Source organism: Toxorhynchites rutilus, chromosome 3 (assembly GCF_029784135.1).
Source record: "Toxorhynchites rutilus septentrionalis strain SRP chromosome 3, ASM2978413v1, whole genome shotgun sequence".
Taxonomy (NCBI): Eukaryota; Metazoa; Arthropoda; class Insecta; order Diptera; family Culicidae; genus Toxorhynchites; species Toxorhynchites rutilus.
This window is the reverse complement of record NC_073746.1, coordinates 93,165,340-93,453,697: the sequence shown is the minus strand read 5'-3', so window position 1 is coordinate 93,453,697 and position 288,358 is coordinate 93,165,340. Positions and strand designations below refer to the sequence as shown.

Sequence of the window (288,358 nt, the reverse complement as noted above, 5' to 3'; positions counted from 1 at the left end):
ATTTAAAAAAGTAAAAAGCAAAATTTCTAAATTCTATAGGCAACATATTGGAAGGTGATTCTTTGGAGGTACGAGGTAATCGTTCAGTACCATGTGACGAAACGTCTGTCGTACGAAGAAATTACTGTTAGTGAATTTGATATTATTTCGTTGTTTTTTGCTATGAAACCGTTTTAAAAAATTTACAGCGTTCAACTGTCAAAATTTGACATAAAATTATTCGCCTCCATGAAAGTTATCTATAACTGATTCAAAATAAATAAATCTTTGAGTAAGTTTAAGTTTCCACTATCCACAACCATTAGTGAAATTTACTGATGTGGTGACCTCATGACGGCAGACGCATAGGTAGAATTTTGCGGATGAAGCGTATTTTTATAATTAATCTAATAAGAATTTTTGTATCCATCTATATATATATAAATGGATTTCTGTCTGTCTGTCTGTCTGATTCTTATGGACTCGGAAACTACTGAACCGATCGACATGAAAATTGGTATGTAGGGGCTTTTGGGGTCGGGGAAGGTTCTTATGATAGTTCGAGACCCCTCCCCTCTCTCTAAGGCGAGGCTGCCATACATATGAAACACAAATTCCTGCATAACTCGAAAACGAATCAAGCAAATGGAGCCAAATTTGGAAAGTTGTCCAAAGTCAAAAAGCCAAAAAGGTGGGGGGGGGGGGGCTTTGTCTTTATTCTATCATATTTTCTGTATCACACATTTATTCCATGTAACGGAGAAACATGTTATTTGCAAGGGGTTGAAAAATTTTGAACGAGAATTGTGTCTGAAAATAATTTGATATTATTATGATGAGTTTTGGTAGGGAAACTTCGATATAACGTACCCTCGTTATAACGTACCCTCGATATAACGTCACTCGATATAACGTACATTTTACTTCGATATAACGTACACATTTCCAAAGTGTAAAGGAAAAAAAAATCAACATTTTTTTCCTGATAGAACAATGAATTATATGTATTGTGATGCTAAAACAAGTTGTATACCTTCAATCAATCCCGAAATACAGCTGATTTTGTGATTCCGGATTCTAAATGAATCAAGATTTAATCAACACTACGAAGGGAAACATCATGAGAAAGGCTGGCTTCGTCTTCTGATTGAAGTTATTCGTTAACTTTACTAAAACAGCAACACAATAATGTATTATAGACTACGTTTGTGGGTACTTTATTATGCTTCGATATAACGTACAATTCGATACAACGTACAATTTTGAAAGTGAAATGTACGTTATATCGAAGTTTACCAGTACTAGGAATTTTATAGTTAAAAGGTAAATTCAACGGGGTCGATTAGAAGATCAATCAATGAACAGTTTTGCGATTGGACCCATGAATTTGCGCTTAGTAAGAAAACGTGAATGTTTGAAAGGCATTGATAACAAAAATCAAATTTTGGGCGGGACGAAGGTTGCCGGGTCAGCTAGTTAACAATAAACATCAAGCGCGAATTGAATTAACTGAGATAAACCTAAAAATTACATTCAAAAATACTCACTGCTGTTATTTTGAACATCAGTATTAGTATTAAAATACTAATTAATAGAATTAACGATCTTCTTCTAAGTTCGACAAGTGTTAGCAATATCACTCTCGTTCTCTCATCGCCGTTCGTGAACACTCCCCATCAAGCACTACAAATGCATGTTCGGTGGTAGCAATTTGCCTGAGTTTCATTGTGGTAAAGAAAATTAAACTGTACGAATACACCCATAAATCAGAACCGGCAAACGTAGGAATTCATACTTGGCCGAGCATCAACGCAGGCTAGTCAGTGAGGTAATCCACTGCTGCGAAAATGCTACAACGAAACAGGACTCTCCTCGCACATTTTGATGCAACCCAGAGAATGAGGGAAATTTTGAAAGTAAACATCACTTCCAACTGAGACTAAGCGACAATCGAGCAAGGAAGCTGGCGAAACGGGAAGTCCAAAAAAATAACAATAAAATACATTACAATAGTCTTATCCCCCTGGGTGTTCGGCAGTGAGATGCTCTACATTTCCTCACAATTGCAGGAACAATCCTATCCCCCTGGCCGCGGAACTCGAAAAACCACTAGGCAAGGTCCACCACTGAAGTTTCTTTTTCGCGCTGGTCCATAATTTATACTGTCAGCTTTTCACTGCTACAAAAATTTAGAAAAAGACCATTAGTTTGTGAGTCGCTGGAACAGTATTCCTTGATTTACCACGAACATAAAAATGATTTATTTCTGACATTAAAATAATGCACACAGACGTACACTCATACACATACACGCTTACCGCACACACAGCGGAAACCCCTGTTTCGATCTGAAAGGAACACTTTGCTAGGAAGCACCCAGCTAACTTGTGAGACCCTCCCTTCGTCCATCCCTGCATTATGCTGCGAAAACACCACGTGCACACATCAAACCTGAAGAACGTTTTTCGCTGAACTGACACCAGGGTTGAATTGTTTGTTTTAGTGCTGCTTTTCTTTTGTTCTTCATGTTGATTTTTGATGAGTTGATCCACATATTTTTTTCTTTGATTTTAGTTGTTTTGTATTTATTAAAAAAAAATTGGATTCACCACTTATCTCGTAAGAATTATAGCCAGATGGTGACTCACGGTAAGTGCTGTAGTTTTGGTACATCGCTCTGAAGCGCAGCATCTAGAAGCAACATTTCGCAAAGAAAAATTACACATCCACACACACACACACGCACCAGCTTCAAACCGCCGCCGAAAGCGGAAAGGGACGAGAAAATATTATTTCATAAAAATCATAAAACACATAAAAACGTTTTACAATAAATTTCCGTCTCACCCCTCTCGCTCTCTCTCTAGCTGACATTAAAACCTCGACAACGAGACAACCGCCACAGGATCACCGGTCGACGGAGAAATTAGTTCCCCACTGATGTACGGGAGAGGCAAATAAATAAAGCATATTATGACGCGCGATGTCGGCAAGGAGCTGCTGCTGCTCCTGTTCTATCGTGCTGTGGCGAAAAGGGGTGATACAGCCGGTCCTATTGGCGGAAGCATTTGGTTCCAATGGCGTCGCGAAGACCCTTTTTTGTCAATCATTCAAATTTATCTCAAACGGTGCGTGCCACAACCTGCCAAGATAATGCATTATTAATCCAGAGTTATGTTTATTGCCGGCAGAGGTGCTGCCGCCGATGATGAGTAGGGTTCATGGGCTGCCGCTGATTAGAAGCTTGCAGATGGACTTGAAAACGTGCGTCTGCTTAGGGAACAAGTTCAAAGTACGGTATTGTATTTTTTTAATAAACATAAAAATAGGCCCTCTTTCACTCTGTTTTACAGAGGACGAATTTCAGATCTGAACAGACCCCACAACGGCTGCAATGCGTTAGAGACACAGCATTGAAGTTTCACAGTCTCCAAAATTTTACGAAATTAGTATTAGAAGAAATCAAAAAAGTAAAATAAGTAGAATTATTTTTTCGAAAACTGTTCTACCTTCCCAGCAGAAAGCGACTGATTTATTTACTTCGCTTGATCGTCGATGTGAATGAATCACCGAAGAATTTTGTTTGAATGAATCCATGACTTCCCTTTGATCAAAAATGAAACATTTCATTCGTCAATTGAATGAAGACGAAGACGAAGATGTAGCTTGTGAGCAATAGAATGGCAAATTAAATAGAGAAGCAAATTTCAACTTATCTGTACATTGTATTTACGAAAATATTTTTCATCCATTTGTTTTGACATAGGACTAAAGGGTGTGTCACATCAAATTGCATCACGGAAAAAACGCTGTAGAAATTCGCCCAGTAGACCGATCCTTTTGAAAATTTTAGACAGTAAAATAAAAACTATTAAACAACTTTTGGCATTTTCTTTTTATTCATACTTCGAGCCCAAGCCCGTATGCTCGCACCTTCCTCTTTACCCCGTCCATAAGGTTCTGTACAACGTTAGGTTGTAGTTTTTTTTTGAACAGAAATCCATATTCTCTTGAAGTCCGTCTCCGATTTGACAACTTTTGGGTTCTTCCGGAGGGCCTGCTTCATAATCGCCCAATATTTCTCTATTGGGCGAAGCTCCGGCGCGTTGGGCGGGTTCATTTCCTTTGGCACGAAGTTGACCCCGTTGGCTTCGTACCACTCCAACACGTCCTTTGAATAGTGGCACGAAGCGAGATCCGGCCAGAAGATGGTCGGGCCCTCGTGCTGCTTCAATAGTGGTAGTAAGCGCTTCTGTAGGCACTCCTTAAGGTAAACCTGCCCGTTTACCGTGCCGGTCATCACGAAGGGGGCGCTCCGCTTTCCGCAAGAGCAGATCGCTTGCCACACCATGTACTTTTTGGCAAATTTGGATAGTTTCTGCTTGCGAATCTTCCCCGGAACGCTGAATTTGTCCTCTGCGGAGAAGAACAACAGGCCCGGCAGCTGACGAAAGTCCGCTTTGACGTAGGTTTCGTCGTCCATTACCAGGCAATGCGGCTTCGTCAGCATTTCGGTGTACAGCTTCCAGGCTCGCGTCTTCCCCACCATGTTTTGCCTTTCGTCGTGGTTAGGAGCCTTCTGAACCTTGTATGTACGCAGGCCCTTCCGCTGCTTGGTCCGGTGGACGAATGAACTTGACAAATTCAGCTTATTGGCGACATCCCGGACCGAACTTCTCGGATCACGTCTAAACTGCTTAACTACGCGCTTGTGATCTTTTTCACTGACGGAGCATCCATTTTTGCCGTTCTTCACCTTCCGGTCGATGGTTAGGTTCTCGAAGTATCGTTTTAGTACTCTGCTGACCGTGGATTGGACGATTCCCAGCATCTTACCGATGTCCCGATGTGACAACTCCGGATTCTCGAAATGAGTGCACAGAATTAATTCACGACGCTCTTTTTCGTTCGACGACATTTTTCCAAAAAAAAATTGACAGTGAAGCATGGCCAACGTGATCTATACACTCTTATCTGATTATATATAATTCATTTATATATAATTGATATAATTCCTAAAAATTAAATTTCTACAGCGTTTTTTCCGTGATTCAATTTGATGTGACACACCCTTTATGTCTTTGATTTCTACAGGGTTTTCCAACTTTAAATTCCGAAAGTAAATTGAAATAAAACACACTTAGAATTCGAATTTCGATGAAACTTTTATTTCAAATTAAAGTTTGGTTTATGTCATTATGTGTGAAATACAACATCATTCAAATGTCCACCTAGGGCTTCCTCGCACACCTCGATCCGGAACAGGTAATTTTCGATGACTTTTCGGCACATATGAGGCAGTATCTCGGTCATAACTTCACGAATGTTGTCTTTCAAATGTTCAAGAGTTTGCGGAGAGTTGGCATAGACACGGTCTTTCGCATAACCCCACAAAAAAAAAGTCTAGCGGGTTCAAATCGCATGAACTGGACATCACCAAAACGTGAAATTATGCGTCCCTCAAATTTCGTTCGCAATATGGCCATGTTCGGTCGTGTTGTCTGGCACGTGGCGCCGTCCTGCTGAAACCACATGTCATCCGTATCCATATCTTCAATTTGTGGCAAAAAAAATCGGTTAACATGCGGCGCTCACCATTCACAGTTACCGTCTCGCCGTCCTCATTTTCAAAGAAATACGGCCCGATGACTCCACCAGACCATAATGCGCACCAAACAGTGACTTTTGGCAGATGCAATGGCCTCTCAACAATCACGTGTGGTGTTTCTGAGCCCCATATATGGAAAGCAACAGCAGCAATATTTTCGGCCGAACGCACATTACGATGATGCACAGGTTTCACAATATCCGCTACGGATCCAGTTTGTTCGAATTTACGCACTACATTAGCGATTGTGTGCTCTGTAGGCCGTCCATGACGACCAAAATCCGTCCGTAATGCTCGAAAAACATTTGCCGGTTATTGCATTTTTATAGTATAATTTAACAAAATTAACAAGTTGTGCGATGCTTAAACGATCCATATTGTAAAATGGCAGACATTCAACTAACGATATGACACTTTGGTTGACAGCTATGTCAAACGGTTCTCACCGCAGGGCTGTATATTTTCGGAAGCCCGAAATGGAAAACCCTGTATATAGGGAGGTCAATCTACGAAAAATGTAACGTTTTATTAAAAGTTTTCAAACGCATATTACTCAAAATGGTTATTGCGACATATGTTGTGTTATATATCATTAGACAGGAAATTTATCCAGATTTTTTTTGCTTGATACATGAACCGTCAATATAGTAAAAAAAGTTAACAATTTGACGATTTAATTGGGTATGTTTTCTTTTGATTGCACTATCCACTCGCTTCCTCCCCGACGCAACGAGCAACTCTTTGCCTGAATTCGGGCGTTAGCTCATAATGTGAGTTGATGCGTAAAATGAGGTATTCTCCATTAACCGATAATAGGCATTAATTTTATGTTATACTAGCTGTACCCTGCCACGCTTTGCTGTGGCACATTGTGGTTGAATGGTTGAGTTGAATTTTTCATTTTTTTATGTAGTAACAACCATCCTAGATGTGTTTGGTTGTTTTGGATATTGTATCATAATTTGAGCTCAATCGGTTCCGTACTTTTCGTGTTTTCGAGTTTTTAACACGCACACAAACGAACAGAAATTTTTTTATATACACCCATACCTCGCTTTACGGCCTAAATACGCTCCACGAAACTCGGCCGCAAAGCGAAAAACCGTAACGGGTGTTAAATAAAAAATGAGAGATTTTTCAATACCTTTCAGTAACTCAAATAAAGAGCGTAAAATTTTCTTTCTCCAAGAAAATTGCTCTTTGAGCTCCCTAGAAACAGTAAGCGTGTTTGGTTTTGCTAGTTTGAATTTAGTCAAAGCCAAGATGGCGTCGAAACAGCACGTGCTCCGCGAACGCATTGTACGGTTCTACGAAACGCATTTCCAGCAAGGAAAAAAGTTCACGGTGGCACATTTTAAGGAAGAAAATGTACCTGTCAGTACGGTATATCGTATCCTGGGTTCCCTGAACGTAGAGTGGAAGTTCGGAAGTGGTCGGCCGGTGACGATAATGACGAAGCAGAGGAAGACATCGTTAAAGAAGCTGTTTGACAACAAGGACGCAACCAGCCTGCGTGACGCCGGTCGGAAATACGGCTGCTCCCACGTATTGATCCATCGGACAGTCAAGATGGAAGGAATCGTCTGCAGGAAGAAGACGAGGTCGCCGGAGTACACGGAGGAGCAGATTGAGACAGTTAAATCACAGTGTCGATGGATGACCAAAAAATACCGCGGGACGTCTTTCGTTCTGGACGACGAAAGCTATTTTCCGCTGTCCAAAACGCATATTCCAGGAAATGATAATTACTACTCCAGCGACAAGTCATCCACACCGCCTGAAGTAAAATACAAGTTCAAGCACAAGATCGAAAAAAAAGGTTATGTTGTACATCGCCATTTCTGACCGGGACATTTCAAAGCCTTGGTTTAAGCCAAGCGGTCTGGCAATCAACCAACAAATCTATCGAAAAGAGTGCCTCAATAAAATTCTGCTGCCGTTCCTGAACGAGCATCAGACGGATGGGAAGAACGTCTTCTGGCCGGACAAGGCGTCTTCCCATTACGCCAAGAAGACGCTGGCGTATCTTGAGGAGAAAAAGATACCGTTCGTGCCGAAAGATCGTAACCCAACAAACTTGCCCCAGTGCCGCCCAATAGAGGATTTCTTTGGCTCACTCAGTGCCCTAGTGTAAAAAAACAATTGGAGGGCCAAGGACACGAAGCAACTGACTACAAGAATCCGGAATTGTATCCGGAAAATGGACGTAAGTGCCGTACAACGTTCTTGTGAGAGCATCGCGACAAAGTTGCTTCGAACAGAAGACCACGGCCCTTACTCAAACATTCACTGACATTTTTTTTGAAGAAAATACATTATGTTATTAATAAAAAATACTGAAATCGATGAAAAAAACATTTTTTTTTATATGTGATTGAAAAAATTCTCATTTTTTATTTAACACCCGTTATAACGAATGAATAAGTTTTCAAAAAACTTTTTTTTCGATTTACAAAAAAACTCAAACTTTGACGGCTGTGCGATACAAGTAAATGAAGTCCGATTGAGCTGATATTTTGCATAGGGTAGTTTTTCGTGGGAACTAAAATTTTTAAGAAAGTTCTGTTTGAAAATTCGAGATGGCATTTTTCATTGGCACTCGAATATAAATCTGCCTACATATATCGACATCGAATAACATTTTGTTTTGCCGTTATAGCGAAACATTTTAAGCCGTAAATCGAAAACGTGTCTTAATTGAAAAGGGCCGTTGTAGGGAAATGCCGTATAAAGAGCGGCTGTATAGCGAGGTATGGGTGTATATAGAGATAGATGAGGGAAATCGATAAATTTTAAATCACTTCGAAACACAATTTCAGTTCATGATTTTGTAAAGCACGTGTAAAAAAGATGTTTCCTTCACATAGAACACATATTCATTACTGAATAGTCGATTTTCATTAGAAGCTCAATTTCAGAAACGCACTCTTGTCATATATAAAATCATTTTTCTCCAAAATTTTCAATTTTTCATGCCGTAACAACACTCCTTGAAGTGGATTGTATATCGTGTACAACTTTGAGCTCAATCGGTTCCTTACTTTTCGAGTTTTTGACGCGTACACAAACGAACAGAACATTTTTATATATAATATATAGAGATAGAGATAGATGAGAGAAATTGATAAATTTCAAATCACTTCGAAACACAATTTCAGTTCATGATTTTGTCAAACACGAGGAAAAAAGATATTTCCTTCACACAAAACACATATTCATTACTGAATAGTCGATTTTCATTAGAAGCTCAATTTCTGAAACGCACCCTTGTCATATATAAAATCATTTTTCTTCCAATTTTCCAATTTTTCCAACTCCAACTTTGAGCTTTTGATTTTCGAGTTTTTGACGCTTACACAAACGAACAGAACATTTATATATATATATATATATATATATATATATATATATATATATATACAACATGCGGACAACATACAATCTCTCTCTCTCTCTCTCTCTCTCTCTCTCTCTATATATATATATATATATATATATATATATATATATATATATATATATATATTGAGAGAGAGAGAGAGAGAGAGAGAGAGAGAGAGATTGTATGTTGTCCTATCAATTTGTGCTCAATTCATGTTTTTATCGTGTAGCTCACACTACTAACAATTTATGTAATTGTGGTTCAGGATGTCATAATATCGAGTATGTTGTTTGGCTATGTGAAAATGCAATAAATGAATTTAAATGACTGCTGATTTAGAAAATCGAAAGGGTATACCCACGTAAATCAGATTACGATAGCTTGAGTAGTCGCGATCTTACATGGCTATAAAGTTATCACAAACAATGTTTCGGACAACGTGGTAACGAAGGAGATAATGCTATTTTTATCTATAATATATTTTTGTAGTCATAGATTGATTTGACTCAGGTCTTAATTATTTAGACTTGTGTTTAAAAATGATACATGATGACTCTTTGTCTTCTTTTGCATGATTGAATAAACTGATGAAAAGCGTAATAATGACTTTAATGGTATTTTTGTGTGCTTTTTTGAACAGAATGCGGTACCGAATTCTATCACGTTATGTCATCCAACCCGTTTGAAGGATGCAAGTACATACAGGAATCGGTTTTTTTCAGGGCATCCATTTGATGTATCAAAAAAGAAAAAAGTACAGATTTTGAGCAATGAAAAACTCAATTTAAATGCAATTACTACACACAATCACAGTCCTATGTCAAGATCCCGTTTGTGCCCCAAGGCTCAGACCCATCAACTTTTTCGTTTTTATTTAGGCTCATTAGCGTTTTCAGCTGCAATAGAGCCGAATTTAATGTTGCACATGTTTAACGTATCGATAAATATGGTTAATTGTATATTATAACATTATAACACACATACATACACATTATTGCCTTTTTAATCCATAGTACTGTTGCGGCAGCCCATTAGAAACTAAATTATTCGATATATTGTTATATTCCCAATTTCAAATCACGTTGTGGTACTAGATTACACTGCGAGGGAAATATTTCAAAAGTGAAATATTACTACAGAAGCTACTCTCACTACACATATACTCTCCCGAGATAAATCGCCGAATAATCAAGAAAATTTATAAACCTCAAGGGAGATAATTTATTGTATCCGGTACCAATTCAGCATCCAGTTTAATAAAGATCAACACGACGACGTATGAGTAGAGTCACGTTGGCGTTCATCCAGAAGGATCCACTTTGGATTAAATCCATCGAGTTTAATTACAACCAACCAACCAGTTTTCTGTCCACTCCAAGGATAGTTTCCGCGGCTAAGATCCGGAACAGTACAACATAGTACGATGGACTTGTTGCTAACAGCACAGAGCCTGTGTGAACGGAGAGATGCTGAATCACTTGATGATTGTTGCGTGTACATAGGTATAACAACACACAAAAATGGGCAATTGAGGGTCTAAATATTTTGAACTCATGATCGTTCTTAGTGAGCGGACACGCAACCATTGTGGCTACGAAGACCCCGTAAGAAATTCTTAATAACATAAGAGTTGGCGGAGAAAATGAGACGGAGAAATTCAACCAGCAAATATCATATTTGGTTTAATGCTCAGGAAAGCAATTTGCAAAAATAGATATTCAAAAAAAAAAAAGAAATATAAAGCATATTATTATACTCCGCATTAACTAAGTTTGGATATTGAAATCGCATACGAAGCAGAACAACGAGGTGTAATCTGAAATACACCCATACCTTGCTATACGGCCGCTCTTTATATGGCATTTCGCTATAACGGCCCTCTTCAATTAAGGCACGTTTTCGATTTACGGCCTAAAATGTTTCGCTATAACGGCGTGAAATCGGGGATAACAAAAAAAAATAATGATGTCAAATGTCTTCAAATTGCACGAAAAATTTTTTTTATCTTGTATGGACTCTGAGAAAAACTTGAATTGTGTGATTCTTCGGTTTTCAAAAAAACTCAAACTATGACGGCTATGCGACATTAGTGAATGAAGTCCGATTGAGCTGATATTTTACATAGTGTAGTTTTTCGTGAGAATCAACATTTTTGAGAAAGTCCCGTTTGAAAGTTCGAAGGCCATTTTTTCCCATACATCCATTGACACTCTAATGTATTCATCCTTTGAGCTTTGACACATATTTGATGTAACATGAAGTTGTTCCATGTTATTATTTTATGTACAAATGTACGTTCTTTTTATGTATGTAATTTTGATTTAAATTGACAAAAATGCATTTTGAATTATAAATCATGTTACATATTTAACAAACCTGGAACCGATCCGATTGAATTTGTATGAATTTGTATTAAAAAAATTGATTCCTTATACGGATTTTAGCTTTGCGGCCAAATTTCGTGGAACGTATCTAAGCGAGGTATGGGTGTAAGACTAAATGTCGATATAGTCAATGCTTTACTGGAATCAATGTGAAGAGATTGTGCAAAAACTATAATAATTAAGTAAAGTCTATGCTTCAAGCAATAACTTTTCATCGCATATGCATCTCGATGAAAATGTGACGAATTCGAACTAAATTTTCGATCTCTTTGCAAATTTTCTCCAGAATGTTAATACCACATTTTCAAAATAGAAAAAATCGTTATTCTTGACTACTTTTGATTTATCGGAATATCTCAATGGTATACTAGTGAACTGCCTTTCACAATAGAAAATTTATGATGTATTAGAAAATCAGACGCATCTAAGAAATCAGAATAGATCAATACTTTTTTGGTCCCTATTTTCGCATCATGCATTGAATCTGACGCACGTAATTGCTGTGGAATTGCCACTGGGTATCTCTTGCAGCTCAAAACTATTGCAGCAATATTTATACAGAAATCAATCAGTTTCTGTAAGACTTTGAACACCATTGCTCAGATAATGCAAAAACCATGACCAAAACAAGAGAGAATACGCTGGCGGATAATCGAGATTCTACTTACAAATACAGTTAAATCTGGATTCTTCGCGAGGGGATAAGTCTCATCCTTGAATTGCTAATGTTTGTTTTTCCGCGGTTCATAATTCCTACGTTAAGAAAGTGTTTGTGTCTTGCACACCAGCCTTATTTTGTTGCGGCCCGCGACGTAATGGCTAGCACGTGTCTGTAGCCTCTCTGGAAAAAAACGCTGAGTACCACAATATGTATCATAAAAAAGAAATACAATCAATAATTACGAAAACAAAATCCAATTTTTTGCAAGTGTAATTTTTTTTCGATGAAGACTAGCTAACTGGCTTTAAGGGGGTATTCTAGTGTAGAGAAACGAATTTCGGACGTTTTTTCGAGCCCCGCAAAAATAAAACGAAGAATATTTTTACTATCTAAAATTGTAATAAAATTGAACGGAGAAAAACTTTATAAATCTTGCAATTTCATGTTAGTCATGTTTTGTCCGAAACAATAAAAGAAAGTGCAAACAAATAACCCGAGTGTTTCTTCTCCGACATCTCAACACCTGGTCGGTCACTGATCCTCCCTCTATCCCCCACCGCATCACCACCGGCTTCGTCCGTTGCATGCCTGCCGTGCCGCACGAGACAAAGCATGAATCGGGACGGCATAAATCAAGACCATAAAACCATCTGTTTGTCAATTGAATGGGACACCTTTAATGGCAATTTATATGCTATTATATTCACGATTTACTGGTGTGCCTAATGCGACAATCAAATCTGATGCGTTTGTGACAAAATCATGATTAATGATCGCCGTCAAATCACGGTGCCCTGCGCCCCGTTCGCGGAACCGTTGCGACTTACGTTCCGAAAGCGTGTGTGTGTGTATATATGGATATGCAGAAAACCCATTTACATCGATATTGATGGCAAATAAACACGGGAACATATCGGTGCCATTTCCTGCCAGGAGTTCAAGTCTTTCGCTTCGCCCATTTGCCGTCTCGTGGCAAATCGCCGGGAGTCGGAGTCGGAGAGTGAGGATTACACGGATCTCGACATTTTTCCGCTTTTCTTACCAGCGCGAAATTTTTCGTCGCTCGCTGATTTACACGATATGCCATCCGTTCAATAAAGCCGATTTGCTTTCCACAACAACAGACTTCGAATCGTCGTCGGCAGCAGCAGCAGTAGCAGCCAGTGTGACATTATTTATGATCGAAAACTTTTACCAAGGAGTGCCACTGGCTTCTGACGTGCGACGGTAATTGAAGAAAAATGACGACGAAATCAATCGTCTCTTTGTTCCTGGTGACGGTGAAAAATTGCACTTTGCTCGCATGGATTGTGCCCATCTCATAGTATACCCGCTACCCGCTACCCGCTACCGATTGACACACTAAATCGCATCGAAAATGTCTCAAAAATTGGTGAATAATAAAATTTCATGGTTCCGAATTTCCTCTCCCTTCTCCCTTTCGGATATTTCGGGTGTTTGCGAGCCGCGTGCCATAAAAGCACAGGCAAAAATCATGTCATTTATCAATCACGCATAGATTCGTCAACTTCATCAATTCGAAAGCTGCGACAGTGGAGGCCCTAGGGTGTATCTTGCACATTTCATAATACATAGTGTATCAATTAATCTTCGGACTGAAATGAAGAAGCTTGAATAATCCTTATTTGAATGGCACTAAAGTTTCCAAAGCATCTTCTGCCGTCGCAACCAGTGTTGCCACATTTTCTTCTGTACCAGAAGGGTAAAACATCTTTCTCATCTGTACTTTTTCTTCAAAAAATCTGTACCATCGAAAATATTCATTGTAGAGAAAAATCATTAAGCCTGAAAATATACTCATTCATTTACTACAAAAGATTATATTTACTTACTAACTTTATATCTACATTTACTTCAAATACTCACGTATGAAAGCCACCTTGGCGCAATTTTTATTATGAATTTATTTTTCCGTAATGAAATTTATTCTCATTTACCTGAGAATAAATTTCATTACGGAAAAATAAATTCATAATAAAAATTGATTGAGTGTGATGAGTGATTTCAAAAAATAATACTGACCGAAAAAAAGAAAAAAAAATCACACGCGGAAAAATCTGTATCAATCTGTACTTTTTGACGAAAATCTGTAATCTGTACCGTGCAGAATCTGTAGCAAAAATAACCAAAAAAACTGTACCTTTCCAGATAAATCTGTACGTGTGGCAAAACTGGTCGCAACGTAGATTTTCTCTGCGTCATATTAATTAGTACTTTGTTGAGATTTCTCATGTCAAATAATACGTCTTAAATGTATGCTATTTGGCAAGCTCTAGAATGCGCGTTCCCACAGTGCAAGTTGGAAGAGATTCCTTCGATCTCTTCCAACTTGGATGATCTAGTTGGAAGAGATTTCTTTGATATACGGGTCGAATCCAGTGAACTCTGGCCATTCTTCCTCAATGGCACTTACGTTCCTAAACGAACTTCGCCGTATTAATATTTAGTTGAGATTCCTATGCCAAATAACACGCCTTGAATGCATTCTGAGTGGCAAGCTCTAGAATACGCGTCACCACAGGGCAAGTCGGAAGTATGGATTCTGTCCATTACATGCTTCAAAACTCTGAGATCATATTCTCCAGTAGCCAGTTGGCCAGGTGAAAAAACTCCTTAGTTGACGTCTCCGGTTATTAAGATATAAAATTGATTCAATGCAGTCACCTAAATGAAGGAAAGTCATGGCGACTATCGGTCGTGTGTCTAAGTCATCGGATCGGCCAAATATTAGCGCAGTGAAAGTATTAGAAATGGTTGTAAAAGACCGGTAATGGCATGAATGATAGAGTTAGCATATATGCCAGAATTAGAATGAAAAAAGAAAGTTCATATACAAATGCACACGCATACGTCAAAGGTCAACGGTCAAAGTCAACGTCAGCGTCATTGGCAACACGCAAACAAGAATATCCTTGCACAAGTACGCGTACATACATACCTAGAGTTAATCGAAAGTTTCTGACAGCCAAATCAAATGCGTTCCCCGATAGTGAGCGCTTGGCTTGTACGAGCCATTGATTTTTGCAAGGTTCTTTTGAGTTTTTTTTTAAATATTAATATACAGGTATCCACGTTCATCTTTTGTTGACAAATCATAGAACAAAGGTAATTTGTATGTATTGAAACGGAACTGAATATCCAACATTAATGTTCAACAGTCGGAAACCACAAATAGTCAAGTGTTGTCATGTCGCAAAAGTATTGAACTAGCAACAAACGAGTTCAACTATGAAATATTCTAAGATAATTAGATAATTCATTTAATAAGATCTAAAAGTTCGTCGAATACGCTATCTTGACTTTAAACAAAATTAGGATTAGTAATATTTTTTTCAAAGAAAACATGAAGGAGTTGTTGTGAGAAAAAATCGTTCCATGTAAAAGTGCCCATTTTCCAATGTATGGGTGACTTGTTATAAAATTGTAAGGCCTATTCAGATTTTTTTTAGAATACAAAAAAATACGTATTTGAGAAAAAATAATTTCAATTTTTTAAATAATTTTTTCTCTAGTTTTTTCTTAAAAAATAGTTGGTATTTTAAATAAAATTGAAACGAATTTCTACATTTTATCTTTTGACCAGATTTTTGTAGATAATATAGTTCTTGAGTTATAATTTTTTGTAAAAAATAAAGGAAAATATGACCCGTTTCGAAAAGTAGTCTAATTCTTTTTCGAATATATCAAGTATGCAAATTTGCTTAAATGACCAGTGTCTTTACACCCACAACGTTTCATCGCTATCTGAGATGGTGCTGCCAACTCCTAAGACGAGTTGGTATGAAATCCGTTCATTGCTAATTTTATTCAGAAAATGGGATTAGTGATGTCACATTAGATATATTTTAATGACTGAGTTATTATATTCCCATTTTTTTAGACCCATCAGAAATTAACTTCGATCATTCGAATGGAGAAGAGTACATTTCGTAGTGAAACTCACGATCGGTAGCATTTTAGGAAGCTATTGAGAACAATTAGAGAAAAACACAGGATTTTCGATAATATTATCGTTCTTTTCGATCCTGCAAACAATCATTCTGGACGTTGAAGTAAAATTTTGTTATTAAAACATCGGTTCGTAAAATTGTATGACAAGGTTCTAACGAGGTACCATACATGCTTACCCATGAGCGGCAAAACGTACGTAAAATTTAATTTTGGGCAACTCACCGAGCTAAAGTTTTAACTACACTGCGTTTCACATTTTTTCTGAGTTTCCAGAGTCGGTTGAATTGAAGTATATAGTGTAGGATATAATAACTATCTTCATTTAAAAAACTGGCCATTTGAACAATCAACTGTTGTGTTTAGGTGCGAAATGAGAATTTTTTCAATACCTTTCAGTAACTCAAATAAAGGGCGTAAAATTTTCTTTCTCCAAGAAAATTGCTCTTTGGGCTCCCTAGAAACAGTAGGCGTGTGTGGTTTTGCTAGTTTGAATTTAGTCAAAGCAAAGATGGCGTCGAAAGAGCACGTGCTCCGCGAACGCATTGTACGGTTCTACGAAACGCATTTCCAGCAAGGAAAAAAGTTCACGGTGGCACATTTTAAGGAAGAAAATGTACCTGTCAGTACGGTATATCGTATCCTGGGTTCCCTGAACGTAGAGTGGAAGGTCGGAAGTGGTCGGCCGGTGACGATAATGACGAAGCAGAGGAAGACATCGTTAAAGAAGCTGTTTGACAACAAGGACGCAACCAACCTGCGTGACGCCGGTCGGAAATATGGCTGCTCCCACGTATTGATCCATCGGACCCTCAAGATGGAAGGAATCGTCTGCAGGAAGAAGACGAGGTCGCCGGAGTACACGGAGGAGCAGATTGAGACGGTTAAATCACAGTGTCGGTGGATGACCAAAAAATACCGCGGGACGTCTTTCGTTCTGGACGACGAAAGCTATTTTCCGCTGTCCAAAACGCATATTCCAGGAAATGATAATTACTACTCCAGCGACAAGTCATCCACACCGCCTGAAGTGAAATACAAGTTCAAGCACTAGTTTGAAAAAAAGGTTATGTTGTACATCGCCATTTCCGACCGGGACATTTCAAAGCCTTGGTTTAAGCCAAGCGGTCTGGAAATCAATCAACAAATTTATCGAGAAGAGTGCCTCGATAAAATCCTGCTGCCGTTCCTGAACGAGCATCACGCGGATGGGAAGTACGTCTTCTGGCCGGACAAGGCGTCTTCCCATTACGCCAAGAAGATGCTGGCGTATCTTGAGGAGAAAAAAAACCGTTCGTGCCGAAAGATCGTAACCCAACAAACTTGCCTCAGTGCCGCCCAATAGAGGGTTTCTTTGGTTCAATCAGTGCCCTAGTGTATAAAAACAATTGGAGGGCCAAGGACACAAAGCAACTGACTACGAGAATCCGGAATTGTATCCGGAAAATGGACGTAAGTGCCGTACAACGTTCTTGTGAGAGCATCGCGACAAAGGTCTGCGTCGAACAGCAGACCACGGCCCTTACTCAAACATTCACTGAAATTTTTTTGAAGAAAATACATTATGTTATTAATAAAAAATACTGAAATCGATGAAAAAAAATTTTTTTTTATATCCGATTGAAAAAATTCTCATTTTTCATTTAACACCCGTTAAGCTGCATTCTTCCAACTTGAGGAGATTTTTCAACTCGTAACTTTGCAGGCGGCAGTTTGATAGTTTGAAGAAAATATTCTCAAAACGGCTTGGTTCAGTTAGTTTTTCATCAACACCAATGAACTTCTGTTTTTGCATCAAAAACACCGTGAAAATTGGGAAAATTTGGCCCGAACCACCCCAAAATATTTGTCAAATGGTTGCAATTAGAAGGAGATTGATAACCAGCTGTTTTTGTTTCAAATCACATCAGAATTCATAATTTATGGCTAAAAACGATTGTTAACATACAAAAATTCCAAGTGTCGAAAACTAAAAATTCGATGTTCCTCAAAGTTTGTAAAAAAAAAAGTTTTACTATCTTGGACTCATTTTTTAAAATTTCTACATCACTTCAATTTTATATGAAACAATTAAAAAATATGTTTTTTAGATATTGCAAATAGAATTTTTTTTTGTAAATTAAACAGGAAGTGGGTTATATCTATGGTATAACCGCAAGAGTGACGTAGGACTATCGTTGATTTAGAGATCATTTGTTTGAAGTTGAATCTGAATTCATTCTGAATGAATGAATATTTGGGAGACTTCGAAAACGAGAGCGTTACGATGGAGGCACAAGGTTTTATGCATCCAATATTGGATACGGAAATATCATACTGATGGGGTAGAATAATCTTCAGAAGCTATCCTGTTAATTGCGATTGATTGAAAAATCACAAAACCAAATGTATTTGGTCACAGTGTTACATGGATAGAAAACATTAAAATAAACTTTTTCACATGAATGTAATTTTAAATTCCCAGAGGAACTGGCAGATTATTTTCAGTAACGATTAGATATTTCCACATTTTCCTCGATACTGGAATCCCACCAGTGGTTAATGCTAACTCGATAACCATCTGTTAATAGCACTTGATTGAAACATATTTGGTTACAGTGTTACATGGATAGAAAACATTCAAATAAACTCTTTCACATGAATGTATTTTTAAATTCCCAGAGGAACTGGCAGATTATTTTCCGGATCTTCCTCGATGCTGAATGGCATCCAAACGGAAAGAATTCCGCGCGTGTATGTGTGTGTGTAGCGGCTGCTTCGAGATCTTCCCGGGGAACCGTTTGTGGCATCACTCTCCTCCTGATGGATTCCCTTCTGGCCTAAGATGCACAAACAGGCTCTTGGTGACACCGTTCATCCGCGCTTTCATGATAAACGAAGAGCTTCACCACAACAGCGACAACATGCTCCAATCGCTGTTCAATTTGAACTGAGGGGATTTCCGAGCGGCGCTCGCTTCTATACCGATTGGTGATTTCAATAGCCTGTTTTGAAAGCAATTTTAAGACTATTGAAACAAGTTTTTGAATCAGAAAGTAACAAGTATAGAACGCGTAGACATTTTATCTTCTTCTTTCTCAGTGTATATTTTTTATGTATTAACATCAATACTCTATAACTCTTTCTAAGACACTATTTCGGTAGGAATCATAGTTTTTGAGAGATAAATTATCAAACATTTCTCTTACTAAAATCGATACGCCCTTTTCAAAAGTTGCACTTGAGTTGCATTTCATCCAACCCAAACGGAATACGGAACTTTCGTTCGAATCAAAAATACAAGTTTTTAAAATCGACATTCTTAGTTCGATTTCATTTGAATTTGCACTGTTTCTAGAGCAGACATACTTCAATGGGGTCGGAAAAGTCTTCTACTTTCGAAAATATCTTAAATTTCGCCCCATAGAAAAATATGTTGGACAATATTTAAACGGGAACTGAAATTGAGAGATGAGGAGATAAATCATACTTTAGAGAAGAAGAGGTGATGGAATGAACTGGCATGTCAGATTAATCATTTAATAACATTTTCATTCTATCGAACACTCAATCCTGAAATAGAGTCGATTCATCGCGTATAGATAAAATATGAGAAATAATTATCTTATTGATGAAGAAGATAAGTTTTAGACGAGGAATCCAAATGCTGGAGGTTACAAAAAAGAAGAGTCTAGCGAAGGATAAATATTAGAGGCGAATGGACTGAAAAGTTTAAACCCTATTAAAGCCCAAAAAAGAAGAAGAAGAGAAGGATAAATATGGGTGCCTGTTTAAAATTCCATCTCAGTCGTTATATGTCAGCGGTTGACGCATGTCGCAGAAATAAGCATGCTAGCAGAATAAGCACTACAAATATTTTGCTCGCCCTGTCTAACATTAGTTTCTCTATAACGGGCGTGGCAAGTTTTTTGCATCAAAATATGTACGGAGCCTTTCCAGGGCCACCAAAAGTAATGAGTAGTAAAAAGATAATTTATTCTCATTATTTTTTACCCAAAAAGGGATTATGTGAATTGAGTAGTGTGTTCGGACTTCTTCGTGATGATGATGATGTTTTTAATTATAGAGGCCATTGAAATTCCAATTTAAAAAAAAACTAAATTACGTACTGGGTCTCGAAAAAGGACGCTTTCAAAGCCTCGCTTCCGCTGGTCGTTAGCTGGATGACTGATGAATTTTGAATAAGTTATTGGTGACGTTTTTCGATCGATATTCCAATTTTTAATGAATCCGTCCATTATTCTCCGGCTAAAATTGGCTTCAAAGTGCTGTGTATTTCAAGACGGATGTGAAGAAACTATTTTACAGCGATGAGAACTGTGTCCTCGGTGAACAACGAAAGGTGAGCGCTTTCATTATCACAGAAGATACTTAGAAAAGCGTACATGTATACAAATAAACCCGGGTTTCAAATAAGTTCTCAAATCAATCATGGTTCTCAAACAAACCACGGTTATCAAATGCATGTTTAAGATATCGATGGTCGCTGCAAGAAACACTAACACGGAGCGAACTACTTATCGTGGCTTTAGAGAACTTACTTTGACTCTTTGGCTCTACGGATCACACAAGCAAGAGCAAGTTTTCTATGTTAAATTTCCTATCAAAATATTCATCCCCATGTTCGGGATGGATGCCTTTTGAATGCATTTTTGGGTAATTAATTTACAAAGCATCAACATACAGAAATTAATTATGGATAACGAATAACATCACATCTATTTTGAATATTCATTGTCGCGCATAATTATACTAATACTCTGAACGTGACGGAAATGAAGCCAATTTGACTAAATTTTGTAAGGAAAAATAATGTAAAAAAAATACTGTCCAAGAGCCACCCTATGTCACAACTAAATTTGCGACGTCAACAGAAGAGCGACCACATGTTTCAGTGTGAATCGCCTTTCTTTCTCTCTCTCAATGCGTTGATTGATTTAGAAAACGACACCTCAATCGCAGCAGTGAGTGGTTTGTTTCTGCAGCCTCCTCCCGAAGGGAATCGACGAATTCTCGCGTCGAGTGCAATGCGAAGGCCTTACTTCCGCCGATACTTGCTCACATTTGCCATAAAGCACCCGGAGCTGCACTGACAGGCCCTAATTGCAATAAATAATAATGCCGACAATAAATGGCACATTGTGTGTTAGTTTTGCTATTACTGTTGTTGTATGTTGCCGTTCTGATCCTCCCGGCCCCCGTGCGATGTGCTAAACGCGCAGCATAGTTGTGTGCAGCAGCAGCACCACACAGACGGCACATGTGCTCACTCTCGGCTCGAATACCGGTGATGAATTGTATGCATTTTATTGACAGTCATCTATCAAAGCATTTTTCGGGACATTAATATCTTCATATAAATCACTGTCCTGCGGCGGGCGAACCAAAACCAGGAATGCTTTGTTCAGCTGTTTCGATTCATTGTGTGTTTGTGTGCTTAGCATTTGGGCTAGAGAGAGCATTGAGCCCGGCTTGCGTGTTTAGTTATAATAAATGGCTGATAAAAGCCGCGTGTGGATAGAAAGTATATCAATCAGATGAATTATGCGCTGATACTATAAATCGATGGGTGTCATCGTTCGACTAATTGGATGGCGGGTAGAGCTTGTTGCTTTGAAACAATATTCTTATTTGTTAATTTAGTGTATTGATTGCGGTATAAGCTCACTAATTTGATTATCACTTAAACACGTTGAACATCAAGCGATCAAAAACACTTAATGGGGAGCGCTTCCACAATATCAGTGTCATTCCTAGCTCTCAAATATATGTATGTCATAAACGAAGACAGTCAGAAAATCGATTAAAAAGTAATCAAAATTTGTAACCGATTCGAAAACAAACCATAGTTTATTTAGTTTTCTACTTTGTCACTGTCGGTCCCAGTGATCAACGTTCTCCTAACCAAAAAACTATTGTAGCTCTACATGGACCGACGCGGGGCACGTGGAAAATTTAGCGTCGGTCACAAGGTACCGACGCGTGGCTCAACGTTTTTTCCGCCATTCCACCCAATAGCTCTCAATTTGACGTAGGACTACGTTTTACATTGTTGTACATTGGTGGCGGTTTAAAGTATCTAAAACGAGAGCGTTACACTTGGAGTGCAAGGTTAGGATCGTTAATACCTCTTGCCAGGCGAACGGAGTGGTATTATAGTCACTTCATACGAAAGACAAAATGCCTAAGAGTTATCTGCTTGTTAGTTATTGACCCGGAAACTTGTTCCAATAGCCTAACAATTGCTATCATAACAGGCTATTGAAATCACACTATACTGTGCAAGCTTGGGAACCCATTTTGTTGTAATTGTAAAGAGACAAGGAAATGGTCTAGCTCACTCGTTTGCCGAACACTATGCTACTCAATCCCAACTCTTTTGTTCCACCGGACTGAACGGTGGCTCATAAGTTAGTTCTAATTGCAAAGTGAGATGGGAATGGTCTAGCTCACACTATGGTCTTCTCACTCATTCGATCGCTTAAACACTATGGTCTCCTCACCCATTCCCATCTCTTTTCTGCACGCGGACTGAAATCCATTTAGTGAGAGCAAAGTGAGATGAAAATGGTCTAACTCACTCGCTCGTCTAAACACTATGGTATTCTCACCCAATCCCATCTCTTTTCTGCCACCGGACTGAACGGTGGCTTATAAGTTAGTTCTAAATGCAAAGTGAGATGGAAATGGTCTAGCTCACACTATGCTCTTCTCACCCAATCCCATCACTTTCCTGTCACCGAACTGAAATCTATTTAGTGAGAGCAAAAAGAGATGAAAATAATCTAGCCCACTCGCTTGCCTAAACACTATGCGCTTCTCACCCAATCTCATGTTTTTTTTTCTGGAACCAGACTGAGCGGTGGCTTATAAGTTAGTTGTAATTGCAAAGTGATATAGAAATGGTCTAGCTCACTCGCTTGCCTTTACACTATGCTCTTCTCATCCAATCCCATCTCTTTTCTGCACGCGGACTGAATGATCGGTTGAGTCGGTGCCCGCTCGAAATCTAGTCCCGTGGCAAAAAAGAAATGGGATTGTCACTGTTCAGTCCGATGGCAGAGAAGAAATGGGATTACCACTGTTCATTCCCGTGGCAGAAAAGAAATGGGAGCGAGCAAGAGAAACTATTTTCCAATTGCCACTGTTCAGTCCGGTAGCAGAAAAGAAATGGGATTACTACTGTTCAGTCCCGTGGCAGAAAAGAAATGAGAATGGGAGAGGAAGGCTAATGTTTTGGTGAAGGAGCAAGAGAAACTATTTTACATTTGCAACTGAATGGATTTCCGAGCTGGTACCGGCTTTTTAGCCACTGTTCAGTCCGGTGCCAGAAAAGAACTGGGATTGGGAAAGAAGAGCATAGTGTTTTAGCGAGCGAGCAAGAGAAACTATTTTCCTACTGCCACTATTCAGTCCCGTGGCAGAAAAGAGATGGGATTGCCACTGTTCAGTCTGGTTGCAGAAAAGAAATAGGATTACCACTGTTCAGTCCCGTGGTAGAAAAGAAATGGGATTGCCACTGTTCAGTCCCGTGGCAGATAAGAACTGGGAATGGGAGAGAAGAGCATAGCGTTTAGGTGATTTTTAATTGTAATTGATCTAGCTCACTCGCTCGCCTGAGCACTATGATCTTCTCACCCAGTCCCAACTTTTTTCTGCCGCCGGACTAAACGGTGGTTTATAAGTCGCTGTCCGCTAGAAAATCCATTTAGTTGCAAAGTGAGATGGAAATGGTCTAGTTCACTCGCTCGCCTAAACACTATGGTCTCCTCATTCAATCTCATCTCTTTTCTGCACGCGGACTGAATGATGGGTTATGAGTCGGTGCCGGCTCGGAAATCCATTTAGTGAGAGCAAAGTGAGATAAAAATGGTCTAGCTCACTCGCTCGCCTAAACGCTATGGCCTAAACACTAGGATCTTCTCACTCAATCCCATCTCATTTCTGTCACCGGACTGAAACCCATTTAGTGGGAGCAAAGTGAGATGAGAATGGTCTAGCTCACTCACTCGCCTAAACACTATGGTCTTATCACCTATCCCATCTTCTTTCTGCACGCGGACTGAATGATGGGTTATGAGTCGGTGCTCGCTCGGAAATCCATTTAATTGTAATTGCAAAGTGATATGGAAATAGTCTAGCTCACTCGCTCGTTTAAACACTATGGTCTTCTTATCCAATCCCATCTCTTTCCTGCACGCGGACTGAAATCCATTTAGTGAGAGCAAAGTGAGATGAAAATGGTCTAGCTAACTCGCTCACCTAAACACTAAGGTCTTTTTACTCAATCCCATCTCTTTTCTGCACGCGGATTGAAATCCATTTAGTGAGAGCAAAGTGAGATGAAAATGGTCTAGCTCACTCGCTTGCCTTAACATTATGGTCTCCTCATTCAATCCCACCTCTTTTCTGCACGCGGACTGAATGATAGGTTATGAGTCGGCGCCCGCTCTGAAATCTATTTAGATGTAATTGTAATGTGATATGGAAATAGTTCAGCTCACTCGCTCGCTTAAACACTATGGTCTTCTCACCCAATCCCATCTCTTTTCTGCACGCGGACTGAAATCCATTTAGTGAGAGCAAAGTGAGATGAAAATGATCTAGCTCACTCGCTCGCCTAATCACTATGGTCTTCTCACCCAATCCGATCTCATTTCTGTCACCGGACTGAAATCCATTTAGTGAGAGCAAAGTGAGAAGAAAATGGTCAAGCTCACTCACTCGCCTAAACACTATGGTCTTATCACCTATCCCATCTTTCTGCACGCGGACTGAATGATGGGTTATGAGTCGGTGCTCGCTCGGAAATCCATTTAATTGTACTTCCAAAGTGATATGGAAATAGTCTAGCTTACTCGCTCGCCTAAACACTATGGTCTTATCTCCCAATCCCATCTCTTCCCAGCACGCGGACTGAAATCCATTTAGTTAGAGCAAAGTGAGATGAAAATGATCTAGCTCACTCGCTCGCCTAAGCACTATGGTCTTCTCACCCAATCCCATCTCTTTTCTATCACCGGACTGAAATCCATTTAGTGGGAGTAAAGTAAGATTAAAATGGTCTACCTCACTCGCTCGCCTAAGCACTATGGTCTTCTCACCCAATCCCATCTCATTTCTGTCACCGGACTGAAACCCATTTAGTGGGAGTAAAGTGAGATTAAAATGGTCTACCTCACTCGCTCGCCTAAGCACTATGGTCTTCCCACCCAATCCCATCTCATTTCTGTCACCGGACTGAAACCCATTTAGTGGGAGTAAAGTGAGATTAAAATGGTCTACTCGCTCGCCTAAGCACTATGGTCTTCTCACCCAATCCCATCTCATTTCTGTCACCGGACTGAAACCCATTTAGTGGGAGTAAAGTGAGATTAAAATGGTCTACCTCACTCGCTCGCCTAAACACTATGGTTTTCTCACCCAATCCCATCTCATTTCTGTCACCGGACTGAAACCCATTTAGTGGGAGTAAAGTGAGATTAAAATGGTCTACCTCACTCGCTCGCCTAAGCACTATGGTCTTCTCACCCAATCCCATCTCATTTCTGTCACCGGACTGAAACCCATTTAGTGGGAGTAAAGTGAGATTAAAATGGTCTACTCGCTCGCCTAAGCACTATGGTCTTCTCACCCAATCGCATCTCATTTCTGTCACCGAACTGAAACCCATTTAGTGGGAGTAAAGTAAGATTAAAATGGTCTACCTCACTCGCTCGCCTAAACACTATGATCTTCTCACCCAATCCCATCTCATTCTTGCCACCGGACTGAAATCCATTTAGTGAGAGCAAAGTGAGATGAGAATGGTCTAGCTCACTCACTCGCCTAAACACTATGGTCTTATCACCTATCCCATCTTCTTTCTGCACGCGGACTGAATGATGGGTTATGAGTCGGTGCTCGCTCGGAAATCCATTTAATTGTAATTGCAAAGTGATATGGAAATAGTCTAGCTCACTCGCTCGTTTAAACACTATGGTCTTCTTATCCAATCCCATCTCTTTCCTGCACGCGGACTGAAATCCATTTAGTGAGAGCAAAGTGAGATGAAAATGGTCTAGCTAACTCGCTCACCTAAACACTAAGGTCTTCTTACTCAATCCCATCTCTTTTCTGCACGCGAATGGAAATCCATTTAGTGAGAGCAAAGTGAGATGAAAATGGTCTAGCTCACTCACTCACCTAAACACTATGGTCTTATCACCTATCCCATCTTTCTGCACGCGGACTGAATGATGGGTTATGAGTCGGTGCTCGCTCGGAAATCCATTTAATTGTAATTGCAAAGTGATATGGAAATAGTCTAGCTTACTCGCTCGCCTAAACACTATGGTCTTATCTCCCATTCCCATCTCTTTCCTGCACGCGGACTGAAATCCATTTAGTTAGAGCAAAGTGAGATGAAAATGATCTAGGTCACTCGCTCGCCTAAGCACTATGGTCTCCTCATTCAGTCCCATATCTTTTCTAGACGCGGACTGAATGATGGGTTATGAGTCGGTGCCCGCTCGGAAATCAGCTCACTCGCTCGCCTAGACACGCCTCACTCAATCCCATCTCATTTCTGCACGTGGACTGAATGATGGGTTATGAGTCGGTGCCCGCTCGGAAATCCATTTAGTTGTAATTGCAAAGTGATATGGAAATAGTCTAGCTCACTCGCTCGTATAAACACTATGGTCTTCTCACCCAATCCCATCTTTTTTCTGCACGCGGACTGAAATCCATTTAGTGAGAGCAAAGTGATATGAAAATTGTCTAGCTCACTCGCTCGCTTAAACACTGTGGTCGTATCACCTAATCCCATTTCTTTCCGGCACGCGGACTGAAATCCATTTAGTTAGAGCAAAGTGAGATGAAAATGGTCAAGCTCACTCGCTTGGCTAAACACTATGCTCTTCTTACTCAATTCCCTCTCTTTTCTGTCACCGAACTGAAATCTGAAATGGAGATGGAAATGGTCTAGCTCACTCGCTCGCCTAAACTCTACGGTCTTCTCACCCAATCTCATCTCTTTTCTGTCACCGGACCATTTAGTGAGAGTAAAGTGAGATGAAAATGGTCTAGCTCACTCGCTCGCCTAAAACACTATAGTTTCCTCACCCAATCCCATCTCTTATCTGCACGCGGACTGAATGATGGGTCGCTGCCCGCTCGGAAATCCATTTAGTTGTAATTGCAAAGTGATATGGAAATGGCTCACTCGCTCGCCTAAATAATATGGTCTTCTCACCCAATCCCATTTCTTTTCTGTCACTGGACTGAAATCCATTTAGCGAGAGCAAAGTGAGATGAAAATGGTCTAGCTCCATTCATAACTTTTGAACTATTGGACCGATGTAGATGATCGACATATCGATTTGAAGCCAATTAGCTAGTCTTTTTCGGACATGTTTTGCAATTTGGATTTTGTTTTCGTCATTATTGATTGTAATTGATGCTCTTGCTTACATAACATTTGGACTAGAGGACACTATCTCTATATATATAAAAATGTTCTGTTCGTTTGTGTTTGACGCGCACACACACACTCGAAAAGTACGGAAACGATTGAGCTCAAAGTTGTACATAATATACAATTCACTTCGAGGAGTGTTGTTATGGCATAAATAATTGTAAAATTGGGCGAAAAATGATTTTATATATGACCAGAGTGCGTTTCTGAAATTGAGCCTCTAATGAAAATCGATTATTCAGTGATAAATATGTGTTCTATGTGAACGAAACATCTTTTTTCCACGTGTTTGACAAAGTCATGAACTGAAATTGTGTTTCGAAGTGTTTAAAAATTCATCGATTTCCCTCATTTATCTCTATCTCTATATATCTACAAATGTTCTGTTCGTTTGTGTGCGCGTCAAAAACTCGACAAGTACGGAACCGATTGAGCTCAAACTATGATACAATATACAAAACAAACAAACACAACTAGGATTGTTGTTACAACATAAAAAAATGAAAAATTCAACTCACCCATACAACCACAATGTGCTACAGCAAAGCGTGGCAGGTACAGCTAGTATTTTTTATATTTCTTCTTGAAAGCTGAAGTTTCTTACATAACACATTCAAAAATCAGAGACGTGATTTTTTCGTTTTTAAGTTATGGTTTCGCAACTGATGGTTAAAAATAAATTTTCCGCCCTTTTTCTGCGAAATTAATTTTTTTCGACAAGTCATAACTTTTGAACTACTGAACCGAATTAGATTGTAGATATAGTTCAATTTATAGCCAATTAGCTAATATTTTTTGGAAAAATAACACACTTGCGAAGGAATTGGATATTGTTTGTGTTTGTTTGTTTTTCATAGTTTACATGGTAAAAAATAGAGAGCGCTATTATTTTAAACTATTTTTCTTGAAAACTGGAATCTTTTTTTACATAACATATCCTGAAATCATCAATGTATTTTTCGTAGTTTGAGTTATGATTTTTCAAAATTAAATTGTTTTCAGTTTTCGTTCAATATTGCGTTCAATATATGCGACTGAAATCCATTTTTTTTTTGCAATTGTAATATTTTTTCAAAGAAGACTTGCTCATTGGCTTCAATTTGACTTTTGTAGATTATCTGAATCAGCTGTCGGGGTCGAAAAGTCAAGAAGAAGGGCTTGGCACGAATGTCTTTGAAGAAGGAATAATTAGCTGACTTTATTGGATCTTGATATTCATCATATTTTCAGCTTAAATATATAGTTGGAGAAAAAGTAATCCATTATTTTATCGAAAGCTGGCTTCAGTGATCAATATCATGCGTAATATCGATCATAAAACTTCATGTTTAGGCTCGTTGTAAAGGTGACATTTCACACTAAAAAAAATCTTTTGCTGTTTTTTTTTGGTTTGTTCCATTTAGTTGTGAGTTAAAGGGTGTTATTAATGGAAGTCAACAAAGTGAAAATTCGGTACATTTTACACTTTCTATAAAGGCGAAAATGAAAGCTAGGCCGCAGAAATTAAAAATGGTGTTAATGGTGACGATACTGAAACAGTAAAATACGTAAAATTATTTTTTTTTTAATTTTTTTTTTATTTATAATTATTTTTTTTTTTTTGATAAACTAAACACTGAATACACTAAATTTAGATCTCTACTGTCAACAAATGGACCGTTTGAAGCTAGAATTGCCCAACAGAGGAGGTGTTGTGTTCCACCAGGACAACGCGAAGCCACACAACTCTGGGAGCTTGATTGGGATGTTTTAATGCATCCAACATATTGTCCGGACCTGACACCAAACGATTACCACCTTTTTCTCGTATTGTAAAATTTCCTGAGTGATAAGAAATTGGGATCAAGAGAAGATTGTAAAAATCTATTGCTAGAGTTTTTATCCAATAAGGACCATGACTTCTATGAGAGAAAACGGAGAGAAAAAAAGGAGCTAATATGCCTAATATTGTCCACCCTTATTCTACAAAGGAAATGATGAAGTCTTCCTGATAATTGACATTTTAATTCGTACGTTTATTAATCTTACTTACAAGTAGGAGATTTCATAAAAATCATAATCTGACCTTTGAAATTTTTCATTCTGTTTCATTCTTTACGATCTGGTTTTTGTTACATTCTGATAAATGTGTTCCGGGTAAACGTGTTTTGGGTGATTGGTGCTCGGATAAACGTTATATAACCACACGTTGAAGGTGTTATATGTTATAGAAAACTTATTCTACTCAAGAGTTCAGAAAATCTAAGAAACTGTTTTCGTAATGGAAATTATAGTTTGATAGTAAAAGCACACTCTATTAAGAAGAAAAAAAAAACAAAGGGCCTTTGTGTACTAATCGCAATAAATTTGTTATCTGTATGAATTAAAGTTCAAATTATACATGTTGAATTCCATCATCATCATTATTCATGTAATCGATAATTTTCAAACAAGCAAATGGTTCTTCGCTCCCGTCACCGAACGCTACGTTAGTTTAATGGTTAATACGTGAATTACAAATCCATCATCGCCACCCAGAAGGTTCTTCTCTCGCAACAAACGTACGAACTGTCATACCCTCTTCCATTGTTGTTTTATATTGTTTTGACGGAATACGAATTGTTTACTAGCATTCGGTGGCGTGGCGTTCACAAACTCTTTCGATCGGCTTTCGTGCTGTCGTGGCGCGGAATTAGAATCGGTGATCGGCTGGGAAAATCCTAACGACGCGCCAACAGTCAGAGAATGAATAGTGTAAACAATTGCTCAGTGACGGCCAACAATTGCTACACGCGATGGCTATCGGGATGATTTATAGGATTAATCGACGGGTGAATGATTCCGAACAGCTGGGTTTGTTTTCGCTTCGGTGAAGTATTGTTGAACATTTAATCGAGAGTCGATGAGATGCCCATGCTCCCATGGTTGAGAAATAACAAGTGGAAGAACTGTGTGATTGAGTTGGATTAATGTAAACATTCGAAGCGTTGTTCGGTCTGCCGTTGGCCGGGTTCAACTGGTGGTCAATTGTGCACCACGTATTTCAAATCTTATGGACTCATCAATATGTTATTAAATTCTTTGAAATCCGGCTGGCATTTTTCATCCCTGTAATAACCTTCCAAGTTCCTTTGGAAATTCGTTTGAAGTTCACTCAACACTGAGTGTGTGTTGATTTTTGCTGCCTTCGGCAGATATTAATAATTACCCAAAGCCGCACACCGAATGTCGGTGTCGATTGTTTAATTGTTGGCTGCAAGCAAAATTATTTTATTACTGACAAGGTTCCCCCTCCCACCCAAACGAGCGAGAGACGCCTTATCTCATGCGATTTAATGAAAAATAATAAAAGAGTGGAAGCAGCGGCATCGTTCCAATTTACACCTAGTTTAATCAAATTTCGAAAACCCTGCCGCCGCCGCCTCGTTTATTGGCACATAGGGTGGAACGAAAAGCAAAGAATGAAGTCTCGCAGAGTTGGCGCGAAAAACAAAACAGTGTTTTCTGGCCCCAAAATCAACAAGGAGCTGCTATTTGAACGTTTCATTCGGAGCTTCTATATCATTTCAAATATTTATTCGAGACGCACTCTTCGCTCTGTATCGCGGCATAGCTCCAATTAAAACTTTGCTGTGCCACTTCAAGTGGAACAACATATCAAAGAGAAGCGTTTTGCTTTGATCAAACACGAGTAGTTTTTTTTTCAACCGGTTAGATGTTTACCCGGGATAAAACTCTTAAGCTATATGTAATGATATCGAAATCTGTGAAGGGGAAATATGGCGATTCGAATTCCTGTGGTGCTGATTATTTATTGTTTACGTTGCATCTGTCGACGAAAGTAATTTTCCCCTTTTGAGCTATGGAGTGATTGTTATGCAATTAGAAACGCAACGAAAACGCCGGGGATAGTGTGAATAGGACCAAGCGATCGGAAAGTTGTCCAGACGTCGGTGGCAATGGCACGCTGCCAGGGTTCAAGTGTAGATTAGCGCTGTTCCAAGACTTCACACGTTAGCACTTGATGGATTTCTATTTACTGGAATGAAGCTAAAGATAATTTCAACAGAGTTCTGATACTTTATCCAGATTACACCACTGACGCAGTAGACAGAGAATATATCTCATATAATTAATAATGTAAATAAATAATAAAACACGTGTTTCTGATGATGTTCAGATCATTCGTTAACGCTCGCCCCCCACCCACAACTGTGCGGAAGCTAGGTGCAGCGGCTGTTGGGTGGCGGAGTTACACTGGCGCCAAGGATGCACTTATTTTTCCGACTATTTACTCATATCCCATTTTCCCACACGCACAGCGCCGGTCTGGGAAGGGTTTGGCAACCATTAGAGACACACCGAACAAGATCAATCTGTTTGTTGTAATACTAGCCCCAAAGGTATCGAGGTTCTATTTTGTTCAACGTCATAATTTTCCAGCCTAATTTATGTTTCACTCCCCGAGCAGCAACAGCTTCTAGCGGTCATCAACTTCCAGTGAATTGCGATGATGATGATGATGCGTCCGGATGCATGGTGTTACTGATTAGGTGCTATTGACGTGTAGTTATAACCGTGTACGAGTGCGTTTGCCTGTGAAGATCAAATCGGGTCAATCTAACGAAAATGAAATCAAGGAAAATTTATTATTCCGACACGCAGCCACATAAACAAATCAAAACACGCGCTCACCGTGGCGATACATGTTCTTAGTCTCAGTCAGTAGACGCAAATATTGATACTTTTTGATTCGAGTGGTTGTTTGAAGAAATATATTTCATGGTGACTCCAAACTAACTCTGTTCTTTCTGATTGGCTGAAAGAGGTCACTTTGATTGGATTTTGTGCTAAGAAATACACAGTGTGATTGGGGTTGATTAAATGAAATAATTCTAATTACGATTCTTATGAGGGTGTACCTACAATTATTGACATTTTCTTCAAAGTCCTTTTCAAAGACCTTTTCCAAGTAAAGTAAACTTTCCTAGTATTTACTTGAATCATCTTTGTCAAACATCTGTCAAGTGATTGTTTAGGTTTGGTTTTAAAACTTTTTTTTGGATAATGCGTGTATTCGAGATGACAAAGAAATAGTGTCGACGTCTGGTGGCGACTTTCAATTAGGGACCACAGTTTGTGTTCCAATCTCGTTAGTGTAATACAGTAATTTACATTTGATGTGACATGCCGAGACACCACTCAGTGTCGCATTGGAGGCGATTTTGACCTGTAATTGGACATTATCGATGAGAGTGGTTCAGTGCCGACGTCTGGTGGCGACTTTCAATATGGGGACATAATTTGGGCCCCAAACTCGATGTTCAAAAAAAATGTCCAATTAGAGGTAAAAGTGTCCAATTAAATGTGTCGCATAACAGGTCTGTCCAATTAGCAAAATGAGCTTGAGCTTGGGTAGACTGTACAATTCGTAGTTGCTCTCCGTGATTGACCTGAACCAACCAAATTGCACAAAGAACACACAGAATAACGCTTGGGACTAGCAAATCATTCTCGTTGTGCAATTTTCGGTGATTCGAGCTTTAAATGGTCAATAACGACGCCGGCCACGTCCTTACAGTCACCAGGGGAAGGGAAGGAATGTTAGTATGATAATCGCCGCCCGAAGGCCCGAAGGGTCGCCTCTATAGCGTGGTTCCCTAGCGATTACCATGGAAGGGATAGTTGTTAGTAGGGAAAGGTAATAATCAGGATTCACTGAGGTAAGTGATGTGATTATGTGAACGCGAACTATTGACTACACTACAAAACGAAAATCCTAAAATCTCGTGTTACGACTCAAGGCAGAAATTATTGTTAGGTATCCTATGACCTATGAAACCTGTAAAATTAATTGGACTGACTGTATATTCCATTATTTAAAGCATATACTTTTATTTCAATCTCGACGGCGGAGTGTTATCTTTGGCAAATCCAAGGAATTTCTATATTATATTATTTATCGCACATACTTTTCATCGAAATACCTCTCCGCGTTATCTTTAGGAAACCCGAGAAGGTAACCGAGAGAAATCTCCATATTCTATTATTTATCGTGCTCCCGTGGCCAAGTGGTTAGCGTCACACCTAACATGCTGGGGATTCGAGTTCGATTCCCGTTCTGGTCGGGGGAATTTTTCGTCAGAGAAATTTCCTCCGACTTGCACTGTGGTCTCGCGTATTCTATAGCTTGCCACTCAGAATGCATTCAAGGCATGTTATTCGGCATAGAAATCTCAACTAAGTACTAATAAAAATGACGGAAGTAACACTACGTTGAGACGGCAAAGTTCCTCTAGGAACGATATTCAAGAAAAAGATTTATTTATCGCACGCGCTTTCTACCTAAATCCAATCGCTATGACGGTGTGTTATATTTGGGAAACCTTGCCGGGATAAATCTAGATATTCTATTATTTATAATGAAAAGGATCATCGAAATAATTCTCCTGGTTATTTTTGAGAAACCTGAGAAGGTAATAGAGAGAAATTCATATATTCTATCAATTATCGCTCCTACTTTCTATCGCGAATGGCTAGAGTTATCTTTGGGATCCCTAAAATCAATCGAGGCCATATATTATGTTATTCATTGCACGTACGCTGCAATCAAGTTATTTTTGAGAAATTTGAGAAAAACCGAGAAAACCCTGTAAAATTGCACGTACATTTTCTCAAACTCCATAAAAAAAAATACATCGAATAAGCGCCACCCGCTGAAGAAAATTTAGTTGAATCGGCCGCACAGATCCCAAAACAAATATGTCGTCAGGTGAAAAAAAACAAAGTTCCAAGGAAAACATGTCTCACCCCACTTATACTGATATGCGTTGTAATTAATGGATCAAATTATTCACAAATAAATTACTTTATGTGTTTATAGTCGTTAAAATTTTTATGTTATAAGCTACACAATACCTTTCAACATGAGCATCTCTAGATGTCTTTGTTTGAGCCATGAGATTCATTATAGAGAGAGCAGCGCGTAAATAACTAAGCTGAGAAAACAATCACCTCCCTCTGCTCAACCACAAATACATGTGAAAAAAAGAGAGAGGGATAGAAAAAAGTCTCTGGTGAACGAATGCGATGATGACGTATCGTAGGAGACTATATTTCCTTCTACCGCTTCCACTCACTCTCCCTTAAATGGCTAACGAAAAACTCTCCACACCGATACCCCACTCTTACTACCACAATTTCTCTCGCTGTCGTACCAAAATAAAAACGCTCTACCTCTACTATCACATTATTAGAATCTTTTTCAATTTTGAGCCGCGGACTGCTCCTCTTCTTGGTGATAATATCACTGCTGTTTATTATATGCGTTCGTGTTGACCAAGTGTTGTCTACACTTCAGAGAGCACTTTTATGACACACGCACAGGACGACGAACAAGACGAACGAATATGACGCTAAACTTTTCTGCCGTTAGCACAACATGCATTCAAAGGAATTCGTCATAAAAATTAAAATTATAAATTGACTTCTGTCGAAACATTCTTCCTCTCATCACCATCATATTCTCCTACAAAATCTAAGCCGCATCACAAAAACACAGACGGAAATTAGAATGAACCGACAAGTAGACGCGCACATTTTTCTTTTTATGAAAATGAAACATTATTTCAGAGAAAAACAACATATTTTCAGCCTTTCCGATTTCCACGATTTGTTACCGATTTTCAAATTTCTGAATAACCTACAATTTACGATCACAAATTAACACTATAACAAGTTCAGCCGAAACACGAGTCACCATGACGAACGACGAAAAAAAAATAAACGCGGAGCAAAAAAATCACGTCTATACTCGACGACGGTACGATCGCCTCTCCAGGTCTGTCCAATTAGCAAAATGTTGCATTAAATGTAAATTACTGTACCTATCAGATTCGAAGACACTAAGCCAGTTTTCAATTGTTAAAATTTGAATGGAAATTTTTACATCATGTTATTTAGTTTATTCCCGACTTTTTTTTAACCCTTTCTCTATACATTTCAAACATTGTTACTGAAACTTTTTATTATAATATGATGTTGTCTTCAAAAACAATTTTGGTACAATATTTTTTTCACCACCTGCAAAAAAAAGTGCTCTTTATTTAAACAGAATGCTAATTTGGTATTGAAAAGTTATTTTTCATTCATAATTTAAATTTAAAAACGTGTTCATTCCGCCTGAAAATCAATCAATTTTTTGACGCTTCCCTAAACTAGTAAACGAAGCTCAATGCCATCAATGCAGATTGTTAACGTATTTAACTTTAAGCGCAATATAGCAGCATTAAACATAAATCGGATATCGGATATCAAAACGAATGAATGTGTTTTCAGATCCAAAGTATGCTCATGAGCACACTTGATAATTACGAATCACATACTTGATAAATGCTGTTTTATTCATACAAAATCAGCTAAACATCCAGTTTCGAAAAGTAAATACTTAGTTGTTACTTTTATTCATACCAAACGTAGTAAAAACTTAATCTCACTGCTCGATTGCTCGATTGAAGTAAAGTAAAGCTGAATTTTGTTTTTATTCATATGACCTAATGTTCGATGAAGTTGTTTTATAATCAATGAACTTTTTGAGCAATGAACAATGAAGTTAAATAAACTGTTGAAAAACTTGCTCAAAAAGTGAATTTAATATCAGAAATTGTTATAAGGTACCCCGGGGCAAGTTGAAATTCGGGGTAAGTCAAAACGGAAATCATAACTTTTACTAGGAATAATAATATATACATATAGTAAACATATAGTAAACATTATCTTTCAACACATCTTATGACAGCCATTGCCAGAGTATTGAAACGCTTTAGCGCAATCCGCGCCTTTGTTTACTTTTTCTTATTCCGTGAAATCAAAACAAACATTTTTGTGCACTGACAAAAACACTTATTTTTTCAAAAATATCGCCAGAATCGCACGTTAGGTAATCAAATAAGAAAAATCAAGTGTACACCCAAACTAGTGTTGGCTGAAAACATTTCAGCTTTGGCAGAAATAACGGGTGTTAAATAAAAAATGAGATTTTTTTCAATACCTTTCAGTAACTCAAATAAAGAGCGTAAAATTTTCTTTCTCCAAGAAAATTGCTCTTTGGGCTCCCTAGAAACAGTAGGCGCGTTTGGTTTTGCTAGTTTGAATTTAGTCAAAGCAAAGATGGCGTCGAAACAGCACGTGCTTCGCGAACGCATTGTACGGTTCTACGAAACGCATTTCCAGCAAGGACAAAAGTTCACGGTGGCACATTTTAAGGAAGAAAATGTACCTGTCAGTACGGTATATCGTATCCTGGGTTCCCTGAACGTAGAGTGGAAGGTCGGAAGTGGTCGACCGGTGACTATAATGACGAAGCAGAGGAAGACATCGTTAAAGAAGCTGTTTGACAACAAGGACGCAACCAGCCTACGTGACGCCGGTCGGAAATATGGCTGCTCCCACGTATTGATCCATCGGACCCTCAAGATGGAAGAAATCGTCTGCAGGAAGAAGACGAGGTCGCCGGAGTACACGGAGGAGCAGATTGAGACGGTTAAATCACAGTGTCGGTGGATGACCAAAAAATACCGCGGGACGTCTTTCGTTCTGGACGACGAAAGCTATTTTCCGCTGTCCAAAACGCATATTCCAGGAAATGATAATTACTACTCCAGCGACAAGTCATCCACACCGCCTGAAGTGAAATACAAGTTCAAGCACAAGTTTGAAAAAAAGGTTATGTTGTACATCGCCATTTCCGACCGGAGCATTTCAAAGCCTTGGTTTAAGCCGAGAGGTCTGGCAATCAACCAACAAATCTATCGAGAAGAGTGCCTCGATAAAATCCTGCTGCCGTTCCTGAACGAGCATTACGCGGATGGGAAGTACGTCTTCTGGCCGGACAAGGCGTTTTCCCAATTACGCCAAGAAGACGCTGGCGTATCTTGAGGAGAAAAAGATACGGTTCGTGCCGAAAGATCGTAACCCAACAAACTTGCCCCAGTGCCGTCCAATAGAGGATTTTTTTGGCTCACTCAGTGCCCTAGTGTTCAATGTGTCTCCTGTTTCGCTCGCTCAAAAACAATTGGAGGGCCAAGGACACGAAGCAACTGACTCCGGAAAATGGACGTAAGTGCCGTACAACGTTCTTGTGAGAGCATCGCGACAAAGTTGCGTTGAACAGCAGACCACGGCCCTTACTTACTTATGTTATTAATAAAAAAAACTGAAATTGATAAAAAAAAATTTGTTTTATGTGTGATTGAAAAAATTCTCATTTTCTATTAAACATGCTTTTTCGTGTGCTGGAGGGTCAAATGCGCGAATAATGAGTTGTTTTAAAAGTTTAAAAAAAGTTTGTGTGTCTAGGAGCAAACTTCTCTTTTTGTTTTTCCTTTTTTTCATTTCATTTGGGATAGTGCCGAAAAAAATCCGTGCGAAGCCAATGAGAATCGGACCAAGGCCGGCTGGAATGCAAAGCTGTTTCACACTATCACGCTATCTATATAGCTATTAGTGCTGTTGTATAGAAGCGTGATAATATTACACCTCATCATAAAATTAAGTTGGAAAATGTTTTTTTTAATAGGAAAAAGAAAATGAACATAAACGAGAATTGATATCGTTCTCTGTCTGGGCCTTGTATTTGTAAACTTTCATATGTTTTCATTTCAATGTGTCTCCTGTTTCGCTCGCTCATATCGGATCATATTGGCTTTAGCATATATTATATAAGGGAAAAAGTTATCCATTATTTTCTCGTTGGCTGGTTTGAGTGATCAGTATCTCGCGTAATATTGATCATACAATTTCAAGTTCAGGCTCGTTGTAAAGGTGGCATTTCAAACTAAAAAAAATCTATTGTTGTATTTTGTTTGTTCCATTCAGTTGTGAGTGACAGGGTGTTAACAATGGAGGTCAACAAATAGAAAATTCGGTACATTTTACACTTTTTATTTTATAAATGCGAAAATGAAAGCCAGGCCGTTGAAATTGTGATTGATGTTTATGGTGCCAATACTGCAACAATAGAATACGTGCAATTTAATTTATTTTCAAAGTTTTTTTTTCTTTTTTATATTTTTTTTAAATTTTGTTTTTAAATTATTTTTTGAAAGATTTTTTCAGTGCAATGCACTATATTATGATATCTACTGTCAACAAATGGACCGTTTGAGGCTAGCGATTGACTAGAAACGTTCAGAACAGAAGAGGTGTTTTTTTGTGGTTTTCCGCTAATAATAACCAAGACCTCTATGATAGAGACATTATGAACCTACCTTTAAAATGGCAACACATTTTCTAACAAAACGGTGTGTATTTGACCAAAATCGGACAATCCGAAGCATATTAAATATAGTTTTGAATTTCACCCAAAAATAATGGATTACTTTTTCCTCAATCTAAGATATTAGGGGAGCGTACCCAAATATGGAACTCGATCTTTATTTTGACTATTACTCAGCTCGTAATTAAGTTAGCAACCGGGAGCCGATCTGGCGTAGTGGTAACATCCATACCTCTCACGCAGAGATCACGAGTTAAATTCTCACTCCCGACATTCTTCCAAAAATGGAAGTAAAAGTGACGAACCAGCCGAAATGTGTTGAAAGTCACTATAATAGAGAAAAAAAATAAGTTAGCAACCCGTACAAACCCCTGATCTGTAGATAAAAGTCCACAGTTCTACCCCCTAAAACGACGACCGCCTATCTTTAATAGTTTCCCCAAAATTTTTATTTTTGTAAAAACCTCACTTTCAAAATTTCACACATGTAATCTATACAGAGTGGTTTTAGGCACGTTGAAAGTTCTTGCAGCTATTGTAAAACCACCATTATTATTCTCACACATTTTTAGTGCATTTTCCATGTCATATAAGCATAAGTCAGCATAAGTTTTCCGTTTCTTTGCGTAAGAATTGCCAGCCATTTTTTCTTTTTTTTTTTAAATGAGTTTAACATCATTTTCAAATAAGTTAACATCAAATCCAAGTCTATGTTCCGAAAGTACTCACTTTGATATTTCCAACGATACCGAACAACATGAACTTTCGAAACTTTTTCGACCCGAAATTTTTATAATGAAAAATCATAGAAAAAAACAAATCATCACAAATCACGTTTTCGTTGATAACAACCAAAAAAAGTATCGGAACATCACCAGACATCGTCAGGCGTGGTTATTTCACCAGAGGAACTTCCAACCATCGCCGGTAGAATGCGCTGCTTACTTTTCGAGATATTGACGCGTTCCATATTTGGAACCCGTTTAATTTTTTCTGTAATGTAATAAATCAGGATGTCATAACATGTGCTAAAAATTAACTTTAGATGTAGTGGTTTTTTAAATTAATCTGAAAAATCTTTTTCCGTATAGCTCTGAGAATTCAAACACACTCCATTTTTTTTTTTGCAACCCTGGGATGCAAATTTGCTGCAGATTAGGGTTACCATATCTACAGAATAATCTGTATTTTTACAACCCTTTCAGACTTTTTGAAACTAAGAATCTGCAGATACAGATTATAGATTTTTCGGGTTTTCATACAGATTTACAGATTTTTGAAAACAACGATCCAATATTGATTATGGCTTAACCCTAATAATATTTTTTCCCAACTCACCAATTTTATTCATATAGCATTCGAATCAGTCTGAATCAAAGTCATTCTGGCATTCATATGTAGCGTATAGTACTGCTTTCTCATGTTCAATCTAAGACGAAAATATGCAAAAGTCTGCGTCATTAAGTAGTTTTACAAGAAAGAAATAACACTGTTTATTTTTTTCCTACTGAAGCATAGTAAATGCGAATTTTTACGTGAATACCATCAACAGAGTCAAATTCATAATAACTATGCCAATCAATCATGCACAACCTAAGATTATGTTTCAAAATTGAACTTATAAATTTTGCCGTTTGTGGTCGTATTAAATTTCGACATTTGTGTCGTACTGGTTGCACTTCAGATTATGAAGTGTACAAGATTCCCTTTTTTGTAGACTTCTGATAAGTGTTTATTTAGTATGTTTTTATGTTTTTGTTTAAAAATATTTGCTATGATTCTTCTTCGAGTGATATTTTTTGCATGTATCACAAAAATAATTAGTTTGGCGTTTTTCGCCCTTTATCTTTCTGTTTGAACATACAGAGCAATGCTCTTTACATCTACCCAGTGCCGCAATACATGGAGCTTTCCATTAGTCCTTTTCTCAAGCATGTATGACAATCTTGTTTATGCTGAGTACCTTCACAAATTATTCATAGTAGCAACGTTTTGGTTCGTGAATAAATTCATCTTCTCTTGAATGGCGTTAACGTTCCCTGTGGAACTTTTGCCGTCTCAACTAGCGTCATTTATTAACATATATAGTTGAGATTTCTTAAGCCAAATAACACGCCTTGAATGTATTCCGAGGGACAAGCTCTAGAATACGCGTGACCACAGTGCAAGTCGAAAGAAATTTCTTTGACGAAAAATCCCCCGACCAGAACGGGAATCGAACCTGAACACCCGGCATGATAATGTGAGACGCTAACCACTCGGCCGCGGGTGCATGTATGAGTTCATAAAGACATTAAAATTCGTTTAGAAAAAGTGTGAACTGATACATTATTGCATAAATGTAAATATTAGTATACTGCTTTGCTGTGGTGACTGAGCGCAAAGAAACCGTCCGCAAAGGTTTGATACAGATTTCGCTACAGATTTTCTGAGAAAAACAGATTTTATTATGGCAACCCTGCTGCAGATGCCGGACGTTATTTGTCGGTGATTGCTGTATGAATGAATCATGATAAATTCGAACAATATGAATCATTCATATTTCGTTCCTCAGTATGTTCTACATAATTTATGAATACACAGATATGATACAAGTAAAATTTGTTAATTTTCCAACTAGGGACCATTCAAATATTACGTTAACTATTTCAGGCTCCCCGTCGCTACATAACATGTAACAAATAGTTATTTGCATGAAAATGTTTAGATTTAATTGGATTTATTTCTAAGCAAGTTTCCATACGCCTCCTCCCTTTTTGAGTGCGTTGCGTAATATTTGAATATTTTAATGCTTCCATAAACCTCTTTAGTGGCCGTTTCGAGAGGCTCTACTATGGCATGTAAGCATCTAGAATAGTATTTTCGATGGTATTGTTTCGTACATTAAATCCTAGTATGTGGTGTCCATTTTTTGTGTATTAGACTAACCACATCTCACGTGCACCAAGATCCTTTTTTTCCAAACGTTTATGTGTAATACTTTCAATTTAGTGTTTCATAAATCAGTTGTAGATAGTTCGGGAAGCAAAATCACACATTAACCTCATGATAGTTCCGCGTTTCAACTTACCTCGCTCTATGGGACAATTTGAAACAATGCATACGAAAAGTGAACATTTTCTAAATTGATGTTTTTCGAGACATCCGGTGTGAATCCCAATTTTTTTAGCGAAACTCACCTGTTCTACCTTGTATATGCTGCAAACAGACTTCAATTTAGTGATTTAGTGATTTTTTAAAATAACTTTCAAGTTAAACTTCGAAAAAACCGTTCAGCTTCCCCGGTGTACCTTATCACATTTCTGCATGAAAAACTATTTAGTGTTCTATCCTAAGACTACTCGTACTCAATTTTAGATTATTTTAATCATGTTTGTTAATCTTATATATGTTTTTGAAACCTCAGTTAATTGCTAAATATAGCAGACTTTCCTTGGCGCTGTGACAGCACTTCTGTGTAAACTGTAGATGAAAACTTGCTTTTGTGTACCTTGGGATATTTTATTTCTAAGCAACCTCCACGATTTGCAGTGTGCGCGTTGCTTTAGAATTTCTACCTTTAAAAACGATAGTTCTTTTGATCATTTTAATTCTCACAATAAGATATGTATTTAACAAATTTGATAGCTCCGAACGGTCATCTTGGATTCTATAAATCTGACAACAACTCAAAGCCAAAATCGTGAAGAAAATCTCAAATACTTTCATGGTAATTTTTTGTAAGTTTTTTGTTGGCAAGAATCTTTAGTTCCATCTTATCATTAGGAAATTGCAGTTTAAACATTTTGAAAGGCGGAACGATCAAAACTTGGTCAGCCTCAATTTGACATATCTCTTTTGAGTGGACATTCAAGAAACATTATTTTGTAGGTGCGTACATGCAGAATAATTCCCCTATTTTGATTTTGTTTTTTTCTCGTCAGTTTTCAAAATGACACTCATGCAAGAGGAGCAATTTTAGAGAGCTTGAAAAAAATGCTCTTTTACAAGCTACTCATCTGCAAAGTCGGCAATATAGGACTTCAAGCCGCTTTCGGGACAGGAGATTCATACGGCGACAAGAAGGGGAAAGGCGGCAGTCATCTCCAAGACAATGAAGCTATCCAAGTTTCTCAATAAATACCTGGTTTGGCAGGCCATCTGATCTGCGGTTGTAAAAGCGATATTTTCATCGCCAACTGTACTGGCGCGACCAGTACATTACGTCAAGGTATGATTGGAGATACGTCTGCTGTATTTCCTCAATATAACGTGACAAATCCGTTTTGTTTAAGTCAGATTTGGCGTCGCACCATTATGAAATGACGACGACTGAATATCAAATATCAAAACAGAGAAATTATTCCATACGCACGCATCTACAAAATAAAGGGTGTTTATTGGTTTTTTGAATGCACACTTGAATTAAATATATCGAATTAAATCGACCAAGTTTTGATTGTTATTCCCTTCATAATTTTGGTGAGCCGCTTACCCAGTCTGAACTGTTATATTAGGCTGTCAAAAAAGTCCTGCGGTATTTCCGCGAGGTGTCGTTGTAAGCGCGTAGTTCTAGTTGTATTCATTGTATCGAGTCATACTAGTATATATATATAGTATATATATATATACTATATATATACTTGTTGGAAAGGTATTTTTGCGCGCTATAATATAGTCCTTGACAGTGTTTTGTTTGGTTAAGTCGTTCGTGAGTTATAGTGTCGCAAATATGGAGCAAAATAAAGAGAAAATCGGACATATTTTACAGTACTACTATGACAAAGGCAAAAATGCATCTCAAGCTGCCAATAAAATTTGTGCAGTTTATGGACCCGATACAGTTTCCATTTCAACCGCACAACGATGGTTTCAACGTTTTCGTTCTGGTGTAGAGGTTGTCGAAGATGCGCCACGCTCCGGAAGGCCTGTCGTCGAAAATTGCGACAAAATCGCTGAATAAGCCGAGAAAGACCGGCATAGTAGCAGCCGTAGCATCGGCCAAGAGCTGGGGATAAGTCATCAAACCGTTATTAACCATTTGAAGAAGCTTGGATTCACAAAGAAGCTCGATGTATGGGTGCCACACACGTTGACGCAAAAAAACATCTTTGACTGTATCGACGCATGTGAATCGCTGCTGAATCGCAACAAAATCGACCCGTTTCTGAAGCGGATGGTGACTGGCGATGAAAAGTGGGTCACTTACGACAACGTGAAGCGCAAACGGTCGTGGTCGAAGCCCGCTGAAGCGGCTCAGACGGTGGCCAAGCCCTCATTAACGGCCAGGAAGGTTCTGCTGTGTGTTTGGTGGGATTGTCAAGGACTAATCTATTATGAGCTGCTTCCCTATGGCCAAACGCTCAATTCGGACCTGTACTGCCAACAACTGGAGCGCTTGAAGGTAGCACTCATGAAGAAGAGGCCATCTTTGATAAACAGAGGCCGCATTGTCTTCCATCAGGACAACGCCAGGCCACACACTTCTTTGGTGACGCGCCAGAAGCTCCGATAGCTCGGATGGGAGGTTCTTTTGCATCCGCCGTATAGTCCGGACCTTGCACCAAGTGACTACCCCCTGTTTTTGTCCATGGCGAACGAGCTAGGTAGTCTGAAGTTAGCCACAAAAGAGGCCTGTGAAAATTGGCTATCCGAGTTTTTTTTGCCAATAAGGAAGCGAGCTTCTATAACAGGGGTATTATGAAGTTGGCATCTCGTTGTTGAGAACAAGTTATCGAACAAAACGGCGCATATTTGACTTAAAACAGATGATTGTAACTAATTTTATGAACAAATGAAAATTCATAAAAAATACCGCAGGACTTTTTTGACAGCCTAATATATATATATATATATATATATATATATATATATATATATATATATATATATATATATATATATATATATAAGGTGATAATATGATAATATCACTGAGTATAATACAGGGTCTTTCAGTTTAAACGCTCACGCAAAAATATCAAATAGCTCCTTATACATTTTTTTTTCGCTTCGTCGATGGTAACTTTCGGGACGATGATATTCGGCAACTTGTTCAGTCTGATCGGATGGTTTTCAGTGTCAAGATGTACAATTTACAAGAACGTGTATTTTTAGTGAGATCGTATTACTCGAGCAATCGAAGCCTTAATGACAATTTGTCCTCTTATGGTAAGAATTTCAACATTTCTCGTCGTCGATTGCTTCCTCTGGGGGTACGTGAAGGACCTTTGCTATGTTGAGAAGCCACAACATTTGGAGGAACTCGGATTTCCAACAGCATTGAAGTCGTAATGTTAGAGTTGCGCGTTTCAGAAGGTGAATTTTGTTCACCGCGTAATCGAAAAAAGGGGTCATCACATCGAAAATTCCTAAAATTAGCTTTATTTTGTTTTTTTTTTATAAAAATCGGTTCACTTTTGGAAGTTATCAAAATTTGTTGTGTGAGCGTTTAATCTGAAAGACCCTGTACATGTATTAACATCGATACAAGCGAACCAGCGAATCTATCTGATTTATTGTATTGAATTTTGATTTTGTTTGGATTTTTTTTTATTTGAAAATTTGATTGAATTAATCTTCAACTGTTTAGTATTGAAAAAAGAAAGTATTCATAATTCATTATTTCTGATTCTTCTGACCACTACAATCTTACAACCCCTTTTGAAGCTAATATCAGTTTATATTACAAATCATTTTTATAGGGCCAACATTAAGAGTATTCAATGAGCTAAATTTACGGATTACTGAATATTTACAAAAACTCAATTCGGAAGCAATTTTCCTCAAGGTGCCTATGGTATGCAAGTGACCTTGTTCCTTTTAAATACTCTAGAATCTTACTTTGCTATGATACTGTTCTTTTATCTCCTACCAACGCATTAACTGTCTTTTTTTCTTGTTTCTCTCTGGCGTAGAACTATGTCTAACCGGAAGATATAGGGGGTAGAATGAAAATTTGGCACTGAACATGAGTAAAAAAATGAAAAATTTCGAACGCTTATAACTCGAGCATTTCTTAATAGATCGCAACGATACGAAAATACTTCTACGTTCCGACCAGTGTTGCCACACGTACAGATTGATCTGGAAAGGTACAGATTTTTTTTCGTTATTTTTGGTACAGATTATGTACGGTACAGAGTTCAATCGAAGCTTTAAGCCACAATCGACAATGGAAGCCGTAGGGTACGGAAACCCCTTTCAATAATTTTTCGCAAAGGAAAAAAACGGGTTTAATGTTTTGCGAAAAAAACCAAATTTCCACTGTTGACGAAAATCTGAGAACCACTATATCGGTTTGGGATGGAATGGCTTAATAAGCAAAATTGTCACATTTTACGGATTAGTACGGAAACCCCTTTCAATAATTTTTCGCAAAGGAAAAAAACGGGTTTAATGTTTTGCGAAAAAAAACCAAATTTCCACTTTTGACGAAAATCTGAGAACCACTATATCGGTTTGGCATGGAATGGCTGAATAAGCAAAACTGTCACATTTTTAATGAGGAGAAATATCATGTCATTATCGAAGTACCGGTGCATCCAGAAGAAGTTTGGTGCGCTTTATGGGCTGGAGGAATCATTCATTCGGGTTTCCTCATAAATAAGCTAAAAAGATCGTAGTAGTTAATGGTCACCGTTAACAGTAAACCTACCGATGTTTCATGTATACCTATTCCTACCACAGCGGGTCAAGTGACCCTTTATAAATAGTTAGTGAACAATGACTCGATTTATTTAGTTTTGTTGAGGAACGTGGCATACTACATTTTTCCTGTAAATTTCGACATTTTGGGATAACAATTATTAGCAAAATATATACATCATAAAATACATACATCATGGAAATACAACATGGAAAAATATCGAGAAATTCGCTCAGCAACATTTGGTAAATAGTATTCCAACTTGAATTTTACAGGTTATTAGCCAAAATAGCAAGGTTGCCAATTATTGACATGTAAATCAGCCGATCGTTTTGAATTTTTCATTGATAATACTAATGAATTTCGAAATGGTCTTATAGAAACTGGACAGCTGAAATTATCATATTTAAGCACAATAATTAAACAAACAACTCATTTGAACGAAATTGACGTTAAATATCCTTCATTCTAAGCATTCAACAATGTATGAATGTAACTTGTTGAAATTCTAACTGTTTGTGTTGCAACGAAATAGAATCAGAGTGGTCTTATAAAAGTTGGACAGAGTGTACACGTAAACATCTACAAAATGAAGCGTGTTCTGTGAAATGAGTGTTGTTGGGTTTCTCAATACACACTCAGAAGAAATACGTAAAATTTTAAGAATTTCACCTTTTTATTTATTATTTTCAATATTGCAATAGTTTGTTAGAGAGTGTCCACCAATAAATGACTAAGCTATAAGCGTTTTACTAATATTTAACAATAATAAAAATAAAAAGAACATTTTTTGACGCAACCGATTTAAACATTATTTTGATTCGAAACCCCAATACATTACCAAAGGATGATCCTACGCCAAAATATTTTTTATATATTTTTTTCAAAAAGGCGAACTAGGAGTATTTTTTTTCCAAAAATCTCGATTGTAGTTCATGATCATACCTTTTTGTTTGTTCAGTAGATAAGTTTAACGTTAACCACTCTCTGTTCCATAGTATTTGGTAACAATTCACTGAACCTAATTACGAATGTAATCAGCTGAAGAACGAAATCGGCAAATCTACGCATTTCAAATTCACCCCCAATCGCAGATTCAATATTGTCCGTGTCGTCTCCAGAGCTCACGTATTGCCACAGGGCCATACGAGAGTATGCAAACGGCGGTGCTTTTGAAGCTTGCTTAATTCGCGTCATCTCGGTTTAATTTTTTTCTGTTTCAATTATACCGACAAATTATTATCCCCGGCTGATAACAACTCAGATTGAGATAATTTATTCAGTGTTTAATCTCGTGTTTGATTTGGCTTACTGCGCAGTGGCATGAAGAAACAGTGCTTACAAGTCATCTCCCGGTGGTACATATTTCGAATCCGTGTGCGGTTCTTTTTTTTTCTGTGCTTTCATCTCGCTGCGCGCTTTTATCATATTCATACGAAATTATCTTCTGATATATCTTTTTAATCATAATATTTACTAATCAAACACACACTCGCGGCTGTGAAAGAAATTACGTTTGTTCTTCCACTCGTGCCATCTCCTCCTCCGTACATAATCTTTGAGTTTACCGCCAGCCTCACATTTCAACTTTTTCTGTGAACACCTTTACACAACCTGCGGATGATTCGTTTCGTGATTTCCTTTGAAATCGAATTGAAGCGGAAATTTCTGATACTGCTGCCTTCATTTCCAGCTCGTTTGAATATTGAAACACATAGCTATTAGCTGCTTATTAGCAGGAATCATTTTCCGTAATTGTTTGGATTGGAATGTTTTTTTTTCTTCTACTTCTGGAAGACCGTCGTTAATCATGAGCTCATCCAAGGATACACACAGAAAAAGTGCCCATTGCACAAGACAAGCCCAAGATCCGTCGCATCCGATAAAAGTTTATCACGGTCCTCAGTGGGCCGATCCGAAGCGTAGAGAATACACGAAACAGCAGGGAAATGTCATCTTCAGCAATAATTCCCTCGCTGAATAACCCCGAGATAAGCTCCGGTCTCATTGCTTTTCCTGCGGTTGGTCTGCAAAAGGGGTTATAAATGTGCTTGTTTACATGTCCCAGCGCATTTTTCCAAACCAGCTCTTTCTGCCGGGCTGCCCTCGTCAAAGTCCCTGCGCCGAGTTGACTGAGTTTTCTTACGTTTGTCCTCCTCAGCGTGGGTGGGGGTGGGGGTGTTAAACTTATAAAGGAGCGGCAGCTCCTTGCTCAGATGGACAATTCGACCGGCCGTTATTCTCTCCACTGAACACGAAATTATCATAAATTTTTGATTCCCGAGTTAGTGTTGTGTGGTTCTTCTTCGGGGGGTTGGAGAGCACGGAAAAAGCGGAAATCAGATGACCCTGGGGTAAATTGGGAATGATGCTGGAAAGTAGGGTGGGGGAGAGTCACGGTTATCACTTTTGTTGGCTTGATGGAAGAAGAACTATGGCGTTTGTCTTGAGGGAAACGAAGGTGTTGTTTGAAGATTCTTGGTGATATAAGTGTCCACGAAGGTTATTTGCCTTTTGTTTCATCTTGTGGGTTGTTTGGAAAAATATTTTCAAAGAAAACAAACCCTGATTGAAAAAAAAAGATATTACACTTCCATGAAATTACTGAGAGATTACAGGAAAGTGTAGAAAATGACATTCACAGAGGTAAAGCTTGATTGCTTGGTGTTATATGGCGATAGACCACGTTGTAAGGACATACTTTAAACATATTCACACTAAAAAAATACAAGTTTCTCTTGAAAATAGTACAACAAATTCAATACGTTATCAATAATAGTAGCACTCAAAACGATTTTTTCCCAATACAGTATTCTCGTCAGAGGCACCATATCTGCAGGAAACATATTCTTTCGGTGAAATCGATTGGCGAACGCTAACTTTATGGTGGGTGCAACTCTGAAGTGATATACGATTGCAACGATCATAGTCCCCCTTCCGCACGCATTCCTTGCACCAATCAAGAGGAATCGAATTGAGCGAAAATATGTTGCGCACCCACCACCTACCCAGGCTCCAGGAGAGGTGAAAAACGCCCCCTGGACATCCGGGATGTTTGATGGCAAATGCAGCTTTCCTACCCAATCTCTTTCAAATAATCGTAAATTTATAAATTTTCTATATAAAAATGAAATCTTGAGGAGGAAACTTGAGAATTTATTACTAGAAACGGAGAGGAAGAAAGATTTTCTCCACACTCGAATTGTGTGCGCTCTCGAAATCACATTTTTTGATTGCTGCTGGCTTCTTTCTTCGAGGAAACGATTGTGCTCTCTCTAGCGGCATTGGGAGGGGACAGGGAGGGGGCCGATCCATATCCGTTATGGTGCTGGCTGTTCCTTTTGATTGTCCCAGTCTGTGAACGAATGCTTTCGGAATGGTTTTACTGGTGGTGTTTGATTGCAGCCAGAGACCTCACGGATACGCGGGTGCCTATTTCCCAATCTCCCCTCTGATATGATTTTTCCTAGGGATTTGAGGTATGAAAGGGTAACGCTTGAGGAGCGTGCTTCATTCTTCAGATTCCATTCCATGTTCATGGTGTTTGGATAGAAACCTGCGCCTGCGACGGTTCGAAAACTTTGAAATGTTTTTAAATAATTATTTCTATATTAAATATGAGCTCTGCTGAACTACTTTCTTTCCAACATTTTGAAGATTGCATAGTTTTTTAAAGTTTACAGAGATATTTTAAAACCCGGTTGAAATAAAATAATAATATAATAAAATGAAATAAAATATAAATATGAAACCGTAATTCTCAAATCAAAAAAAAGTCCTATCGTTCGTAATTTTTTTATGTTTTTGGCATTCGTTAACGTTTCTTTCATTCTCTTCTAACCTTCAACAGCTCAGATATCCAACCATAAGTTAACTATTGATCCTTTTTCATTATGTCATAAATCATCGAACACATATTTCGCAACAACAGGCTTCATAAATTATACGACAAAACATTACTTCGAACACACCGCAGGTTACACAATGCTAAAAGAATCGGATCCACATAGGAAAGGAGGGAAAAAGGAAAACAAAACATGCCCCGGGTACTCACCAGGATCCTCCGGTTTCCTTTCCATCGGAAGAATACCTAACCGTCGGATAACGCTACCTACCCTAGGCACCTAGCAGCGAGCTAGTTGCGCGAAGGCATTGCACTTCCGAGAACAGAAACGGAACCGTACCGAGCCGCAATTGCATCGAGAACTGTGCCGAAGTTTTGATGCTATAAAAATATTTTAACAAGATTTATTCCATTATTATTGCAGTGCAAATTGCATCGACCATGAGAGATTTATTCTTTCGGGAGTGTGTTTCTGTGTGCGGGTGTGTATGTATTTGGGCAGGTTCAACCTTTGTTAATTCATTTTTATGGCGGGTGCTGATTTCTTCAAGACATGCTCTGGCTGCGGAAAACTGTTATAGGTTTGTGACAGAAATGTGACGATGCTTGTACAAGCTGTTTGACTGCTTGCGTATCTTTCGTGGCTTGAACTTGATATCGTGTGGTGTTATGTGGAGTTATCACTTCCGTTCTCAACAGTAAAGCCAAATATCTCTCTCAGTAAAGCCACTCTTTTTGACAGATAAAATTTTATGTGTTTTACGTGTACTGATCAAATATTTTCTACACAAAATACGACAGGCAAATATTCAGTTATTGGATGCCTAAAGTATTTTTTCGGTCTGTTCCTCGAACCTGTCGGTACGTGGTTAGGTTACCTTAGATATTTTAGGCATTCTACACATTAGGCAACCGCAATCCGATCTATGTTGGCGATGTCCATCGGATCTCCAACTCTGCTCTGCACATTGAGGCAACTCGAACGCGATGAAATCGTTAAGTCTTCATCTGTCATCATAAACTGCATAATCGCTGGCAGAGATGCCGTTTCTTTAACTGCCGAAGAAAATCATATGAAGAGAGAATTATGAAAAATATTGTTGAACAAAAACTACTCTACATGAGATTTTTTCAACTCGAGCGAAAAGAAAAAAACACAAAAGTAGCTAATTTTTCAAATAGCATCAAAATGTAGGTATGCGGGATTTTTTAAAGCTCTAGAATGGAATCAAAATGGGGAGCTTCAAAATACAATTTGCACCTTCTCAGAAAAATGTGCATATCTGAAATTCCTGGTTGTTTATTTTTCGAAAGTGCTACAGCTTCTATCCGTTTTGACAATACTGTACATTCTCGATGTATGGCTGCAACACTCGAGTTTGAAAGGCACATTACTCTATTAGATGCCTAGATTAGCATACCCGGAACAGTTGAAGGGATTTTTTTTTATTAATTATCATATGATTTCCTAAAACACTGCTTACTTAACCTTTTTTATATACATTGTATGATGTTTCTACTAAAACTGATCATTATAATATAAAATATTTATTTTCAGTCATATATTTATTACATAGAATATATAATTGAAACAGAAAAGTAGATATTCATTTATAATTTTCATTGTTGATGTGTGTTTATTTCACCCGTAAATCCGTTATTGTTTTCGCCTCCCATTGACAGCACACGAAGCTCAATGCCGTCAATGCGAATAGCATTGAGCTCATCTAACATTTCAGAATTGTATTTTTGCTGAATTCTGTTTTATTTTTTAAAACGACAAAGAAACGTATCGAAAAAATATAAAAATCTATATTACTCTCATATACACGACAATCCTAAAAATCCATCGAAGATATCATCTGCTGCTATTCGAACAATCCTTTCACCACGTGAACATACTCGGAAGCGCCACCGTAACCTTATTACAGATCTTTTCCTCTGTCTATTATCTCATAAGTAGAGAGCATATTGTTTAATGCTAAAGCGAAGTTCTAAATTCTATGAGATGCGTCCTTGCGAGGTCATGCGGCATAGCCACGTATAAATAGGGTACAAATTCATGGACGTGTGCGCAAGCCGAGTTTTCCTCCTCTTCCTGAACATGCGCACCATCGGAACCGGCCTAATCTGTGAAATAAAACATTCAAACATTAATTTTCCGCCCTCATATTCCAATGTCGAACCTGCGCACCAGAGGCTGTCCATTATAATTATCAACCTCAATCTGCTGGAGTATAAGTAATGTCTCATCCGTCTGATACTTTTTTGGCAGGGGTTTGCTCCACTTGGCACAGGTGTTCCAAGGACAATCCGGTCCTTTGCCTATATGCACTTCAACACCAGTCTCAGCTTCCAGTAGCTCTCGTCATCGGTGACTCTAACGAGAAAGTATTTTCGGTATTTTCACAGTTCAACGAACGCAGAAATCAATTTGTCAAAAGAAATTGAACGAAAAAGTTGCCAACATATATCGCGCGTGACTCGACATGCTAGGTTGAATCAAAAGAGTTGGTCCGACCTAAGTTGTCAGTTGCCTAATGTGTATGCCCTCATTTGATTACACATGCTCTCAACCTTTTCTGCGATATTCGTTAAGTTGGTTTCCGACCTAGGTTGCCTAGTGTGTAGATGGCCTTGGTCAAATTTTCACCATATTCGATAATTGAGTGGCAAACAAAATAGTGTTTGAACAAATTTCAAACCAAACTTTATCGGTCAAAAAGTGTCAAATATTAGACCTCCAGACAAACAGTGTACGGCCACCTTAAGTTGTGAATCTGTTAAACGATGTAGGTTGGATGGATTCATTTCAAATAATAAGGATATACTTCCATCATAAAAATGTTCACGGGAATAACTTAATTTTTTTTACCGAAAACTACGTTGTTTTTTTACTACAGAGCATTATTCACTCGCTTGATGTCTTGATGGTGTGTCGTACTCCTAAACTCACGCATCACTGTCACTAACGATGGATTTAATGAATTTTGTTTTGAATTCTACCTCAGAAATAATTTCCTCGGTAACGGGTACACTGTCGCAGAAAACCAAACCAATATTTACAATGTCATGAATGGTTCCATATGTTCGAAAAATTCGGTGTCCTCACCAGTTTTGCGTACTTGAACGTGTCTGACACGTATTGGAACAAACACGATATGATGTGACAGAATTTCGAGTCAAACACGAAAAGTCGGATCAAACATAAACACTACGAGTCAGGATTGTCTTTCTCGAGCTAAATGACACGGGATTGGATTGAGAGAAAACATGATTCTGGCATGCTAGCAAAGAAGTGTGGAAAGCGATACAGTTCAAGGTTTGTGTTCATTCAGCTCGCGCAGTCCGAAGACATCGGTCGCAAATTTGTTCGCGTCTATTATAGAGTGGAGATTATACCGTTATCAGTTCGTGGCTGGTGAAGTTATTTCGCCCTAACGGGGTTCTCTTTATTGCGCGAGTGAGGAGAGCAGCAATCACTTCCAGCGTGAGGAAGAAGTCCTCCACGGCGGACGCGGTGCGTGTGCCGTATCATCGCTGTGTGTGCTTTAGCATCGTCATCGATTCCATCATCGTGTTGTGGTGCGATATACCGTTGCATCTGTGCCGAGCGATTGCCACGCGGTTCGATTGGGACACCGCTTCATTTCATTCGCATTGGTGTGCGATTTAGGTATAATATATATTAGGTTTAGAAATACAAAAAAAATAAAAATTATATTATTTTATATCTGCCGTAATGGCAGAAGGTCATGTTGACATGGAGATTAAAACTACTGTTTCCTCCTCACTAGCTACAACGGGGGATGGGAAGTCGCTTAAACGCGTTCCCCCTCAGAAGGTGTCTCTTCAGAGAAAGAGGTAATCTACCTTAACAAGCCCCCCTCAAGAAAATTGGCAAATTTTTCCTCTTTGCCCCCTCAATCTCCCGCTCCCGCTTCCGCTCTACTACCGAACTTGCCTCCCAGCCCTACTGATCCCGCTCCCGTTCAACAATCGACCTCGTCCTCCCCCTCAGTTGTTTCCTCTCCTCGTGTCAAGGTCTATCCAGACGATGCACTTGGAGCTGGTCCATGGGTTGTTTTTTTCCGGCCTAAACCAAAAGGAAAGTCAATTAATGTCATTCAGGTTTCGAAAGATCTGGCAAGATTATATTCCTCCGTGGTCGAAATCTCTAAGGTTAGACCGAACAAACTGCGTGTTGTCGTGAGTGATCGGAAACACGCGAATGCAATTGTGATCGACGAGAGTTTCTCCCTAGAGTATCGCGTCTACGTGCCCTCCCATGACGTAGAAATCTCGGGGGTAGTAACTGAAACTGGTCTGACGTGCGAAATGATAAAAGAAGGAGTTGGTAAATTTAAAAGACTCCCGTTGGTGGGTGTTAAAATTTTGGACAGCCGCCAACTAGGAAAAGTATCCCAAGAAAAGGGAAAAACTAAATTCACGCCGTCAGACTCGTTTCGAGTAACTTTTGCTGGTTCCGCTCTACCTGACTACGTCATGGTGGGAAAATTGAGGCTACCACTGCGACTCTTCGTGCCAAAGCCCATGACTTGCAACAAATGCAAGTCAGTTGGTCACACAGCAGATTATTGTGCCAACAAGGAGCGCTGTGCCACTTGCGGAGAGCAACATGAGGGGAAATCCTGCAGTGCGACTGAGCATAAATGTCCATATTACGGGGGATCCCCACACGAGCTCTCAGTTTGTGAAACTTACAAGAGTCGCTGGGAGAAACAGAAGCGCTCTTTGAAGGAACGCTTGAAACGCACTTTTGCGGATATTTTAAAGGGCGCTTCTCCACTGGCCCAACAACAACAACCAATCAACACACAAAATGTCTTCGCCACGTTGCCCGTTGACGAAATAGAAGCGGACACAGCTAACGGGGGCATACCGTTCATTTTCCAAGGGAATCCCCGGCGCAAAAATGTGACCACTCCCAAAGTTCAAGGACAAGCCCGTCCGGTGATACCCCCTGTTAGCATGCCTAAAAAATCGAGTGCAGCGGACAAGCAAAATCAGGTTCCTCCTGGTTTCCGTGGGAATAATTCACCTTCGAATGGCCCAGCACTCGAGGGGACATCAAAAACCCCAACTGTCCCTGTTTTTCCGTCCAGTTCAACTTCCCAATCGGGATTTATAAAGTTGTCTGACCTTTTGGACCAAATCTTCAAGTGTTTTAATGTTTCCGACTCCATCAGAACCATTGTCATTTCAATGCTTCCAGTATTAAAGCCAATTTTGCAACAATTGATGCAAACATGGCCCCTCCTTGCAATGATTATCTCTCTTGATGTCTAATTTAAATTGAGAGGTCGGACATATCACTGTTTTACAGTGGAATTGTCGTAGTCTTATCCCTAAATTGGATACATTCAAATTTTTAATTCATAACTTCAATTGTGATGTTTTTGCTCTGTCCGAAACTTGGTTCTCTTCTCAAAATGATCTCTCTTTCCACGATTTTAATATTATACGCTTGGACCGCGATGACAGATACGGAGGGGTACTATTGGGAATCAATAAGTGCCACTCATTTTTTCGAATCGACCTTCCACCTATTGGAGGGATCGAAGCTGTTGCTTGTCATGCAAACATCAGAGGCAAAGACCTCTGTATTGTCAGCTTGTATTGGCCTCCGAGAGCTGCGGTTAGCCGCAATCAACTTGTTGACATGTGCTCACTCCTTCCTGAGCCACGATTGATATTGGGAGACTTCAACTCTCACGGAACTGCCTGGGGGGAACAGTACGACGACAATCGTTCATCGTTGATCCATGACCTTTGTAACAGCTTCAATATGACCGTTTTGAATACTGGGGAAACAACACGTGTACCTAAACCTCCTGCTAACCCAAGTGCTCTTGACCTCTCGCTTTGCTCGAATTCACTATCGTTAGATTGTAAGTGGAATGTAATCCAGGACCCCAACGGAAGTGATCATTTGCCAATCAAAATTTCCATCACCACTGGGTCGAGTTCTTCTGAATCTATAAACATGGCATATGACCTCACAAGACACATTGACTGGAAAAAATATGCGGACGCGATTACTCTAGCCATCAATTCCAGAGATGGTTTACCTCCATTGGAGGAGTATAACTTCCTTTCTCGTTTGATATATGACAGCGCGGTTCACGCTCAAACGAAACCCATCCCAGGTTCCACTATTCGTCGAAGGCCTCCCAATCCATGGTGGGATAGCCAATGTTCCAAGCTTTATCAGGATAAATCGAACGCATTTAAAGCTTTTCGGAAACGTGGAACCATTGAGAATTTTCAAACGTATTTGGACCTTGAAAATCAATTTAAAAACTTGATCAAAGGGAAAAAACGTGCTTATTGGCGAAATTTCGTGGGAGGTTTGTCACGAGAAACGTCAATGAAAAAATCGGTTTCTGGAGCATAATATTGTTCCAGATGATTGGAGACAAGTACGAGTTATAGCTATTCAAAAACCCGGAAAACCCGCGTCCGACTTCAATTCGTACCGCCCAATAGCAATGCTGTCTTGTATACGGAAATTGTTGGAGAAAATGATCTTGTTTCGCCTTGATCGATGGGTTGAAACGAATGGCTTACTCTCAGATACACAATATGGGTTCCGCAGGGGCAAGGGGACGAATGATTGTCTTGCGTTGCTTTCTTCAGAAATTCAAATGGCTTACGCCGAAAAAAAACAAATGGCTTCAGTATTCTTGGACATAAAGGGGGCCTTTGATTCTGTTTCAATAGAGGTTTTGTCAGACAAATTACACTCTCGGGGTCTACCGCCTCTGTTGAATAATATGTTATATAACTTGCTTTGTGAGAAACAGTTGAATTTTTCTCACGGGGATTCGACAGTAAATCGGGTCTCCTACATGGGCCTCCCCCAGGGCTCATGTTTAAGCCCCCTTTTGTACAACTTCTATGTAAGCGACATCGACAATTGTCTTACACAAAATTGCAGCCTAAGACAACTTGCAGATGACGGAGTGGTGTCTGTCGTAGCATCAAACGAATCCGACCTGCAAGAACCCTTACAAGATACTTTGAACAATTTTTCAACCTGGGCCATTGGGCTAGGGATCGAATTCTCCACGGAGAAAACAGAGATGGTGGTTTTTTCTAGGAAGCATAGACCAGCAAAACCAAAGCTTCAACTTTTGGGTAAACCGATCACTCATGCTATGTCATTCAAGTATCTTGGGGTCTGGTTCGACTCCAAATGTACTTGGGGGGCCCATATTAGGTATCTGAGTAAAAAATGTCAACAAAGAATAAACTTTCTCCGTACAATTACCGGCACATGGTGGGGAGCCCATCTCGAAGATCTTATAATGTTGTATCGAACAACTATTCTCTCAGTGATGGAGTATGGCAGTTTCTGTTTTCAATCAGCTGCCAAAACACATCTCATTAAACTCGAGCGAATTCAATATCTTTGTCTCCGTATTGCGTTGGGATGTATGCCCTCAACGCATACCATGAGTCTCGAGGTTTTGGCAGGCGTACTCCCACTAAAAGATCGCTTCAATTTATTATCTCTTCGGTTCCTCATCCGGTGTAAGGTTATGAACCCATTGGTGATCGGAAATTTTATCGAGCTAAATTTTCATTCAGGATTCTTGAGCTCATATCATGAATTCATCTCCATGCAGGTTGATCCTTCTTCGTATACTCCCAACCGTATTTGTTTTCCTGACTACATCAATTCCTCTGTACATTTTGATTTGTTCATGAAGGAGAAAATCCATGGAATTCCAGATTATCATCGCTCGGGGATCGTTCCTACGATCTTCAAAGCAAAGTATGGGCGTGTCAATTGTGATAATATATACTTTACTGATGGGTCCTCTATGAATGAGTCCACAGGATTTGGAGTGTTCAACGAAATTTTTAGCACCTCCCACAGTCTTCAGAATCCTTGCTCTGTGTATATTGCTGAATTGGCAGCAATACATTGGGCGCTGGACAGCGTCGCCTCACGACCTGTTGAACACTATTACATTGTAACGGATAGTCTTAGCTCTGTCGAAGCTATCCGTTCAGTGAGGCCGGAAAAGCACTCGCCGTACTTCCTTGAGAGAATACGAGAAAATTTGAGTGCTTTAACCAGACGCTGTTATGTTATTACCTTTGTCTGGGTCCCTTCACATTGCTCAATTCCGGGTAACGAGAGGGCTGACTCATTGGCAAAGGTAGGTGCAATTGAAGGCGATATTTATCAGCGTCAAATCGCCTTCAATGAATTTTATTCTTTAGTCCGCAAAAATACCATCGCTAACTGGCAACGTAAGTGGAACGAAGATGAATTGGGTCGGTGGCTTCACTCGATTATCCCTAAGGTTAGCCTCAAACCATGGTTCAAAAGTCTGGACTTAAGTCGGAACTTTAGATATAAGATAGGCTTAAGAATTGAGTATGATGAATGTGAGTGCGAATGTGAGTGTGAACATTGTCAACATATCCTTATATCCCATCCTTTTCCTGAAACAAAATGTCACCCTTCTAAACTCGAGCAAGCCGCGAGTAATCGGTTCTCTACTTCATTAACATTAGAATTAATAAAAAATGTGTGTATATACTTGTAACTATACAGATAGGAGTTTGGCTCCATTAAACTTATGTAACTGAGCCTGTAAAAATAAACGATTTAATAAAAAAAATAAAAAAAAAAAAGGTTTGTGTTCTGTGGCAAACAAAGTAGATAAAGCCGCTTTACGGAACTTAAGGGGGGACCCCTGTCTGGAAGGTCGAAAAATAATAAATTTTCGGGATTTTTTCCTGATGTTAAGAATAAATTGAAGTGTTCGAGTACTTTGGTCATTGTTGAGGATATATTTGAAGATGTATTTTCCATTTTTTGAGTGCATGAATAATATATATTATTGCGCTGTACACAGCTGGACGAGTAGATGCTGTCTGAAAATCGGAACATTGCTGGTGGTATCGGTTTCCAATGAATATTTTGATGTTTTAGGACAATACCTAAAGCGTTACACAGGGGTTTTTGAAAATTCGAAAGGTTGCCAAAATGTTGATTTAAAAATGAATGAGAAGCTTATAAAATTAAATATCTAAAAACGGCTATGTAACGCTTTAGATAATTCATTTTTAACATGCTGATAAACAAATTCATTCAAATCGGTCGAGTAGATCCTGAGATATCCATATTACCAACAGAAAAAACATGGTTTCGAAAAAAATGCGTTTAAAGATTCGTACAGCAATGCTACATCCCTTTAGGTGACCTCATACTTTTGGCTGTAACATTCCAACGAAATCAAATATCGAAAAATCCTTTTAGGACAACATTTCTGAGAGTATTAGATTCCCAAAACGCAAAAAAATTCATTCGATTTTTTCGACTTTCCAGACCGGGGTCCCCCCTTAAGCGGCGTTATACGAAATACACGGCTGTTTGGATTTCGTATTTTCTTTGTTTCATATTTATTGAGCTACTAAAAGAAAAATTTAACCAAACTATCATGCATATTTCTTCGATCAAATATTTGTAGTTTCATCCTTTTAGATTAAATTTTTTGGTAACATATTGTGGTTTCAAATTAGAAAACTAAATATCAGCCGTGTCACAAAAAAATGTATAATTTCCTCCATTTTTGATGGATATACGAAATTTCTGCACCATTTCATTTGGACATAATCTTTTAATCCTAGCAATCAATTTTAGAGTGTACTATTATTGAATGAAATGAACAAATTATAACACTATTTGTAAGCAACCATGGTAAATAAATTACACAAACAATAATTTTCACATACTCTAAAACGTCTTAAGTATGTCTCGCATCAAAGAAATATCAAAGGGTGAATATATTTTTAAATCTGGCAACTCATGTTTTTGTTCACTCACCTTGTTTCTAAATGTTTGTTTGTGTCCTTTTTTTCAAATAACTGGAGCCCAACTCTAGGATCCTCAAATAAAAGTATCTTCGAGATGGGGGTGAGTGGAGGGCATATTAAAAAAAAACAGAAAATGTCAGGACTCTCAAATACTGGTAAGCATTTGTATAATAGATATGGTACTGCAATATAAGATTAACATGAGCGAGCGAACCAAAGGGAAAAAAAAGCTTTCTGCATACTTTGCCATATACACGGCTCAGACCGAGATATTGGTCTCCTTCATAAATTATTGATGGGAAGTGGGAGGGTTTGCGGACTTCGGTATAACATCTATCTTCAGCCGCTCTATCTGGGTGATTGCCTGCTGCTCAGACATGACTGGCCTAGACAGACGCTTGCGCATAAAAATGTCTATTTTATCCATGTACATGCCCACAAGTTGGCCGGTTTTTCCATCTGGTTCTATTGTTATGAAACTATGGAATTTTAGTCTTTTGAATGGTTCGCGCCTGAACAAAACAATAAAGTTCAAATGACCAGTCTTTTAATTGAAGATCGTTATTATATCCTACACTCTATACTTCAATTCAACCGACTTCTAACATATCTCTGAAAACTCAGAAAAAATGAGTGGTTCTAAAGCTCACGCAGTGTGAAACGCAGTGTAGCTAATCAAATCTGGTCAAAACATCACAAAATCCTTGTGTGCTCTTACACAGTTAATCAAATTCATAGTGTATGGACTCCACTACGTCGGATTTTTTATGTGTAGGGGAAAGTCGGGAAAAACGGACACCTGTGTATTATTGACAAATTACGTTTTCATTTTGAATTTTAATGATGTACAAACTTGCAGTGTATCAATACTTATGACACTAACAGTGTACACCTTGCTGGCCTTCTTTTGAAATTGTAAATAGCATCAAAAAAGTAATCTACAAAGAGCAGCTCGATGTAAATTTTCGTTTGCAGAAAATAAGGCTCGCATCGTTATCGTGAGTGTGTTCTGCCTCAAAGACACATTTTATTATGAAAATAGACGTAGACTATCAATTTGTGGTTAGATAGCTATATATTTTTTGTGAAATTCACGAAAAAAATCAACGTTTACTATCCGTCTTTTCCACCCTTCCCCTATGTCTAAATTAATCCGAAAAAGTTAGAACAAATCGTAACAAAACAGATCAATCGAGGTTCTACTGTATTAGGTAATGACCTCGTTTTCTCTTGATCGATGACAATGTAATGTCACACCAGGCCTTATTTCCGAATAGACTCAAGAGTGGAATGTCTGACTGTCTTCAGGCCACTATCTGTTACATTGGAGTAACTAAATATAATGTTTAGCTTCTTGGTAAAGTAAAGCTGGGAGCTAAATTCCCGAATTCGAAATGAAAAGAGTTATTTTTGTGGGAAATTATTAGAATACACGCAAAAGAAACAAAGGGGCGAAGAAACTTGGCTTGATATCAAAGTAATCAAATCTAGAGTATTCGAAATTGAACACGATCGTCTGAAACGTTTGACTAACAATATGAATGAAACGACGTTCTTACAAGGTGAAACGAAAAACGTATTTCAAATTACAGCACAAATTAAATTTAATGACTTTAACTTTAATGAGTAAATTTTTGAAATTGAAATTCAACAATAATGTGACAGCTGATCCATCAACACTTAAAAATATTGCTTATGAATACTTCAACAAACGGTTCAATGATACTGATTTAAGGACTACTGACGACGAGGCTAATGATCCAATATAGTTTATTACTAAGAAAATCTCACCAGTAGATGACACACGCCTATTAGAACCAATATCGGAAGAAGAATTAAAAAAGGTTCTCGAAGAGTGTGCTAAGAAAAAGACATCCGGACCGGAAGGTCTTTCATATGAGTTCTATTCAAATAATTTTAACAATGTGAAAGATGACATGACAAGACTTTTCAATTCGTACCTATCGGGATCCTTTAAATCTCATAAAAGATTCTCAGATAGTGTTATCGTTTTATTCCCAAAAAAAGGAACTAGTTCTAATGCGCTATGGGATGAAGGCGGTCCTAGTGTTCGTAATGGTTCAATCATGTTCTACACTGATGGGTCAAAAATGGGAATCAGAACAGGTGCTGGAGTGTATGGTCCCAGAACAAAAATCTCTGTAGCTATGGGAAACTGGCCAATAGTTTTTCAAGCAGAAATAGCTACGATAATAGAATGCTCAAATGTCTGCCTTAAAAGAAAATATAGACATGCTAACATCTGCATATTCTCAGACAGTCAAGCGGCACTTAAAGCTCTAAATGCTTTTAAATGCTCCTCAAAAATTGACTGGGAATGCATTCTCCTCTTACGGCAACTAAGTCGGATAAGTTCGGTACAACTGTACTGGATTCCTGGCCATTGTGGAATAGAGGGAAACGAGCGAGCAGATGAACTTGCCAGGAACGGCTCAAGCTCACCTTTCACTGGTCCAGAACCATTCTGTGGAATATCTGACTGTGTGTTGAAAGGTGAGCTGAAGAACTGGGAAGACCGGGAAGTGTTAGCCAACTGGTTGGCGGTACAACTTAACCAGTCAAAAAAAATTATCACGCCGAGTATTAAAATTACTCAACAATTGCTGAGTCTTAATAAGAAAGACTTAGGCACAATCACAGGCCTTATAACAGGACACTGTCCGAGCAAATACCATCTCAAAAACATAGGTTTAGTGCAAGATGATATTTCTCGTTTTTGTAATACCGAAAGCGAAATCTCGGAACATTTGCTCTGTAATTGTGGAGCTCTAACTAAACGCAGACTTAAATACCTTGATAAGGCTATTCTGGAGCCCAAGGAAATTTGGTCTGTGTCGCCAATCAGGATTATAAAATTTATCAAACAGAGTATTCCTGATTGGCACCTATCTCGCTATAGCTTTCAGTCTACTTCTTCATCAATAAGCAGTAGGTAAGCTTGAAGCGGAGTACAAAAAAAATGGGATATACCACAATAGTTCAGAATAATGGACGCAGTGGTCAATTTCTTTGCTTAATTGTGATTATAAGGTATTAATGAAGATTATTGCTGCCCAAACTATGGAAGTACACCCAGGTTTTTTTACGCAGTTTTTTTGCGCGGTTTTTTACGAGTTTTTTTTACGCGGATTTTCCAATTAACGCGGGTTTTTTTACGCCGATTTTCAAATTACGGCGGTTTTTTTACGCGGTGTCACGCGGATTTTCCAATTTAAGCGATTTTCTTTTCGCGGATTTTCGAGTTAACGCGGATTTTCCAATTAACGCGGTTTTTTTACGAGATACGTATCCCCCGTGTAAAAAAAATCTGGATGTACTCTAGGATTGGGCGATCTTTATAAAAAGATTGATCTCATCGAATCGATTTTCCAAGCGGCTTAGGGATCGATCCACTGATTAAATCGGTACTAAAGAATCGATCTTCACCGAATCGATTTTTGAAAAATTTAAAGCTTTTTTTTCGAATATGCTTGTTCTGTATGAATGTCGTCTTTTCTCTGAACAAGGAATACAAATTTAATATCTTTATTTGAATATCAAAAGCATTTTGTTTTGTTTCTCAGCATGAAGGCCATAGCCACAGGGCATTCACCTTTGGCTGTCAGGTAGTTGTTTTATTAAATAAATCAATTGAAAAAGCATAATTAGAAATTCAGCAACCGCCCAAAACTCAGCTGACAGTAAGAGCCAATCGTGCCATACATCTGTCATGTAGTCGAAGCCGATTCTTGATTTTTGTGCCAGATCCAGAAAACAATCTTTCACCTGTAATTGATTTTTTTTTTTTTTTTTATTAAATCGTTTATTTTTACAGGCTCAGTTACATAAGTTTAAAGGAGCCAAACTCCTATTTGTATAGTTACAAGTATATATAAACATTTTTTATTAATTCTAATGTTAATGAAGTAGAGAACCGATTACTCGCGGCTTGCTCGAGTTTAGAAGGGTGACATTTTGTTTCAGGAAAAGGATGGGATATAAGGATATGTTGACAATGTTCACACTCACATTCGCACTCACATTCATCATACTCAATTCTTAAGCCTATCTTATATCTAACATGTATTTACATTTCACCTTATTCTATTGTTAGTAAGAAGGAATTTGATTTCTCGCGAAGGGAAAGGAAAAGGAGAATATAAGGATATAAGGACAATCACACACGAAGATTGATAGCTTTTAGGAAGACATATATTTGGGACATGTAATCAAGGTCTAAACCAGCTAACACATCTCTCACCGGCACATTGGGCTGCCTTCCTCTAGCCCGAAGAGAGTTTTCTAAATTCGATCTGGCAACAAGATACTCCTCGCACGACCAAACAACGTGTTCGATGTCGTGGTAACCTTGGCCACAAGCACAGATATTGCCATCGGCAAGATTAAAACGAAAGAGTAGCGCGTCTAACGAACAGTGATTGGACATGAGTCGAGAGAAGGTGCGAATAAAGTCCCGACTTAAGTCCAGACTTTTGAACCATGGTTTGAGGCTAACCTTAGGGATAATCGAGTGAAACCACCGGCCCAATTCATCTTCGTTCCATTTACGTTGCCAGTTAGCGATGGTATTTTTACGGACTAAAGAATAAAATTCATTGAAAGCGATTTGACGCTGATAAATATCGCCTTCAATTGCACCTACCTTTGCCAATGAGTCAGCCCTCTCGTTACCCGGAATTGAGCAATGTGAAGGGACCCAGACAAAGGTAATGACATAACAGCGTCTGGATAAAGCACTCAAAATTTCTCGTATTCTCTCAAGGAAGTACGGCGAGTGCTTTTCCGGCCTCACTGAACGGATAGCTTCGACAGAGCTAAGACTATCCGTTACAATGTAATAGTGTTCAACAGGTCGTGAGGCGACGCTGTCCAGCGCCCAATGTATTGCTGCCAATTCAGCAATATACACAGAGCAAGGATTCTGAAGACTGTGGGAGGTGCTAAAAATTTCGTTGAACACTCCAAATCCTGTGGACTCATTCATAGAGGAACCATCAGTAAAGTACATATTATCACAATTGACACGCCCATACTTTGCATTGAAGATCGTAGGAATGATCCCCGATCGATGATAATCTGGAATTCCATGGATTTTCTCCTTCATGAACAGATCGAAATGTACAGAGGAATTGATGTAGTCAGGAAAACAAACACGGTTGGGAGTATACGAAGAAGGATCAACCTGCATGGAGATGAATTCATGATATGAGCTCATGAATCCTGAATGAAAATTTAGCTCGATAAGCTGCTCAAAATTTCCGATCACCAATGGGTTCATAACCTTACACCGGATGAGGAACCGAAGAGATAATAAATTGAAGCGATCTTTTAGTGGGAGTACGCCTGCCAAAACCTCGAGACTCATGGTATGCGTTGAGGGCATACATCCCAACGCAATACGGAGACAAAGATACTGAATTCGCTCGAGTTTAATTAAGTGTGTTTTGGCAGCTGATTGAAAACAGAAACTGCCATACTCCATCACTGAGAGAATAGTTGTTCTATACAACATTATAAGATCTTCGGGATGGGCTCCCCACCAGGTGCCGGTAATTGTACGGAGAAAATTTATTCTTTGTTGGCATTTTTTACTCAGATACCTAATATGGGCCCCCCAAGTACATTTGGAGTCGAACCAGACCCCAAGATACTTGAATGACATAGCATGAGTGATCGGTTTACCCAAAAGTTGAAGCTTTGGTTTTGCTGGTCTATGCTTCCTAGAAAAAACCACCATCTCTGTTTTCTCCGTGGAGAATTCGATCCCTAGCCCAATGGCCCAGGTTGAAAAATTGTTCAAAGTATCTTGTAAGGGTTCTTGTAGGTCGGATTCTGTTGATCCTACGACAGAGACCACTCCATCATCTGCAAGTTGTCTTAGGCTGCAATTTTGTGTAAGGCAATTGTCGATGTCGCTTACATAGAAGTTGTACAAAAGGGGGCTTAAACATGAGCCCTGGGGGAGGCCCATGTAGGAGACCCGATTTACTGTCGAATCCCCGTGAGAAAAATTCAACTGTTTCTCACAAAGCAAGTTATATAACATATTATTCAACAGAGGCGGCAGACCCCGAGAGTGTAATTTGTCTGACAAAACCTCTATTGAAACAGAATCAAAGGCCCCCTTTATGTCCAAGAATACTGAAGCCATTTGTTTTTTTTCGGCGTAAGCCATTTGAATTTCTGAAGAAAGCAACGCAAGACAATCATTCGTCCCCTTGCCCCTGCGGAACCCATATTGTGTATCTGAGAGTAAGCCATTCGTTTCAACCCAATGATCAAGGCGAAACGAGATCATTTTCTCCAACAATTTCCGTATACAAGACAGCATTGCTATTGGGCGGTACGAATTGAAGTCGGACGCGGGTTTTCCGGGTTTTTGAATAGCTATAATTCGCACTTGTCTCCAATCATCTGGAACAATATTATGCTCCAGAAACCGATTGAATAAATTCAACAAGCGATGTTTCGCCACATCAGGGAGGTTTTTTAACAAGTTGAACTTAATTCTATCCGTTCCTGGAGCAGAATTGTTACATGAAAGGAGAGCAAGAGAGAATTCTACCATCGAAAACTCAGAATCAAGATCGCACCTATCTTGTGGTATATCTCGAACAATTTTCTGCACGGGAGCGGAATCGGGACAAACCTTCCGTGCAAAATTAAAAATCCATCGATGTGAATATTCTTCGCTTTCATTCGTTGAAGAGCGATTTCTCATGTTTCGAGCCACTTTCCATAATTTTTTCATTGACGTTTCTCGTGACAAACCTCCCACGAAATTTCGCCAATAAGCACGTTTTTTCCCTTTGATCAAGTTTTTGAATTGATTTTCAAGGTCCAAATACATTTGAAAATTCTCAATGGTTCCACGTTTCCGAAAAGCTTTAAATGCGTTCGATTTATCCTGATAAAGCTTGGAACATTGGCTATCCCACCATGGATTGGGAGGCCTTTGACGAAAAGTGGAGCCTGGGATGGGTTTCGTTTGAGCGCGAACCGCGCTGTCATAGATCAAACGAGAAATGAAGTTATACTCCTCCAATGGAGGCAAACCATCTCTGGAATTGATGGCTAGAGCAATTGCGTCCGAATATTTTTTCCAGTCAATGTGTCTTGTGAGGTCATATGCCATGTTTATAGATTCAGAAGAATTCGAACCAATGGTGATGGAAATTTTGATTGGCAAGTGGTCACTGCCGTTGGGGTCCTGGATTACATTCCACTTGCAATCTAACGATAGTGAATTCGAGCAAAGCGAGAGGTCAAGAGCACTTGGGTTAGCAGGAGGTTTAGGTACACGTGTTGTTTCCCCAGTGTTCAAAACGGTCATATTGAAGCTGTTACAAAGGTCATATATCAACAATGAACGATTGTCGTCGTACTGTTCCCCCCAGGCAGTTCCGTGAGAGTTGAAGTCTCCCAAGATCAATCGTGGCTCAGGAAGGAGTGAGCACATGTCAACAAGTTGATTGCGGCTAACCGCAGCTCTCGGAGGCCAATACAAGCTGACAATACAGAGGTCTTTGCCTCTGATGTTTGCATGACAAGCAACAGCTTCGATCCCTCCAATAGGTGGAAGGTCGATTCGAAAAAATGAGTGGCACTTATTGATTCCCAATAGTACCCCTCCGTATCTGTCATCGCGGTCCAAGCGTATAATATTAAAATCGTGGAAAGAGAGATCATTTTGAGAAGAGAACCAAGTTTCGGACAGAGCAAAAACATCACAATTGAAGTTATGAATTAAAAATTTGAATGTATCCAATTTAGGGATAAGACTACGACAATTCCACTGTAAAACAGTGATATCTCCGACCTCTCTATTTAAATTAGACATCAAGAGAGATAATCATTGCAAGGAGGGGCCATGTTTGCATCAATTGTTGCAAAATTGTCTTTAATACTGGAAGCATTGAAATGACAATGGTTCTGATGGAGTCGGAAACATTAAAACACTTGAAGATTTGGTCCAAAAGGTCAGACAACTTTATAAATCCCGATTGGGAAGTTGAACTGGACGGAAAAACAGGGACAGTTGGGGTTTTTGATGTCCCCTCGAGTGCTGGGCCATTCGAAGGTGAATTATTCCCACGGAAACCAGGAGGAACCTGATTTTGCTTGTCCGCTGCACTCGATTTTTTAGGCATGCTAACAGGGGGTATCACCGGAGGGGCTTGTCCTTGAACTTTGGGAGTGGTCACATTTTTGCGCCGGGGATTCCCTTGGAAAATGAACGGTGTGCCCCCGTTAGCTGTGTCCGCTTCTATTTCGTCAACGGGCAACGTGGCGAAGACATTTTGTGTGTTGATTGGTTGTTGTTGTTGGGCCAGTGGAGAAGCGCCCTTTAAAATATCCGCAAAAGTGCGTTTCGAGCGTTCCTTCAAAGAGCGCTTCTGTTTCTCCCAGCGACTCTTGTAAGTTTCACAAACTGAGAGCTCGTGTGGGGATCCCCCGCAATATGGACATTTATGCTCAGTCGCACTGCAGGATTTCCCCTCATGTTGCTCTCCGCAAGTGGCACAGCGCTCCTTGTTGGCACAATAATCTGAAGTGTGACCAACTGACTTGCATTTTTGGCAAGTCATGGGCTTTGGCACGAAGAGTCGCACAGGCAATCTCAATTTGCCCACCATGACGTAGTCAGGTAGAGCGGAACCAGCAAAAGTTACTCGAAACGAGTCTGACGGCGTGAATTTAGTTTTTCCCTCTTCTTGGGATACTTTTCCTAGTTGGCGGCTGTCCAAAATTTTAACACCCACCAACGGGAGTCTTTTAAATTTACCAACTCCTTCTTTTATCATTTCGCACGTCAGACCAGTTTCAGTTACCACCCCCGAGATTTCTACGTCATGGGAGGGCACGTAGACGCGATACTCTAGGGAGAATCTCTCGTCGATCACAATTGCATTCGCGTGTTTCCGATCACTCACGACAACACGCAGTTTGTTCGGTCTAACCTTAGAGATTTCGACCACGGAGGAATATAATCTTGCCAGATCTTTCGAAACCTGAATGACATTAATTGCCTTTCCTTTTGGTTTAGGCCGGAAAAAAACAACCCATGGACCAGCTCCAAGTGCATCGTCTGGATAGACCTTGACACGAGGAGAGGAAACAACTGAGGGGGAGGACGAGGTCGATTGTTGAACGGGAGCGGTATCAGTAGGGCTGGGAGGCAAGTTCGGAAGTAGAGCGGAAGCGGGAGCGGGAGATTGAGGGGGCGAAGAGGAAAAGTTTGCCAATTTTCTTGAGGGGGGCTTGTTAAGGTAGATTACCTCTTTCTCTGAAGAGACATCTTCTGAGGGGGGAACGCGTTTAAGCGACTTCCCAGCCCCCGTTGTAGCTAGTGAGGAGGAAACAGTAGTTTCAATCTCCATGTCAACTTGACCTTCTGCCATTACGGCAGATATAAAATAATATAATTCTTATTTTTTTTGTATTTCTAAACCTAATATATATTATACCTAAATCGCACACCAATGCGAATGAAATGAAGCGGTGTCTCAATCGAACCGCGTGGCAATCGCTCGGCACAGATGCAACGGTATATCGCACCACAATACGATGATGGAATCGATGACGATGCTAAAGCACACACAGCGATGATACGGCACACGCACCGCGTCCGCCGTGGAGGACTTCTTCCTCACGCTGGTAGTGATTGCTGCTCTCCTCACTCGCGCAATAAAGAGAACCCCGTTAGGGCGAAATAACTTCACCAGCCACGAACTGATAACGGTATAATCTCCACTTTATAATAGACGCGAACAAATTTGCGACCGATGTCTTCGGACTGCGCGAGCTGAATGACCTGTAATTGATGTCAACATCAGTTCAGTGATCCTATGCGCAATTGTTTGCAGTTCATCCTCTCAGTAGCTGCCACTAGTTCCGTCTCTGTCAGTATTTAAACAGAAGTAAATTGTAGAAGAAGCACTCCAAATGTTGACATTATGTTCAAAAAAATGTTAGGTGACATTTGGTGAGATAAAAAATCGATGTATACTGAAAAACAAATTTACAAAAAGATCGAAAAGATCGAAAGCAAAAAAATCGATTTTCTCGATTTTATCGAATACAAAAGATCGATCCAAAAAATCCGAAATCGGAATGGAAAAGATCGATCTTCTAAGAATCGATCCGAGATCGCCCAATCCTAGTGTACTCCATAAACTGATAGGACCAGGACAATCCGCTTGCTTAACTAACACGTCCTGTATGAATAATTTGAAAGACCTGAGAAGAATCTTAACACGATCTTGCGAAACCAAAAGGTCCAAAGGAAGTATTTTAAGCATCGATCTTGATAAAGCCTTTGATCGAGTAGATCGCAAATACCTATGGAAAGTATGAGAAAGGTTTAATTTTCCTCTACAGTTCATAAAATGTAATAAAACCGTCGTTCAGAACTATGACACGGTGATTAACAATATAAAAGTAACGTTACAAAGGCACTCTGCCAGAAACTTAAACTTGTATGAGAGGTCTTGGATACTGAATACCTTCATTTTGTCAAAAAATTAAAATTTCTTCGCTAATTTTCCCTCCGTTAAATCATTAATCTTGAGTTAAATCGTGAGGAACGGACACCAAATCATTTTTATTTATATAGATATGCAAAATTTGCCGAAAAAATGACTTTCCAATTTTCCATCTTTCCGAATGGTTTTCATAGTTTTTTTAGTATATAAATCTGACGCAGACTGAGGCACTTCAATCCTGATACTGACTGTTCAAATCCGTTGCTCCGTTCTTGAGTTAAATCGTGAGGAACGGACACCGAATCAGTTTTATTTATATAGATCTTCTATGTAATATTGATAATGAAGGGAATATTCAAGAAGAATCGTATCTCGTGAATTCCGCTCTGCCGCAAAGACTCACGAAAAATGCCAGTGAATGGCTAGAAGAAGTAGTTGATCGGAAAGCAAGAATTGTGCTACCGTGTAGTACTAAATATTTGTACAACCATTATGTTGGACGTTGAAATTATAAACCTAGAATTGAAAATCTATTCGATGCTGATTGACCGACAATTTGGCAAAATAAAAACTTTAACTTCATCGTCATCCAGGATCGTGCAAGAGTGTTCTGCATCGGTAATGATTTGATTTCGAATAGTTACAAATGGTGTGCTTACGGCATTCGCAATGTTATAGCTTGCAAAAAATGTGGTAACCCTGATAGCAATAAACATAGGCTTAAAGAATGTGCAGCCTCGAAAAAAATTTGGGAATGGTGCAGCCAGATAATTCGTGTCAGATTAGGTATAAGGTGCACAGATACAGTGATAGACATTCGTTTAGCCGCACTTGAAAAAAAAACTTGAAACACTTACAAAACAACTAGGGATGTTCTTTTTATCGGGATACTTATTAGTGGTAGTGGTAGTATATTTAAGTCAATTTTATTGAAAGGACGTGCGTCACAATCACACAAACACAAGGCGGCATCGGTGGATATAAACATTCAAACGTAGTTTCTTCCCGAGACATACGTTTAGACGCAGGGCATAAAAATCGAGTTTTCGCATAATAACCACTATGTTTATCTGTGTTTTTTGAAAAAATACTTGGGAATGTTCAATTTACAAGATAAATATTAGATATGCAACGTAAGAAGACGGTCAGATTAGTGATTTAAGTAGAATTTAAAGGATTGGCGAAAGGTATTCTATTGACGGAAGAGGGGCGGAAAATAATAAAGATATTCAGTGAACAAAAGTTTTCTAATCGCTCGATCGTAACAAAAATTGGTCGATCTGAAAAAGTGGTACGGTATTTCTTCAAATAAAGGGTGTGTCACATCAAATTGCATCACGGAAAAAACGCTGTAGAAATTGATTTTTAGGAATTATATCTTCAGCTTTCGCTTATAATCAGATAAGAGTGTATAGATCACGTTGGCCATGCTTCACTGTCCATTTTTCGTAAATTTGGAAAAATGTCGTCGAACGAAAAAGAGCGTCGTGAATTAATCCTGTGCACTCATTTCGAGAATCCGGAGTTGTCACATCGGGACATCGGTAAGATGCTGGGAATCGTCCAATCCACGGTCAGCAGAGTACTAAAACGATACTTCGAAAACCTAACCATCGACCGGAAGGTGAAGAACGGCAAAAATGGATGCTCCGTCAGTGAAAAAGATCACAAGCGCGTAGTTAAGCAGTTTAGACGTGATCCGAGAAGTTCGGTCCGGGATGTCGCCAATAAGCTGAATTTGTCAAGTTCATTCGTCCAGCGGACCAAGCAGCGGGAGGGCCTGCGTACATACAAGGCTCAGAAGGCTCCTAACCGCGACGAAAGGCAAAACATGGTGGGGAAGACGCGAGCCCGGAAGCTGTACGTCAAAGCGGACTTTCGTCAGCTGCCGGGCCTGTTGTTCTTCTCCGCAGAGGACAAATTCAGCGTTCCGGAGGAGATTCGCAAGCAGAAACTGTCCAATTTTGCCAAAAAGTACATGGTGTGGCAAGCGATCTGCTCTTGCGGAAAGCGGAGCACCCCCTTCGTGATGACCGGCACGGTAAACGGGCAGGTTTACCTTAAGTAGTGCCTACAGAAGCGCTTACTACCACTATTGAAGCAGTACGAAGCCAACGGGGTCACCTTCGTGCCAGAGGAAATGAACCCGCCCAACGCGCCGGAGCTTCGCCCAATAGAGAAATATTGGGCGATTATGAAGCAGACCCTCCGGAAGAACCCAAAAGTTGTCAAATCGGAGGCGGACTTCAAGAGAAAATGGATTTCTGTTCAAAAAAAAACTACAACCTGACGTTGTACAGAACCTTATGGACGGGGTAAAGAGGAAGGTGCGAGCATACGGGCTTGGGCTCGAAGTATGAATAAAAAGAAAATGCCAAAAGTTGTTTAATAGTTTTTATTTTACTGTCTAAAATTTTCAAAAGGATCGGTCTACTGGGCGAATTTCTACAGCGTTTTTTCCGTGATGCAATTTGATGTGACACACCCTTTAGTGTCAGAAATATGGGATATAACGACCAACAAATGGGAACACCGAAGTTACTCTGCGTCTTAAAGGTCGAATAAGACACGAAGCAACCAGGAAACGATGTCCTGCTCATACATTAAGGCAGAATCGGTTGTTCCAGTAATGAAGAGGCATATTGCGCGCATCTTGAATGAGTCACCAAACATCATGTGGAAGAAACTTCAAGGGAAGCCGGAACTGACCGCCACCCATAAGCAGAACCATCTCATTTTCGCCCGGCAATACATGGAATGGAAACTAGAATGGAGAAACGTTGTATTTTCCGGCGAAAAAAGTTCAATTTGGATGGTCCGGACTGTTACAGTTGCTATTGGTACAATTTAAGTCAACGGCATGTCGTGAGATCGAAGCGAAACTTTGGGGGCGGAAGTTTGACAGTGTGGGGAGCTGTTTCCTATCACAACAAGCTTCCCATTTGTTTCATTTTTACCCGAATGAACTCCGAAAAGTATCTTCAATTACTGCAGGACGTTATAATTGGCCATATTGAGAATAACGCTACCGAGGATGTCCTTTTTTTCAGCAGGATAATGCATAGATCCACGTTTCCAAGCAATCGAAGGCATGGTTTGCCGAGAAGGACATTCCGCTTCTTGAATGACCTGCTTGCAGTCGATTGCAATCCCATAGAGAACCTATGGAGAATCTTGGCCGAGATGGTCTATGCAAACGAATGACAATTTGACAACATTTCCTGTCTCAAGGCAGTAATTCAGGAGTGTTGGGCTATAATCAATATGGCAACACTTTAAAAGCTGTCTGACTCGATGCCAAATCGAGTTTTCAAAGTGATCCGAAATGGAGGTAGAAATACTAAATATTAGCTACCGATTGGACTCGGAATTTGCCGCACAAATGTAGAATAAATTTATTGTACTGTAAAATTAGAGATAAGAGATTTGGATATGAATATGTAATGTAATTCGCGATCTAACGTACAAATATACACCTAGGCGGCACTGCGGTGAAAGTGATGATGGTTTTTAATGTTGCCATGTGAGCTTATGGAAGGTTTGTAGTTCTTTCCATAAATTACAATGTTATAATCATAAATTTTATATACAACATGTTATTTTCTTACCTCTTTCAGTAGTGAAAATTGTAGAGATATCAACAATGGTTGAATCAAAGAAGGAAATTCGAGAGCACAATCAAAAACAAGTAGAAAAATGCATGGTTCCTACATGTGAGAACTACCTTGGAAAGTCCGGAAGTAAAATATACGTGATTTGTTTTTGAGTTTTAGGTTACCTTATCATCATTTTCTTAGTTCAAAAACAAAATTCAGATGTCTCATCGATCGTTTACGTTTTGCGTTGGATCACCAATAGATAAAGCTAGGTTTAGAGTTCCCGTGAACGTGAACGTGAGAACAGTGGTGAATGTAGACGTCAACATATTTCCCCGTTCATGTTCACGTTCGAATGTCCCAAGGCATTCTGAAAATTATTTCACCGTGAACTGTGAACTGTAAAAGGATATGTTTAGCAGTTTTCAAGTTTTCAATGATTCAATGATTTTGATATGCAATTCCATTCAATCGGATCTCTGCGCGGGTTGAAAAACTTCGTTGCTTTGGGTTGATTCGTAAAAAACTGTATAATTTATCCGAATTACTCGATGAATTACTCGATGAAAAAATCGATGTTTATTTACTTCACGTTTACTGCCGAACTTTTAATATGAACGTGAACGTGAATGTGAACAAAATCATTCTATTTACCACGATTTTTTGAGTTGTTTGTTCGCAATGTAGTTCACCGTGAAATGATCGTACTATTCCACCACCTGTTCAAGTTCACGTTAACGGGAACTCTAAACCAGGCTTAAAATGTAATGTTAGTTATTAGTAATGCAATAAATGACAACTGGCCTATTCATTACTTGCTATAAAACTCCTGATTTTTTACCCAAACAACCGATTATCCTTTAATTCACAACAGAGGTTTGACGGGCAGAGATTTGACGCGCTGCCTATCTCTATGTGTGCATCAGTCGTAAATCACCACACGTCACAAACCTACCACTATGTACACACATCTCGCCAAAGCACGTGGTATCGAAGAGAGAGAGGTACCCCCAAATGGTATATTCACGCGCGCATTCAAACGCTTTTGGCCAAACCCCTCTCGAATATGTCCGCACACGAACGACGGCCCCCATAGCTTAGGCAGCAGCAGCAGCAGTGATTCTCCCGACAACCGAATGACGATGGTCGATGATGACGATGACGAAGGATGCCACGGATTGGATGAAACGCTAGTTGATCGGGGGTGGAAGGGATGTGCACCCATCAATCATGGGCTACATAAACAACGAGAAACGCGCGCTCGCTGCCAGGCGATTGGGGATTTACGACCGGGGCGAGAGGTTTTATATATATTTCGCTCATTGCCCATAGTCTCAGTGAAACGCTCATTTTATGAAACGCTGCTGCTCTTGTTTCTACTCGACTCTACTGCTCTTGGTGGTCGTGTTTTGCGATCCGTCCTCTGCGCTGGTGTGCGTTTTTTACATAAAACTGCCATAAAGTGAAGGAAAACGACGTGGCTGAGACACAGTTGGAATGAAATAGCGCGAGAGAGCAAAAGATGTAGACTATTTCTGTGTATCGAATCGGCAAATCTACTGGTTCGGTGATGGATAAGGGGTGAGAAGGAATTTCGCCAGGCGGAACTTGGTGCTGCGAGAAAGCGCATTTAGTACACATTTATGGCCTGCAGTACATAAATTCGTCTCCTGTGCGCTCTTAGTTAGTCCCTGCTGTGCCGTCATCCACCTCCCTCCGACGACCTGCTCCTGGAAGGAGCACCACCACCACCCGCGACGACCTTCTTGAGGCGAATGCGTAATCGCTGCTAGGCTTCCGCACTTTCTTTAAGGCGAATTGGCGATTCGGGATGGCCGGGTTTTTTCCCCCGGTTCTCGAGATGGCGTTGGGTTTCACTGTAAATTGTTATCACGCCGGTCGCGAAACGAGGCGGGAGATTTACGACCGTGCGTTTATTGGAGCGCTTATGCGTGTGCTTTTTTATGTTTTGTTTATATCCTGCTTGTATTCCTTCGGCAAAACATTTTTGCCACGATTTATGTTAGGTTATGGTTTTGTTGCCAAGGATGGATATATGGTGGCTATCGGGCGGATGGCGGCTGGCTTTTGTAGGTCAACGACTTGTTGAGAGCACCTAACAGCTGTCTTTTGGAGGGCGTGCGTTGGGAGTTTAACAAGTGTTTTTGGAATTTATGGAGCGAATTCAGTTTTACTACCCTGCACAGCTGTTCCGCGTACGTTGCTCGTGAAGGATCCCACACTTCGGATGTTTTATTATGATGCGTGTTTTTTTTTTTGCATTCATCTTACACAAGTTGGTGTTTATCCTTGAGCTGTTTAACCTCTTGAACAGCAATTTACAACTATGCGATTGGGCAGAAATGGTAACAAGCCTTATCCATAATCCATACAATTCGAAATTAAATCGTAGATGAAAAAGTATATATGATTAATCCTTTGTGATCACGAGGTGGGTCAGGAGGCAACCGTAATGCATGATTTCATTATGAAGAGACTGAAAGCGATATATAGTTTTCATCTTCTAGATTCGACAAAAAAATAAAGGAACAAAGTGCAAAATCGAAAATTTGGAGTGATTTTTAACATGTTATAACTTCGTGAAAAATCAATGAATACAGACGGGATGTACATCATTTTAAAGCTTCAACTCTCGGATATTAGAACATATTTAACGTAAATGTTTTTATTTTGGTGTGTGTAGGTGTTGTGGGCAACAATATTGGAAAGAAATAAAAAATCGATTTTTTTTTTGTTTTGTTAAATATTTTTGAACCCATTTTGTTGATAACCAACTCAATAGCAAATCCAAATAACCTTATCTGCCAGCTTTCATTTGGTTCCTTGAACGTTCCTGTAATTTTTAGGCAGTCAATGTTCTGATGGAAATTTCCACCATTATGCAACGAAGGGTTAACAGGAACAAAAAAACACCAGTCTGTGACTGGTTTTGAAAGATATCATCATTAGGTAAATGATACGACCGTAGGCATATGAAACATCGCTTTGTGGGTGAGCGAAAATTGTTAAGAATCGCGATCAGCGATTTGCCATCAAGACGTCTCGTAACAAAAACAAGAATCAACGACAATTCTATGAATTTTTGTTTTTGAAGAAACTGACGAATTTCATGCAAACTCGTCTTAGGAGTTGGCAGCACCATCTAAGATTGCAGTGAAACGTTGCGGGTGTCACATAATAAAGAGAAAAAATGAGAAATAATATAACGTGCGTGTCAATTCTAATAATGATTGCCGTCTATATTCAATGCTTTCCCGTTCCCGAACCATTACGATAAGATTTAATTCAAAGCGCAAATTGTTCGCAACTAACAGTGCGAAAAGAGCATATTTGCGTCTAAATTATCCACTTCTCACATCATTTCCATCCTTTAATGAAATGCAATGTGTGGCACATTACATGATCTAATAGCAACAAGTTTCGACATGCAACTAAAAGCACTACACAGCCATACACGCTAAAAATTATATGGATAGTACTTTGAAACCCCAACAAGTCGTCCACATATCCTGGATTTCGATTTCAAATGATGCGACGTGCAGCTTCTAAAGGAATCAGGATTCAGTTAACTGGGAATGGGATCTACAGCTAATCAGTTGACGAAAGGTTAGCCCTGTTTTATGAGACACTGAATACCATCTTCGAAGCAATAGTTCCCCGTCGACGTGATCCAGTCAACATCCATTCCAGGAAACCTTAGTGGACCAATGAGTTGCGTCAATCACGAAATAGACTTCGAAAAGTCCGCAACATATTTCTCAACGACAGGACTGACGAAAACAGGCGCATTCTGTATCGTAACGAAAGCGGCTACAATGAGCGTCTAGCTTCAACTTACAAAGGATACGTTTATAGACTACAGACCAAATTGAAGCAAGATCCGAAGTCATTTTGGAGTTTCATCAGAGCACAATAAAACAAAAATCGAATACCATCCAACGTCGAGTATTGCGAATCTATAGCCAGCACATCAGGCAAAGCAGCAAACTTATTTGCCAAATTCTTTAAAAGTGTGTTTCGAACGTCTACACAAATACCACTCTTAGAGAATTTTCAACACGTGCCTTCGTTCGATGTTCATCTCCGTGCCAGACAATTTTCGACTACAGAGGTCCTCCAAGCCCTCAATAAACTTGATGCTTCCAAAGGTGCTGGAGTAGACGGGTTACCTCCATCTATCATTAGGGCTGGAGGCGAGAGTTGGTGGTGCCAATAACACGGATTTTTATTCGTTCTATTTCTGATGGTGTCTTCCGAACCATGTGGAGAACTGCCAGAATGGTACCCATCCACAAAGCGGGCAGCCTGGATCGTGTAGTGAACTACCGAGGTATTTCCATACTCTGCTGCTTAGGCAAAGTGCTTGAAACACTTGTTCACCACTACCTATACAAGGTGGTGAAAACCAGGCGTACCCAGAAAGGAGAGATGCTCTTCGAGCTCAAGAGGGATCCGGCGGTCAAATGTTCAGCCTTCAAGGAACTGGTTGCGAAGTCGCTCGGTGAGGAGGTGAAGGTGAGGGCTCTTTCCCAGGAATCAGTGGTCGAATGCAGAAATCTGGACGAAATCACGACAGACGAGGAGCTAAGGCGCGAGTTGATAGAACAGTGTAAGCTGGACAATACACCAATGACGATCCGTATGAGGAAGGCGTATGGTGGTACGCAGACGGCGTCGATACGGCTCTCAACAGTCGCAGCCAATAAGATGGTAGAAACGACCAAAATAAAAGTTGGCTGGTCGGTTTGCTCACTGAAGATGGTGCCCCGGGTGACCAAGCGGATGGAGCGATGCTTCCAGTGCATGGGCTTTGGACATCAGGCAAGAAGCTGCACAGGTCCCGACAGGTCTGAACTATGCAGGAGATGCGGTGAGAAAGGGCATGTGGCGGACACGACCATTATATCGTGCTGGTGATCTACCACTTGCGCATTATGTATATACGCGTGTATACACACCAATTCACCACCCGATGATGACGGTCATCGGCTTACTCGGCCAGCCGGACACATGTTGAGTTGTAATAAGTTGTAAATAAAATTTAGTAGATGGTTAACCATCAATCACGGTATTATTATTTCCTTGACCAATCCGATACTAGGGGGATTCTCCGAAATTCAACCCCGAATCTCCCAAACTTGGTGACCCCGACCGAACAATTTTCGAATAGTTCAATCCGCGGCTTAGCTAATACTACTAAAAACTCTCGCAAGTGATTCTATAAGATGGCAGGCGAAGACGATGTGAAGCCCAGCACAAGCCAAACGGTCATCGTTAAAATCGATTATCCGCCATTTGATGCGGAGGATATTGAGACATGGTTTCTTTGTATCGAAGCCGCTTTCACTGTGAATCAAGTGAAGCACGATAAAACCAAATACAACGCCGTTATAGTTGCACTAGGTCCGCGCGCGAAATTTGTACACTCGACCCTAATGAAGTGTAATGCATCCACCGAAAATGACCGTTATGAAACGCTGAAAGTAGCCGTTCTCGCTCATTTCCAGCCGTCGGAAATGCAACGCCTAACCAGCCTGTTGTCCGGCATGGTTCTTGGCGACCAGAAACCAAGTGTTCTGCTAAGTGAAATGCGTCGTTTAGGTGGCCAAGGCTGTACCGATAGTGTTTTATCCAACCTGTGGCTCCGCGCGTCACCGAACACAGTGCGTTCAATAATAGCCGCCATGCCGAAGTCGAACCTCGATGAACAAGCTATTGTAGCGGACAAAATAATGGAAGCCCCTCGTAGTGAAGTGTCCGTAGTGAATTGCTCTGAAACTTCGCTCACGTCATCTCTCGAGCAGAGGATCGATGCCCTGACTCGTCGTCTGGACGAAACGCTATCCGGGAATTTTAGAGGTCGTGATCCAAAACGCGATCGTTCCCGTACTCGTTTTCCTCATCCACGACAAAGAACCCCGTCGCAACCGAGATCTAGCAATAGGTGGATCTGCTGGTTCCACTACCGGCATGGCATCAAAGCACAAAAGTGCGAAAAGCAAAAGGGCGATAATGAGAATATTCCGTGCATTTTTTCGACGGAAAAATACCCGTGTACACCCATCCACGGAACAATTAGTGAAGTGTATTCCACAACCCAAATCATTCCCCAGTTCCAATATCAAACAGTCCGCGAACATACAGCGAATCCACGTTCATGATCAGAAAACCTCAAGGCAATTTCTGATAGACACCGGTGCTGACATTTCAGTGCTACCTCCCTCGCCACGAGAACAGCTCCAGCCAACTAACACCAATCAGTTATTTGCCGCCAACGGCAGCCCCATAAAAACCTACGGTACGAAGCGTTTAACCCTCGACATCGGCCTTCGCCGATCATTCGTTTGGGTGTTCACAATCGCCGAAGTAAAATCTCCGATCATTGGTGCTGACTTTCTGAAGCACTACGACCTACTCGTGGACCTTCGGCGAAACAAATTAATCGATAACACCACTCGCTTGGAAGTCGATAATGTCAATGCCGTTATTGAACCAATGATTTCAACATACGACATTAATATGCCATTCGCCGATCTATTAAAAGAGTTCCACGATATCACCGTACTCAATATGAACCATCGCCCAAGCCAATGTAGAACAGTGCATCAAATCATCACAACTGGACCACCCGTTTTCTTCAAACCCCGGCGACTCCACATCGACAAGCTCAACGAAGCAAAAGGCGAGTTCAGATTTCTCGTAGAACAAGGAATTTGCCAGCCGTCGAAAAGTTGTTGGGCCAGTCCCCTCCACATGGTGAAAAAATCGAACGGCAAGTGGAGACCGTGTGGTGACTATCGCAATTTGAACGCAATTACCGTTCCCGATCGCTACCCAGTCCCACACATACAAGATTTTTCTAATATCTTGTATGGCAAGAACATCTTTTCGTGTATCGACCTCCAGCGCGCATACCATCAAATACCAATCGCGCCAGAAGACATTCCCAAAACGGCGATTACAACCCCGTTCGGTCTGTACGAATTTAAGTACATGACGTTTGGACTTCGCAACGCCGGCCAGACTCTACAAAGACATCTACACGAGATTCTGGGCGACTTGGATTTCGTTTACCCGTATGTAGACGATCTTTGTATTGCGTCAAAAGATATTGCCGAGCACAAACAGCATTTGAGGATGGTGTTCGAGCGACTTCGTGAAAACGGACTCATCATCAACCCAGGGAAATGTCAGATCGGCCTTCCCGAGGTCGAGTTTCTCGGTCACCAGATCACACCCCAAGGGATCAAACCGAAGCCGAGCAAAGTAGCAACAATTTTGGAATTCCCGAAGCCGACAACCGCGATGCAATTAAAAAGGTTCCTGGGCGCAATCAACTTTTATCGTCGCTTTATACCTCGTGCCGCCGAAGTTCAGCAAACTTTACAAGCGATGATACATGGCAACGTTAAAAACGACCGAACCACCCTTGTCTGGGATTCAACTACAACCAGTGCATTTGAGAAGTGTAAGCAAAACCTTTCAGATGCCGCACTACTAGCACACCCATCGACTGATGCCACACTCGCTCTCGAAGTCGATGCCTCTGGTACGGCAATCGGTGCTGTTCTGCACCAAGTAAACGAAGACCGCCGTCTGATTTAGGTAGACAATTCGAGTCGGACCTATTTCGAACACTGGCAAAAACCTTCGGCATCAACCACTTGCGAACGACGCCCTATCACCCACAAGCAAACGGGCAGATAGAGCGCACACACCGTCAGCTCAAAGCAGCGATAAAATGTCATGACAATATTAAGTGGTCAGATTCCCTTCCACTCGTTCTCCTTGGTATGCGTTCTTCAATCAAGGAAGACATACAATCATCAACAGCAGAGTTAGTGTATGGAACGACTCTTCGGCTGCCAGGAGAATTCTTCGTGGAGGCCAAAAATACGAAGCCTTCACACGAATTCATCACCGATCTGCGAAAGGTGATGGCACACATCCGTCCCGTACCAACGAGCGACCATTCCAAACCATCTACGTTCGTGCAGAAAGAGCTAGCTACCTGCAGCCACGTCTTTGTACGAATCGACACAGTTAGACCACCACTCTCACACCCGTTCGATGGCCCGTATCGTGTACTGCGCCGTCGGAAAAAAGTCTTTGTAGTTGACATTAACGGCAAATCGTCACCCATATCCATCGATCGTCTCAAGGCTGCCTTCATACATCGTGACAATGTCGACGGTACAGCGCCAGCTACCAATACCAGAGGAACAACATCAACTATCGCCGATCGTCCAGTATATCAAACACGATCAGGTCGTCGTGTTCATATTCCCCGCCAATACTAGAAAGTTTAAGGGGGAAGTACTGTGGCGGACACGACCATTATATCGTGCTGGTGATCTACCACTTGCGCATTATGTATATACGCGTGTATACACACCAATTCACCACCCGATGATGACGGTCATCGGCTTACTCGGCCAGCCGGACACATGTTGAGTTGTAATAAGTTGTAAATAAAATTTAGTAGATGGTTAACCATCAATCACGACGGTATTATTATTTCCTTGACTAATCCGATACTTGGGGGATTCTCCGAAATTCAACCCCGAATCTCCCAAAGGCACGTTGCGAGAGACTGCACGAAGCAACCGAAATGCCTGCTCTGCAAACCAGAGAACGGCAACGACCATGCGACAGGAAGCTTCAAGTGTCCCTCGTATAAGAATGCGTTAGCAGAATCGCAGTAACGGAGATAATTCAGATCAATCTGAACCATTGCAACACAGCTCAGCAACTGTTGTGGCAGTCGACAACAGAGACAAAATGCGATGCAATCATAGCGAAGCCGTACCGAGTACCCCGTGATAACGGCAGCTGGGCGACGGATAGTTTAGGGATTGCTGCAATACAGGTGATGGGCAGATATCCTATCCAGGAAGTGGTTGGAGGTTCACATGAAGGTTTCGTAATCGCCAAAATTAATGGAATCTTCATGTGTAGTTGCTACGTACCCCCGAGATGGACAACTGATCAATTCCACCAGATGCTAGACGCAATGACCGAGGAACTAATTGGTAGAACACCGATCGTCATTGGAGGCGACTTCAACGCCTGGGCGGTGGAGTGGGGAAGTAGATGCACCAACATCAGAGGGTACAGTCTACTGGAAGCTCTAGAAAAGCTGGAAGTAACGTTACTGAACGAAGGTACCACCAGCACTTTCCGGAAAGATGGGCGCGAATCCATCATCGACGTTACTTTTTGCAGTCCGTCGCTGTTGGCGAGTACGGAGTGGAAAGTTTGCGAGTCGTATACGCACAGTGATCACCAGGCGATCCGGTACAGAATCGGTCAACGAAACCACGTGCTAGTTCGGAGGACAATAAGCTGTGAGCGGAAGTGGAAGACGAATGCTTTCGACAAGGAGCTTTTCGTCGAAGCACTTCGTCTAGATAGCGTAGTTTCAGATTGGAACGCAGAAAAGTTGACAGATCTACTGGTGAGAGCATGCGACACTACCATGCCGAGGAAAGTTGCACCAAAAAATGGAAGACGCCCAGCTTACTGGTGGAACGACTCTCTCCGCAACCTTCGCGCTAGCTGTCTTCGAGCCAGAAGACGCGTTCAGAGAGCACGAAACAGTGCTGATAGAGACGTTCCTCTCTACGATGTACCGAGCAGCTAGAGCCGCCTTGAAACGGGAAATTACAATGAGCAAAGCGAACTGTTTTAAGGAGCTGTGCCGAGAGGCAGATGCCAACCCATGGGGTAACGCGTATCGAGTCGTGATGGCGAAGATCAGAGGACCTGTGACGCCCGTCGAATCGTGTCCCGAGAAGCTGAAGGTCATTGTGGAGGGTTTATTTCCGATGCATGATCCTACGATATGGCCACCGACACCGTACGCCGAAATCGCTACCGAACGTTCTCAAGTTTCCAGTGAAGAACTGGTAGCAGTGGCGAAGAGACTGCAGGTAAAGAAAGCGCCCGGCCCCGACGGAATCCCCAACGCGGCCTCGAAAACGGCGATTCAGGCGTTCCCGGACATCTTCAGGATAGTGCTACAGAAATGCCTGGATGATGGTCACTTTCCTAAGAAATGGAAGATCCAAAAGTTAGTGTTGCTGCCAAAACCAGGAAAGCCCCCGGGGGTACCAACATCCTATAGGCCTATATGCCTGCTGGATACGCTCGGGAAACTCTTGGAAAGGATTATCCTCAACAGACTGACGAAATGTACGGAGAGTGACCATGGTCTGTTAAAGATGCAGTTTGGATTCCGGAAAGGCAGGTCCACCGTTGATGCTATCCGGACAGTGGTTGAAAAAGCAGAGAAGGCATCACAGCAAAAGCGGAGGGGCGACCGACATTGTGCTATGGTAACGATCGACGTGAGGAATGCTTTCAACAGCGCTAGCTGGGAAGCCATCGCCGAGTCCCTACACCGTATGAAGGTTCCTGGGTACCTGTGCAGAATTCTAGGAAGCTACTTTCAGAACCGCGTCCTAGTCTACGAGACGAGCATGGGGCGGACAACGTTGAATATAACGGCCGGCGTACCACAAGGCTCTATCCTGGGCCCAACGCTCTGGAACGTAATGTATAACGGTGTACTGAATCTGAAGCTTCCCAAAGGCGTGGAGATCGTGGGCTTCGCGGATGATATCGCTCTCACAGTGGCAGGCGAGACACTCGAAGAGGTGAAGATACTTGCAATCGAGTCCATCGTCTCAGTAGAGAACTGGATGCAAGCAGTGAAACTGCAGATTGCTCATAATAAAACGGAAGTATTGTTGGTGAGTAACTGCAAAGCCGTGCAGCGAGCGGAAATTACAGTCGGGAAACACGTGATACCTTCTAAGCGTAGATTGAAATACTTGGGGGTTATGATCGACGACCGGCTGAATTTCAACAACCACGTCGACTACGTCTGCGAGAAAGCAGAGAAGTCCATTAGCGCGATAGCGAGAATAATGCCGAATAACGCAGGACCTTGCAGTAGCAAAAGACGTCTTCTGGCTGCTGTATCCTCGTCCATACTGCGGTATGGAGCATCAGCCTGGTCTGCGGCTCTCGAAACCCATCGGAATCGTAGAAAACTGGACCGTACGTTTCGGCTCATGGCGATGCGAGTGGCGAGCGCGTATAGGACGATCTCGTTGGAGGCAGTCTGCGTTATCGCCGGCATGATCCTGATTGGCATCACTCTGGCGGAAGACGGAGAGTGCTACAGACTGAAGGAAATCAGAGGTATCCGGAAAACAGCGAGAGTAGAATCACTCTTGAAGTGGCAGCAGGAATGGGACTCGGCGGAGAAAGGTAGGTGGACGTATGGGCTCATACCGGTACTATCGACCTGGCTGAACAGGAAGCACGGGGAGGTGAATTTTCATCTGACACAGTTCCTGTCTGGACATGGCTGCTTCAGGCAATATTTGCACCGGTTCGTGCACGCAACGTCGCCACTCTGTCCGAAGTGTGAAGACGTGGAGGAAACACCAGAACACGTGGTATTCGAGTGTCCCAGGTTCACCGCAAGACGCGAGGGGCTGCCTGCCCTTCATGCCGGGAACATAGTGGAGGAAATGTGTCGCGAGGAGGGCACCTGGAACGCTGTGAACAGTGTAATCGTGCACATCATGTCCGAGCTACAGCGGAGATGGAGGGTCGACCAGCGTGGTAATAACCCCTGACCGTAGAAGAGAAACAACTGCGAGGGCTGCTGCAACGGACTGTACCCCACGAGAGTCGCTGTGACGGAGTGCGCGTTATGTTGGAGGGCACTGCCTAATCGGCGCTCCGTTGGGAAGAGAAATCCTGCGAGGGTGGCTGTGACGGGTTGCGCGTCAAGCTGGAGGGCAATTCCTAATCGGTACAAGTCTCGACGGGTAAGCGGAATCTGGAGAGCAGGACAACAAAAGGCTGGAAATGCCTGTTGGTGGATTGGATGGAGGAACACTGCGAGGGTCGTCTAGACGAAGCGAGCGCCTAGGAGGGCGTCATCAGATCGGTGTATACCCCACGAGAGCTGCTGTGACGGAGTGCGTGTTATGTTGGAGGGCACTGCCTAATCGGCGCTCCGTTGGGAAGAGAAATCCTGCGAGGGTGGCTGTGACGGGGCGCGCGTCAAGTTGGAGGGCGCTTCCTAATCGGTTCACGTCTCGACAGGTGAGAAACCACGCGAGGGTGACTTTTTTTCCAAGCAGTGACAAAGGTTTTTACAATAAAAGAGGGTGAATCATTATTAAGTTACCATAAAATGGCACCAAGTATACGAACAATGCATATTTGATTCAATCATATCAATCAGTTTCAGTTTGATCAGATCAGATAGTAAACATTATGGTTATGGTTAATTAAGCGCGAAATTTGGTCAATGAGTATCAAAAACAAACGGTTACTAGAGAACATCATCTCAGAGTTTGGAAGCATTTGATGGCCCGAACCCGCCTAATTCATCCGGAATGTCACAATCCAAAAAGTTGGACTCTTCTACTCGATAGTGCGATAGTCGCAAATCACAGTTCGTGTGCCAATTCTTGATTCGCGTCTGTGTTCACCTGATTTAGGTATGAATCGCTATTAAACCGATGTGTATTTGAGGCTACGAAAACTACTTTGAATATTAGAATTAACATGTATTAGAGTAACTTGTTGCAAAATAAATTTTCTCTACCAGTCTCGAACCTTCATTGACAAACCGTGTATACTTACCACACGCGACAGTATAAAGAAGGATCTTATCACAACCGCTAACATCAATCAGTTCAAAGCGAAGACAATGTGGAAAGAAACAGAACGAATTTTCTTTCGTAGCGAAGCGGGTGCGAAATGAGAACAAGCATGGATTTGAAATTTTTAACATATACATATTTTATTTTGAGCTTTTTCTTTTTTAAAATTTTTAAAAATTGCATTTAAATAATAATTGATTTTTATATCTCGTATAATATATATTCATATCTATATTTTATAGATTTTTTTTTGCTTCACTGTGTGTAGTTTGTAATTACGGTTTTGTTCGAATGAGAACCAATGCATGAGTGCGTCCGTGAGTTTGGGCCGCACTGCACTGTAAACGAAACATGCGTTTTCAAATAATAACAAATTGGCACCTAAGTCTGTTTCTATTTTTTTTTCGTTAGGTGCTAGATTGGATTGTTGCTGTGTTTTGCTATTGGCTCAGAATGACGGATGGTAGTAGAAGAGAGGGGATAAAATTTTGCAGCTGGAGAGTGAATAAACGTAATATTACTTTTTACAGTTCGCGTTTTGCCGCTCCAATTCAGAGGCGTATTCTCTCTACACTCAAATCTACAATTGAACTGGGTCAACTAATTGTTTTTTTCATGAAATGACTGTTTTCTTCAATGTATTCGTTTTAAACAGTGCTTGAGTTGATGTTATCCAATATTTCTATAAATACAGTTGGGGATTATCGGTTCGTCTGGATGTTGGTTTCTTTTCTTCCAACTTCCACCCGACGTTACACTAATTACACCCTCTATGCTTATTGCTAACCTTAGAGTTTTATATCATCAGATTTGTTTGCTTCAATTCGGCCCCTCATATTGGTTCGAATTATACATATTTTTTTTCTTTTATATATTTTACGTATACTTTTTTTAGTACTTGCTGTTTCAAATATTGTGATGATTTTCACTTCTTCTTTAATTTCGTATCATTGATTTGATTTTCCAATTTCGTTCCGAGTATACCATTGTAATGTGTATTTACTCAGCTTCGAATTAGTTTTTCATAGTTTCCCGCTGACGTATACGTTTTCGTTCTGTCTCCTTCATCCTTCGTCCAGTTTGACGGCACCTGGATTTCAAACTTCATGTTGTTTTTTTTGTTTTTCAATAATGCTATAGTGTTTAGATTTGTGATTAACTTTTGCGTTTTATTTGCAATTAGAAGTTTATTAGTTCAATAAATACAAGTTTTACGTGTGTTTCATTTCATGTAATATTGTTTATCCTACGTGTATCTCTATTAATGTCTAAAACTCCTCAGCTTTTAAATCGAATGTATACCTTAGTTCGTACGTTTTTATTTTCTCTACTAGTTAGGTAGTTAGAAAGTGTGCTCAACTTTTACGCCCCGTGGTGCGGATTTTAGTTTCTTTTCCCTTACTCACTTTAGCGCAATATATACAATGTTTTTTTTTGCAGCTCGTTGGCGACGATAAAATTCCCATAAACAAAACCAAAACAAAAAACAAAAAATAAAAACCGTTGTTTACCGTGTTAATACTCGGCACACAAACTAATTTGACTATGTACAGAAATCACAATACTCTTTTCACTCCCACCCATCCGAAGATGTAAGCGTTGTTGGAACAGAAACGCGCGAGAAAATACTTTCATTTTGCTTAATAAATGCAGATCATCTGGCAACACTGGAAGTGTTCCGCTTGTGAAGCTGTTTTGCACCGACTTTCTGGAAGAAAGGAAAAGTCGCGTTCGAGCCGTTTGGAAAGCAGCGTAATATTTTGATTTGATTTTTTATTTTGTTCTTTTCGTAGTGTTTGTTTATGTCTCGCGATTCACGATTTCTTTTTTTTTCTAGGTTAGTATACTGAATTTGGCACGCAATTTTTTTCCTTTTGTGTGTTTATTTAGTACTATTGTTTGAATCAGAACAGAAACAAAATCGATGTTTGTGTGTTTTTCAGTGACCGTATACCAAAAGTTACAATTTCGTATATTTTTTCTTGTTTCAACGTTTCAGACATCTGTTTACTAATAATTTCTCCACTTCATCGATTCGGAAGTATCATAATACCTATGTAATGCTTTCTTGAGTGTAAATTACGTATACCATTTTCAGATTAAAATAGAACATTGTATTCACCTTTTTCTGTGGGCAGAATTAATTTTATTGACTTTTTGCCTCTGTTTCATTCAACACGCGTATAATTTTTTCTTCTTTTGCTTCTTTCAATTTACCGTATAGCTTTCGTTTTTAGTTTTCATCGATTTCGATTATCAACTGGATATTCAGGGTGATGGTATACTTTTGTATGTTTTTTTTCTCAGTTAGTATTATATAATTTAGACCTAAATAAACTCATTCGGTATGACACTTCTGTACAAAATATTTATATCTTCAAATTTTCCAGCGTTTTCTTTCTTTCCGAAATAAAATTTACATTTGATGCTTTTGTTTTGTATACATAATTTACGGTAGCTTTCATACTGGATGAAGCGCCAAAAACGTTTCTTTTTTGTTCACAATTTCAATTTCAACTCAAATCATATCTCCCCACAACCAAGGGTAACTGGAACAGTTGGGTGAGTGTTGACTTACCGAAAACGAATGTCATTATTTTCAATCATCAAGATATGTGCTATCACATGTGTCCGACAAGAAAATCAAATTTTTAGATCTTGTTTGCTATCGCTTGTATTCTGGTTGTGTGGAGAGGTTGGACAGGACAGAAAATCGTTTCGTGTGTGCGCAGGGATGCCAGATCTATGGAAATATTCGCAGGTCTTCGGATTTGTTTGATTTTCCGAGAATGATAGGTCTGTAGGCACAATATACGGAGTTTCTCTGGAGTCTTAAACGGTGCGTCGGTCCCTTTTCAAACAATGTAATCTGACTTGAAGGGGGTGAAAGAGATTGAAACAAGGTGTTATACAACCCTACCAACTTGTCAGTTACTTATCAAGGTTCGTTTTTTTTTCGAATTGCATCTCATTTCCCACGTGTCAATAATTGATTTAAAAAGACATTTAATATCTGTAATATAAGCTTCCGAACGATTTGAATAATTCAGAACACCTCATATGAATCTGTTGAGGCGTGTTTAAATGCTGAGGAAATCATTCGTTGTTGATTAAAAAAGTCATTTGAACTGAACTTCGAACGATTCGGAAGACTTCAAAACATCTAAAATGCGTAACAAAGTCCTCATTTCAATGCTATTTTAGCAAATCATCGAAATATCAAATTTTCTATATCCCAATAGATTGTTAGAATTGTTAGTTTTTCAATGTGTATCCTCAAAATGTTCTCAAAATACGTAATCCTACGTCAAAAACTTATATTCAAAAATTTTAGACGGTCCTTCTTTGGACATTTTCTAAAAAAATTATCATCGAAAATGTGAACTAAAACAGTTTGAAATATATACCAGGAAATAGCGGAATTAGAGAATTGTAAGTTTACAATTGTATGACATTTGGAACCTTAAGAGCAAGAAGTCTATGCATCAACTTAAAATTAATTTCATTAGAATTTTGTTTAAATTTCAGACCAATTTCGACAAAATTTGGAAAATGCTCTTATTAAAATCGAGGGAGTGTCACCTAAATTAGAATAAAGTTCATGTGTATTAAACAGTTAAATTAAAATTCAGACTATGAAATGATTTCAACAAAAATCGAAATGAACAAAAATTGGCGAGCATAATAAGCCCGATTTTTTTGGGTCAGTTATGGAAAATTTACCCAATTTAGGCACAAAAGCAAAGAAACTTTAATTAGAGGTTTATTGTTGGAAATTTTAAAGGTAATCAAATCTACAATGAACCATTAAGCTATAAACTATTTTTTGACGTAGGACAACATCTTCCTAGAAGCGTTCCAGCTTAGAAAAAATGTCATGTTCTGATGAAATATTTTAAACGCAATGATTTTAATGATTCTTGAGGCGGAATTATACCTACAAGTCAATGGACTTGAGCGGTCCGTCAGAATCCCACATGCTATGAAGATAGTTACCCAGGAAATAGGAATTAGAATCCTATTCCACCTGGATCTAAATTACCAGACAACTCGGAATATCTCAGTCATCAAAAGAACGTCGTGAAAAGGACGCATTCTTCTCAAGCGACACGCGGATTGCGAGAATCTCTTTTTGGATGAGGAAATGTTGTTACTACATAATAAACATAACCATCAGAATGATCGAGTGTTCAGAGATTTCTTGGGATAATCTGACCACTCAATGAATTCGAAACCTCCACCCTGTAGATGAAAAAAAAATGTTTTGGCCAGATAAAGCATTATCACAGTATGCAAAAAAAGACACAAACGTTCCTGAATAACACCTCGATTCCATTTGTACTCAAGTTCTGCGGTAATGTCGTTCAATCGAAGATTTCTTTGGGATTTTGATAAAAAACAAAAATAACTGGAGAGCAACGAACAGCAAACAGTTGATTGGTAGAATCGAGAGATGTATCTGTCAAGTTAACATGAATGTTGTACGTCGTTCCAGTTCCGGCAGCTCGACATGGCCTCCGATCAAGGACCGTTTTTAATTGTTCATTAATTTTTTTGGCGTAGAACTGCGTGCTTCAGTAAGAGTGCCAAATCAGAAAACATGTCCTAGATATGTGTATACCTTTGTAGTTGGAAATTCTTTTAAATTTTTGTGGCATGTTGTACACTACGATTCCCTAGTTGGATTGACGAAAATGGGAAGCATTTTTAATTTAATACTGCGAGTCAGGAGCGTGTGGATCGATCGCTCGAAATACAAATGCAGTACACGTTCTATGAGCACTGACGAGTGAGAGAGAAAATATTGCTATTTAAGTTCCGTCTGTGCGTGATTTTTTTGTGTGAAATAGAAACCAGTCGTGATTTCTGTTGCATAGCCTCGCCACAACAGTCAACAGTCGAGCAGGCAACAGCCAGTCTTAATGTCACACAGCGGTTCCGCTGGATATGAAGCGCGAGAGAAAAATCACACCAGAGGATCAAGAGAATGTTGTGAGTAGAAAATGTCACATACAGCGAAGCTATTTTGTTCGCAACTTCAAATCCAAGGTTCGATTCAATGATGCATCGTATCTATTTTCATGCTCGCTAAAAGAGAGTGTTTGTGAATTTTTGCATTAAACGGATACATTGTTGCTTTCATGCGTTGTCAAAGGTAGACTGAAGTAAAATAGAGATTGAAGGTAGATTGAATGTGGAATAATGGTGATACAAATGCCAGGAAGTGTGTTAATGAGCAGTGCCATGAAGCGGACTTGCCAACAGGATATCTGCTACCTATTTTCAGAAAAATTCGCCAGTGTTTTCACCGATGAACGCGACGACCATATCGAGCATGTCGCTAGTTACATCCGTCTTTCTAGCCAAACCCTGAGCAGAGTTGACACCAAATACGGAAATAACTTCTAAGTCATTCTCAAAGTTCAAAAAGTCGTTTAATCCGGGACCGGGACCGGACCGAATCACCTTTGGTTTCCTCAAAACGACCATGGAGACTTGTTGAACCTGCCGCTCCATATATTCCAACTTTCCGTGGACTATCGCCAAGCTGTCGCATATGTTCCCAGTCTATAAAGAGGAAATAGGTGGGATGTTAATAATTATCGCGGCATCACTTCCCTTGTGCTTTGGCAAAATTGTTTGAGCTTGTTATCAGGGCTCTGCATAGTCATAGTCAACTGAGGATAGTCAGCTGACTGTCTGACTGACTATATCCGTATTCAGTTAGTAATGACTTTTGGCTTCACGCAGTTTCTTCGCCAAAACGACTGAACAGTCAGTCGGGCGTTTAGTCGTTATCTCCCTCTACCGACTCGACTATATCATTTCATTCTGCCCAGTTAAATCGTTCTCATTGCATTTTGAAGTGAATTTCCCCAAAACGAATTCGTTCCTCTCTTTCTCTTTCCCATGTACGTGTGCATGCATCGATGTTTGAGTTCAACGTGGTTTGACATACACTACAGGTGAGCTAGATTCTTTTGTATCGTACACGAAAATTACTCAAACGTATAAAATAGCGAGTGCGCTATTTTGCACGCTATTTGCTAATACTAACGCGGGGTAACTTTTTTTTTGCATCAGAAATCATGTTTTCGTTCCTCTTTATATGGACGTAAAAGTAAAATTGCGTATGCGGGTAAAAAATTAGTGCTAGGGGGAAATGGAAGTGTGGATTGAAGTCAGTTGAATGAAGATGCAGATTTGTATTTATTAGTCGAATCAGTTAAAATAACCACTGACTGAACTAGTTCAGCAGTCATCTTCACTAGTCAACGCTAGTCAATTTATTTTCTAGGCAAGTCACTTTTTGTTGGGGCGACTGTCGAAGCAGTTCTAGTAGAAGCGGAGCTACTGAGAATAGAGACGGTCTTCATTTTTCACCTTTGAAGATTTCGGGCCCTGCTTGTTATCATGGAATCGCTAGATGGTCTCAGCGAGCATCTTGAGCAATTGAGCAAACCTTCGGGTTTGCTCAATTGAAGATTGTCGTATGCGCACACGAGGTAGACCATACTGTACAAATATGTCTTGATCGACAAGGCAAATATGTCTTGATCGATACGACAGCACGAAAACCGAAAAATCATGTGTGAAATGCTGCTCGCAAGGTATAAAAGGAAGTAATTTCTCCATCGGATTGTAACCAGCGATAAAAAGACTAAAAATTTTAACCGTCAATAATATTGGGTATGTTTAGGGGAACCAAAATCGGTTTCACGGCTTTGTGTTTGGTGGGATCAGAAGATTTGATCTACTGTGAAATAGAAAACATGATACTGAATGAAATAGAAAACAAATGATCAATCTGAATCAATATTTGGATGCAAAAAGATCAACCTACCAAAAACAGACAACAGAAAGTGAATTTATTGAACGATAATCACACACTGCAAAACCGGTAGAGTGAACGATTGAGTTACTTGGTTGGGGAGTTTTTTCACATGCGGTTTACTCAACAGATTTGGCTCCTCCCGGCTACCATTTATTTCCATCAATGGGACACGCACTTGCTATGCAGCGTTTGAATTCCTACGGAAATGTGGAATACTGATTTGCTTCTGAAGAGGAATAGTTCTTTTGACGTGGTATCCACAAATTGCAAGACAAATGGGACAATGTATAGCTATCCATGAAAAATACTTGAAATAAAGTAACTGAACGCTCATTTTATTTGGTAGTCTTACGTCATTATGCGGTTTTGTTGTGGAACAACGCCCATTAATTTTCAACTTCAAATAAATTTTAGTCGAGTTATATAGACATTTATAATTGAGGGGCTTAGAATGAAAAGAGTGTAAGTGACTTGATCGAACTCAACTGCAAAAACGTTCCAATTTAAGTTTGCTATAGATTCCGATAGATGAGGTTCTGAACTACCTTCCACATTGTGAAAAACAGTTGGGAATGTATTTGCTGCGAAGTAATGACCAAAATATAGAGTCGATGTAGAGAAATCGATCAAATCACTTACACCCCTTTCATTCTAAGCCCCTCAATTAATATACATCTCAGCTTAATTAAAATCAAATTTCAATTCCGTTTGATTTTGCTAGCCAAATTAGAACATATTTTCAATCAAAGCTCTGTGAGAATTCATCTAAGATTTGAGCTAAATTGATTACAGTGAATTACAGTTAAGCATTTTGCCTGAATTCGTTTAACCCTTTAAGGCAGTAGAAATTTGAAAAAAATCAAAGAAAAATTCCTTCATATTTCTGTAGTTTAGGCATTCAAGAATATACTCTAGAAAGGACTCATCAAAAATCTTATTATTTACCGAATTAGAGCCATTTTAGTGATGCGGTATCTAACCCAATGAACTTCAAACGCGTTTTTCTCGAAACCAGGTTTTTCGAACTGGCGTACACGATATTTTAGGTTCTACTGAACCGATTCATGTCGAATTTATATGAATACAATTTGCATGCATATCTTTATCGCATGAACGTCTAAAAATGATACTTTTTAAATTTCACTATTTAAAAAAAAATCGGGCAACGTAAGAACAAACGTTTTAAACCACATTTTGTTTTTCAAACGACCGCCATTTTGTCATTTGACTTGTCCGATATTTTTTATGTTGATTACTTTTGTACTCGCTTGTCGTTGTGCAGACCGGAATGTTTTCCCAAAAAGGTACTTTTAAGCTGAGAAGCCTGGGAAAATCGTCATTTCAGATACTAGAGGTGAATGAACTTTCACGGTTCGAGAACTGCGTAAACATGAGATGTGCAATAATTTCAAAGGGAAATGTAATATACAATGATCGTTTGACAATTCTTCCGTTCATATATTTTGGTAGTACTAGGCATCATATTAAACGTAAAAGGACGTTCATCAAATTTATTTGTAACGAAGAACATAATCTATTACAAAAATTTCGATGCATTCTAAAATAATATTCGAAGTGGTAAACAAGTGGGTTGCATATGTAATTGCGTAGTTCTACGTCGAAAATATGCGGTCGTGTTCTAGATACAACCCTTTACATTTTTTGTTTCAGATAACCAGAAGAGCTGGAATCGTGTACGCCATGACACAATTTTTTTTGGAACCCCCTCACGTCAGCAGCTCATAACTATTCTAGTTATGATTATTTTTTCTCCGTTCAATTTGTGTTTTATTGTTAAAAGATAGATGAACAAATAATGAATTAATGGATAGCAAAAATATTCTTTGTTTTATTTTTACGGAGCTCGAAAAAACGTCCGAAATTCGTGACATGTTTACATTCTGAAATACACAAAAAAAAATTTTTTCAGTACGCAAAATAATCAAAAACATTTAAAAAATTTGTGGCAATATAGCTGCCACCTGACCGTCTAGCGGAAAACACTTGATGGTAAAAAATATATTTTTTTTGTATTTTAATTTTAACATCGAAAATTCAAATACAAAAAAAATTAAAATTTAAAACAAACTCAAACAAAACTCATGATCAGACTCAGCAGGTCCTAAACAGTTCATATGTTTTGAAAGCTTCAACGAAATGACTGTTTTTCAATGACTTTACGGGAAATTTACTCTTGCTGCTCTAAATTGGGAGTTGTTAACACAAAAATGGCTCCAAAATGAACAGTTTTTTTATTTTTTCAGGAATGTTGCTAGACATCAGAACAAGTTACCACATAAGGTTATAAGTGATAGTTTGTTGTTAAAGGAGAGAAACAAAATAAAATCGTTGGTGGCAATATAGTTGCCAGTACCCGTTAAAGGGTTAGAGGATTTGAAAAAGGGCATATTTCTGTAGACCAGATATTTTTTTATTTTAAGAAACTAATATATGTGCCATTCTACATAAACGTGTCAAACATGTGTGGTTATTTGTGCGAAATATGACTTTATTCAATATGCCATATTGCAATTTATTTAAAACTAATCAATTTGTAGCTTAGAAAAAGTCTACGAATTTACACCAGAAAAAAAAACAAAAACTGGCATCTCTGTGTCACAATCAAATCCCTTTTTTGCAAGGAATTTGTTGCTCAATATGCCCATGGTGCGTGAGCCATCTTTCAGAGCCACCACGCAGAACTCCATTTTGTTTCCGTCCCGATTTGGAGAACCGCCGTCTTCCGACTGTGTGGCTCTCTGTGTCTGTTGTATTTTACCCTTTCCACACGCGGTCTGCTCTTTATTTTTCGCTGACGCTGGCTTTATTTTCTTGATTGATTTCTTCTCCGTTCTCCGTAGCTTTTTTTCATTTTATTTGCGCCTGAAGACTGCACTTCAACTTAACCCACACCGCTGCAGCAGGCCTACCACACATATATTTGCTCTACTTGGTATTCCAAACCACCGCAGAGACCTGTTCCGAGACGTTAGAATGTGTATGTGTGTTTGTTTTTACTCTGCGCCTCCCGGCTCTTGCAAACTGTGTATATAAAACCCATTAAAGCGAGTGATTTAAAAGAAGCGGAAAAGGAGATCCACTAACACTTGTTAAGAGACCGCCACTTGAAAACACGGAAAAGAAAAAAAAAAGAACTGAGCTACATAGATATATACACACAGGGAAAAACCTGCCGCTTCTGTTGTTTATCGGGTTTCTTCCCGTACCGACTTCTCTTTATCTTAGTCTCTTTCCTCCCATCTCCACACACACACACACACACACACACACACACACACACACTCACACTCTTCGAAGCATGGTTATTGAACGACGCACCCAAAGCAGCAATGGAAACACACATAAATACATAATTTACTGCCTCGCTATGGGCTCGCTGTCCCTCCTATCCCTTGCTAACTCCCCCTCCACATAAACGATTTTCTGCCCTGTTTTGATTCCTCTCCCGGTGTTGTTCTAGAGCGCGCGCTTACACACAAACTTACGTTCTGGACGTGTCCATCACTCTGCGTTCCGGCCGAGTTTCGCCGATTATTTACAATAAACAGCACAAATTAACGAACCTACCCCCGGAGGAGGTTGGATGCGTGAGCTGGAGACTTAGGAATGTCAGACGTATTTGGATGACAGTTGCTTGGCCAGTTCGGTGTACTTGAGAAACTTGGAGTGCGGACTCTCGTCGAATGCCGCCGCTGCCGCCGGTGATTGCGCTGGGGGCGGACTTTTGGCCTGCCCATTTCCACCATTGCCACCACCGCCGCCGCTGCTACTGCATCCTGCTTGGTGCACAGGTGTTCCACCGCCCTCGTTTGTCGCCGCGCTATCGCGGCCACTAGTGGACTTGGGTGAATGCGGTGATCCCGGCTTCAACGAATGATTTTTCGGATCATGAAACACGTCGTCATTTACGAAGTGAGCCTTCGACAGATGGTGCCGGTAGGCACCCTTCGTGGTGAAAGTGGTATCGCAATACGCACACTTGATAACCGATTCATCCGACACAACCGCATCGTTACAGGCCCAGCTAAAGGCCAAAATCGAACCCGGCGTTGGTCTGCTAGCCTGGCTGTTGGTCGTGGCCGACAGCAGAGCACTGCTGGAACCACCCCGGCCGCTCGGTGTTGTCTCCGTCTTATCGCAGAGCTTCTGCAGCGCCGCCAATGGATGGGCACTTGGTTTCTTGCCCGAACTACCCCCGCCTGCGTCCGCGTTTGCTGCACTGTTCGCCCCCGTCAAACTATCGAACATCGACGAAAGTGCACCCAAACTGCTGCTCACACTACCTCCTCCCGACGGCTGCTTCGACTTACCACCACCGTCCGCCACACCCGGTGTCGATCGCGAAGCGATGGAATGATGATCACTCACCGGACTAGCCGCTGGACTCAACGGAACGCTCGCCGTAGACATTCGTGGACTCGGTGCTGGACTAGATGCGACACTGTTGCGTCGCCTGAACTCCTTCTCCACGTCCGTCACCAGTTCCTCGTTCGATTTGCTCGGTGGACGCAGCATTGTGCCGACTTCCTCCTCGTCTTCGTCCAGCTCTTTCTTGATTTTCAGCTTCGGTGGTTGTTCCTGCTTCTCCTCGTCGTCCTCGTCATCGCTTTGCACTTCCCTCTTGATGTTGACCTGTTGCTGCTGCTCGTCACTGTTATTGTGCTCTTCCAAGAACTGCCGATCGGGAGTTCCTCGCGGCGTCGAATGACTTGGTGTGTCATACTTTTTCTCCGGTGTCAACGAGTCAACCCGGCTGGATCCCCGCTCGGAAATGGAGCTCGACTCGCTGCCACTTCGCTCCCGTCTTCCAAACTGAGAAATGTACTGCTGCTGGTGGTAGCTTCTCAGCAGATTCATCGTCTGTGGGTCCACCAGTGGTTTGGTGTAATCTACGCTCTCATCGATCCCCAACCGCTTGAGAATGCTCGACCCAAGCGGGGTCGAACTTTGGTTGGTGTTACCGAAGTTGGTGCTAGGATGGCGCGAGCGGGTATCGAAGCTCTTCTCGATCAGTTGCTCGATCGCGTTCAGCACCGACGGAGAGGAACTCTTGTTCCCGTCTTTCTTGGCGGAAGACGGGGAGGACAAATCCGCCGGCATGGGGGATTTCTGGAGCGACAGTGGCGACGATAAGTCATCCCCTACCGATTTCCGACCGTCCCTGCTCGAGGGCGTTACCGGGCTAATGGAATCCGGTGGGATGATGGTGTTGGAGAGGAGTGCATTCTTGAATTTCTCACGCTGCTGTTGGGCCTGCAAGATCGCCGTTCCCCCGATACACTGTCTGATATGATCAACGAACATTGTGGTTTCGATTTTCTCGTTGCACTTTTCGCATGTAATTTTCCCGGCGCCAAGATCACGGATGGGCTTGTTGGCGACACTACTAGCGGAAGGGTTATCACCGTTCTTGAAGTCCTGCTGGGCGCGTTCCATTTCGAGTAGTTTTCTCACGGGAAGCGATTTCTTCCGTTTCTCTCGCGTCTGTCGCCTCCGGCCGCCACTCTCGGTGATCGACCGCATGATGTGCTCTTTGTAGTGAGCATTTTTCACCATGTGATTGCTGAGTTCCTTCAACGAGGAGAACGCTTGATCACAAACTTTACACGTCAGCACAGCGCTGACATGGCTGTTGGCTTGGGCAGCGGGTGCACTAGGAGCTCCCGAAGCACTGGTCGAGGTGTTTCCGCTTGGCCCCGGAGCACTACCGGGTTTCTCACCGTCCGACGACTTCCACGATATGATCTGTTCCTGTGAGATGATGTTGGTGTAGTGCTGAGTTTGCTGCATATGGGACGTCATTTCGGCGAGCGATCGGAAGCTTTGGCCACACCACATGCACTTCAAGATTTGGCGCGTTTGCTCAGCCCCTTTACCCAACCAAACGTCCTGACCGCGGACCAGTTTACGCGGGAGAGGCATCGTTTCTTTGATCAACAGATTCAACTCGCTGGGTGATGGTTTATTGGAAGCATTGCGGTCCATGTTGGGACCGCCGGATGAGTTGTGTTGCTGCGACTGCATCTGTTGGGGGTGCTGGGGCTGCTGTTGCATGCCCGTGCCCGGAGGAACGCTTACTCCGCAGTGCTTGGTCTCTTTCATGTGAGTGGTCATAGCTGCCAGCGACGGGAAGCTCTGTTTGCACCAGACACACTTCAGCACATCCTTGGCCGAGTCAGCTCCTTTGTTGAGCCAGTGTGATTGCCAAGCGCTATGGCGTCCACCGCCTGCGGTGGCACCTCCCGGACCTCCTGCCGAGTTGTTGTTGTTGTTTGAAGGACGATAGATTTCCTCACCTCCAAGACGGCTCAGTTCGGTCATCTTTTCCAAGGCTTTTGCGGCTTCATTTGTGACACCTTTGTGCTTTCCATTCCAATCCCCGTGGTTGTTTTTCGGGGAGAGCCCAGCTGCAGCCACGGCGGCAGCAAAGTACGGATGTTGCGCCGTAACCGGAGAACTCCAGGGCGTAACGATCGCCGGTTTGTAGTCGAGCGGTCTGGAGGCTTTCCGGGGCGGGGGCGAATCGGAGTCATCACCCATTCGCTTCCTAGTGCTAACCGACAGATCTAGCGGACTGTTGTCACCGGATTTCGCGCTCAGATTCACCGCGTCCCCCTCGTCACAATCGCTTCCACCATCGTCATCCCCGGTGCCACCGCTGTCGGTGCGTTTTTTGCTGAAATCCAACACCGCGTCGTCACTCTCGTCCGTCGGCGAAGCCAGCGGAGGCAGCATCGGTGGGGACCCGTTTCGGGCCGCTGCAAGGCCGGCCAACGGCGACCCGAGCAGCAGTCGGTTCTGCTGGGCCGCAACGGCTGCCACGTTCAGGTAGGCGGCCATAGCGGCTGAATGCTGAGGCAGGAGGGCGGCGGCGGCTGCTGGCGGAAGGCTCGGTGGGAGCGTTATCGAAACCGGGCTCAGATTGGCGCCCGAATTCTGCCCGTCCCGGTCGCCCTCGGAGCGGATCGATTCGTCCGAAGGGCAACGGCCACCGCCGGATGACTCCCTCGATTGGCATCTAGGACTGGCCATTTCACTGCAAGAAAAAGAAAAAAAAGACGCACAGAGATTAGAGTTAGTTCGGTGTTAACGAGTGGTGAGGCTTGCGAATGTATGTATTTTGACGTAGGACTACGACTTTCGGGAACATATTGAGGGTACAAAATGAAAATCGATCGCATCGTGAAAATTGTTCGATTTCAAACGCTTATTGCTCAATCGTTTCATGATGGATTTATGAGATCGTGATGGATCAATCGATTCCGGCGCTCCATAACAATTTTTTACAATGAATAAAATAATATATGTCATGAAACTAACTATCGATCAATTGAAAAATCTCAACCGTTATCCAAACGGAAATACCGCGTTCTGATAGGTCGACATCGAACATGCAATCTTCCTCTTGCATCCACAGTTATTGCTCAGTCATTTTCTGATAGATTTACGAGTGTTTTGCATCAATCGATTTGGGTACTCAATAACAATTCATTACAGTCAAAATGAATAAAATGGTATATTTTATGAAACTAACTATCAAACAATATCAAAATGGCATTATCTCAATGGAAAAACATATAGAGGCATCGGGTGTTTTTTTAATATTTGTAGAGGCGAATGAACTCTCAGAGTTTGAAGCCTCTTTAATTCAACACCAATTAACTAACCTCAATATTTGATTAGTTAATTCAATGTTTTCGAACTCAAAATATCTGCTAAGATAGCAAAATGATCTGCCTACGATAGCGAAAATAATAAACTATGCTGCGTTTTATTCATAAATCAATGATAATTTTAGAATAACGAAATATAATAGGAAAAAATTATGGAAATTATTAAAAAAGCAGCTTTTTCTAATACACATATATTTCACATAGGGTTTGAATTTGAAACATCTGTATTTTGTATTGCTCCCTCTTTTCTATCAAGACTTCAATCAATCGATTTTGCATTGAATAAACAAGATTTCTTGGAACTCCTTCCTCGATTTTTGTCTATTCTTCCTTTATGGTTTGTTTCAGTTGTGAGACATTCTGAAATTAACGTCCCTTACGATAAACGTTGCGAGACAGAATTCCCATGAGGTTCTCAATCGGGTTGAGATCCGGTGAGACAGTAGACCAATCCAAAACAACCAAAACAACGATATTGTGGTCAGATGACCATTGCTTAATATCCTTAGATGCATTGTCTTGCTGTAAAATTTAATCTTCACCAACAAGCTCTTCTGCAACATAAATTTGAACTTTTCCAGTATTTATGTGTAATATCTTTAGTTCATCTTGTTCGAAACAAAAACAATCGGTGCAGAACCCAAAAACCTTCAAATATTCCCGTTCCTCACTCTGATGCGGGACTTTGGATAAAGCAACAGATCCGCCTAAGTTGGGACATAGCCTGGAGAAACAGTAGATCAGCTTTTCTTCAAAAAATTGAAAACACCACTCTTCGATGGCATATCAGAAACAACAGTAAGGAAAGACTGCTTAGAAACGGCCTCAACAAGGTCACTCATACTTATCCTCTTTTAAGGAAAGGAAACCTGAATGTCTCGCAATGAGGCAACAATTTCTGCATGTCACTTTTCACTGGATTGCCAACATACAAAGGACGTTACACCCAAAATTGATTTTTAGCTCAGGTTTTGTCATCCCGATTTATTACATTAAATGAGCGTAAAAATGACAGAAAATTCCATGACTCACAAATACTGGTAAGCACTCGTATAATACAGGTCGGACTCGATTATATATAGTCGACCATTTTTTTTCAACAATTATTCTCTAATCCTATACATAATCGAATCTCAAGAAAACAATTTTTTCATTCATGTATGAATGTCAAACATTAATTGAAAAATTGCATTTTTGTGATTTGATTATGTATTGGATTCGAAAATTATCGTTGAAAGAGAAATTGCGATTATATATAATCGTCCGACCTGTATATGGTATTGCAATATAAGAATAATACGAGCGAGCGAAACAAGAAATACGTTTCAAATAAGCACGCATTACATGGCCACGGCCCAGACCGAGATGGACATAGATCTCCTTCATGCTGGAAAGTGTATGCTAGGAGTAAAACTAGAAAACACTTTCCAACTTCAATTTTTAATGAGATGTAATATTATCACGCTCCTCCTCAACAGCATCATTAGCTATGTGGATAGCGTGATCGTGTAAAACAGTCTTGCATTCCAGCCGACCTTGGTTCGATTCCCGTTGTCGTCGTTTGAACTTTTTTTTGTGTGCAATCCCAAAAAAAGATGAAAAAACAAAAAAGAAAGAGATGTCTGCTTCCATATATACAAACATTTTAAAGCGTTGGGGGACATATGACATTTTTTTTTTTATCCCATCCGTTTATTAGGCTCATTTAGCAATTCAGCTGTCACAGAGCCGAATTTATTCGTATACATTTTTATGTTAAGAAAACTATTGTTGTATATTATTTAAGCTTAAGATTCCTATCCATCGATAAACATTTGTTTTTTTTTATGTATAACACAGTAGCTGTTTAGGCCTAAGAATATTCCAATTCTATCGATACACAACACATGCCGAGTATTCCATTTCTATCGATACACAACACATGCCGCCTTTTTCAGCGTTAGAATATTCCTATTGTTCGAATGTTCACAGTTGGACTGTTCCCAACGGGACTGCTGATATGAGGCTTCCATTGCTGTGTTAGAATTAGCACCAATTACCGATGCAGCAGATCGTAATGTGAGCGGTAAGGGACTGGGATTACCGACACATGATGATTGTTGCGTGGACGTAGTAGCTAGAATAACACACAAAGATGGTCAGTTGAGGGGCCCTGAGTTATTAGCTCATGATCGTTCGCTTAGTAGCGGACACGCAACCAATTAGGCTACGAAGACCCGAAGATATGACATTATTTGCCTATTTGACGCTTCAAGGCATGAAATGACATGTTTTCTGTCGAAAATGAAATGTTGTCTGACAACGCTAGTCTGGGTGTAGACTTCGAAACAACATAGGACAGAACCTAAGAGGCAGGCACCCAGGAAAATAATGGATAGGTTTTGTAAAATAAACTGAACTTTGCAATAAAATAAAATAGAGAAAGTAAAAAAAAGAATATCGGAGACGAACGAACCGTATGATCTAAAGCCTCGCTCATTGTGTTCGACAATGATAATTATCTTTTATTACATTGGTGAGTTTTTTTTTCATTCACTGAGAGCATTAAATCGCATAACTTGGCATATTCTTAGTCGTATATAAAGTGGAATCAAATCACAATCGTACATAATCTTTGATTAACGTCATATGTATCTGAAATCGCAAAAAAATCACGACAGATTAAGTCGTAAAGGCAGATGCAATTCAATGGTCACATAAATGCGACGAATGAATACAACCATTTAACCTGACTTAAATCCACCACTACTACTCCACCCTGGCATGAATTTCGTTGCCCACTCACATAATCTCATTTTAACGTCCACACAAAGTGAAACGAAAACATGATTCTGATGCAAAAAAGTAGCCTGCTGAGGACATATTACATCAAATTATGAATTTAACACATAAAGATTGTTGATGTTTATTTTAAAACTGATCTATGGTACAAGGTGCGGTCTTTTGATTAATAAACTGGATAGGGTAGTGGTATATGAAAACAGTACAAAAGAAAGATTTCACTTGAAGCATGAAAAAAAAAGTGGTTAGACGCATACAATTCTACATTTTCCCAATAAGTTCAGAGGTATTCAGTCGCCACTAGCACTAGCACTTTAGTTTAAAAACAAAAACATAAATTAAAATTCTAGATGACTGTAGAGTCCAAAACGCCTTGGTTTATTTGGCTTTGTAAAATTGCCAAGTTGGTTTACAAATAGTATCCAATTTTGTAAAACAACGTTCTGAATTAATTCAGTGAAGAAATTGTCTTCATACAATTTTTCTATACAATTAAGATCGTTACTATGAATTTCCTGGGTTATCATTACAAATAAACGAAACAATGTATTTGCTTTGTTTCATTCGGATAATATAACACAGTTAAATAAGCAAAATCGCCAACCAGGGGTGACATTGCGCATTTCGAAACGAGTGATTTTTGTTCGTTTCGACCATTTTGACATGCCTTTGATTAGCTTTGTTCTTGGGTTCGTGAACAAAGCTGATCAAAGGCATGTCAAAATGGTTACATTTCTCTACGAGACAAATTTTGCTCTAAATTTAGTACACCGAAAATATGAACTTGAAAATACATAATACTAAAACCAATTCGATTTGAGTTTGAATTTTCTCGAAACGAGTTAGTCGTTTCAAAATGGGCAATGCCACCCCAGGATTGACGTATCCGATTTCATCCCTTTCGTCTAGGGCCACAGAGGGTGGTTTTCATCATATCTCATTCCACTTCGGCATATTCTATTGCTATACTGATAATGGGTATCGATTCAGAACCCGAGATTAAATTCCCTGATGTTCCCTGATTTTCCAGAAAAATTCCAGACAACTCGAGAATATGTGTAAATGCTTCAGAAACTCAATAAGCTAGAACAAAAAAAATTATAAAAGTTTTTATATCTTCTAATCAATGAAATTTTGTGATTTTAGCTTGAGTTAAATGATAACTAAAAAGGCGTAAAAGATATGCAAAAATGTATTAATTAAAGATGAAACGGATATCCAGTAACTATCCGGTATCCGACCGGAATTTTGGTGTTCTTTATCTTGATTTCCTCCTTGTCCGAAAACTTTTTTTATGCAGCAATATGCGAAATTACCTCGGATATAAAAGAGAGGCTAGAATCAAAGAATGTTTATTCCAAACTAAAACTAAATCATTTTTGTGAAAAAATGTGTTTATTTGTCTCTAAAATGTAATCCTTTTTTGCTTAATCCAGATTCTCCCAGTTTCGTATTCGCAAACAATGAGCCGAATATCTGGCTGCCGGATATACTACTTGACCACCTTTGTGTGATATTCTAGCTACTAGGTCCACACAACAATAATCATGTGACGGTGATCCAAGCCTTTCACTTCATTTACGGTCCGCTACATCGGTAATTGGTGCTATTAATAACACAACAATGGAAGCCTCATATCAACAGCCCCGCTGTGTATGATCCAACTGTGAACACTCGATAAAATAGGAATACTATTACGCCTAAATGGCTACTGTGTAATATACAACAAAATAATCGTGAGGTTAAAATGTACACGAATAAATTCGGCTCTGTAACAGCTGAATTGCTAAATGAGCCTAATAAAATAAACAGATGAGATAAAAAAAAATTGTCGCTTAGCTACAATAAATTCCTCACGCATGTTTTTATAATGACGTTAATGGAATAGCATCTCTTGATTGGAATCAATGATGATAAAGTCATCAAAGATTGCGGTGATCAGAAGCCTCTCACTTTCGCTCTGTTAGTCCTTCTGAAGTAAATGTACAAAAAAAAACAGACTAGTTAAATACATCTTTTGTATCATTAACATTATACTGACCGCAATAATTGATATTCAAATCATATTATATACAGCAGTAAAAAATCAAAAACTGATGAGTTAATAATTATTTGAATTCCCTGATATTCCCTGATTTTCAAGGGTTTTCCAGGTAATCGACACCCTGTACCAACCAAGTAAAACGGCCTTTTCCAGGACCACCAAATCATTATCAAAGAGTTTAAAGATGTAATTTTTCAAACATATCCAAAATTAGCATGCAACAGAATTGCCTAACGTAATCTTACGTCAACTATGTGGTCGTGCCTCGGACACATCCCTCCTGTGACTTTTTTTCTCTCTCCCACACATTGTTGACCGATCGAACCACCGAACGAACATTCCATTCCCGATCAATCCCTTATCAACCGGGGACTATTGAATTCAATTATGGGAGGACCGCGTCGTTCGATCGAAACGCATGATCCTCTCTCTTCGTTTCGCGCTATGTGATCGATCGCGATCGCGCGCATACGCGCTGCTCGACCCGCTCGGATATAAGCAATTAAGTCTGAAAGCCGATCGCGCATGATCCGTCGGCATATGTTACCCCGGCCGATAAATCAATCGCTCTTATCTCGCCCAACATGTTTTATGTTTTAAGACCAATTGATGCCCCTTTTGGGTTCTGGTGTCTTTTACGCTTTTGTTTCGCTTTGCTTCTCTCCTCCCGCTGCCGTCTACATCAATATGCAGGCTAAAATTAAGCTTTGACGCTCAGTGTGAGACCTTTCTCATTGCTGTACACCCTCGGAACCCGCGCCAACCGCCGGGTCCCCTACCAATACCTAGCCAGGGCCAGTCGGGCTAGCAGTGCGCTGGAAATTAATCTCTTTTTAACTGACAAAATTTAATTTATTGCCTTTTCTCCTTTCTCCACACACATCTTGCCTATGCCCATAGTAGTTCAAACAGCTTTTTTTGTTCGAAAAATATCTTTTCTATCGCTACGAAAAAAAAAAGAAAGAAAATTGAATTCCAGAATATCACCATCCCAAATGGGCTAAGAAAAAGATCAAAACAGGAAACCATCAGCAGATGACAGGGTGCGGGTCCACAAAACTGAACCGAGAATCTTCAAATTTCTCATAAATTGTAATTTATGACTTTTCCATTTGCGGCATATGAGAGTGCGATCGTGTGAGTATTGGTCCCATTTTTTGCCTTTCGCCTTTCGGATGCTGCGCTGCACTTGACGACGATTGACGAGGTCGATGCCGGACCGAATGAATGGTGAATGGATAAAAGGCAAGCACAAGAGACGATAGCCGATTAGCCAGAGCGGACGAAAGGCGTGGCCAGCGGAGGACGGACCGAGCCACAAAGTAACTGCTGTCCTCAGTTTGATTTACATGTCGAGAGTGTGGCTCAACCATTCTCGCTCACCGAAAATTAAGAGGAACACCATATGTGTGTGTGTGTGCAAACGAAGGCAAGAGGCGATTGAAAGGAACAGAAACGAAGGAAGAGGCAAAAAAAACTAAATCTATGATTAATGACGGACCACTCAGATGTCATCTGTGCGCGCGCGTGTGTATGTACGAGAAACCTGTCCGTCCTGCCGGCGTTCGTTGGTGAAGCAAGAATCGAAATCGGAGGAGGGAAGGGACTTCTGTCTTTACCCCTCCCATGGTGGGTCAGCAGCTTTTCGATGATGTAGGCAGAACATTTGCTGGAACGATGGCCGCGGATGGTGGCAGAATGGGACAATGTGGGTTCGAGAACATCACTCCGAATGGGTCCCCCCCCCGCCACAACTCAGTTCACTCACATCATTATATTGTGAAAATTGTAGATAAATTTTAAAATTTATTTCTGAAGCATCATAAATATGATTTATTCGATAATAATTCTCGGATGGCATGCAGAGCTGGATTTGGAGTCGTCGAATGTTATCCCAAACCGGGATGTGCGTGGGGGGATTCTCGCTTAACGGAACGTCAATGTCCCGGGGAAAGAGTGGGGTAATGTCACCGCAATCGCCAAGGACTAATTTCGATACCTTCATATTTGTTTGAGTGAGAATGTCCCTTCGACAAAACACAGTGAATGAAGGGAAGTGAAGAAAAATGGCGAACGTCTATCGGGCTGGATGTTCCGAAATCAGCTCTGACACGCATCAGAGAGACATCGTAGTCGTCATCGTCATTACCCGCCATTAAACGAGACACCGGCAGAAACGAGGGCATAATTCTTTGGCAGGCAATGATGATCTATGCTTTATGGACTACCTCTACCCTCGCTCGCCCCCGCCATCACTTTTGTTGAGCGCTTCGACGCACACACACACACACACACGCAGCATATCATCATCATCATCAGCATAGAGTATCAGAGTTCGTCTCCGCCGCGCCGCGTTATACCGCGCTGTGATAATAATAATAAACTCGTAATAAAACAATAACTGTAAATCAAGTCGAATTGACAATGACAGAATTATCCAATAATATCTAACTGTATACACAGCCATAAATCAATTCTCTTTCAGTCATTTTAACATTTTACACACACAGACACACTCACACACGACAATGACAGTGGTGGTGGTTGTTGATTATCGCCAGTGAGTGGGCGGTTGGGTGGAGATGGTCCTCCCCCGTCTGCTGATTGACCAGAGAGGGCTGGTAAATGGTGTTGTTGCCCATCAACATGAGTTCATTATGAATAAAGCAACAAGATGACTTGCGGAGCTATTTGCTGTTTATCACATGCTTCGACATGAGCGAATGAGAATTCGAAAAATATTTCTGACCAGTTTCCACCAGTGATATTTTCCAGATTTCACACATGTCGGGAAAAAAAATTGAACAGAAATTATGATGTTTACACATGATACCATTATCCTCTAATAAGTAAGACGAGCTCATTATAAAGATGGCTTATATGACTAACGCGAGTGATGATCAATACCATACATTGTCTAGCATGATAATATTTTGAGATAGACAGAAAATAGTCACAGTTTATTAGTGTTAACACAAATTTCAAACTCAAGAAGATCTTTTTTTTTATCTCATTTATTTATTTATTAGGCTCATTAGCATTTTAGCTGTAACAGAGCCGGGTTTTAATCGTGTACATGTGCATATGCTTATGTTTCTATAAATTGTAAATTACACAGTAGTTAGTAGTAGTCATTTTAGGCGTTAAGTTTTCTGTTCCATTACATTATGGTAAATTACACCGTAGTAGCCATTTAGGGGTAAGGGTATTCTTTCTGTTCATCCATTGTTCAGCAGACCAGACAGCGGAGACAGTTGATATTGATCATTGTTGAGTTATTTATAGAACAGCAGCCCGAGAGAAGATCGTTGACCGATCGGATTTTGACCCTACACTCAAATTCTTGTAGGAAACCAATGCTCCCAAGGATTTTTGTGCTTGAAGGAACCAAGAACCATCAATAGTGCAATATGCATGAATATGAAAATGAAATTTTGTATCGTAGTAGTATTTTGTACTGGAAAACACCATTTGCGGAAAGTGTTACTGAATTATTTTTTCGACAAAAAAAGTGCGACTGATAGTCATCGTTTGCTTTTTACTAGAATATGCTGAATTTATATGCTTGTGTAGTAAGTGACTTAAACACAATTCAGAAGCATTGATTTGGATTATGATGATGAAGAATATGAACAACCACCGAAAAAAAAAATTAAGATACAATAGGAATAAGCCAGAAAACATCACCAGTAAACGGTACCGACCACGAATAACACGATTGTATAGAGCTCTGAAGGAAGTACGACTGGAATGGGAGAATAAACACGACAAGATAATTTTACAGCATGGCAACGCCAGACTACATGTCACATAATCTACCTATATAAATAAAAATGTAAGGCAACATCTGTTGGTAAGCGGAAACCCCAAAGAAGGGATGGTCCGATTTTAGCCTCCTGTTTTTTGTTGTATTCGTTTCTTCCCGTAGATCAATATAGTGGAGAGAAAAATCGGAAAATCCTGAAGGAAGGTCGGAAAATTCGGAAAATTTAATTCCCACATGTTCGCAAATTACATCATAATAAGCGTTGTTAGTTCATTCGATATTTGCACTATCGAAATTGATCTTTGTTCGTAAGTGGAAATGGATTTTCAGGCGAAATAACGCATTTCCATATCTTATATCTATAAATAAAAATGGAAGGCCAAATGTGTTGGTAAGCGCAAAACCCGAGGAAAGAATGGTTCAATTTGAGTCATCTATATTTCGTTGTAATCGTCTCATCCCGTAGATCAATATAGCGGAGAGAAAAATCGGAAAATTCGGAAAATTGAATTCCCATATGTTCTACAATTAGCTAAGCGCTGTTAGTCCATTTGATGTTGGCGCTAACGAAATTGATTTTTGTTCGAAAGTGGAAAACGATTTTCAGTAGGAATAACGCATTCCCATATCTTCTATCTATATAAACAAAAATGGAAGGCCAAATGTGTTGGTGTGCCCTAAACCCGAGGAAGGAATGGTCCGATTTGAGCTGTCTTTATTTTGTAATATTCTCTGTATCAAACATGTATTCCATGCAACGGAGAAACATGTTATTTCCAAATTCTTGAAGAATCTTGAACGAGAATTGTGTCTGAAAATAATTTTATATTATAAGGACGATTTTTTGTAGAAGTACTAGACAATTTATAGTAAAAGGAAATTGTAAAGGGTCAAAGGGTAATCAATCAATGAAGAGTTCAGTGATTGGACTCACTAACGTTCACTTAGTAAGAAAACGTGGATGTTTGAAAGTATTCAAATCAAAACTATGGATGGGTTATACCGCAAAGTTGACGTAGGAGTGCCGTTGGCTTAGTAATCAATCGTATCTCTTAAATTAGCAATAATCCCACCTCGGATGTTCCTCATTGGGTACGATATCGCCACTGCGTAGAGCAGTCTTCTGTGTGTATTGATTAAATTATTGATTAATCTAGTGAATGAATGAAACTGTTTACGAATTCAAATGCAAACAAATCCCAATTCAAGTCAATTTATGCATTATGGTAGTAGTTATCGCCGGAAATAGTTATCAACATTTTGCCTAATCATCAAACGGTATGCGTAGAAGTTCAGTGAGCTGGCGACATGAAGATATATCTTCCAATGCAGTCTTCAATTATCGAGCCAAACCGTTGCATTTGTACCCGCATTTGTAGACTGTGATAGCAAAACGAATTCCGGAGTGTAAAAATGCTTGTGGGTATAAAGTATATATAAAGTATTGCCGACTTGAATGTTTCTGCAATGCCGATATTCCCAACTTCTTTGTTTCGCAATCTGTATTTATTCTGTATTCCAATTTGCAAACGAATACAAAAGTTCCCACTGTTTGCATCTAATTTGCTATGTCCTCAGGCTCCATGGTTTTGAAATCCGTGTTAGGGAAACATTCTGATTTGCAGAAACGCAAGCGAGTACAAAAGTACCCGCAGCTCGCATCTATTTTCCAATGCCGATTTCCCCAGGCTTCATGATTTTGAAGTCTGTGTTTGGGAAATATTACAATTTGCAAAAAAGCAAACGAGTGTAAAAGTACTCGCTGCTTGCATCTAATTTGCAATACCAGTTTCCTTAGGTTCCATGATTTTGAATTCTGTGTTAGGGAAACATTCCGATTTGCAGAAACGCAAGCGAATACAAAAATACCCGCTGCTTATATATTTTTTTGCAATGCCGATTCCCCCAGGCTCCATGGTTTTGAAGCCTGTGTTAGGGAAACATTTCGATTTGCAAAAACACAGACGAGTACAAAAATAACCGTTACTTGCGTCTAATTTGCAATACCAGTTTCCTCAGACTCCACGGTTTTGAAGTCTGTGTTAGCGAAGCATTCCGATTTGTAAAAGCGCAAACCAGTACAAAAGTGCTTGTATCTATTTTGCAATGCCGATTTCCCCTGGCTCCATGGTTTTGAAGTCTGTGTTAGGGAAACATCCATTCATTCCAGCGATGGTACCTCAATCGTTACCCAATCATAACTGAGTAGATTTCCGAGCGACACTCGCTTTTATACCGATTGGTATGATTTCAATAGCCTGTTTTGAATGCAATTGAAACAAGTTTTTGGATCAAAAAGTAACAAGCATATAACGCGTAGACATTCTATCTTTCGAATGAAGTGTTTATCATACTATTTCGTTCACTTGTTTAGAAGGTATTAACGCTCAAAATCTCGTTGCTACGGCGTAACGCTTTCGTTTTCGAAACTTTGAACTTACACCCCAGTGTAGAAATGAAAGACGTAGTCCTACGGCAAAAACAGCGTAAACTCCATATTCTGCGTTAAAAAACCGCGTCAACTCAAAAATCCACGTAAAAAACCGCATAAATTCCTGAATCCATGTAAAACTAAACCGCGTTAATTTCAAAATCCGTGTAAAAATCTAACAAACATTGAATTATTTGTACAAAATGCATCCCATATTCAAACAAATTGCATATTGCACAAGCACAATTATACTTTATGCCCAGGGAAGCCGAGAAATAACTTCCAAACCCGATCGGACTTGGAATCGTACCCGTCGCCTCCGGATTGTTCTTATTGCGTCTTTTGGGGTCCTATCAATTTAGGTTTCTGCAGTTGTACTCTTTCTAGCATGGGTGCGAAAGAAGTACGAAATAAGGTAACGGGGGGAATTTATTGACAAAAAAACATGTTTTTTGTTACAATAAATGACTGTTCTATTATACCAGTGTATTAGGTGGAATGAAAAAAACCATTTTTCATTTTTGAAATACATCGTTCAGCAACAAAATTTATTTGAAAATATCCAAGAAATTTTAAAATGTTTATGGTGCGTTTAAAACAGATTTTGGACCACCAAGAGAGTATTTTGGCACACCAACAATACCTATTCTGGCCCACCTGTAAACCACTTGTGGAAATTTTTACATTATGATCATATTTTCGAAGTAACGTCGATTCTTTAGAGCAGAAACAGTGGACTTTGAAGGGGGTCATCCACAATGTACATGGACACTAAAGGGGAGGGAGAGTTGTTTCAATGGGATATAAAATTAAATGATTAATGGTTGAAAACCGTGTAAAAAAGCCGCGTAAAAACTGCATAAAAAGCGACTTCAGTACAATTATTCGTTTGTAACGTCGCTGTTTATCTCAGCTGGTTCACTATTTCAGGTAAACTTCTCTGATTGAAAGGAACTTATCATCAACCTCAGGGGAACGAGTCACGTCATTTTCAGGCTAGAAATTTTGAAGGAAGAAGTTCGATGCTTCGGGAAGAACTTTTGCATAGGGGACTTATTCGAATGGCTTCTCCGCCAACACAACGAAGTACTTCAGAATATTTCACTACCATGTTGGTGTTGGGTAACGGGGAGCTCACCGGGCGCTACAACAGGACGGGGTTTTAACGGGCAGCGATTCGTGGATGCCTTTCCCTATCTACTCAGCTCTGGACGATCGAACAGTGATACTGCACGTGCATTGACAGTAGAGTTTACAAATCACCAGTAACCAACGAAATTGCAGGATAAAACTACGGGTTTTCGAAAGCGAGCAACAGTCAACTTTTTACTTTCGTTCTACGTAAGGATAGTCCCATTTGGTATCTATCATTAGGTGACATGGTTTTTTTACGCGGATTTTCCAATTAACATTTTTTGGCATAGAGCACAAACAGTGGCGATAGTTCAATACTCAAATAGCTAAAAAAATGTAAGGAATGCTTTTCAAGCTATTCTGAAAAATGGAGGGCAACGAATCTGCATTACGCATGATTAAGAACAATTTCCCTACACTTTATTCCATTTTAATGCAATACAATTTCGTTATATCAAATTACCTTTATCTGTTGACCTAAGTTTTTTTTATACTGGGGTAACTTTATGAAATTGAAAATGAGACATGTTTCGAAAAATGGTATTGTTGTATATATTACTCAACATTACATTGTACGGACAATTTATCCAGCAGTTTTTTAGCGTAAATACAAATAGTGACAATTGAATAATTGAGCAATTTAGTGAATAAAGTAGGAACGATTTGCGAATTACTGTATTTTTTCTATGTTTTAGGGCACGGACATCTCATTCGAGTACGTGGGAATATTTGCTTCCATTCGGCAAGTTGGGGGAACTCAGGGCTGACTCTGACAGACTTACGGGAAGCTGATTTGGTTTGAGGTCATCATTAAAAAAAACTAAATTCAAAAAGAAATGTTTCAAATAATCAGAGTCCTTCGTAAAGATTCCGTCTGCGCGCCTAGGTACAGATCCTTCCGTTTATTTGATAGGGAAGATATACAGCTCAAGGAAAGCAATGGCTTGGTTCTGAACGTTCAAATTCAGTGCTTAGAACTCAAAATTGGTTGGGTGGTTGAAGTTGTGCGAGCTAGTTGACGCATTAAAGGCATCAGAAAATAGTGTGAAGTCATCATTCTGGGGAAGCTCTGTTACACGCATCCACTCTCAGTCGATCAAAACGATCGACTCTTCAACGATTACGACCACTGTTCCAGGTTATTTCAATGCAAAAAGAAGGACTGTTCCAAGGGGTATGTGATTTGAGCCCCAAACGGACTTTTTTTTCTCCAGAACTGACTCTCAATGAGGAAGCGATTTTGAAACTGGAGCGTATATCAGGGCCAATGATTAATCGCTCTTCACCGATCGAAAATGTAGTGTAATATTATGTGTAGTTGACTGATACATTTGAGGCAAAAAATCGAAAAATCGACCCAAAATGAAGAACAAATCGGCTCTTCACTTGCAAAGGATTTATTTTCAGGCCAAAATGGACTCTGGTCTCCGTTTGGATCGGTTCTCAGCAACATTTTTTTTTGTCGCAAGTCGTCAGAATTATTATTCTGAACTGACTGCCAAGGACTGTTATCTGTTGGCAGATGTCATCAAAGTAAAGATGTTTGGTTTATTCAATAATTCTTGTGAACTGAAACGTATTTTGAAATCAAAAATAACGTACTATATGGAAGTTATCAAATTTTTCGGGATGCTTTAACACTTTTGGAGTAGAATATTTTGATCAATCAAGGCATTTTGTGCTCAAAAATTGTTGTTTATTGAGTCATCCGTCGAACTTATTCATCAGTTGTAACTGTCTGAAAATACTGTTCTATACTCAGATTGATATAATCTATAGCTTCATCGAATTATTAGCTTGTGTTTTCATATGTTTAATTAGTGGAAGTAGATAAGTATGTGTCATTTAATGTCACAAAGTTCCTCAGTCTTTGTAAAAAAAATGGATTTCACGAACCTTTCAATTATTCGAATGCTAAAATACAGATCGATTGCTTTTATGAATTCATTCGAATTTATCGATGCAAATTCTCAGCAAATCAGTGCACCGTGGTGGAGTAGAATTCTAAATCCCAATCGAGGAGATTCGATACAATTTCAGAGTGGAATAACATAACTTTGAAACATTATGAAAGGATATATACTTTTTCGTATCAAATATGTATTCCAAGTAATGGAGAAACATGTTTTGCAACTGATTAAAGAATCTGAAACAAGAACTGTAATTGACAATATTTTTTTATTATAATGATGAGTTTTGCTAATTTTGCTATTCAATTTATTAAAAAAGGAAATTGGAGAAGACCAATAAGATCAATAAATGAATACTTCTGGGATTGTACCCATGATAGTGTTTAGAAACGTGAAAGTATTCATATCAAAACATTATTTTCGGGCAGGACGAAGTTCACCGGGTCAGCTAGTTTTCAATTTATTTATCTTATTACCATTAATGTCAGAAAAAATGACACATAACTAAGCGATCCTCATGCAGAGAAATTCAACTCCTGTCTTTTCCTTTTGAGACACAGATTTTCAATTCGCTTCCCTTTTTCTGCTAGATTTTCGTCGAGTAAATAAAAATAGAATCTCCAGATCTACTATGGATGAACGCGTAAATCAATCCAATTAAGAGGCGAAGGAAATGTATGTAGATGAACTCAAATCATGTGACACACATGCTGATTTTGATAATGGTGAAAACCAATTTCACCCCATTGTGGGAGCAAATTGGTCTTGTTATGCAAAACCTGTCTCCCGATATGAACATGCGTAGGCGCATTTTATTTGATTATATGTTAAATTTTTTGTTTGCGTATCAAGGAGGTTACCCAAATGATATTTTTTTTATACTGCTCCAGCCTGGCAGTTTCACCGAAGGTTCATAGTTTATTGTTGTCGTAAACATTTGGGTATCAACTTTACGACAGCCTCTCGCTAGTGGCAAATCCGAGAAACGAGGAAGTCATAACTCAATCAACCGTTGTCACCAACAATCAATTATATCGATTTTGAGTTATGGACCTTCGAGGACGGAAAAAAGAGACCTCACCAAAAATCGAACCGCCGCATGTGACGTAAAATACCACTTCTAACCTTCACTCCTCTGTACCTGAAAGAACAACATGTGCGGAACTATTCGAACCACTCAACCCAGCAGTAGGAGGAAAAAAATTAAAACTTTGCCTCCCGTACCGACACATACACTCATGACTCAATACCCAACTACTGGGCTGCAGAAGAGAGCTGAGGGGCTGAAAAAGAAAAGTATAATTTATTTGCCTCCAACCGTTATTTATTAGTCGAACATTCTCTGACTTAGTTTCATGCTGACGGAACTCCAGACCTTCTTCGTTCATTTCGTCATATTTTGCCGCTCACTCGCACATAATTTGTGTGCGTGATCCCGATATGCGCGCCGCTTCTGGACTTCGTCTCGGCTGTTTCCCAATTAGTAGTTTTGAACCGCTTCGAAGTGCGACTCCCAAAAGCCTTTTGCTTTTGCTCGGGCGCGTACCATATCTGTCAGTGTGTGTGTGTGTGATAAATGTCGATTCCGTCCCGCAACTCATAATTTATGTCGAATGACATCCGCCACTCAAATCGTGCGCGACAGGAAATGGACTGGACGCGAACGGGATTGGAGCGCGCGATAGCCTGGAGTCATAACTTCCCGGTCCACAAACGCGCACACACGGACCATTTTTAAGGTCATCATCAGAAAAAAAAACCAAATTTGCAGTTGTTTGTTGGATTGTGATTGATCGAATGAACATCTGCACCCGCACTGTCGCGCAATGTGACTGACAGAGGAGATCATGTCCGCGTTTGTGACGCACTCATATGAGCGAAATCCTTCTTCCCCGGTTGCCATTAGCCAGCGCCCCATGTTTTAATTGGACCCTAGTGTTTCGGCAAGTGTACAAGCCACAATTCGTAATTGCAATCCCACGCAGCAGCAGCAGAACGAGATTGAGCACACATATGATGCTTTTTTGTTTGTTGGTTGGTTTTCACAAATAATCAGAGCAAGAGATTTATTGTCATTTTGAGAGGAAAAAAAACAGTTCATTGCGTAGTGGATTGGAACAGGGTAAGCAAAAAGGATGAACACATCGAGGTTGTATTTTCAAATCGTTGCCCATTTAAGGAATTTGATGAATATTGTTGGCCAACAGTGAGTTGACAGCGTGATTTGCGCACAAGTTGAGTGGTGATATGTTAAGATGAACCCGACATCTGAGACAAATTTTGACAATTTGATCTTTATCGCTTCAAACTTCAAATGAACCAATCTCACTCGGAATAGTCAAATGTGGAATTAGGTATGAACCGATGATGAAAAATTGTATTCAGCTGTATTCAAATTCCATTTTTGACACATTTCATATCAATTATATGTATTTATTTTGGGTCTTCGTTCACAATTGAATATAATTGAAATACTACAATTATAAACACAAATATAGTTTAAATGCTCCGGGAAGAAAATTTTAAGTCCAACCTCAACGTTTGAATCGTTGGTTGGGTGTTGAAGTTAACCGACATGCATCCTGATTAGAGAGGAAAGTAAACTGAATTATTCATTCGTCAAACAAAAAAAAAATAATAATATTTCCAACAGTCCTTTTTGTATAAATAACATGTATTTGAATTGATTGGTAACACGAGCATTTGTGATGTGTACTTAAACTAAAAAAAATTTTTTTTTTCATGCATCAATATCATAGTAAAAATGTGTTCAGGATTCTTAGAATATATATCATCTTGAGGTGTGTTTTCAACATCTGTTCTTTTATTTTAATGTCTTCGAATAGATGACGTCCTTTCAGGGAGTCCTACCCAATCCGCAATATTTACCTAAGTTTAGGTTTAACTGAGTTCCATGTATTGCAGCACTTTGCTCATTTCGAAGAAATTTAGAAATAAATCGATCCATGGTGTTTATCGGTCATACTTAATAGTGAATAGTTTGAGTTGATATGGTCGGGGTTCTGCCAAAACGAACCAAACGCCATTTTTTTAATTCAAAATTGAGTTACTTACACCACTGGATGCAGAAAATAATAATCCATCGACTGTAAAATGACCATGTGATTCGGGCAATTGACAACAGCTCAAAAAATTAAAATTCTGTGTAGCAGACTGTAAGAAAACGAAATTGCATTCAACCAAAGCGAACCATGAACCCATAATATGGCATCCGACGATAGTGATCCTTTTCTCCAGAAAGGCAGATCCGAATCTTCAACAGATTTTTGTGCTTCGGACAGCTCCTGGAATCAAATGTAGTCGGGATCTGTTAGGTAAGACAGCCTACGGGATGCAATGAAGTGTAGAAGCGCTGATCTGCATTTTTCAAAATTCCGTTCAACCACAGCGAACCAAGTGTAATGCATTCTTAAATCAATTTATTATCATTTATCAAGATAGTATTTTGTCATAAACAGAAAAAGTGAGACAATATAAATACCATTCATGAAATTAGTCAAGAGCTGTTACAAGACACTAATGTGTTATGTAATGATATTATTTTAATAGCTAGCATGTACTTGGTTCGCTCTGGCTGCAAAGGAAACGAAGTTTTGCGTGTCTATCAGAAACATAATTTTGTTTTTTTTTTCATATTTCAAAAGGTCCTAAATCAGAAACTGACGAAGATGTGTGCTTACAGCATGAAAGGGAGTATCATGTTTGACATCCTGTTTGTAACACGTGAGCGATAAAATGATAGATTTGATCCGACACAGAAAATTAGTGGAAGCCTGAACTTCAAACTGAAATATCTCAGAATTATGTTTTTGGCGCTTGATTCTTTTTGGCAGAACCCCGATCATATAGTTTATGTTTGCTGTATTTTTTTTCAAAAAGATGGATACATGGATTTGCGTTGAATGGTACATACTAAAACCCATCTTACATAGACAGTTATTCCAGTATGATATAGAGGTTGTTTCATTGGTATCGTTAGACAAGCAACAACGCTGTCTGGGCATGTAAATATTATTTTTATAATAGTGGAACGCGTCCTAATACAGTTACGTATTCGGTTTAAAAAACCGTCTTTTATATGGAAACACTGAGAATCTGCTCTTAGTATTCATGCAACATATGTGATTTTATATTATATTTTTTTGTTGATAGATCGTGCTTACAAATGGCTTCATCAGAGTAGAAAGATCTCATTAACACAATTCAATGAGCAACATTTCGGGCTTTCTGAATTCAAATTCCTTATTATTTCAGTTGAACAAAAATAAACAAAAGGAAACGGGTTTTACTTAACAAAATTGTTACAAATTCTGAATAAAATATATCGATTTAGTCAATTATTTTATCTGTATGAGTCATTTTGTGTATGATTCAAAACATCGGGAATACCAAACCATTTTGACATGAATCAGTTTTAATGTTGTCCGATGGGAAAAAAATCGCACAAGAGAAACGATGTCGATCATTAACGCGACTATTTCGCTCTTTCAGTTAAAAAAAAATTCTGTGATTCGCTGGTTGAAACATTAATCTATCGCTATACTCTGAGGTGAAGCCGGCCGTCATTTGAGTGACCGACAAAAGATAAAAAAACGTAAAAAGCTGTGGACATCGTGTAGAGGTACACTAGGGATTTTACTAATAGTATTACATTGAAAAATTAGGAGGAGCCATTGGTAGTGAATATTATATGGTGCTATTTCAGGGGACAAATCTATGAAATGATGACTCCAAAATGTTCAAGAAACAAGTGCTCAGGGTATGGCTCCTTGCGAAGACTGTATTTTTGCTGATCTAAAAAGAATGCTTCACGAGAATAAATTGGCTCCTCTAAAAATAAAATGTTCGGAGGATAGTGATTCATGAATACGGAATCTTTGGTTGTCATTAGTTTCAGGTTATACAAAATAGAACATTAGCAACTTCCGCTGCGACCGTCCCGTAAGAATGATCCAGAAAGCGGCAATTTCGAAATTAATAAATAATTGTTTATTACTCAAAAATACAAATAAATCAAATGTCAAGTTCGAAAAATCTTGAACGAGTTATTCTCAGAAAAATTCACGCCCCTTGACGCTGACCACATGGAATAACAAAAATGTAGTTCAATATAAATTCAGATAGAGAATTTTTAATATAAATTTGCGCAACTAAGATTGCTTTTACACTTTTCAAAGTATTTGTATTTCATAATTTTTTCTTCATTTCTATCGAATTTGATATAAATATTCAATATTCATACACTAAATTCTTTTTTACGCAACTGATGCCTCCGCGGAAGGATTTTTTATTCGTAATTTCAAGAGAATCGCGTAAAAAAAGATTGCACCATCACCGGCGAGCGCTCATCACAACCAGACACGCACACGCTCTCGCAGAATTTTTTTTTATTCTTTTTTTCTTCCCAACGAAGCGACGATAGGCAGTGCCAAATCGCGTAATTTCAAGAAAATCGAATCAAAATCGAGAAAATCGCATAATTTCAAAAGAATTGCGTGAAATAAAATCACGTAAAAAATTGCGTAAAAAAAGAATCCAGTGCACACAACTTTGTGCTCGTAATTTCTCAAACATTGACCGATTGTTAAAACCAAGATATGAGGGAGCGAAGATTTTACAAAAGCATACACAGAATTTTTTTTACGCGACTGATGCGTGCGCGCAAAAAAAAATCGCGTAACCTCGAGCAAATCACGTAATTTCGAGAGAATCATGTAAAAAAAGGCTGCCCCATCACCGGTACGCGCTCCTCGAAATTCTGTGTATTCACTACAGTACCCAAGAGACACGATGTGTTTCATACTTTTTCACTGCTAAATCGGATGAAATAAAAGAGTGTGAAAACGCTTTTGTATATGTCACTGTCAAACTAAGTCGTAGTTCGGTATAACACGCATCGATTCTATACTATCGCAAAATCGATCTGAACGACATGATTTACGTGTATCACGCAGATGCGGATCGTGTACCGTATAAATGTATAATTCAAATCGAGTTAATACTGCAATGAATGATCTTGCATGCTGTAGAAAATCATTTACAGTAAATCATGATAAATCCTAACTGAGTATACTTAATGTCGGATGAGACACCAAAACAATTTGATTTGGTTTCGTTTTGAATGTATGAAAAGGGCAAAAGGATGACACATACCTAAATCATGATGGAAATGTATACATGATTTCAAATTATGGTAAAGAAGCGCTTGTAATATGGATATATTACATTACGTTATATCTTTTGTATCATTTATACGAGTTATTCCAACTCCTGCATTGTAGTTCAGATGTTCGTGCGAAATATCTGCACGAACAACCGGAATCTAGGACCTGGATTTAAGAATGGAATAATCTAAATGAACTGAAACGATGGAAATATGTGATACAGACATTCATATCTCAGATATTACAACAAGAAACAAATTACAATTCTTTTGACAATTTCCCCACTTGTTTGTGTTCGTTTGAGTTGAATAAATTATATACCCGTATGACTTATGTCGTATGGAACTCTACAGAAAATCTCCAAACCAATTCGATAAACATCGTTTTCCACTCAAATACGAGGTATATAATGCTGTATAATACAGATGCAGTATACTTACATGTATGAAACTGAGTAATCTAGACTAATATATAACAATTTACATTGTCTGTTTGTCACTTGGTCGGTCTTCAGTCATACCGGACCACGTGACATTTCTATGAATTCGACAAAAACGAATTTCAAAACAATTTCGATAGATTATTTCTTCTGAACGTGTGATTGAACTGATAATTGTAGCTTAACAAAATGCTTAAACTAATGCTATGAATAACACCATTTTTTTGGTTTTACTACTTGGTCCTCTCTAACTTAACAACGATCACTGGTTCCCCTCAAATATGTACAAATAAGCAGAATTCCATCGAATTTTGAAAGACGAATATTTTTCGGAAAACATTTATTTCAGATTTTTCAAAATTCTAATTCCTAGAAAAATTTCGAAAAATAAATTCCCTCCCAAAATCTTGAGTCTCAATTTTTGAGAACATCAATCTGAATGTGAGTTCCAAGCTTGGTGAGGAACACAACTGTTTGTGTCCAATCGATATGATGAACTGTTTCTCTTGTACAGTTTGTATCCCAGTGCATATATCTGTTTGCGACGTATTTAGTGAAGCTATACTTTTTGTTAAACCCTCTAGCCTCCAGTATTATTCTCAAATCAAATACTAACCCTCCGATAGGTCTATCGATCGAGTAAAGCATCACGAGTGGGGCTCGGTGCTTCACTTCACACGGAGTGAGATTCGATGTTGTAGGTGAAAGGGTTAAAAAAAACTGCGTTTGGCTTCTTTGCCAAATTCCAGAACAAGTGATCAAACTTTTAGGAGATATTCGTCATACATCTCTGGCACATGAAAAGTGTATCACAAGACTTCCTAAAGCGACGAAGAGAGATGAAATGAAATAGAATCATGTTGTACACCTTGAACCAAAATATAATTGTCGCATTTCATTGAGTCGAAGCTGATTTTTTGTCTCCCAGTGTCAATCAATCATAACACTGAAACCGTCGAATGTCTGTCCACTGTCAGACCTTGAAGACTCATCCGTTCGAACGAAAATTCAAAGCAGAAATAGCTTCTTACGGAACGTGTGTTAACATACCGATTTTGATTTTGAATAACACGGATGTTCTGACAGGCACCTGTTTAGATGTTCTTCGAACATTGCAACAACACATGCAATATTCTGGGAAATGATCCAACAGAAAACAGAAAAAAGCTTCTAAACACTAACAAAAAACGACCTTGAGCAAAAATCCCTTTTTGCATCACCAGCAACTGCTCTCAGTCCCAAAAAAAAAAAAAACACCTAACATCACTTTCTTGCTCCCTGGAACATTCCCTTCACGTCACACAACCCATTGCAGCAGCTCGACCGGGTAGATGGAAAAGGACCTTCTGCCTGTCTGCTTCTTCACAAAAGTCACATCTCGAAGAGCCCGCCCCGAAGGATGGAGCTCCGCTGGAGAACAGGGTGAGGGCGCGCGCACGCCTTCGAGGTCATAAAACTTTACGACGTTTCACGTTTAAAGGAGGCCATAAAACGGTAGCGCACTAATAATACGGAAAACGCATACGCGCCACGAGAGACGCAAGACGCAACACGCACCGTTGACCGCCAAACAAAAAAAAAAAAAAACGAAGCAAAACAATAATCGGGTGTGTGCGATGGTGAAAACAAAAAATTAGAGAGTAATCTAAACATTGTTATTGTTGTTATTAACGTGGGATAATGAACGAGTTGGGGCGTATGTGGGGGGCCCCATAAATAACGCCGCACGTCTCAATTCATCATCGCTGAACACACATTTCGCGCAACGGTGGTCAACGGGATTTGGTCCAAGGCTGATTCCGAAATACGGCACAACTCGCTCCCCCACCAACCCCCCAGATAATAGAATTTTAATTAAAGACGGTTTTAAGGTTATTACCTAGCGTGAAGTGCCTGGCGGTAGATTTCCAACATTACTGCCTCGTGGAGCATCATTGATGATAGATTATGGTTCTCAATTTTTGAAACGTTTCTTCTGACCAGCTCTATTCCAGGAAAAAAAAACTTAACTGACCGCGATTTTTTTTTCGTTTCGTTCGTGTTGTGGTCGACAACTATTTTTTAGCACATTTTTTCTTGGTTGGTTGATTTTGCGCGTATCTTCTTCTATGCGTTCACACTTTGATCAACAATAAAAACAAACACATTTGGATTAGAACCGATTCAATCACTGGGCAAATTTCATGTTTCCGGCTGCTGGAGACGCGGTGCTGCTGTTTGCATAAACGCAGACCAAGTGTGAAGCTGGATGCTGGTTACAACTTGCGACCCGGTCGCAAATACTCGCGTACTCTTCGTCGGAACATAAGCACATGTACACACATTTTTTTTTTGTTTCGATTTCGTTTCAAATCTGGCGGAGGCGCTCGAACGGACGGCGTCTCTCTGGTGGCGAATGAACTAAGGTTCTAGCTGCCAATTCCTGGCAAAAGATGTCACTCGTGGTTCAATTCAGGTTCTGTGTTTTACTGGTGATGTGTAGTGGTTCTTCTTCTTCCATCTACCACAACACACTTCCACACTAGCCACTGTATGGCACCGTACTGCTGGCGGATACTATTGTCCTTCGTCCTTTCACCGCGGTTTTGACTGATGCTGCGAAGCGCTTCGGCGGACTTTGACGAGCTCTTGCTTGCTGCCTTCCACACGGACATCACATCATTGACATGACGAGAGCGACACAACACGTTCGCTGCTCCCGGTTTGATGATGACGACCCGCGCGCTCTCGCCAACAGTTTGCTGCCATCAGGAGCACGTCACACACAAGCAAGCATACGTCGGGCCTCGTCGGGCACTGACATACAACACATCCACTTCCACACACACACTCACCACTGATCAAAAAGAAAAACAATAACATCTACCACCACACGCACACACACGCGCGCACAAGTGGGTTGATCGGTCGGTCGGAGAGAAATCCCGTCGCCTCTACGACGTTCCCGTCCTTACGAATCGCTCTCACGCTCACCCAACAACACGGTGACACAAGGTTCTTCACGAAGTCGTCACTTCGTCGTCGACAGTCCAAAAGGACTCCACACGCGCGTAGGTATGTGCAAAAGTGGGCGACACATACACACAGTCAAACTGTTGTTTTTGGGTAGCACCTTTCAAAACACCACCGGGAACTAGATCCCCAACGTAACTCGTCTTGGCAGGAATCTCCGACGACACCGACTCACCGAAGGTAACTCTCAATAACCTCGTTTCACACGTTCTTGCTGAACTGCCAGTCCACGAAACACTGAGTGATGGCTGGCAGTAGGAAAGAAACCGAACCGAGATCGCACTCTCATCTCGCGTTCGCTCGCTCTCGGTGGTGGGGATGCATGATCTCCGTCCAGCATCAGGGGAAGACGACCACCACAAACTGTACAACTCCGCACAAGACCTAGCAACCCCTGAGGCAGGAGTGGTAAATAACGTAAAACTTCGTGAGAGACTACCCAAAAGCAGGGGACGAATTTCCCCTACCCATTCACAGACACAACGCACTCTCTCTCTCACCAATTTTCGCTCTCTCGCACTCTCGCTCATCGTCCCCTCGGTAATCTCCGTCGTCGCCGTCGTGCACGATAATATGAGTGTGTTCACTTTCGCCGAGGATTGACAGCTCCAGAATGTGCCTGTTGTTTTCATAATTTATTGTTATTGTTTTTTCCCTACCGCTCTAGCGAGCGAGCAGTTGGCAGAGCGATTGCGTGCGCAAGGTGTACAGCGCACACACACACACTTAGGCAAGCGCACCGAATTCGCATCGTGTCCCGTCGGGAAAATTCTCTATCCCGTCGTCTTCGTCGACTGGGTTGGAAAAACGGCTAGGCGGAAGTGAGTTGGTGTTGGTGGTGGTGGAGGTGGCGCGTGGATGTATGTGCGCTGCCACGCAAGGGAGGCAAAAAAGTACTCCGGTTGTAAATTATGACCATTTCGAGATGAGTGTGTGATGTGACGTGATGTAAGTCGTCAGCCGCTGGAGTCGGGATGAGAAAAAAAATACAGGATTGCTGCTGCTGCTGCTGGAAGAACCCTTTATCCGAAACAATTCCTGATTGCAGAAAATTGTGGTGTTGGTTGGTGGGGGTGGTGGTGGTTGTGGAAAAGTGTGGTAGCGATAATCATATAATTGAGCATTACTTTTAATGTGTCGAAAAACAGCGGTACGTGATAGGTATGAAAATTTGATGCGTCCTGGGTGTGTGATGGGATTCGAGCCACAGTGGAGAACTGTCATTAGGTCTGGCCGCCCTCCCCCTTCGTATCACATATCACATTGCTCCCGAGGACGTGCCAGAACAACCGAAAACCGAGCAAGATTTCATCAAAATCGAAAATCGAAAGATACGGTTGGAAAAAAAATGCCGACGGGTCGTGTTTTTTTTCTTCTTTCGGTGGTGTTGGTGGTGTAATGTGCCGTAAAAATTTACGTACAAAAAAGCAATCACTCGCTGGAAGCCCCCTTTGACGGATGCCTGATCCAGCGGTAATCCTTGAACCCGAAAGAGGCACCGTTTTCGCACGTTTCGGAAGAGCGGGGGTGACACGGGTGGCGAGAATTTATTTGTTTTTGTAATCGGATTGCGAGTGAGATTTAGACAGGGGGTTGGAATATGGTGCTGAATGCGTACTATCATGCGTGAAAATACGAGGACTGTTTGATTGAAGTTGAAATGTGTGTCTCCAGAAAGATGACACGGCCTTCATGGTGGCAATATCGCGTACAATTCAACGTGAACATCTTTTCAGTGACTGTTATGATAAGTGTTCTGTTTGTGGATTTTGTTCGTTGGTGTGTGATTGTTTTGCAACTAAACTGAACGCTCTTCATTTTAGTTATTTTTGTAATTCAATTATTCAAGAGAGTATCAAGCGTGCTCTCCACGAAAACCCCACCTACACAAAAATAAAAATTCAACGATAATTCTTGTGGTCAAACTAATTCAACACATTCACGATTCATTGAGTCGGTGGATGAAATATTTTTTGGAAACAAAATATATTGATCTCAACTTGATCATAATGCGTTTGAGAGTTGAGAAAAAATGGAGACAATGCAGACTATCAGTGCTAAGTTCGCAATAATCACTGCGAGATTTTTTTTATCTATTTAAATTCAATACTGACTTAATTTTCTGAGGCGATACCATACGATGAAAACTCCCAAACAAAAACAAGTGTGCATTCTCAACTCACCCCATGATGCTGTCCTGGGTTTTCAGCTCAACCTTCGAGATATCTAGCAACGCATTTGAATTTCAACAAATAGATTTGCAAAAAGTGATTTTATTATTTTCCAATTTCATTTGATAGTGGAAAGTTTAAGGAAGCTAAAAATCGGCATGCAATGTCAGTCATTGAAGACTTACACGACACCATTAGAACGGTTAGATGTCTGTGTGTCAGCTAAGGTGTTATGATTTTATTTCAAAAACCACATACTGTGCGAATTTCACGGTACGTGCTGATGTATTCTCGATGCTGAGGATGTGCAGACAGTACTGTGTTACACAGGCTACATATTTGGTACAGCAAAGTAAATTTTGAATAATAATTTTTATTTAAAAAAATGTGTTTTATCGAACTGAAAAGCCATTAACATTTCCGCTTCACTCCAACGGAACGATAAGCATAATGCCGGTAACATTAATGGGCTCGTGTTTTGAATGATGCGTTTATTTTTCAAAAGGATATTTTGAGTCCTAAAAAAATTGAGTGAAGTCACGAGCAATGCTATTCACAGACGAGTCACCAAATTATGAATTGTGATGCATTATGTCAGAAAATGACTTTGCAAATTTAATTGCAAGTGAATAGGAGTCAATTCATTCCAAATCATCTTGACCATCTGTTGTGTTTTTCTTTGTGTATTATTGGGAGTGCAACTAGTGATTTTGATTTTTCAAATTAATCGTTTCTAAACAAATCATTTTTTAAATTATTTGAAGAGTATTGTTTTTTAACGATTTTTCACTTCATTAAAAACAAATTTAAATCAAGTATATGTTGAGGATTATTATATATATAGCATTCGCCATTTTTTGAGCGGTTCTCATAATTCTATATAGAACTTCTGTGGTTTACCGGTGGAACACTTTTTTCTAAATAATTTATACAGTTCTTATGGCAGCCAATGTTTTTTTTTCATCAAAAGAGTTCTGCAGAGATCGAAGCAAATAACACTCAGACTGCGTAAGGTTCAGAGGTTGTATAACATTTACCCGAATATCATTCACCCGAAACACGTTCCCGAAGCATATTTACCCGGATGTAACAAATACCCAAATGCAACACTCACCCGATTATAAAGTTTACCCTAATGAATAAGGAAAAAACTCCGACAAATCAGATCATGACTTTTGTCGAAGCTGCCGATAATAAACGAGATTTAATCAATACAATATGAGAGAGCAACAAAAATATGCAATAGAATTAAAAATATCAATTCTTTTCCGTATTAAGGTTAAGAGAATTAAGAGAATTTAGGAATGAGCGTGGTTTTGGGATATTTTTTCTCGAAAACGAAGCAGGTAATTTTAACATAAAAAATAAGAAGCATAAATTTATAAAAAATGTGAAAAAAAAATGATAAGAAAAAGCAATGGTACTTTCGTTTTAAGGCCACCGCGGCGCAACTTTTACTATGAATTTATTTTTTTCTAATTAAATATATTCTGAGGCCAATGTGATGGGAGCGAAGTCCCCATCTAACGAGAATAAGGAACAGAGGCGGCCCCAAGCTGTCGAGGTGACGCAATCCGAGTCGGCCGCCGACTCGCCGTCGGAAGCGGCCGCCTGTTCCACCGATTTTAATGAACTTGTTCAGTGACTGGCAGACCAGAGCAAGGTCAAGCAACATCAATATTTTCTATAATCAAATTGAGTAAATCACTTCTGCGCTCCCGTCTCGAAGCATATCGTGTCATTGCAAAGAATCTGTCAATTATGAACATAGATGTATTCCATCACGTATTGACATCAAACACGATTCTGTTGGTATTCCTTTCTAATCATCCTCCAACTGTAGTTCTCTCAGCTCTTCAGTGATTGTTTTGCTGGCTCTTGCCACAGAGTATACAATTATAGAAATTTTAACTAAGTACTGAATAAATACTGAATAAAAGTACAGCAAATACTACCTTGAGAAAAGATGCTAACAAAAATTAAAACACCGACAAACGGATTTTATATTCACACCGAAGCTGGGCACCCGTTTGAGAGAAATCAGTTGACTGAATTTAGACTAAAGCTATGCTCTCAGTGGAAATATCACGTATCCACTTCTAGGGAAACAATCGAGAGCACTTTTTGAAGATAGGCAACACTGAGGTAGAATTGGCTTCCACTACCTTAATTGCGAATGTTTGTTGGGGATTGTAGGATATGGTAAACAGTGAAAAAAAAAAATTAAAAAGATGAGATTCAAAAATTTAGTTGCCATCTATTACGCTACGCAATGAATGATGTTCTTAATAATATTTATAAAAATTTTTATTCATTCTTTTTTTCAATTTTAAAGAAAATAGTTGTTTCTAAAAAAAATTGAGTTCGGAATTTTGGATATGAAACAAAGGAAGAGGGTAGAGTCAGGGCAGCGGACGATTAATTTATAATCGATAATCGTTTTTTTTTTACTATCCGATATAGTGGTTCTCATATTTTAGTGAAAAGTGGTAGTTTCGTTCCTTATTGCAACATATTAGACCCATATTTCTTTATTTTTACATTAGGGTGTCCATTTCTATTTGAGGGTGGTTCGAAAAATCAGTTCCCCCCTTTTCTTTTTTCAAAATATGACTTTTGAAAAATTCATAACATTTATGAACGAATTTAGATGATCTTAACATAAATTTAAAGCCAATTTGCTATTCTTCGTTGGAGAGATATTACACCTGATAAAATGGATTCTAGTCGCATAGGAATATTGAACGAACACTGAAAATAAGTGAACTTTGAAAAATCATAATTTAATAACGAAAAAGTATACCTCTCCGATGTTTGGATATGTTATGTGAAAAACCTCAGCTTTGAAGAAAAACATATAAGAAATATTGCTCCCGTGGCCGAGGAACGCTCTAGGAACGTTAGTGCCATTGAAGAAGAAGAAGATATAAGAAATATAGCGCCCGTTTTCCCGAAAACAATACTTGCGAAAACAAAATCCGAATGATTGATAAGCGTAATATTTTCTCAAAGAAGACTACCTCATTAGATTCAATTTGATTTGTTGATCGTTTGAATTGGTCTAGCAGTTCAAAAGTTATGAATTTAAAAAAAGTTATTTCTGGAAAAGGGGAAAAATTGATTTTTTGAACCATCGGTTAACTTAATAAAATCATGGTCAAAAAACCAAAAGAAAACATCTCTCTTATTTATGTATATATTATGTGAAAAAACGACAAAATCGCTGAATTAGTCGAGAAAGACCGGCATAGTAGCAGCCGTAGCGTCGGCCAAGAGCTGGGGATAAGTCATCAAACCGTTATTAACCATTTGAAGAAGCTTGGATTCACAAAGAAGCTCGGTGTATGGGTGCCACACACGTTGACGCAAAAAACATCTTTGACCGTATCGACGTATGTGAATCGCTGCTGAATCGCAACAAAATCGACCCGTTTCTGAAGCGGATGGTGACTGGCGATGAAAAGTGGGTCACTTACGACAACGTGAAGCGCAAACGGTCGTGGTCGAAGCCCGCTGAAGCGGCTCAGACGGTGGCCAAGCCCTCATTAACGACCAGGAAGGTTCTGCTGTGTGTTTGGTGGGATTGTCAAGGAATAATCTATTATGAGCTGCTTCCCTATGGCCAAACGCTCAATTCGGACCTGTACTGCCAACAACTGGACCGCTTGAAGGTAGCACTCATGAAGAAGAGGCCATCTTTAATAAACAGAGGCCGCATTGTCTTCCATCAGGACAACGCCAGGCCACACACTTCTTTGGTGACGCGCCAGAAGCTCCGGGAGCTCGGATGGGAGGTTCTTTTGCATCCGCCGTATAGTCCGGACCTTGCACCAAGTGACTACCACCTGTTTTTGTCCATGGCGAACGAGCTAGATGGTCAGAAGTTAGCCACAAAAGAGGCCTGTGAAAATTGGCTATCCGAGTTTTTTGCCAATAAGGAAGCGAGCTTCTATAACAGGGGTATTATGAAGTTGGCATCTCGTTGGGAACAAGTCATCGAACAAAACGGCGCATATTTGACATAAAACAGATGATTGTAACTAATTTTATAAACAAATGAAAATTCAAAAAAAATACCGCAGGACTTTTTTGACAGCTTAATACTTCTTATTGGTTAAAGTTATTTTCCTTTCGTTATAATGATTCAAAATTTCAACAAATTATCTCAGAAATAAAAGAAAAGAATAAATTTAGTAACCACTAAATTAAATAATTTAGCTATACGTAATTGCTACAGAAGAATAGCATATCTAACACAAAACAAATTATGTAATTTCTCTTTATTTTTAAATGAAATACAAACATTACACAAAGATGAACGAACAATACGTTTACGAAAGAGGATTTTGATTTCCAGCCAAAACAAATTTCTATCAGAAGAAGAACAAACTAGGGAAAAGTCTTTCACGTGTACAGGCAAACCTTTTTTGTGCGGGGCAGGGACCGCATAAAAAAAGTCCCATAAAATATCGTACAAAACTTCACCAGTAGCTTTAAAAAACCGTGTTCGGTACACATTTTAAGAAAAACTTTTTTTGTGCGGTAGATAGGGACCGCATAAAAAAAATTTCCCCAAAGAAAATAACTCAAATCCACGCCGTTCACCGTTCAAATTCTTTTTGTTTCCCTACTTTGCGATGGGACAGTTTGCCTCTTCGGTTGCGCGTGGCTGTTTTGCGCTTTTAGTTGCATGCCGAAACGAAATGCTGTTAGATATCATGTCATGTAAAAACTTAGAGCATTTGATCGGAGGAGGGGAAGGATTTCAGAAGTGGATAATTGAGACGCAAATATGCTTTTTTCGCACTGAAATGTATATAAACCATCGAAAAAAACTAAATGGATGATAACTTCGTCAAATATGCTTTTTTTCATATACCACACAAAAACGGCACAAGAACAGAAAACCGCACAAAAAAAAATCTCACAAAAAAAACTTCGCACAAAAAACCGCACAAAAACAGGTTTTACTGTACTGCGTTGCCGACAAAAAAACGAGCTCTGTTGACATAATCGGATTCTGCTATCTATAATTATATTACAAAATCAGTGCGTGATTTCGGTTTCAGAATATAAATCTCGTTTTTAAGAAAACAGATTCATACCCTAAAACATGAAGACCAGTCAGAGATCTCCAAACTTTGAACGCTGCGTTCCAGATTCATAATTCCAAATTCAAATTTTCAGTCAAAATAGTGATTATGTCAAATTCCAGATCCAACAATCTGACATAGTGATTAAAATTAGGTTTAGATAATGGGTTTGAAATTCAAAACGTGGGTTATTGAGCTTGGGTTCCCAGTTAAGACCCTAGATCTAGACATAGATTGAAGATTCCAAATTCTAGATATATTTCTTGAAAAAACTTGAAGCATCGCAGGACTACTTCTGAGATCAAAAAACAATCTCAACAATCTAAACCAAGGAAGAATCTGCGCCAAAAAGGCGAAGACAGTTTCTCTAGCTGGAATATTATTGCGTCTGTCTTTTAGGACTCGCAAAGAATAATCTTCATCGACTCACTACAGAAAGGTAGAACAGATGCATATTATTTATGGTTACTGGACCGCATGAAAACCGAGCTGTTCTGTGATATTAAATACAAATTCTGCGTTCTTGGCTCTAATCAAATTTCATATCTAGATTATGTGTTTCAAATTACTGATATCAAATTGATTATAGATTCCATATCTTTATTTATTCGAATGGGAAATGGAATCGAAATTCCAGATTGTAGAATCAGAATTAGTCACCATTTACATTTAGATTATGGATTACGGTTTCAAAATTCCAGACTGAAGCTTTTGGATTCCAGGATCTCCAACTCATTTCAGTTTAGATTTCAGTTCAAGATACAATTTCAATATCGAAATTCAGATTCGGATTTTCGGACATTCAGACTAAGTATTTTAAATCATAATTTCTACATATAAATCGCAGATCCAGGATTATGTTTCAACTTGAATTTCCTGGATATTGTTTGTTAGTTCCCAAATTTTAGATTCTAGATTGTGGATTCATTATTAACTTGACTTTGATATATCCATAGATAACAGTATACAATTGACAAATACCAGATTTGAGTACCGATTACAAAAGTAGATTTATTTTTGAAGCTGAAAAATGAGAATATTCTTTATACTCATTCCTTTCACCTCAACCAGAGTTATTTTCGATATATTGATTTTGGTCTATAGGGTAGGAACATAACGGTATAACACGACAAACATATTAAAAGGGCCTATTTACTTTAAAAAGACAATAAATTAGAAATATTTTTTTGAATATTTCTAGAAAGGTTTCATTCAGAAGGTGAGATCGGTATACTCTATAACAGGGATTCTCAAAGTGGTCAATATCGACTCCTTGGGGTCTGTTCGTCAACCGGAGTGAATTTTTGCTGTGATATTCTCGCTATCGCGCGTATGTGTCCTTCAACGTTTGATTGCTCGTGAATGCTTCAGGAGCAGGATCAGGATATATTCTGCTTCTGATCTTGGTACCACAACTAGTGTATTTATAACAGAAACAAAAACTGCTTACTTGAACTACTTAATTTAATAAATTATAAATGGAATTGAGAAATGAGAATGCTAATATATTTCACGGCGCTCCTTGATACTAGTTGATCGTGCACTGACTGGCCATCTCCAAGATAATCTACTCGCAGCCTCCTAAGCGCACCACTATCGCTGGTGGTCAACCGTTTAACGGCGAGTATGAGCTTGATTCTTGAAAGGGTGAAGTGGTAAAGTTGTGGTTCGTGGATGCCATGCAGATGTCGTAGTTTTGAGTTTGCGAACAGGGTCCAGCTCTTTAAGTATAGAGCAATTCCCAATGAAATCGGCAAATGACAAAACATGAGTATTTTTGATTGAATGAAAGTTTGTATTCCGTTTGAGTTGAAGGAAATATGAGTTTTCCACAGCAATTGGGAATTTTTAAAATCAAGTGTTACTTTTGAAAAGGGCGTATCGATTTTAGTAAGAGAAATCTTTGATAACTTATATCTCAAAAACTATGAGTCGTACCGAAATAGTGTCTTAGAAAGAGTTATAGAGTATTGATGTTTAAACGTGAAAAAAATAAACACTGAGAAAAAAAATATTTCTCGTTTATTTATTTACGAGAAAAATTAATTTACAATACCCTGTATACTTCGATATAACGTACATTCTACTTTCAAAAATGTATGTTGTATCGAATTGTACGTTATATCGAAGCATAATAAAGAACTCAGAAACGTAGCTTATATTACTTTCTTGCGTTGCTGTTTGAGTAAGGATAATGAATAAATTCAATAAGAAGACGAATCCAACCTTTTTCATGATGTTGTTGTTTTCATGATTGATTTAGAATCCGGAATCACAAAACAGTTGTACATCGGAATTTGTTAGAAGAACAAATCAAGCTTTAGTATCAAAATACAGATAATTTATTGTTCTTTCAGAAAAACAATATCCAAAAAAAAATATTTCAATGGGCTTTGAAAATGTGTACGTTATATCGAGGTAAAACGTACGTTATATCGAGTGACGTTATATCGAAGGTACGTTATATCGAAGTTTCCCTGTACCTAAAATATGTATATTTGAATTTTCTTTAATTTTTTTTCATAAAATAGTAGTCGTGTAGAAAACTAAAAAATGGGCTCAAGATGGTAAAACTATTTTTGACGTACTTTGTGGAACATCGATTTTTTATAAATTTTCGAAACCTCGATTTTTTTGTATGTTAACAATCATTTTTAGCCATAAATTATGAATCCTGATGTGATGTTGAACAAGAAAAAAATCATTTCCAATCACTTCCTGAATGCAACCTTTCTAGAGATGTTAAAAAAATATTTCTAATTTATTGTCTTTTTAAAGTAAATAGGCCCTTTTAATATGTTTGTCGTGTTATACCGTCATGTTCATGAAATTGTTTGAATTGGCTTATAATTTCCAACAAGTTTTCCAAATACACTATAATTGCATAAATTTATGTTTATGAGTTACGTTGAAAGATATTTAAAGACATGTAGATTAATACAAAACGTAGCGATATTAAAAAATCTTTTTTTATCTTAATACAAACGTTCAAACTATCATTCGTACGACATAATTAAAACTTGAACAGTTTTCAAAGTAGAATTTAAATCCCAACAACACAAATACATCTCGTTGATTCAACCGGACGTTATGGGTCAAAAATAATTAACTTGTTTACGTAATGCCTAGATTGTACCTGAAGTCAGGTATCTTGAGGGTACCTCTGTATATGTATATAAAGTTACTCAGATTCAAACATCGTTTATCAGTCGAACAATCTTGCTTATAGAGGGAATAACAGGATACCACAAGGACTGCAACAAAATTTTGTCGTGTTGTAGACCGTTTCCGAAAAAGATAAGAAACGTTCTACTGAAAAACCGTTTCTTAACCGTGTCAGTGATGGAGAAACTTAAATTAATGCGATGTAATGTCGCTTTAGATACATCTTTAAAAATTTACGGATCATGCCGTTTTTTGTATATAGAGAAAAAAATGTCGTTATCTATCTATCTATATATATATAAATGGAGTGATGTCTGTCTGTCTGTCTGATTCTTATAGACTCGGAAACTACTGAACCGATCGACATGAAAATTGGTATGTAGGGGTTTTTGGGGCCGGGGAAGGTTTTCGTGATATTTTGAGACCCCTCCCCCCTCTCTAAGGGGGGGCTGCCATACAAATGAAACACAAATTTCTGCATTACTCGGAAATTAACCAAGCAAACGAAACCAAAGTTGGCATGTGAAAGTTTTAGGGTGCAATAAATGTTTCTATGATGGTTAGACAGTCCTTCCCCCACTCAAAGGGGGGGTTGCCATACAAATGAAACACAAATTTCTGCATTACTCGAGAATTAATCAAGCAAATGAAACCAAAATTGGCATGTGGAGGTTTTAGGATGCAATAAATGTTTCTATGGTGATAAGATACTCCTTCCCCCTCTCTTAGAGGGGGCTGCCATACAAATGAAACACAATTTTTTGCATTACTCGGAAATTAATCAATCAAACGAAACCAAAGTTGGCATGTGAAAGTTTTAGGGTGCAATAAATGTTTCTATGATGGTTAGACAGTCCTTCCCCCACTCAAAGGGGGGGTTGCCATACAAATGAAACACAAATTTCTGCATTACTCGAGAATTAATCAAGCAAATGAAACCAAATTTGGCATGTGGAGGTTTTAGGATGCAATAAATGTTTCTATGGTGATAAGATACTCCTTCCCTCTCTCTTAGAGGGGGCTGCCATACAAATGAAACACAATTTTTTGCATTACTCGGAAATTAATCAATCAAACGAAACCAAAGTTGGCATGTGAAAGTTTTAGGGTGCAATAAATGTTTCTATGATGGTTAGACAGTCCTTCCCCCACTCAAAGGGGGGGTTGCCATACAAATGAAACACAAATTTCTGCATTACTCGAGAATTAATCAAGCAAATGAAACCAAATTTGGCATGTGGAGGTTTTAGGATGCAATAAATGTTTCTATGGTGATAAGATACTCCTTCCCCTTCTCTTAGAGGGGGCTGCCATACAAATGAAACACAATTTTTTGCATTACTCGGAAATTAATCAATCAAACGAAACCAAAGTTGGCATGTGAAAGTTTTAGGGTGCAATAAATGTTTCTATGATGGTTAGACAGTCCTTCCCCCACTCAAAGGGGGGGTTGCCATACAAATGAAACACAAATTTCTGCATTACTCGAGAATTAATCAAGCAAATGAAACCAAAATTGGCATGTGGAGGTTTTAGGATGCAGTAAATGTTTCTATGGTGATAAGATACTCCTTCCCCCTCTTTTAGAGGGGGCTGCCATACAAATGAAACACAATTTTTTGCATTACTCGGAAATTAATCAATCAAACGAAACCAAAGTTGGCATGTGAAAGTTTTAGGGTGCAATAAATGTTTCTATGATGGTTAGACAGTCCTTCCCCCACTCAAAGGGGGGGTTGCCATACAAATGAAACACAAATTTCTGCATTACTCGAGAATTAATCAAGCAAATGAAACCAAATTTGGCATGTGGAGGTTTTAGGATGCAGTAAATGTTTCTATGGTGATAAGATACTCCTTCCCTCTCTCTTAGAGGGGGCTGCCATACAAATGAAACACAATTTTTTGCATTACTCGGAAATTAATCAATCAAACGAAACCAAAGTTGGCATGTGAAAGTTTTAGGGTGCAATAAATGTTTCTATGATGGTTAGACAGTCCTTCCCCCACTCAAAGGGGGGGTTGCCATACAAATGAAACACAAATTTCTGCATTACTCGAGAATTAATCAAGCAAATGAAACCAAATTTGGCATGTGGAGGCTTTAGGATGCAAAAAATTTTTCTATGGTGTTAGGATTCTCCTTCCCCCTCTCTTAGAGGGGGCTGCCGTACAAATGAAACACAAATTTTTGCATTACCCGAGAATTAATCAAGCAAATTAAACCAAATTAGGTATATGGAAACTTTAGGGTGCAATGAATGTTTCTATGGTGGTTAGATACCCCTCTCCATACTCCTCATACATATTTGTATGGCTGCCATACAAATAAAACACAAATTTCTGCATTACTCGAGAATTAATCAAGTAAATGGGCAGGACGAAGTTTGCCGGGTTAGCTAGTAATTTATATTTTTATTATATACATTTATTATATATATATATATATATATATATATATATATATATATATATATATATATATATATATATATATATATATATATATATATATATATATATATATATATATATATATATAAATGGATTTCTGTCTGTCTATCTGATTCTTATGGACTCGGAAACTACTGAACCGATCAACATGAAAATTGGTATGTAGGGGTTTTTGGGGCCGGGGAAGGTTTTCGTGATAGTTTGAGACCCCTCCCCCCTCTCTAAGGGGGGCTACCATACAAATGAAACACAAATTCCTGCATTACTCGAGAATTAATCAAGCAAATGAAACTAAATTTGGCATGTGAAGGTTCTAGGGTGCAATAAATGTTTCTATGGTGGTGTTGACGTTTCTATAGTGCTTGATAAGAGATGTAAGCAGCTTTAGCAGATCCAACTGAAATCTACTATAGTTGCGATAATGTTGGTAAAAGCTCAACTCTAAGTTTGACGCAATTTGTATAGTGATTGCGTACAATAGAATAAAGCAGGCATTGTGCTTTGCAAGAGCTTTAGGGCACTTTTGAATTGATTCGCTTTTTGTCTCCGTTAGAGTGCAGTTCGGCCCCCGTAACTTAAATGTTAAAATTATATGTATTTCTGTATTAAGTTGAATTAAATGTAGTAATAATCTGTTAGTCTATAGTTTCAAGAATAAACATAATGTGTAGTCATTGGTGCTGACAGTGTTATTAATTCACAAATTGGACCTCTAAAATACCCCCATTTTATGGGGGAACAAAATCGCGAAGTGAACAAAAGCTACTAGCAAAAGGGGACCGTCACGGAATCCGGCACAAATTGAAACACGACCACTTACGCGTCGCAACAGGTGGTTAGACTCTCCACCCCCCTCTCTGACACGAAATGTTTCCATGGTGAATAGATACTCCTCCCCTCTTCCTGAGGGTGGACTGCCATACAAATGAAACTCAAATTTCTGCATTACTCGAGCATTAATCAAGCAAATGAGACCAAATTTTGCATGTGGAGGTTTTAGGAGTCAATAAATGATTCTATGTTGGTTAGATACTCCTCCCCCCTCTCTCTAAGGGGGAGCTGCCATGCAAAATTCAACGGAGTCGACTAGAAGAGCAATCAATGAACAGTTCTACGATTGGATCCATGAACTTGCTCATAGTAAAAAATCGTGAATGTTTGAAGGTATTGATAACAAAAAATCAAATTTTGGCGGGACGAAGTTTGCCGGGTCAGCTAGTTTACTATAAAAAAGACAATAAATTAGAAATATTTTTCTAAACATCTCGAGAATGGCTGCATTTAGGAGTAGATTGATAATGAGCTTATTTGTTTTAAAGCACATCAGAATTCATAACTTGTTGCTAACAATGATTGTTAACATATAAAAATTCGAAGTTTCGAAAATTCATTAAAATTCGATGTTCCACAAAGTTTGTCAAAAATAGTTTTACCATCTTGGGCTTATTTTTTAAATTTTCCGCTTGATTTCTTTTTCATATGAAAAAAATTGAAAATAAAATATAAAATATATATATTATTTTTCTCAGTGTACAGTTTAAACATCAATACTCTATAACTCTTATCAAAGATTTCTCTTACTAAAATAGATACGTCTTTTTCAAAAGTTACACTTGAGTAAAAACAATTCCCAATTGATGTGGAGAACTCATGTTCCTTCAACCCAAACGGAAAACACACTTTCATTCGAATCAAAAATACATGTTTTTGAAATCGGCATTTTTAGGACGATTTCATTTTGAATTGCACTATACTAAAACATCTATTCTTCTGTTTTGGTCTACAGAAGTCGTTTCCTTTCAATTTGAAAAGCAAAAGGTTTCAATTGACGATTGAAACTACTCGATTGAGCTATATTCGTCAGCATCGACTTATTGTTTCATTTCGCATGCAAAATAACGATCGTTGCTGTTCAAGGTAATAAATACTAATTTACTGTTTTATATTCCAGGATTATTTCTCGACATATGGATTCCAAACTTCGAATATTTTCAAAAACTAGAATGAATCATCGTTTATGTTTTAATTGAAACTCGAACAAATTCTACCCAATGAGTCAAAATGTGCGGAATCCAACATATACTGCAATGGAGAATGTAGATAATGTAGATAATTTCCTTCTATGACAAGGAACGTTTATAATTATCACTTCTATACATGTATGGCGTTTCTAATTTGCCACCAACACCACTCAGTGCTGTAACATGCTTTTTTCTTGTTTTTAGCTAAATAATCATGACTGGAATCAATTTATATTGATTAATCTGTCTCTATTCAACAAATATTAACAGTCAAAAGTGACCCGGAGGGGTTATATGATTTTTGTTATTTTAATTCAATAGGAAAACACAGTTGGCGCTTACGTTAACCATGCATATTTGGGCAGTTCATTTGTCATAAATTTATCTGCAGCCACACGGTTATTCGCTCAGATTCATACAAAAATATGTTGATGTATTCAGTAAAAATGTGTTTATATCAACAAAAACGACACATGTTCCGCATTCTCGACTTGTCGTGTTCGATTCGCTGAGTTCTCGAGCGAACGTGTGAGACATCCGATCACGAATAAATCATTCGTCAATCACGTACCCATCGGTAAAGTCACCCAAAGCAAATTGGAACATTACTCCATCGTTTCTCCCTTACGTGGAGGCAGCACAAGCGAAATCACCTCTTCACTCGCGCTCTCTCTTTCTTTCACCATGCAGCATCCGACCATTGTACGCATCACCGATTCCGTCGGTGCCACCACTTTCGCGCGTCTGTACAATAATTTACAAATACGTCACGTAAATAATGATCCCTCAGTGCAATATTCACTTCGACCAGGACTGCCGTATTGACGCTATCCGAATATTATTCACCCACCGTTTACCGTCCGTAGCCCGCAATTGATCACGTACTCTTCGAAACGCGAGACTTTTCTTTATAGCCGCAGTGTTTTTTTCTTCGTCCTCTTCCTCATCCGGCAAAGGAAAATCTTCCAATCCCGATTCATACTCTAGCGAACGGCTTGGACCATCGCATCGGTGCCGGTGGCGAAGACCGGAGAAAGCACGAGAAGAAGCACATAAAACATAAATATTGGGCAACGACTTTTGTGCTACACACTTCGTTCAGCATTTCCACTACATATTTGTACCGCCAGACGAAATGAGGGAAATTCGCTACTTTTGGGTGGAAAATCCCTCAAGTATGCACGACTTGTTCCGCTTTCCGTGTTCTGTTTTGGTTCTCGTGTTCCGAACGTCTCCTCATGTTCCCCCAACGATGCGGGAGTCTGCCGATCCGCCTCTCCTTTACTCATCCATCTGGCACTAAGTGTGTGAGTCGTGGCGAATTTTCAGGATGTGCGTGTGCGCCACGTTGTAAACGGTGGTAAAGAGAACGAAAACGAGCGGAGTAAAGCGGAGGAGTGGGAAACAGGAAGCGGTACATTGAAATAAATTTCCACGAAACTTAACCAGACACGACCGTGGCTGCTGGCTGCCGTTACTAGTGCTGCCGCCCTCCACATGTACACCCCCCAACACGGCGTCAATGTCCACGGAGATACGCAATTTATGTTTTATTATCCTATTCCAGCGCTAGAATTTGAAACGATCCTGTCCTGTTCGAGGGAGGGAGCAGACAGAAAGGATGGGGGGCGACGAAGGATTGGAGGCTTGTTTTCGCTGGCGTTGTTTTCCGGTATTTTACGTTGCGGTCGACGAAAAAGTGCGTAAACATTGTATTGAAGAGAGCGTTACGAGGGTGGCTCTCAATGTTTATTGCTTATTCGAAATAACGATGTCGCCGTTTTTCGATCGAGGTACGAATTTTGTTCGATTGATTTCCGCATTTATCACCTTCCCAGGCCGGTTTCTTGCAACCACCCTTTCCAGCAGGAAGTCTTGACGAGTGGTGGCAACTGGATGGCCCATTTATCCCATTATTTCAACTTTTTAACTGGATTAGGCAAGAACAAAGCGGTTCTTCGTGTCTCCGCACGGAAGGGATTGTATGTGTTTCGTGCCCGGCGTTTTGCGTAGGGTTGTGTTTAGGACAGTAAGCCCCCTCCCGGACATACACGTGATTGAGCAAGTGTTAAACCACACATCTAGCCCTATTTTTTTTTTCGTTCGTTCGTTCCGTGCCACCGATCGGTCGTTTGCTGCAAAATTGACTGCCATGGCACGGAAAATTTGTGTTATGAAATTTCTGTTTCGTGCTGAAGCGTCACCGACAGCGCACATGCTGGCGCCCCTCGGGGGGACGAATCTGGGCGCGGGAAAAGGGACAAATAGTCAAATTCATTAGCACGTGATTTTTTTTTCGAGTCACTTTTTTTTTTGTTCGCTCTGTCGTCCAGAGTCCCCGGAACCGTCGTATATTGGTATGAAAATTTAATAATTTATTCATTCGTTCTTGTGTATTCGAGTGGTGTCAGTCGACCTCTGTCGCCTCCCACACTCTCCCGGTTCGTCACACCCTCGACACACGATTTTTCGACGCCAACTTTGTCGACAAGCATCAAATTGCTCATTCGGTGATACTTAAATTATCAAAAACCTAGTGTGAACGCTGTATAGATAGCCTGGGCCACGTTTCAAATCAAACACTTCCGGAAGGACGATGCGAAGCCGTTTCTGGGGGAGAGGGGGGGGGGCGGGGGGAGGGAACAATTTGGTTTTGTGGAATCGAACGAACAAAAAAAAAAGAATAAACGATTTCGCAAATGAAACGTGCCAAAGCAGGAGCTTGATTGACATTTTATTCATTATGAAATCAATAATTTATGTGAACTACGAAATTCGCCACATAGTCGTTGGCCGCAATTGGTTTGCTCGATGTCGATGTTCAATGTTTGAAGTTGACGGAATTTTTGTCTGGATCCCCATCTAATACCGCAACAGTAGTTTTCATAAGAAATTCAAATGTTATTGTTTTTCCAAAGACTCCAAAGAAACGAAGGCAATCATGTTGATGAATAATTTTTTGAATTTTGCAGAAAAAAAAACAATAGTTTTACTGTGTTACTTTATAAACTTTTCAGCCGAACTGTTATATAGCCGATAAAGATTTATGAAAAATTCTCTCTGGAAACCATTATTTAAAAACGGAATACTATAGACTATAGACCTAGTTAGGTTAACGTTTATAGCAAACATATCTGAATGAAATAAGATGGATATCCTTTTATTTTTGTGGGACTACGTCTAACTGTTCAGTATAAATGTCCTTTTAACTGATACGTGTGAAAAAAGTGCGTAAATTTTAAACGTTAATATTTCTTCCTTTATTCTTTTTTCCATATATTTCAGGGGAAACCCAGGTCCGAAAAATAATGAATTTTCGTAATTTATTTTTTCGAATGTTTTTTTTAATCTCACCTATTTATTTCTATTAGGCTCATTTAGCAATTCAGCTGTAACAGAGCCGAATTTATCGTATACATTTTTTCTCGTGTTGTACATTACACACTAGCCATTTTTAGGCGTAAGATTTTTCCTATCTTATCGATACACATTTTATCTGTTACACAGTAGCCGTTTAGGCGTTAGAGTATTCCTATTCTATCGATGCACAACACATGTCGCCTTGTTCGGCTTAAGATTATTCCTATTATTGGAATGTTCACAGTTGGGCTATATACACACCGTGACTGTTGATATGAGGCTTACATTGTTATGTTACAAATAGCACTAACTACCGATGCAGCAGACCGTAATGTGAGCGGTAAGGGACTGGGATTATCGACACATGATGATTGTTGCGTGGACATAGTAGCTAGAATAACACACAAAGATGGTCAATTGAGGGTCCTGAGTTATGAGCTCATGATTGTTCGCTTAGTGGCGGACACGCAACCAATTAGGCAATGAAGACCCACACTTTTTCGGATGTTAATTGTTAGGAATGTTGGTGCTAGAACGAGGTGTCGTGGAACGAATTCTAATGAATTTTTTGTAACTTCAGGACAAAAGTTACATAGGGGTTTTTAAAAATTCGAAAAATTGCCAAAATGTCGTCCATTTTTGTTAAAATTTAGTTATTTACCATAAAAAATCGCTGTTTAGTAACTCATAACAACATCGAGAAAATGTAATATTAAAAAAACGGTTATGTGACGCTTTAGATAATTCATTATAACATGCTGATAAAAAAAAATCAGCCAAATCGGTCGAGCAGATTCTGAGATATCGATACAAGGGTGCCAAAGAAAATGGTCATCTCGAATTTCAGAAAGTTGTTCAACACCCCATGCCGGATTTCAGCTCAATCGGAATTAAGCGAGAGTGGTGCAAAGCGGTCAAAGTTTGAGTTTTTAGAAAATAAAAAAACCACCCTCCCCCCTTAGGAGATCACGGTTTTCGAAAAAAAATTTGGTGCCGAATGTCTTAAATTTGCATGGCACGTCTAGATTTACAGGTATCTCGAAAAAAAAATTTTGTCAAAAATTTATTTTTCAGGCGGAAAAACGACCGAGCGTCAAAAAAAAAAACTTTATTTTGACAAAAAAAAATCGAGATAACTGTAAATCTCGACCAGTAATGCAATTTTAAGACATTTGTCACCAATTTTTTTTTGAAAGCCTCGATTTTACGCGATTTTTCGTTTTCCTAAAAAAAAATTAAATTTTAACGGAAGAAGCGTACTGCCACAGGTCAAATTTTACCCAACAACAACTTTTTCATGTTTTCTTTGAAAAATTACTATTAATGTTCAACTCGTAACATTTTAGTGTTTAAATTATCGGGATTGACATGTTCTGCAAACTTTTACCGATGTGAATAATTCTAAATTTCATCTTGAAAATGACAATCAACTTTCTGTAGACTGGAGTGACTAATTCTTCTGCATCTCTAAATCTGACTTATTGAATGATTAATTTATATTTTAACTTATAATTAGTGTAGCTTGTTGGAAAAATACACTCCATGAGCCAGAAAGAGTGATATTACACTAATAATGATGCTATTGAGGTGTGATGCAATAATAGATAAAAGACAATTATTAAAGTTTATCAGATTCGTTGAATATGAGATTATTTCGAATTAGATTAAATCGAAAATAACACTTACTGGAATGAGAAAAAAATGGGAAAAACTAAAAACAGATTTAGTCGAATATTTTCATAATATTTTCCAAATACCCTGCATAATTATTTAGAACGAAACAAATGTCCGCCAAGGAAAAGCACATAAGGGGCTATCCACATACCACGTGGACAACTTTAGGGGAGGTAGGGGATAAGAAAATGTCCACGGAGAGGGGGGATGGGGTATAGAATGAGTCCACGTGGACAGAGGGATTTTTTCAAATACAATCACCTATACATTAAAAATTAAATTGAATAACACATATTCAAGAATTTCAACACTCTTCGTATTTATCAATACACCGCCTGAGAGTGCTGCCCAGTCAAACGTTTATATACTTTTTATCATATCATTGATCTTCTTCAGTGAAATCTGTAATATAAAAATATCTCACGTAAATTGTGAATGACCAAGCTATTTCTTATGATCGAACTTTTATAGTTACGGGGTATGCGTAGACCCTCATACCCCAAAACTATTAAAATTCAACGATTTCATTATGATTGGGATTTCTTGATACGCGTGAATGATTTTCATCAGATATAATTATCTATACATTTCGTTATATCTCGAGAACAGTTAGTCTTAGGATAATAATGTCTGTACAGTTTTTCATACAGAAATGCGTGTAAGATCATTTTTCCAAAGTATTTCATTTTCATTAATTTCTAGGAATCAATATTTACATTTTCATGAGTCGTCAAACTTGAAATAATTGAGCCAGTATTCTGATAAAAATATATGTGGAATTAGGTAGCTGATTCGGAATATTTCTGGTGGTGATAGAGGATCATAATTGAATAAAAATATATGGTTGATTCTCAGCTATGTATGTCTTGAACTGACTCTAAATTAGAAAGTACGCTACTTTGAATGATTATGCTGCTCATTTGAAAGATATTTTTTTTGCGTAGCATGCAGTTGAAAAACATTGAAATTAATGGAACCAAGTAACTGTTAGAGGTAAAGAAGAAACTCAACATTTTGTATTTCTTATGGGTTTCTATTAATTTTCCAAAAATGCATGATAAACTGGATTGTTTCTATCAACCAAATTGAAGCTCTTCAACCACTCTACAATTCCTTCCTTAACACCACACTGTTATCCTTCCACTAATCTAAATGTTTCACAACAGAATTTTATGCTAAATTTCCTCAAATGAGCAATTGAATCGTGCTAAGCAGCGTTCTTTTCGAATTAACCCTTTGCGGTCAGAATTAATTTTCCTCGATAGCAACTCTCTTATATTTCCACTCTTATAATATTTTGTTTATAGTGAGTACCGTTATTTATTATCCATAGAATCTCCGTATACATCCGTGAAAAAGTTCGCTAGGCATTAAAATTCGTTTAGAAAAAATGTAAACTATTACATCGTTCAATAAAGTATTTAGTATCATTCCTTGCTGTCGTGGCTGAGAGCAGACAAACGACCGCGAAAGGTTGAAGTCGGTTTAAGGGAAAAAGGCGGGCAGCAGGTTTCAAAGCTACGATTTTATGGAAAAAATGAGCAAATTTTTAAAGAATGGATGGTCAGCGGCTGATTAATTCGGCGTTGAATTGCTCTCTAGTAAACTGTTCGAATTTTATAGGTGATGTTTCGATAAGGATTTAAGCGGAGGAAAACTAGCTATATAAAACTATTGCGAACGACTTGATAACATTCCATTCTGTATTCCGTTTGAGTTGTGTTTGCATTTCGTTCGATTTGTTTCTCTTCGAACATCAAATAGGCAAAACGTTCGAAATAGGGAACACGAAATTATAACTCGTTCGAAATGATGGTTTCAAGCGAAATGCAAATCTGCGGAATGCAGAAAAGGGGTGTAAAAAGCAATACAAATAACTTTTCGAGCAAGGTAAGTAGAATATCAATGAGTCTTTAGTTTTCTGAAGTAATTTTTCCCCGCAAGCATTTTGGAAGCTATCTAGGCACTCAATACAGAATGATAAGCGCAGTTGAAAAATAAAAAAAAGAAAATATTTTTAATACACTATTAGTACCCTCTATACAATTCCCGAACTATTGCGGAAAAGGTTTCGTATTACGCTGACGACTAAAAATAAAACGAGTGTGTAAATGAACCGACATTTTCTGTAACCGATCGTATTCCGGAGTGGGCAAAGGACAACACTCGACTAAAAAAATAGAAGAGCAAAATGTGACATCGAAAATTTTGAGTGATTTTTGAAACACTTTAACTCTGTTAAAAATAATGCATTCGTCAAAGCGACAAAAGGGCCTTGTATAGAATATTCTCAAATTTTGACCATCGATTTGCTGTGCGTTCATTACTTCATAAAATATTCCTAATTCAAAATTAAAGGATTATTGTTCATTTGATAGAGAATACCTCTGTATTAAATAGTTCTATTGAAACTTTCTATGAATCAAATGTAAGCGAAATAATCAGATTGATTGGATTCTTATTGGGAATATATTTTGAAAATCTATAGAAACTTTGAAAGCAAACCAAAAACGCTTTACCTTTTCTAGCAATGTCCTTTGTCTACAGCGCATATACACATCAAACTAAAAATGTGTACGTACGATATCCCTAAGCTAAAAACTTGTAGCTTTAAAATACTGATTTTTTTTATCTTCATGTCATCATTTATATCAAAGCTACAGGCGTTCCGAAATCGCTTAAAAATTTTGATCCTTTACTCCTTTAAGATTTCCAGATGGAATAAGCACACTTCTGAAATAAAGCTGTGAACGTAAATTATCTTTTAAGTATTGAATTTGTATTCTATGTGATATGTGATATTCTATGTGATATGTGAAAACATTTATTTTCAAGTGTTTAAAAAATCGTGCACTAAAATTATATCTGATTATGATTTCAAATCAATCTATTTTTATTCGATTAGTATTGCTCAAGATCAATTTTTGGAATTGTGTGGTTTATATTCGGATGCAGATTGTTCAACTGTATATTTCGCGTTTCCGTGTTGGCAAGCCGGATAGCCTTAATATTAAAAGTATTTCACAATTAAACTCATATGAAACATATGCTTTGTTTTGCTACTCATTACTCTGTCATAAAACCGCAATGTGCACAGCAAAGCGCGGCAGGCAGTAAAGTTTGCTAGTAAAGTTTGAAACACAATAAACTTGAATGAAAATTAAAATTAATTAGGCGCAATTCAGTTATTTTCTTAATTATTCTAATAAAATAAAAAAAATGTCCACGTGGACAACAGGGGGAGGGGTATGCAAATATCCACCCTTGTCCACGGAGGGGGAGGGGGGAGTCTAAAATCGTGCTTTTTCTGTACACGTGGTATGTGGACAGCCCCTAAGGAAAGGTGGTCCTAAATCGTTTGAATGTGCTTTTGTATGTACATTGTATAACGCTATGTTGTAATGTGTAAAAGCTGGGATATTATTGATCAAGTTTTTAACATGTTGTTTTTTTTTTTCAAATAAATGAATATAAACTAAATTCAATGTTGTATTTATAAATAAACTTATACTCTGTACAGGAGTCCACATTCAGCCATTCCATGCCAAACCGATATAGTAGTTCTCAGATTTTCGTCAAAAGTGGAAGTTTCGTCCTTTATCGCAAACTATCAGACCCGTATTTTTTATTATTTTTTTGTTAGGGTGCACTATATTTTTTTATATTTTTCATGGAAAGCTGAGGATTTTTTACATAACATATCTCGAAACCAGGGAAGCGTTTTTTTTCGTTTTTGAGTTATGATTTTCCAAAGTTACCCGATGGTTCAAAAAATCATTTTTCCTTTTTTCCCAAAAATGACTTTTTTTATTTTTATTATTTTTGAACTACTGGACCGATTCAGATGATCGACATATCATATTAAAGCCTACTAGCTAGCCTTTCTTGAAAAAATAACACACTTGCCAAATAATTGGATTATATTCACATACATCCAGTCTAGTCGCATAGAAATATTGAACGAAAACTGAAAACATGTTAACTTTGAAAAATCATAACTCAAAAACGAAAAAATAACACTTCTCTGGTATTCGGATATATTATGTGAAAAAACCTCAACTTTCAGGAAAAAATATAAAAAAATATGGCGCTCTTGGTCTCGAAACGATGTAAGCTATAGAAAACAAATATAATTAATAATTACGAAAAAAAAAATCCATTTCTATTCAGAGTGTAATATTTTCTGAATCTGAATCGGTCCAGTAGATCAAAAGCTATGATTTTTTGTAGAGGAAAAAATGGGAAAAAGAATGATTTTTCAAACCATCAGACAATCGGTTATCTTTGAAAAATAATAACTCAAAAACGAAAACAACGCCTCCCTGGTTCCGAGATATGTTATGTGAAAAATTCCAGAAAAAATATAAAAAAATATAGCGCCTTTGGTCCCGAGACCATGAAAACTATAAAAACAAATACAATCAATAATAACGAAAACATAATTCAAATTTTGTGCAACCGTAGTATTCTTCAAAAAAAAAAAACAGCTAATTGGCTTTAATTCAATATATCGTACATCTGAATTGCTACAGTTATGAATTTTTTTAAAAAGTCATTTTTGGCAAAAATGCGAAAAAATAGATTTTTCGGACCACCCTAAAATGGAAATGGTCTCCCTAACAAAAAAAAAAATACGACTCTAATAATTTGCTATAAAGAACAAAACTACGTGCAATGGGCCAAGTTCGGTTTCATGTTGTTACTATGGGTTCAAATGAATGTGTGGGAGGGAATGTTCATTAATTTTACATGTTGATTACTTGAATCGGTCCAGTAGTTCAAAAGTTATGAATTTTTGAAAAAGTCATTTTTGGAGAAAAGGTAAAAAAATATTTTTCTGACCATCGGTTGACTTTGAAAAATCAAATCAACTTTAAAACGACAAAAATCACATCTCTGATTTTTAGATATGTTATGTAAAAACCTCAGCTTTCCAGAAAAAAATATAACAAATATAGCGCCCTCTAGTCCAAAGCCATGAAAACATCGAAAATCAAATACAATCAATAATTATGGAAACAAAATCCAACTTTTTTGCAAGTGTAATATTTTTTTGAAAACTAACAACTTATTGTTTTTAATTTGATATGTCGATCATACGAATCGAAGAATTTTCGAAAAAAAGGATTTTTCGGACCACCCTAGAATGGAAATTAGCACCCCAATGAAAAAAATAAAAAAAAATACGGGTCTAATAATTTGCGATGAAGGACAAGTATACCACTTTCCACGAAAACCTGAGGACCACTATATCGGTTTGACATGGAATGGCTGGTTTATGATTTTAAATAGACTATTTGTGATAAATTCTATAAAGACGAACCTATTCTTTAGGGTAAGTAAGGTAATTCACTTTTCCAGTTAATCGACGATGCATTCTGAAATCGCTACGTAAAGCTAAGTAATCATATGTTTAATATGAATGGAAATGTCAAAATTACATATGTACAGGGAAACTTCGATATAACGTACCCTCGTTATAACGTACCCTCGATATAACGTCACTCGATATAACGTACATTTTACCTCGATATAAGGTACACATTTGCAAAGTGTAAAGGAAAATTTTTTTCAATATTTTTTTTCTGATAGAACAATGAATTACCTGTATTGTGATGCTAAAACAAGTTTTGTACCTTCAATTAATCCCGAAATACAGCTGGTTTTGAGATTCCGGATTCTAAATGAATCGAGCTTTAATCAACAGTACGAAGGAAAACATCATGAGAAAGGCTGGCTACGTCTTCTGATTGAAGTTATTCATTAACTTTACTAAAACAGCAACACAATAATGTATTATAGACTACGTTTGTGAGTACTTTATTATGCTTCGATATAACGTACAATTCGATACAACGTACAACTTTGAAAGTGAAATGTACGTTATATCGAAGTTTACCTGTACTGTTTTTGTGCAGAAACATCTACCTGATTTGATTTGATTTACAGCTTTGAAATGAATAAAAAAAAACTATGTAGGTCATACAGTGTAGCTCATCATTCACCGTTGTGCCGTTAATCGCCTCTGATAAAGGCTTTAATTTTTAATATTCAGTTAATCGGTGTTGAATAATTGATAGAAGCTCAACATAATTATGATGGCTGTCCACATGACACCTACAATTGGGTGAGGTTGAATTGATTGATTGCCTTATATTTACAATTGTGGACAATTGAACAAAGTGCTTCGGTAAGATCTTCTGGACCATCGACTGACTGGACGCAATTCTTGTTTTGTCTCCTACTTTACTCTCAGTAATCATTTTTAGGCTTTCATCAAACTAGTTCAGAAGAGAATTCCTCTAACATTTAAGGTCAATGATTTGTATAACTTTTCAATATGGCCTATCTGCTTCCCATTATTCTTCTTCTAGAATCCGTCGAGCGCCTTATACCGGGCTTCTGATGAACGCAATTTGAACGGGTGGATTGCGGATATTTGTGCAAAAAATGCAAATTCATTCACGATATGGTATCAATGTTCATGTGAATTTTTAGCTAATCAGTCGTGGCTCACATGAGCCAAACTTTCGAATATTTTCATTTCATCACCACTCAACGGCGAGTGAAACAAATTGAAATATTCCAGCAGTTCTTCCCCACCATATCGACAGCCCGAACAACATACCTGTCGTCAATCGATCACTTCGGGCAGACGGTTCTCTGCCTGAAGGTTCCCTGTCAGCCCGGACACGTTAACCCTACGAACGGCGAACAACAGAATAAACAAAATGATTATTGATTGATGACAGCTTTTGCCAAAAAAAGGAAGCGATACCACAGCACTTTCATGCCGAGCCTTTTCCCTTTTCATTCAACCCGCTGCAAGCCGTTCTTAACGAGATGGAAAGGTATGACTTTCGACGATGACGATGACGACGACGAGGACTACGACGATCGCGACGGCAGCAACGATGCGCTGTTTTTCTCTCTTTGGTTTGGAGGGCCCAGCTGTAAAACAAGAATGCCAAACCTCTTCTGAAATTGCAACATGATGGACAGGGCTGCAATTTCGCAAAAAGACTTGAAGCCGCGAAAAAACCAGACCACCGGGGCGCGAGCCGCGAAAAAAAAAAGAATTACGGAAAAGAACGCCTTTCTACGCGAGGCGGACAATGAAAAAAATACAACCAATGATTATTGATATGTGTCAGCTTTTGCACTTCCGATCGACCGCCCTTCCGGTCCCAGAGCCACGTTTGTGTAGTTGGAAGAGCTTTCCTTCATACTGGTTTCCCTCTTCTCAAATGTAGCTGCAAATCATCTACATTTCGCAGGTTCTGATTTGTTGTGGAAATTCGCAAAAAAAGGAATCAAGTGATTTTCTAACAAGTGCATTTGTTTATTTGATGTGATAGAAAGAGGATTGGCAGAGAGAGAAAAAAGTTCGGTTTTTATTTTTAAATAGCACTGCTGGCTGACACTTGAGTTTCGGTTTGCTCTGGCAGGAATTTGGAGAAAATAGAAAAAAAAATGCATCGAAGGCTTGTCTTGTCTCCCACGATGATAGAGAGACATTCGGCAGACGAGTGCTGCGAGGAGGTGTCGAAAGGTGCCTACGTGCCAGCGAATGTGATTGCTTCTGGAACCAGTCCTTCCATCAACGAACGCTTCCCTAGAAAATAAAAACGAACGAAATCAACTGACACCGTTCCTCGGATATCAACCCCGGGGAAGGTCACGACCTTTCCCGATCTGAACTGTGGAACGTCATCATGCCAAAAAAATTGAATTCCATGTGATAGTAGTGATGGGTCAGAACCGGAGCAGCCCTAGAACGCGTCGGAAAGATTACCACACTGAGGAAGGGGAGAGGTGAAATGGAAATGGCAGCGCAAACCAACCGGAGCTGCTCCTTGATGGCTGTTAGGCTCATGGCCCCGGAAAAAGGGACACTAATAGGAAGTGTCTATGAACAACTCCTTCGGGGTTCCTGGACGCACAAATTTTCCATTTTTGGCAGCCGGTTTGCATGATAAGGCAAGTCAACTATCGGAGAAAATGTATGACCTCAGAGGGACAGAAGGGGGATTTGTGTGCGTCTGTATATGTGTTTGTGTGCCGCATGGGCAGAGGCTCGCACGCTGAAGGAGCTGAGTTGATAGCGTTCACTGAAGTATCTCATAACTTTCCTTTTAAAATTCTTCGGGGGATAAGATTTTAACCGTGATTCGGTAGATATGCACTGGGGACTTTTTTCAGTCATGATGGTATCCAGCATGAATTGTATTCGTATCGAGGATAGTTTGGGAAATGTCTCTTCGTAGTTTGCGTTAATTTATAATCTACCGTTGATGATTACAAAAAGATATAGGAGCAGCTTGAGGCCGTCTCGGTTCTTTTTCTTCGTTAGATTGGGGGATTTTGCCCCCATTACATTGACCTTAAAGTGAAAAAATCACATTACATTGACACTACGAAAAATAAGTCTCACAATTTACTTACCGTTCTGAATCATATTTCGGACAACATCATATTTCGGACACTTTGTTCTAATATCTTGAAATGCTTAATTCACTGATGATATAACCATAAAATTAATATCACAATTGTTTCTTTAGAGTAATCCCTTGGTTTCACTATCATTTCACATGAGAACTACATTTGAATTATAACATAATCGGTAGAAATCTTACAACACTACTCATTATCGTTTGTGTTTGACGTTTCCTTAGCGTGAGCACGTAGAATTTACCCGTTCATAAATATTTAATTTTCTCCCGTGTTTCATCAGTTCTCATCATCGTTAACAGTTTACTGTGATTGCTTGGTAAGTGTTCCGCAGTTGACTATAAAATATAATCAAGTGTAATGTAATTTTCGTCCAAAAAATTACAGAATAAAGTGTCCGAAATTTGAATTCAATCTGTCCGAAATTTGATTCAGTGTCCGAAGTTTGATTCTTATTCGCTTCATTTTAACAGCACTTTATTCGATGATTTTCTTATGTTTTCAATCAAATAGGTACCAAAGTAGGAAGCTTAAAAGCATATTGAACTGATGTATTAAAAATATCAACCGAATGATACCTGTACATAAAGCTAAGATCTGTTTTCTGCATCATATGCCTTAAGCGTCCGAAATATGATTCAGAACGGTATAATAATATTAAAAAAATGCGCTTTATAGTTTTGTTTCTAATATTAAGATTACGTGCTTTTTTCCATAAAGAAAATATCCTTCATGTCCGAACGAAAATTGCATTGCAAATTTATATATATATATATATAAAAATGGAATGTTGTATGTCTATCTTTCTGTCTGTCTGATTTTTATGGATACACGTTTCTATGGTGGTTTGACACTCCTCCCCCTCCCTTAGGGGGGGGGGGGGGCTATCTATATAAATAAAAGTGTATCGCCGAATGTGTTGATAAGAGCAAAACTCGAGGAAGGAATTGACCGATTGAGGGCTGTCTTTATTGTATCATATTTTCTGTATCAAACATTTATTCCATGTAACGGTGAAACATTTGCAAGTGGTTGGAAAATCTTGAACGAGAATTGTGTCTGAAAATAATCCCCTAATAACAATATTATAATTCTACCTAAAAAGTACTAGGAATTTTATAGTAAAAGGTAATCTTAAAGAAGGGTAGATTAGAAGATCAATCAATGAACAGTTCTGCGATTGGACCCATGAACGTGCGCTTAGTAAGAAAACGTGAATGTGATAACGAAAAATAAGTTTTGAGCGGGACGAAGTTTGCCCGGTCAGCTAGTAATTAAAAAAAAGCTCTTTTCTGTGTGCGCATTTATACCCACGCAGCTTTTTCCGCGTGTGTATATTTCCAGTAGGCTTCAGTGACATTGCACTTTTTCTCTGCGGTTATTTCCGTTGCGCTTATGTTCTTGGCGATTTTTCCCGGACAGTTTTTTTCGTACGTTGAATGTGGTTAAAGAAAGTCCAAAGTGGCAGAATATTTTATACAATAATATTTTAATATTTCATAAAAAATATATATATTTTTATATTTTATAAAAAAATCTAGCAATCTTCTTGTTTGTTTTCCAACTCGATGATAATATTATGGCTGAATGCAATAGATTAGGCTAAATGATCTTGGTTTTTCCGATTTGTGGTGTTTTTATGCAACTAGTAAATGAAAATCGATTTTTCTTCATGAAAATCATATATAATCGATACGACTTCGGGTTTGCTGAAAAGCCCCAAGTCTCTAGTTGCTAATACTACCATAAGGCGTTGAAATTTTTCAAATTTTTATGTTTTTTAACGTTTATTTTTCAAAGAGAAATTATGATCATGGTTTGACCAAAAAATGATAATGGTTTGTCTGGTTTTAGAAATTACCATTTTTGAACAGAGATCGAAATGCTCGCCGATTTGAGACGAAAAACATCCATTTTCACCCACAGGGAAAAATAGCTGAGAATATAGAAGGCGAGAGAATGTTATACGCTCACTTCGGTTCTCGCGAGGAACGCAATGCCGATTTTTATTTTTCGGTGAGTTATGATTGCCGAAAAATGGTTTCGTTTTCAGTGACTCCTTGATGCCGATAATGGTTTTTCACTTCTTCAGTACAGCTGAAAACATGCGTCAATATTGGGTTTCGTCGTGAAATGAACATGAGATGGATTAATATTTGTACAATTCAGACGCTCTCCAAATGCAGATCGTTTGGACGCTGCTCTAACAGACTAATGTTGGTAAAGTTAGCTTTGATTTTTCGCTCCATATTTTCAGTACCAAATGCGAGACGAAAAAGCATTCTCGTTGAACTTCCAAGATAGAGATTTTCCACATCTCTTTCTCTCTGAAAAAAATTTTCAGTGAAAAGGAAGAGACGAAAATATCAACAATACACGGTTCATCGAAAACTAGATTGATTGACTGAATATTTATCGCGCAGCCGAGCGAGATTTTCGATCTCTGTTTTTGAATGAAAACATTCAAATTCTCAAGTAGATGTTGCATTTATCATTGCTTGAGTTTACTGTCATCATATTGATCCATTCATAATTTAGGCTTTCTTCAGAATATTGCCTTTTCTTGGGCATTTTAAAAGTGTTACCCTCAACACACTTAACACATAAATACTTTATATCTGCTATGCGCCAAGGACACAATAAACAAACTGCAGCACGCCAAGCGGTTGCCATACAAAACAACATTAGTGAATTGGGCAACTCATGATCAGAATTGAGTTCATCAAAATGCGTTAATTTAATGGTTTAGCTATGTGAATCTGATCCAAATGGTGTGCAAGCATGATGTTACAGATGTTTACAAATAAGTGTTCTAACCCAGAAAAGGTCTAAATACGTGCCAAATAATCATCGGGTGTTAAAAGTTAGCTCGAATAAGGGGCACAATGACACCAATAGAAGGTGTATTTTATAATCCTTTAAAACATGTGATTTCGTGAAAATATATTATTAAACTACTGTAAATTATGAAAAAGACAATTTTATTTATATGTTTTGAAACATTCGAATACCTGATTTGACAAAGGTAAGCTGAATTAGAGCATTCGAAAAAAGTGGACAAACCACGATCATATTTTCGACTGGACAACGGTTAGAAATTGACTTCCGATCGCCAACATATTTTTATTTCAATGTGTGTAGATGTAGTGTACAAAAATATCAGGATGAAATAAAACATCGATTTTGTTAATATTTTTTCAATAATTTTGAGGACTAATACAATTTGTTTCTAACCAACTCAATAGCAAATCTAATCAACCATCTTTCATTTGGTTCCTATAACTTTCATGTTTTTGTTTGAATGAAAAATTACTTCTTCATCTTTGATGATGAATAATTCAATAAACAATTACCGCACCGCAAAATGAAAAGTAGTGTCAAATAAATTTTAGTAGTTTCAAATGTTTCAAAAGTAGTTTTAAAGTAGATTCAAATAAATTCTGTACAGGTTTAATTAGTGGATTTGACGAAAACAAATTTATTGGATTTTTTGCATAAATTTTAAAAAGTGCCAAAAACAGGATTTTTAGAAAATTATCTAAAATTTTGCAAATATTGCAGTAAGTTCTGATGTTAGCAGGAAAATTTTCAGCCTAGTGTATCCCCAATACATCTGTGGACGTTTCATATTGATACGATCAGTCGTTCATTTTTCGCCGATTGATCAAAGTTTGGAATAAATTAAAGAAGTACAGGGTTTTCCATTTCGGGCTTCCGAAAGTATACAGCCCTGCGCTGACAACCGTTTGACATAGCTGTCAACCAAAGCGTCATATCGTTAGTTGAATGTCTGCCCTTTTACAATATGGATCGTTTTAGCATCGCACAACGTGTTAATTTTGTTAAATTCTACTATAAAAATGATGAAAAACCGACAAATGTTTTTCGAGAATTAAGGACGGATTTTGGTCGTCATGGACGGCCTACAGAGCACACAATCGCTAATGTAGTGCATAAATTCGAACAAACTGGATCCGTAGCGGATATTGTGAAACCTGTGCTTCATCGTAATGTGCGTTCGGGCGAAAATATTGCTGCTGTTGCTGCCAGTGTGGAGGATGACCCGAATGTTTCGTTTCCACGGCGTGTTCAGCAGTTGGGCTTGTCAAACACATCATTGCGGCGAATTTTGCATTTGGACTTGCACCTACAGCCATATAAAGTCCAACTGGTACAAAAATTAGAGCGTGGTGACCATGGAATGCGTCGGGCATACGTCGATTGGGTGAACGAATAACAGCAGCAAATGTTGAATTTTCGCATAAAATTTTCTTCAGCGATGAGGCACATTTCGAGCTCGGTGGCTATGTTAACACCCAAAATTTCCGTATATGGGGCTCAGAAAATCCACACGTGATTGTTGAGAGGCCATTGCATCCGCCAAAAGTCACTGTTTGGTGCGCATTATGGTCTGGTGGAGTCATCGGGCCGTATTTCTTTGAAAATGAGGACGGCGAGACGGTAACTGTGAATGGTGAGCGCTATGGCCGCATGTTAACCGATTTTTTTTGCCACAAATTGAAGATAAGGATACGGATGACATGTGGTTTCAGCAGGACGGCGCCACGTGCCACACAACACGACCGAACATGGCCATATTGCGAACGAAATTTGAGGGACGCATAATTTCGCGTTTTGGTGATGCCAATTGGCCGTCCAGATCATGCGATTTGAACCCGCTAGACTTTTTTTTGTGGGGTTATGCGAAAGACCGTATCTATGCCAACTCTCCGCAAACTCTTGAACATTTGAAAGACAACATTCGTGAAGTTATGACCGAGATACCGCCCCATTTGTGCCGAAAAGTCATCGAAAATTACCTGTTCCGGATCAAGGTGTGCAAGGAAGCCCTAGGTGGACATTTGAATGATGTTGTATTTCACACATAATGGCATAAACCAAACTTTAATTTGAAATAAAAGTTTCATCGAAATTCGAATTCTAAGTGTGTTTTATTTCAATTTACTTTCGGAATTTAAAGTTGGAAAACCCTGTACTTCAACGCATACTGTATCAAAAATTAAAAATGCTAGGGATAGTGGAGGAAAAGTGGTCACCTGTTTGTTTGGTAGGATAAGTATTGACTATAGATGCCGTATTGATATTTATCTTATGCTTGAAGATTTTCATGACTGAGCCACCCTGTACTTCAGTAGAGCTGTCGCATGTCAAAATATAAATAAAAACTGAAGTCGCTCTCTCGGGACCCATCGGGCCGTAGTTTTGTGCGCATCGTATTTAAGAAATTTCTCGTGAAATTCATATCCATATCCATATCCAGCATCAGCGGGGATAACGACTTACAATGTTCTGTTTACTAAAGCGGATATACCTTATCACATTCTGCTCTCGAAGAAATCCCTTTTGTGGCTTTGACTCTGGAAAAAATTGTCACACCAACTAAACCAAGGCCAAATCATGCGAAACGTATTTTACTACGTTGTGTGTTTCTTGCATGCATGAGGAAATTTCAATTACGACTCTAGGTGAATGAGCCAAGCTTATTTCATACATGTACCTTCTTGGATGGCACTAACGTTCCCAGTGGAACATTTGCCTTCTCAACGTAGTATTACTTGGGTCATTTTTATTAATAGTACTTAGTTAAGATTTCTATGCCGGATAACACGCTTTGAATGTATTCTGGAGTGGCAAGCTCTAGAATACGCGTAAACCACAGTGCAAGTCGGAAAGAATTCCACCTTTTCACCTTTTTTCTCCTTTTTTCTAATGATGGAAAATATATTATTTCATGTTTTTATGATGAAAGCCTTTTGCTATCTTGAACAACAATAAGTTGAACTACAATATTCTTCGAAAAATGATTATTGAAGCGGTATGCGGACGCAGGAAAAGGGCACATTCCCTGGGGTGACCACTATGCCCCCACTTCACCTATGCGTACTCTCAGAATGAACGATTCGTAGCTTTAGTTTTCATGTGTTTGTGGGTACGTGGATTGTCAGGAGTGATGATACTCACATGTATACACACGCATTTCCACATTTACAAGCACTCATCACCCAAGAACCATCTGTTACCTGATTTAGCACTACATGTCCTGATTTTGAGAACTATTTGGGACGCTCTGGTTTATGGCTATAAAAAGCAATCAAAATGGCGCATTTGGGCTTGATCAACGAAATTTGGCCCAGTAATAGCATATGTGCTTATTTTTTTGAGTTTATGAAATAAATGTTGAACACAATTGCATTTATTTTTTATTTTTGACTCGAGCATCAAATGTTTGCTCTTTCCATTTATGTATGCAGTGCGGTCGTCTCGATTTGCACTTTCCTTAGAAAAAGAAAATTTACATTCATCTTTTTTCACAAAACAATGTGGTCGTCCGGGTCCACGTACACATCATTATCTTCCTGTCCTCCATACGGCCGTTCCGAGTCGTACTTGTTCTGTGCGGTCGTTCCGATCCGCAAATTATTTTACTTCCACTTTTACACAGCACGGTCGTCCCGATCCGCACTCTTATTATCATTTCTTCATATGATCGTCTCGGGTCGTACTTGTTTGTGCGGTTGTCCTTACCCGATCCGTGCTTCTATAACCAAATCATCATTATCATGTTTTTGTGTGGTCGTCCCGATCCACGTTTTTATCATCATTTTCTTTTTCTTATGTACCCATACGGTCGTCCCGAGCCGTACCCGTTTGTGCGGTCGTCCCGATCCGCGCATATTCACTTTTATTCTACCCTTTCATTGCATGGTCGGCCCGATTCGTACTTATTATAGAATACTTTTTAATTTCAACCTTGTTTCATTAAAACTGCGAAATAATATGTATTAATGCAATGAATTTACAGGACTGGTATACATCACTTTTTTCACTTTTTTTATATCGCCTACTAAAAATAGACACATAATTAAAAAAAACTTTGTGTTGTTACCCTATGGCAACCAAAGTACTGAACTGCATCAAATAAATTAATTGAAAATTATCATCAGATATTCAACAACTGATAATCATCCAGAATTCCGCTGATAATAATCCCATGAGTCTGGGATTCAGTCGAAATCTTGGTAGTAGTCCCAGTTCTAGAAAAGAATGCTTCCGCTGGAGGTTATGTTTTCGAGAAAAATGAATTTTAATCTTCAAAATTTTTTTTTTAATGAAATTTTTTTCCAAAAAATTCTTTGATAATTTTTAAAGAAAATCTAAGTAATGTCCTACATTTCATTCTCTGACCAACTTTTTGTAGATCTTATAGTTTTGAATGAAGATTTTTTGAAAAAAAGTTGATAAAACTAAAAATTAAAAAAAAAACTACAAACCCGACTACTAAAACTTTATTTGTCTAATGTCTCTGCACCTCAGTGATGGGGAAAATGTGTTGCAGTCTAGAACGCTGCAGATAAAGAGGGGGATATTCCAAGGCGACTCTTTCAGCCCGCTTTGGTTTTGTCTGGCACTGAACCCCCTCAGTAGGACGCTCAATAGAAACGGTCATGGCTATAAAATAAGGTATGGCGACGGCGCCCACGAAGAAGTGACCCATACCTTTTACATGGACGATCTCAAGGTCTACGCTGATTCACGTCAGCGTCTAGGTGTAGCTATCCGGGTTGTCGAAGACATAAGCAGGGACATCTGTATGGAGTTCGGCCTCGACAAGTGTCGCTGTGTCCACCTGCTGAAAGGACAACTTACCGAATCCGGAGGCTACGAGGTCTATGACGGCGAGTTTATAAGAGACATGGTTCGTGGCGAATCCTATAAATATCTTGGATTCCGACAGCTCACCGGGATTCGCCACTCCGACATCAAGACGGAGCTGCGAGACAAGTTCTTGAGTCGAGTGAACTGTGTCCTGAGGACTTTCCTCAACGCGGGGAACAAGGTACGCGCGATCAACACATTCGCGGTTCCCCTGCTGACCTTCAGTTTTGGTGTAGTCAAATGGAGCAAAACTAACCTAGAGGACCTTGAGAGGAGGATGAGGAAAGCATTCAAAGAGGCCGGAATGCACCATCCTCAATCGGCACTGGAGAGAGTTTCACTACCACGCAAAGAAGGGGGACTTGGAATCGTCGACATTTCTGCACTGTGTGTTGCCCAGGTACGACAACTGCGCGAGTACTTCGCAGAACGCGCCAACCAAAACGCGCTATACCGGGCTGTCTGCGCCGCCGACAGAGGATACAGCGCTCTGCACTTGGTGCAAGCGGAGTACCAACTCAACTGCAATCTGCAGACAGTGGAGGAGAAGATTGCAGCTTGGAAGCAGAAGGCAGTGCATGGTGCCCACCCCCATCAACTGGACCGGCCACACGTCGACAAGGCCGCATCTAATCTGTGGTTAACGCGTGGTGAACTCTCTTCAGTAGTAGAAGCCGACATGATAGCCATCCAGGACAGGATAATGCCGACGAGAAACTGCAGGCGGTACGTCTGGCATCAAGACGTTGATGACATTTGCCGGATGTGCCATCAACCAGGTGAAAACATAGAGCACATTATGGGAGGCTGTCCCGTTTTGGCCAACGCAGCCTACACCGAGCGCCACAACAACGTGGCCCGTATTGTTCATCGACAACTGGCGCTCCAATGTGCTCTACTGGAAGACAACGTACCGAACTACCGGTACCTGCCTGCACCTGTCCTGGAAAATGACCGTTTCAAGCTGTACTGGGATCGCACTGTTCTGACCGACCTCTCGATCCACCACAACCGCCCAGATATAATGGTTTACGACAAGAGCGACCGCAAAGTCACCATCATCGATGTCGCTATTCCACTGAACCAGAATCTGGAGGAGACCCACGGTCGCAAAATCTGCAAGTACCGACCATTGGCCGTGGAGCTCAAGGAACTGTGGGGGCTAAGGGAGGTCCCAAGAATTGTTCCAGTCGTTCTCTCTGGAACTGGAATTATCCCGAAGACACTTCTGGAAGCGCTAAAGGTGTTGAACATCGAGAAGGAATTGGCCGGCATCCAAAAGTCGGTCATCCTTAGCACCTGCGCGATTGTCCGACAATTCCTCGGTCAGGACTAAAACAGCACGAGCATGCAGATACGTGCATTCCGCAGAGCCTAGTCCCCCTTTGGCATTCAGAAGCCCGGGGGCAGGTGAAAATTCTGGCTAGGTTCGCCTAGTTAAGAAGTGAGATAAGTCTGAAAACAAAAAAAAATTATCAGACCTACAAAATTTTAGTTCAAGAATGGAATGTTGCAAATTATTTTGGTTTTCATTTGAAATTATCGAAGAATTTTTTGGAAAAAAATCATTGAAAAAAAAATTTTTGAAAATTAAAATTCTTTTTTTTCGAAAACATATGCTTTAAAAAATTCTGAGAAAAATAGATATAAATAGCCCTTAAAATTTCCAACACGTTTTCCCTACATCGGACGATGGGCACATTTACATGGAAAAAGTTTTTCGAACAACTTTTTCATGTTTTTCTTTGAAAGAATGCTATTAATGTTCAATTCGTTACATTTTTATTTATCAATTATAGCATTTTAAATGCTCTGCCAACCTTTCTCTATTTAGAAACATGTCAACATGTCAAACGTGAGAATTTACACACAAAAATGTTACGAGCAAAACCTTATTTTTTTCAGGAGTCATACAAAAATGACTTATATTCCAAAAACTATAACAGATCGAAAGTTTATGTCTTCGACAAAAGTTTATATTTCAACAAGATCTAAAACATTGTCGAATAAACTATATATCTATCTAGACTTTAAACAAAATTAGAATAAGTTGTATTTTTTTCAAAGAAAATATGAAAAAGTTGTTGTTCGCAAAAACTTTTTCCCTGTAAAAGTGCATCCATTCCATACATCATCCGATGTACGGAAGACTTTTTGGAAATAGTAAGGGCTATTCATATATATATATATATATATATATATATATATATATATATATATATATATATATATATATATTTTTTTTTTTTTTTGGGTTTTTGAGAAAAATGAATTTTAATTTTTAAAATAACTTTTTTGTCGGGTAAATTTTTTTCCAAAATTTCCTACATTTCATCATTTGACAAGAATTTTGTTGGTATCGAAGTTTTGAGGTTATAAATTTTTGTAAAAAATTATGAAAAAAATAGCTTTTTCAAAAAAGTAGTCTAATTATTTTTCGAATATTTCAAGTATGCAAAGTTGCTTGAATGACCCATGTCTTTACACCCACAATGTTTCACTATTATCTGAGATGGTGCTGCCAACTCCTAAGACAAGTTGCCATGAAATATTCAAAGGTATGTTGACCTCTACTGTGATAAAAGAGACGAACGATTGAATGAAAAAGAAAATATGAGGTTGGGGAAAGAGAAATCCATTTTTTTCAGTAGCTCATATAATTTCAAGATTTCATTTAGTGTGACATTTCACACTAAAAAAAAAAATTTTCACTGTTTTTTGTTTGTTCCATTCTGCTGTGAGTTACAGAGTTTTAACAACATAAAGAAAATTTGGTACATTTTGTACTTTTCTTTACAAAAAAGCCAGCTAGGCCGATGAAATTGTGAATGGTGTGCCGATACTGTAACAGTTAAGTACATGCAATTTATTTTTTTATTTTAATATTTTTTTTTAATTTCGTCGTTCATCTTGCAATAGTTACTAGATCACTTGACGACCCGACGTATGATAGGGAACCCGATAATGTTGAAACGTAATTTTTTGTGTCGTGAAAACAATAATAAAATATAGATTTGGTCCTCGTGCTGACCAGCGAAAAATCTGAAACTATCTTATTCAATTGAAACAATCAGAAAAGGCAAAACAGGTGTCCAATCACTGTTAAAAAATAAATCTGAATTAAGGTAACGCTAGTGAATTTCATAAACCTATACAAAAAATTGAAAAACCAACATTCAAAAGTTTTGAGAACGGTTCTACTAAGAAAACATTTTAAAAGGAAGAACGTAAAAATTCGCAAGGGAGTAATGTGAAATTTTTTTAGCTTATTGATAGTGAATATCTACGATTAAAATTTACCTGGATATACATATGTCTCCCCTGAAAGCATAATACATTCAGTTAAATTGATGGATGAAATAAAAAACTAACCCTCTTAAAGCTCGCATTGAACGGGCGCCTCATTTTTATATCTACTTATCCGAAAGCCACCAAATCGTCTCGATGCTTACGCGGACATAAGTATGACAACCGTAAGAGTACTTTTCAGCTGACGACAGCTTTGACATCCTATCACAGGGTAGAGCAAAGTGGTAAGCAAAATGGAATCGAACTGCCGAAGGACACTTTTGGGATGGACCGATTCGACGACCTTTGCACACACCTTGTTTTTCAGGCCGTCAGTAATACACTCACACATACGCTTCAGTGTGGGGCGATGTCCTGGAACGCCGTGGACGAGGGGATAATCAGCCCGATAGTAAAGGTATAAATTTTATCAGATTATTTGACGCTGGAGAGAATTTGTGGCGCTGAGGCTTTCTGGTCGCGCGATAAGAGGGAACGAAATGTGTTTCCGATTCAATCATAGAGACGAAAGACGCGGCGGCAAAATGAGTGTACCCAAGTTCGAGGATAATCTCTGGGCTGTCGCGTTTTGTTCTTGCAGTGCGTGGCTCAATAAAGTGGTCGTAATTTTCCCCCAACCGCCGGGTCCCGAAAGCCCGCCAGGAAACCATTTGTTAGGTGTTTTGAGTTTTTTTTTGCAAACCAGCTCAGAAACGGATGGAACGCGGGAAAGGGGAAGTAGGTATCTCTCTGCAGGACTCCACTGCGGAAGGGAAGAAATGTCTGCTGCGGAACGCACATGTCAGATGAGCGTGTAAGGGAGAGGAGCAAAAAAAAGTAGAGCGAAACCTGCGGCAGTAGCACAATAAAGAAAGCAGATTCAGATTAAGGCAACGCTATTCGTCTGGATTCTTTATGTGTAGCATAAAATATGAAACATTTGTATTTAAGTTTACGAGTGGCGGGATCCTTTTTTAGGTTTCACAGATTTTCCATTTCGATGGCAGGATAAGGTGAAGAGGAGAGGTGAGATGCGGAGAGAGATCGAGCCTGGCGAGGGTGAATGAAGAAGCATAAACACACACACAGTGTTGGGTAAATTTATGACGTCTTAAGTCACACCAACCGGACCGGGGGTGGCTTCAAGCTGATATTGTTTCTCATTCTATATTTAACGCTGTGCAACCGCAGGTGATTGGTTTCAGAGCGAGAAAGTGAAAGTAATCATGTGGATAAAATTGAACCAACTGTATGTTAATGAACTGTTTAATTATGTGTTGCAGTGAAAACCAGGTTTATCATCTGATTATCAGTCTTGAAGTGGAACTTAACTTCGACTTAAGGGCCACTCTCATCCAAGTCAACTTAAACGACCAAAAAAAAAAAAACCTCGACGTTGAAGTGACGGAGTTCTGCTGGGTTTTTCTTGGCCCTAGTGTAGGTTGTCAAATGGATTGCAGTAGAATATATTAGATTCCATTTTCAATCTATTGATGTTATACATTTGACAAAAAAAAAAAATATAGGAACAGTGCAGCATCGAGATTTCTTTTAGTATTTTCTGCGACTTTGGAAACTAAAAAAAAACAATATATAGAACCAATTTGCACCAAATATAGTGATATATTCTGTCTAGAAAAGGATAATTTGGCTAGTACTGACATTTACTGTTCCCAAGAAGTGCAACTTTTTTAAAACTGAGTTGCTATATTTGGGACATCTGAAATCGGCCGAAGGAGTTAAACCAGATCCTGCGTAGATCGAAGCAGTTAAATCATAGTCTACACCGAAAAATTCTGATGAAGTGAAAAGGATCGTAGCTTTTGCGAATTACTATAGGAAACACATCCAAAACTTTGCACGGTTGTGCGCACCTTTGAATCATTTAACAAGAAAAAGTGTACCTTTCGAATGGAATAACAACAGTAGTGAATCTTTTGAGTTGCTAAAGAAACAATTCATAGATCCACCTATCCTGGACTACCCGAATTTTGACACGAAAAATACGTTTCACCTACATACCGACGCGTCTGGATACGCAATCGGAGCCGTGTTATCAAATGATAATGGCAAACCAGTTGCATATGCTAGCAAAACACTAAACAAAGCCGACATTAATCACCCAACAATCGAGAAAGAATTATTGGCTTTAGTATAGACAATTCAATATTTTAGACCATATCTTTATGGAAGAAAATTTATAGTTCATACTGGTCACAGGGCATTAGTTTATTTATTTTTATTGACCGATTCTTCAAGCAGACTAACTAAATTCAGACTAGCGCTTGAGGAGTACGATTTTGAAATATATTACATTCCAGGAAGAGATAACGTCATAGCGGACGCGCTATCATGGATTTCACATTCGGAATTGAAAAATATTACTCGGAATGTAACCACGAGATCAAGAACAAGGATCGAAATACAACCAACTCAGAATGTCAACGAAGGAATTGATCAACCTCAGTTGTCAGAGAACGAGTATATATAAATTGAGGCATGCCAAGGCCTGAAGAAGGGGGTCTCCGTAGCCACATTGGTTGCGCGTTCGCTTAGTAAGCGATCGATCGTGAGTTCAAAACTCAGGGCCCTCATTGACCATCTTTGTGTTGTTATAGAATAGCTACGTCCACGCAACAATCATCAGCGATGGAGATCGATCCACGGTCGAAATAAGATCGATTCATCCATACAACTGCTCTGCCCTGCAGACACATCGGGCTACTGTTCCATAAATAACTCAACAATGATCAATCAACTGTCTCCGCTGTCCGGTGGTCCAACTGGATAATGGAAGAACAGAAAGAATACCCTTACGCCTAAATGGCTACTGTGTGAATGTACCATATGTAATGGTATAGAAGGAATACTGGCGAATGGCAACTGTGTAATGTGCTAATTATAGATATGATAACCATGTGACATGTACACGATTAAAATTCGGCTCTGTTACAGCTAAAATGCTAATGAGCCTTAAATAAATAAATGGGATAAAAAAAAAGGCCTGAAGAAGTAACCTCCAAGAACATACTCATACCACATACCCAAACGTTGATTCACCTACTGTATGCATACTTATAAAAAATGAAAAAAGCGCTTAAAATATTATTGAAAATATGAATGAAATCAAAATAAAAGGCATGCCTAAGATACTTATGATTGGGGAAAATTTAAAAGAAATAAAAGATGAAAAAGAGAAACTGTTAATATTGCATGACTATCATATCTTACCTACCGCAGGTCATGCCGGTATGAAAAAGACGATGAAAAATATAAGGAAAAAATATTTTTGGAGAAGCATGGCTGAAGACATTGAACAATTTATTGAAAAATGTAAAATGTGTCAAAGAACAATCACATTAAGCCTAGCGAAACTCCAATGATAATACCAACAACAGCTACAAGTGCATTTAACAAAATTTATTCAGACATAGTTAAACCTTCAATCCAGAGCGATGAAGGCCATCAATATATACTGACGACTCAGTGTGAACTGACAAAGTTCATAACTGCAACACCAATAAAGGACAAATCTACAGAAGTTGTTCCGCAAGCTACTGTTGAAAACGTTATACTAAAATATGGAATACCTGACGAAATAGCTACAGACAGAGGAACGGAATTCATGTCCGAGCTATCTAAGGATATATGTAAACTGCTGAAAATAAATAAATTAAATTCCACAGCTTATCACCACGAAACAGTGGGAGCTTTGAAAAATTCACACAAAACTTTAGGAACTTTTCTCAGAATTTATGCATAAAACAATTCTAGAAGCTGGTCAAGGTGGATTAAATTCTATCAATTTGCATATAACACGACAACCCATTTGGAGACGAATAAAATTCCGTTTGAATTAGTTTTTGGCAAACCATGTAAAATTCCTTCAAACCTAAGTAATCCAGGATCAGCAGACCTAATTTATAATATGGACGATTACTCGAATTTCTTAAAATTTAAACTACACTACAAACTACAGACTGCTCAGAAAGAGGTAAAAGAACGATTAATAAAACTAAAAGTAACAAGAGTAGAAAAAACACAATAAAACCACTAAACAAATCAAATATAGACCAGGGCAATTGATACTAGTGAAAAATGAAACCAGATCAAAATAAGATAATGTATATTTAGGACCCTACGCAGTAACCAGAGACATAGAACCAAATATCGAAATAAGAATTGGAGACAAAATTGATATAATTCACAAAAATAGAGTAAAACCGTTTACTACACAAAATTAATTTAAAATTAACTTTTGAACACACGCTAAAACTAAATGGAAACCATACTAGAACGTGTGGTGGATAATCCATCTACAGTATCACCATGTAAGCGTAAATCAATAAAATGAGCGCAAAATATAAATCAACAATTATTATTTAATAACTCATGACTACTAAAATACATATATAAAATATTACGAAAGCACATATTATATTGCGAAACACATATTGTAAATAGATGATACACGTACAATGTATTGTAAAATGTATGCACAATCTTCCAATAAGATAATTGCCAAATTACTAAAATCATTCTAATTAGTTTAGAACAATGTATGAGATACATGATATCATACAAGTATAAATATATTATTAGAGTTTAAATTTTTATCTAGTGGTATTAATTTAAAACTTTATAAATAGGGCGTGTGGTGGATACGGTCATCAACATACCAGCGCGAAGCGCGATAAATAAACACAAAATATCAGATCAGCATAAAAGTGATCAGGCCACCCGGTCGTTGAACGGGCTATCGCGCGGAACCCCGCAAAAAGGTCACGTAGCCACCACTGTCAGCGTTCAGAATAGCATAGTGAAATTTTAAATAAAGTCTTCTTAATCGAACCGTCAACGAGTAAAGTGTTTTCTCCGAAGAATATCACTTCCCAGAAATTAACAGCTTAGTATGGATAGTTATTACATTGTTATACCGTGGACTGGCATAAATGGACGAAATGATCGTCGAACGATCAATGATTTTTTACATTTCCCTCCGAACTTATTTCATCTTTGAAGTGTACGTACTCCTCGGATTATCTTTGTTGAATCTGAGGAATTTTAGGAACTCAGTCTCGATTTCGATATACAGTAAAACCTGTACGGTTTTTATTATGCGAATTTTTCATTGTGTGATTTTTTTTGTGCGACTTTTTTGTGGGGTACTCGAAAAAAATTAAATCATCAGTCATATATTTTTATTCCTATCTTTGATATGTATTTCATAACTCTACATAGGGATTGTGTCAGCTAATTCCCATTCTCAAATTTTGTTTGATTGTTTTAAGGTGAAAATTCGTAATTTATTCTGAACCATTGATCCGCTCTAGAGTTAAATTCCGACATACGAACAACAAATCATTTTTATTTATATAAATGAGCAAAATGTTTTACCAACTTCCCGATATTTTTGAATAACTTTTAGTTAAAACCAGACGCAAACCTAAACGCATATTAGTTTGCAGAACATATATGTAGTCGATTTTTTTCGAATTTTTCAAGCAGTACAAGCAGCGCAGATGCACCTTGTTCTGGAAGGCCAAAAGAGTCTACGAATCCAGAAATCGACTAGTTTTGAACGATCGTTATGTGAAGTTATGAGAGTTAGCTGAGGTCGTAGGCATTTAAAAAAAAACGAGTGGAATACATTTTGCACGCCATTTTGGACATGAAAAAGCTATCCGCGTGATAGGTGCCGAGTGGCAACCAGACCTTATATACCAGAACATATGCTTGGCTATAATGGCTGGAATATTCGCACACACAAAATTGCGATGCCCAAGAAAATACTCTCTTTGTGGAACTTGCGGCGAAGAGCGCAAAATAAACAAAGACATCCAATGCGACTAACTAGCTGTGGCCTAAGATGCAAAAACAATCACCATGGATCTTTCAACAGAAAGTGTTGGACTTCGATTTCATTTCATCAAAGGAATTTCTTAAACAAAATGGGCTTGAGAAGATTATTTGAGTTGGTGTCCCTTAGGGTTTGCACTGGTACTTGGGATGTGTTGTAAAAGAAGAATTTTCTGCAGATCAACCCTGGCTAAGAGGCGGTTTCCAGTATCCAACTGATAACTAGTCCTATCTGCATATCCAAATTCCCACCTTGGCCTAGTGGGAACTTCCGGGGAAGACTGACCAAGGGAAATAATAATGGGGAAGTGATCACCTTTACAGTCTTCATAGACATTACATAATAGCTTCGGAAGATCACCTTGAAGAATAAGAGGCTACTGTACATTACGTTATTGAGAGAGATCACCATGCAGATGTGGTATCACTTGATCTAAGCAAGGCAGTTGATCGAACATGGAGGTACCCTGCATTGAAGAGTCTCTTCGACTGGGGGATTTGCGGTCCTATGTGAAAAGTTTTCTTGAAAATGGAACTTTTAGAATCATAGTCAACAACACCAAATCTTCATCAACCCTCTTCATGATTATTATGCAATCCCGTTTAGCAAAAAAAAAAAAAAATTCCTACTATGTAAAAATTCTTGTTTATGTAGATGAAATTGTGCTAGTTTCAGCTAGCATCGCTGCATCAGCAACAAGGAAAATACTTCAGAAAGCAATTGATTCGGTTATAAACTGGGCCTAAAATATTGGGTTCGGAATATCCCCAGAAAAATTAAAAAATCTTCATATATACATTCCTAAAACCAGTGCACAATGGTCCAGGAGATGTATTTAAATGAAAATTAGCATTTAGAGCTCGACAGTTATTCTCTAGACAAAAACTGTCTTCGACAAAGTTGGTACATACAACAGAGCGCTTATTTTTATGTTATAAAAAATAGGGTGACCAAAATTGTTGATGAAATGAAAAATCTTACTTTCTTATCTTTATAGATAGAGGTAAACATAGTTCGACAATGTTGTAGTCCTAGTTATTTGCGACATCTTTGTTGTAAAATGTTTTTTTCTATCTCTTGAAATAACCGATATAGCGCCTTTTTTAAGTTACGTTAGGGGCACCATGAAAAAAAAACTATTTTTTTGCTCTTACTTTTATAAACTGTCTTCAGAAGACTTTTAGAACATACTAATACAAACATTTTGCGATGCAGAACTTGTCATTACCTCAACTTTGCTCAAAGTTATTGATATTTCTTCCCAAAAACACGCTCTTTTCATTTGTTTGTCATTCTTTCTGGGGCAAACATAAAAATGTTTGTTGACGGAATTTGAAAGATCAAACTTCACTGTATATAAGACGTGATTTTCAAAACTATGTTATTTTTTGTGTTTGAGTAAATTAAAAATGAAATCATGAGTTTTTGGGTGAAAAACCATCAATAACTTTGAGTAGAATTAAGATATTGACAAGTTCTGCATCGCAAAATGTTGGTATAGATAAGCTTTAAAAGTCGTACGATGACAGTTTTGATGTAAAATTTGAAATATAAAAGTTAAAGCAAAAAAAAACCGTTTTTTCATGGTTACCCTAATGTAACTTATATAGAAAGCGCAAAAACAACTTTGTGTGTTGATATTCATTCTCTTGACAAAAACTGTCTTCAACAAAGTTGTTACATATGATAGAGCGCTCATTTTTATGTTATCAAAAATAGGGTGACCAAAATTGTCGATGAAATAAAAAATCTAACTTTCTTATCTATATAGATAGAGATGAACATAGTTCAACAATGTTGTAGCCCCAGTTATTTCAAACAACTTTGTACAACAAAGCTTTTTCCTATCTTCTAAAATAATTGATTTCCGTTATTTCAAGAGATAGAAAAAAACTTTGTTCTACAAAGATGTCTCAAACAATTGGAGCTACAACATTGTCGAGCTATGATTACCTCTATCTATAAAGATAAGAAAGTTAGATTTTTTATTTCATCGATAATTTTGGTCACCCTATTTTTGACAACATAAAAACGAGCGCTCTATCATGAGTAACAACTTTGTCTAAGACAGTTTTTGTCTACAGAATAACTGCCGAGCTCTAAATGCTAAATGCTAAATACTAAATGCATCTCCTGGACCATTGTGCAGTGTTTTAGAATATCAACAAATATTCACGAGTAACGAATATGATTTTATTCCAGTGTAAATGACTTTTTTTTCAGTTTGAAATACACTGCCCTCATTGTATTGATGACAATAACAAACGAGTTCATTTTGTTCATATCGCTGATGCATGAACAAATTTGCTACAATGAATGAATGCGCCATTGAGTGGGGTTCATAACTTCGCTGTTATTTATACATTGAATATCAAAAGCAACAAATTGATATTCATCACATTCGAAACGATATTGGTTTTGGCATTAATTTTGAGTTAAAATTCAAAAATAAAAAAAATAGTCAGGCAGAACCATTTAGAGAACAAAAACGCCAGAGTTCGATGGAACGAACTTTGCAAGAAATCGCGCAGGATTTTGTTTGGCGAGATGGTAACAACGGCATAAATAAAAACCAACCGCACACAGCTGCCTCAGATTAAAAGTAAACAACAGCTGATATTAATTTGGCTAAAATGAAATTCAATTCTAGCATCTTGAATAATCAAGATGAAAATGACGCTGGGTGGAAAAATAAACTTCAAAACATATTGAAGAACAAAAGTTCATTTGCTCATATTCTTTGGTTGTCTGGATCTGTCATTTTGACTCTCGTTTTGGAATATATAGGTTTTCGATGCAACCTAGCCCGAAAATCTATACATTTGAGCTTTCAACACTGTCTAAAACTCACTTAACTTATCCAAATTAATATTTATTAGCTATTACTTTCTTCATAGTATAGAAAGACTTTCACGAAATATTTATGAATCAAAAAAGTTAGAATTTATGGGTACACGTCAATTTTGGCATGAATGTTAAGTTAAACAGTAATTCTGACCGAAGTTGAATAGAAATGTATCACTCTCAAATCTCTCTCACGGAAAGAAAGTCCATCTCAAGAGTACACCCAAATAAGGGAAAATTCTTGAACCAAAGTGAAGATAGTGCAAGCGGCATCAACGGTCAAACTGAAGCACGGACACATCCCAACGGGCTGCCGATGCCATAAATCAGAAAAAAAGGAAAAGTTTAAGTTAATTTTTCTGCCCGTATGTCGCCGCAAAGAATCATGTTTGCGTCCGTTCTCTTCCTCGCGCACACCATGGGTGCAGAAACATTGAATGACAAACATGGACAGAGAACAAAGCATAGAAAACAAAACCGAAAAAGGTTACGTGAAGAAAGTGAGACAATTTTTGCATAATATGAATTATTGGCATTTTAACAGGCTCAAGCTGCAGGAAGAGATTAATTGCTGGAAATAATCGTACGAGCTGAACTACCCCTGGCAGTAAATGAACCGTTTTGTCTCCGAGCGCTCTGGTATCCGAGGTGGACAGACAGGGTCTCTTTTCTTCGGAATTTGTTTGTCGTTTCGCTTTGCGCTGAGACAAGAGCGTGTTCAAAACAAAACTTTCTCTTTTTTTTGAGTGATTTACAGCTGAAGATCCTTGGAAAATGTACCGGACAATCAGAGATAGCGGAACAGATCGATGAATTGGTCGGTTGGTCGGTCTTTCGAGCGTGATGCTTCTCCGGGATATGAACTGTGTCGCTCTTGCTGTGAGGACATTAATCACTTAATATACCAGCTGTATGAATCCGGACCCTGGTATGTGCTGTGGTATTTTGCTGTGTTATCATCGCTGACGTCCTTCGCGTCTACAATATGCTCCTATCAGAGGGCTCCTTTCTACTACGATCCAGATTTTATATTAGCCTGTATTCAAACCGTTTTCTGAAGCATCATCGTCCGACAGCCAACATCATACAAAAATGCAATCAATCATCATCCATACGCTCCCATCAAAAGCGGAACCAGTCTGCTCTATCCCAACGCTCACACTTGATCACGATCACCTTTTTCTTTTCACATCGGCACCCCTGAAGCAACAACTGTACAAATCGTAGAACCATGACTAAGTGAAAATAAAACCAAAATCAATATTCATTGCTCTTAAAAATAATAATACAAACACATCATAAATAAAACTTTCATTATTTTCGCCCGCTTCCATCCCACTAGTCCCTACCGCCACTCATCGTCCTTCGATCGATTGCTGCGAAACCGAACTATGGTGCACTAGTGCCGATGTTCTATCAGCTGTGAACGTGTCTTCCGCCGCCACCTCCGCATCTGCGGAGAACGCATCGACAGAAGCAGCAGCAGCAGCAGCTAACCAGTCCGGCAAATGTTTAGCACTTAATAACGCTGTCAGTCAGTCCATCGAAATCCATCAATCAATCAACCTATCAATCAACTCAAATTGAAAAGAATCGCACCTTTTTTTCTGAACGCTTCGGCTTTCACCCTTCTCTCTCTCGGACACACTTTCCGGTGGAAGCGCTTCGGAGGGAATCGATGAAGTGTTGCTCGTTGTGGCCTGGCTGAAGCTGGTGTAAGTGTGTGGGTGTGTGCGTTTTTGCCGTGCGATGCTCCGTTATGTTGCTTCAAGGATGTGGTTAACGCGGCTGTTGGTTGCGATATATTTCTCAAGTTCCAATACTATCCCCACAGCACAGAGGAGTTTTTGGTTAAAAAAAATGATGGTCCAAATGAATCTATAAAGTTTACCCTAGGACATTTTCCCGAATTTCGTTACCCCAATGTTAACGTTCTGTTAACCCGAATGTTCATGAAAATGAATTGGCCTGCACTGGAAAACGAAACATTCTTATAACGTATGAGTGATGAACCTTCAACTCTGGCTATGAATGTTCTCTATTCATCACGCGGCTCATTTACGTCATTTACTTCATGAAATATTGTGAACTACGACGAACATTTTGAAAAAACTAATGTTTTTTTTTCTGATTGAGGATTAGTCCATGAACTTAATGTTCCAAAATTCACATTTTAGTGCCATCGTATGGAAGTCTTGGGAAGGGATAGAATCAAAGATCTAGTCCAGATGCTGTAATACCCTACTCCATTTAACTTACCTTGGAGACTCTTTCCTCGTTCAAATTGAACAGAATTTCAAAAAGGAATTTAATAGAAAAGGCACTTAAATACAGCCTAGGGGGCCAATGAAAATGGTCATCTCGAATTTCAAAAAGTTACCCCATAAAAAATGTTCACCACCTCGAAAAATGATCCTATGCCGAATTTCAGCACAATCGAACTTAAGGGAGAGTGGCGCAAAGCGGTCAAAGTTTGAGTTTTTTGAAAATCGAAAAATCACCCAGGGGGAGTAAAGGAAATCGGGCTTTTCGAAAAAAAAATTTGATGCCAAATGTATGAAACGTCGAGATCTAGTGTCATCTCGAAAATTTTGTTTTGTCAAAAATCGGTTCTCTGGGACTTTTTTCGGAGTACGAAACGAAAAGTATGGTTTTGGGTGCCAATAAAAATAGTTAACTCGATTTTTCATTCGGTACTTGCTACGAAATGTTGATTTGCACGAAAATATACCCCATGCAAAATATTAGCTCATTCTGACTTCATTTACTGGTGTCACAAACGTTGAAATTTCAGTTTTTTGTAAACCTAAAAAAAAACACCGGAAATCAGAAATCAGGAAATCAGAATCGAAGAATCTGTATCAAATTTTGTGTGAAAAACTGAAATCGGATATAAGAAATCCGAGGGTATACAAAAATCGTGATACTATTAGAATATCCCATTCCCGTGATACTATTCTCTATCCCATTTCATTAAGCATTTCCATAGCCATAGCCGATTTTGCTTTAGCATTACGAAGGGATTTCTATATAGGCAATAGTAAAAAATCGAAGATGAACCAAAATACGTGTAAGAAAAGCAGTTGTCAAAAATTAACTGAACATTCAAAATAGCCGTACTTGTCAGCATAAGTGAGAGGCATGAGTACCAACATAATGCCACAACAAAATCTAGAATCGAATATACGTAACCCGCGTAAGGTCACGATACTTTTTGAACAGCTTTTTTGAAAGTTTTAGTTGGCACCCCGTTCACTATACTGATCATTATACAGTCAATTGCAGAGAAATCAATATTAAGATTTCCCCTGAACTCATCATCCACGCTTGGGAATAAATCTTTATTCACCAAATGGACGAATTGTTGAGTATTTTTCTAATTTTTTTTTTATCCCATTTATTTATTTAAGGCTCATTAGCATTTTTAGCTGTAACAGAGCCGAATTTTAATCGTGTACATGTCACATGGTTATCATATCTATAATTAGCACATTACACAGTTGCCATTCGCCAGTATTCCTTCTATACCATTACATATGGTACATTCACACAGTAGCCATTTAGGCGTAAGAGTTATTCTTTCTGTTCTTCCATTATCCAGTTGGACCACCGGACAGCGGAGACAGTTGATTGATCATTGTTGAGTTATTTATAGAACAGTAGCCCGATGTGTCTGCAGGGCAGAGCAGTTGTATGGATGAATCGATCTTATTTCGACCGTGGATCGATCTCCATCGCTGATGATTGTTGCGTGGACGTAGCTATTCTGTAACAACACAAAGATGGTCAATGAGGGCCCTGAGTTTTGAACTCACGATCGATCGCTTACTAAGCGAACGCGTAACCAATGTGGCTACGCAGACCCCCATTTTTTCTAATTTTGATGTTATTTGATTCGATTATAGATAGCTTTACTATAGTCTGTAGTAACTCTATAGTAATCTGACGAGCAAATGTTATATACAATCTAATTATATCGACTTTGAATTCAAAAAGTTTCTTTTGGGTAATCTACGCTCAGAAACGTATTGCTTCATCCATAACTCTGCAGCTACTTCTAAATACATATCATACATTTATAACGGATAATTTTTATTTTGATAAACTAAAAAGTACAAAAATCAGGAAAAATCAGGATCATTCCTGGATAATCAGGCAAAACTAAATGTTTGTTAGATAATCTGGGAACGTGACAAAAAGTCTGTATTTATCAGTCTGTAAAATATCAGCTCAATCGGACTTAAGGAAGAGTAGTGCAAAGTGGACAAAGTTTGAGTTTTTTGAAAATCGCAAAATCACCCAAGGAAGGAGTAAATGAAATCGAGGTTTAAAAAATAATACTGTCATCTCGAAAAAAAAAGTTTGTCAAAACTCGACACTCTGGGATCGAAAAATCAACGGAATCGGGATTTTGAAACCCCATCAAGTCGATGGAGAGGAGTTCGAAAATTGCATTTCAAATGAAACAACCTTATAAGCTGCCGGTGAGAGATGTGTTGGCTCGGTTAGACCTTGATTACATGTCCCATATATATGTTTTCCTTAAAGCTATAGATCTTCGTGTGTGATTGTCCCTACATCCTTATACCCTCCTTTCCTTCCTTTGCGGGTAATTCGTCCCCTTGCTATAAATAGTAGAATAAGTTGAAATGTAAATAAACTATAGATATACGAATAGATTTAAGAATTGAGTGCTCATCAACATTGTTACAATTTCCTTATATCCCATCCTTCTCCTAAAAATATGTCACCCTTCTAAACTCGAGTACACCGCGAGTAATCGGTTTTCCACCTTACTAACCATAGATGTAAGAAAATTGTTTATATATATATAGTTTTAAAAATATATTTAAGAATTCGGCTCCTTTAAACTTGAGTAACTGAGCCTGTAAAAATAAACGAATTAATAAAAAAAAACCTTATAAGCTAAGGAGGAATTTCATGCCAACTCGTCTTAGGAGTTGGGAGCATTATCTCAGATAGTAGTGAAACGTTGTGAGTGTAAAGACATGGGTCATTTAAGCAACTTTGCATACTTGAAATATTCGATAAAGAATTAGATTACTTTTTTTTAAAAGACAAATTTAGTTTCTTATTTTTTTGGAAAAATTTATAATTTAAAAACTATGATACCTACACAATTCTTGTCAAAGGACGAAATGTACGAAATTGTTCAAATTTTTACAAAAAATACCAACATTTTTTTTGAAAAAAAATTTTGTTGACAAAAAAGTTATTTTAAAAATTAAAATTAATTTTTCTCAAAAATGTATTTTTTCTAAATTCCCAAAAATATATATTTGAGAAGCCCTTAAAATTTTCAACAAATCGTTCATACATCGGAAGATGGGCACTTTTACAGAGAAAAAGTTTTTCGAACAACAACTTTTTCATGTTTTATTTGAAAAAAATGCAATTTATTCTAATTTTGTTTAAAGTCAAGATAGCGATATAGCGTATTCGACAAAGTTTTAGACCTTGTTAAAATATATACTTTTGTCGAAAACATCAACTTTCTATCTTTTATAGTTTTTGGAATATAAGTATATTTTGGAATAAATATACAAAACTCCTGAACTCCTGAACAAAATAATGTTTTGATCGTAACATATTTGTGTGTAAATTCTCACGTTTGACATGTTCTTGATATGTTTCTAAATAGAATTCATTTTTATGTATAAATTATCGCAATTTATATGCTCTGCTAACTTTTATCTATTTAGAAACATGTCAAGAACATGTCAAACGTGAGAATTTACACACAAAAGCAGTGTTTGCCAAATGATCCACTCATTGAAAAAATCGCTTTCGTTCGTTCAAATATGATCTTTCAGGAAACATTTCCCCCAGCGGTATTCTATTGTTGTTATGTGCTGCAAATCACGACACAAAAGAGAACGAGACAACTCTGCATCGGCTCGCACTTCATTGCACACCAGCATGCAAGCAAAGCTATCATATCGGCGCATCGAACAGATTGGTGTCGTGGTTGTCGTCGTACCTTACTGATAGGAAGCTTCGTGTCAAGCATGGCTCTAGCGTATCATCATCGTTTGTGAGCGTATCTGGTGTCCCACAAGGAAGCAATTTGGGACCTTTATTGTTCGTGTTATATTTCAATGACGCTGCATCTTCGTTAGGCTTCAAGAACAAACTTATGTATGCAGATGATTTGAAGATCTATGTCGTGGTACGTTGCATCGGGGATTGTCTACGTCTTCAAAGGCTACTCGATGAGTTTGTTCACTGGTGCCGCAAGAACAAACTTGTTATTAGCATCGGTAAATGCCATGTAATGACCTTTCATCGATCCAAGGACCCAATCATTTTTGACTATCACATCGTTGAAAATGTTCTTGAGAGAGTAGATGAAGTGGTAGATCTTGGCGTAGTGCTGGATCCTAAACTTTCCTTCCATTCTCATTATACCTGGACCATATCTAGGGCAAACCGACAACTTGGTTTTCTATTCAAGATTGCCAAAGATTTCAAGGACCCGCATTGCCTAAAAGCATTGTATTGCTCTCTTGTTCGCCCGATCCTGGAGAATTCATCTGCTGTTTGGGCTCCTAATGATGTCACGTGGAACCTAAGGATTGAACAAGTGCAAAAGAGGTTTGTACGGCTTGCGCTCAGAAATTTACCGTGGCGTGACCCATTGAACCTACCAGCATATGCTGACAGGTGTCGCTTGCTTGGACTTGAAACACTCGATCGGAGACGAAAGATTCAACAAGCGACGTTTGTAGTTAAACTACTCAATGGCGATGTCGACTGCTCGTATCTCCTATCGCTTTTGGACTTTCGAGCCTCGGGTAGGATGCTGAGATACCGATCCCTAATGCAGCCGGGATTTCATCGTACTTTGTATGGATACAACCAACCTGTTTGTGCAATGATCCGCATGTTTTCGTCCGTTGAATCAGTGTTTGAATTTGGAATATCCACGTCACAATTTGTTAATAGTATTAGAAGACTGCATGTATTTTAAAACGTGATAGATTATTCATTAAGACTATTTCTGTCAGATGAATCAATAATAATAAAGAATAAAGAATAAAGAATAAAGAATATACGCTTTCGGTGTAGAAAGCTTATTTTCTTCTTTGCCTCTAACATATGCATACCGACCTCTCAATGCATCATGAAACAGCAGGATCGTACGGACAACGCAAAGCGAAAGATTCATATTCAGCTAATGTAGCAGATCCTGATTTTTAAGTCTCAGAGAGTGCAAACTATATGATTATTTAGCTCGATAGAGGCTAAGAGAAGGGTAGTCAGATTAAATTTTCCATTTTTAACGCCTCTATCCCTTGAAATGTGTATATTCATATAGACCGCATAGTTTTACAAGCAACACTGCTCTCTTTCCCCATTTATTGCTCTCCGCAAATGGTGACCGAATGATGACGTAATTTTTCTTGTATCATTTATTGCTTTGCACTTGCCTGTACAGTGGGTTTCGCTATAGTAGAGCGGGACGATATATGCGGTTCAAACTTGTATGCAGGCTTCGAAAATGGTATGCGATGTTTGATACAGATCGGATATGCAATCAACAGTCTTCGTTCCTCTCTCAGTTTAATCACTAAATATTACACAAGTGATTACTGACATTCATACAAGTATGTGAATGATCCTCTCATATTTGGTTATATGTACGTGAGAGTTTACTTGCATGACACATTGTGTATCATTCGATTTTGATCGAAATCCAAACACTGCACAAAAGTGTTACGAGCAAAACATTATTTTGATGTCTTCGACAAAAGTTTATGTTTTAACAAAATTAGGATAAGTTGTATTTTTTTCAAAGAAAACATGAAAAAGTTGTTGTTCGAAAAACTTTTTCCCTGTAAAAGTGCCCATCTTCCGAAGTATGGACGACTTGTTGAAAATTGTAAGGGCTATATATATATATATATATATATATATATATATATATATATATATATATATATATATATATATATATATATATATATATATATATATATATATATATATATATACATATATATATATATATATATATATATATATATATATATATATATATATAGGGTTTGCTAATTGGGAATTTTAAAAAATACGTTTTTGAGAAAAATGAGTTTTAATGTTTAAAATAACTTTCTTGTCAACGAATTTTTTTTTTTCCAAAAGATTTTTGGTATTTATTTGGGAAAATTTGAATTATTTCCCACATTTCATCCTTTGACAAGAATTTTGTAGGTATCATATTTTTTAAATTTGACAAAAAAAATGGCTTTTTCCAAAAAGTAGTCTAATTATTTTTCGAATGTTTAAAGTATGCAAAGTGGCCGAAATGACCCATGTCTTTACACCCACAACGTTTCACTATTATCTGAGATGATGCTGCCAACGGCCAGTCGAGTTGGCATGAAATTCGTCTAAGATAAAGTCGATAAAGTTATTACTTAGGATGAGAAAAACGGAATGTCATTTGAAAAAAATCCTTCTGCGAGAAGTACGTAGAAATATTTTAGAAAAAATCATTATTTCACAGAATATTAGCTTTTAATGTTTGCATTGTTCCGTATTATGCACATTAGAGTGCCAATGAATTTATGGAAAAAGAGTGGTTTTAAAATTTTCGAAAGGGACTTCCTGCATAATGTTGATTCCCGCGAAAAAATACACTATGTAAAATTTCAGCTTTTGTTTTTACTAGTGTCGCAAATATGTCAAAGTTTGAGTTTTTTAAAGCCGTAAAATTACCCAAGGGATATTATCAAAAATTGACTCTCTGGGACTTAGATAAAAAACGAATTTGAGATGGCAGATCTCGACGTTTCATGCAATTTGAAGACATTTGTTATCAAACATTTTTTTAGAAAACTCCGATTTCATGTACCCCCTCTTTGGGCGAATTCACCGTTTTCGAAAAACTCAAGCTCTGACGTCTTTGCGACACTAGTAAATAAAGTCCAACTGAGTTAAAATTTTGTATAGCATATTTTTACGCGAGAATCAACATTTTTAAGGAAGTCCCATTCGTAAATTACAGATGACCATTGGCACTCTAACGCACATCGTCATTCATGAATTTGTTTTTAAACTGATTTAAATAATAATTTGCCAAACAAGTTTTATGAAATTTATTCTGCGATAATATCGTGTCATATGGTAATGCTGATTAGACATCTTTTGAGAATTTTTCAAAATCTTTTGGACTATCCAAGCAGACTTAAATGTTTATCACTTATTTTCTATTTTTTGGAACAATCTCAACAGTCCTACCCCAACATTTCCCAGCATGGAAATAACGGACAAAAAAGTGAGAAATGTCATTTTGTTGGTTTTTTTTAAGAGGGCAAAATACATGAAAACCGCTGGTAACCGTATTTGCTATCTTTTTCCACTACTTTTACATTTGAGCGCATTAAACAGCCAAGCGTAAAAGGGATGTTGCGGAACAATGAATCAAGATTCCGCATTAGTCAGTAGCGATTGAACCTTCCTCGGAAACGAATGTGTCAAAAAATTCGACAAAAAATTGGAGTCACCGGGAATGTGATGCAGTCATCTTCCTTGTTTGTAAAGTTCGACGATCGACGGGTTAGGAGATTCAATGGATGTCTGTGTCTATCACTTCCAAATCTCAAAGTAAGGAAATGTATGTTCCTCAACAAATATATTGATTGCATGATGAGAAGCAATACTACGATTCAAAAGCTAGAACTAGTGTCGAGGCTTCAAGTGAGCCCAACTTGCCAAATGAATTATTCCATCTCAAGCATCACTTGTATGCACGACAGAAGGACGCAATTTGCATGGGAATTCTTCCTCGCGTGGTACCGTATTTATGCTTGCTCCCAGAGGGTCTCTCGGAAGGGGCGGGTGATTTCATCCGAAGGTCGTCTTGAAAATAGCCAAGGCGCTTGCAGTGGACGTATCGGAAGTAGCGAGAGGGGAAGAAAAGTACCATGTAAAAATCCCCAGAGCCGGATGGAAGCGAAAAGTTTTGCGACTCACTTCAGCACCAAACTCTATCCTCAGATGCCGCACTCTTCCAGGGCACAAAAGCTAGCAAAAAGGAAGCCAAATTTTGCACTCAACTGATTTTGAAAATTTGATTTTTGTCCATCAGTGCCCAAACTTGGGCAGCGCTCTGAGCTGGGCGTTGATGTGTTTCAAGTGTTTTTCCTCAACTTTTCATGGCTGAAATGACTTCTTTGTTTTGACATCGTCCGAAATTTGGCTTCCTTCCACCCCACCAACACCTCCACCGTCGATCGCCCCCTCGCTGTTGTCATAATCAAGGGCTAGCAAATTGAAACTGGTCATTTGCTGTAAGTTCAAGAAGCGAGTGACATCCGTCAATCAGACTGCCAGCGACAGAAGATGGAAGGAAAAGTTTTGGTCCCATTCCATGTCGTCCTGCAGTGACCCTTCTTTCCCGTACGGAATTTCTTACCTTTTTGATGATGATGATGATGATGGCGCAGGGTGGTGAAAAGTGGAAGCAGCGAATCAAGAGAAAGAAAAAAAAACAGCACCAAGAAGGAAGGAAACTTTTTTTGTCGTCCTTCTAATTATCACAAGATGTCATGAAATGTTTGACAAGAAGAACTGAAGTATTGACGAAGCGAGGTGGGGGCGGCGGCGGAGGCGGCGACGGCTGTTGACCGCCCGGCCCGAGAGATTGACACCGTCGTTACGAGAGTTTTAATTTGACTGCTAATTACGATAGATATTTGATTTTGATTCTCTGGTTCTGACATCCCTTCTAATGTGACGGATTGTTGTCATCAAGTTTTAAAGACAGCGAATTTTCAGGTTCATATTTTAATTTTTTTTTTCTGAAAATACTGTCCTGTAAAAGAGTGTTATTCATATAGATTTTTTTATAGGGCGCCGTAAACTCTGCTCAACATCAAGCCTAATTAAAACACCCCAGCGACTGTATCAAACATATCATATAGCACTCCACAGTCCAAAGGCGAATGTATATTAAATTCAGAATTTACGAGCCCAAAACAGAGTGAAATTGTAGTGATTAGTTTGCGTACACATCCGGGCCGCACAAGCCAGAGGAGTGAGGACGAGCGGGGCGAGGGAATCCAATTCCTCTAAATTTATATCCTCCCCCGTTATGGCCCAAATCAAATTGGTGCCACTGCTCACTGCTGGCCGTATGTATGCATGTATAGTTCGGATGATGGCTGTGATCGTACCCCCGGTCATTTGACTCGACGTGTTTGATGTGTGCTGCCCCTCAAACGAGGACACAGTGTGCGAAGAAAAGGACACAATTCTCTATGCCCCGATAGTGGGAAAGGGGGAAAACAAAGTGCGGAAAATCACCCGGCTTTTTTAATCGTAAATTATGGTTATCATAAATTATAATTAAAAGACATTAAAATAAGAATTTATGATAATAAAATGCAATAATATCTGTATCAGAAGAGAGTTGACGGAGGACTCATCCGTTTCGGTCCTACTTGGACTTCGTTTGTGTAACCGTCGTAGTCGTCGTCATCGTTTCTTCGTTCGGATATTTGGCGGCACGAGGATGGAATGGCGACAGATTCGATCCATTTGTGGCAGTTTAATTTTATTTCATGGTGATGAGTTTGATGGCATTAGACAGAGGATATCGCTGATCATATTCATAATTTCCTAAGTGATTTTGAACATTTCAAACATACACAATGATATACGGCATTTAGAGAAAGGCTATCAACCCCTGTCACAAATTTTAAGTTTTCTTATTTTACTATTCAAAACACAAATCTTTTCGATCTAACTCTTGTAACGGTTATTTGTTGTTTTGACCTCAAAACTTCTCCACCAAATAACCTTCTGACCACCACTCGCGGATATGTTGGATATGTTGGATATGTTGGATTAGTAGTTTTCCAAAACATATATGTAATAATTATCGTCTTAACCGCACCGACGTGACGCGTTCACTTACCCGGTTTAGTGTAGACTAAACCCCTTATCTCCTTTCAGCTGATTACCATCTCACTCGATAGTAGATTAGGGTGGTCCGTTACATCACCCCCGTCTAGCGCATACTAAGAATGGTACATTATTGGTTTCGGGTCTTTATTCGGTTGTTGCCACTCTGTGTTGTTGTTCATTGTTTTTTACGGGATTTGTCCCGAAGGACTGTGGAAGGGTTTCAATAGACTAATGTGGAACCTCCCACGCTCTTTATCGTTATCAGTGTGGGCTAAGGTATAAACATCTTCGTGATGTGTTTGCACCACTTTATAAGGGCCCCTCAAATACCATGAAAAATTTCTTCATCGTGCCCTCGATTTCAGATGAGCTGGGATTTGTTTTCACCAGCACCAAGCCTCCCACACTGAAGAGCACTTTTTGAACTGGCACGTTTCGATTTCGCTGCACGGATTTGTGTTTCATAATGGTCCACACCAGTCTTCCGAAAAACACTTACATATGTCCACGCGATGTGAAAATTCCATGTTTTTGTTTGAACTCGAACATGATTTTCACTAGTATTGAATGTCTACCCCAAACACGAACAATGACACACAAACATAAACATGTGTAAACAAACACGATGTTTATAATTCAAGAACATCATGTAAAAATAATCACCCGATGTCGCAGTATTCATTGCTTTCTTCGTAGAATACTTTTTCACAGAAACGAACTTTAGTTCGTATAACAAAAATTGCATGAGCTAAGAGGCTATGAGTTCATGCTCATTTTGCAAGTCTGATTAAATAATCCTTGGTTTCGTGCAAAGAAAACATTCTCTGAATAGAAAGAAGCTTTCTATGAGATTTTTTTGCGTGCTTGTTGCCAATTGAAGTCTGCGGAACCGACTGCACAGCGGGCGACGTCGTAAAAATGTTGGCCAAACAAATAAAAAAATACCACAAAAATAGTCTTAGGTGCATGTTTAAAATCAGTTGAGTTGATACATGCAAAATTATTATGGGAAAATATGTACCATATTCATGATTAGCTTTTGTGATGACGATTTGTGAAAGAATTACAATCAACCATCCTTTTATCTATGTTCTGTATCTTGATACTCTCCCTAACATATTTATGCCATTATAAATGGGTGTTGGAGGAAAGATTAGCTTCAATGACAGGAATACTGCGCATAGAGACATATCAGTCGCCGTAGTAAGCCATTAATTTTTCGATGTTATCACAAACTACAGATGGGCAAACCGTTTTGCTATAGCAGTTATTGAAAAACATCGTAAGAAAATCAGCGCAACACTAGTTTGTGCTGAAAAGAAACTCAAACTAAATCAAAATTTCGAAATCATAGTTTGATTTTCTATTCTGCTAAGATATTTTTAACAAAACTCGGACATATAATTATTTGCTAACAAAATGAATTTAATGAATGAACAGAACAGTCCTTCATAACATCTCACACTTTTTTATACCTGCTTAGCATATCGCTCTAAAGTATGAAAGAGTGAGTGAACTGTTCAAAAGAACTAGTTTACTTAAGTGAACGGTTGGTCACTGAACGGTTCATTAAAGTGAACCGTTTTGCCCATCTCTATCACAAACTGAATGAAGGAAAAAAACTAAAAACTACACTTACACTACACTACATCTGCCATGTGTGTATGCGATTGCATAATCTTTTCTTCTCCTCTTCTTCGCCCATTTTGTAGCTCGGGTCGCGTTCGTCGCGAACAAGCAGTATTAGCCATTTGTAAGATCCAGCCAAAATTGTTGCTCCCGTGGTCGAGTGGTTAGCGTCACGCCTAACATGTTATTGCTGAATAATTTATTTACTTTATATTCGATTAAAATTATAGGAATATTGTAATCAAAATTTGGTGTGGGTAACTAAATATCTCCGCCATACTCTATTCAATTTTAGTACTTGTTCAAATAGCTATTAATAGCGAATGTTACATGAATTCAATATATAAATTGATGCGTGCACCAAGTAATGATATAAATTGTGAAGAACTCTGATATCAATCGACGTTTATTTTGTTCACAACAGATAAAGAGGTTTATTTGATTTGTACAAGATTTTAGACGAAACACCCATTGTCATGATAGGAAAGCATTTTTTCCATGTCAACATACGAGCACACCACGTGTTGAGTGGTGGTGGTGTGATGTCCAATTCGCTTCTTCTACTCTACGCACTGCCGATGCTTGGGGTGAAAATACAAGAGAAACTGAACACCATGTTCGAACATCATGTGAAACATTAGGATTAAACATCGTATGTCCAAACATACTACGAATACAAACATGTCACATTTTCAAACATAGGTACGAAAAAATCATGTTTGCATTTAAAAACAAAAATACGAACAGCAGCATGGACATGTTTATTCCGGACGCAGTGTTTTTTGTGAAACATGGAAGACTGGTCCACACTGCTTCTAAATTGAAAGCTTGATTATCTTCCCCTTCAGGATAGTTGAATATTTTTTGGAGGAGATCCATAGGTTTCTTCCTGAATTGTAGCTCATATGGGGAGCAATGTGTGGATTCATGACAAGCAGCATTAATGAGTTCCGCGAACTTTCCAATTTTCTGTGACCAAGTTCGATGATTGTCATGGCAATATGTTCGGAAAAGTCTGGACAGCTCTCTCATGACCCGTTTAACAGGATTGGCTTGCGGGTGTCTAACACAGGTGTGTACAAGTTTAATGTCGTTTGTTTTGCAATTCGTCGTCAATATCTATGAGGTGAATTGAGTTTCCTGATCGCACAAGATTACATCGGGTTTCCATGAGTTCCCATTTACGCCTCTATACGGTGCCACAGAACGGGCGCAGCCTAAAAGATCGCTTTAATTTATTATCTCTTCGGTTTCTCATCCGGTGTAAGGTTATGAATCCATTGGTGATTGGAAATTTTGAACAGCTTATCGAGCTAAATTTTCGCTCCGGATTCATGAGTACATATCATGAATTCATCTCCATGCAGGTTGTTCCTTCTTCGTATATTCCCAACCGTGTTTGTTTTCCTGACTACATCAATTCCTCTGTACATTTTGATCTGTTCATGAAAGAGAAAATCCATGAAATTCCAGATTATCTTCGATCGGGGATCGTTCCAACGATCTTCGGTGCAAAGTGTGGACGTGTCAATTGTGATAATATGTATTTTACTGAAGGGTTCTCTATGAAAGAGTCCACAGGATTTGGAGTGTTTAACAAATTTTTTAACACCTTGCACAGCCTTCAGAATACTTGCTCAGTGTATATTGCTGAATTGGTAGCGATTCACTGGGCGCTGGACAGCGTTGCCTCACGACATGTTAAACACTATTACATTGTAACGGATAGTCTTAGCTCTGTCGAAGATTTAAGATTTGAGTGTGAAGTGTCAGTGTGAATGAGAATGTGAATGTGAATGTGAGTGTGAGTGTGAGTGCTAAGACACATTTCCTTATATCCCATCCTTTTCCTAATGAAAATGTGTCACCCTTCTAAACTCGAGTCGACCGCGAGTAATCGGTTTCCTATTTTATTAACCACTAGTTGACCCGGCAAACTTCGTCCCGCCCAACACTTTTTTTTGTTATCAATACCTTTAAACATTCACATTTTCTTACTATGAGCAAGTTCATGACTCCAATCGCAGAACTGTTGATTGATTGATCTTCTTATCAACCCCGTTGAATTTACCTTTTACACTAAACTTCCTAGTATTTCTAGCAAAACTCATCATTATAATATCAGATTATTTTCAGGCACAATTCTCGTTCAAGATTTTTCAACCAATTGCAAATAACATGTTTCTCCGTTACATTTATGGTACTCTAAAAGCTTCATATGCTTAATTTGGTTCCATTTGCTTGATTTGTTCCCGAGTCATGAAGAAATTCCTTTTTCATTTCTATGGTAGCGGTTTGTTTTCGGATATTTTACAAAATTTGACCACTTTCTAGTCGAATTGCTGACTATTTTTTATTTATAAAATATATGTCTTTGGGAATTGGAACCGATGCTGATATTGTACAAACGCTCTTGATGCGCGCTGGATGGAAAGCGCAGCAAGAAAAAATCGGGGCTTAACGAGCTAAAAAAATAAAAAAAGGTTTCTTTTCCACAATCTTGCATGTTTCACTGCTTTTTCAAGGAAAAATAATTCCGACCAGTACGACACCCATGCCCAAATTTAATACGACCGCAAAAGGTTAAACTTATGTAACAGAGCCTGTACAAATAAACGGATTAATAAAAAAAAACATCTAGAATTACTAGAATGTGTTTGACTCCCGACGTCCGTGCGGGCAAAGGCCCGTATAGATCCAATTAAATGATTTGGTTTTTCCTTTGTGGTAGTATACTGCGACAGGTGCCGGCTAATTTGAAATTAGCATTCTTCGACAGTTGACAAATGAAGCATTGTTTCACAAATGCTTTAACGTACTTACGCATTCCCTTCCAATAGGACGACGGCTTCGTTGCTTGGTGTGTCTTGAAGACTCCGAATTGACCCTTTCCATCGTGGAAATACCTTAGGGTATTGGCAACCATGGACTGCGGAATCCCCATCCCCACTCATTCGCACAAAGATTATCCCATTTTGCATTTGATAAGAACTTGTTCCTCGTTGAACTATGCCGTCTTGACACAATTCTACGGGATGCAGGTCATCTTGAACGCCTGAAAAAATTGGTTTCGGAAATAAATTGCTTCTTGTTGATTGTCCTTCCGGCCCTAGATTATTTCCACATGCGGCATTTGGGATGTCGGAGCTATTGTTGGGAATTCCTTGCGGTAGGTGATTGCAATTGCGATGTAGTCCTTCACTGTTCATATTCCATCCACTGTTCATCAGCCAACCCAAACCTCCCGCGTTCGCAGTATTCGATGTGATAGATGGCACAAACCAACCGCTATGTTGAATCGGAATATAACTCATGCTAGGGACGGATGGAGTATATGTGAATTTATCGAAAATGTAGAGATTTGAGTAAGCTTTCTAAGAAACTAGACGTCCAGGCAAACTTCGTCCACTCGAGATTGATTTTTTAATTCAAATGCCTTCGAGCATTCACACTGGTTCTCGAAATTGTTCCTTGATCGAACCTCAGCGATCGTTGACAGGTGACGGCAATTGAATTGCAATTTGTGATTGAAAGAAACACTTTTCGTGTTCAATTGAATTCAACTGTTTTTTGTAAGTAAATAGTTTTAGCGCATCCCATGGTAGTTAGATTCAATGTGTTCCGGTTCTTTGATGAAGTAACTATCCTAAAGCGGACGAGAAAGTTCACGTGTCTTCGATTGTTAAATTTGACAAAATCTTGATGATTTGACTCGAAATTGCAGCTTCCTGGATGTACATTAAAATGGAACGAAAGAAGGGTGACTCCACAAACCACGTATTGTTTCGAAGAAGTACAGTAGAACTCCGATTATCCGCGGAATAGTCTGGCAAGGTTACTGCGAACAACGAAAATCGCAATAAACGACTAAAAATTAAGTAATTTTCAAACATAATTCCTTAATTACGTGTTTGGCTAATTACAGGGTCTTTCAGATTGAACGCTTACGCACGAAATTTTAATAACTTCTACAAAAGTGAGCCGATTTTTATTTTAAAAAACGAAAATAAAGCTTTTTTACGACGTTTTCGATGCGACGACCTCGTTTTCGATAAATCGATTTAAACGATGAACAAAATTATTTATGCACAACTCTAACATTACGACTTCGATGCTGTTGAAAACCCGAATTATTGACGTGGTACTACGTCTAACCGGAGTATATGGGGGGTAAAATGAAAACCTAAATACTGTAACCCGACACGCCTTCTAGGCGTGTGAGTCCTTCCTAACCGGGGCTCTGCGCAGTCAAGCAGTTGGCTTAAGCGCCACTCCCGTAAGGGAGGCCAACCGCCGTGTTTTTGGTTGCCCGGCCAATGAGAATCGAACTCCCAGGGCGGGTTTTTCTTTCTTCCCCCAAAACCCGGTTTGTTTCTCAATTTGAGCTGCGCTGTAAAGTGAACCCGAGGACAAGAGAGGACAAGATTAAAGCCCGAGAGTGCGTGGGCCGATCCCCAGACCACAAATTTCGGCAAATTTTCCTCACTGGACCAATTAGCGAAAATATTGTCCACAACGAAGCTCGCTTCGGAGCGTAGGAGTGGATGTTCAACTAACTGCAACAAAAAGGAGTCTCTTTGCAGACTCAAAACCTTTACAACAACAAAAAATCAGTTGCCGGTACTTAGGCCACACCGCTAGCCAGTAAATAACTCAGACTATAAAAAAACAACTCAACATTTATTACAGGAAAACAGCGTGACGACAAAAAAACTAATTCAACTCATTTATAATATAACAGAAAAATTTAATCTACTCCAGACTCGAACATCAAATCATTGGATTTGCAGACATAGCAATTAGCTCACTACACTAAAGGCACATTCAAAAAGATTTGGTAATGGCGGTTGACTTTCTAGTCATACTGCTATGGCTTCTCCATTCACTCACATTCAATGGCTATTGTGTGTGTACTTTTGTGTGGTGTTGCTTCTGTTCTTGCGCTCTATAGCGCACCTCTCATTATTAGCGTGTTGAGTATTATTTCCCTACATGCGCATGTTAAAAGGAAAATAAAAATGGGTACTCACTACCATGGATTTACGTGGTACGGCGGCGAAGAGCGATGAACTTCCGCTGATGACGAGCCGCCGGGAGCGCGAGAATTTTGCTGGGGCCCTCGTGTTGACGCAGAGGGCCAATTCCAACGTAGCCGTGGGGTCAGAAGTGGTGCCACCTAGAAACAACACAAAAAAGCGCACACACAAGCCATTTACCATAAAGCCACATTTTGCAAAAAAAAGCCAATGCTTACCTCCAATTGAATTTGAACTTTTACGCACTGGAGGAGTAAATTTTAAATTTAAAATTGAGCTAACTGCGCTCACTAAAAAACAAAAGAAAAAGAACAAACAAAGAAAAAAAAACACAAATGAGCTACAGTAACTATGGCGTGAAAAGTACCAACTACCTTTGAACTACTCGCGATTTCACAAACGGAACTACACACTGCTGCCTCTTCCACGGGCCAAGTTGAAATGGAAGAATATTTCTTCGAAGTCCTCAGATCAGCGCAATGATCAAAAGGACCGGAACTACGCAATTATTAACGATATTAATAATACGTAGTCTTACCCTCAACCCCCTTGCCTACATCTGTCCACTTTTCAAACATTTTCGGGCGATTATCTTTAATCTCCCGAGCGCAGCTTAAATCGAGTCGCTCGCCGGATTCCGAATTCAAATACCAAGAAAACCCGCCAAAAACTCTCCCGGTTAAGGAAACGTGAATTTCTTAGAAAAAACTCACACGAGTGTCGAAGACATTTTCTGAGACGTGTCTTGGCTAAATTGAGCCGTCGAGTTACATCTGGCACTCAATTATAGCTAGCAGTGAAATCGGAAAGGGGAAAAGCATTCGCTTTGCAGTTCATCCGAAACATACACATATGAAAAGACACTCAGATTCTACACACGGGAGTTGTGTTGAAACTGACGTTCATACTCATAGAAACGAGGGGCTCAACAATACTAAAATCAGTGCAGCGCTACAATACAGAACATGCAGGAAAAAATGAAAGATTCCGAATGCTTATAACTCGAACATTTATCGGAAAGATGTGCGCATCAATTGATAGGGAATATTTCTACGCTTCTATCGCAATTAATAAAATGTTATTTTTCATTAGATTAACAATGAAAAACCTGTAAAATGTTAAGCGTTATCTAAACGCTCTAACTGCCTCGTTTTGATTGGCCCGATTCACGGTTTCCCTAATACAGCCATCAAAACCAAGCAGCCTTGGGGAAATCGGCATTGCAAATACATGAAAGTAGGGGGTATTTTTGTTCCGACTGAAATGTGTTTCCCTAACACAGATTTCAAATCCATGGAGCGTAGGGAAATTGACATTGCAAATACATGCAGGTCGGAGGTATTTTTGTTCCGACTAAAGTATCTTTCCCCAACACAGACTTCAGAACCAAAGTGTCTGGGGAAATCGGCTTTGCGAATAAATGCAAACTGCGAGTACTTTGTATTCGCTTGCCTTGGTGCAAACTAGAATATTTTTCCTTAACAAGGTCTCCTAAACATAGGACCCTGGGAAAATCGTGCAGACTAAACTAGAGGCGAATGAATTTTCAGGTTTAAATCCTCTATAGTATAAAAAGTAGAAGTTGAAGTTGTTGGTTCATGCAAGCTGGGGGTACTTCTGCACCCGCATGTTTTTTTTGTACTCCGAAAAGTGTTTTCGTAACACGGATTACAAAAGCGGGTACGAACACAACGCTTTGGATCGGTTATTCATGATTGCATTGAAGGATATGCCTTCATATCTTCTGCTCACTGAATTTCTACGCATACCATTTGATGATTAGGCAAAATGCTGATAACCATTTGCTGCGATAACGCCTATTGATTAAACAATATGCGTTCGACGTGCATGTCAAAATCGAGACCGAGTGCCTGAAGTTCATCAAATCAAGCAAATTCGCGGTTCGAGAAGTCTTACACTTGAGAGATGCAAACTTCAGAAGGAAACCTAAAATAAAATAATCGTTTGATAATTCTTCCGTTCTCATATTTTGTCCTGGGCATCATACTAAACGTAAAAGGACTGTCAATAAATTTACTTGTAACGAAGAACATAATCTATCACAATGCATGAATTGACCTTACATTGCATTACATAATCTTTTTACTCACAAAGCAAATATATTGAATTCAATTGAATTCGGAAATTGTTCATTCAGTCAAAAATTTAATCAATACAAACAAATGATTGCTAAGCCAAGTTAGTCCCACGTCAACCTTGCTGTTATATCATAGAAATAACCCACCCATTTTTACTTCTTGAACTTCCTCTAAATTTTGTGCTCAACTTAGCTAACCTACGAGCACGTGCCCTCAGTGTTCCGATTGATCCATAACAGCGTCCGAATCCATTCAGAACTCCAAGAAATTTGATTGAGCATCTGGAATGTCATTGTGAGGGGCCAAAGTGCGCTTACAAACGCTCAAGCGTGTTTCAGCAGCTGATGGAGACATTACGTTTGACAATGACACAACATTAGGAGACATATCTTCCTATGCCGTCTTGAATACCCAAAACGGAGGTTTTATGGTTATGAGGTAGTTTTTGCAATATTCCAACGATCTGGAGTTTCATAGCACGGTTGATCGCACAATACTGATCAATTACGTCGGCAAAAACTTTCGACAGTTATAATGCTACTTCATGCACTTTATAACATCTAGAAACCAAGGCGCGTTCTGAGTTTTTTTTTAACCCATATACTCCTCTGTGCACTGTCGGAGAAAATAGTCATCCCTGAGTTAAAGCTACAATATGAGCTTCATTGCGACTCATGTCGACTCATGTCAATTTACCGAAAATTCTCCTACCTGAGAGGCATATGCTCTCAGTATTTGTCTAGCGAAAGTGATGACAGGCGAATTTCGCCCCTCGTCGCAAATCGCATCGCTGAAAGGATTCGCCTTTCCCCGGAAAAAAGTATTTATCAGGGCAATAATTGATCATCTTTCGTTCCCAATCTCTGCACTGTAACACTCAGTACAGGGAACGAAGGAAACCTTTCGAAGTCACAATGGAACAGAGAGCCCACCACTGAGGAGTAATCTGTAAGCCACAAGTGTCGCTGTTTTGAAGCATCACAGATTCTGCACAATCATCACTGCTCCTACCGAGGGACACACATCGATCCATCAGCTGTGTTATTCGAGCGATGTAAGTGGAATCAATTCAGAGGATACACGTACACGAAGCATTACCATTATTGGAAGGCATTTTCCGTTTAATTTGCGCCCCAACTCGGGAAATGTTCGACAAAAGTTGACAAAAATCATTTCCACTAATGGCGAGTGCACACAATACATGTCATTAAATATTTCGGCCGGCTGCACACACGGGGGCGCTCGTTCCTCCGGTAAAGTCCGGTCCCACCACACCAACCCAGAATCCACTTGATGCATACTGTGACAGCCGAGAAAGGGTGCGTTGATGGCGGATTGGAGCGGCAAATCTAATGTGGGCACATACAATTGTGTGACAAATATTTCTAACGGAGAGGCGCATTATTTTCTAAAATTACATTTCATACCCATACTCTACCCCTTCTAAACTGGTCCCCGTAGGTTTCGGAAAATGATGCGGTTGTAAATTATTTTCAATTCCGGTTCGGACTTGCTGTTTCCGCTCGTTCGCTCGTAACGCAACAATGACGGTGATGATGATGATGATGATGATGATGGTCGAAAAACTTTGCGAAACCTGCCCGGTGACAGTGATTGATAGAACCTACGTGCATTTGTCATGTGTCATATAATTAAACTCTGTTAGGTTATGCAAAGTAACGATTTGGATGTGAATGGGATGGACATTTCCGGAATTTATCGCGGCAATTCAAATGATGTGGTGGGAACATAATGGCAGGGTTTGTTTCCAATGGGGCGTAAGAACTTTCTCGTGAGCAACATTTGTTTATCAAAGCAGAATGAATTTCAAATCACGAGAAAACATTTTTTTCCTTTCTACCACATTTCAATCGTTTGTTCTTTGTTTTTAAGAGGCTTTAAACTTTGCAGTTCATTCGCCTCTATAAGACAATTTCAATTTTCTTTTTTTTTCGAATTTATCGTGTGTATTTTTTCTCATGTTGTATATTACACAGTAGCCATATAGGCGTAAAAGTATTCCTATCTCATCGATACACATTTTTATCTATCTATATATATAAATCTCGTGTCACGACGTTCGTGGTCGAACTCCTCCGAAACGGCTCGACCAATTTTAATGAAATTATACTCAAAAAACCTTGTGGGCATGAGAATAGGTCGTAAACTCTATATGATACCGCTAGGATACCGATTACTGTATATTTAATACTGATTTGGAAAGTCCTCTGCAATTTTTTATTCTGAATAATTTTGTTTTTGAATTTTTTTGCATAAATTTGGCTTGAAAATATACATATAACGATATATAACCACCTCTCAACCCTATCTCCTATATTTAATCGTAATATTTGTATTTTTATAAAGGGTGTGTCACGTCAAATTGCATCACGGAAAAAACGCTGTAGAAATTCGCCCAGTAGACCGATCCTTTTGAAAATTTTAGACAGTAAAATAAAAACTATTAAACAACTTTTGGCATTTTCTTTTTATTCATACTTCGAGCCCAAGACCGTATGCTCGCACCTTCCTCTTTACCCCGTCCATAAGGTTCTGTACAACGTCAGGTTGTAGTTTTTTTGAACAGAAATCCAATTTCTCTTGAAGTCCGCCTCCGATTTGACAACTTTTGGGTTCTTCCGGAGGACCTGCTTCATAATCGCCCAATATTTCTCTATTGGGCGAAGCTCCGGCGCGTTGGGCGGGTTCATTTCCTTTGGCACGAAGGTGACCCCGTTGGCTTCGTACCACTCCAACATGTCCTTTGAATAGTGGCACGAAGCGAGATCCGGCCAGAAGATGGTCGGGCCCTCGTGCTGCTTCAATAGTGGTAGTAAGCGCTTCTGTAGGCACTCCTTAAGGTAAACCTGCCCGTTTACCGTGCCGGTCATCACGAAGGGGGCGCTCCGCTTTCCGCAAGAGCAGATCGCTTGCCACACCATGTCCTTTTTGGCAAACTTGGAGAGTTTTTGCTTGCGAATCTCCACCGGAACGCTGAATTTGTCCTCTGCGGAGAAGAACAACAGGCCCGGCAGCTGACGAAAGTCCGCTTTGACGTAGGTTTCGTCGTCCATTACCAGGCAATGCGGCTTCGTCAGCATTTCGGTGTACAGCTTCCGGGCTCGCGTCTTCCCCACCATGTCTTGCCTATTGTAGCGGTTAGGAGCCTTTTGAACCTTGTATGTACGCAGGCCCTCCCGCTGCTTGGACCGCTGGACGAATGAACTTGACAAATTCAGCTTATTGGCGACATCCCGGACCGAACTTCTCGGATCACGTCTAAACTGCTTAACTACGCGCTTGTGATCTTTTTCACTGACGGAGCATCCATTTTTGCCGTTCTTCACCTTCCGGTCGATGGTTAGGTTCTCGAAGTATCGTTTTAGTACTCTGCTGACCGTGGATTGGACGATTCCCAGCATCTTACCGATGTCCCGATGTGACAACTCCGGATTCTCGAAATGAGTGCACAGGATTAATTCACCACGCTCCTTTTCGTTCGACGACATTTTTCCAAATTTACGATAAATTGACAGTGAAGCATGGCCAACGTGATCTATACACTTTTATCTGATTATAAGCGAAAGCTGAAGATATAATTCCTAAAAATTAAATTTCTACAGCGTTTTTTCCGTGATGCAATTTGATGTGACACACCCTTTATAAACAATGCCAAATGATTGATCCGTCTTTCGTTTTTCGAACAGGACGAATTTATTTACATTGTCAAATGCCAGATGGCACTCCGTCCTCTTCATCGAACGTTTACCTCACACATACGAAAGTAAACTTAATTCCACTAAAGCTAGGCGTATCGTCGGTGAGCTGGAAGCTTTTTTGAATGATCACAATGCATCATTGAAATTAGTCTAATCACATACATGCCCGGAATGCAAAATATCAATCACACTATTGTCGTCAATCCTGATAAAAAACCACTGAAGAGCACGTGTGTAGATCTAATGCGCCACAGTTACTTCAATGATTAAAAATATCATTGGTAATTTTGAATTAATATTTTTAAACATGTTATTGGAGGAGACGAAACAAAAAAGAGAGTACGTTCGATGGATTCCTATGTGTGTCGTTTAATGAATTTATGCGTTCAGGACAACGTCGTTCTACAACATCTTGAGCTGTGCTAATAATTCATGGCCAACATATAGGCAAAGGTAGAGAGCGAATGACTGCGATTCCTATGACACAATCAGCAGAAGCGGTTTGAGTAGAATACATTCACTTGCGAGACGCTATCGTGAACAACACCGACACAGCCTATGTCCAAAACACGTATGTTCAAACAAAAGAAATGAAGTCTTTACTGAGATCCATTACAAAATTACGCGTATTCTGTCCAACATGTTGCTGAATGTATTCGGTTGAATAACAAAAGCGAGGATTACCTTATACGCACATTTTTAGTTTGATTAGTCGACAAAATACACTTTGAGCAAAAAGATTTCCTAGGAAATTCCAGATCCATCAACTGATCAACTATTCTCCTGTATTCTGAAATCCGCTATTTCTGTGAAGCGATAATGTTTCTGATAATAAATATTATGGATAAATTTTTGGTGGAAATGCAAAGAGATTTAGATTAGAAACGTTAAGTTAGGACTGTATCCTATTTTTTTTTTCCAAAATATATATTTTATTAAGGCACATGTGGCGTTAGCCTGACGGGGCCGGGAGTCCAATATTTTGACAATTTTTGTCTTACAACTATGTTAGTAATATGTAACCGATTACTCGCGGTTGGCTCGAGGTTAGTATTACAAGTGTTCTCATAATTGGTATGTTGCAGTCTTCGATGCTCTGTACGTGTGCCCGACACGGGATACTTCCTATTGGGATGCAGCTGACCATTAATCAGCAACGCCCCCCTAGTCTGTACCATATCTAGCGTGGTGCGTCTTTCTCGACTCGAGGAATCCAGGATAGAATGGTCACTAGCCGGCGCAACCATCAGCTCGTGTAGAGTTGTCATGAGCGGTACAACCTTTGGCTCTTGTTGAATGATCAGTGGACTGCACAACCTTCGGCCCGTGCATCTGTAAAGAGTGTGTGTATGTATTGCCGCGACTAAGTAAAAGTTTATCGATCGGATAGGAGGGATATGAAACGGGGACACAACGAAGGAAACATCATTAAACGTTGACATCGGCGTTTCTGAGGAACAGGTATAGATCAAGCAGAAGATCAGGATCACGGCTACCTAAGATATCCCGGACGGGGATATCCGATTGTCTGCCTTGTGCTCTCAGTGCTCTAGAGAGCTGAGAGCGAGCAGCATGGAACCGGATACACGACCAGACAACATGCTCGATGTCGTGGTAGCCATCGCCACAATCACAAAGATTGTTTGCTGCGAGCCCAATGCGACAGAGATGCGCGTTTAGGTTGTAATGATTGGACATAAGCCGAGATATCACGCGAATGAAATGTATCCTATGTATCCTGTATCCTATGTATTTAAACATCATCGAGTAATGATATTCATTGAAATTTTAGCAATTTAAAATTGCTTTCGTGTTTGCTACTCAAGAACCCTGAAGGAAAATAGGACAATTAGGAAAATTGAATTCCCAATTCTACAATTACATCTTGAAAAGCCTTTTTCAGTCCACTTGATGTTTGCGCTAACGAAATTGCTCTTTGTTCGAGAATGGAAATGGATTTTCGTGTGAAAAAACGCACTCCTTTATCTTCTAACTATATAAAGAAAAATGAATCGCCAAATGTGTTAGAAAACGCATTTTATTATTTTTTCTGTATCAATCATGTATTCCATGTATCGGAGAAACATGTTATTTGCAAGTAATTGAAGAATCTTGAACGAGAATTGTGTCTGACAGTAATGTTATATTATAATGAGTTTTGGTTGAAGTACTTGGAAATTTATAGTAAAAAGAAATTGTGAAGTGTCAATTAGAAGATCAATCAATGAATAGTTCTGCGGTTGGATTCAGGAGCGTTCGCTTAGTAAGAATACGTGAATTTTTGAAAGTATTGATAACAAAAAAATCATTTTGGGCGGGACGAAGTTTGCTGGGTCAGCTAATTTCTTTATAAAAAGATCGATCTTGACGAATCGATTCACTGATTAAATCGGTACAAAAGAATCGATCTTTGCCGAATCGATCTTTAAAAAATCGAAAGCATTTTTTTCCAATTTAACTACTCATTTTATCTGAGTACCATCTTTTCTTTAATCATGGAATAAATTACATGATTCTATTTCAAAATCAAAAGCAATTTGTTTTGCTTCTCAACATAAAGACCACAAAAAATTAGATCTCCGAAAAAAAAGTTTTCCTGAGCATTCAGTTTGTACCATCATAGAATCATTCAATTAAATAAATTAATTGAAAAGGCATCAACAACAACCCTTAGTAGCTGTCGCTAGTTCTGGTCCTGTTTGAATCTGTACGGAATCAAATCGAAGAATGATCAAATTGACTTTTTTAGCAAGCCAAATGGAGTGCTTCAAAGCGGTTTTATGTTTATAAAATTTGTTATGCGATCTTTGTGGAGATTAAAATCGATGTATACTGAAAAACAAATTTACAAAAAGTTTGTCTCAGATCGAAAACAAATCGAAAAATTCGATCATCGAAATATGAATTCAGAATCGCCCAATCCTAAACTAAACATACACAGTAGCTTCTTCTAGATTCACTATCACTAATTTGACATCTTCGAAAGCGTGTGAGATTAAAATCAATGTACACTGAAAATAAAAAAGTCCACGATCGAAAAAATCTAACGAAAAAGATCGATCTCCCGATTTTTTCGGGTACGAAGAATCGATCCAAAAAATCGAAAATCGAAATGGAAAAAATCGATCTTATGAAAATCGATCCAAGATCGCCCAATCCTAGTTCGAATGTTCACAGTTGGACACAGCGGGACTGTTGATATGAGGCTTCCATTGTTGTGTTTATAAATAGCACCAATTACCGATGCAGCAGATCGATCGTATGTGGAGTGAGAGGCTAGAATAATACACAATGATGGTCAGTTGAGTGCCCTGAGTTATAAGCTTATGATTGTTCGCTTAGTAGCGGACACGCAACCAACAAGATTACGAAGACCCCCGAAGGATTTTTTAGCTTTGGTTATAGTTAGTTAACTGAACATAATATGAAGCGGAGATTTTGAAGGTACACCATCTTGTTGAATGTTTTGCCAATCATCGGTTTCAATATCTCGACAATTTTTTTGACAATCAGTTGACAAGAAAATCCAGAATTTTCCTCTTTATATAGTTCAAAGCGTAATCCGCTCTGGAAAGGTCAGGACCAGGGACGGAAAAAGTCACTCACCGCTCAGAACGCCGCTGAGCATCCTTCAGCAAAAATCATTAACACCCCGCTCTCTGATGAGCGAATAACAATGGCATTCTCCGTGGTAGCGATTGTCCTGCTGACGAACGGGAATCGTGACGGGCGTATTTTCTGGGGGGCCGAATCGAGCCATAAATGCGTGACATTTTTGTCGTTCAAGTTGAATAGGAATTTCATGAAATAGACATTTAAATATAAATATAGGGTATATAGAATAATCATAAAATAACAATCATAAGAACCATAACAATAACCTTACCCATGAAGTGCACCCTTCACCGGGCATCTCCAACCAAGTTTGCTTCCTATATTTTTGCAATTCCTCTGTCAATTTTGATCTGTCCATGCGACAAAAGATCCATGGAATCTCAGATCATCTATGCTCCGATTATATTCCGGAGATATTTTCGGCAGAATATGGGAAAGTTAGATCTGATAAAATGTTCTTTACTGACGGTTCATGCATAAACGGGTCCACTGGCTTCGGCATCTTCAATGAAAATTCCAGTGCCTCTTTCAAACTCAAAGATCCTTGTTCCGTGTATGTCGCTGAACTGGGTGCGATATACTACGCTTTAGGGATCATTGAAACATTGCCCATCGACCATTATTTTATTTTTTCAGACAGTCTCAGCTCAATAGAGACAATCCGCTCAATGAAAGTTGATAAACGCTCATCTTATTTCCTAACAAGAATAAGACATCTATTGAGTGTTTTGGTCGAAAAATTATTCAAGATTACCTTAGCATGGGTTCCCTCTCATTGCTCGATTCCGGGGAATGAGAAAGCGGACTCGCTAGCTAAGGTGGGCGCTTCAGAAGGCACACTTTTTGAAAGGCAAATTGCTTATAACGAATTTTTTCACATTCCTCGTCAGGACACACTCGTTAGTTGGCAGCGCATGTGGAGTGAAGATGAGTTCGGTCGTTGGTTACACACGATTATCCCTAAGGTTTCGACGAAAGCTTGGTTTAAGGGATTGAATGTAGGTCGTGATTTCATTCGCGTGATATCTCGGCTTATGTCCAATCACTACAACCTAAACGCGCATCTCTATCGCATTGGGCTCGCAGCAAACAATCTTTGTGATTGTGGCGATGGCTACCACGACATCGAGCATATTGTCTGGTCGTGTATCCGGTTCCATGCTGCACGCTCTCAGCTCTCTAGAGCACTGAGAGCAAAAGGCAGACAATCGGATATCCCCGTCCGGGATATCTTAGGTAGCCGTGATCCTGATCTTCTGCTTCATCTATACCTGTTCCTCAGAAACGCCGATGTCAACGTTTAATGATGTTTCCTTCGTTGTGTCCCTGTTTCATATCCCTCCTATCCGATCTATAAACTTTTACTTAGTCGCGGCAATACATACACACACTCTTTACAGATACACGGGCCAAAGGTTGTGCAGTCCACTGATGATTTAACAAGAGCCAAAGGTTGTACCGCTCATGACAACTCTACACGAGCTGATGATTGCGCCGGCTAGTGACCATTCTATCCTGGATTCCTCGAGAAGACGCACCACGCTAGATATGGGGTACAGACTAGGGGGGCGTTGCTGATTAATGGTCAGCTGCATCCCAATAGGAAGTATCCCGTGTCGGGCACAGGTACAGATCATTGAAGACAGTAACATCACAATTACGAAAACACTTGTAATACTAACCTCGAGCCAACCGCGAGTAATCGGTTACATATTACTAACATAGTTATAAGGCAAACATTGTCGAAATATTGAACTCCCGGCCCCGTCAGGTTGACGCCATATGAGCCTTAATAAAAATATATATTTTGGATAACAAAAAAAAAAAAAATCATAAGAACATAATTTCTATACTATATTTTCTATTCATTTAAATTTCGGATGATTGACGAGTTCCCTAATGATATGAAATTGGTATTGGTATGTATTTGCGGACGTCTTCGGTTAGGATCTAGATCCAGATACACTCTCGCGCTGGGTGACTAACGTGTTAAAATGTAATTTTTGTGAATCCTAAAGTAGAGTAGAACGCAATTCTGATTACATAGATTTGTTCTCTTATGAGTGTTCAGGGAATTGTTGAGTAATAATAATTTTTCACTGAACTGCGATCAAAGTAGTGCATATTACTTTCCATCAAGAATTATGTTTAGAATCGATAATTTCAAGATAATTTAACAACGATGGGAATGTTTATGTATGAAGATATCCACCGATATCGCTACGTTTCGTATTAACCCACATGTCTTCAAATGTTTTTCAACGTAACTCCTAAACATATAAAGGGTGTGTCACATCAAATTGCATCACGGAAAAAACGCTGTAGAAATTTAATTTTTAGGAATTATATCTTCAGCTTTCGCTTATAATCAGATAAGAGTGTATAGACCACGTTGGTCAATTTTTCGAAAATTTGGAAAAATGTCGTCGAACGAAAAAGAGCGTCGTGAATTAATCCTGTGCACTCATTTCGAGAATCCGGAGTTGTCACATCGGGACATCGGTAAGATGCTGGGAATCGTCCAATCCGCGGTCAGCAGAGTACTAAAACGATACTTCGACAACCTAACCATCGACCGGAAGGTGAAGAACGGCAAAAATGGATGCTCCGTCAGTGAAAAAGATCACAAGCGCGTAGTTAAGCAGTTTAGACGTGATCCGAGAAGTTCGGTCCGGGATGTCGCCAATAAGCTGAATTTGTCAAGTTCATTCGTCCAGCGGACCAAGCAGCGGAAGGGCCTGCGTACATACAAGGTTCAGAAGGCTCCTAACCGCGACAAAAGGCAAAACATGGTGGGGAAGACGCGAGCCCGGAAGCTGTACACCGAAATGCTGACGAAGCCGCATTGCCTGGTAATGGACGACGAAACCTACGTCAAAGCGGACTTTCGTCAGCTGCCGGGCCTGTTGTTCTTCTCCGCAGAGGACAAATTCAGCGTTCCGGAGGAGATTCGCAAGCAGAAACTATCCCAGTTTGCCAAAAAGTACATGGTGTGGCAAGCGATCTGCTCTTGCGGAAAGCGGAGCGCCCCCTTCGTGATGACCGGCACGGTACTACCACTATTGAAGCAGCACGAGGGCCCGACCGTATTCTGGCCGGATCTCGCTTCGTGCCACTATTCAAAGGACGTGTTGGAGTGGTACGAAGCCAACGGGGTCACCTTCGTGCCAAAGGAAATGAACCCGCCCAACGCGCCGGAGCTTCGCCCAATAGAGAAATATTGGGCGATTATGAAGCAGGTCCTCCGGAAGAACCCAAAAGTTGTCAAATCGGAGGCGGACTTCAAGAGAAAATGGATTTCTGTTCAAAAAAAACTACAACCTGACGTTGTACAGAACCTTATGGACGGGGTAAAGAGGAAGGTGCGAGCATACGGGCTTGGGCTCGAAGTATGAATAGAAAGAAAATGCCAAAAGTTGTTTAATAGTTTTTATTTTACTGTCTAAAATTTTCAAAAGGATCGGTCTACTGGGCGAATTTCTACAGCGTTTTTTCCGTGATGCAATTTGATGTGACACACCCTTTATTTTTACCACAATGATGTATTTGAAAAAGTTGTTGAAAATTATAAGCAAATTCATAAAATTTCATGAACATGGCGCACGACAAACATATTAATAGAGCCAAATTACTATAAAAAAGACAATAAATTAGATTTTTTTAAATATCTCGAGAATGGCTGCATTTAGAAGGAAGACACTATTTCGGTGGGACTCATAGTTTTTGAGATATAAATTATTAAAGATTTCTTTTACTAAAATCGATGCGCCTTTTTCATAAGTTACACTTGAGTCAAAAAATTCCCAAATGCTGTGGAAAACTCATATTTCCTCCAACCCAAACGAAATACAAACTTTCGCTCGAATCAAAAATGTCCGACGTTTCATGCAATTCTATGACATTTGGCATCAAAACATTTTTTTTAATCCCCGATTTCCTTTACTCCCCCCTTGGGTGATTTTTCGGTTTCCAAAAAACTCAAACTTTGACCGCTGTGCGACACTAGTAAATGGGTAGTTTGTCGTGGGAATCAACATTTTTAATTATGTTTTCTTTGAAAATTCGAGGCTCACTGTTTTCCCATACATCCATTGGCACTCTAATATATATATGTATATACAATTTGGTAAGCAAACTGAATTTTATTTGCTTTTATTTCAAAAGTTATTGGACGACAACAATAAGGTGCGCACCTTTGCCCCGCACTACTCTAAATCCTATGATGAACCACATAGGGGTTCAAAAAATAGTCAAAATTTCTTATTTGGTATCCTATACAATATTTTCATAGAGCGGGTGATTTGGTTTGGGGGTACTTTCAACTTCCTTACCCAGCCATGAGTTTTGGTAGAAGTATAGGAGAAGTGTGTAATACGCACCCCCTAAGCGAGAATGGATTTATCTTGACCGTGTTCTTGAAATTTAAGGTAATAACTACGTCAGTACGTAGGTTAGTTAACTCTCAGTCATCTGTAATCATTCTGTATTTTAGATACTCAATAACAAAAGTGCTACGAATATTATTTTGTAAGGCGCCCAAATTCAAAATTTCCGGTGTTAAATGGCCCAGCAGAAGTGTAATATGCCCATAAGCTGTTTCTCTCAAAGACTGAAAAGCTCAAAGGAACAGCTTGTATGAATGAGAGATTCCATCAATCCATTCCCTTAATGCCCACCAGCGAAGAGAAGAAACCGTTTCTCCGGTGAGCGTGTTCTCTCAGTATTCGTGTATTAGTTCTCCAGTCCGCTTTCTTGTTTTTCTGCATTCTCTGAGCACATAATATAGATTCCGGATGTGAAAACATGTTTTCGTTTTGAAGACATTTGAGGGGCTTAGAATGCAAGGGGTGTAATTGATCGACTTCTCTTCGTCAACTTTTTCTTTGATAAATAACTCAACTACAAAAACATTCCAATTTTTAGTTTGCTATAGAATACGATAGATAAGGTTCTGACTTACCTTCCACATTATCAAATACAGGTGGGAATGAGTTTGCAGCTAAGTTATGACCAAAAGAGAGAGTCGTTGTAGAGAAATCGATCAAATCACTTACACCCCTTTCATTCTAAGCCACTCATTTAATTTTGTGAAAACATACTGAGGTTATTTCAAAGTATGTGAAAATAATTGTTTGTGTGATTTATCGAACATGATTTAGAAATATCGTGATGATTTGCTCATTTTTGTTCATTATGATTACATTTCAAGGCATTTATTCGTGCCATGCAGAGATATTTGAAAAAATCATCTGGCATCCCTCACATTCAAGCTATTTCTCTCGTGAGAATGTTTACGGCCGAAAGCGAGTAAATTGCCCCGATCGAGGGTATACCATAATGCCCGATGGTGAGCTGATATGGAAAATATCAAATTGAGAAAGAAAAGAATCCTTTCTTGCCATTTTCTTCATCTGTGATATTCACTGGGAACTCGACTCAATAAATATGACCCACAGTTATCGCCTCTGAATCTGTTTCAAGTAACAAAAACCTTATAGAAATGATGTAGAAAATTACATCGAAAATCGCTTCCAAAGAAAATTATTTTTCTTATTTTTTTAAAGCATGTTACAAATGTAAAACTTGCGTGGTACAATTCTATCATTGACTAGCACGATTGCCTGTATCCATTGCTATTCGATTCTTGCTGGTTTACGAGTAAACCAGGCGGGTTAAATTGCCCGGCAGACGCGTTTTAGACACATCTCCTCTAATAGGTAATTTATAGTAAAAAGAAAATAAAAAGGGCCGACCAGATCATCAATCAATGGAGAGTTCTGCGAACGTTCGTTTAGTAAGAGATCTATGGGTGGCTTATACCTAAGCTATAACCGTAGGGTTGACGTAGGACTATCGTTGGCTTATTAATCATGTTAGTGTATTGATTAAACTATTCATTAAACCTGTGATTGAATGAAACAATGTTCGATTTCAATTGCCAATAAATCCCAATTTAGGTCAAATCATGCATTGTGATAGATTACGTTCTTCGTTACAAATCTGACGTATGTCATGATTCCTTGTTCATTTCATTCATTTATGGTGAACTTCCAAAATATGTGAACGGAAGAATGACTAAACGATCAATCTATTTTACAATTCGTTCTGAGTACAAAAGTACCCGCACATTGCATCTATTTTGATATGCCTATTTCCCTTGGCTCATTGATTTAGAAATCTGTGTTAGGGAAACACACAGATTTCAGCGATCGTACATCAACCGCTCATAACTGAGTTGATTTCCGAGGCTATATACGTTTATATACGTTTTTTGTGAAAACAGGTTATTTTCAAAGTAACTTTTAAGCTATTGAAACAGGTTTCCTGATCAATAATTAACGATCATATAACTCTTGGACATTTTGTCTTTCGAATGAATCTTATCTGTCCGTTCAGCCGGCAAAGAGGTATTAACGTTCAAAATCATGCACCCCAGCTCTATTCTCTCGTTTTGGAATCTTCGAACTTACACCCCGGTACATAAATGAAAGACGTAGTCCTACGTCAAAACGTGAATGTTCGAAAGAATTCATATCAAAAAATCTTTTTTGGGCGGGACGAAGTCCACCTTTTTAGTTGTCATAGTATAACACACCGATTATTTTTTAAACAAAAATGCCTGGTATATAATTGACAGAATGTACTTTTCAAACTAAAACCTTCAATGCTAATACAGAAATGGGTAAGCGACGATTAAATTGGCATTTGCATAAAACACAATCATATATAAACATTGAACTTCGTAGCTAAGGATGTCAGGTGATTATTCCAAACGTTTGAGGTGGTACAAAATGTGTCTTTACAATTATGTTAAAAAATGTATAATTCAATTTAATGTTCGAACAATATTTTTCTCTGAATTATATTAGGAAAACGTTAACCATTATTTTCTCGGTAGCCAAAGAGCTTATGAACTGCCAACACTTCTTTTCCACATTAGCACAGAAACTTTAAATTGCGGTGAAAAAATGCAGCTTTCGTCTCATCATCCCTTCCATCACTCGCTAGCTGTATCCAGAATTTGAAAAGATCGAAGTGATAGATTGATTGAAACTAAAATTCATGACGCCAACCTATGCGATCCTTGGGTCACTATCGGAATAAGGGGTAAGTGAAATGGTACACTAGAACATTTCGCCATCGCCATCGTACGAAAGCGGTAGAGCGAAATATACACATCAAAAGTTTTATCTTTTCGAGATTATCTAATATGTTTTGCTGCTTTCTCCACAACCCCCGCGTGTTGCGGGTGTGGTAAGAACCTAGAGGCCAGAGGGTGTGGTGGTGCCACTGTCTTCAATCTTCCAACTGTGTGTTGCGATGATGAGTTGAAGAAACCCGGAAGGCAAAAGTTACGGGCGAGGATGCGAAATGAATGCAATTTCTCACTCCCAGTGCAATTTATTCGTCTTCTGGCCCCCGATGAGAGATCTTTCACTCGAGCTGTTGATTGTTTGAATTCGAAGCGGCAAGGGATGCGCCGATTGGAGGAAGCATCGCTCCCTTGTTAACCCATTTTGGCACCGCTCGGTTGAGATAAAACGAAAAAAAAAGTTCAGACAATTCGTCTGTACTCACCGCTCTAAGCTGTAGTCTTGGATTAGTGTGGCTGGAATGCGATGCTCCACATCATCGTGTGGATCAATCAAGACAGGCGAAACGTTGCCCTGTCCACGGTCGACCCTTGAGGATCGATCCCTTGCTGATGGCGTTTCCGGTTGTGCATTTGCGGGAAGATGGGAAGGCGCTGCCTGCTGGTGAGCAATGGCCACCGCCACTGAACAGGACGATGATGGCGTTGATGATTGTGGTGTTTGATTTCGTAACAGGGCTGATTCCCGTTTGCTGGCCACCAGCCGGAGCGGCGATGCGCCTTCCCGGGAATGGGTTGATGATGGACTAGCTGACCCCGACGATAATACATCTTTCGTTACCGGATGCTCAACACCGTCCTCGCCTTCGTCTGGAAGAAAGAAAACGAGAGGAAAATGAAAATTTTCTCCAACACACAGTGCCAAAGTTATCGAATGTGGCAGTGTGGGGGTGATACTTTTCGACCAGATTGGAGCGCAACACCACTCGAATTGTTTCTTCTTTCGGGCAGATAACACTTTGTGGAAAATTTATCTTCATATATCTGCACTACGTGTGTATGGTAGGTATTGGGGTGGGAAGAGGTGAGAGGTGCAAATAAAAACGAGAGCCAATTTTCACACCACCGGAAAGGATATGCTGTAATTTATCAATATTATAAAATTTCTCCCTTTCCAACTTGCAGTTTGAAGCTGAAAAATGTGATGACCAACAGCAGCAAGTTCAGTTCGTTAGCCTCCCAACAGAGCTTCGTTCTCTTCCTTCACGATGCCCGTGCTCCAGAAGACTGATGCTCGAGCCCCAGAGGTCCCCAAGCTGTCCAGGTGATACGATACGATATTTTTCGGATTTTCCAGAAAAGTTAGTACTGTATTGGGAGATTTCAGTGCAATCCTCGGGCGTAATTTTTCATAATTAGTGGTGCTCATCCATGGAAGAATATAAAATTGCCGAGTGGATAATCATTGTAATTATTCGATGATTAAAATACGAATGTTTTGACCATAACACCGGACACTCAATGCAACTCGCGGTCGAAATATCGATTTGCTCAAAACCTCCTACCAGCGTTAGCAAACGTCTCGCACGAAATCCATATATACTCCCCGAGGTGAAATCCGTATAAAGCCCGTAAATTAAAACGATTACGCCTATCATTCTCACAGTCGCAATGTACAACAGTCCCAAATGAAATATTAGTTCTACTTCATTTCCACCTTTATATGCAAAAACCAAAGCCTCTCTAATAACATGTTACCGAGCCATGTATCATTCAGAGACGATCAACTGAAAGCAGGGATAAATAAAAGAAATAGGAAGAAATATCACTTCTTAAAATGCTCCAACGCGAAGCGGCCGAAAGCCTCTTCAGAAGGAAAGCCCATCAAAACGAACATTTTTGTAGGCGGAGTGTAAGCTCCGTACACATCAAATCAAAAGAGGGCTCGCGTTTTTTTTTTCCAGTCTTCATTCTCCACGCTGCCGATCGCGTCCGCGGCATCAAACCAATGAAAATAAAAAAAAAATGAAAATAAAAGCCAAACGGCCTGGACTGAAGAGAGTTGGAGGACGACGCGCAATTCAATAGCTGGTAGTCACTCCTTTCGGGGGGAGGGGGGAGGTGAGGAAGATTGAAGTGATTTTTATCGAGATCGCTTCATTCGATTCCGCAGGGCTTCGCCGAGAGACCACAGCCGGTGTGTGTAATATATCTCGCTGGCAGACACTGTTCCTTTTTGAGCGCTGCATAAAAACCAGAGGTAAAACCCATCACACAAATGCAACATTATTTATATCTCCCGCTTGGCACTCGCCACCCCCACACCGACCGATCGGAAAAGCATCGGTAGCAGCAGCACAGAGCGAGCCGCATTCTCACGGGCACTTGTGTGGGGGGCGGTTATGTTCTTCTGCGTTTGCTTCTACTCCGTGCACGATGACCATCATCCGGCCATGGTGATGATGGCGATGGTTGCTGCCGCCCAAGGGGTAAGACAAGCCGGCTATCCATTCCACTGCCGGTTTCACATTAGGCAATTTGGTGAAACTGGGTGATACAATTTGTGTATAGACCCATTAATTCATAGATTGAATTAGAAATATAGAATGGGCGAAGAGCTTTGTGTGAGGATAGACAATCGAAATACGGTGCATTAATTTGGTCACGCGAAACCTAATTCTTTTACGCGATCAATAATCGGGGATATGTTGCAAACGTTCGATCAAAGCCGCAAAAACATAAAAAAAATGATGTGATGATAAATGATTAAAATTAATGAGAAATGAACAAGATTTATTAATTACTGAAAAATTGAATGTATCGCATTAAGTGCTAGATATTTATCATATTTATAATACAGTGATTTTTCTTAGCTCATGGATAATCGATCAAAGATTTCAGAAAATAAGAGAAGCACCTCGTCTATATATATTGGGTTGGGGAAAAAGAAATGTCGTATATTGTCAATATATGGCAACACTTAAACATATCTTGTCTTGTACTTATCACATCGTGTCATACTATTCGGCTACTTAAAGACGACAATCTGTGCTACAAGTGTCGTTTTGACAGTATTGTGATTGTCCTTTTCAGTCTCAAGTTATAGCGCGTCAAAGATGGAGTCCACCAAGCAAGACATTCGCCATATTTTACGTTTTTACTACTTGCGAGGTAAAACTGCAACGAATGTGGCCGAAAAAAATCGTGTAGTTTATGGACCCGATACTGTAACTATTCGCACAGCACAGCGTTGGGTTGATCGATTTCGTTCTGGTGTAGTGACTGTCGAAGATACACCCCGCACTGGTAGGCCAATCGTCGTGAAAACCGATAAAATCGTTGAAATCATCCTAGTAGACCGGCATGTGAGCACTCGCTCGATCGGCCAGGAACTGGGTATAGACCATAGAACCGTTTGGAACCATTTGCAGAAGATTGGAATCCAAAAAAAGCTGTAAGGATGTATGGGTGCCACAAGAGTTGACGCAAAAAAATCTTTTAGACCGAATCGCCTGCGATGCACTACTGAAACGGAACGAACTCGACTCATTTTTGAAGAAGATGGTGACTTTTGAAAAAAAAGTGGATCACGTACGACAACCTAAAGCGAAAAAAGTCGTGGTCGAAGCGCGGTGAGTCGGCCCAAACCATCGCCAAGTCCGGATTGACGGCCAGGAAGGTTTTGCTGTGTGTTTGGTGGGATTGGAAGGGAATGAGCTGCTCAACTATGGCCAGACATTCAACTCGGTTCTCTACGGCCAGAAATGATCAATAGGAATGGTGTTGTTTTCCACCAGGACAACGCTCGGCCTCACACATCTTTGATGACCCGCCAGAAGCTACGGGAGCTCGGATGGGATGTCCTATTGCATCCACCGTATAGTCCGGACCTGGCTCCAAGCGATTATCATCCCTTCCGGTCCATGCAAAACGCTCTTGGTGATATTAAGTTGGCCTCAAAAGAGACTTGCGAAAACTGGCTGGGGGGATAATGAAGTTGCCTTCTAAATGGCTACAAGTTTGCGAACAAAACGGCGCGTATTTGACTTAAATTGGATAATTTTAAGTATCTATATATATTAAAATGGATTTCTGTCTGTCTGTCTGTCTGTCTGACTGTCTGTCTGTCTGTCTGATTCTTATGGACTCGGAAACTACTGAACCGATCAACATGAAAATTGGTATGAAGGGGTTTTTGGGGCCGGGGAAGGTTTTCGTGATAGTTTGAGATCCCTCCCCCCTCTCTTTTTTTTTTAATGATGATGGTCCCACCTCTTTCCCCTACATAGGTTTGAGCTGGACGAGTTATCTTGTGGATAATTATATGGAGGAGTTTCTTTGTAATATCAAATCAACCAGTAAGCTAGTTAAAAACAAAAAACGGTCCGGTTGTACCACTGGCATAGATTGTTTATCAAAAGAACAAGTAAGGGCATTATCTAAACGCTAAATATTCCATGGCATGTCAAGAGAATTTCCAATCCGGGAAGACACTTGACCGATCGGGAATCGAACCCAATGCCTATATCAGCATTAGCCATGAATTTACAAGGGATTTCCCGCTTTACTAGATTCCCGAGAACGATCTACTAATGCGATCGCTTTCGAGTCCAGACAGCTGAGCAACCCCGAGCCTAATTCTAGCCGACACTTCAGGCTCAGTAACTCTCCCAAGGCATGTCAAGAGAATTTCCAACCCGGGAAGACCCTTGACCGATCAGGAATTGAACCTAATACCTATGTCAGTACCAGCCTTGAATTTACAAAGGAAATCCCGCTTTACTGGATACCCGACAACGATCTGTTAATCGTTTTCGAGGCCAGACAGCTGTGCAAACCTAAGCCTAATTCCAGCCGATACTTCAGGCCCTTCATTCAACCTGGGGTATAATCGCGTCAATCTGAATCTGCAATGAGATCTGCCACAACACAGAAAGATATCGTCAATCATCTGTCAAAAGGATAAATTTACAAGTATTCCGGTTGAGCTATCCCTAGCTTCTTTTCAGTTTCCACTTTCAATCCCTTTGGAATGGATCGATCTTATTAAACAAAACAAAAACAAAGAAAAAAATCACTTTTGCCAATGTTCAATTTCAAATTTTACTATGCCGGTTCACGCGCGCGATGCTCAAACTCTTGTAGACTTCACAATTATTTTTAAACTAATCTAATAACTAAAATTTTTTAAAATTGAAGAAAAAAAAATAAAAACAACATACCATCATCATCATAGTCTAAAGATAAAAAAAAACACACACACATGCACCTACACCAAAAACAGTACTCTATTCATTATGTAATAATGATGACGGTCCCACTTTATTTTCCTACAACGATTTGAGCTGGACGAATTTTCTTTGATAACTATATATATATATATATGGATTTCTTTTATAATACAAACAAAACCAGTATATTAGTTAAGAGCATATACATAGATTGTCACTCGAAAGAGCAAGTAAAGGCATTATATGAACGCTAGATATTCCAAGGCATGTCAAGAGAATTTCCAATCCGGGAAGACCCTTGACCGATCAGGAATCGAACCTAATACCTATATCCATACCAGCTTTGAATTTACAAAGGAAATCCCGCTTTACTGGATACCCGACAACGATCTGTTAATCGTTTTCGAGACCAGACAGCTGAGCAAACCTAAGCCTAATTCCAGCCGATACTTCAGGCCCTTCATTCAAACTGGGGTATAATCGCTTCAATCTGAATCTGCAATGAGATCTGCCACAACACAGAAAGATCTCGTCAATCATCTGTAAAAAAGAAAAAAATACAAGAATTCCGGTTGAACTATCCCTAGCTTGTTCGCAATTTCCACTTTCAATCCCTTAGAATATGATTTTCTTAAAAACAGAACCATTTTTTTAGCCAATGCTCAATGTTAAGCTTCTCTATGCCGTTTCACGTGCACGATGCTCAAACTGTTGTAGACTACTCGAAATGTATAAAAAAAATAAATAAATTAAAAACGAGTACAAACAAATAAAATACCACCATCATCATAGTCTAATGATAAAAAAGACAAAAGCACAAAAAAAAATTAATCCGTTATAGCTTCGTCATCATTGATTACACACCAGGTCAAAAATTTAAATCATGCTTCAAAAACTCTTTACAAATACTACGAAACATTCGAAGGCTTGTTGCTGTCTTTGCCTCATTGGGTAAGGTATTATACAGTCGATATCCCTTATAAAAAATTAATTTTGGGTACACGACATTCGGAAGTTCATGGTTCTGAGGTCGCTTGCTTGTCTTGTATTATATCGATGCATGTCTCTTCCATACATTATAGTGTTTCGTAGGTAATTCGGCGTCATATTATTAGTCATTTTGTATATAAACGTGAGCGTGCAATATTTAATACGCTGACTGACTGACATCCATTGTAGGCATTCTAGCATGAATCTCCGCGGAGTTCGTCGATCACATCTCAATATCAGGCGCATAGCCTTGTTTTGCAACATTTGCATTCTTTGCATCTGTCTCTTATTTGCAAGAAATAGTACAGATGCACAATAATCAAAATGTGGAGCGATCAGCGCTTTGTAGATCGTTATTTTGCTTTCAAAAGTCAAGAAACGATTTATTCTACAAAGCACTCCATATTTTTGAGCTGCCTTCTTTATAGTATAATTAATGTTCTCTTCAAAAAGCAGCGTTTCGTCTAGAATAACGCTAAGATATTTGATTGATGATACTCTTTCTACGGGTTGCCCATCTATACTTATACTTAGATTGCCACTATCAAGACTGCGTGTCGACACTACCATGTATTTCGTTTTACTTATATTTAATTTCAATTTTTTCCATTTTAACCAGTCATCTAAGTTTTGTAGTTCAAGATTCATTTTTCTGTAACAGTCTTGCAATGTATCTGCCACAACAAATATCGCTGTGTCGTCAGCGAACAAATTCACGTCGCTGTCATTTAACACCTGTTTGATGTCATTGATATAAAGCAAGAAAAGTAACGGCCCCAGAACACTTGCTTGAGGCACACCCAGATTCACTGATCCCGCCGATGATTTACTGTCCCTATAAATAGTGATTTGTGTTCGCCCGCTTAAGTAGCTTTCAAATCACGTCAATACAGGTCCAGTTACATCATAACTGGAAAGTAGTTTTATCAATTTACACCGGTCTACTGTCTCGAAGGCCCTTTTCAAATCAATAAATACCGTCAAAATAACTTTCTTCTCCTCTATAGCCTGTTTCCATTTTAGAAGCAACAAATTAAGAGCCGTTTCACAAGAGTGGTTTTTCCTAAATCCAGACTGTTCATCTACCAGTATTTCATTTTCCGTTATATGTTCCAGAAGTTGATCTTTGACAACGATTTCTAGGATTTTTTCGTACATTGGTAATATATTAACTGGTCTACGGTCTTCTGGTTTGGTCGATTTCGGATTTTTTGGAATCGGTATGACAACTAAGGAGGGGCTGCCATACAAATTAAACACAAATTTCTATATTACTCGGGAACTAATCAAGCAAATGAAACCAAATTAGGCATATTGAGGTTTTAGGGTGCAATAAATGTTTCTATGGTAGTTAGACTTTCCAACCCCCTCTCTAAGGAGGGGGCTGCCATACAAATGAAACACAAATTTCTGCATCACTCGAGAATTAATCAAGCAAATTGAACCAAATTTGGCATTTTGGCATATGGAGGTTTTAGGGTACAATAAATGATTCTATTGTAGTTAGATACTCCTCCCTCTTCTCTAAGGGGGGGCCGCCATAAAAATGAAACACAAATTTCTGAATTACTCGAGAATTTATCAAGCAAACGAAACCAAATTTGGCATGTAGAGGTTTTAGGATGCAATAAATATTTCTATGATAGTTAGACACTCCTACGGCTCTCTAAGGGTGGGCTTTCATACAAATGAAACACAAATTTCTCCATTACTCGAAAACGTTTCTATGGTGAATACACTCCCTCCCCCCTCTCTAAGGGGGGGGGGGTACAAACGAAACTCAAACTTCTGCATAACTCGAGAACTAATCAAGCACAATTTGGGATGTGAGTGTTTTTGGGTATGAGAAATGTTTCTATGATGGTATTGCACCCCTCCCTCCTCTGGAATGGAGAGGGGGTCCCATAAAAACATTACACATATTACCATATATTCTACAATTACATAGTGACGAGTGCTGTTAGTCCATCTGATGTTTGCGCTACCGAAATTGATCTTTGTTCGAAACTGGAAATGGGTTTTAATGTGATGAAACGCACTGCTATATCTTCTTATATCTATACCAAAAACAAGGATCGCCGGATGTGTTGATAAGAGTAGAACTCGAGGAAGGAATTGTCCGATTTGGGGCTGTCTTTATTCTATCTTTTTTTTCTGTATAAAACGTTTATTCTATGTAACGGAGAAACATGTTATTTGCAAGTGGTTAAAAAATCTTGAACGAGAATTGTGTCTGAAAATAATCTGATATGATAATAATGAGTTTTGTTAGAAATACTAGGAATTTTATAGTAAAAGCTAAATTCAACGGGATCGAATAGAAAATCAATCAATGAGCAGTTCTGCGATTGGACCCATGAACATGCTCATAGTAAGAAAACATGAATTTTTGAAGGTATTGATAACAAAAAAACAAATTTTGGGCGGGACGAAGTTTGCCGGGTCAGCTAGTGTTAAATAAAGCGTCAAATTTCGATCAGAAATACGACATTTCTTTTTCCCCAACCCTATATATATAAATGGATTTCTGTCTGTCTGTCTGATTCTCATGGACTCGGAAACTACTGAACCGATCAACATGAAAATTCGTATGTAGAACCGGGGGGTATGTGGGGCCGGGGAAGGTTTTCATGATAGTTTGAGATCCCTCCCCCATCTCTAAGGGGTGGCTGCCATACAAATGAAACACAAATTTCAACATTACTCGAGAATTAATCAAGCAAATGCAACCAAATTAGGCATCTGGAGGCCTTAGGGTACAATAAATGATTCTATGGTGATTAGACTCCTCCCCTTCTCCCTCTCTTAGGGGGGACTGCCACACAAATGAAACTCAAATTTCTGCATTACTCGAGAATTAATCAAGCAAACGAAACCAAGTTTAAGGTCGCAATAAATGTTTTCACGGTAGTTAGATACTCAAATGAAAGACAAATTTCTGCATGACTCGAAAACTAATCAAGAAAATACCAAATTTGGCATGCGAAGGTTTTAAGGGACACAAAACGATTCTAAGGCGAATAGACACTCCTTCCGTCTCTCTTAGGGTGGGCTGTCATACAAATGGAAAACAAATTTCTGCATAACTCGAAAACTAATCAAGCGAATGGAGCCAAATTTGGCATGTGAAGATTTTAGGGGGCACGAAACGTTTCTATGGTGAATAGACACTCCTGCCCCCTCTCTAGGTGGAGAAGAGGAGAGGGGTCTGTCTTTATTCTATCATATTTTCTGTATCAAACATTTATTCCATGTAACGGAGAAACATGTCATTTGCAAATGGTTGAAAAATCTTGAACGAGAATTGTGTCGGAAAATTATCTGATATTATAATGATAAGTTTTGGTAGAAGTACTAGGAATTTTTTAGTAAAAAGTAAATTCAACGGGGTCGATTAGAGGATCTATTAATGAGGAGTTCTGCGAATGGACTCATGAACTTGCGCTTATTATGAAAACGTGAATGTTTGAAGGTATTGATAACAAAAACAAATTTTGGGCAGACCAAGTTTGCCGGGTCAGCTAGTTACAAATAGATATCTAGGACTAGAAATATTCTTGAAATGTACGGGTTGTGTTTTTGTTGTCATGAGTTTGTGGGTATGAGATTTTCAACAAATCAGGACACTCACATTTATTCTGCTTTCCGGACGCTTGGAAAGCAGGTTTAGTTATCCCAATCCCCAAATTTGTGTTCATTTGTGTGACAGCCCCTTTTAGATTGATTGTAAAAACATACATAACAAAGTTGTATTACACCAAAAATGTACTTGCTGGTATGAACAATCGTCGAAATATTTTGAAAATTTAAGTAGATTCCAAAAAAAAAGTTCAAAAATCGTGTGCTCAGCACTTTTTATAAATTCATGAATGTGTTCTAATAAATTTTCTTTGAGAAAACAATAATTCGATGCTGTAAAAAATAGATCATGTTCTGTAGGTTAAAAAATACGAAAATGATGCCGATTTTTCCAAAAATCATCAACTTTTTGCGCGTTATAAAATTTGCTCTAGAAATGGTTAATAATCAAAAATTGATTCTAATGTAAAACAAAGATTTATTGTATGTATTAGTTTTAAATGTTAATGGAAAGCGATTTTAAAATTATTTTTATAGAATATTCATGAATATTCTTTTTCATGCATAGAGGGGTTGGTCACACAACAGCGGGGCAATTTATAGATTTATATAGAAAACATATGTTTTGCTGTTAAACCCTGAGTATTTGAAACGAGACAACCTGATACCAAGCACCGTACAAACCACTTGCAATATTATTATGATATTTGTATTTTTTACAGTAAAATTTTTATTAAATATAATAAACGCTAACATTGAATATCACATTCGCAGCTCAACCGTTGCCCAGTGTAGTCGAGTATTATAATCGGTCAACAGTTCAGTTCGAGTTTATTCTATTGTGTTCTATTGTGTTTCAGTCCCAGAGCTAAGTATCATTTTGTTGTCATTCTTTTATAGTTCGGCTCATTGCTTGGTAAAAGTTATAATTCAAAAGAAATAATAAGGAATCCTTCGCTATTATGGACCCCGAAAGCGGAGGTTCTGGCGAAACCCTGCCAGTCGAGAAGGAGGTTCTTGACAATGTCCCGTCGATTCCCGATTCTCCTTTTGTTAACTCGGTCTCAAATGATCCCATTGCTAATGTCCCAAAATATTCACAGTCTAAACGGCTCCGCGTGTATCCTGATACGGCAAAGGCTACCTACGTTGTTTTTGTTCGACAAGTTGAAAAACCAATTAATGTATTGTTAGTATCTGCGGAACTTTACAGGTGCTTCAAGAATGTGAAATCGATTGAAAAAGCGAACTACGGTAAGCTGAGGATTATCTTTTCTGATCTCAGCGAGGCAAATAAATCTGTTGAAAATGAGTTACTGTGCAAGTTGTACAGAATATATATCCCCTGCTCCGACGTTGAAATTGATGGAGTGGTGGATGAAGCCGAGATCGAGTTCGAACACGTGGTTAATCAAGGAAGCGGTAAATTCAAAGATGGCAGACTCAAATCTGTGCGCGTTCTCGAATGTCAAAGGCTAGTTGAAAGTATTCCAAACTCACCTAAACAATATGTTCCATCTCGCTCCGTTAAGATTACCTTTCAAGGGACCATACTTCCTGCGTATCTCGAAATTGACCATGTGCTTATCCCGGTTCGAATTTTCACCCCAAAGGTTATGGTTGTGAAAGGTGCAAAAAGTTCAACCACACCAAGAAACTGTGTAATAACAAGGCTAAGTGTGGCAGATGTGGAGGAACTCATGATGAAACAATTTGTGACAAAAGACACTTGTTTTGCTTGCAAGGGTGTTCATGCTGAAACTAGATCATGTCCACAGTACAAGACCAAGACGATAAGCTTGAGAAAAGAAATCATCAACAAATCGAATTTGTCTTATGCGCAAATTGTCAAATCATTATCAACTACACCAGACTTCACCAATGCTAGCTTATATTGTAGTTTGACTGATGAAGATACGAACAACGATGATTTAGAAGAACCTCAAGCTCACTGTAGCTACAAGACACCTCCCAAAAGGCAAAAACTTCCGAAACGTCCTCCTCCTAGTACCGCTGTTGCTGCTGATGCCGGTACTGACAATGCTGTTACAGGTGGTGTTAAAAATATTGTTCACAGTATGCCTAAAACGAAGAAAAAGGCCAGTCCTCCTGAAAAAATGCCCCTCCTCGCTTTTCTAATTGAGGATGTTCACTGAAAAACGTATTATAAATAGCTTCACCATTTTTCAATGAAATTCTCGTTGTATATCACCGAAATTGGATAATTTAAAAAGTTTTCTGTGCGAACACGGTATAAAGTTGTTTGCGATTGGAGAAACGTGGCTTAAACCAAGTTCAGAATTTTCTATTTCTGGATTCAACTGCATTCGCCAAGACAGGGTTGATGGATATGGTGGAGTGCTAATCGGGATATCAACCGATTTTGAATTTCAACGTATTACGCTTCCAGTAATACATCCTATTGAAATCGTGGCTTGTCGAGTTAAAATTAAAAACTTCCACTTTTCAATCGCATCTGTGTATGTGTCACCATTGAGCTATATTGACAAGCAATCATTTCGGCAACTGCTCTCATTAATCCCGCAACCGATGTTTGTTCTGGGTGATTTCAACGCCCATGGTACTGCATGGGGTGAAAGTGAAGACGATTCTCGAGCACGGTTGTTGTATGATATAATTGAAGAGTTTCAATTGAACGTGCTTAACACTGGTGAAATTACAAGAGTGGCTGTACCACCAGTTCGTAGCTCACGAATTGATCTGTCATTATGTTCAGCATCGCTATCACTAAATTGTTCATGGCTATCCATTCCAGATCCAGTGAATAGTGATTACCTACCTATTTTAGTTACATATAGATCTACAGATATTGAGTTTGTAGACATGCCAATAGACCTGTGTAGAAATATAAATTGGAATACATTTTCATCTGCGATGGATGGCAGAATGAAAGAGTTAGATCAGTCAATGCATTTTTTGGATCAGTATGAGCATTTACTGAAAAATATCAAAGAATCAGCTATGGGATCTCAAACAAAACCTCTTCATATGAATAGTCGTAGAAGGGCGCCAACCTTTTGGTGGGATGCTGATTGCTCAAAAATGAAGAAAGAACGATGTGATGCCAGAAAAAATGGTACTAAGGAAAACTATTTAAGTTACAAACATCTTGAGGACAAATAAAAAAAAAAGGTTCAAAGACAAAAAACGGGAATATTGGAGGAACATTGTGGGCACTTTCGATAGAAATACTTCTTTGAAAACACAGTGGACTTTAGCTAGGAGACTGCGAAACATAGTTGTTCCTGATGTTACAAAAGAAGCATGGAGTCATGAGTGGTTACATGGTTTCGCTGATAAGATTTGCCCGGCTTTTGTTCAAAATTGTGCTCCAAATTTCACTAATCGACCGAATTCTGATTTGTCACTTGGAGATAAGTTCACACATTTAGAAATGGAGATTGCTCAATTGGACTGCTCGACTTCTGCTCCAGGATTAGACAACATAAAGTTCGATCTTTTAAAAAATCTCCCTGCTTCTGCAAGAAGATTTTAATTAAAATTTTCAACAACATTGTTGGTTATAATCAAATTCCCAACTGTTGGAGAGATGACAAAGGGGTACCAATCATGAAACCTGGGAAGGGTTCGGAAGACATTGAGTCTTATCGGCCAATAAGTCTTATTAGTTGTTCGAGAAAGACTCTGGAAAAGATGATGCTTAATAGGTTACAAACATGGGCTGAGAAGAATCACATTCTTTTCAACACACAGTACGGATTTCGCCAAGGAAGGAGTACAAGAGACTGTCTTGCTCTTTTGGCAACTGATATTCAAAAAGCATTTGAACTCAAGAAAGAGCTTGTAGCTGTGTTCATAGACGTGTAAGGTGCCTACGATAACGTATTAATTGATAAACTATGTATGAAATTACAAGACTATGGAGTGCCTCAATTACTGACCACTTTTTTGTTCACCTTGCTGTCAACAAAAATTATGTATTTTTACTTTTTACTTTGTGCCACAGAACGAGCAATTTTGGACTAGCTCAGGGGCCAACGCTCAGCCCTTTCTTATACAATGTTTATGTGTCCGATATTGATAATTATATCGCAAGAGATTGTGTACTGACACAATTCGCAGATGATGCTTGTCTCTGGATGGCTGATAGAGATAGAACATTACTAAAACAATCGGTACAGCGTTCCTTGTCCAATCTAGACAATTGGGCTATAAATAACGGTTTGACATTCTCGACCATAAAAACAGAGTTCATGGTATTTACGAGGAGATATACACATTGGAACATATGTTTTTGTATGAGCGGTGGCTCTATTGAAAGGGTGTATTCATATAAATATTTGGGTGTTTGGTTTGATACTCGCTGTACCTGGAAAATACATGTTCAATATATAGTTCGAAAGTGTAGTCGCAGGATAAACTTTTTAACTTCAATTGTGGGTACTTGGTGGGGAGCACATCCCAGTACAATGCTGACACTCTATAAGACTACCGTCCTTTGTATCATTGAATATGGTAGTTTTGTTTTCATGTCAACTGCGAAAACCCATATGCTAAAGCTAGAAAGGATTCAGTACCGATGCATAAGAATTTGTCTTGGAAGCATGGGATCAACTCACAATATGTCGCTGGAAGTGGCCTCAGGGGTTTTGCCACTGTATGTGAGATTTAATGAGCTTAGCTGTAAGTTCCTGGTCACAGCTCATGTAAATGATACAAATGTAATACACAAACTGGATAGTTCGTTCGATGTTAATCCAGGATCAAAGTTTTTAACATCCTATTGGAATTGCTTCAGTCTATCTACCAGTAAAACCGCATTCCCTAGATACTTTGAGTTAGATGACTGCACAAGAATGTTAGTCTTGAACATTGATTTGTCCCTACATTTAGAGATGAAAAAAAATCCTGGTTTTATGACTTCAAGGATTTTGCCAGCACTGTGTGGTGATAAATTCTCTGAATACTCACGTCAAAATATTATATATACAGATGGTTCACTGATTGATGCCCAATCGGGTTTTGGAGTGTATAGCTTACGTGATGAAAGTTGTTACCAGTTGAAGCAACCTTGTTCAGTTTATGTCGCGGAAATGATGGCAATATATGTAGCGTGTTTACAGCTTCAAAAGTACCCCCCCCCCCCCACAAAATACATTGCACTTACAAGGAATCACGAGCCGAGTATATATTTTGTACTTGATATGTTCGGATAGTCTCAGCTCTCTCTCGGCTTTGCGCAATATCAAAGTTGATAGTGAGACAAACCACATAGTTCTAAAAATAAGAGTACTTGTATATGAGTTAATGAACAAAGGATACAATTTGAAATTTCTGTGGGTTCCGTCTCATTCACATATCACAGGGAATGAGATCGCGGATAGTTCAGCCAAAAAAGGAGCAAATGAGGGTGATATGTTTGAGAGAGAAATAGAATCACCTGAGTTCTTTCCGGAAATAGCTAGAATGACTATTGCACAACGGCAACAAATGTGGGATGGAGACACATTAGGCCGACATTGTTTTAGCATACTGCCTAGAGTTAACAGAAATCCTTGGTTTCACTCCCTGAATGTGGACAGATCATTTATACGCTATATGACTCGTATCACAGTAAATCTTTAGCTGTAACAGAGCCGAATTTTAATCGTGTACATGTCACATGGTTATCATATCTATAATTAGCACATTACACAGTTGCCATTCGCCAGTATTCCTTCTATACCATTATATATGGTACATTCACACAGTAGCCATTTAGGCGTAAGGGTGTTCTTGCTGTTCTTCCATTATCCAGTTGGACCACCGGACAGCGGAGACAGTTGTTTGATCATTGTTGAGTTATTTATAGAACAGTAGCCCGATGTGTCTGGCAGAGCAGAGCAGTTGTATGGATGAATCGATCTTATTTCGACCGTGGATCGACCTCCATCGCTGATGATTGTTGCGTGGACGTAGCTATTCTGTAACAACACAAAGATGGTCAATGAGGGCCCTGAGTTTTGAACTCACGATCGATCGCTTACTAAGCGAACGCGCAACCAATGTGGCGACGGAGACCCCCAATACCATAAGGCGTTGAAATTATTAAAATTTTCATGTTTTTTAATGATTTTCCTCGAAGAGAAATTATGATCATGGTTTGACTACCTCTGATCATGGTTTGTCTAAAAAATGATCATGGTTTGTACGGATTTAGAAATCATCATTTTTGAATGAAAAAAATCTTATTTTCAAGTAGATGTTGCATTTATCATTGTTTGTGTTTACCGTCATCATATTGATCCATTCATAATTTAGGCTTTCTTTAGAATATTGTCTTTTCTTGGGCATTTTGAAAGTGTTCACCTCAACACACTCAACACAGAGAAACTTTATTTCTGCTATGCGCGAAGGACATAATGAACAAACTGCAGAGCACCAAGCGGTTGCCATAGAAATCACGTGGATAAATCACCATCAGCGGGTCGGGCAAACCATGATCAGAATTGAGGTCATCGAGATCCATTTATTGTATGATTTAGATTTAAACATCTGATACAAATGGTGTGATCATTCAACAAGAGCCAAAGGTTGTACCGCTCATGACAACTCTACACATTCTATCCTGGATTCCTCGAGTCGAGAAGACGCACCACGCTAGATATGGGGTACATACTAGGGGGGCGTTGCTGATTAATGGTCAGCTGCATCCCAATAGGAAGTATCCCGTGTCGGGCACACGTACAGAGCATTGGAGACAGCAACATCCCAATTACGAGAACACTTGTAATACTAACCTTGAGCCGACCGCGAGTAATCGGTAACATATTAATAACATAGATAATAAATGGTGTGCAAGCACGATGTATACAATTGTTGTAAGTGTTATAATCCAGAAAAGGTCCGAATACGTACCAAATAATCATCTGGTGGGTGATTGAAAGTTAGCTCAAATGAGTGGGCGCATTGACACCAATAGAGTGTGGACTTTATAAACCTTTAAGACATGTGAATCCGTAAAAATATCTCATAAAATTACTGTAATTCATGAAAAAGGCAATTTTATTTATATTTTTTTAAACATTTGCATACCTTATTCAGAGCTGCGATTTGTCGTGAGAATCAAGTGATGGTACTCACACAAAGATAATCAACAAATTTTGTACTACGATTATCTTTGGTGACCATTCCAAAACCAGTCCAATAGTGTGAGAAGAGTATTATCACAACACTAACACATGGTGAGCTTCTACTTGACAGCAGAAATCCGAGCTCCTTGGTGAGTGTCCTGTTGCTGAAATGTCAGAATAGTGCGACACTCAAAGGTCTAGCTGATGGTTTGGTGTTTGGCGATATCCACAACATTCGCCTCTTTGTGTTCGTTCTTCACGACCAGGGATGCCAGATGTAAATATACAGTTTGAAGAACTTTGTATTTTCAGACATGTATTTTCTTTTCATCTTTTCATATGGCCTTAACGTTTTTAGTGGCACTTCGCCAACTCTACGTAGTATTACACATGTCATTCTTATTAGTACTTAGTACTTTTTTTACCAAATTTGTTTCTCATCATTGCAAGGATGCTAAATTTGTAGACATGTTCGCAATTGATTCAACACAATCCTGTCTATCCTGTTGCAGACTTATATTCTCAGTTGCAGACTACAGGGATATGGTATTTCTTCTCTTTATGACTTGATTCCCTGCGCTAACAACCCCTTTTTTCATACATTACTTTGCTATTCTCGCAGTTACAAAAATATCGGCCATTTATACACATCAACGTTCAGATCTTTGACGAAATCTGAAACGTTGATGTGTATAAATGGCATTTCTGGAGGTGAGGACATTTATTCTGACAAAAGCCAACACGAAAACAAAAAGTCACCAAGGATTTTTGTATACATTATACATCAAATATTTTTGTGTACAATGGCTCTCTGGGTTGACCGCTACCGACCGCGCCAGCTGTCCAAACTGGACCACCACAAAACAAGGTACTTGCAAGGTACAACACTAACCGTTCACGGTCAACTAAGAGGTGCCAGAAATCGACTGGCCAGTATTCCATCGAGAAACCGCCAATCAGATTTCCCACGCACAAAGTCCACAGAAGCTGGAAGTGGTGAGGGAACAGGTGTACCAGCTGCTATCACAAGGCGTTCTATCAAATTTTATAATCTGTGGATTGGTACCGAATCTAATCAAAAAATGCGATATGAGTCTGAAGACGCAAACGTTGAATTTTTCCGGGCTTTATGAACACAGGATGCAGCAAGGAAGCAAACATATATTCCATCTGGAAGTGTTCGTGGTGCAGTTTGTGGCACTGTATAAGAAGTTTCTCAATAAAGCCTCAATGGAAGTGGATGATTTTTTAGCGATTCTTTGAGATCGCAATTTTCTTTCGTTTTATGAAAAAATAAAATTTTTGTGTTCATCTCACGTTTATTAACTAAACTTCAGTAGTTCTGGTAGTTATTAACTCTAAATAAAAAAAACACGCCTTGTCGGTTTTCAATCGGATCGTTTTCATGGTTCGCAAATAATTATGAACTGGTAAATTTATCAATATACTTAAATACCATTTCATTCAAAAACCATTATGCTGCACCATGTTTATTTTAAAATTATATTTAATGTAACTTTTAAAATTCTGACATCATAATATTTTTTATTATAAATGTCTGTTCATTTTGACTACAAGAAATAAATATTCGCTCGGTTAATCGAATTCTGATGAATCGTATATTGGCCCCACGATTAATCGATAATCGAATGAACGAAACATTTAGACACCTCTAACAACAACCACAACTTCTACTTCAACAAACTAATTTAAACAATCGTCGCGATTGTCAAAAATGATTGGAACTGTCTGATCACTCACATTTCTACTACCATCATACGCCACAATCACCGCTCTCGTAACGTAAAGTTGAAAACAGAGCGATCGGCAGTGAGAGGCATTAGAACCAACCGTCATTTGGTTAGGTGTCAGAAACAAAAAAGTGACTGAATATTTGGATCTCACGTGCCGTGAGAGGAATTGAGTGATTATGGTCAGTTTTTTTGTGACATTGACGGTGATGGATTGCAGCTCTGACCTTATTAGATACAGGTGGGCTGAATTAGAGAATTCAAAAAATTGGACAATTGATGTCAAATTTTCGACTGGACAAACCAACATCATTTATCTTACTTTGGAGCGAACGAAACGAATGCAAGCAATAAATCGGCTGTGCGTAGAGTCGTCGGTTAATCGTTCGATTAATTCAAATAATCGGATATCTCCAACTTCAATTGATTAATTTTGTATCGAATAATGAAAGATATATGAATATATGAATACACTGGATAATTATCACAGTAATCGCCATTAATGAAAAAGGGAACCATTGTAAACAAAAAATACAAAATTTGTTTAATCGTCATGTTATTTTATCGAAATTCATCGAATATGGAAGAAGGGAAGAAGAATTCAGCGTCTGCAGGAGTTGAAGGCGAAATTGAAGGAGGTGGTCTAAACTCTCGTACTAAAGTGGTAGTTTTCAAATTCAGAGTGCCAAGGAAAATATACCGTACTAGTGGTCAATGATTCTATAAATATACTTCTTTTGAACTAGTAGTTATAGGGACTAAGCAGAAATTTTCAAACAAATCTGCTATTTCAACAACATTCGAAGAACAAGTAACTTTAAACAGAAAAAATTGTGTGTTGGTACAATAAAAATATTGTGCATAATTTTCAAAATCTGCTCTTTTTTCAGTCGTCCGCAAAAAAATAATGAAATAGAAATTTTATCAATACACTGAAATGCCATTTCATTCAAAAATCATTATTGTGCACCATGTTAATTTTGGAATTATATTTAATGTAACTTTTAAAATTATGACATTTATTATATTTTTTATTATAAATGTCTGTTCATTTTGATTACTAGAAATAAATATTCGTCCGATTAATTGAATACTGAAAGACAATTATTCGAATGAATCGAATATTTAAAAATGGCCTCACAATTAATCGATAATCACACAAATTCCAGATTCTGATGTCAGCTACACGGAAGAGAGACGGAATAGCTGGAAAAGATTGCCTGATTAATTTCCAACAACGGAATTCCACGCTATCGATTGAAAAGCCGGAAGCTACTATTCTAAGCCGAGTCAGACTTTTGAAGACTTTTATGTAGTTTTCAAATTGAGAAAAGATGAGAATTTGTAATTTTCATTAATTTGTTTTTTTTTACTTGACAACATGATATTTGTTAACTGTTTTTGTTTTGATTCAATTAATTAATTGATAATAAAGGGAACCTCTAATGGAAAAACGCTTATTGTTTGATCAAAAAGAACATGCTAATTATATGAGAAAACATGCCCTATATATTGTCCAACTTACCCTGCGTGTGGAGTTAGTTGGTCAATTTATTTTGAAATATAAAAAATGTTAAATAAAAGAAAAATGTCAAATAAATGATTCTCTGGTTTTTTTTTCATTGAAAGGGTAAAAGGTAAGCTTCATTGTGGTACATAACATTCTAACGCAACAATTCATACCACAAAGTTATAACCAAATTTATTAAAAATTACCAACTAGCCTCACCCTGTAAGGTTTTAATTCTAGAATTCTAGTTGCAGTCAATGAAAAATGGGTCGCGCGCATAATTGCACTCAAACCAACGCGAAATCGCAGAGTACTTGGGGTGATCTAAAACCTTCGTGTTTAATGCCCTCCACGACTGCAAAAAGACGACTGGACCCCAAGGAAAACGATCGCAAAGGATGACCCTGCCATAAAGTGAGCCGTCAAGAAAAATCCATTCAAGGCCTCGAAAATGACCCGGTATGAACTGAACTTGTCCGTGAGTTCCTGGACAGTTCAGCGGTGGCTGGTGGAGCAGGGGCTAGGGGGTTAAAGCACCCGGAAGGTCCCGATTCTAACGCCGAAGCATCTGAAGGCGCGGCTGCAGTTCACGCAAGACCACTTCGATTGGATCGGCCCGGAGAAGGAAAAGTAGTGGCTAAATATGATGTGGTCAGATGAGACGAAGGTTAACCTCATCGGCTCGTACGTAAAAACATGGTCCGTCGCCCAATAGGCTGCGCTTACATGCCTCAGTATACCACGTAGACATCCAAGCAAGGAGGAGGGAACATTATGGTGTGGGGTTGCTTCTCCTGGTACGGGGTTGGCCCTCTGTACTGGGTTGATAAAATCATGGATCAGTACCTCTACGCCCAGATACTAAGGGATGTTATGCTGCCATACGCCGAGTGGGAGATGGTCCTGAAATGGCAATTCATGTAGGATAACGATCCGAAGCACACCGCCAATACTGTCAAAAAGTGGTTCCAGGATAACAAAGTCTACATCATGAAGTGGCCAGCGCAGTTACCGTATCTGAACCCTATAGAGAACCTATGGTAGATCGTGAAAAGGTCGGTGTACACGGAGAAGTTGAAGAATAAGCAGCAACTGTGCGATAGAATCCAAGCTTGTTGGTACACCAACCCGATTACCACGTACCAGAAGCTGGTGGAATCCATGCCGAACCCTAGAAGCTTTTCACGGTATGAATTTTCTTGTTTTTATTTTTTTTACCAAAAATTTCAAAACCGGTCTTAATTTTTGTCGCGTCATTTCAGTTGTTTAAAACGTTTTACATTTTAGTTGCTTGAAACGTATTTTTTAATGAATGGCTATTGTTTTAACTACAGATGATATAAATTTCTTCGAACATTTGACATAAATTATTGTAAATGAATTGAAGTATTGAATTGGATTATTTTTTCTCAAAGTTTTGTCACTTTCTTTTTTTGCTTGAGCAGTGGTCTTAGGCGGCTCGCACACCGGAACAATAAGCAACTAGCAAGCTGCAATACGCAATATGCAACATGCAACATATTTTGTTGTTCTTCGCATACCAGTGCAATAAAAACGCCTGACATTATGCAAACAATCTACTTAATGTATGAAACTTGTCAAATTATGAGCGATAAGTTGCTCTTCAACCGACATTTCGTATTGCCTGCGATATATGTTGCTCTGTAAAGGCGATAGCGATATCGTATTGCGTCGGTGTGCGAGATCAACAAAAAATAAATGGAAAAAATCATTGGCGATAATATTGCTTATTGCATGTTGATAGTTGCTAGTTACTCATTGCTCCGGTGTGCGAGCCGTATTAATGTTTTGTCCGACGTTGTACGCACATATTAAAGATTCTTAGCTATCTCTAGCATATTATTTAATATAGAACAATTCACAGAAAAATCTGCGTACAATAAGAATCACGGGTAATGTAAAGTTTTTCCCCATAATAAAAATTCAATTTAACAAAGGAAATCTTCTACCTTACTCCAAGTTCACAGTACGACATTCAAGATCAAAACACTACCCGAAGACGGGCCTTTTCGGACCAGTATTGGCAAACGTGAGTGCATCATGCAACCGACGTAAATATGCGGCCATCAAGATCAACCAAGCCCCGGTATCCACACTGTTTGCGAGAGCAGAACGGGATGTTCCGATGGCATACCGTATTTGAGCGTAATCCAGTGCCAACCGGGTGGTGCGAGAGCGAGACAGGGCTAATGCATGCCACGGCACGGCATGGCACGACACGGCAAAGTGCATATATCAGCTTCCATCCCGAAAAAGAAACTAATTACACTGATTTATGTTGCTATTGTTCATTGTTTTTGCTTCTCCTCTCGTCTTCACGGGCTGGACGTTACCAAATGTGAGTGTGTACGTTTTTTTTTACGTTCTATCCTTTTCTCTCCCTCTTGCTCTGTGTCTCTTTCATGTGTAAGCTGGTCTCCTCGCGTGTGATCAACGGGTGCTTATGTTGCTACTTGTGTGCGATGTGATAAAGGCTTACACACGGGTGCAATTGGGTGGCTGAGGCTGATGGGTGGACTTACATGACGAGAATGGGTACAGGTACAGAGTGTCCCGCGGGTGCATTTCATCCGCCTTCTCACTCTTCTCGCGATGGCTAATATATTCTGCTGCACCGTGTTTTGAAGCCATGTGAGCGCAAAAACAAAATTAATTCACGTTCCGCGAGATGCAATTGTTGCGCTCTCTGTCACATCCACTGCGGATCATCCGGTCCTCGGATCGTTACGGGGACCCAGACAGGAGAGTACCCGAGGTCCAGGAACGAACGACATCACATTCGTCGTCGCCGTCATCGTCATCGCCGTTGTTTGGCTGTTGTCGTTGCAGATCTCGCGGTGGTCCGGTTTTTCAGGAGGATGCCATTGCAGCAGAGACGGGTATTTATGTCGGAGAGTGGTCCAGGTCGTAAAACTACTGTAAGCTACAACAATGACGACGGCTAGTGGCCCGATTGCAAATAATTACCGAGAGGAGTCGCTTTTCAGGCAACGCCCTCTCCGGACTTCGAAATGACCGCTTGGAGTACTTCATTTTTGCTTTTTGTCCGTTCCTTTCCGCGAGATGAGGACTTCAAAATTAAACAAGAATTCGTTTGCTTTTATTCGAAGCGTTGATAGTGATAGAGTGGAAACTTGTGATGGCAATTGAAACGAACGAGTAAAAGTGCAGATCAACGGAGCGCTTTGCGTTCGCGAGATAGCATCATATCGTATAATTCACCATCCCGGTCCCACATGGGAACCTGTAATCACTGACAGCACGTGCGATTCGCCCATTTACCATGCGAAAAAAGGGCACTCCATGAACTTTTTGCAACTAACATTAACTGGATTTTAACCAAACAAAAATATTTTAAATACTCTATCAATGCATTTTGTTTTCGACAGAAAACCGAACACAAACATCAAACAGCGACTCCACTGGTAGAAGATCAAAGTAAATTGAATTCTCTCACCGAGAAAAATTGCCGAACCCCTACACGATTAGTCTGAACAACGCACTGTCTACCGAAAGGCACACCAGCAAATAATTTCAACTTTACAATAATTAGCCGGAGGGTAAAATTTTAATTAGATGCCTTTGTGTGCTGTCCCGTCCGCTGGCAAGTTTTTCTCCGTTTGCGACGTTTGTGCCGCGGACGTGATTTCGGAAGCCGTCTCCGATGTGAGTGAGAAGTAGGAATGGATTCGCACTTTTAAACTGTCGTTCCCGCATTCTCGCATATCCAGCTAGCTAGCTGGATATCCAGAGCCATTCCACGCTGAAACCCAGCGATCGACCAAAGTTTCCTATTGCACCACGCTTGCTTGCGAGGAATTCACCTTCCCACCGCTACCGAAATGAGCAAGTCACATTCCAGCTCTGACAAGCGCGGTGGCGGTGGCGCTCTTCCCGCGGTGTGGCGTGAGTAAAAAGAGTATGTCACAAGCAGATGAAGATGTTCCCCAAGACGTAGGCAGTGATAACCGGCGCCGTCAGAAGCGAACCCCGGGGTAATTTCAGTGAATAGTGGAGCTCTGAAATTCACAGTAATTTCATGATTTTCGCCGTTTCTCCACGTCCGACCGAGGTGCTGCTGCTGTGTGAGCCTCGGTAATTGTCAGCGTTTTCGCCAGAACGCAAATATTTTAATCTGTTCTCGGTGGCACTAATTTGTGTCAGAAAATATAGGGTTCAATTTTGATTTTTGTTCGGCGGTCCTCTGAGGGAACAATATTTATTGAAGTAAAATAAAGCGTGGTCTATTTAGTAATAAAACAGCAACATTTGCGTGTGTTTCTGATTTGAATTTACGTATTGAAAAGCTAGTTTTTTTTTAACTGTAGATTTTAATTTACATTTCAAGAAATCTGGTCAATTTACTCTCCTATACTCACGCGAAAAATCGTAACTCGTATACTCACAGACCGTGCGTGTCTCTGTAATATTGCTATTGTGTTTTTTTAACACTCAACCTACCGATGTTTCATGTATACCTATTCCTACCACAGCGGATCAAGTGACCCTTTATGAATAGTTAGTGAACAATGAATCGATTTCTATAGTTTTGTTGAGAAACGTGACATACCATATTTCTCCTGTATATTTCGACATTTTTAGGATAACAATTATTAGTGAAATATAAATTTATTTAAATAATGAAATTACAATTTTTGACACGCAAAATAGCACTGTAGCTTGAAATGGTTACTGGTTAATTCTAATCATTCACTATTCATTCAAAAATACAACAAAATATATAAAGCAATAGCAACAATGTGTAATACAATAGTTTTCTATCACAACCATACATACAAATCTTTCCGATATCATTTGAATGTTTGCACAGGTCAAATGACCCGTTGCGGTAGTTAAGGCAGATTACGAATATTTCTCAGTAACAAAAATAACAAGAGAGCAGTAAATACTGAAAAATACATTCTATGTATGTTTTAACAAAAGAAAAGTGTAGGCAAATTATGTTGCGACAATGTAATTTGCAAGTAAATTTTGACTAAAAGTTTCAAATGGGTCGATTGACCCCTCTTGGTAGGTTTAGTGTTAACCTTTTTTTGTTGGCATTTATTTCAAGAAGAAGATATAATTGAATGAAAAAGAATATTTCCAGAAAATATTTTTCATTTAACGGGTGTTCGATAAAAAATGAGAATGATTCAATACCTTTCTGTAAAAAAAAAGTAAAGAGTGTAATTGTTTTCTCATCGAGCGAATTGCTCTCTGGGCTCCCTAGAAACGGGTTTCTTTTCGCTCGGGTGCTCTCAGTTCGATTAAAGATGGCGTCGAAACAACAAGCACTTCGCGAGCGCATTGTACGGTTCTTCGAAACGCGTGAAAGTTAAGAAAAAAGGTTTACAGTAGACCACTTTCGGGACGAAAATGTACTGGAGAGCACTTTTTACCGGATCCTGGCATCCCGGATCGTCGAGCGGAAGATCGATAGTGGTCGTTCGGCGAAGATCATCACCAAAACAGAAGAAGGAATCTCTGAAAAAGCTGTACGACAACAAGGACAGTACGAGTTTGCGTGACGCCGGCCGAAAATTTCGCTGCCCCAGTTCCTTCATCCACGGAACCCTCAAGCAGGAGGACGTCGTCTGTCGGAAGAAGCCTAGGTCCCCAGAGTACACGGACGAGCAGATAGCGACCGTGAAATCTCAGTGCCGGTGGATGATGAATATATATCGCGGAACGTCGTTCGTGCTGGACCATGAGAGTTATTTTCCCCTGCCAAAGTTCCACATTCCCGGCGTCCACGTCCCGGAGTGAAGTACAAATACAATCTGGTTGAGAAGAAAGTTATGCTGTATATTGCAATCTCTGACAAAAGGATTTCAAAGCCTTGATTTAAAAAGCCGAGCGGACCAGAAGGTGTACCAGAAAGAGGAGGTGCCTGGAGCAGATTCTGGCTCCGTTCTTAGATGACCATCAACATGATGGGAAGTATGCCTACTGGCTGCCCAAGGCGTCTTCCCATTACGCCAAGAAGACGTTGGGGTACCTCGAGGAAAAACAGATACCATACGTACCCAAGGAACAGAACCCGACCAAGTTGCCCCAGTGCCGTCCGATCAAGGATTTTTTCGGCTCCAATTTTCATTTCAGTGATATTTTTGCTCACACTACCTTTACCTACAGCTTTTTTGACATAGGACTACGTCTTACATAAGGGGGGTAATAAAGTTAACGTTAATAACTATTTTTGCTGCGAACGGATTTTAACGATTTGCAAACCAATCGAATCGCAAAATTTTCTAAGATTTGTTTGATATGCTATACATTACAATCCTATAGTCTGTATATGGTTTAAATTGGTGAAAATTGGAAGCATTCCCATTTTCCCACACATTTGTTCTGTCCATTTGTGTGTTTTCCCGAACAGAGCTGTCATTAACGGGCGACTTATGTAGCCGCTTGAATAGAAACAACGAAGGGGGATAGCGAAAAGAGAATATTTACGATGTAAACTTCATCCTTGCATAGTACGTAAACTGTCGTTAGCGTAAATATATTAGGTTGCCAATGAGTGTATGGGAAAAAATCGACCCTAAAATTTCAAAAAGTTACCCTATACAAAATGTTCACCACCTCGAAAAAACACCCTATGCCAAATATTAGTTCAATCGGACTTACGGTCAAAGGTCAAAGTTTGAGTTTTTTTGAAAATCGAAAAGGTTTTCAAAAATCGGGGTTTTCAAAAAAAATTTTGATGCAAAATATCTTAAAATTGCATGGAAAAATTGAGCCCTAGTGTCATCTCGAAAATTTTTTTTTGTCAAAAATAGTTTTTTTTTCGGAGTACGAGATTAAACATATGGTTTTAAGTACCAATAAAAATAATTATCTCGATTTTTTATTCGGAACTTGTTGCGAAATGTTGATTTGCACGATAATATACCCTATGCCAAATATAAGCTCTTTCGAATTTCATTTATTAGTGTTGCAGACGTTAAAATTTAAGTTTTTTAAAAACCGAAAAACCCCCGGAAATCTGGGTTTTAAATTTTTTTTTATTCCAAATATCTTGAAATTGCATGACACATCGAGATTTACAGTTATCTAAAAAAAAATTTTTTTTGTTAAAAATCGAGTTTTCAGACGAAAAAACGACCAAGCGCCAACAATTTTTTTTTACAATTTTTTTTTCGAGATAACAGTAAATCTCGATGAGTAATGCAATTTTAAGACATTTGCCACCAACAATTTTTTCTAAAAACCCCGATTTTCGGTGATTTTTCGTTTTTCAAAAGAATCTATGAATTATTCATAGATTTTTTTTTCCCAAAATATATTTTTTATTAAGACACATGTGGTGTTAGCCTGACGGGGCCGGGAGTCCAATATTTTGACAATTTTTGTCTTACAACTATGTTAGTAATATGTAACCGATTACTCGCGGTTGGCTCGAGGTTAGTATTACAAGTTTTCTCATAATTGGTATGTTGCAGTCTTCGATGCTCTGTACGTATGCCCGACACGGGATACTTCCTATTGGGATGCAGCTGACCATTAATCAGCAAAGCCCCCCTAGTCTGTACCCCATATCTAGCGTGGTGCGTCTTTCTCGACTCGAGGAATCCAGGGTAGAATGGTCACTAGCCGGCGCAATCATCAGCTCGTGTAGAGTTGTCATGAGCGGTACAACCTTATTATTTAAACAAAAATTGAGATGTGAATGTTTTTAATAATAAATTCGATTTTTAAGCATGTGTTTTTAATATGTTATTTTTCTTAGAAATTTCATTGACTTTCCCACAACTTTGTCGAACACCATATATTAATCAAACACATGGATTCCGCGTTATAACTTTTCGAAAAAAGGTCAATGGTCGTCGTAGATACGCCCTTATAAAAAAACAGTCGCAAATAACTCGAATGAAAATGAAAATTGTAATTGTTGAAATTGTTGAAACCTTATGTACCTTATGTACAAAGTTTGAAAAAAAAAACCGAAAGTATCGAGACAACGGCTGGTCGAATAGCTCAATATTTTTTCCCTTTTTTCAGTTTTTTCAGTCAATTGAATTTTATTTGTTTGAAACACCTCAATTTTCTCAACAAATGGACTTATGGGGTTTCTCAAACAAACGATTCAATTGGTCATTTGATGAAAAAAAATGCGATTTTAGATAGTTGCCGCCTTATGTAAAAAGTAGAAAAAAAATCTCAGAGGGACGCGTCAAAAGCGGCTACTTTTCGGTTATTTGGCGTGTAATTGCTCGGCGTGTAGAAGAATTTTATAGATATAGAAAAAAATATGAAGATATTAATACAGCCATTCCATGCCAATCCGATATAGTGTTTCTCAGATTATGAAAATTGGTAGTTTGTCATCGTAATATAATCAACCCGCATTTTTTATTTTTTCATTAGGGTGCCCATTTCCATTTTAGGGTAGTCAGAAAAATTTTATTTTTCCATTTTTTTCAAAAATGCAGTTTTTAAATTCATAATTTTTGAACTACTGAACCGATTTAGATGATCTACATGTCAAATTAAAGTCTTCTTTAAAAAAACAGGAAGTGGGTTATATCTGTGGTATAACCGCAAGGGTGACGTAGGACTATCGTTGATTTAGTGATCATTTGTTTTTAGTTGCAATTCTGAATGAATGAATAAATGAATATTTGGGGGACTTCTAGAACGAGAGCGTTACGTTGAAAGCACAATATTCAGCAAAAGAAGCATTCACATGAAAGTAGTATAATACATAAACCATTGCTTGTATTGTGATATGATTTGTATTCCATTTCCAATAGACAAAATATCGGTTGCATCAAATCAGTCTACATAATTTTTGCGTTCGCTCATCCTTTCTCACAACACCCATTTTTCGTTCGAAAAATTGTTGAGTAAACATCGTTTGCCCGCTCTACGCGTGAATTCCTTCTTAAGATTCATTGCACCTCTAATAACTTGCCGAAAGACGTGGTCTTACGTTAATCGCACTTGATTGAAAAATCACAAAGCCAAATGTATTTGGTCGCAGTATTATACGGATAGAAAACATAATAAACTCTTTCGCTTGAATGTAATTTTCAAGTCCAAGGGAACTGGCAGATTATTTTTCAGCAACGATAACATCTTTCCGGAATGTTCTCGACGCTGGATGGCAACCAAACGAAAATAGTTCCGCGCGTGTATGTGTGTGTGTGGTGGCTGCTCCAATGTCTCAAGCGGAACCGTTTGTGGCATCACTCTCCTCCTGATGGATTCCCTTCTGGCCTAAGGTACACAAACAGGTGACACCGTTCATCAGCGCTTTCATGATAAACGAAGTTAGCTTCACCGCTCCAATCGCTGTTCAATTATAACTGAATGAATTTCCGAGCGGCGCTCGTTTATGTACCGATTGGTGATTTCAATAGCCTGTTTTGAGAGCAACTTTAAGGCTATTGAAACAAGTTTTTGGATGATAAAGTAACAAGTATATAAAGCGTAGACATTTTATCTTTCGAATAAAGTGCTTATCATACCATTTCGTTCGGTTGTTTAGGAGCTATTAACGCTCAAAATCTCGGTCTCCGGCGTAACGCTTTCGTTTTCGAAACTTTGATTTTACACCCCGGTATATAAATCAAAGACGTAGTCCTACGTCAAAATATTACAAATAATTGGATTTTGTTTTCTCAATTATTGATCATATTTAGTTTTTTTAAGTTCACATTGTTTTATGTTGTGTTTTTTCAAAGTTGGCATGGTTGGAATGGCTGAATATATAATTTTCTGAAGTTTTCCAACATTTTAAGAACAAAAAAAAGTAAGAATATTGAAAAATATTCCTTTTTTGGTTTTTATGAAATGGCTAACTTTTCTCAGAATACTTCACCCCAATTTTTGAGCACTTTGTTGATAAGTCTAAGCAGTCAGGCTTCATCCTGCAGTATTCCGAGTCCTCTTGTAGCTCTTCCTTCAATTTCTGCCTGACATTTGGGGTGGTTGAGATCATCTTGAATGAAATCCTATTGGTGCCACAATCTCATTGATTTATATCTCGGTGGCAGCCAGAACCAGAACCAAACCACTAGAAGCACTTCAGTGAAATCAATATTGCCTACAAATATATCGAGTTATAGCGAGTTTCTGCATCCTACATCTTCGCAAACTTTCCAAAAATTGTTTATTTTCATTAGGAAAACCAGTCAAATTGAATTTTGTGAATTAAAGTGGGAAACACATCATATACTATTTTAGGATATAAATGAAATTTATCTCAAGTCAAAACAAAAAAATCTAAGAGATTTGTGAGGTGTATCACAGAGCTTTGACATCGAAGGCATACCGTTTTGGCTCAAATTCCGAACACTTAATTTTTAAATGTAAATTTACTGAACTTCTTCTTCTTGAATGGCGTTAACGTTCCCTGTGGAACTTTTGCCGTCTCAACGTATTCATTAACTAGCGTCGTTCATTAATACTTGGTTGAGATTTCTATGCCGAATAACACGCCTTGAATGTACTCTGGAGTGGCAAGCTCTAGAATACGCGTAACCACAGTGCAAGCCAGAAGAATTTTCTTTGACGAAAAGTCCCCCAACCAGAACGGGAATCGAACCCGAACACCCGGCATGATAGTGTGGGACGCTAACCACTCGGCCACGGGTGCACACTTATGTTATAAATTATTGAATAATAAAAACCCTGGCATTCTTTGTAGTATAGGCTTCATTTTAACATCATTTACAGGTATCGATACTAAAGGGTGTGTCACATCAAATTGCATCACGGAAAAAACGCTGTAGAAATTTAATTTTTAGGAATTATATCTTCAGCTTTCGCTTATTATCAGATAAGAGTGTATAGATCACGTTGGCCATGCTTCACTGTCATTTTTTCGTAAATTTGGAAAAATGTCGTCGAACGAAAAAGAGCGTCGTGAATTAATCCTGCGCACTCATTTCGAGAATCCGGAGTTGTCACATCGGGACATCGGTAAGATGCTGGGAATCGTCCAATCCACGGTCAGCATAGTAATAAAACGATACTTCGAGAACCTAACCATCGACCGGAAGGTGAAGAACGGCAAAAATGGATGCTCCGTCAGTGAAAAAGATCACAAGTGCGTAGTTAAGCAGTTTAGACCTGATCCGAGAAGTTCGGTCCGGGATGTCGCCAATAAGCTGAATTTGTCAAGTTCATTCGTCCAGCGGATCAAGCAGCGGGAGGGCCTGCGTACATACAAGGTTCAGAAGGCTCCTAACCGCGACGAAAGACAAAACATGGTGGGGAAGACGCGAGCCCGGAAGCTGTACACCGAAATGCTGACGAAGCCGCATTGCCTGGTAATGGACGACGAAACCTACGTCAAAGCGGACTTTCGTCAGCTGCCGGGCCTGTTGTTCTTCTCCGCAGAGGACAAATTCAGCGTTCCGGAGGAGATTCGCAAGCACAAACTATCCAAGTTTGCCAAAAACTACATGGTGTGGCAAGCGATCTGCTCTTGCGGAAAGCGGAGCGCCCCCTTCGTGATGACCGGCACGGTAAACGGGCAGGTTTACCTTAAGGAGTGCCTACAGAAGTGCTTACTACCACTATTGAAGCAGCACGAGGGCCCGACCATCTTCTGGCCGGATCTCGCTTCGTGCCACTATTCAAAGGACGTGTTGGAGTGGTACGAAGCCAACGGGGTCACCTTCGTGCCAAAGGAAATGAACCCGCCCAACGCGCTGGAGCTTCGCCCAATAGAGAACTATTTATGATTATGAAGCAGGCCCTCCGGAAGAACCCAAAAGTTGTCAAATCGGAGGCGGACTTCAAGAGAAAATGGATTTCTGTTCAAAAAAAAACTACAACCTGACGTTGTACAGAACCTTATGGACGGGGTAAAGAGGAAGGTGCGAGCATACGGACTTGGGCTCGAAGTATGAATAAAAAGAAAATGCCAAAAGTTGTTTAATAGTTTTTATTTTACTGTCTAAAATTTTCAAAAGGATCGGTCTACTGGGCGAATTTCTACAGCGTTTTTTCCGTGATGCAATTTGATGTGACACACCCTTTACCTATAACTTACAATACTAAGCATTTGCATAAAAGTGACTCCAAAACCAGCGATAAAATGTTTACGTTAGCAAATTCGGAATTTGAATCAAGTTTCGAAAAACAAAATCAAAATTTTTGGGAGTATAGTATTTTTCCAAAGAAGAATAGCTAATTGGCTTTAATTTGATATATCGATCTCTGAATCGGTTTAGTAGAACTAATGCGAGCAAAATTCAATCCTTGTGCACAGTTATTCGTACAATGGATTTTGAAATCATACTATTACAAGAAGTCGAAAAAATTCTCCCCTGTCCATACCAGGTTTCATTGTGATCACAAACGTAGATAATTCTAAGAGAGGCACTGCCATAGCTCTCAAAAATCACATCCCATTTTCAAATGTTCAGCGCAGTATAGACAGTCGAATTATCTCCTTAATTGTTGCTAACTCCGTAACAATCTGCAATGTATATGCTAATTCAGGCACTCAAAATGCATCCTCTCGTGAGTTCCTCTCCAGACACACTCTCCCCAATTACCTCCGGAATTCTCCGACTCATTTAATACTTGGTGGGGATTTCAATTGTGTCGTATCCACCAAAGATGCGACAGGGTCCAGTAACTACAGTCAAGCGCTCAGACATCTGATAGATAACCTACATCTTTGCGATAGTTGGGATCATCTCAATAGGAACCAAATTGCGTTCAGTTTTGTTCGTCACAATTGTGCTCCTCGTATAGATCGAATTTATGTGTCTTCTGGCTTGGTTTCGCACCTTCGGACGTCAGAGTATTTCGTAACACCTTTTTCTGATCATAAAGCGTACAAAATTAGATGCTGTCTCCCCCATCTTGGTAAACCACACGGTCGTGGATTCTGGTCAATTCGACCTCATATCCTGACTGATTCCCGGAATAAAGCGCAGGAGAAAACGACTGCAACAGAAACCACCGCTTATAAAATGTGTAGTAGGCTATAAATATTGTGGCGCGGTATTGTATTTCAAAACAAGAATTAACCGGGCAAACGTATCGCCCCAGGCAAACGTAACGCCCCGGGCAGACGTATACCGTCCGACGCTCGCTAGAGCTCGGTCGGACATTGCTAAAGGATCGTATCCTATGTTTCAAACTAACCGGGCAATCAGTGGATCCCAGGTTTGCGTGCGAGACACCGCCGCTTCCGACGGCGGGTCGGCGGTGGACTCGGATTGCGTCATCTTGGCGGCATGGGCCGCCTCGATTCCTTATCCTCGCCAAATGGGGACTTCGTCCCCATTACATTGTCCTCAGAATAAATTTCGAAAAACGAGAACAAGAGAATAAATTTATAATAGAAATGTGAGGCACATGATGTTTTTCCCGCGCCAAATATTTCTAGCCTACTACACTTTTTCTAAGCGGTTGTTTCTGTTGCAGTTGTTTACTGTGGCGATTTATTCCGGTCACCATCCTGACTATCGAAAAACTCGAAGAGTATGAGGGTAAATGGCAACGTTGGGTAAGAGAAGGAAGAAACTATGACAGCTGGATGGCATGGTGGATAGAATATGCCAAGCCAAAAACTTTTAGCTTTTTCAAATGGAAGACAAATCATGCATTTCGGGAATTTCATGCTACTAATCAGTTATTATACTATAAGTTACGCGAATCTTATGATAATCTGTACACGAATCCTCAAGGAATAACAGAAGTGAACAAAATTAAAGCACAGATGCTGCGGCTTCAAAGTAACTTTTCGAAAGCCTTCGAACGAATTAATGATCAATATATATCAGGTGAAAAAATTTCATCTTTTCAACTAGGGGATCGTCTCAAACGTCGAAATAATACAGCTATTAAGACAATTAGGCAAGGGAGCAATACCTTGACAAATCCTCACGAAATTGAGAGACACGTTGGTCAATATTTTCAGCAACTATACTCAGCTGTAATCTTACCTAACAATAATAATGACCGTGAAATCCCTCAAAATCCACCATCCAACATGCATGCGATGGACGAGATTACTACTCAAGAAATCTTTTTTGCTATCAAATCTAGCGCATCGAGAAAATCTTCTGGGTGTGACGGACTCCCAAAAGAATTCTATGTCAAAACCTTTGACATAATCCATCGTCAACTCAATCTTATAATTATTGAAGCCCTCAATGGTAACATAAGGAACAAAATTATGGATGGCGTTATTGTCCTTTGCAGGAAAAAAGGTGATGATAATACAATCAATAGATACAGACCCATATCTCTGCTAAATTTTGATTATAAAATTCTTGCGCGCATTTTAAAGCAAAAAGTGGAAAATGTTATAAAAGAAAATAATATTTTAAACTCAAATCAGAAATGCTCAAATTCCAAGCGAAATATATTTGAAGCTGTATGCTCTATAAAAGATAGGATCGCTGAAATAAACTTCAGGAAAAGATCTGGAAGACTTATCTCCTTTGATTTGGATCATGCTTTAGACTGTGTAAACGTGAATTTCCTATTCAATGCTCAGTCCGTCAAGGCGATCCACCGAGTATAAACCTCTTTGTCCTTTACCTGCACCCTCTCCTAGAAAAACTCACTTCCATTTGCAACCATCCCTTAGAACTCGTTGTTGCATATGCGGCCGACATATCCATAATAGTGACAGACGAATCTAAACTGGTTTTAATTAAAGAAGCGTTTATGGATTTTGGAACGTGCTCGGGAGCTTTGCTAAATTTCGCAAAAACAACTTCAATCCTGGTAGGATGTGAACGGAATATGACATCAAACTGTGACTGGCTCGCCACTCGGGAGTCGGTGAAAATCCTGGGTTTCGTATACTTCAACTCTTTGAAACAAATAATCGATTCCAACTGGGGTGACGCCATAAGAAAAACATCCCAACTCATGTGGCTCTTCAAACCACGAGTTCTAAGCATCCATCAAAAAGCTATCCTCGTGAACACGTTCGTGACATCCAAAATATGGTTCATGGCTTCAGTACTCAGCACTACTAACGCGGCAGTGGCCAAAATGACATCTCGAATTGGACAATTTATATGGGAACGATACCCATGTAAAGTATCAGTGGAGCAATTAATTCTCCCAATTGAAAAAGGGGGATTGAACCTTCATCTTCTGATGCATAAATGCAAGGCCTTGCCGATTAACCGTTTTCTAGTCTGCAAAGAACAAACTCCTTTTGCAACATCATTCAGTGCGCAGATGATAAATCCACCTAACGTCAACGGTATCCCCACATTATACCCATGTCTGAAGAAAATAGCTAAGGAATTGCCTTACATCCCAGAAATGGTGTTGAGGAATCCCTCTGCAAACACGATAGAGTGTTTCTATCGCGGCGTACTGAAAATGCCCAAAATCATGGAAGAACATTCAAATGTGCAATGGCATAGAGTTTGGCGAAATTTACGACATAAAACTTTAACATCAGTCAGTCAACAAAGTCAACTTATTATTTACTAGTTAACAGAAAAATCCCAAACTCAGGAATGTTCTTCAGACAGGGTCGAACAGATACTGAAATGTGTAACCTTTGCCAAATAGAAGTTGAACATAAGTTTTCTACATGTATACGTGTGCAGCACCTGTGGAATCATCTTCAAACGAAATTGGAGGCAATTTTGAATCGAAGATCAAATTTTCAAATGTTCCTAATTCCTGAATTAAAAAGTGTGAATAGAGACTTAAAAAGTAAGGCTCTGAAAATGCTTATTGTATACGTAAACTTTGTTCTAGATGTCAATAATATTCTCACAGTAGAAGCACTTGATTTTAATTTAAGTTGTTATTGTCTTTAGATGTATAGTCAAGCGAGTTCCAAATAAACGTTTTGAAGTAGGATTACGTCTTTCGGGAACAAATCGGGGTACAAATTGAAAATCTAAAATGGAGCACATCGTGAAAATTGTCCAATTTCAAACGCTTATTGCTCAGTCATTTGTTTGTGTCAATCGATTTCGGCTCTCCATAACAATTTTTATATTGAAGAAAATAATATACGTCATGAAACTAACTATTGAACAATTGAAAAATCTCAACCCTATCCTAACGGAAACACCCACTTTTTTGGTCGAAATTGACGACACATGCGGCGGGTCCCTAACAGAGACATCAAAACCAAGCTGCCTGGGGGAAATCGGCATTGCAAATACATGAAAGTAGGAGGGCTTTAGTTCGCAGCGAAACGTGTTCCCTAACAGAGACATCAAAACCAAGATGATCGGGTGAAACCGGAATTGCAAATATATGCAAGTCGGAGGCATTTTTATTTTACATGTAAGATGAGTGATACGATTAATTGTAGTGAATAAAATTTAAATTTGGAAATTTAATGTTGGTTGCTTCGGAAAATTTTGTATCAATGACCGATCGTGTATTGTGAAAAAAATAGCACAAGTGTAAGTATAAAATCATATATGGTAGCAGTGGTGTTAAAAATGACTTTATATATGAAACGATTTATTTCAATATTCATAAATAAAAAGCAAGGTGTGTTCCCGCTCGAGAGCGGGTCGTTTGGTTCAAGCTGTCTGTTTTGTTGTTTTCACCCAAGGAAAGTTTATACGGCGAGAAAAATTGGAAAAGTGAAGAAATATTAGAAAAAGTGATTTCCCGTATGCTCTACATATAGCATTAGGTTTTGCTAGTCCAGTTAAAATTCGTATTGGTTTGAATAAACACTCAGAGAGTAAAAATTATAAAAGAGAATTACCTTTCAAATTATGTTTTCTCTATATTAACTCTTAGTGGTCATTGGTATGCTCTCAGCCACCATATCTTTTTTACCGTTCTGGCCGTTGGGCTGCTCTCAGCCACCACAGCAAGAAACCATGCTAATCTTATATTTTACTCAACCAAGTATCAGTAACACTTTTTGTGATGGAAAAGATTGTTCATAAATATCAGACTGCTGTTTGCATAAGTGTCTCATGTTATTTGAATTATCGCAAAAGTGTCTCAAGCGACAAAATCTTTGTTCTTCTAAACGAAAAGTTCTGATAAACTCGGACCACAGAAATCATTATTTGAGTAACTACTGGTTCAAATTATGTTGAAGTAGTTGTTCTTAAAGAGCAAAATAATTGTTGGCATATGTGTATTATGTAATCTGAATAATCTCATGTAAAAAAACCATGTAAAAAACCAATGGATAATAAAACTAAAATTATGTGTATAATCAACATATGATTTACTCTTGGAGAGGGTTGTGGAAGATTTCACACGAAGACACTAATAATAATAAAATATTATTTTTATACAAAAACATCACATCAAAACACATTGGTAAGTTAACACATATACATTTACATAGTTTAGAAAAAAATAAAAACAATGTTTATTTTTCATAATCTTGTATTTATCACTGCTTTTTCAAGGAAAAATAATTCCGACCAGTACGATACGCATGCCCAAATTTAATGCGACCGCAAAGGTTTGAAGTAACATGTTTTTACTTATGAGAAATAATTGTGTTTGGTATAGGTACTAATCTTATATTACATTAGTGAGTTTTTTTTCTTTATTTCATCCATACATAACACAGGAGGCATCTCATCTAGGATCACAGAGGACGGTATCTTTTATCTGATACGTAACATCTAACGACTGTTTACCATCTTTCTGTCATCAACGCTTGGTAAACACTGGTGGAGTGAACAAACAATACCCAACAACCAAACAAAACGGCCACAAATCATTATCGAAGAGTTAAACGATGTTATTCATAAAACGTATCCAAAATCAACAGATAGCCTAACGGAATCCTACGTCAAGTATGCGGTCGTGTCTCGGACACAACCCTCCTGTGACTTTTTTTTATAAAAAAATAAGTAGATCAAAAGTTATGATTTTTTTTAAAATTGCATTTTTGGAGTTCGGAATTTGAGACAAATGTAATCAAACATATTTTTAGTTTTTCACCATGAATATGTTTTTTTATCAATCGTTTATTTTTACAGGCACAGTCAGTTAAAGAGTAGCGCATCTAACGAACAGTGATTGAACATGAGTCGGGAGAAGGTGCGAATAAAGTCCCGACTTATGAATATGTATTTGTATATAAATTTTATGGTGGAAAAATGAAAGAAATGGCTCTATTGTATCCAAAAACCGCATTAATTTTGCGAAAAAGGACTATTTTTAGTAGTGACACTGTTTAATGGCAAACAAAGCTTAAGAGTTCGGAATTTTAGACAAAACGGTACTTGAATATCGTTTATCATGGATTAGTACTGTACATTTCATACAATGGACGTTCCTGGAATTGATGTGTTGATTCGAAGAACGATCTTCCAAAAATTGTCTCCCATCACAGAAAATAAAAACCAAACATCTGCATCCACCCATAAGAATCACTGCAAAGGCTAATTACAGCTTCGCTCAGTACTTTCCATTTCGTCATTCACAGACCGAAAGGAAGAACCCGAACACGGACCGGTCCGTTGCGGTTGCAAACAAATATCATCTCCCAATATAAGAGCTAAAAAGCAGTGCTTTGTTCTCGGTCCACTCTTGAAGTGTGCACACAATCTGAAGGTTCCTTCAAAATCAGAAAACTGTTAACGGAATAAAGGATCCTCGCTTGGGTGAAGCTGTACCCCTCGATTTCTCCCAAACCAGAACCAACAAGAGATCTATCGGGAAAGTACTGTTTTGTCGATCAAATTGTCAACTTCGGAAGGAGCGAAGTGGGACAAAAGCTTCACACAGCTTCCCCCTGTGGAGATGAGCCGGCGGAGAGGAGAGGTGCACACGAGGGAGGGCGAAAACATTGCAATTAGTCGACTAATTAAAAAAAAGCGGGGAGAAAAGATAAGCAGTATCGAGAAAAATGTCATCAGCAGTCGATGATGAAAGCAATTTCTCATCTCGAGACACCAGAGCTGCTTGAGTGTAACCTTTTCTTGCGATTTATTTCATCGCTTTCTATCTCTCCTCTCTCACTCTGCTGTGACGGTCAATGTGTTTTGTTGGGCGAGGAATGGAATTGGGATGGATCGGGTTGAAGATCTATGCTTGCATGGACTTCTATCACTGTCGATCCGTAGTCAAGTCATGCGAACAGGCTCCGAAGGGATTATCTGCATCTTTCGAATTACCGAGAAACTGACGATTCACCATTGCACCTCGACCGGACCGGGAAAGGGGTCCGTCAGAAAGAAGAGTGTGAATCGGTTGACGACGACGACGAATGCGAGTGTTGTCGCCAATCATCATCGTCCTCCACTCGGTGGAAAATGCAAATATTGATTGGTTGCTGGGGGCCGACGAAAAGGGAAAAAAGTTCTGAAAAGTAGATAGTGATTGATGTGACGTGTATGTAAAATGTTGCTTTCTCGAGAATTCATAGGGATACTTATTAGACCCTATGAAATTTGACAATGTTGGAATTGAGTGGAAATATTACAAATTTGGAAAATATTCATATCAACGAGTTGAAAAGGTAATAGATCAATACTATTGTTTTGTTTTTGAAGATTATCTTTTTCAAGTTTTAATTCATATATACAGTGATGGAAAAATATCTATACCGAACATTTTCGAAACAATTAATATAAATAATAACATTTAGTAATAGTTGTTACAATGTTGTATTTGAGGCTTGAAACACTGGTCATTTTTCGTTTGAAATATGTGACTATAATTTCAAAAGATTATAATGTTGAAGATCATATAAATAGATGAAGTTGAGGACTTCGATAATGGTATCTGATCAACATTTGAGTTATTGGATAAAAAATATTTTTTTCAAGTTAATTTCCTGTAAATATTTTAAGTTATAACTATTTACAATAATGATGAAGTAATAAAGGTTGTTACCTGAAAATCCAGACACGAAAAATTTGTTGTTGTGTTAGTAGGTGTTATGATTGTCGTTGTTTCTGATTTCCTTCTTACAATAGAACATCGCTCGATTTATTTTCCCTCTTGTTTGACTGCTAAATTCCATTCCCGCTTGAATTCCTTCAGTTCAACTGCATTTATTCATTATGTCTCACCGGATTCATCACTTTTGTGGTGGAATTTGAACACTGACAGCTTGCAAAGTACGGCTAGAAGAGACAATCTACCTGATGCGGATCCGAAAAAAGCGGTCTATCTTCCGTAGAGACTCCTACTGATACATTTGCCGGTACATGGTTCCATAAATATCGAGTCCACAACTGAAAAATACCTGCCAGATTTTTGCTTTTTATCTCTTTTTGATTTTACATTCTTCCGATGTACTCTTCCGGTTAACCGAGGTATAAATTTCTGCCCAAGAATTTGATAAAAAAAAAACTATCAGACAGCACGATTCGTCATCCAGAACCACGAATATATGTTGTTAACTTATTTTAAAACAGTTTCCTCGGGCGCTTCTTTGCCTCCAAATCCTGCTTTGCAGTCCGGTCCGGAACAATCCGTGCCTTAAAACATTTTAATCCAGTCCTCTTCTTCGCTTTTTGGATGTAGGATTCCAAAGCATTCGCCGTTTCGCTCGATATACATTATTTTAAAGCCTCAACTTTCATGTTTTGTGATATTTTATGAACAAAATTTTATTTTGGTGTGTGTAGATGCAGTTGACAAAATATTGGGGAAGAAATAAAAACCCGATTTTTTTCTGTTTTTCAAAGATTTTGTTGGGAAACACCTTTTTTTGCCAGCTAAGTCAATAGTAAATCTAATTAACCTTAGCTTTCATTTGATGCCTGTAACGTTCTTGTAGGACTTTCCCATATAAATATATTTTTGTTTCCCCTTCATATTTGATGATGAATAATTCAACGAATAATGATCACACCGCAAATCGAAAGACAGTGTTGAAAATTACAATAAATTCTATATAATTTTAAATTATTGCTTTGGAGAAAAAAAATATTTAAATTTTTTTCCATCGATTTCAAAAAAATGCCAAAAACAATAATTCTGCAAATATCGCAGCAAGGGACTGTCCACATACCACGTGGACAGAAAAAGTACGATTTCAGACACCCCCCTTTCCCTCCGTGGACAAGCGTGGACATTTCCTATACCCCTCCCCCAGTTGTCCACGTGGACTTTCCTCCATTTTATTTAGATCAAGAAAACGATTGAATTGGTCTTAAATTTGATTTTCAACATGTTTCTATTTTCTTTTTCATGTTTTTATTAATACTAAACAAAGGATTTAACTTTAAGAAATTTAAGAATTTTAAATTTAAGAAATTTATTTAGACAACAGTCTACTTAATGTTACTCGCTATCATAAGAAGAGTTTTCGGAGGACACGTCCATTTTATACATCAGATAAGACTGTTTACTACATTAAATCCCAATTGACCGTTTTGTAGTTGTGAATCTAATTTCGGGCATTTCTTGTTAGAAAACGACGTGAGACCGTGCTATGTTAAATAATTATATTTCAAATACAAAATAAACCAGACAATGAAATCATTCGGTCAAAAATTATTATTGGATTTTGTGTAAGAAAAGCTGAATCTGAAGCTGAAGCTGATATGGATATCATAACTCTGTTCATTCTATAAAAAGGTTGTGTTGTTTTGTGAAGTTTTGGCTCGTTGAATTGTCGAATTGCCCGAAAAGTCGCTCAAACTCATAAACGTTAGTCAGTGGTCTGTTTCTGATGCCGTTCACTTAGCCAATTCTTTAATCCATTATGATTAGTTTACTATTGCAAAATATTTTACGAATTGTTCGCTCGGACATAGATCGTCTGAGCATCAATGACATAATTCCACGTTAACTGGGTAGTGTCTGGAGACTACCATTTTGTTTCACAATTTTACGTCATTCACACAACATGAACATTCCATCCTCCAAAGACTTTTTTGTTATCTTGCCAAAAAAACTGGACAAGGTGTTTTATTGTTTTCAAACAGTTAGAATTATCAAAGAGACATGAAGTTTGGAATTGTGCATGTGGAACACGAGGCCTATCATATTGGCTGATCGTGGACAATTGTTCTGAATCGCTGACTTTGACTCATTCAATTGCGAGCAGTATTTGTTTGAATTTATCTTCTGCTTCTTTTTGGCTTTAAGAGGCCGTAAACTTCGAAGTTCATTCGCCTCTAGTTGAATTTATCGACTTGGTAGATGCTCATAATGAAGAATTTCTTTCCAATCAGCCACAGAGCCAATTTTTTTTTCCAACATTGTTGTAAACTGTTTGATCTTTCACCGATCACTAGATTTTTTAGTAAAACGGCGTGTTTTCATTGCGTTTATAAAACGACTCGCAGATGCGATCCATTAAGTAGGTGTGTTTTGGTCAAACAACCCATACATTGTAGTGTTTTACGTAACCAAGCTTTAACACTTTCGTCGTCCCGTCACCCAGATATGGGTGACACTTTTCTCGTTCAAATTAGGAATAGGAATTTCAAAAGGAATTTCATAGAATAGGAACCTAATCGTTACAGGGAAAAGTGTTATGAAGAAAATTCAAAAAATTATAACTATATTATTACAATGTTTATACCATACTTTTAATTAATTCATAGTACAGATGGTTCGTACTGGAGTTTTTTGCGAAATCCTATATGGATATAACTTTTGTATTTGTTATTGTTGTCAATTTGTCTTTAAATTAAAGAAAATATTGCTAGTTCATGTAAATATTGTCTACAATCTGATTTTGAAAAGGTGAAATGTAAATACATATTAGATATAAGATAGGTTTAAGAATTGAGTGTAATGAATGTGAGTGTGAATGTGAGAGTGAACATTGTCAACATATCCTTTTATCCCTTCCTTTTCCTGAAGAAAATATGTCACCCTTCTAAACTCGATTAGACCGCGAGTAATCGGTTTTCTACACCATTAACATTAGAATTAAGAAAAAATGTTTATATACACTTGTAACAATACAGTCAGGAGTTTGGCTCCCTTAAACTTATGTAACTGAGCCTGTAAAAATAAACGAAACGATAAAAAAAATATAAACTGATTTTGATCTCCATTTGATAATTTATCCGCAAGTTGGACCTCACAAGAAACTCAAAAACGTCGTGTGGGTGACGAACGTGTTAACAGATGTTTATGATTTCATGATAACAGATATGTTAATTCACATGTAGTGTACCTGGGATTATGCTTGAGCGACATCTCAATCTGGTTGTCATCAATGACGACACAAAATTTCTAAACAAACCAATAGAAGCGTATTAAAAAAATTCTACATTTCAATGAAGGAGAGCATTGCTGCTACAAACCCCACCACCCGCAACTAAGAAAACAATGTCTTACATTTCCAATGCTTAAATACTAGCTAACAAACATTATTTAACATAATTTTTCAGTAAAAATCAGCTCCCGATACAACTTATGTCCAGTAACTCGCTCCATTTCTCTGTTTCCCATCCAGTATCTTATATCATCTTTTTCAATCAAGATCATTCATTGACAAACATAGATATTACTCAGGGTTGTACACTTTGATTTTTTTTTTGGAAATGCAGAGCAAAGAATTTTGTTTTTGATTATAGATGTGAATGTATTTTTGACAAAAAAAAAAAATTAACGTGTCCACGTGGACATTACCTATACCCCCTCCCCTCTCACCGTGGACAAGCGTGGACATGAGAAAACCGCAATCAATGTTTTGTAGCATATTTGTCTACCAGAAGCTTTAAGCATCTCAGTTATGCAATACACCGATTTTTTTATAAACAGTAAACTATTGTTTAATGAAATGTGAAGAGTTCCTCTCACTTGAATCAATCAAGTTTGATTACGGTTCAAAAATACGTGGTGGAACAGTTATGCCTAGAATAACAACATGGAGTAATTCCAAATGAAATCGACAAATGACAAAACATGAGTATTTTTGATTCGAATGAAAGTGTGTATTCCGTTTGGGTTAGAGGAAATATGAGTTTTTCACAGCAATTGGGAATTTTTTGACTCAAGCGTAACTTTTGAAAAGGGCGTATCGATTTTAGTAAGACAAACCTTTGATAATTGATATCTCAAAAACTATGAGTCGTACCGAAATAGTGTCTTAGAAAGAGTTATAGAGTATTGATGGTTGAATATGAAAAAAAAGTACATTGCGAAAAAAATTTGATACTCTTTTTTTATTTACAAAATAAAAATTCAATTTGCAATATCCAAAATACATATTTTTTAATTTTTTTTAAATTTTTTCATACAAAATAGAAGTCATGCAGAAAATTTAAAAAATGGGCCCAAGATGGTAAAACTATTTTTGACGAATTTTGTGGAACATCGAATTTTTAGGAATTTTCGAAACTTCGAATTTTTGTATGTAAACAATCATTTTTAGCCACAAATTATGAATCCTGATGTGATTTAAAACAAAAAAGGTTATTATCAAATAGGCTTTTTGGTGTTTTTCCGAAAGATTATGCATAAAACATCGTTTTATGAAGAAAAGTGAAAATTGTCAAAAAGTAACATGGGACAACTATGCGTATACCGGCAGTATAAGCATTCGAAATTCTCCTTTCCTTACGTGTTCTGTGTTTAAGTGTTCATTTTACCTCCCATATACTCCAGTTAGACGTAGTCTAACGTCAAAAATTAAAATATTTTGAAGGAAAATCGGAAACTTGATCTTTTTTCATCCCTTCGCTCATTCCTATCTCGAAGAGATTTTTTTTTGAGTTTCCTGAAGTTGGACTCCATTTATTTTTATATAAAAACTAAAAAGAGACACACAAGGAAGGATTGGTGAACGGAAAAAAAACATACAAGGAACAGTGTTTTTGTTTTTTTACGGTTTTATTCAGTTTGACCTGTTTGTATGTATGTTTGTATGATTGTATGTTGACCTATTGTCCGACTGATGTAAAATTTAGAACACGCCTTCATTTTTGCTGTCGTTATAAAACTGCGTATTCCATGATCTTGAATATCCAAGATAACGACCAGTACAAAATGGTGGACTACCTATCTTCTCATTTTCCCATCGATTTGGTTATCAAATGAAAGGGTCGATTGTCCGATAAAATGCCTGACTAGTAGAACACAGTTATTTATAAAAAAATGCAAATCCAAAATGTCACTACCCAATGTACAATGGTCCAGGAAACGTCTTTAAGTGGAAATTTGCATCTAGAGCTCGACAGTTATTCTCTACACAAAAAGTGTCTTTCACAAAGTTGTTACATATGAGAGAGAGCTTATTTTTATGTTGTCAAAAATAGGGCGACTAAAACTTTCGATGAAATAAAAAATCTAACTTTCTTTTCTTTATAGATAGAGGTAATTATAGTTCAAAAATATTACAGTTATTTAAAGCAGCCTTGTAGAGCAGGGTTTTTTTTCATATCTTTTTTTCTATGTTGCGTTGAAATCACCACGAAAAAAATGATTTTTTGCGGTACCTTTCATATTTCAAATTTTACATGCAAAACATCTTCAAAAGCTTTTTGGAGCTTACAACAAACATTTTGCGATGCAGAATTTGTCAATATTCAACTCTACTCAAAGCTATTGATATTTGGTCCCTAAAAATACACCCTCTTCAGTTGTTTGTCGTTCTTTCTAGGGTAAACATAAAAAAATGGCATTTGAAAGACTATATTTGACTCTACATAATGTGAAATTTTCAAAATAAAATAATGTTTTGTGTTTGAGTAAACTAAAATTGAAATCATGAGTTCTTGGGTGAAACACCATCTAAAACTTTCAGTTAGATTAAGAGGGTAACCCGATCTGGAAGTTCGGAAAAATCTTTTTTTGTTTGCAATTTGGCCGCCGTTACAGTATGGCTGATATCATATTATCTGTATAAAATAAATGGACATGATTTGGAGATCGAACTGCGTTGTGAGCAAACATAAATCCAAAAAGGTCGCCGCTACAAATACCGCTGTGTATTTTTTTTGCAACCCTCTCAATATTGATATTGATACCGATAGAATACAGTACATTATGAAAGCATTCTGGAAAAAATGATACAGAAAATTGTTGAATGGTTTCATTGTAGAGAAATACAATAATAATATAGACAATGTACCAAAAACATGAAAATAAAATGAGTAAAAACGAACTTTTACCGCCATTTCAGTGATGCGGTATCTAATTTAATTGAGTCATAACAATTGATTTTAAACGCGTTTTTTCTCGAAACTAATTTTTCTTTAGAATTCGATATCTCAAGCTCTTCTGAACCGATTTATGTCAAATTTTTATGAATACAATCTGTATGCATCTTCCGATCGCATGGACCAATCAATGCCATCAATCAAATGTTTCTTCAAGGCCCTAGATTAATGAATGAATAACTTCTACCCGCCTAATTATGTTTAATTATTATTATGACAAAAAGTTTAACAAAAGTGAAAATTCGTAAAAAAGACATTTCTCATATGTTGACGAACAGGTGTTCATTAATCTAATTCGTGTTGTTCATTCAGCATACTTTTAAAATAAAAATTGTGTATGAACACGTGTTAGTCATGGTGTAGCGTTCCGCAAAAAAAAAATAAAATTAGAAAAGAGTGATGTCCAAGATACGACCGTATTGTTAACTTGCAACTACGAAATTATTGCCGGCGAGAACAAACCTTGAAGCTGTTTAATTATATAACAAATACAAATATTTGATAGTAACGACAAGGGCCAATAAAAGAATGCTTTCTCTGAGTGAGAAGCACGAACGTTACGCGATGCAATGTTTAAGCATTAACATGTAGGGGATATGTGAGGAATTTGGACCCCCTAAGCAAATCGCCTGATATCTCCAAACCAATACGGTCTAAATAAAAAATGTCACATTGTACACTAACCTACACTTGTTTTCTCTCAATCAATAATGTTTAATCATTATATCAAGCTTAAAATTACCAAATATATTATAAAATAAAAGATATGATTTTTGGACATAAAAATTTGATGCGGGGTGATTTGGACCGTCTATGGGGTTATTTGGTTCAGTTCAGAAAATCCGTTCTTGATGGCCTGTGTTGCTCTTCCAAGCGCTCCCTTCTTCCAACGTTGTCTGCCCATCCTTTCTTTTGCAATTCAGCGGCGTCTGGAATCGATTAGACCAAAGAAAAGCCTCAAACCTGTATGACCAATTCACCCCGCAGAAACGTGTTTATGTCACACCACACAACATGCAAAAATATAAATGCAATTAATTTCATTCATTGTTATCAAACGTACAGTTTCGCTGCATTAAATTGCTCCTCCTCTGTAGGCGAACAGAGCTTTACTGCACAATACACGAAAAGTTTGTTTAATCTGCGATAAAAACCTTAAAACCACGATCGAAAAGTTCACATTTTCTGACAATAAAAGTGCTTGCTGTGTTCATGCTGCCGCTTCCCTCTAGTTTTACCAAAGTTCAAAGTTCAACAATAGAAGGAAATGACAATATAAAAAATCCAAGTTGAGCCGTACTTTTTTTAGATTTAGGGGTGGTCCAACTCACCCCGTGTTACCGTACTGTTGATTGTTCGCAACTTTGATTTTGCTCTACACTATGTTTGCCCATTGCGTACTTTGAAGATGCATTCTGTAGCGAAAAAAAGTTGTTCAACACCACACCTCTAACCTTGAAAAAGACCAGTTTGGAAAACTAAACTAAACACTTGGTCTTGAGAAAGGTCATTTCGAATGCCTTGTTGCCGTCCAGTCACTAGTTAGATGACTGATGAATTGTGAATACTTGAATTTGAAATCGCGAATTGTTTGTTTATACTCAATAAATGGAATACATCGAAGCTAAGATAGCAATATTTTCTCTATTCACATTGTCCGTAGAAGGAAATTGTGCATTCTTCCAATGTTCCTTATTTTTGATCATTTATGGCTTAGGGAACCGTAAATATAACGTACCGATTTTTTTTTGAGAATTTCGGATTCCATTGGAATCACCGTCAACCATCAAAATCCGTTGAGATCCAAAATAATTATTTACGTTTGAACTATTTCATGAAAAACGTGACACGTTTTCTGATTTGGAGTCATTACTGAAATAATAATATTTTTCCAAAAAATATGTAATTCTTATTTTCCTATTCATATTTTAATTTTATTCGGTTAGGTTTAAATATATTTATTAGATATTTAATCTATTTTAACTACTTAACCAGATAACTAACTAAAGTGTGAATGTGCAATGGCAAAACAAGTGGCTCTAACTTTCAGAGAAATCTTCACCATAATGCATTATTCGCCTTTAGTTGGCATTTAGTACTGGATTTTAACTCTGAACAAAACAAGTTGCACTTTGCAGTATAGTTTGAAGAATTTTGAACAGGTCGACTGCTGTATCTGAAAAAAACTATTTTTGGTCTGCTACTATTCCAAGAAATATAGAAGTTGGGTATCAAAGAACAAATTGTAGATCGATTACAGATCTTGAATTTAATTGATAGAAACAATCAATACAATATGAATTTTTAGAATAGAAGTAATAATTACACATTAAAGATTACTGACTTTTGAGTTTTCACTTCCGAAATGTTATTTAAATCCTTTAATTTAGATGTTCCACTACTATATCATGTACTATTTTTTACATCTTTCAAGTGGGAGCAACAGAATCGTCTTCCGTAGCGTGCCTCTGAATGTAGTTTGAGGTCTGTTGCTAGTTTGAGGCAACAGAGTCCGAAACAGAAAAAAAGTTCTATAACTCTGTCATTGTTGAAACTCTAACATATGCGTAGAAAGATTTTTGACGTAGGATTACGTCTTTCGGGAACATATTGGGGTACAAATTGAAAATCGCCAATCGAGCACATAGTGAAAATTGTCCAATTTCAAACGCCTATTGCTCAGTCATTTCACGATGGATTGATGAAATTTTTGCGTCAATCGATTTCGGCACTCCATAACAATTTTTTGTATTGAAGAAAAAAATATATGTCATGAAACTAACTATCGAACAATTGAAAATTTTTAACCCCTATCCTAACAGAAATACCCACTTCTGATTGGTCGAAATTGACGACACATGCGGCGGGTCCCTAACAGAGGCATCAAAACCAAGCTGCCTGGGGGAAATCGGCATTGCAAATACATGCAAGTCGAGGGCATTTTTATATTGCAAGTAAGTTGAGTGATACGATTAATTCTAGCAAATAGAACTTAAAATTGAAACTTTAATGTTGGTTGCTTCGTGAAATGTCATATCAATGACCGCATTGCATTGTGAAAAATTTAGCACAAGCGTAAATGCAGAATTGTATATGGTAGCAGTTGTGTTAAAAATGACTTGATATATGAAACGATTTATTTAAATTTTCATAAATAAAAACCAGGGTGTCTTCCCGCTTGAGAACGGGTCGTTTGGTTTAAACTGTCTGTTTTGTTGTGTTCATTTTCACCCAAGAAAAGTTTATACGGCAAGAAAAATATACGAAATACGAAAATGAAGAAATATTAGAAATTTTATTTCCTGCTCTACGTATATAATTAGGTGTTGTTAGTCCAATTAAAACTCGCATTGGGTTAAATAAACACTCAGAAAGTATAAATAATAAAAGAAAATTACCTTTTCCATTTCAAATATGTTTTCTCTATATTAACCCTCTACCGCCCAAGTTTTTTATTTATCTAAAAAAAAACCTACTCCACTTTTATTCCAATTTCCGACTTTCAACATAAAATACTTCTAGCAGAAAGCTGCCAGCATATGAGCAATGTGTATGTGTGATAGATGAAAATATTCTAAAGACGTTCTAGTGGGGGTGAACATTGAAAATAATGTCAGAATAATTTGACAAGAGAATCCGCGAAGCCCGTCTAAAGGCGGGCTTGAGCGGTAGAGGGTTAAAGTAACATGTTTATACTGATGAGAAAAATTGATAATTGTGTTCGGTATTGGTAATTATTTATTATTTACATTGGTGAGTTTTTTTCTTGATGTCATCCATACATAACACAGGAGGCATCCTGTCTAGGATCACAGAGGGCAGTTTTCTCAAAATCGTTCCACTTCGGTATCTTTTATCGGATTCGCACCATCCAACGTCTGTTTACCATCTTCCTGTCATCACCACTCGGTAAACACTGGTGGAGTGAACAAACAATACCCAACAACTAAACATAACGGCCCTTTTCAGGGTCACCAAATCATTATCAAAGAGTTTAACGATGTAATTCTTCACAGATATCCAAAATCAACAGATAGCCTAACGGAATCCTACGTCAACTATGCGGTCGTGTCTCGGACACAACCCTCCTGTGACTTTTTTCTCATCAAATATGATCGTCTATCACTCCCTGAGAGATTCTGAATAAATTTTTTTTTCTTGTGAGAAAGGTGCTTTCTGGCTTCAAGGGAATGGATTAAAAATTAAATCCTTCTTTTATATTCAAAAAACCAAATAAAAAAAAAAACAAATAAATATGCATAAAAATAAAATAATTTTTTTTTGATTCGATTATATACAGTGAGAAGAAATCCGAGATTGTATATAGGGGTAGTGGGGGGAAAGTGGTCACCTGCTTGTTTGGTAGTACAGGTCGGACTCGATTATCCGGAGTATTGATTTTTTTTTCACTCCGGATAATCGAGCCAAAACCATTTTTTTTTGCATGTATTTTTGCGTTTTTTGGAAATAAAAGAGGAATTTGATTTTTCATTCATCCCCTTAAAGTCAGAAAACACCATTCTCACATGAAAAAAAAATTATCCAGATTCTCTCAGGAGGTGATAGACGATCATAATTGATGAAGAAAATCCTTCTACGCATATGTTCGAATTTCAACAATGACAGAGTTACAGAACTTTTTTTTCTGTTTCGGACTCTGTTGCTTCAACCTGGCTCTGCATTAAAAAGTATGCTACGTAAGACGATTCTAATGCTTTCAATTGAAAGATGAGAAAATTTAGTACAGGATATAGTAGCGGAACAACTAAATTAGTGAATTTTAATAACATTTTGGAAGTGAAACACTTAAAAGTTAATAGTTTTTAATGTGTTTTTATTAATTTTATCCTAAAATTTATATTAAAGTAGATTGTTTCTATCAATTAAAATGAAGTTCTTTAACCGCTCCACAATTTGTTCTTTGACGCACAACTTCTATCTTTCTTAATTTGTAATATCGATATAAACAATTCCTGGTGTAAATTCAAGCAAAATCTTCAAAAATCACGATTTTTACCCCACTCTACATGTAATAGCCAATTAAACTTCACGTTAACGTTGAAAGGTTTTTGAAATATAAAAAAAATACTTTTTACTGAACTGAATATAATCGAGTCCAAAATTGTATATAATCGAATCACATATAATCGAGTCTGTACCTGTACTGTATTCTATTAGTCAAATCATTTCATTTGAGGGGATTGCAGAAAATACATAGTCGACCATTTTGTGGCGGCGACCTTTTCGGATTTATGTTGTTCATAGTGTAGTGTATTCTCCAAATCAAGCCATTCAGCCATTATTTTGCGGCGGCCAAATTCAATTTGTCAAGATCATGGAATACGCAGTTTTACAATGACAGTAGAATTAAATGTATGTTCCAAATTTCAGATCAATCATTCAACAGGAACGGGGTCAATTTTCTATTTATTTTGGACAACCCAACAAACATTCAAACATGCATAGAATCAGGTCCAGCTGAATGCAACCATTCAAAAAGTAATCAGTTGTTTGGGGACTGCGGCCATCTTGAAATTGGATTTTTCATTATCTGCTATGTTCTACTAGTCGAGAACTTTCTTTTGATATATTTTTGGGCATTTTTCATAAATAACTGTGTTCTACTAGTCAAGCCGTTTCATTTGATACCCATATTTATGGGGTTGTGAAAAAAATATATATGGCGTAATTTGTGGTGGTGGCCATTTTGGATTTGAATTTTTCATAAATAACTGTATTCTACTAGTCAAACCCTTTCATTTGATACCCATATTGATGGAGTTCTGAGAAAATATATAATCCGCCATTTGGTAGTGGCCGCCATCTTGGATTTGCATTTTTCATGAATAACTGTGTTCTACTAGACAAGCCCTTTCGTTTGATTACCATATTGATGGGGTTCTGAGAAAACATGTAATCCACCATTTTGAAGTGGCCGCCATCTTGGATTTGCATTTTTCATAAATAACTGCATTCTACTAGCCAAGCCATTTCTTTTGATACCCATATTAGCTATTCAATATAGAATTATTATAAAAAATTTTCAAAATTACTGAAAATCAAAAATAAAATACTCCGGATAATCGAATCCCGGATAATCGAGTCTCCGGATAATCGAGTCCGACCTGTATAACTATTAACTATTGACACCGTATTGATAGTCACCTTATGTTTGAAGAATTTCATGACTTTTGAGTTACCCTGTACTTCAGTGGAGCTGTCGCATGTCAAAATATAAATACAAATAAAAATCGCTTTCTCGGTAGCCGTAGTTTGGTGCCTTTCGAATCTAAGGAATTTCTAGTGAAATTTAGTTTTTTTTTGACCTTTTATTTTCGACAAATCAATGGTCTGGACGACTGTTCACATATTCTAGGAGAGGCGAACAGATATTTTGTTCAATTTCAGCGATTATTTCACATATTTCGCATATCGTTGTTTGGGGGGCAAAGTGGTCAGTAGAGGATTACTACTGACAATGTTTTGTTTTCAAAAACTGATATACCTTATCGCCTTCTGCTCCTAAAAGAGTTCCTTTTGTGGTTTTGACCCAGGAAAAATATGCCACCCCAACCAAAACCAAGCCTCATTATGAAAAACGTTATGTGTTTCCTACTTCGTTTTTGTACGTATGACAAAATTTCAATTACGACTCTAGGTGAATAGGCCTAGCTCATTTCATCCATGTACTTACTGACAATAATGATTTAAACAAATTTGGACAAGAAAACACGCATAAATCTATCCCTTCTAGAGTGTAATGTGCGAGTGACCACTTTATCTTCTCACAAAAAAAGGTCGATTTTCCAACTTATTTCACTAGATCACTCTTGTTTTATACCGATGGATCTAAAATCGGTAAATCTACGGGAGCTGGTATTACTGGACCAGGAATCGACATGTCAATTCCAATGGGACAGTGGCCTACAGTTTTTCAAGCAGAAATACAAACTATTCTAACATGTACAAATATTTGTTTGACTAGAAAATACAGGTATGCCAATATCTGTATCTTCTTAGATAGCCAAGCAGCTCTTAATGCAGTAAAAGCATACACATGTCAGTCGAAGCTAGTTTGGGAATGTATTTTATCCTTAAAACAACTAGCTGCTACTAACGAAGTTAACCTATACTGGGTGCCTGGTCACTGCGGTATAGAAGGTAATGAAAAAGCCGATCTCTTAGCAAGATTAGGATCTTCAACTAAATTCGTCGGGCCTGGGCCATTTTGTGGATTATCTACATCATGCATGAAATCGGAGCTCAAAACCTGGGAAATATCAATGATTGAAGCCAACTGGAGGTCTCTATCAACACCAAGACAATCAAAATTATTCATTACACCTTGTAACAGAATAACACGCAACCTACTCAGCTTGAATAAGGCAGATTTGAGTACATTAACCGGTCTATTGACCGGACACTGTCCGAGCAGGTATCACCCCTAAAACTGGCAGATGATAACTGTCGTTTCTGCAATTTCGAAGCTGAGACTTCAGAACATTTACTGTGTCAATGCAGTACACTAATTCAGCGAATTCTTGGAAAGGGCATTCTTATGCCTAACGAGATTTGGTCTGCTGAACCAAAACAGGTAAGGAACTTCATAAAGGAAGTCATACCTTCGTGGGGGGATACGCAAAGTCCTGGTGCGACTATCACTTATTCCCTGAGTGATGGATCGAACTGACACTGCATACATAGCAAACTGTAGTGCACTACAATAGATCAAACTAATGGTCGCAGTGGTACAATTCTCCTACAGAAGAAAAAGAACTTATTTTATAATATTGAAAAATGTATTATTTTCTACTTTCATAATAAAAACCGCTTGCTATCTTGTACTACCATAAGTTGAGACACATTATTCATCGAACCGGAAATTTTAGTGGTATGTGGACACAGGAAATGGGCCTGTTCCTTAGAGTGACCGCATTCCCCCCAGTTCCCCTAATCGAGTCCGCTCTTTACTGCTACATATTTTGGCAAACACCATGCTAACCGTATTCTCGAAATGCAATCGCGCAGAAAGTGCAGAAAGCAATCGAATATAGTGAAGCCAGTAGCTTCATGCTGAGAACATGAAACTCTCGCAATTAAGCAGATTGATTGTACATCACCGTTTCTAAGTACGGTTGTGCGCCGCAAACACACATACACATATTCGCCTTTTAAACCCGTCATCCTGCAATCACTCATCTTCTGCATTAGTGTGTGCTACTCCGGATACGAGTCCGTGCCGGTGAACTGGTCAGGGCGGGAGCGGAAGGGGCACCGGAATCGGTCGTCTCTGCGCTAGGTACTTCTCCGGATAGACGTTTATCGATACCGACAGCTAAGTATAGAGAGCGAGCAAGTGATAGACAGTGTACGACTGTCTGGAAAATCCGGGAAACCCAAAGGCTCCCGAAGAGAGACCAAAGCTCAATCTGAGCGGGAGGCGGTTGGGGATGACGAATGAAAACGAGACAGATCTACATGGAGAATGAGATTGATCGATTTTAATTAGAAAACTGGATAGCACTCTTTCTTCCAGCGGTGGAATTCTCCCCCTTCGCCACCCGCACATCCTGAGGGACTCTGAGGGCTGCCTGACTTGGGACGGGATTGAGGACACATCACACATCGCTCCCAGTTTGTTTCTTTTCCGTGCCAGTGTTCACTCGGAGGGGGCGTCTGGAACGGTGGGCGGAAGCACACAAGTCGTGCCAAGTTAAAACGATGACAAAATGAAAGTGAAACAAATGACTACGACGTTTCGTTTAATAACATAGTGTCAATCAGCTGTTATTAGAGAGTGGGATCGGTATAGATTTGTATCATTCACGAGTAATATCCTGGTGGAGCGGGAAAACGCTAGACGGCAAATAAGCCACAGCACCCATCATTGGCCGGAAATGGGTTAGCTGTTGGGTGCCTGTTGTAAACTCATGCCGGGCGAGAATTTAAACACAATTCTTGACTACCCAGTCTTCCTGATGAATTTGTCCGACTCTTACTTTGTATGGACAATACTTTCATCAGAACAAAGTGTACATTTGCGCAGCAATTTTAAATTTCCACGTTGATTATTCAAGCGGATCACGGGGTACAAATATTCATTCGACCGCCGATTATCTTGCATCAGCTCGACCATGGCCACAATTTTCGGGTGGAAGGCCTTCCCTTTTCTGTAATTACGGTGCCCAGCAAGGCATAATATAATCAAAGTGAGTAGCACGAAAGTCCCCAGCGAAATCTTATCAATGTAAAACAAACGAAGATATTCTTAAACCTCACTCACTTTTAACCGTGTTGCTGAATGGGACACATTTTTTTTCTTCGGTTCCATACAACCCTTTCCGGTGAAGCAGCTTATTTCTCGCTTTGTAGTTGACTTCAAGATACGCCGCGCGACCGACAACTCTCTCGTATCTTGTCTCGGATAATCAACGATGCGAGGAGCCGAAGGAAATTTAAGGAGCGCCCCAAGAATCACACCGTGTGCATGTTCTGCTGGAAACACTCGCCGGATGGCAAAAATTTCACGCTCAAGATCCTTGTGATGAACCAGGAATATAGCGGAGCGAAAAAAAAAAAGAAACGCATTTTTGCCGGATATTCCTCTGGAATATTTGGTGAAAGGGTTGCAAAGTAAATTCAAAGCAAATTGAACCAAGAAAAAAACGCGCTCTTCAAATCTCGCACCAAGTTGAAAGGCGGAAATAAAAGTGTCTTTGCCGTGGAGCTTTCTTTAATTACATTTGTTTGTTCTTTCACGTTAATTGAAGATTTGTTTGCACTCTTCCTAAACGTTAATTAGCCTTAAATGCTTTGTGCTGGTGATGTAATCTTTTATTGAATACATTTTTGTTGAAGATATTATATGCACTGAGTACTTATAGTTTTTGTCTTCCGTGTAAATTACATTTAATCATTGTTTCGACTCAATTATGGGCTTTATAAATTCGAAAATCTTTGCCTGTAACAGTTCGACTGAAAAGATTATATGGTAAAACTATTTTTGTTTTTGCAAAATTCAATTTTATTATTCAACAAAATTGCCTCCGAGGGCGATACAGTGATTATAGCGGTCTTGCAATTTTTCGATACCATTTTTATAGTACTCTTTCGGTTTTTCCAAAATAGGCCTCAGTTTCGATAATCACTTCATCGTCGGTTTTAAATTTCTTGCCAGCGAGCATTCTCTTGAGGTCTGCGAACAGAAAATAGTCGCTGTGGGCCAGATCTGGAGAATACGGTGGATGCGGAAGCAATTCGAAGCCCAATTGATGAAATTTTGCCAGCGTATTCATTGATTTGTGATTTTTTCATTTTTTGCACAGTAACAAAAGTTGCTTCACTCTCAATGCTGTAACTCACGAACGAATCGACCGATACAGCCATTCCATGCCAAACCGATATAGTGGTTCTCAGATTTTCGTGAAAAGTGGTAGTTTTATTCTTTATCGCAAAATATATATATATAGAGTTGTCAGAAAAACCAACATTTTCCACTTTTTTCCTAAAATTACTTTAAAAAAAATCAAAACTTTTGAACTACTAGACCGATTCAAATGATCGACATATCAAATTAAAGCCAATTACCTGTTCTTTTTTGAAAAAAATACAATGTGTGCAGAATTCTGCTCTCGTTATTATTGTTTGTATTCGTTTTTTATTGTTTTCATAGTCTCGGGACCAGTGCCATAAATTATCAAAATTTATTCACGAATGAAGGAATTAGATTTTTCCCAGTATCGGATGAATTCTCTTCTGTTAAAACTCAACTCTATATCTGGCATAATGAGTATAACACAAGAGTCGAGACGCGTGAACTTTGTCTGGTATATTGATCGAAAACAGCATGAACGAATTTCGAAAAGCCTGCATTCAGGCACTTTCGTTACTGTCAATAATTCAGGTGATTATCACGAACGTTAAGGTTGATCTTCATCACTTGTAGTGAATTTTTATTGAAAACGTGTTACCCATTGCACATATAAATGGTGGTGTATGTCATTTCCGGGCAATCGTGAGTAGATTCATAAAACGTAGCAAGAGTTATTCTATACATTGTATTGCCGAACTCGCCAAAAACAAGAATTTTGTGTGATGGATTGCCATCCTTTACCATTAATCGATTTTACTTTCAATTGGTGACGTTGAATTTTATGCTTTGATTTTCACTAACACGCAATGATCTTCTTTTTCGACCTTACGATTACCATAACGAAAAGGAAGGTGCAAATGAAAAATGAACTTCATGGCAAGCTGATGTTGATGTTCATTTCACTGGGGTTCATTGATAGTGTTGTTCCATATTTATCGACTCTCGCTTGAGAAGTAGGTTATCAATACAAGGAAGGCAGAAATTCGCCGAATTTGAATGTTGGAACGTGAATATTTTCAGCACTGCTCGGGACCAAAGGCGCTATATTTTTTTATATTTTTTCTGGAAAGCTGAGGATTTTTCATATAACATATGTCGAAACCAGAGAGGCGTTTTTTTTTTTAATTATGACTTTTCAAAATTACCCGATGGTTCGAAAAATCATTTTTTTCCTCTTTTTTCACAATAATTCATAGCTTTTGTTCCGATTCCGATTCAGATGATCGACACATAAAATGAAAGCCAAATAGATAATATTTTTTGTAAAATATTAGATTTGCAAAAAAAATAGTTTACATGGTTTCGGAACCAAGGATGCAGTATTTTTTTAATTTTTTTTCTTGAAAGCTGAGCTTGAGCTTGAGCTTGGGTAGACTGTACAATTCGTAGTTGCTCTCCGTGATTGACCTGAACCAACCAAATTGCATATATAACACACAGAATGACGCTTGGGACTAGCAAACCATCCTCGTTGTGCAATTTTCGGTGATTTGAGCTTAAAACGGTCAATAACGACGCCGGCCACGTCCTTACAGTCACCAGGGTAAGGGAAGGAATGTTAGTATGATATTCGCCTTCCGAAGGCCAGAAGGGTCGCCTCTATAGCGTGGTTCCCTAGCGAATATGATGGAAGGGATAGTTGTTAGTTGAGGAGGTATGAATCAGGATTCACTGAGGTAAGTAATGTGATTATTTTAACGCGAACTGTCGACCACTCGTCGAAACGAAATCCAGAAAATCTTATATTCATAACATTCATCAAACATTCTTGGGAAACTTGACAAAGTAACCAAGGAAATTGACCAAACTAAATTTACGCCGTCCGACTCGTTTCGAGTCACCTTTGCTGGTGCCGCCCTCCCTGACTACGTTATGGTGGACAAATTGAGACTACCTGTGCGACTCTTCGTGCCAAAGCCCATGACTTGCAACAAATGCAAGTCAGTTGGTCACACTTCGGATTATTGTACCAACAAGGAGCGCTGTGCCACTTGCGGAGAGCAACATGAGGGGAAATCCTGCAGTGCGACTGAGCATAAATGTCCATATTGCGGGGGATCCCCACACGAGCTCTCAGTTTGTGAAAATTACAAGAGTCGCTGGGAGAAACAGAAGCGCTCTCTGAAGGAACGCTCGAAACGCACTTTTGCGGATATTTTAAAGGGCGCTTCTCCACTGGCCCAACAACAACAACCAATCAACACACAAAATGTCTTCGCCACGTTGCCCGTTGACGAAATAGAAGCGGACACAGCTAACGGGGGCACACCGTTCATTTTCCAAGGGAATCCCCGGCGCAAAAATGTGACCACTCCCAAAGTTCAAGGACAAGCCCCTCCGGTGATACCCCCTGTTAGCATGCCTAAAAAATCGAGTGCAGCGGACAAGCAAAATCAGGTTCCTCCTGGTTTCCGTGGGAATAATTCACCTTCGAATGGCCCAGCACTCGAGGGGACATCAAAAACCCCAACTGTCCCTATTTTTCCGTCCAGTTCAACTTCCCAATCGGAATTTATAAAGTTGTCTGACCATTTGGACCAAATCTTCAAGTGTTTTAATGTTTCCGACTCCATCAGAACCCTTGTCATCTCAATGCTTCTAGTATTAAAGACAATTTTGCAACAATTGATGCAAACATGGCCCCTCCTTGCAATGATTATCTCTCTTGATGTCTAATTCAAATAGAGAGGTCGGAGATATCACTGTTTTACAGTGGAATTGTCGTAGTCTTATCCCTAAATTGGATACATTCAAAATTTTAATTCATAACTACAATTGTGATGTTTTTGCTCTGTCCGAAACCTGGCTTTCTTCGCGAGATGATATCTCTTTCCACGATTTTAATATTATACGCTTGGACCGTGATGATAGATACGGAGGGGTGCTTTTGGGGATCAATAAGTGCCACTCATTTTTTAGAATTGACCTTCCACCTATTGGAGGGATCGAAGCTGTTGCTTGTCATGCAAACATCAGAGGCAAAGACCTCTGTATTGTCAGCTTGTATTGGCCTCCGAGAGCTACAGTTAGCCGCAAGCAACTTATTAACATGTGCTCACTCCTTCCTGAGCCACGATTGATCTTGGGAGACTTCAACTCTCATGGAACTGCCTGGGGGGAACAGTACGACGACAATCGTTCATTGTTGATATATGACCTTTGTAACAGCTTCAATATGACCGTTTTGAACACTGGGGAAACAACACGTGTACCTAAACCTCCTGCTAAACCAAGTGCTCTTGACCTCTCGCTTTGCTCGAATTCACTATCGTTAGATTGCAAGTGGAATGTAATCCAGAACCCCAACGGTAGTGATCACTTGCCAATCAAAATTTCCATCACCATTGGGTCGAATTCTTCTGAATCTATAAACATGGCATATGACCTCACAAGACACATTGACTGGAAAAAATATGCGGACGCAATTGCTCTAGCCATCAATTCCAGAGATGGTTTACCTCCATTGGAGGAGTATAACTTCCTTTCTCGTTTGATCTATGACAGCGCGGTTCGCGCTCAAACGAAACCCATCCCAGGTTCCACCATTTCCCGAAGGCCTCCCAATCTATGGTGGGATAGCCAATGTTCCAAGCTTCATGTAGAAAAATCGAATGCATTTAAAGCTTTTCGGAAACGTGGAACCCCTGAAAATTTTCAAACGTATTTAGCCCTTGAAGATCAATTTAAAAACTTAATCAAAGGGAAAAAACGTGCTTATTGGCGAAATTTCGTGGGAGGTTTGTCACGAGAAACGTCAATGAAAAAATTATGGAAAGTGGCTCGAAACATGAGAAATCGCTCTTCAACGAATGAAAGCGAAGAATATTCACATCGATGGATTTTTAATTTTGCACGGAAGGTTTGTCCTGATTCCGCTCCTGTGCAAAAAATTGTTCGAGATATACCACAAGATAGGTGCGATCTTGATTCCGAGTTTTCGATGGTAGAATTCTCTCTTGCTCTGCTCTCATGTAACAATTCTGCTCCGGGATCGGATAGAATTAAGTTCAACTTGCTGAAAAACCTCCCTGATGTGGCGAAACATCGCTTGTTGAATTTATTCAATCGGTTTCTGGAGAATAATATTGTTCCAGATGATTGGAGACAAGTACGAGTTATAGCTATTCAAAAACCCGGAAAACCCGCGTCCGACTTCAATTCGTACCGCCCAATAGCAATGCTGTCTTGTATACGGAAATTGTTGGGGAAAATGATCTTGTTTCGCCTTGATCGATGGGTTGAAACGAATGGCCTACTCTCAGATACACAATATGGGTTCCGCAGGGGCAAGGGGACGAATGATTGTCTTGCGTTGCTTTCTTCAGAAATTCAAATGGCTTACGCCGAAAAAAAACAAATGGCTTCAGTATTCTTGGACATAAAGGGGGCCTTCGATTCTGTTTCAATGGAGGTTTTGTCGGACAAATTACACTCTCGGGGTCTGCCGCCTCTATTGAATAATATGTTATATAACTTGCTTTGTGAGAAACATTTGAACTTTTCTCACGGAGATTCGGCAGTAAGTCGGGTCTCTTACATGGGCCTCCCCCAGGGCTCATGTTTAAGCCCCCTTTTGTACAACTTCTATGTAAGCGACATCGACAATTGCCTTACACAAAATTGCAGCCTAAGAAAACTTGCAGATGACGGAGTGGTGTCTGTCGTAGGACCAAACGAATCCGACCTGCAAGGACCCTTACAAGACACTTTGAACAATTTTTCAACCTGGGCCATTGGGCTAGGGATCGAATTTTCCACGGAGAAAACAGAGATGGTGGTTTTTTCTAGGAAGCATAGACCAGCAAAACCAAAGCTTCAACTTTTGGGTAAACCGATCACTCATGCTATGTCATTCAAGTATCTTGGGGTCTGGTTCGACTCCAAATGTACTTGGGGGGCCCATATTAGGTATCTGAGTAACAAATGCCAACAAAGAATAAACTTTCTCCGTACAATTACCGGCACCTGGTGGGGAGCCCACCCAGAAGATCTTATAATGTTGTATCGAACAACTATTCTCTCAGTGATGGAGTATGGCAGTTTCTGTTTTCAATCAGCTGCCAAAACACACCTCATTAAACTCGAGCGAATTCAGTATCTTTGTCTCCGTATCGCGTTGGGATGTATGCCCTCAACGCATACCATGAGTCTCGAGGTTTTGGCAGGCCTACTCCCACTAAAAGATCGCTTCAATTTATTATCTCTTCGGTTCTTCATCCGGTGTAAGGTCATGAATCCATTGGTGATCGGAAATTTTGAGCAGCTGATCGAGCTAAATTTTCACTCCGGATTCATGAGTTCATATCATGAATTCATCTCCATGCAGGGTGATCCTTCTTCGTATATTCCCAACCGTGTTTGTTTCCCTGACTACATCAATTCCTCTGTGCATTTTGATCTGTCCATGAAGCAAGATATCCATGGATATTCAGATTACCAACGATCGAGGATCGCTCCAACGATCTTCGATGAAAAGTATGGGGGTATCAATTGTGATAATATGTACTTTACTGATGGGTCCACTATAAACGAGTCCACAGGATTTGGAGTGTTCAACGAATTTTTTAGCACCTCACACAGTCTTCAGAATCCTTGCTCAGTGTATATTGCTGAATTGGCAGCAATTCATTGGGCGCTGGACAGCGTCGCCTCACGACCTGTTGAACACTATTACATTGTAACGGATAGTCTTAGCTCTGTCGAAGCTATCCGTTCAGTGAGGCCGGAAAAGCACTCGCCGTACTTCCTTGAGAGAATACGAGAAATTTTGAGTGCTTTATCCAGACGCTGTTATATCATTACCTTTATCTGGGTCCCTTCACATTGCTCCATTCCGGGTAATGAGAGGGCTGACTCATTAGCAAAGGTAGGTGCAATTGAAGGCGATATTTATCAGCGTCAAATCGCCTTCAATGAATTTTATTCTTTAGTCCGCAAAAATACCATCGCTAACTGGCAACGCAAGTGGAATGAAGATGAATTGGGCCGGTGGTTTCACTCGATTATCCCTAAGGTTAGCCTCAAACCGTGGTTCAAAAGTCTGGACTTGAGTCGGGACTTTATTCGCACCTTCTCCCGACTCATGTCCAATCACTGTTCGTTAGATGCACTACTCTTCCGTTTCAATCTTGCCAGCAGCAATCTCTGCGTTTGTGGCCAAGGTTATCACGACATCGAGCACATTGTTTGGTCGTGCGAGGTGTATCGCCAGATCGATTTTAAAAAACTCCCTTCGGGCCCGAGGAAGACAGCCCAATGTGCCGGTGAGAGATGTGTTGGCTCGGTTAGACCTTGATTACATGTCCCATATATATGTTTTCCTTAAAGCTATAGATCTTCGTGTGTGATTGCCCCTACATCCTTATACCCTCCTTTCCTTCCTTTGCGGGTAATTCGTCCCCTTGCTATAAATAGTAGAATAAGTTGAAATGTAAATACACTATAGATATACGAATAGATTTATAAATTGAGTGTTCATCAACATTGTTACAATTTCCTTATATCCCATCCTTCTCCTAAAAATATGTCACCCTCCTAAACTCGAGTACACCGCGAGTAATCGGTTTTCCACCTTACTAACCATAGATGTAAGAAAATTGTTTATATATATAGTTTTAAAATTATATTTAAGAATTCGGCTCCTTTAAACTTAAGTAACTGAGCCTGTAAAAATAAACGAATTAAAAAAAAAAACCAAGGAAATTCGTCTAACATTAATCGGACCTGTGATGCATTTCGTTATTTTTCGTGTCTACTCATTATCGAACTTCAGTCCCGAAGGCGGAAAATTATTTTTGGGAGACCTAACAAGGTAACCGAGAAAATTTCTTTTGAATCAATCGGACCTGTGATGTGTTTCGTTATTTACAATGTCTACTCTTTATCTAACTCCAAACGCAAAGACAGAAAATTGTTGTTGGTAAACCTAACAACATAATCAAAATTCCTTTAAAATAAATCGGCCCGTTGATGTTCTTCATTCTTGATTCAATCTATATTTAAACTAACTATTTATTGTCATATTGAAAAATCAAATTGTACTTTGTTATTTATCGTGCTTACTCTTTATCGAACTAAAATTTCGACGACGGAAAATTATTCTTGGGAAACCTGGTAAGGTAATCGAGAAAATTCCTTTGAAATTAACCGGACCGGTGATATATTTCGTTATTTATCGTGCCTAGTCTTTATCAAACTCTAGTCACAACGGCAGAAAATTTATCTTGGGAGACCTGACAAGGTAACCGAAAAAATTCTTCTAAAATGATCTGACAGGTGATATTTTCAGTATCCATCCTGCTACACTTTCTCGAACTACAATCGGACGGCGGTAGCGAATTAAATTAAATAATGATAGAATTTAAAAAATGAATAATCAAAGAATTAAAGGAAATAAAAAATAAAAAAAAAACAAAAAAAGAGAGAATTGAAGAATCAAAGGTTTGAAGAATTAAAAACTAAACAATAAAAAAATTTAAATAATGTGCGCATGGAAAAAATCAAACTTATCTGACAACACTGACACCATGTCGATGTTTCCTTTGATTGTGATACTACGACTAAAAATGGATGTGTACACACGCGTCGGGCAGAGAGCACACTAACACAAACGAGCGCAACAAGACGATAGAGTTTTCACATTCACATATGAGGCATAAAATGGCATCCTTAGAAATCTCACTCAAGTAAAGAATTAAAAAAACATTCATTGCCTTTGGAATCACAAGGACAGAGTACACACTTTTCCGCTCACTCAAAATATAAATAAAAACACAGCACAAACGTGCACATCTTTTTCTGAGTGCTGCCTGATCCCCCTGCTCAACACTACAATGTGGTAATATTTTCACTGCAGCGAAAAAATTTCAATTTATGATTTATGAAATGACCACAGGATCATGGGACTTAAAAAAACCTTTTAGTGAACCAACTTTATTCCATATCATCATCTAATATCAACTATACACCCGCTATTCGAAAACACGTCACAACATGAGAGCGAAGGGCCAACGCCATTTTAATGAAACTACACACACCCACAAACACGCGAAAACAAAATTAATTTCTCCGCTAATTAGTTTCAGCTTTTTTCTGAGATTTATACAGATTAATTTGCTTCCTCTAAAAGTCTCTTTTTCGCGGGCTTAGCGGTTTTTTACACAGAAAAGCCAAACGTAACTTGATAAAAGAACATTGAAAAATAAAAATAACGAGAGTGAACATGGAGCGACGGAAAACACAACCACACTCGATGCCTGCTTGTCTGTCTCTGTTCTATATATACATATTTTTTTTCTTTCTCTTGAAAGCTGAGGTTTTTTTACATAACATATCCAAACATCAGATATGTGTTATTTTTCATTTTTAAGTTATGATTTTGCAAAGTTAAAATGTTTTCAGTCGTCGTTCAATATTTCTATGCGACTAGACTGGATGTATGCGACTAGAATTCAATTAATTATCAAATGTGTCATTTTTTCAAAACAGGCTAGCTAATTGGCTTTAATTTGATATATCGATCATCTGAATCGGTCCAGTAGTTCAAAAGTAATAAATTTTTGGACAAAGTAATTTTTTGAAAAAAGTGAAAAATGATTTTTGGATCATCGGTGAACTTTGAAAAATTACAACTCAAAAACGAAAAAAGAGCCTCTTTGGTTTCGACATATGTTATGTGAAAAATCCTCAGCTTTTCAGAAAAAAATTAATAAAATATAGCGCCTTTGGTCCCGAGGCATTGAAAACAATAAAAAACGAATACAATCAATAATAACGAGAACAGAATTCTGCAGGTGTAGTAACCAGGTGATTGGCTATAATTTGATATGGCGATCATCTGAATCGGTCTAGTAGTTCAAAAGTTATGAATTTAAAAAAAAAAGCATTTTTTGGAAAAAAGAGGAAAAAGTTGATGTTTCGGACAACCCTATAATGGAAATGGTCACCCAACTGAAAAAATTAAAAAAAATACGGGTCTAATGTTTTGCGAAATAGAACAAAACTACCACTTTTCATGAAAATCTGAGAACCACAATATCGGTTTGGCATGGAATGGTTGTGTTTATATATAAATCTTATAAATTCTAGTGTGTAGGTATTGGTGACTACCATACATATGTGTGTGCAACGCTGAGTGTAAACGAATGTCTGGATAATGCCGAGGGAAAAGTGCTCACGGAGAGAGAAAAAAGACAAATCGATGCATTTCCCTAAGAAAATGTTGGTATCGAAAAAAATGCTCGTAGGATTGGACGATCCCATCAAAATCGCTTATGCAAATAAAGCAATATTTCAATTTCAATGTTACTCGGGTGACAATTCGTCAAGTTTTGGTAAAACATTCTCACATAAAGAGTGCTTAAAAGGTCAAAGTTCCTCATCATACACCATCTCACATCGAAAGACGTCGGAGTTTTGCCAAAGCTCAAATGAACCGACAGTGGAACATGGTATGTTGTGACAAAGAATGTTTCCAAAAAAAAAAAAACATCTTGGTGTATACCATAACGAAAAGTTATTCAATGTATAGGTTGGGCCTGATTCTCGAATACACTTCACGGTGGAAACGAAATAAGTGCGATTCACATACAACATACACGTCACGTTCACGTCCCGTCACGTCACGATACGTCAATGATTCTACCATGCAATTCTCATGAAAACATTCACATACACCAGCACCGTAACGACCCGTCAGCATACGTTCAACGAAAAGGACCGGCAGGGTTTGTAGAAAAGAATAATTGACGGAGACGGACGGCTCGTTTGGTTATTGTCTGGGCTTTGTGTCTCGGCTTTTGTTTTGATTTTGTTGTACAGTAATTTACATCTACATCGACATTAAGCTAATTGAACAGATCTGTGATGCAACACGTTTAATTAGACATTTTTACCTCTAGTTGGACATTTTTGTAAACATTGAGTTCGGGGCACAAATTATCGCCCCACATTGAAAGTCGCCACCAGTCGCAAATGTCCAATTACTGGTCAAAACCGACTACAATGCGACACTGAGTGGTGCCTCAGCATATCGCTTTATAAGTAACTTACTGTACTTTTTATGCCAACATATCTCTTAGGGTGCTCATACACTGTTTGACCGAAGCCAAATATTTGACTCTTTTTGACAGATAAAATTTGGTCAACGTGTACTGAGCAAATATATTCTACACAAAACACGACAAGCAAATATTCAATTATTGGATGCCTAAAATATTTTTTCAGACTGTTCTTCGAACCTATCGATACATGGTTAGGTTACCTTGAATATTTCAGTTGATTTTCTCCATGTTCGGTGTTTGATATTGTTTACTACTGTTGAAAATTGAAGAGTGGCAAACAAAATAGTGTTTGTACAAATATTGAATCAAATCTTATCTGTCAAAAAATAACAAATATTTGACCTCCGGGCAAACAGTGTACGGCCACCTTTAGCTCCAAATTTCGGAGTGAAAATCATGAAAGAATCATTGAAAGAATTATTCTATTTATTATTATTGTTGCATTAGGGTCGGACTACGGGGTTTAAGCATCTAAATAATTGAATTCAATGATTCTCATTGAATTTTTCAAAATTTAGAACTGATTCTAGGCATGCTGATTTGCAAGAGGGCATTGCAATTTAAAATTGTTGTAGGTGGCGACACCATGAATAAAATTAAATAAATCATTCGTTTGGCATTTGACGTGACGGTGCTGGTGGAAGCATTGACTGCATGTGTGAATTGGTGGAGACGTTGACGGAACGTAGACGTTCTTTTCCGTAACGTGCTATGTGAATCGCACAATAAACGGCAAGCCATTGAACTACGTTTTACGAGTTAGTGAAGTGTCGAAGATAATAATGAGTTTTCATGTAGAATGAGCACTTTTCGAATAAAAATCATTAATGAAAATTAACTTCTTCGTATCAAACTGGTGTTCAAAGTGAATGGAAAACTTTGTTTTCTTCATGTGGTATAATAATCTTAGACAAAAATTTTATTTGAAGATAATTTAATATTATAATGATAAGTTTTAGTGGGAAACTAATTTCATATCTAGATGTCGACACCGTACCGTTGTCATCGCGGATACACTTCATTTCGTTTCCACCGTGAAGTGTATTCAAGAATCAGGCCCGTTATCTTTACTGGCGAAAAAAAAGTTCAATTTGGAGAGTCCTGATGGTTTCAACGGGTACTGGCTTGACTTATCGAAGGAGGAACAGTATTTTTCAACCAGGAATTTTGGTGTAGGCTCATGCATGGTTTGGGCGGCATTCTGCGCAACCGGGAGACTCAAGATAGCTTTCACATCATTCATGGATTACATACATGTTCTGGAATCCTCTCTCCTACTAGGATATGATCACAAAAAAAATCACATTCCAGCTACTATTCATACTTGAAAGGAAACTAAGCAATGGATTAAGGACCAAAAACTTAATTTTTTGGACTTGAATTGAATCGTGTTGAAAATCTTAGGGGGATTCTTGTACGCAGAATCTACACTGAGGGAAAACGGTACACCCCGATTGAAGAGCTCAAGGTCGCAATTTCGGGAAAAATATCGAGAAATCCGTTCATCAGAATTTGGTAAATAGTATTCCAACACGATTTTTCCTGGTTATTAGCCGAAATGGCAATGTTGCCAATTATTAACATGTAAATCAGCCGATCATTTTAAATGTTTCATTAATAATAATATATGAATTTTGAAATGGTCTTATAGAAACTGGACAGCTTGAAATATTATATTTCAGCACAATTAAGAAACAAACAACTGTTTTGAACGGAATTGACGTTAAATATACCTAATTCTGAGTGTTTGACAATGTATCTTGTTGAAATTCTCACTGTTTGTGTTGCAACGAACTATAATCAGGGTGGTCTTATAGAAGTTGGACAGAGTGTATACGGGAACTGTGTATGTCTTATCTAGGCATCCCTTGTATAAGTTTCCATATTTCAAATGGGAAGTTTTAAGTGGAAAAACAAAACTTGCAGGAACAAGAGTCCGAGTGTAGCCAGATGCTGATAGAAGAACAATTCTTAAATTATATCCGAATGTTTCGCTTTGAATGGACAATCATACGATTCAAAGCAAAACACTTACCTACAGGCACCCATAAGGGTAGAAAAATCTGAATAATTTATCTTCAACCCGTCCGTTGGGAGATTGTACGCCGTTGCTTTTCGATAGCACCTATGGTCTCATCCAATCGGTCGCCAGCGGTTCATCTTTTCGTATCCCAGCAACTTCTACGGCAGCAGCGTCTAGACGGGGTGATAATGGTGGGTTCATTCAGGCTCAAGAGCGAGAGAAACCCGACAATTAGTGAAAATAAACACAATAACTTGCTCTTGAGTATTGATAACTTTATTCCCTCGGCATCTGCCGCTCGCTCGGGGTTGGTTGATTGGCCGAGTCCACTCAGTTCACACTCGGCGTTCTATGTCTCCTTCATCTCCAGAGTTCAGAATACGGTCCATAAAGAATGAAATACACCCGGCAAACACGGAGGCTGGCCTTTGTGTCCGGCCAAGACACTGACAACAACGATTGGTATCGCTCATACGAGAAACGGGGTGCAGAGAGAGAGAGAGAGACTGAAAACCTCAACTAATTTATCGCCATTCTTCATCGGCTCGGCGTGAAACGCGATTTGGAGCTCAGAATAATTATCGGTGTTTTTAGCTCGAAGAAAGGTGAATATATCCAATAAACATAACGGCCCCCACTGAGGTCCGGAGTGCGGTATGTGGGCTATCTCAAGATAACTCCATTTGTCAGTATAATTTCATATATATTTTTTAATTACTGCTGCTCAATCGATTGCTGTTTGTCTCTGTCAGCGGGGGAAGCGAAAGCGATAAAGGCCGCTCTGTTGCTAATGAGATTCGGACAGAAGTGGAATCGAGTGTTGATTTGGAGGATATCCATATTTTTTTCTTTGTGAGTAAATTTAATTTGTAGCTTGTAATTCCCAAAGGTGATAATTGCGTTTACAAAACCAAAAATTGTCTGTTTGAAAACTGAAGATTGTTTCAATATTTTTTTCCATAAGTAAATTTCGTTCGCATCTTCTTTGTCACAAAGCCCAGGTCGTGAAAACGCAAGAAATCAATTGCAATAAATAGTATAATGCGTGTTTATCGTAACAATGCGATCGGTAAATCTCGCATTCATTCCTTTCTTCGGCTGAACTTTCCGTTTCTCGAACATGAATCCGTTTCGACGCGTTTCTCCTGCAGCCGCGCGCCCCAACTGCACGCGCACTCGTTGAACTGATTTTACTACCACCTCACCGCAATAGGGCAGAACTTTCCGCCAAGAGCACCAAGCGGGAAAAAAAAGGAATATTTAAAATACTCATCGATCGTATGGACATGGCAAGCTTTCAGAATCTTTTGCGTTCGAGTTGTTCGATTTGTTTGGCCCTTGGCGAGGGGAATGCTGCCCCGGGGGGAAGAATGATGTGTCACGATTTTCGGAATTTTCAAGCGCAGTTCGTTTTACCCTCCCCCCATTCCGTGTGTTTACCGCCACCACTTACATTACGACGACGACCGCGGTCAGGATAAGGAAACCCTCAACCGCAGCAGCACCACATTATTTATGGAACAAAAGGAGCAGTTTGTTTTGAAATGAGAGAGAATTATCTGGATATATGGAGCTTCTGAACTTTTGGTCCCTCCCAAACAAAGGAGATCATTACTGGAAGCTGACGGAGGCCGGCTTTGCCACCGCCAATTCCGCTGGATCTCCGCGGCGAAGCGGTTCGTGCGGATCGAACGCGGTGTCGGAGTGACTAAGCGAGGATTTCCCTCCCGTGTAGATGATGACGACCGCGACGACCGAGACTTCGATTCCAGGAGGGACAGATGGGCTTGGGAAAGTACTCGCGGCGTATGGTTTTAAAAATGGTCTACACAGTGAGATCACTTGTGACACGGTGAGCAACTACGAATTGTACAGTCTACCCAAGCTCAAGCTCTACACAGTGAGATCACTTGTGGTTGAAAAATGTGATTACAACGACGAGTCAAAACATGGAAATAATTAAGTTTAACATATGGAAATTAAGGTTGGCTATTGCACGAAGGATAAACTACTATACATTCAATCTTTATTATTGAACGATAATGTGAATCGTGAGATTGTCTATTAGAAAAAGTAAAACTTGAAGAACAATTTAAAAATAATTTTAACTCTATGTGGTCGTTTGTCTGCTCTCAGTCACCAAATCAAGGAAACATACTAATCTTATACTCCATTCAACCATGTATCAGTTTACGATTTTTTAATGAATCTTAATGTCTAGTGAACTTGTTTCTTGTTAACGAATTAATGTAGAGTTTAAATGAATGATATATAACGGAACCCTCTACGTACCTACCTTTTTTTTCAAAGAGGCCGCAAACACTGCTGCGGAAAAACACTTTTAGTTTAACACCGAAGAACGCATCTCTTACCGCTGGAAAATATCTTCTTTATATCCGGCTCGAAATGAGTCGCATTTTGATGCCTCTCTTATCCCGAAAGAAAACATGCTCGGTCGGAAGAGTTCTTCAATAAGTTATTCACGGTTTATCAGTCATCCTTCATTCAATTGGCCTTCCTCAAGATCGAGTGTTTTGTTTCGTTTTCAAAATTGGCTTTTTTGAGACTAGAAGCGTATGAATTGATAAAGTCTGAAAGTCGGAGAAAATAAAAAAAAAGTCACCGGAGTGTTGTGTCCGAGACACGACTGAATAGTTGACTGAATAGATTCCGTGAGCTATCTGTTGATTTTGGAAATGTAGGAAAAATTACATCGGTAAACTCTTTGATAATGATTTGGTGGCCCTGGAAAGGGCCGTTTTGTTTGATTGTTCGGTATTGTTTGTTCACTCCACCAGTGTTTACCGAGTGTTAATGATAGAAGGATGGTAAACAGTCGTTGGATGGTGCGTATCAGATAAAAGATGCCGAAGTGGAACAAGATATGATAAAAACCACCCTCCATGATCCTAGGCGAGATGCGTCCTGTGTTATGTATGGATGAAATAAAGAAAAAAAAACTCACCAATGTAACATAAGATAATTACCAATACCGAACACAATTATCAATTTTTCTCATCAGTAAAAACTTGTTACTTTAATATAGAGAAAACGTATTTGAAATGGGAAAGGTAATTTTCTTTTATAATTTTTACTTTCTAAGTGATTATTCAACCCAATGCGAATTTTAATTGGACTAACAACACCTATACTATACTATATGTAGAGCATATGGGAAATCACTTTTTCTAATATTTCTTCATTTCTCCAATTTTTCGTGCCGTATAAACCTTCCTTGGGTGAAAATGAACAAAACAAAACAGACATTCTCGACCCATTCTCGAGCGGGAACACACCTTGGTTTTCATTTATGAAAATTGAAATGAATCGTTTCATATATCAAATCATTTTTAACACAACTGCTGCCATATACAATTTTACACTTACACTTTTGATAAATATTTCACAATACAACAGAAATATTAACACTCAAATCTTCACATCCCAAACGTAACGCTCTGGTTTTCGAAATTTAAAATTTACACAGCAGTACAGACGCAGAAATGGTGTGGTGCAACAAAACAAAAGCGCACTCGACCAGACGGCATGAAAATCGACGCGGTGCTTTCACCGACCAACACTGCACCACTGTGTGCTATATCTATTTCCATTCTTCCTTCGTATAGAGCAAAACGGCTGTGTCTGACATTAGCATTGAGAAAAACTGCTATCGGGAATAAGACTCTGACTTGAATAATGATGATCATGGTTTGAATTAACGCTTGCATTAAAAATGGACACATTTTACCAATTTTTGCAACTGAAGCTAAATCACAAGACGGAGGGAGGGGTAAGGTGGCTATATCGTTCCGGGCTTTGGGTCGGGAGGTAGGAGCAACGGTCCAGACAGTAAAAAAATACTTAGCGAAGAAGGAAATCATCATCAGAAACGTGAGTCAAGACCAGCCGTGTCGGAACCGCAAGCTATGACCCAGAAACAAAGGCTGAAAGTGATGGAGAATGAAATTTTTTTCGGTGAAGTGGAACGTCGCGTTCGTTATAAACGACAAAACGTATTCAACGCTGAATGGCAACGACTGACTGGGAATCGGCTACTTTACGTTCCCCATCAAGAAGGTATATTCCGGCGTAAAGTACAACTCCTACACCTGCTTCCGTGGCTAACCATTGGGGAAAAGAGGATGTCGAAGCTGCTTTTCTTCCGTTGGGGATTTTCGGTTAACAATGGATTTTAAGCACAAATTGCCTGCCGGAAGTTGCCTCCTTCATCTAAAAATATCATCCGGACATGGATGTGGTGTTCCGGCCGGAAACCTGGGCGGAGGTTCTACTTCAACAATTTAGTGGAGAAAACGAAGAAGGAATCAATAAATAAAGCTAAGAAAGAACTGGAAAACATGCCAACAAGAATGTATTCGACAGCAATGGTGAGAGTTCCGGTCAATTATCGAAAGACCGCCCGACAGGGCGTCAAGATATTTTAGCAACATGAACAACAACATTATGATTTACGGGAAATTCGTCCCATTAAATTACCTTTTGTAGTTTTTCATCTCCATCAGAAAATGGTCCATTTTTTAATGAAAGCATTATAGAGGCTTAGCCTTGAGAAAGACCAATTAGAAAAACTGAGCTGAACTCTCGGCTTCGAGAAAGGCCATTTCGAAAATTTCGCTACCGTTTGCTCGTTAGCTGGATGAATGATGAATAGTGAATGCTGTGGAATCGTAGATAGCTTGTTTACACTACAGATGAAACGGATATCCGGTAACTATCCGGCCTATCCGACCGGATATAAGAAAAAAATAAATAATTCGTCATTACCACAAGATAAATCATAACACAACAGCTTGTTAACATAACTCATACATTATAATAAATAAAGTTTGATTACCGAAATGCTCATAACTGTTCTGAAAATCTCAGAAGATTCTAATAAGATTTTCCACCAAACTGTTTCCTTTTCAAGAACTACTAAATAGTCGGGCTCAAAAAGGGTGAAACTTGGTAATTGAATTTTTTTGGTAGTTCAAAATTGAAATCTTTTAATTTGAATTTTTTGAAAATACCATCTCAAAAACATAGATTTATTACAGGATGTATTTATCGCTTTTGTATGCGAAACCTCGGAATATTTGCTCTGCAATTGCGGAACTCTAACAAGACGTAGACTTCAACACCTTGATAAGGCTATTGTGGAGCCCAAGGAAGTTTGGGCTGAGTCGTCGATCAGGATTAAATTTAATTATTTAAAATTAAATTTCATCAGACAGATTATTTCTAATTGGCATCTATCTCGTTATGACTTTCAAACTACTTCTTCATCAATAAGCAGTAGATAAGCTCGAAGCGTAGTAGAAAAAAATGGGGCACACCACCATAGTTCAAAATAATGGACGCAGTGGTTCACACCCAAAAAGGGAAGATGTGGAATCTTATCCTTTTCCGAATACCTTTTTTTCATTTTCATTTTTTGTTATGTCTTCAAATACCTAAAGAAGCCTAATGCACTGCTCTCTAAAGCACCACTATTGTGTCATAAAATGAGTTATTGTGTGTGCTCTCTCTCTCAGATTATTATGCCTGAAGACAGTTTCTCAATCGTGGTTGAAAATAATTGGTTAAAAAAGTATGTTCAAGATTCCTTTCATTAAACGGAAACGGTAGGGCTCCATTCAAGAATATTCATTGTAAACGGAAAATTTAATCATCGTTCATTATTTTTATGTGTAAACACGTTGTTTATTCGTTTCTAAAATTTAATCCTTTATTTGCTTCATGCACACATGCAGTTTCTCCCAGTTTCCTATTCGCAAATATAGAGCCGAATATCCGGCTGCCGAATAACCGGCTAACCGGTCTCGCAACTTGCTGGACGTCCGGTATCCGGTATACGGTCAAACTACGAACCGTTTCATCATTAGTTTATACTCAATAAAATTAAAATGGACGGAGCTTAAATTGCAAGTTTTTTTCTATACACATTGTCCGTACAGCAAACGCTGCATTTGCTATTTCCAGTTCATTAAAACGTGTCCTGTTTTCTGATTTGGCACCCTCACTGAAATACGTGGTCCAACGTCAATAGAATTTGGTAATGATTTCTGAGATTTTAGTTATTGTTTGTTTGAAATAAAGTAACACCGGATGGGCCAACCAAAAGAGGTGAGTTGAGTATCGCTTCACAATGGTCCAGGAGATGTATTTATGTGGAAATTAGCATTTTGAGCTCGTCACTTATTCTCTAGAAAAATAATGTCTTCGACAAAGTTGTTACATAGAGCGCTCATTTTTATGTTATCAAAAATAGGGTGACCAAAATTGTCGATGAAATAAAAAATCTAACTCCCTTATCTTTATAGATAGAGGTGAACATAGTACGACAATGTTGTAGTCCCTGTTATTTGAGACATCTTTTTTTCCTATAAAACCGATATAGCGTTTTTTTCTAAGTTACGTTAGGGTCACCGAGAAAAAACGGTTTGTGGCTCTAATTTTTAGATTTCAAATTCTACATTCAATCTGTCTCCCGAAGACTTTTGAAGCTTATTAATACAAACATTTTGCGATGCAGAACTTGTCAATATATCAACTTCACTCAAAGTTATTGATATTTCTTCTAAAACATATGCGCTCTTTTCAATTGTTTGTCATTCTTTCTGGGATAAACATAAACAAGGTTTATTGACGACATTCGAAAGAGAATATTTCACTCTACATGATGTGTGATTTTCAACACTAATCAAGTTTTTTGTGTTTGAGTAAATTAAAATTGAAATCATGAGTTTTTGGGCAAAAAGACATCAATAAATTCAACTAAGCTCTAAAAGTCATACTAAAACAACTTTGATGTAGGATTTGAAATATAAAAGTTAAAGAAAAAAAAAACAACTGTTTTTTCATGGTCACCCTAATGCAACTTAGAAAAAAAGCGCTAAATCGATTATGTTAAAAGATAGAAAAAAGCTTTTTTCTACAAAGTTATTCAAACTAACTGGAGATACAACATTGTCGAACTATGTTTATCTCTGTTTATAAAGATAAGAAAGTTAGATTTTTTATTTCATCGAAAATGTTGGTCACCCTATCTTTGATAACATAAAAATGAGCGCTCTATCATATGTAACAACTTTGTTGAAGACAATTTTTGTCTAAAGAACAAATGTTTCCCACAAAGTTGTTTTTGGCGCTTACTATCTAAGTTGCATTAGGGTAACCATGAAAAAACGGGTTTTTTGCTTCAACTTTTATATTTCAAATTCTACTTCAAAACTGTCTTCGTATGACTTTTAGATTTTATCAATACCAACATTTTGCGATGCACTTGTCAATATCTTAATCCTACTCAAAGTTATTGATGCTTTGTTACCCAAAAACTCATGATTTCAATTTCAATTTACTCAAACACAAAAAATAACATAGTTTTGAAAATCACATATTATATAGAGTGAAGGCTGTTCTTTCAAATTCCGTCAACAAACATTTTTTATGTTTGCTCCAGAAAGAATGGCAAACAAATGAAAAGAGCGTGTTTTTTGGGAAGAAATATCAATAACTTTGAGTGAAGTTGAGATATTAACAGGTTCTGCATCGAAAAATGTTTGTATTAGTAAGCTCTAAAAGTCTTCGGAAGACATTTTGTTTGTAGAATCTATATATATATATATATATATATATATATATATATATATATATATATATATATATATATATATATATATATATATATATATATATATATATATATATATATATATATATATATATATATATATATATATATATATATATATATATATATATATAATATATATATATATATATATATATATATATATATATATATAATATATATATATATATATATATATATATATATATATATATATATATATATATATATATATATATATAATATATATATTATATATATATTATATATATGGCACTCCACAATAAATGATTCTATGGTGGTTAGATACCCCTCCTCCCTCTTTTAGGGGGGGCTGCCATACAAATGAAACACAAATTTCTGCATTACTCGAGAATTAATCAAGCAAAAAAAAAACCAAATTGAGCATGTAACGTAACGGAGAAACATGTTATTTGCAAGTGGTTGAAAAATCTTGAACGAGAATTGTGTCTGAAAATAATATAATATTATAATGTCGAGTTTTGGTAGAAGTACTAGGTATTTTATAGTAAAAGGTAATTTTAAAGGGTAGATTAGCAGATCAATCAACGAATAATTCTGCGATTGGACCCATGAACAGCGCTTAGTAAGAAAACGTGGATGTGATAACGAAAAATAAATTTTGAGCGGGACGAAGTTTTCCGGGTCAGCTAGTTTGAAATATAAAAGATAGAGCAAAAAAAAACATTTTTTTTTAATGGTGACCCTAACGCAACTTAGAAAAAAGGCGCTATATCGGTTATTTTAAGAGATATAAAAAAACTTTGTTTTACAAAGATGTCTCAAATAACTAGGACTACACATTGTTGAACTATATTAACATCTATCTATAAAGATAAGGAAGTCAGATTTTTTATTTCATCGACAATTTTGGTAACCCTATTTTTCATAACATAAAAATGAGTGCTCTATCGTATGTAACAACTTTGTCGAAGACAGTTTTTGTCTGTAGAATAACTGTCGAGCTCTAAATGCTAATTTCCACTTAAATGCATCTCCTGGACCATTGTCTGGTCTAGGGTAACAAACCAAATTTCATTATTCTGCAACATTAGCAGAATTACAGAAGATTTAATAAAACACCACTAAAAACCTGTTTTAGGAGTTTTTTGAAATCGATCAAAAAATTGAAACATTTTTTTCATCAATGTAACAATTTATACTTATACAGAATTCACTGGAGTTTTCAAAACTGCCTTCCTATTTGCGGTGCGATAGCTATTCATTGAATTATTAATCATCAAACACGAAAAGAAAAAAAAAATCATTCAAACAAAAATATATCTGTATTGAAAGATCCTACAGGAACGTTATAGGAATCAAATGAATGCTGGTTGATGAGGTTATATGGATTCGCTATCGACTTAGCTGGCAAAAGAAATTGTTGGTCCACAAAAACTTTGAAAAATGGAAACAAATCGATTTTTTATTTCTACCCGATATTTTTGTCCTCTACATCTACACACACCAAGATAAAAAAAAGTTTAAAAAAAAGTTTGAGCTTCAAAATGTTGTACGACCCATTCCCATGCGTTGATTTTTCACGAAACTACTGCATTCCAAAAATCGCTTAAAAATTTCAACTTCGCACTCTGTTCCTCTAATTTCTTTTTTTCGAGTGCATAATGTCTACATAAAAACACAATAAAACACATTGTTCAGTAAATATACATTTGAAGTTCACAAGAAAAAAAAAACAGATCTGATTTAGCTTTCATAATCTTACTTGATACATGCAGAAAAATATACTTTTTCAAGGGAAATTAATTCCGACCAGTGCGTCACCCATATACAAGATTAATACGACCGCAAAAGGTTAACAAAACATGAACAAGAACAAAATGTTGTATCACAAATTCAATATCATATAACACCGGAAGAGCAAACGCAACAAAAGTAAGACAATTCAAGATCATCACATCAGCAAATCACCTATCAATTCCTCCAAATTTGCTAATCGGAAACGAGTAAGTGAAATCACGCATACGGCACGCACACCCACTCTCCACAAACAACAAATGTTCACCCACCGGCTCAAATATGCTGTCTTATGGGATCTATGTTGGCGGCTGAACACTTTATAAATAAAACAGCAAACACCTTGTTGCATTCCGCACATGAAAAACGCACCAGAGCCAGTAGAGAATGAACGCGTCCCGGCTGGGACGAGACTGTTGCTGCTGCTGCTGCCACTTTCGTATTCTGTCGGGGGGAACGAAGAAACCTGTGGCGGGGAAGGGGAGTTACTGGGAAACCCGGGGAGCCACTCTTTCCATAAACGCTTTTACTTTGGCTTGCGCTACGACTAAATGTTTTTCAGAGTTGTTTGTTGACTAGATGTATTTATGTTTCATCTGATGCATCATCTGGGTCCCGAGCCAGAGAAGAGCAGAGCTCTGGCACTGGGATTGACTGTTTGCTTCCTCCCCCAGGGGAACGAGGAACTGCGTGGTGCGGTGCAAAACAGATGCAAAATGTTGAAAGAATTGAAATCTCTGCGGATCTTCGGATATGTTTGGGGCTGTTGCTGCGATGGTAGCCTAGGTAAAGGACTCGTGCTCTCGTGCTCGTGCGAACGCGTAGAATCGAACTTGAACTATGCTTCTGCTGTTGGTGAACGCGCGCGGGGTGGGACATAGCTGTGTATGGTTGTGATGTCCATTGACGGCGTGTACAGCGGCAGGGGTCAGGCGGGGAGAAAGCAGCACGGATATGTAACCGATCCGGTGTGGTGTTATTATAGAGCGATTCAGTGTTAATTCCAACGGCTTGATGGCTTCTACATTGAAGCTCACATATTTTACATTTATGTGACGCGGTGTTTCGAGCTTCGATCGACTTATTGGCAGCATTGGAGCTGTGTGCAATAGCTCCGGATTGAATGTTCCAATCGGCGAATGGTAAACGAGTTGATAGTGTATGGCTGGGGAGCGAAATATCGACGGGGATGTGGAGTTGGTGCTGAAGGGTCCCGCGATTTGATAAACATCGTTAAATTTACAAGCGGAAAAATTATAGGTTTATTTCATGGGTTGAGGTGTACCGACAGAAATCACAAACATATTATTTCATCTTTGTGTTACGTGAGAGGCCTACAAATTTTGAAGCTAAAACAATGAAACTAATCCTGCATGAAAAAAACAAACACAAACAGATTTTGTCAACGATTGATGCTTGAGAGAAATAAGAAAACCTTTTACAAAAAAATTCAATACTTTGTGAAATCGTGACTATTTAAGAAAAGTAACATAAAAATAGAATCTACATGTGATTTAATATGAAAAACTATGCATAACGTGGCAGATTTGGCATGGAATTGCTCTATAGACAAAGTTATGCCAAAGGCTGCCAATTTGGCTACATTGTTTTATTTTCATTAGTTCCATTTTTTTCAATGATAATGAGAATTGTGCGTGGAGTAATCTACCAAGAAAATGTATTACACTCGACAAAAAAAATGAAGGAACAGAGTGGGATGTAGTTATTTTTAGATGATGTTTTAAGTACTGTAATTTCGTGAAAAATCAACGTACGAAGATCAAATGTACATCATTTTAAAGCTTTAGCTTTGGAATGTTTTACGAACACGTTTTTGTCTTGGTGTGTGTAGATGTAGTGAATAAAAATATCGTGAAGGAATGAAAATGAAAGACATTTTTGTAAATTACAATAGATTCTGTACATAGTGGATTTGTTTCTTCGACAAAAAAAATCTTCAAATATATTGCATTCATTTAAAAAGAAAGTGTTATGCTCTAAAATTATGTGATTATTTTTCACGAGGGTACAG

The 288,358-nt window shown here is 38.7% G+C and overlaps 2 protein-coding genes across 3 annotated transcripts; one reads left to right on the top strand and one right to left on the bottom strand.

The window, feature by feature from the left end:
* Positions 1 to 81,939: 81,939 nt before the first annotated feature.
* On the top strand, positions 81,940 to 82,446 carry LOC129773315 (uncharacterized). Its single transcript, XM_055776917.1, has one exon. It carries the CDS (start codon positions 81,940 to 81,942, stop codon positions 82,444 to 82,446), a length of 507 nt encoding a protein of 168 aa, XP_055632892.1.
* Positions 82,447 to 86,952: 4,506 nt separating this feature from the next.
* On the bottom strand, positions 86,953 to 209,115 carry LOC129774872 (protein tiptop). 2 transcript variants are annotated; one of them, XM_055778906.1, is made up of 3 exons: positions 125,245 to 125,267; positions 123,937 to 124,893; positions 86,953 to 100,730 (listed from the first exon to the last, which is right to left on the bottom strand). In XM_055778906.1, exons 2-3 carry the CDS (start codon positions 123,990 to 123,992, stop codon positions 97,304 to 97,306), a joined length of 3,483 nt encoding a protein of 1,160 aa, XP_055634881.1. In that variant the 5' UTR covers positions 123,993 to 124,893; positions 125,245 to 125,267; the 3' UTR covers positions 86,953 to 97,303. The 2 variants fall into 2 exon arrangements, with proteins under 2 accessions (XP_055634881.1, XP_055634882.1); XM_055778907.1 differs by lacking the exons at positions 123,937 to 124,893; positions 125,245 to 125,267 and adding an exon at positions 208,738 to 209,115.
* Between the last annotated feature and the right edge of the window lie 79,243 nt (positions 209,116 to 288,358).

Excerpts from the sequence above, each read along its gene's own strand:
- LOC129773315 (XM_055776917.1), top strand. The coding sequence starts at position 81,940 with ATGCGTTCTTCAATCAAGGAAGACATACAATCATCAACAGCAGAGTTA.
- LOC129774872 (XM_055778906.1), bottom strand. The coding sequence starts at position 123,992 with ATGATGCTCCACGAGGCAGTAATGTTGGAAATCTACCGCCAGGCACTT. Across the intron at positions 100,731-123,936 it reads CGCCAGGCACTTCACGCTAG|TGAAATGGCCAGTCCTAGAT; the intron begins GTAATAACCTTA and ends TTTTTCTTGCAG.